Raw genomic sequence first — 268,606 nt, 5'->3', positions numbered from 1 at the left:
AGAAGAGCTTCTAGCCTCATATTTATAAAGTACAAAATATTTAAAACTAGGGGTGCTTTCAGAATTTTATTTTTAATTCAACTACAGTGTTCAAGGATGCTAGTCCTCACAGGATGAATATTACTTCTGACGTAATACAAGCCACTCACATGAAATTAAATATACCACATTTCTTGTTGCACATGTGGAATAATGACATAATGTGATAGGCAAACCTCCTTGATTTGGAGTGAAACTTTGAATCTCTAAGGCTTGTGGACAAACGAAACACCTCTTACATGGATGATGCCCTATAAGGCAGGGGTGGCCAACGGTAGCTCTCCAGATGTTTTTACCTACAACTCCCATCAGCCCCAGCCATTGGCCATGCTGGCTGGGGCTGATGGGAGTTGTAGGCAAAAAACATCTGGAGAGCTACCATTGGCCACCCCTGCTATAAGGGCATTTTGTACTTTACCAGTTGAACTCATACCTGAATAAACCAGACAATCTTTAATGTTTCTTGTTCTTCTTAACCCCACATATGGTGGGTTTTCACAGTCCAGTATGGCACTAATTAAATGCCAATGCTACATAACGAATGTTATTAAATATTGGAGTGAAATCAAAACCAAATGTAATTCGGTTAGATTTTATTTTATTCTGCTGATTGAACAAAGTTTGTCTTTCCACTCTGTCAGCTCTAGTTTTGGCCAGTTTTATTATCTCTTCCAGGTAGCCCCTTTTCTTAAATTCTAAAGCCATACACCTGCTATTCTCTTGACAATGTGTATACCTTGTGCAATTGACCGTACAGAAGATTTTTACAAAGATGCACAGGATGGAATGAACGAAAATGCAGATATGAGTTTTTGTCCATCTGTTTGCTGTGGGTGCGGATTGCCAAACTGTTTGACATTTGTCTGTAAACCCTAGAGTCTAAAAAAGTTTCAGAATTCTTGTCATAATGACTAGAAATATTCATATGCAAACCATTCATCCGTTCCATAAATGCAGGTACAATATTTTTCCTTCTCAAAATCAGGAACAAATATTATATGAAACGATTGTAGAACGCAATCTGATCAAAGTGTGGATTGAAATTCACATTACAAATTTTGTCTTCTTCTAATTGTGCCATAAAAAGATTAGCAACACTTGGGACAAAACTCGACCCCATGGCAACTCCCCTAATCTATATGAAAAAAATTCTCCTTATACTGAAAGTAATTATTTTCCAATATTATCTCAACTAACTTCAATAAACCGGAAGTTGGGAGATCTGTATTCAACCTCTCTTCCAAGACTTTCTGAACCACCATTCAAGCCTTCTAGTGAGGAATGGTTGTTGATAGCAACACAATGTCTGTGATAACTAAAACGACTTCCTCGGGTATTTTAAATCCTTCTGTTAGACTCACAAAATGTTTGGTATCCTCAGTGTACAAATCCATTTTTTAAATGAAGGGTTGCAAAAAAGAAATCCACATGTTTTGACAGTGACTCAAGAATAGAATTTGAACCTGATATTATGGGGCGGGAAACCAGGCTTATGAATCTTGGCTAGTAAGAGTCATAAGTTAGCATCACTCCAGTATTGTTTGGATTTAATATTATCTATATAAAGTCTACAAAATTGATATTGGATTATTAGTAATTTTGTCACAATACCCATTCAGTTGTTTCACTCATCTTCCAGATAAAGTAAAAAAAAAAAGTAAAGCTAGGGAGGGACGGTGGCTCAGTGGTAGAGCATCTGCTTGGGAAGCAGAAGGTCTTAGGTTCAATCCCTCGCATCTCCCAAAAAGGGTCCAGGCAAATAGGTGTGAGAAACCTCAGCTTGAGACCCTGGAGAGCCGCTGCCAGTCTGAGAAGACTGAAGAAGACTTTGATGGACCAAGGGTCTGATTCAGTATAAGGCAGCTTCATATGTTCATATATGTAGTTCCCTGTGCAATCACCAGTCGTTTCCGACTCTGGGGTGACGTTGCTTTCACAACATTTTCACGGCAGACTTTTTACGGGGTGGTTTGCCATTGCCTTCCCCAGTCATCTACTGGGTACTCATCTCACCAACCTTGGAAGGATGGAAGGCTGAGTCAAGCTGAGCCAGCTACCTGAAACCAGCTTCTGCTGGGATCGAACTCAGGTCATGAGCAGAGTTCAGACTGCAGTACTGAAGCTTTACCACTCTGCACCACGAGGCTCTTGGTCTGGAAATCTCCGGGTATTACAACAGTTCTTCAGATGACAGAGATTAATCCCCCTGGAGCAAACAGCAGGTTTGGCAAGTGGACTGTATGGTATTGTACCTCCTCAAACTGCACACTCATCAGGCTCCATTCCCCGACATCTCCAGGTATTTCCCAATTCAGTGTTGGCAGCCCTATCCACACCCCAGCCAAACATAATAACATAAGAGAAGCCATGTTGGATCAGGCCAATGGCCCATCCAGTCCAACACTCTGTGTCACATAAGAGAAGCCATGTTGGATCAGGCCAATGGCCCATCCAGTCCAACACTCTGTGTCACATAAGAGAAGCCATGTTGGATCAGGCCAGTGGCCCATCCAGTCCAACACTCTGTGTCACATAAGAACAGAAGAGAAGCCATGTTGGATCAGGCCAGTGGCCCATCCAGTCCAACACTCTGTGTCACATAAGAACAGAAGAGAAGCCATGTTGGGTCAGGCTAATGGCCCATCCAGTCCAACACACTGTGTCACACAGTGGCCCCAAACCCCCAAGTGCCATCAGGAGGTCCACCAATGGGGCCAAGACACTTAAAGCCCTCCCACTGTGCCCCCCCCCCCAAGCACCAAGAAGTAGGTTTGCCAAGTCTGGATTGGGAAATTCCTGGAGATTTAGGGATGGAGCCTGAGGCAGGATCTCAGCAGGGTAGAATGTCCTAGATTTTGTCCTCCAGAACGTCCAGATCTTGCAACGGTTAATGTGTGGCAGCAGAATAAAAAACCTGTTTTGCACACTTTCCCCCTCCTTTACTTGGCTCTCTTCCTTTCACGATCTACTATTCTTCTCTCCTTACTTCTCTCCCTTTTCTTCAGTCTTGATTTCAGCTCCCCTCTCATCCATTATGGTTGGCAACTTAGGATTTATTTGAGAGTCTTTTAGCACAAGGTTCCCAACTCCGAGCTGGGAAATACCAGAGATTTTGGGGGTGGAGCCTGAGGAAGGCGGGGTTTGGGGAGGGGAGGAGCTTCAATGAAGTGTAACGCCGTGGAGCCCGCCTTCCAAAGTGGCCATTTTCTCCGGGTGAATCGATCTCTGTCACCTGGAAATCAGTTGTAAGCCCAGGAGATCTCCAGCCACCATCTGGAGGTCATACAGCCAATAAGAAACACGGTATAAAGTTGAAGAAAATTTAGCCTGCCGACTCTGTAAATAAAGCCTCAACCATGAATATTTTTTTTTACTTTATATAAGATTTCTGTAAGTCCATTTAAAGTTATTGAGAATCCACAGTTCAATATACAAACGGATATAAGCAGGGGTGGAATTCTAGCAGGAGCTCCTTTGCATATTAGGCCACACCTCCCTGATGTAGCCAATCCTCCAAGAGCTTAAAAAAAGAACTGTGTAAGCTCTTGGGGGATTGGCTACATCAGGGATGTGTGACCTAATATGCAAAGGAGCTCCTGCTAGAATTCCACCCCTGGGTATAAGTATGTCGATCCCACAGCAGTGTCTCCATACACAATTAACAGATCAGTGTTTCTCACTCGTGACCCAATACCCAACTCCTGCGCGATTGGGAAATCCTCTGCTTCAGGCCAAATATCAGATCAATTCTTTGTAAATGGTTTCTTTTAAAGTCCAAACTGCGAGTCTCGTTTCACATAATTGCTTTGTCCAAGCTAATTAAAAGATTACGAAGTAATATCATTTTAAAATGCATCTCAACATTACAATTTTACACTAGAATTTGGCAGAAAATACACCCCTTAACAACTTCTCTGAATAATTTTCCATGGGAACGTTCACAATTCTGTCACCTTCCAAATTGGGTTTACAAATTTTCATGAATACAAAGCTGGGAAGAAATTGTTCACAGAGAATTGACTTGATATTTGGCATGATTTCCCAACTGGAGAGCCTCGGACACAGGAAAGAGAAATCATCTTGCAGCTTGTCCATGTATTGAAAGATTTTTGATTCCCATTTGCTTCAATTCAAAGGTTAGCAGAAAGGAACAGAAGTACATTGGCAGTCACTTGGGTACGAAACAGCCAGTAACCAGAAGGCTTGTCCTGCTCTGATACATCCAATTACGGCTCTAATTATAACAAAGTGCATTTGCTGTTACACTTTATTGCGATGTTATATTCAATTAGGCCATGAAGAAGACCACAGATTTATATCCCGCCCTTCTCTCTGAATCAGAGTCTCAGAGCAGCTTACAATCGCCTTTATCTTTTCCCCACAACAGACACCCTGGGAGTTAGGTGGGGCTGAGAGAGCTCTTACAATAGCTGACCTTTCAAGGACAACTCCTGCGAGAGCTATGCCTGACCCAAGGCCATTCCAGCAGCAGCTGCAAGTGGAGGAGTGGGGAATCAAACCCAGTTCTCCCAGATAAGATTCCGCGCACTTAACCACAACACCAAACTGGCTCAGACTGAAGAATTTATGCACAAGTTTTCTGGTCGTTCATTTGGAATCTGCATTTAACTTGGGATACATATATCTACTGGATTACAGATAAGATATGGAGTATTTTAAAACTGAGAGCCAGTTTGGTGTAGTGGTTAAGTGCGTGGACTCTTATCTGGGAGAACAGGGTTTGATTCCCCACTCCTCCACTTGCAGCTGCTGGAATGGCCTTGGGTCAGCCATAGCTCTGGCAGAGGTTGTCCTTGAAAGGGCAGACTCTTATCCGGGAGAACCGGGTTTGATTCCCCACTCCTCCCCTTGCAGCTGCTGGAATGGCCTTGGGTCAGCCATAGCTCTGGCAGAGGTTGTCCTTGAAAGGGCAGACTCTTATCTGGGAGAACCAGGTTTGATTCCCCACTCCTCCACTTGCACCTGCTGGAATGGCCTTGGGTCAGCCATAGCTCTGGCAGAGGTTGTCCTTGAAAGGGCAGACTCTTATCTGGGAGAACTGGGTTTGATTCCCCACTCCTCCACTTGCAGCTGCTGGAATGGCCTTGGGTCAGCCATAGCTCTGGCAGAGGTTGTCCTTGAAAGGGCAGACTCTTATCTGGGAGAACCAGGTTTGATTCCCCACTCCTCCACTTGCAGCTGCTGGAATGGCCTTGGGTCAGCCATAGCTCTGGCAGAGGTTGTCCTTGAAAGGGCAGACTCTTATCTGGGAGAACCAGGTTTGATCCCCCACTCCTCCACTTGCAGCTGTTGGAATGGCCTTGGGTCAGCCATAGCTCTGGCAGAAGTTGTCCTTGAAAGGGCAGACTCTTATCTGGGAGAACCGGGTTTGATTCCCCACTCCTCCACTTGCAGCTGCTGGAATGGCCTTGGGTCAGCCATAGCTCTGGCAGAGGTTGTCCTTGAAAGGGCAGACTCTTATCCGGGAGAACCGGGTTTGATTCCCCACTCCTCCACTTGCAGCTGCTGGAATGGCCTTGGGTCAGCCATAGCTCTGGCAGAGGTTGTCCTTGAAAGGGCAGACTCTTATCCGGGAGAACCGGGTTTGATTCCCCACTCCTCCACTTGCAGCTGCTGGAATGGCCTTGGGTCAGCCATAGCTCTGGCAGAGGTTGTCCTTGAAAGGGCAGACTCTTATCCGGGAGAACCGGGTTTGATTCCCCACTCCTCCCCTTGCAGCTGCTGGAATGGCCTTGGGTCAGCCATAGCTCTGGCAGAGGTTGTCCTTGAAAGGGCAGCTGCTGTTAGATCTCTCTCAGCCCCACCTACCTCACAAGGTGTCTGTTGGGGGTGGGGGAGGTAAAGAAGATTGTGACCACTCTGAGACTGAGGTTCAGATATAGGATTGGATATAAATCCAATATCTTCTTTTGTAGTGCTCAATTGATATGTGAAACCAGTTTTTGAATTTTCTATGTACTAGGTTTCATATCAGGTCTTCGACCGCAGATCTGTTACTTTGCTTCCCTCATATATGTGAAGGAGGTATATACTTGTGAGGAAATTCATGGATCTGAGCATGGCAGTTCAGCTGAGAGTCTCTCTCAAGAAATAACAGTGATATTATTGTGGGGGTCTGCTGTAGACCACTAAGCCAGGCAGAGGGCCTAGATGAGATACTCCTACAACAGATTGCAAAGTTCTCAAAGAGAAGGGATACAGTGATCATGGGAGATTTCAATTACGTGGACATCTGTTGGAAGTCCATCTCTGCTAAAAATGAAAGGCCTTGCTAACAACTTCATTTTCCGGAAAGTGAAGAAAGAAATAAGGGGATCTGCTATCTTGGACTTGATTCTCACCAACAGGGAACTGGTTGATGAGGTGGAAGTAGTGGGCGCCCTGGGTATTAGTGACCATGTGATTTTGGAATGTACAGTCTTGGGGGGGGGAAAGTTGTATGTAGTCAGACACACAAGTTGGACTTCAGGAAAGCAAATTTTGACAAACTTAAGAGTTATGCTGGGTTAGGCTTCCCAAATCTCCCGCCTGGGCGGGGGACCCCCGATTTGGGGCCTTCTCCCCCCGCTTGCCAAAAATCCGGAAAGCGGGGGGGGAATGGCGGCCCTTCCCACCCAGCCCCGATCCCAGCAGCTTCTCATTGCCCCTTCCCTTCCCACCTTTGAGGGCAGCCCAGCCAGCAGCTCCAGAGGTGGTGGCGCCGCCGGGCGCGCCTCACTTCCGGCTGGCTGCCCGCTGCTGCTGCTTCCAAAAGCATGGCCGGAGCTAGAGGTGAGCCGCAGCACTTCCCTGGGGCCCTGCCTCCTGACTTGCCCTTGCCTTCGGTGGCTGGAGGAGCGCCGGTGAGGCATTGCAGGCACTGTCGGGGAAGGCGCGCGGGGACAAAGCGGCAGCCTCCCTGCAGCCTTCGCCGCTCAGCCAGGCCGGGGGGCAGGGACCGGAGAGAGCCATGGCCCCAGGAGCGGAGCGGAGTCCAGCTGGGAAGGCGGCGCGCAGCCGGGCTGGCCCTGCAGCCGGAAGGCTCTTGTGGCGCCGCAGAGGGATCGGTTTGGCGGCTCCTGCGCCCAGGAGAGCAGAGAAGGAAGCCGCTGAGGGGGGCCCCCACCCCCCCACCACGTTCGCACCACCCCCTTGGCCAGGCGTCTGGAGGGAGGCCCTGAAAAGGCTGCGGAAGGGGCGCCTTTTTTCCGAGAGCGTGCAGAGCACGCCCCACAGAAGAGCTCTGGCAGCTGCAGTCGAAGAAGAGCCGAGCGCTCCCCTCCCGCCCCGTCCATGGCTTCCCCGCTGCTCCTTTTTGGGGCCTTGAGTCTGCTGCCTTCCACCGCTGGGCCCAGCAGCCCCCCAGCCTCCAACATCAGCTCCGCCCCGACGGTAGTGGTGACCTTGGCTGCGGTGCTGCTCAAGCGCAACATGCGCTGCGTGTGGGCCTGGCCATGTGTAAAACCTGCCCTGCGCTTGGCCCTGGGGGCACTGAAACCCCAGCTGTGCCGCGAAGGCCTCGCCCTCCGCATTGTCTTCACCTCTGCCGACCACCACGGGGACTGCTCCTACGAAGAAGCCGACCAGAAGGCCCTGAAGCTGCGGGCCTCCTGTGACCCCAACGCGCTGCTGGGCCTTGGCTGCAACACCCCCACCTTCGTCGCCAGGTGCAAGGCCTCGAAGTGGTGCCTGCCGCTTCTAACCGCAGGCGACTACTACCGGGAGCCTGGGTTCAAGACCCTGGTGTACGCCGGGCCGTCGGGGCGGGAGCTCAATGTCTTCCTGACCCTCCTGCACTGCCGCTTCAACTGGACTGCCCGCGCCGCCTTGGCCTCCATCGGCGAGGCTCTGGATTTCCATTGCTATCACACCCTGTTGCACATTCAAGGGCAGTGGCTGGGCGCCCCCAACTTCTTCATCAGCCAAGGAGTGCACGATCGCCCCCAGGACACTGTTGAGTTCATCCGAGCCCATGGACGAGGTGAGTCTGGCCAAACCAGGGCTGGATTATCAATTAGCCCAAGTAGGCACCGGCCTATGGGATTCTGGGCCTTTAGGGGCCCTGGGCCAGCTTTTCCTCCATTTCCCAAGTGCAGGCAGTAACTGAATCGCTCTTTGCCCGACTGGAGATGTGGGGGGTGGTGGGAGGCTGTTTTTTGAGGTAGAGGCACCAAATTTTCAGTATAGCATCTAGTGCCTCTCCCCAAAATACCCCCCAAGTTTCATAAAGATTGGACCAGGGGGTCTAATTCTATGAGCCTCAAAAGAAGGTGCCCCTATCCTTCATTATTTCCTATGGAAGGAAGGAATTGAATAGGTGTGCTGTCCCTTTAAATGTGATGGCCAGAACTCCCTTTGGAGTTCAATTATGCTTGTCACAGCCTTGATCTTGGCTCCACCCCTAAAGTCTCCTGGCTCCACCCCCAAAGTCTCCTGGCTCCACCCCCAAAGTCTCCTGCCCCCACCCCCAAAGTCCCCAGATATTTCTTGAATTGGACTTGGCAACCCTATGCTGGGTAGAATCCCATAGTCAGAAATACTTAAGGAGAGGGGAGTTCAAGAGGGGTAAACAAGCAAAAATATTGAAAACACAATCACAAATGATTCCTATGAGTAAGAAAAATGGGAGGAGCACAAAGAAGCCAGGGTGGCTCCATAAACAGCTTTCCAAAAACTTGAGAAATAAAGTCTCATTTATGATATTGGATTTATATCCCGTTCTATACTCTGAATCTCAGAGTGGCTCACAATCTCCTTTATCTTCCTCTCCCACAACAGACACCCTGTGAGGTGGGTGGGGCTGAGAGAGATCTGACAGAAGCTGCCCTTTCAAGGACAACTCCTGCGATAGCTATGGCTAACCCAAGGCCATTCCAGCTGCTGGAAGTGGAAGAGTGGGGAATCAAATCCCGTTCTCCCAGATAAGAATCTGCACACTTAACCACTATACCAAACTGGCTCTCACTGGCTTCTCATTTAGGAAATGGAAGGAGGGTCTTAGAACCAAGGATGAATATAAACAAATAACCAGTGCTTGTAGAGAAAGAGATTAGCAAGAGATGCTAAAAACAACAAAAAAGGGTTCTTTTCTTACGTACAAAGTAAGAAAAAGAGCAAGGACGTGCAAGGCTTTTTCTGTGGGAAAAGCCCAGCAAGAACTCACTTGCAGCTGCTGGAATGGCCTTGGGTCAGCCATAGCTCTCGCAGAGGTTGTCCTTGAAAGGGCAGACTCTTATCTGGGAGAACCGGGTTTGATTCCCCACTCCTCCACTTTGCAGCTGTTGGAATGGCCTTGGGTCAGCCATAGTTCTGGCAGAGGTTGTCCTTGAAAGGGCAGACTCTTATCTGGGAGAATTGGGTTTGATTCCCCACTCCTCCACTTGCAGCTGCTGGGATGGCCTTGGGTCAGCCATAGCTCTGGCAGAGGTGGTCCTTGAAAGGGCAGACTCTTATCTGGGAGAATTGGGTTTGATTCCCCACTCCTCCACTTGCAGCTGCTGGAATGGCCTTGGGTCAGCCATAGCTCTCGCAGAGGTTGTCCTTGAAAGGGCAGACTCTTATCTGGGAGAATTGGGTTTGATTCCCCACTCCTCCACTTGCAGCTGCTGGAATGGCCTTGGGTCAGCCATAGCTCTCGCAGAGGTTGTCCTTGAAAGGGCAGACTCTTATCTGGGAGAATTGGGTTTGATTCCCCACTCCTCCACTTGCAGCTGCTGGAATGGCCTTGGGTCAGCCATAGCTCTCGCAGAGGTTGTCCTTGAAACGGCAGCTGCTGGGAGAGCCCGCTCAGCCCCACCCACCTCACAGGGTGTCTGTTGTGGGGGAAGGAGATAAAGGAGACTGTAAGCCGCTCTGAGTCGGGATTCTACACTGGGCAAAAGACCCAGTAATACTACCCTTTCAGATGCTGCAATCTACACTGAAAACTGGCCTCACTACTGTCTTGCGTCGGCGTTTTTGCTACCATCTACACTTGAAATCCTGGAACAGGAGTGAAGCTGCATCAGGCTCAGTGTTGCTGCTCATTTTCCAAGACCAGGAATCCAGCGGATTTTCAGCGGAGTTGATACTTTCTGTTGCTTTCTTCATTACCACCAGCAGGTGGCGTTTTCCGCAGCAATCCTCATTGCTCGGTCCGTGAAGATGCATTTTTTTCTGCTGGCACCATCCGAGGGACAAAGGTTTAGGCAGTCTGTGCACTTGAAATGAAATTGAGAAGGCAATCCGTTTCTCAGTTCTGCTACCCAAGAATCATGAAGGAAGAATGGTCTCTGAGCCTATGCAGAGTTCCACACTCATGGCACAAGGCATTCCTTTTAGCAAGTACTAGCTCAAGCACTCCCACGTGAGAAAGCCCCAGTCCTTTTCCCCAGAAATGTTCTGTCCTTAGCTCATCCCATTTGGGGAACTTGAAAGCCATAATTCTGGGGAACTTCAGAGAATGGCATTCCCGCAAGGGCAGGCTTTGTCTGTGAGCCTCTCCTCCCCCCAAGGGAAATCTAACTTTAAAATCTGAATGTCTCCTAGAATAGAGAAACCTTGTTTTGTAAGGTTAACAGGTAACAGAGGCATCTTTTCCCTCAAGTAAATACAGAAAAAGAGAAGTAACATTAGACAAGGGCAGTTCTCCAGCCAAGAGCTGGAGATCCCCTGGAATCCCAGCAAGGTTTCCAGCCTTTAGTTTTCTCTGCAGGGTGAAGGGAGTTTGATGTAATATCTTTATTTTAACCCTTTAAAATGGCAGAATCAAGAACCTGAGAAAAAGAGGTTGAAAAAGGTTTTGTTAATTCAAAACATTCAGGCAAATGGTTAGGAAATGACCATTTCACCTTTCAAATTGGCTGAATGTAAATCTTTGAAACTCCCAAGCCCATCTTTCTCTGCCACTTATAAAATCAGAAAATATTCATTGCCTCAGCTCTATGAATTTTACAGTGGTATAGCCTCTGAGCTTGTACGGAGTGCCTAAAGACTAGCCCAAATAGAGCTGGCTAAAGTATTGCAAATGCTCAGCACTCGTGCTCCTCCTCCATCAGGAAGAAATGCTAATCATCCCCCCTCTTGCTCACAAAAGCCCAGTCGATCTCGGTAGGCTATATATATGTTTTATTTAAGGGCCAAGTGTTAACCTGGGTGCACCTCCTAATTTAAGGTTTGAACGGCTAAGCTAATAGTACTGGGCCAAAGGCTACTTCCTTCAGCACGACGATGTGAAGGTGACTGACATATTTGTTCATCATGCAGTGTCCCTGAAGGGTCTGGGTAAAAGTCGGATCTACATGGATCTTCATGAATTCATATGATTTTTACTTTGAAATGAAATGAAACCACTTTAATTCTATACATCCTGTCTTAGACTATAGGCAGGACCACAGAAATCATGCCTCCACGAATTCGTGGCGCCGCAGCAGTGCAAAAACTGAGTTGCAAAGCACGGATCCTCATGAATTCATATGATTTTTATGGTGAAATGAAATCAAACCACCATCATGTTGTAGATCCTCTCTTAGACTATAGGCAGCACCAGAAAAATCATGCCTCCACGAATTTGTGGCACCACAGCACTGAAAAAACATGTTTCCAAACCACGGATCCTCATGGATCCTCATGTTTTTTGCTTTGGGCCACTCCAAGATAACCAGCCAATCACATATCCTGTCCATGGGAAGAGTTTGCACCACAGAAATCATGGATCCACGGCTTCATGGCAGTGCCAGGGACCAAAAACTTGATTTTGGACCACGGATCCTCATGGATCCACATGATTTCTGCTTTGGATCCCCCCAAGCCCTCCATCCAGTCACTTATTATGTCCATGGGCAGAGTTTGCACCACAGAAATCGTGGATCCACGGCTTCGTGGCAGCGCCAGGGATCAAAAACTTGCTTTTGGACCACAGATCCTCATGGATCCACATGATTTCTGCTTCGGATCCCCCCAAGACTCCATCCAGTCACTTATCATATCCATGGGCAGAGTTTCCACCACAGAAATCGTGGATCAACAGCTTCTTGGAAGTGCCAGGGACCAAAAACTACGTTTTGGACCACAGTTCCTCATGGATCCACGTGATTTTTGCTTTGGATCCCCCCAAGACCTCCATCCAGACACATATCATATCCATGGGCAGGGTTTAAAGCACAGAAATCATGGATCCACGGCTTCATGGCAGCCCCTGGATCAAAAACTTGGTTTTGGACCACGGATCCTCATGGATCCACATGATTTTTGCTTTGAATCCCCCCAAGCTCACCATCCAGTAACATATCCTGTCCATGGGCAGAGTTTCCACCACAGAAATCGTTGATCCACGGCTTCGTGGCAGCGCCAAAGACCAAAAACTTGGTTTTGGACCACGGATCCTCATGGATCCACATGATTTTTGCCTTGGATCCCCCCAAGCTCACCATCGAGTCACATATCATGTCCATGGGCAGAGTTTGCACCCCAGAAATCGTGGATCCACAGCTTCATTATTTATTTATTTATTTGTTTGTTTTATTATTTATTTATTTATTTTATTTGATTTATATCCCGCCCTACCCCACCGAAGCGGGCTCAGAGCGGCTTACAACACAGAGATTCTAACAATAAAATTCAATTTTAAATACAATAACAATTTACATAATTAAGAGATTAAAAACATTAAAATACATTAAAATTCATGGCAGCACCATGGAACAAAAACTTGATTTTGGACCACGGATCCACATGACTCCTCATGTTTTTTACTTTGGGCCACCCCAAGCTCACTATTCATCACATATCATGTCCATGGGTAGAGCTTGCACCACAGAAATCATAGATACACAGCTTCATGGCAGCGCCAGAGACCAAAAACTTGATATTGGACCACGGATCCTCATGAATTTTGCCTCGGATCCCTCCAACCTCACCATCCAATCGCATATCATGTCCATGGGCAGAGCTTCCACCACAAAAATCATGGATCCACGGCTTTGTGGCAGCACCAAGGAAGAAGAACTTGGTTTTGTACCATGGATCCTCATGAGTTTACACCCCGGAAATCATGGATCCTGGGCATCGTGGCAACATCATGGAGCCAAAACATGGCTTTAGTGACTGGCTATCACTAAAATATTCTTACTGTTGTGTTGTACTGCCCGTAAGCAGTATATTTTTGATTTGGCTTCTCCACACTCCAGTCCATTGTTTTGACCACCCACCTGGGGATTGACAACCCCATGGAACACTGACTACTGGATCTTTGGTTTGGGAAGGGAAAGTAGTTTTTTTTGGGGGGAAGTACCATACCCTGTGTGCAAACTGTATTTACCCTTTTATAATAAATAGTTACTTTGCCTAAGTGGGAGGGGAGCTTTAAGAAAGGAGGCTTTGAGCCCTGAACCTGCCCTTATTTCCAGTGCCCAGGTTACACACAGACTTCCACAAACATTTCAGTTTACTGAACCGGTTTGTTAGGAGTGTGGCCCTTGGACATGGTACAGCCCTTCACCGTGCGCAGGGACTCCAAACTTGCAGCGAGTTTCCAGCTGATTCTGCTCTACTCACCCTCCACGGGTTGAGAAGATTGTGTTTAGGGGCGCAAGTCACAGCCCCCCCCAAAAAACAGGTGCCCCAGGAAAGTGCAGGCTCAGGAGTTGGTCAACCTGACCCCCTGCAAGCTAGAGGTATCAAACTCACAGTGGACCTCCCTGAGTTGCCCCTCTACCTGCCCTCCAAGTTGTGTGCAGATTGGTTTTAGAATACAGTTTATCTCAGATTGCTGCCAAGAAAACACAGCTGCCTGTGAGCTGAGGGGATCCATTCTGCTGGCCTAGTTCGTCACAAAACGAACTGGCCCGATTCATCACAAAATTCAGTTTGGATTTCGGTTCATGCCCCTCCGCTATTGATGAGTGTCAGATACCACCAGAGGATCAAAAGCTGCCACAAGATGCTACTAGTTCGGCGGTGTTCCACATATTTATTTAATTTATTTGGACTATTTCATCTCAATTTCTCCCCACATTAGGAGCTGAAAGACGCTTATGAAATGGAAGGAACATGAAAATGCAGTTTGCAAAACTCTGATTGAGGGGGGGGCAGCCTTGTGGTGGACTGGAAGTAATAGGGCACCTTTAAGACCAACAAAGTTTTATTCAAGATTTGAGCTTTCGTGGCACACAGAGGCTCACACCTTGAATACAACTTTGTTGGTCTTAAAGGTGCCACTGGACTCTAACTTTGATCTTTTACAAAATTCTGCACATCGATTTGGGGAGAGGGGAAGGAAAAATAAAATGCTGCGTACCACAAAAGTCCCCCCCCCACATAACTTCAAGCGGCTAATGAATCACAAGAACCTTTCAAACAGATGATTCTTCTGTCAGCATGGCACACAAGGGGATAGGTTGTGGGACCCTTGGCTCTGTTGCCCTTCCATGGGTGCCAAGGATTTAGGCCTCTAACAACACACAGGATTTAAATTATTTGAAGAAACTGAGGGACAGATACTTGACCTGGGGAATATTCGGCTGGCTTAGACATTGCCAATTTCAAATTCTGGATGTTTGGTATAGGGTCGCCCAGGGCTCTTTTGGAAGAAACAGCCCAACAGGAACTTATTTGCATATTAGACCACACCCCTTGATGCCACCATTAGCATATTAAGCCACACCTCCTGACACCAAGCCAGCCGGAACTGCGTTCCTGCTCGAAAAAAGCCCAGGGGTCGCCAAGTCTAATTCAACAAATATCTGGAAACTTAGGGGGTGGAGCCAGGAGACACTGGGTGTGGGGCCAGGAACAAGGTTGTGACAAGCATAATTGAACTCCAAAGGGAGTTCTGGCCATCACATTTAAAAGGACTGCACACCTTTTAAATATCTTCCCTCCATTGTAAATAATGAAGGACAGGGGTGCCTTTTTGGGGGGCTCATAGATTTGGACCCCCTGCTTCAATCCTTTTGAAACTTGGGTTGTACTTTGGGGAGAGGCACTGGATGCTATTCTAAAAATTTGGTGCCTCTACAAGCCCCCAGAGCCCCAGATACTCGCGGATCAATTCTCCATTATACCCCATGGAAATAGGACTCCATAGGGAATAATGGAGCGAAATCAGACATCGCCACCCCACTCTCTGATGATCCTGAAGCATATTGGGTTTAACAGTCTCACATTCCCCTGGCTGGGAGGATTTGTGGCCTTTGCGGGGGCAGGGGGGTGTGTCAGACACAAGGCAGTGTTGTCAGCAATTCAATTCCCTTTCTCACTGTAATTTTAAAAAGGGACGCCATAGTAGTCCCCACAGGCTTAAAATGTAGCAGAATCCAAGCAACAGAAGATATAAGGAGAGTCGGTGTGCCCTTAGGGAATATATATATATAAATAATCTCTTCTCCCAAAAGCAACCTGGAGATTAACAAGAATTCTTGGCCTGGCTGCATCCTGGTCAAAGAGATGAAGCTTGAAAGGAAGGCTTGGGGAGTTCCGTGCATGCTGTTTTCATTTAGGATTCGTTTTCAGACCCTGGCCGAGCTGCTCTCTGTGCTTTGGCCTTTCTGCTTCCCCTTCAAGAACTTTGTGCACAAGAAGGAGAGGCTCAACCAGAAGCGGTGGGGGAAGTGTCCATTCCGGATACACCATATCTAGTACGTTGCTCTGAAAAACAACAACAACAACCACCAGGGGTCGTTTTGGAGAAGAATAGGTGGTGGAGCTCATTAGCATAACATAAGCATACACCACCCCCCGCCAAATGCAACCTGACACAAGAAAGGAGAGCCCCGGGCAAACAAGGCCTGCTTGGGTTGCCTAGACATAAAGCCAGCCCAAGCAGGCCTCGCTCTCCTGAGGCTCCCCTGGGCTGCCGCCCCTCCAGTCAAAAGGCTAGCAAGCTACCCGCTGCCCAAAATCACATAAGAAGTGGAGAAAGGGTGGTGTGGGCTTCTCCAGGGTTAATGAGGGCTGTTGGGGTGTGGCAAAGCTCTTGGTGGTTGGCTGGCTGCCCACGCTCCTAATCCAGGGATTGTTATGCAGCTGCACCTACTATTCAAGGGACAAGGTAGGTGAGGAGGAGGAGGGGGAACCCTCAGAAAGGTTCAGGAGCTGTGCTCCTGTGAGCTCCTGCTGAATTCAAGCAACCAAGCATTACTTCCCACATCCATTTCAAGTGCCTTGAATCTAAGGTTGCCAAATTCCCGGAGATTTGGGGGTGGGTCCTGAGGAAAAGAGGCTTTGGGTAAAGGAGGGACTTCAGCGCCGTATAAGGTCATAGAGTTTGCCCTCCAAGGCAGTCGTATGTTCTAGGAAAACTGATCTCTGTTGTCTGGAGCTGTATTGTAATTCCAGGAGAACTCCAGGGTACACCTGGAGGTTGGCACTTTTCTTTAAAGCAGCCAACTCCCCATAGGATTTGGCTTCTGTGTTGAGTTCTGTGTATCTGTGATGACTTTTGGTAGAATTTTTAAGAGTTCGCTCTTGAGGTGTACCTGAGTATAAGCATTGGCAAGTTGCACCTTTAAGACCAACTAAGTTTTATTCAGAACGTAAGCTTTCGTATGCTCTAAGCAGGCTTCATCGGACAAAAATACATTCTAGTTTGCCATTGGAGTTTACCAACTCCCGGAAGAAGTAAAGGCCTTGTGGGACCTTGCTCAGTTCCTCACGGCCTGTAAAACAGCACTCTTTTGGCTCGCCTTCAACAGAATAATAGTATAAGAGGATGCCCGACATTGCTGAACACGTTGGAAGTGCTATACTAGCACCAGAACTGTTTTTAAATCGTTTTAAACTATTTTAATTGCTGTTATTGAATCTGTCCTAATTATTAAATCCTAGTGTTTATCTGTTGTTTTATTGTTTTGGTCTACTTGCCCTGAGCCTGCTTCGGCGGGGAGGGCGGGATATAAATCCAATAAATAAATAGAAAAAAGGGTACATTAAAATATAGTGGGAGATGGGTTAGTATATGTAATGAGATAAACAGCCCATATCCCTTATTTGAGTATGTCAATACAAAACCCCCCAAAATTATTCTGATACACTGTTCTAAAAGAGAAATACATTGAAATACTGTGGATGTATAGCTATACTCAGTGAGAGTTGGCTAGAGATCCAGCCAGCCCAAGCAGGCCTCGCTCACCTGGGGCTCTCCCCCCCCCCACACACTGTCAAAAGGCCAGCAAGCCACCTGCTGCCCCAAATTACATAAGAAGTGGAGAAAGGGTGGTGCGGGCTTCTCTAAGGGTTAATGAGGGCTGCTGAGAGTGTAGCAAAGCTCCTTGTGGCTGGCTGGCTGCCCGCTCTCCTCATCCAGGGATTGTTATGCAGCTGCACCTACTGTTCAATGGACAAAGTAGGTGGGTGGGGAGGAGGGGCATCAGAAAGGTCCAGGAGCTGTGCTCCTGTGAGCTCCTGCTAAATTCAAGGCCTGACAGTGCCCATTGAGTTTGGCAGTCTTGAGGGATTATACTTGAGACTGTACTGTGGTTTCTTTTCTGGAAGAAGATATTGTTCATTCATTCACTTTTGAAGTCAGTGAGACAGTACAGATTACCGTCTAAAAGGGGGCAGGAAAGAAGACCATGAAATGTAGAATTGTTCAACTGCATCCCCCTACAGAGCCCCTCCTTATCTATGAGTGCCCTGGTTCAGCTCATTCAGTCACCCACAGAGGTGTCAGATGGTCTAGTATGAGATATAATGTGATCAATAGATCAATATGCTAGGATGTGACCCTTCCTTCTTTCCTCCCTCCATTCCCTCCTTCCTCCCTCCGTCCCTCCCTGCCTCCCTTCCTTCCTCCATTCCCTCCCTCCCTTCGTCTCTCTCTCTCTCTCCCTTCCTTCCTCCCTCCCTGCCTCCCTTCCTTCCAGCATTCCATCCCTCCCTTCTTTCCTCCCTCCCTCCCTCCTTTCCTTCCTCCCTCCATGCCCTCCCTCCCTCTCTCCCTTCCTTCCAGCATTCCCTCCCTCCCTCCCTTCCTTCCCTCCCTCCATTCCCTTTCTCCCTGCCTCCATTCCCTCCCTTCCTCCCTCTCTCCCTTCCTTCCTCCCTGCCTCCCTTCCTTCTTCCATTCCCTCCTTCCATGCCCTCCCTTCCTCCCCCTCTCTCTTCCTCTCTCCCTCCCTCCCTTCCTCCCTGCCTCCCTTCCTTCTTCCATTCCCTCCCTCCATGCCCTCCCTTCCTCCCCCTCTCCCTTCCTCTCTCCCTTCCTCCCTCACTTCCTCCCTCCCTGCTGCCCTTCTTTCCTTCTTCCTTCTTTCCTCCCTCCCTCCATTCCATCCCTCCCTTCCTATCTCCCTCCCTCCCTCCCTCCCTCCCTTCCTCCCTCCATTCCCTCCCTTCCTCCCTCTCTCTCCCTTCCTTCCTCCCTCCCTTCCTCCATTCCCTCCCCCCTTCCTTCCTCCCTCCCTCCATTTCCTCTCTCCCTCCCTCCCTTCGTTCCTTCCTCCCTCCCTCCATTCCCTCCCTCCCTTCATTCCTTCCTCCCTCCCTCCATTCCCTCCCTCCCTTCCTCCCTCCCTCTCTCCCTTCCTTCCTCCCTTCCATTCTTCCTTCCCATTGGACTTACCTGGATAGCATGGCTGAAAGTGCCAGCGGTTCTGTTGGTGAGACCCACAGTGTTCAAGGCCTGCCACACAAAGGACTCCGGTGATGTCTTGAAGAATGTAGGCACCTTAGTGTTTACACGGGTTTCAACATACGCAGGCAGGATGCTCTGCAGAGGGAGAGTTTTAGGACACGGCTGGGGCAGGAGTAGGGTTGCCAAGTCCAACTCAAGAAACATCTAGGGACTTTGGGGGTGGAGCCAGGAGACTTTAGGGGTGGAGCCAGGTGACATTGGGGTGGAGCCAGGAGCAAGGTTTTGAAAAGCACAACTGAACTCTGAAGAGAATTCTGTCAATTACATTTAAAGGGAACACACACCTTTTAAATGCCTACCCTCCATTGGAAATAATGAAGGATAGGGGCACCTTCTTTGGGGCTCATAGAATTGGACACCCTGGTCCAATCTTTTTGAAATGTGGGGGAGGGATAGAGACACCAGATGTTACGCTGAAAATTTGGTGCCTCTATCTCAACAAACAGCTGCCCCAGAGCCCCAGATACCAACGAATCAAGTTTTCATTATACCCTATGGCAGGGGTGGCCCACAGTAGCTCTCCAGATGTTTTTTGCCTACAGCTCCCATCAGCCCCAGCCATTAGCCATGCTGGCTGGGGCTGATGGGAGCTGTAGGCAAAAAAACATCTGGAGAGCTACCCTTGGCCACCCCTGCCCTATGGGAATTGGTCTCCACAGGGAATAATGGAGTGCCCAGCAGAGATTTCCCTCCCCCCCCTACCGACACACACACACGCTGACACACGCTCAAAACAACGGATATTGAGAGAGGCAAGACAACATGGTTTTTTACTTCTACAAAATGAGAAAATACAAGTCTTCTCTGACATCTCTGCTGAATCCCCGGAGATGCACTGTGAGCTAAAATCCATAGCTACCAAGCCAATGTTCGTTTCCGGTGGTCCTCGGCCAGCAATATCAACGTACTCCATCAAGGTTCAATCCACACAGCATTCAATGAAGACAGCGGTCATCTTCTGCTCCAACTGCTGAAATTGGAAGTTCCTCCCGAGGAACCTAAAACTCTCAACAAGCAGAAGAGAGACTCTGCCGCATCACTTCAGAAAGCTTCGAAAATCTCTGCCTGGTCAGCCAACCAAATCTGATTTTGGTCTCTCAGATTTTTGATCATTGTTCCTGGTTCTGTAAGACTCCTTTCTCCTTTTCTTTTCTTTTTTTTTTAAATGCCATCGACGTTCAGCTAACGGATAATGTTTAGTTGACATATTTTTCTGAGGGCGGGACTTTTTGCTTTGTGTTTATTATATAGGCTATCTGTAGTGCTCCTTACCACCATTACCTGATTAATCCCGTAGATGGCGACCTTATATAGTATTCTGTCTTTGGAAGCATATTCGTGCCTCCGTTGAATTTAGCATTTCAGTAGTTCCCAGTAAAGTTGTTATTCCCTTTTTATATATTGTTCTATTGATGTTGTCTGTCTGTAGGGGGAAGGGGTGTGCGGTCTTTATTTTCTCCAAGTTTGGATGATTTCTGTGTTCTGGGTTTGTTCCCAGATATAGGGAAAGGGGTGGGTGGGGATGGGGATTGTATTTTTATTCTGTTGGCTCAGCCTTTTGAAACTCTTCTTAGTGCAAGTCACTGATGTTCTATTGCTTATGTTCGCATGTCAGTTACTCATGCTATTTTCTCTGATCATGGTTCTGACCAACTGGCCTCAATTCTTATTCAAAGCCAGTACAGCTAACGTTTCGGTGTTATTTACTCTTTAAGAAGTGCCTCATGATTGCCAAGCGCTATTCTGCGCTATTCAAGTTTGTAATGCTTCTTATTGTATCTTCTATCCAGAGCCATGTTCTCAGAAGCCTCTGCTCTACTCTTGATTTCTCAAGTTTTTTGCATTTTCTTTCTTTTTTCCTCTTTCTTAGTTGCTTTGTTTATTTTTCAATCTCCTTTTATGGCTTTTTCCCTTTTTCTTTCATACCTCTCCCCCCCTCTCCTCGAGACCTAGGGGTTGTGTTGTATAAACCTATTCTCCTTTCTTCTCTTACTGTCCTTCTGATGTTGTGTCTTCCTCCCCCGTGCAACCTTACATAATGTCTCAACATCTCAAAATCATTTCAGTCAATTGTCATGGTTTAAATCATAAGTTCAAACTGAAATGTATGCAAACTTCGCTACTGAAACTTAAACCTAGTGTTTTGTTTCTTCAGGAGACACACTTTCAACCTGCAATAAATCATATCTTTAGCCTCAGACGTTTCGCTTTTCAATATTTAGCCCCCAGCTCTTCCAAGTCACGGGACGTAGCAGTTTTGATCTATTCTCAGATTCGCTTTTCACTCCAGTCATCCTTAATAGACCCGCAAGGTCATTTCCTCTTTATCAATGGTACCATTGACAATCACCCAGTTACACCAGCTTCCCTCTATGCGCCCAATAAAGACCAACTCAATTTTCTTACGGAAACCATCACCTCCCTCACACAATTTGCAACTGGTGATGTTATCCTGGGCGGCGACTTTAATCACATTCTTAACCCTACATTGGACAGATCCAAATCTATTAACAGTTCTTCTTCCCTTTATAAAGCAGCTTTACATCTCTCTAGCTTTCATTCGCAAGCCGGTTTGACTGACATTTGGCACGCTCAGCATCCAGCCGAGCGTGATTACTCTTATTATTCATCTCGCTTTGATGTCCACACATGGATTGATTTCATTTTGATTTCTCATTCTTTGATGCCCTGTGCTGCTTCTTCACAGATAGGTCCGAAACTCTGGACGGATCATTGTTGGACAGAATGCTCTCTGAAGATGGGCAATTTGCGTATTCCTCCAATTCAATGGCCTCTCAATTCTTCTCTTTTGTTCAATGAAAGATTTGTTGCTGACTTCTCTAAGGACATCCAAAATTACTTTGAACTCAATGAAAATGGCTTGGTTTCTGTTTCCGCATGTTGGGATGCCATGAAAACATTTGTACGCGGCAGAATTATTTCTTGGACTTCTTATTATAAAAAAGAAAAAAAAGAGCCAGATCAGCCCATATTTCCAAGATACATTCCTTAGAACTCCAACACAAGGCTTCGGGTAATAGTTCCATATACAGACAATTGTTAACCGTGAGGCAAGCTCTTAAGGCTCTGGAAACTACAAAGATTCAGAAAAATCTTGGTATCATAGTACACGTTCTCTCAAAACCCTATTCTGGAAGGTTTGCACTTTCTGGAATAGCCTTGGGTTATCCATAGCTCTGGCAGAGGTTGTCTTTGAAAGGGCATCTGCTGTGAGAGCCCTCTCAGCCCCACCCACCTCACAGGGTGTCTGTTGTGGGGGGAGAAGATGTAGGAGATTGTAAGCCACTCTGAGTCTCTGATTTAGAGACAAGGGCAGGGTATAAATCTGCAATTCTTCTTCTTCTTCTTCTTCTTCTTCTTCTTCTTCTTCTTATACTCTTTGCCAAGGGCTCATCTCAAAATCAATGGCTTGATCTCTCTCTGATTTTCCCTTGTCTCAAGATACACGACAGGCTGCCTCTTATCCCTCATTCTCTTTGCCCTAGCCATCGAACCCCTGGCTAATGCTATCTGTTCCGCCAATCTTGTCTCCAGGATTTGTATTGGTCTACTGAGCACAAGAGCAGTCTTTTCGCCGACAATGTGATCTTGTTCTTCACTAATTCCTTTGCTTCTCTCAACGCACCCAAGTCGATACTAGATACTTTTGGTTCTTTATCAGGTCTCAAAGTCAACCTTTCAAAATCTGTTATCTATCCTATTCATTTGTCCCCTCCTTCTTCTTCCCAGTTGCATTCTGTATTCCGTTTTCAATGGGTTACAAATACATGGACCTATCTTGGAGTTAATATTCCTCTGAACCTGAACCACCTCTATAAGGTCAACTTCTCCACTCTGCACCAATCTATATCATCATTGACCAAACAATGGGAAACCAAATTTTTAACCTGGCCTGAAAGTACTGACCTTATTCGTTCCTTCATCCTTCCTAAATTCATTTATCTCTTTAGAACCATACCCATTTCACGCATCCGAATCATTTTGTTGCCTGGCAATGCTCTCTGTTATCTTTTATTTGGTGTTGCAAAAGACACAGAATCACCTTTTCCACTTTTTACAGATCTTGTTCAATGGGCGGTCTTGGTGTACCAGACCTCTAACTCTAATACAACTCAATACGACGAGCCGAGATCTGCAGGCTTCTTCTCCACCCTTCTCACTTCGAATGGGCAGAGATAGAAGCCTTGTCTTTCTCTCCGTTTTCCCCTTTGGAAATAATAATCATCAAAACATCTATCCCCTATCAATAATACTCTCCTCTCTCACGGTATGGGACAAACGTCGCTAAATTTTAGCTCCCTTCCTTTCTCCTCTATCTATCTTTTAAGACAGGACTGGTTTCTTCCAGCCATATCAACCGGCTCTTTTTAACTTAGGGAAGTCTGCTAACCTAACCAAAATTGCTGATGTCATCAAGGGTTCTCAAATACATGACGAGCTACAGCTGGACTCCAAAGCCAAGCTCACCCTTCCATGGTATCAATACCTTCAGCTCCGGCACTTCTTAGAGCAGCCCAATATTATAGTCGCTCTACGCAGACCTCTCACACCATTTGAATATTTATTTAAATCGGGCATTGCCTCATTTAAGAACATTATTTCTAAATTATATCAAATCCTTCTGGCTGCTTCCAAACCATCCCTACCTTCATACACGTCCGCATGGCAGTCTGACGGCGTGCTTTCATTTACTTCCTCTCAATGGCAGTACATATGGTCCTCCCCAGTTCACAGATCCAAAACTCTTAATATTATGTTTCAATCGTTTAAATTGCTTGCTCGCGGGTATTTCACCCCAGCTCAGTTTCATCGCATCAATCCAACTATAAGTGATGCTTGAGTGCTCTGTCATCGCTATGTCTCTCTTCAAACTTAAACCACGGCTCATTTATCTCTATTTGGTTCCCTCTTATCGAACACATCTCTCACAACTCCTCTCTATTCCACTTTTCTTCTCCTATAGATATTCTAGTCCTACAGGATCTTACCTTCATTCCTGGTGGTCATGTCCCAAACTGCAATCCTTCTGGCATATGGTTCATAACACAAGTTCAACTGATAGTCAAGCACTGTCTTCCCTTTACATAAGAAATCTTACTTTTTAATCTTTGGCATGACTCTGCAATTCTTGATACTCGCAGAACTTTGGTAGCCTTTCTTTCTGCAGCAGCCAATGCAGTCATTGCCTCCAATCGAAGGACCCTATCCCTCCAACTCTTTCTTCTTGGCGCAAGAAGATATGGAATTTTTACTGATGGAAAAAATTACATCATCGCTATGTCTCTCTTCTTCAAACTTAAACCACGGCTCATTTATCTCTATTTGGTTCCCTCTTATCGAACACATCTCTCACAACTCCTCTCTATTCCACTTTTCTTCTCCTATAGATATTCTAGTCCTATAATCTTGTCTTTTCTCTTCCTTCCTCTAATCTCTTCTTCCTGTTCTCGTTTGTTAATTTTGTTTTCCTTATGGTTATTTCAACGTTGGGTAGCTAGCAATATAACAGTCATCATCGCCATTATTATTATTATTTATTTTGGTTGCTATTCAGCTGATTAATCATAGTTTTGTTACTATCCTGTAGGGATTTTATTAACTCAATCTGCGTCCTCCTGAGGCACTGCTTTAGTTCCCTTTTTATATTCTGTCAGTCATTATACAAGTGACTGTAAATTTCAGTTTACTATTCCTAGTGACTCCTGTAACTTGACTCTTTTTCTTGACATTGTATTATGTACTGTTTTGCATTTTCACAATAAACCTTTAAAATTTTCTTTTTAAAAAATGAAAGCTGTGGCCACATTATCTCCAAAACCAAGATGTCATTTCCTTGCCCCTGGGGCCCACAAGTCCCTACTTCCAGAGTAACTTCCAGAAGGAATGTGATTCTCGGTTTGGAGGAAGAGGTTCGGTTGTAGGTCATCAAACAGAGGTTTCTCTATTCTGGTTACAACAAAAAAATAATTTTCGAAATGCAAGGGAACAGGGTAGGAAAGATGAAAAGGCAAACTCCTCATTGAAGTCTAGTCCCTCGAGACTTGGATTAAAAGAGAAAAATGTCATGTACTCCAGAGTGAAACTGATGCCCATGGGGCCCATTTTACCAGGGTACCTTTGTATTCCTTGGGACAGAGTAATGACATGATACCTGCACAATGATGCCTTTGGATTTGTATTCGATGTCTAAAGCTTGTGAGAAGAAATCATCAAATACCTGTCATGGAAGCGAGAAAAAGGAGTTAAGCAGGGGGTTACAGGTCAGCGATAAACTCACATCACTAGACTCAACCGGCTTGTTAAAACAAAAACCAAAAAAGATGGAAAACTTAAGTAATAGTGGAGCTTATACACTGATGAAAGGGGAAGAACCACTGATGTTCTGCTAAAATGACTACCCAAGAGTAAATACAGCTTTAGGAATCTCCTATTTGAAAAACCACAGCCAGCGCAAAACTGACCAATAAGGAGAGACCAAACATGCCACATACGTAAGAAAAGGAAATTTTGGCACTGCCACCCTATCCAGGTTTTCTCATTGGTATGCAGAATATACACTCTGCAGTTCCCAACAGAAAAATCAGAAAAAGGTACAGAGTGCATTTGAAGTAAAGCCCCACTGACACAACTTCAGTTAAAATCGGAAATATACTATGCCTGCATAATAGGTCTTTATCTCCTAGAGGCTGATGTTCCCCAGAAATCGGATTGGGGGGAGGGGGGAAGAGGCACAGTCAGTTAGGTTTGCCAACTCCAGGTTGGGAAATTTCTGGCGATTTAGGGGGTGGAACTTCAGAGGACTGGGGAAGGGAGGGACCTCAGAGAAATACAGTGCTAAAGAGTCCACCTTCCATAGTAGTGATTTCTCCAAGCCAACTGATCTTTCCTCATGCACAGGAGGTTGTGGAAATGCTAAAGAAGCGTTGGCACATCATTAAGCCACTGCAAGGATATTTTATTTTTTCACAAATAGGATTGATACAGGGTACTTGCATAAAAGACAGATTAATCTGTTCTGACCTAATATATAGAGCTGCACCTGACATACACCTGCCTGTAGGCCATTTTAAATGCGGAAAGAACTGTTTGGTGTGTTCTCACACCATATAATTGAAGGAAATAACAATAATTTTAATTGGAAGTTGAAGTAGTATTCTAATTGTGAGACCGGAGTAATTTATTTATTGAAATGCGAATGTCCAGGTATAAACATCAAGCTGACGGGTTGGTAGTTATCCGGATCATCTTTTTTCCCCTTCTTGAAGATGGGGACAACATTCACCCGCCTCCAATTTTCCAGCACCTCTCCTGTTCTCTAAGAATTCTCAAAAATAATAGCCAGAGGCTCAGAAATTACATCTGCAAGCTCTTTTAGAACCCTTGGATGCAATTCATCTGGCCCTGGGGACTTTATGTACTACCCCTATGCTGATCCTAGGTTGGAACTTCATACCCTTCTTATATGTTCTGTTTTTGCCATATTGAGCATATATTATTGTTGAGTGTGTATTGTGAGAATTATACAAGAACACACCAATATAAGTGAGTTTACATGGTGTTTATTTCTGTGATTGTGCAATCAATCACATGTAAAGGAACACAGTACCTTTGGAGCCTTTATTTTGGGACACTGGATCAACCACAGTTTATGGAACTGATTGCATTTGAATTTGCCAGGGGAAGCCTTTTTTGAATGGACTCTTTGCATTCTCCTTGGAACCTTTCCAAAAATCATTGTGGAATCCATCCCCTTATAGAAACTTCCAGTATATTTGTGGTATCTTTATAAATAATTTGGACGCTGAATTTATTATTTATATGTTTATAAAATTTCTTTATACACAGTTTTGCCCCAGATTTCTTCTCTTACTAGGTATACCTTTACCTTTAAAGCCCTATATGGCCAAGGACCGACTTACCTGAGGGACCGTCTCTCCCCATATGAGCCCCAGAGAGCACTGAGGTCAGTAGGAAAAAACAGATTGACTATCCCTGGGCCAAAAGAAGTTAAACTTCAAAACACCCGCACTCGGGCCTTTTCCACCGCGGCCCCACACCTCTGGAATCAGCTCCCAGAGGAAGTGCGGGCCCTGCAGGGCCTGCAAGACCACCCTCTTTAAACAGGCGTTTGTCAATGACTGAATTATAGGTGCACAACAAAGGAAACGCCAAAATGGTCTGGTCTAGGGATCCACCACCACTACACCATCTGACAGACATAGCGTCAAACAATAATGTTTACTGCCAGACTTAATAGTGTTAGATTTAGAAATGTCTTAATTAATTATTGATTGGTTTTAATGTGATTTTAATGTCTTATTATTGTATTGTTCACTTTTAAATGTTGTTAGCCGCCCTGAGCCTGCTTCGGCGGAGGAGGGCGGGATACAAATAAAATTTTACTTTACTTACTTTACTTACTTACTATAACACACTGCCTGCCTTGGTAAAAATAAAGGGTTTTTGCAGTTTCAGAAATACCTTCTTGCTTTACTTAGATGTAATAGGGATTCCTTACCTTACTTGAGGAGTACATCAGTACAAGTGGAATTGGACGCAAGCCAGCTATGGACGACAGGTTTATGATAATTCCTTTCTTCCTGTAGAGAGAGCCATTCAGAATGAGTGACATTTTCCCCTACAGGTAGCTGAGGTAAAGAACACCCTGGGTCTGCGCACAAGCTTTCTTGAAAGTAAACCAGAGAAGGTTTATGTCCAGTATTTATTCAGGGAAATGGTAATTAATATGTAAAAATATGGTCTTTCTGAGTGTGTGCAAAAGTTCATTATAAATTTAGTAACGATCTACTAACAACGATCAATTCATCTCTCCCTCCATTCACATCATAAAAAGAAATTTTTGGCCTAAGGGAAGAAGAATGCCTTTATTCATTCTTTTATTTCCTTCCATTTTATGTATTTATTTACCTCATTTATGCCCCAACATTCTCACAGTGGGGATCCAAAGCATCTTACATCATCTTCATCTCCTCTGTTGTACGGTCACAAGAGAAACCGGAGAAGATGCTTAGAAAACTACCTGTGGATACTTTGTCTGAGAGAAAATTCCTGGATTTGGACTGGCTACAGAAGGGGCTAGATCTTTGACCTTCTCTCACTCATGACAAGCAGTCATTGTAGGTTATTTTTGTTAAGGGGGGGGGAGAAGGAGGCTGGAACAGCACACTCCTTATTTGGTCCTGGAACTCAGACCCTTAACTTTCCTCATTTCTGAGCACAAAGGGGCTTACATTACCATAAGGGTGGGGTTTGCCATTCACTAAAGAATGCCAAACTAAGTTTCTCCAAAATGTGAAGAAGACACAAGTCCAAGGGACAGCAAAAGCATTTGTGGAACACTGGAAACATGATGTAACACTAATGGATGGGACAAATGAAGAATACAGAGTAGGAAGGTGGGGCACCCCAGTTGAACCTGGCTGATCAGAATGTCCGCTAGATCTGGGTACTGTTCTTCCATACACTGGCTGAAGGGGGGGGGGGGGCTGTGCTCTCTGAAAGCCACCTAAGAAAGCCTAAATCAAACACATGCTCTTCCCCCCTCCCAGAATTTAGAAATATGTCTGTTCACAGGGGCTGCAGGATAATAATCCAGATGTTTTACCTAGTCACCATCCGAGGAAGGACAATCTGCGTCATCTGTGAAGACAAGAGACCATGAAACTGTCTAAGTGACAGGAAAATAGATGCCCAAACTCTTCCCTCTCCATAGTTCTGTAGCCACTAATCCTATGTGTCAATCCAGACTCATTTAATGCCAGTTCCAAAAGGCGTTGAATACAGGGGAAAACAGATTCTTTTGACACAGACTGTGCTCCTAACTATTTCTCGAGTGACCTGGAAGTGTATCCTGAGTTCACCAACCAACTGCATCTTGGTTCTCCTCCTTCCACAGAAGTCTGGAAAAAATGACTGTACTCTCACGCCCACATTCCACTGCTGTTCTAGACAAGAGATGGACAGTTCTGATATCCAGCAGCGATAGGGGACTCCATTTCACTCACCTTTACAGTCGAAAACATGTTGCAACGTACCACATCATCTGTAAACTACAGAGAAAAAGGAAACATGGTATAATGTGTTTGGTTGTGCTCTTAACTGCTACAAAGTCAGTATTAGCTAATTCATGACAATTGAATCTTGGCTATACAAGGTTTGGGATCATATAATTATGGACAAAATTTCAGCAGGTTTAAATCGAGTTGATCCGTATCAAGCTTAACTAAATTTTATATCTAATGGTTCCCTATTCTTGAGAAAACAGACAATAATCCCTTTTACTCAGATTCACTTGCAAAATGCTCCATATATCGCAAAATCTTATTATATTAATCAGTACGCTAATTGTCTTCTGTATATGTGTAACTGTTTTTGCCTTTGTGTGTTTTATCATTACCTACATTGTACACCTTTTTTGTTTGATAACGATTATTAAATTTATTTCAAAAAAAAGTAAACTACAGAGGAAAAGAAAACATGGTATAATGTGTTTGATTGCCTTGATGACCGTGATTGAGTGCTTGCTAAGACAAAAGGAGCTCGTAGTCATTTTCCTTAAAAGGGTCGGAAAACTCTCTGCTGCTTTTGGAGTGTCATATTCAACTGATTTAGCCACTTATATCCAGCCGATATCTTTTCTGGATAAGAAGATGCTTCAACTCAAGTCTTCATCATTAGCAGACATTTTGGGCAGGAGCTCACAGGAGTGGCGCTCCGGAACCTCTAAATTTTATTGTGATTTTTCTTTCTTACCCCCCACCCCTAATACTTGCTTCTGGGCTTCATTGTTCAAACCTCCCATGAGAATTTTGCTGAACTCTAAGGTTTGACAAATTTTCTAATATTTTTTCCCACACAAAAAAAAGGGAAAATAACCAAAACATAACAAGCAGACAGACAGAAATCTTCATCATGCCACTGTGGCCACATAGGAAAAAGTAATTTTAAAAAGTCTGATGGGGGTAAGGTTTTATTATGATAATTATCATTCAAGAAGCATTTTAAGGCAGATGCTGAGCTGACATTGTTTAGTACACCTTCAGAGGTGTGTGGCATATGCAAATGAGTAACGCAAATGAGTTGTGCTAATGAGCTCTGGCACCTCTTTTTCTACAACATGACCCCTGAATAAGGCAGCTTGTCAACGAAACCCAATCTCAATACAATAATCTCAGTTAGCCTTGTGGCTCTCAATGTTGAATTATAGGGTTCTTGTAGTCCTTTTCCTTCAAAGGGCTGGCAAACTCTCTGCTTCTCTTGGAGTGTCTCAAGCAACTTCAGCTACTGTGAGGGTCCATTAACACTATTACTTAATGTAGCATGAATGCTCTATGTTGTGTATACAGACCAAAGTCTGTATGTGTGTGTTCCTGCCTGGCTCATTGGAGCCATAAGGGCTGAGCTTGGGGACTTGGGAACAATGGACAGTAGGATCCAAATTTTTGCTGCCTGCTCCAATCACAAGCCTCTGGCTGGTTTGAAGGATGAAGATAGTGTGCGGTTGCAATAAAAAAGGCCAACGCCATGCTGGGAATGATTAGGAAGAGAATTTAAAACAAATCAGCCAGTATCATAATTCCCCTGTATAAATCGATGGGGGGGTCTCACTTGGAATACTGTGTACAATTCTGGTCACTGCACCTCAAAAAGGATATTATAGCATTGGAAAAAGTCCAGAAAAGGGCAACTAGAATGATTCAAGGGTTGGAACACTTTCCCTATGAAGAAAGGTTGAAACACTTGGGGCTCTTTAGCTTGGAGAAACGTCGACTGTGGGGTGACATGATAGAGATTTATAAGATAATGCATGGGATGGAGAAAGCAGAGAAAGAAGTCCTTTTCTCCCTTTCTCACAATACAAGAACTGGAGGGCATTCCACGAAATTGCTGAACAGTCAGGTTAAAATGGATAAAAGGAAGTCCTTCTTCACCCAAAGGGTGATTAACATGTGGAATTCACTGCCACAGGAGGTGGTGGCGGCTACAAGCATAGCCAGCTTCAAGAGGGGATTAGATAAAAATATGGAGCAGAGGTCCATCAGTGGCTATTAGCCACAGTATGTATGTGTATATATATATATATATATATATATATATATATATATATATATATATATGCGTGTGTGTGTGTATACACACACACATATATATTGGCCACTGTGTGACACAGAGTGTTGGACTGGATGGGCCATTGGCCTGATCCAACAGGGCTTTTCTTCTGTTTTTATGCGACTCAGAGTGTTGGACTGGATGGGCCATTGACCTGATCCAACATGGCTTCTCTTATGTTGTTATGTTCTTATGATCCAATGGCATGCTAGCACAGGGACCTTGAAGTGTATATAAGGGGCTCTGAGGGCCCAGTTCTTCAGTGTCTTAGTGCAGTCCTAAACTATGCTGAATCTAATAAAGAGGTGATTATCACTACCACCTTGCCTCTTCCATGCGTTGAACCTATGGAGAAACGCCATCTTAGTTGGGAGGGAACATGAAACTGCTAGGCAGGCTTTGGGGCCTAGCTTTCCCTTCACTCCCCCCTCCCTTCCGGAGTTAAACCATCAACTCTAGGGGGAGATCCTCCTAGAGGGACAGGAAGTTCTTTTGTTTTATTGGAGTGAGGCGGGAAAAGTGCAGTTCTCAGCTGGTCCTCAAAGAGAGAGGTTGTCAGTCTGTGGGCTCCTGACTGTGGGAGAGGCCTACTCAAGAGGAAGAGGACCCCAGGCAGTCAGACCGAGTAAGTAATTCCCAAGGTAGGGCAAGTCTACACCAGGGATGAGAGGATGCGTTTAAATCCACCTTTTATTTGTCCTTCTTGTTGATCAGGTGCTGTGCTAAATTTTTACATTTAACTGTTTTTGTTTTTGTTTTTTTCTTTCTCTTCTTATTAAACATTTTTACTGTTTTGAATGCTGGCAGTCAAACTCTGTACCACATGGATCCCCAACCGCTTAGACCACGTTGCTTTATGAAGGGGGCCCCGGGGAAAGCATGCAGTTGGATAAGGTGCCAATCCTCCAGGGGTTCCCCAAAGAAGTGCTGTGGTCTCTGTGATACCCAAGTTCAGGGTGGCAGAGGACCTTGAGGCCTGGCCTCATAGCTGGAGAGGGGGATTGGGAATCCTGTTCCTCTCAATCTGAACCCCTAGACTGAGCAGGTGGTGGCAGTGAGCCCAAGTGGCTGGAGGAGAAATAGCTCCCTCCAGGAGTTGGTGACTCAATAGGGAGTTGATGGGACCGGGTCTGAAGGCAGAATCAGGCCAGTTCCGTCACATTTGGTGGCAGCGGTGGGATGAGACCAAACATCCTGTAGCTTACCTGAGCAGGAAGCTCATTCCTCGAGAAAAGAACCTGTCCTCAGTACAAAAAGAGTGCCTAGCAATTGTATGGGCTCTAGACAAACTTCGCCCTTATTTGTGGGGCCACGAGTTCAGCCTCCTGACTGACCACTCCTCTCTGAAATGGTTACAGACTATGAAGAACACCAATTCTAAATTGCAGAGATGGTCCTGGAGGATTCAGGAGTACACTATGAAGATCCAGCACATTGCTGGACGCCACAATGTGATCGCAGACTTTCTGTCCAGAAAGGATGGTGACACTTAAGGTGTCAGCCTTCATGTATTGGAGAAATGCCCGAGTTTTTGTGTAATATTTTGGTTAATTGGTTTCTCTTTGTTTGTTTGTATTCTGCTATGGGGTCACCTCTGTAGGAGGCAACCCCTCCGGCTCAGAATTTAAGGAGGGGGACGTGTGGAGAAACGCCATCTTAGTTAAGAGGGAACATGAAACTGCTAGGCAGGCTTTGGGGCATAGCCTTCCCTTTTCTCCCCCCTTCCTTCCGGAGTTAAACCATCAACTGTAGGGGGAGAGCCTCCTAGAGGGGCAGGAAGTTCTTTTGTTTTATTGGAGTGAGGCGGGAAAAGTACAGTTCTCAGCTGGTCCTCAAAGAGAGAGGTTGTCAGTATGTGGGCTCCTGACTGTGGGAGAGGCCTACTCAAGAGGAAGAGGACCCCAGGCAGTCAGACCGAATAAGTAATTCCCAAGGTAGGGCAAGTCTACACCAGGGATGAGAGGATGCGTTTAAATCCACCTTTTATTTGTCCTTCTTGTTGTTGATCAGGTGCTGTGCTAAACTTTTACATGTAACTGTTTTTGTTTTTATTTTTTTCTTTCTCTTCTTATTAAACATTTTTACTGTTTTGAATGCTGGCAGTCAAACTCTGTACCACATAGATCCCCAACCGCTTAGACCACGCTGCTTTATGAAGGGGGGGCCGGGGAAGGCATGCAGTTGGATAAGGTGCCAATCCTCCAGGGGTTCCCCAAAGAAGTGCTGTGGTCTCTGTGATACCCAAGTTCAGGGTGGCAGAGGACCTTGAGGCCTGGCCTCATAGCTGGAGAGGGGGATTGGGAGTCCTGTTCCTCTCAATCTGAACCCTTAGACTGAGCAGGTGGTGGCAGCAAGCCAAAGTGGCCGGAGGAGAAATAGCTCCCTCCAGGAGTTGGCGACTCAATAGGGAGTTGACGGGACCGGGTCTGAAGGCAGAATCGGGCCGGTTCCGTCACAGAACCCACTATATTATACTCTGTGAGAGTCTTTTCTGAAGGAACATGAGAAAAGCCCCTTTCGGAGCCTGCTTCTGTCTTGTAAAAAAATGCATGGGGTTTTAAAGAAAAGAAAAAGTGGGATGCTACTTTTGAGGGTGGGGGAAAAGACACAAGGCCAGCTAATCTTGGGGCTCAGACTAAACTTACCTTGTCAGTGTTATCAAAATCCAGAAAACGCTTGAGCCCGGGCTTTCTAAAACCAACATTGTTCACTGCAAAAAAAACCCCAAACCCCCCCCGACAGGTGAGATCACCACACTGACACTGTGGGCTCAAAAGGAAAACAGCGAGAATATGTAAGACTTGGTCTCTTGGCAGCTACAGCACAGTAGAACATCTCACAAACTCACGTTGGATGGAAGAACCCCCGTTTTAGAATTTATTAGGCTTGCAATTGAATCAATCTTTTATTTATTTATTTATAAGCCACCTTTCTTCCTTATGGGGATCCAGGAGACTGACAATATAAATAAAACGCATAAAATAGATTACATAGACGCACATAAAATCAAATTTAAAATCACCATTTATGACTGCTCTAATCAAACAGCCGTCCTAATAAAACCTCTTCAGCTGCCTCGCATGGATGGAAAGTGAGGCACACCTCTCTTGTAGCCGCCGCCACCTCCTGTGGCAGTGAATTCCACATGTTAATCACCCTTTGGGTGAAGAAGGACTTCCTTTTATCCGTTTTAACCCGATTGCTCAGCAATTCCATCGAATGCCCACGAGTTCTTGTATTGTGAGAAAGGGAAAAAAGGACTTCTTTCTCTACTTTCTCCATCCTGTGCATAATCTTGTAAACCTCTATCATGTCACCCCGCAGTCGACGTTTCTCCAAGCTAAAGAGCCCCAAGCGTTTTAACCTTTCTTCATAGGGAAAGTGTTCCAACCCTTTAATCATTCTAGTTGCCCCTTTCTGGACTTTTTCCAATTCTATAATATCCTTTTTGAGGTGCGGTGACTAGAATTGTACACAGTACTCCAAATGAGACTGCACTCGCAAGCATTCTCCTCGAAGCTCGGCTTGCTTTGCGAGGGAAATCAGGCTCAGAGGAGAATGCACCCAGCATTTAGGCATCCCGTCCCCCTGCCCTACCACTCTCAGCTTCTCCTGGCCCCTCCTGACTGCTCTTGCCTTCAGGTGAGAGAAGCCGAGTGGGGCGCCTTCTCCTCCTCCAAGCTCGGTTTCCCTTGCAAGGGAAGCTGAGCTCAGAGGAGAACAATGTGCCCGGCCCTGCCTGCTCTCGCCTTCAAGGTGAGAACAGCCGGGCTGGGTGCATTCTCCTCTGAGCCTGACTTCCCTCGCAAAGCAAGCCGAGCTTCGAGGAGAACGCCTGAGAGCGCACTCTCGGAGATGCTCCAAAACTGCCGTAAGAAGGGCAGCTTGGATTGCTTCTGAGAGCGCGGGCGTGGCTCGCCTGTCTCACCTCCCTGCACTCCCCTGCCATGCCGCCATGCCTGCCCTCCCAGGTGTGTGTGTGGGGGGGGCATGGGGTCATGAGAACAATGTGGGGGCTTGGTGAGTTTGTAAACTGTGGTAATCCATTATTGGGACACAAAAGGACTGCCATCCTGGTTTTGTGTGAGAGGGATGGATTTTAACTGTTTTCATTATGGACCTTATGGTTCTGTTGTATTTTCAAAATGTTGTGAGCCACCCCAGGTTGCAGGAAAAGCAGTTGGTTATAAATCTCAAGATAGATAGATAGACAGACAGAGAGACAGACAGACAAGACTCCTCACTTATTCCAGGACTCACATCTCCTATTTTGCACTTGTGTGATGCTGCAACTGGTAAGTCCTTCCCCAAATGGTGACTCTATGACAGCATGTTGTTGTTGTTACTGAATCACCCCATTCTGGCCCAAGCCAGGATCTGGGCAATTTACATCAGATGTGGATTTGGCTAGATTTTACTTAACATGAACAAGCTATTTTTTTACTTTTTCTGCTTTTACACCAGTGGAATGTTAAAAAGGAGGTGAGAACAATTCATGCTGGAGCTTTAATTTGTGAGCAGATGTTCCTAATGTTTTTTGAAACTGTGAGCACCTTGGTATAAAGTGGCAGGTGTGGCCACAAAATGGCTTCCACAGGACATAGAGCCAGGCATAAAGAGAGCCAGTTTGGTGTAGTGGTTAAGTGCGCAGACTCTGATCTGGGAGAACCGGGTTTGATTCCCCACTCCTCCACTTGCAGCTGCTGGAATGGCCTTGGGTCAGCCATAGCTCTGGCAGAGTTTGTCCTTGAAAGGGCAGCTGCTGTGAGAGCTCTCTCCAGCCCCACCCACCTCACAGGGTGTCTGTTGTGGGGGAGGAAGGTAAAGGAGATTGTGAGCCACTCTGAGATTCTTGAGTGGAGGGCAGAATATAAATCCAATGTCGTCTTCTTCTTCTGCCACAGCTTACCTCTATTCACACAGTGGAAATCATTATGCTCTGGAGATTTTTTTTTTTTTAAGTGGGTGGGCGCCAGAGGACAACACTGTCAGAGTTATATGTAAAAGCTTTGACAGTTTCTAGCACATGCTGGGAAAGTGAAACTGATCTGCCAGGTAGATCATCTAAGTGACAGAGGGTGGCTGGTTGCCAAATTGCATCAGCTAGAGCAAAGTCAGCATGAGTCAGCAGGAAGCTGATTGGTTACCTGACTGGACCTTTATGTATAAATGTACAAAGAAATTTTACTGTGTGTGGGATATGTATGGTGGAGAGCAGCGGAGCACTTTGTCGGATTGGAGAGTGAGAGGTGTAAATAAATTGTATATAGTGGTTTTAACACTACTGTGTGCAAGCCTTCATTCTTTGCGTCACTAAAGACCACCCTCCTAAGCATGGGCGCATCAACAAACACTTGGTCACATGATGGTTACTACTACCACTGAGACATAGAGAGACCCAATGTTCGAACTTACCTAGAATGCCAACCTCCAGACCCTGCAAAGCAGCTCGAATTGACTCATAGATTTCTGAGCCATGGGTGAAATCTGCTTGGATCACCTTGGTGCTTCGGCCGTGCTGCTCCTCTAAGAAATAAAGAGAGAATTTCACGCAGTGGGAGAGCTGGAACCTCATCTGTGCCTCAGTCAAACCACAAATTACAGCACCAACACAGAGATTGTGGTTCACCCCCCAAAAATTCCTCTGCATCCTCCTTGACAACATCCAGTGATCTTTCCGGGTGCATTTCAACACCTCCATTTCAGACAGCCTCCTGCAAGGCGACAGTGTGCAGAGATGCTTTTTGACTGCCTCAGATAGTTTGACTTCAGGTAAAGAATTGACAACACTACCCTAAGGAGAGTTCCACCCACTAAGAAATGAGATCAATAAATATAATCTCAGGTGGAGGGGCAAGAGATTCTTCTGCTCATGCTCAAAAGAGAGCACCATCCATAGCTAGAAAAGTGTAAGGAGGTCTCGCAGTCCTACTCGCAGAACAATTTCCCAGCTGAGCTCCTCATTTCATCTTCTGTGACATGCTTATTTGAGTGATTCTCATATGTTTCATTCAAGTCTAGGGGCATAATTTCACCTTTAACGGCAACGCGTTTAACTTCTGATGGATTCTAGGGCTTGGGTTATAACAAACTAAGCTTCCTACTGCTCCTCCAGTGAAGAACTTTTCTTACTAATACTTCATTTCCGAGCTTGCAGCTCCAGCTTCCTGGTTCCACCCAGGCCAGCAGGGCCTCACTCACCGATTTCTGAGGCCACCTGCTTCAGTTTCTCCAGGGAACGGCTGATGAGGACCACGTTGAGGCCTCTTCTAGCAAGCTGGCAGAGGAAGAAGAAAATGAAGGTCAGGCATGAATCCAAAGGGAGTAGCTGTTAACCAAATGGACCCCTTATCCTGGTGTGCCAGTGCCCAATGATGAACACAACCAACACTCCCTCTGTGCTGTGGAATCTAGTGAGCAAAAATTCTACTTTCTGAGCTACTGGCATTAAAGTCATGAGCTACTGTATAAATTCGTTTCCTCTGGGGCCATTTTTCCAGAGCTAAGAGAAAAATGTGTGAGTTGGAAGCTAAAAAACTATGAGCTAGCTCACCCTAACTCAGCTTAGAGGGAACACTGGACACAACCCGTTGGATTCCAGAAGTGGACACAACTTTATTGCAATAAAGGGGACCTTGGCAGCAAAACTGAAGGACTCTGTTAGTAAGGCGCCAGTGTTAACTTTTTATACAGTGTGACAAGCAACTTTTTTACGTGCACAGATGTCTTTTGGTTACAGAGGTTGGGAAATAAGTTGTTGTGAAGTGCCCTTCCCCCATTCCTGTAACCTAGTAGGGGATCCAGAATAAAGAGAAGTATGAGAGTGAAAATCTTCTTCCCCTTGACTTGAGGCCAGGGGACATCCCAAATGGTCCTAGACAGGAACGCCACGGGCACTTATTGACTTACCTCATGGGCGTAGGCTTTTCCAATACCCCTTGTGGGTCCAGTTACCACTGCAAAGAAGATAAAGGTACAGTTCCTCAAAAGGGGGGTAGGTGGTTTTAGGATGCATTTTAATCAACACCAAGCCTCAGCTCCAGAACCTTTCCCACTCTTCCTCTCCATCTACTTTGTCCATTGAATAGTAGGTGCAGCTGCATAACAATCCCTGAATGAGGAGAGTGGTCAGCCAGTCAGCCATAGGGTTGCCAAGTCCAATTCAAGAAATATCTGGGGACTTTGGGGGTGGAGCCAGGAGACTTTGGGGGTGGAGCCAGGAGACATTAGGGGTGGAGCCAAGATCAAGGCTGTGACAAGCATCATTGAACTCCAAAGGGAGTTCTGGCCATTACATTTAAAGGGGCGGCACACCTTTTCAATGCCTTCCTTCCATAGGAAATAATGAAGGATAGGGGCACCTTCTTTTGGGGCTCATAGAATTGGACCCCCTGATCCAATCTTTTTGAAACTTGGGGGGTATTTTGGGGAGAGGCACTAGATGCTATACTGAAAATTACCCCCCAAAACAGCCCCCCCAGAGCCCCAGATACCCGCGGATCAATTCTCCATGATTTTCTATGGGAATAAATCTCCATAGGGAATAATAGAGTTCCCAGCAGACATTTCCCTCCCCTCCCCCCGCTTTCTGACGACCCTGAAGCGGGGGGAGGGCCTCCAAACCGGGGGATCCCCTGCCCCCACCTGGGGATTGGCAACCCTAGTCAGCCACCAGGGGCTTTGCCACGCTCCCAGCAGCCCTCGTTAACCCTTGGAGAAGCTCCCACCACCCTTTTCCCACTTCTTATGTGATTTTGGGCAGGGAGGGGGGGCAGCCCAGGAGAGCTCCAAGCAAACGAGGCCTGCTTGGGCTGGCTGGATCTTTAGCCAACCCAAGCAGGCCTTGCTCGCCCGGGGCTCTCCTTTCTTGCGTCGAGTTGCTTCTAGTTGTGGGGCGGGGTAGCATATGCTCGTGAGTTATGTTAATGAGCTCCGCCACCTATTTTTCTACAAAACAACCCCTGAGCAACACCATGGCTGGTTTCAGATGACCAGTGTTAAGAAAAAGCCTCTTAGCCGCGACTTTTCTTGATTCCCACAGAATTCTAGATTCTATGGTTTTCCCGGACACTCCAGTCATTTGGGAGGGAAAACTCTATGGGAAAGTCCCCCGCCGGAGGTTTCAAGGTACTTGACAACCCTAATTGGCTCCCGAACACACACACACCACCAGTTTTATATATTGATTTAATTAGGTTTCTAGACCGGCCTCCCCAGTGCTGCAAAGCTCAGGGCAGGTAACAACAAGTGAAAAACAGCATCATTTGCTATTAAAAAACAAATTAATGTAATAACAGTTGAGGATAAAGAAGAAGAAGAAGATGATATTGGATTTATATCCCGCCCTCCACTCCAAAGAGTCTCAGAGCAGCTCACAATCTCCTTTACCTTTCTCCCCCACAACAGACACCCTGTGAGGTGGGTGGGGCTGAGAGGGCTCTCCCAGCAGCTGCCCTTTCAAGGACAGAGTCTCAGAGCGGCCCACAATCTCCTTTATCTTCCTCCCCCACAACAGACACCCTGTGAGGTGGGTGGGGCTGAGAGGGCTCTCCCAGCAGCTGCCCTTTCAAGGACAGAGTCTCAGAGCGGCCTACAATCTCCTTTATCTTCCTCCCCCACAACAGACACCCTGTGAGGTGGGTGGGGCTGAGAGGGCTCTCACAGCAGCTGCCCTTTCAAGGACAGAGTCTCAGAGTGGCCTACAATCTCCTTTATCTTCCTCCCCCACAACAGACACCCTGTGAGGTGGGTGGGGCTGAGAGGGCTCTCCCAGCAGCTGCCCTTTCAAGGACAGAGTCTCAGAGCGGCCTACAATCTCCTTTATCTTCCTCCCCCACAACAGACACCCTGTGAGGTGGGTCGGACTGAGAGGGTTCTCACAGCAGCTGCCCTTTCAAGGACAGAGTCTCAGAGCAGCCTACGATCTCCTTTACCTTCCTTCCCCACAACAGACACCCTGTGAAGTGGGTGGGGCTGAGAGGGCTCTCACAGCAGCTGTCCTCTCAAGGACAGAGTCTCACAGCGGCCTACAATCTCCTTTACCTTCCTCCCCCACAACAGACACCCTGTGAGGTAGGTGGGGCTGGAGAGGGCTCTCCCAGCAGCTGCCCTTTCAAGGACAGAGCGGCCTACGATCTCCTTTACCTTCCTCCCCCACAACAGACACCCTGTAAAGTGGGTGGGGCTGAGAGGGCTCTCCCAGCAGCTGCCCTTTCAAGGACAACCTCTGCCAGAGCTACGGCTGACCCAAGGCCATGCCAGCAGGTGCAAGTGGAGGAGTGGGGAATCAAACCCGGTTCGCCCAGATAAGAGTCTGCACACTTAACCACTACACCAAACTGGCTCTCAGTCTAAAATCAGATAGCGGCAGGCACTAATAACATCTTATGTCCCAGAGCAGTTTTGGCACTTATGTGTTTATGAAAGCTAGTACAAGAATGCAGTGAGGGGGGGGAGGGCTCTGAAAGGCTGAGGAAGGCCAGATGGCAAGGGAGATTCGCTGCCTCAAAATGCCTGGCAAAACCTTTTTGTTTTACAGGCCCCAGGGCCATAGCCAGGATTTTTGGGGGGAAGGGGTGCCGGGTAGTATTAATTAATTAATTGAGCCTCAAGAGCCGGCAGATTGCTGGTTGGGCAGGGCGCTGCAAAATCAAAGGGGCAGAGCCCCATTGGGCCCCCCTCTCTCTATGGGCCTGCCTCTGGAACTGGATCAAGTTCTTCAGGGCTCGGATCTCATTTGGAAGAGCATTCCGCCAGGCTGGCGCCAGAGCTGAAAAGGCTCTGGCCTGGGTTGAAACAAGATGAATACTTTTGGGGCCGGGGACCGCCAGAAGGTTGCTGTTCATAGAGCACAGTGCTTTCTGTGGGGGCGTAGCAGGAGAGAGGGGCTTTGAAGATTAGAACCGAAGTCTTGAATATGATCTGGTATTCAACTTGGAGCTAGTGCAGCTGGCAGAGCCCCAGTTGTCTATGGGCTCTAGATGGAGTGCTTGTAAGCACACGTGGACTAGTTGGAGTTTCTGAGTCAGTCTCAAGGGTAGCTCTGCAAAGAGCGAGTTACAGTAGTCTAGTCTGGAGGTGATTATTGCATAGGGGCAAGACAGGAAGGGGAGGGACCAGTTGCTGAATCTGGCACAGATGCAAAACTGCCAGTTTGGCAACATTTGTGATTTGAGCTTCTGTTGAAAGGGAGGATTCCAGAACTACTCCTAAGCTCTTTGCAATTGGCCTTGGTGTTAGTGGATCGTTGTCAAGGGCTGCAAGTTGGCATCCCAACCTGAGATCCCTGGCTCAGCCACAGAACCTCCATCTTTGTAGGATTTAGTTTCAGCCGGCTCCGCTTCAACCAACCAGACACAGCCCCTAGACTTCTGGCCAGACTGTCTGGGACGGCATTCGGCCAGCTGTCTATCTATAGTTATTGCTGAGTGTCACGGCCTAAAGCTCCATATCAGCTGGGCGAGAGGGCACATAGAGATGTTAAATAACTTTGGGGAGAGGACTGCCCCCTGGGGAACACTGCACACCAAAGTTGGGTGAGCTATTGCATAAATTAGTGTGCTCTGGGGTCATCCTTCCTGAGCTAAAAGAAAACTGTGTGAGCTCGAGGCTACAAATCTGTGAGCTAGCTCACGCTAGCTCAGCTTAGAGGGAACACTGCCTCTCACTCAGACCCCCTTCCCCCCCCCCCCAGAGTCACTTTCCCCACTGTAATTCCCACTGCTTTTTCCCGTCATAGGGGGAAATGGGGCTCTGAGGGGAAGAGGCTTCTGCATCTCCCCTGCAAATTTGGAGCCTCTACCTCAAACCTCCTCACCCCCCAGCTGCAATTCATTAGACCCTATTTTGCCTTTGACTTCAATGGCCCATAAGGTATAATTGGGCTGTATATTTGGGAATAGCCAAATATCTCCCGATTCAGATTCTGCTACCGAATCTGCTATTAGGAAATATTCCCCCTCCTTAAATTTTTAAGCCCCGAATACTCCCGAATCTGAATTTCCCCTATTTATTTTCTTTGCCCACCCCTGTAGACATTTCCCTAGTGGACTATAGACATTTCCCAGAAATACCCAGCAAATTGTATCCCATAGCATTACTGTTACTTCTCACGGATCTCTGAAGACACTGAATCAGGAGCATAATATATGTAGGTCCTGGAAATGTTTGAAGAAGGGTGATGGGATGATACTCTGAGTTTCAACATTATCTGGCTGTCATTCAAGTTCTTTGACTTCAGATTTAAACATTGAGAGAAGTGAAACTCTACTAACCACACACAAAGACTCTGAATATATTTACACTGAATTTAAAGCTTCATTTTTTTTTTTAGAAAATTCAATCCACATTTAAAATGCAACTTTTGCTCTGAGAAATTCTGCATAAGAAAAAACCGGATTATTTGGCTGAAACAATCTGCTCGTGCCACCAATTTCATTTTCTGGTTGCAAACTGAACTATAACTCTAAACCCTGAGTTGCAAAAGGGTAGCTTAGCTTATCATAGCAAAATAAAATGGAACTCCAGTAGCATCTTAAAGATTTAATTATTTATTTATCATTACATTAGATTTCTATCCCGCCCATTTTGCAAAGACTCAAAGTGGCTAACAACATAAAATAAACAAAGGCAACATTAATAAACAGTATTAAAACCATAACAATACAATTGACCTTCTTTTCTTTCAATATGAGCTTTCACCAGTCACAGCCCTCTTCATCAGATAGATATATGAAGAAAAAAACTCAATGGTGGGACTGCCCCAGAATTAAAAACAGAAACCTCATCAGTTAAATATTTACTTGGTTAAAAGGGTAAAGGTAGTCCCCTGTGCAAGCACCAGTCATTTCTGACTCCGAATGACATCGCATCACAATGTTTTCATGGCAGACTTTTTGCGGGGTGGTTTGCACTTGCCTTCCTCTACACTCCCCCCGCCCCCAGCAAACTGAGCGCTCATTTTACCGACCTCAGAAGGATGGAAGGCTGAGTCGACCTTGAGCTGGCTACCTGGACCCAGCTTCCACCACGATCGAACTCAGGTCGTGAGCAGAGACTTGGTTTACTTGGTTACACTGCATGTAATGGCATCTAACAGGATAGTTTTGAAGAAGAAAGCCAATTTTCTGTGCTTCGACATGGTTTGCGGCAAGCGCTGTCTTTAGAAGAACACTGACTTCTGTGAGAGAATTTTTTTCCACCTGTAAACAATACTGCTTGTGAAAGTTTACAGTAAAACATAATTTAATTTTTTAAAAAATATTTCAGAGGGTAGCCATGGGGGGTCTGTTGTAGTAGAACAAATTCGAATCCAAGAGCACCGTAGAGACCAACAAGAATTTCAGGGAAGAGGTTTTTGAGAGCCAAAGGTCTCTTCATCAGAGAGCAGCTTAGCATGGTGCCTCCATTAATCTATTCACATAAGCTGAATCTATTCACATAAACTATCAAGGGACTAATTGCTGACGGTCTATATATCCCCCTGTCCCCACAATATGAGGTCATCGCAGAAAGAGTGGAAAGAGAAACAGCAATTACATGGAACTTACCTGCCCAAGGTCCATAAGAAGTCAAATCTACCCCTTTCCACACATGAGACAACACGTGGATCCTCAGCCCCTGTGCTAAACTCCAGGCAGCCTTCAGAAAGAGCCAGAGAACGCTCAGAACTCCAATACCAGTCAGCAACTGCTCCAGGTAGAAAAAGCTGAGGGAAGCCATCTCTTCACCTGTTTTAGCTGCAACAAGGATCAAGCAACTCACTTAGCTCCTAACCACCTGGTATCTTGCCATTGGTTTACAGCACAGAGGAATATATGCAGACTCTGTTGAAGACACGCCTCTTGCAACTGCCTCCCAATCTGAAACTGTCCTTCTTGAACTCTGTAGTTTGATGGAGCAGGCCCTGAGTCATCCATTATTGTGACAAAATTACTAATGATTCAATATCGGTTCTGCAGGCTTTATACAAATAACATTCAATCCAAACAATACTGAAGCAAAGATGCCAAAGACTACAACAAGTCCCAATAGTTCAAAACTCGGGCACCTTTGGTTTCAGTCGAGGAAACCCTCTTCATTCACGTTTCATAGTAGTGGGAATCCCATGATGAGGGAACGAAGACACGGACTCAGATTCCTTCAGCCAGTGCTCTGCATCAGAATGGAATCCCACGTGACAGGCAGTCAACTGGTTGCGCCTGTTTCATAAATATTTCTTCAGGCAAGGGGTAATTTAATTCTTGTACTGGAATATTAAAATATCACAACAATACAATACAGAATTTTATTTTTAATTCAACTACAGTGTTCAAGGATGCTAGACCTTACCAGATGAGTATTACTTCTGACGTAATACAAGCCACACTCACATGAAATTAAATATACCACATTTCTTGTTGCACATGTGGAATAATGACATAATGTGATAGGCAAACCTCCTTGATTTGGAGTGAAACTTTGAATCTCTAAGGCTTGTGGACAAACTAAACACCCCTTACATGGATGGTGTCCTATAAGGCAGGGGTGGCCAACGGTAGCTCTCCAGATGTTTTTTGCCTACAACTCCCATCAGCCCCAGCCATTGGCCATGCTGGCTGGGGGTGATGGGAGTTGTAGGCAAAAAACATCTGGAGAGCTACCGTTGGCCACCCCTGCTATAAGGGCATTTTGTACTTGACCAGTTGAACTCATACCTGAATGAACCAGACAATCTTTAATATTTCTTGTTCTTCTTAACCCCACATATGGTGCGTTTTTAACAGTCCAGTATGGCACTAATTAAATGCCAATGCTACAGAACGAATGTTATTAAATATTGGAGTGAAATCAAAACCAAATGTAATTCGGTTAGATTTTATTTTATTCTGCTGATTGAACAAAGTTTGTCTTTCCACTCTGTCAGCTCTAGTTTTGGCCAGTTTTATTATCTCTTCCAGGTAGCCCCTTTTCTTAAATTCTAAAGCCTTACACCTACTGTTCTCTTGACAATGTGTATACCTTGTGCAATTGACCGTACAGAAGATTTTTACAAAGATGCACAGGATGGAATGACTGAAAATGCAGATACGAGTTTTTGTCCATCTGTTTGCTGTGGGTGCGGACTGCCAAACTGTTTGATATTTGTCTGTAAACCCTAGTGTCTAAAAAAGTTTCAGAATTCTTGTCATAATGACTAGAAATATTCATATGCAAACCATTCATCCGTTCCATAAATGCAGGTACAATATTTTCCTTCTCAAAATCAGAAACAAATAATCTATGAAACGATTGTAGAACGCAATCTGATCAAAGTGTGGATTGAAATTCACATTACAAATTTTGTCTTCTTCGAATTGTGCCATAAAAAGATTAGCAACACTTGGGACAAAACTCGACCCCATGGCAACTCCCCTAATCTATATGAAAAAAAATCCTCCTTATACTGAAAGTAATTATTTCCCAATATTATCTCAACTTCAATAAACCGGAAGTTGGGAGATCCATATTCAACCTCTCTTCCAAGACTTTCTGAACCACCATTCAAGCCTTCTCATGAGGAATGGTTGTTGATAGCAACACAATGTCTGTGATAACTAAAATGACTTCCTTGGGTATTTTAAATCCTTCTGTTAGACTCACAAAATGTTTGGTATCCCTGGTGTACAAATCCATTTTTAAAATGAAGGGTTGCAAAAAAGAAATTCACATGTTTTGACAGTGACTCAAGAATAGAATTTGAACCTGATATTATGGGTTGTCCTGGGGCGGGAAACCAGGCTTATGAATCTTGGCTATGATCGTTATCTGAAATCACTTTCACTATCTGAAATCACTCCACTCTCCAAGATGTAAGGACCACTGTTCCCTCTAAGCTGCAGAGCCTTGTGAGCCAAAATTCTACTTTGTGAGAGCTCCTGGCATTAAAGTTGTGAGCTACTGATAAATTAGTGCGTTCTGGGGCCATCCTTCCTGAGCTAAGACACAAATGTGTGAGCTGGAGCACGCTAAATCAGCTTAAAGGGAACACTGGTAAGGACCAATCCAAGTGCTCCTGGATTCTAATTCCTAATCAGGGTCTTTTTTGAAAGAAAATAAATCCAGATAGGAACAGAGAAATTCATTTTTTAAAAAAAAAATCCAGCTTTTCAGAATAAGCCAGAAGTGTACATTATGCTTGTCAGAATAATCCAACCACCCACCTGAAGAAGAAGAAGAAGAGGAGGAGGAGCGCTTGCACACGAAAGCTTATACCTGGAATGAAAAGTTGTTGATCTTTGTTTTAAACAATTTTTTATTTAGTAACATATGGTAATAATATTCATTTTTTATAATCATTAATAACTTCTTTTCATCTATCTCATATATTACTTTTCAACTACCCCTCCCCCCGTTAATTGACCCCCACCGGTGTTATTTACTTAAAATACTAATATTTAAAGGTAACCTTAACTAATAGAAACAAAGGTTAAATATTTTTCCTTCTATTACTTAATTATTATCAAAGATCGCCCAGTGTCCTTTTATTTTCCACACTTTTTCTACATATCTTCTAAACTTTTTCCAATCCATCTTGAAGTCTTCTAAATCATAATCTTTTAAGATTCTTGTTAATTTGTCCATTTCACTCCACGTCATAATTTTTACAATCCAATCCCATTTTTTCTGGTATTTTTTCTTTCTTCCACAACTGCGTATACAATGTCCTAGCAGCTGAAAGCAAGTACCAAATTATAGTTCTATCTTCTTTTGAAAAATTTTCCATCTGTAATCCCAATAGGAAAGTCTCTGCAACTTTCTTAAATTCATATCCCAGGATCCTAGATATTTCTTGTTGAATCATTTGCCTATACTTTTTTGCTCTTTCACAAGTCCACCACATATGGTATAAAGAACCTTCATGTTTTTTACATTTCCAACATCTGTCTGGCATCTTTGCCAACTTTTTCGGAGTCATATACCATCTATACATCATTTTAAAACAGTTTTCTTTAATACTATGACATGTTGAGAGTTTCATAGAGTTCTTCCACAAATATTCCCATATGTCCATCTGTATTTCTTTATATACATTGATTGCCCACTTTATCATTTGAGATTTTACTACTTTATCTTCAGTAGACCATTTTAACAGTAATTTATATAATTTTGAGATTAATTTATCATTATTTCCAAGCAGAACTTTTTCCTTTTCTGTTTGCTCTTTTCTTATTCCTTCAGTTTTGATATCATTTTCCACCAAGCTCTTTATTTGTTGCATTTGAAACCAATCATACTTATTATTCAGTTCTTCAGCAGATTTCAACTCTACTTTGCCACTTTGTATTTTTAATAGTTGATTATATGACAACCATTTTTCTTCACCTGTCTCAACTGATATTTTTATTACTTCTGTTGGCACTATCCACAATGGCTTTCTATCGTCTCCATATTTCTTATATTTCATCCACGTGTTTAACGAATTATTTCTTATATAATGGTGAGAGAAAAAGCCATCCATCTTTTTTTTCCCATAATACATATAAGCGTGCCAACCAAATTTATTTCCATGACCTTCCAACGCTAAAAGTATTTTATTTATTAATGGCACCCCTTCTTTTATCCATACTAAACATACTGCTTCATGGTATAACGTTAAGTCTGGTAATTGGAATCCTCCTCTTTCTTTTGCATCTGTTAAGATTTTCATTTTAATCCTTGGTTTCTTCCCAGCCCATACAAACTCTGAGATTTTCCTTCGCCATCTATTGAATTGTTTACTATCTTTCACAATCGGAATAGTTTGAAATAGTACATTATTCTTGGTAAAATGTTCATTTTTATTGCAGCTATTCTGCCAAGCAATGACAAGTTGAGTTTGTTCCATTTTATCATGTCTTCAAACATTTTATGCCATAGCTTTTCATAATTATTTTTGAATAAATCAATATTTTTCATTGTTATCTCTACACTCAAATATTTTACCTTAGAAGTAATTTTTTTTGTAGATATGTAATGAGACCTGTACCCCAAAAACCTGGGCAGATCAGGTCCTGACCTAATGACCAGCTATCAAGAGATTTGCCAAGCTTGCAAATCTCTGGGGAAAAACAACAACCTTTTAACATCATAGCATGCCTTCTGCTTACTCCAGCTCACAAAGACCCGCCCACCGCCGGCCTGCTATTCGCTCCAGTCCGGCCTCCCTTTGCGAGGTGCATGCTGGGACTTGTAGTCCTTGCATCCTCTCACGTCTGCTGAGCATTATTCTCTATGTGGAGATTGATTCTCATAGGGTATAATGGGGAATTGATCTGGAGGTTTCGGGGGTTCTGGGGGAGCTGTTTTTTGAGGTAGAGGCACCAAATTTTCAGTATAGTATCTAGTGTCTCTCCCCAAAGTATCTCCCAAGTTTCAAAACGATTGAACCAGGGGGTCCCATTCTATGAGCCCCAAAAGAAGGTGCCCCTATCCTTCATTATTTCCTATGGAAGGAAGACATTTAAAAAGGTGTGCGGTTCCTTTAAATGTGATGGCCAGAACTCCCTTGGAGTTCAATTATGCTTGTCACACCCTTATTCCTGGCTCCACCCCCAAAGTCTCCTGGCTCCACCCCCAAAGTCCCCAGATATTTCTTGAATTGGACTTGGCAACCCTAATTCTATATGGCTGTTATGTTAAATAAGTTTGGCCACCCCTGACTTATAATATGTATGCTTTTTACCCTCATTCTAATGAATTTTCGCTCTGCTTAAAAGGGATCTCCTTGCTGTGAGGCACACCAGGTGAACGGCCCATTTGGTCGATAGCTTCGGCAGTTTGTCTGCGGGGATTCACACCTAGTTGCCCCGAGGATGGGAGGCCTGGATAGACAGTGAGTCTCCAGCCCTCCAATTAAGCCTGTCACATTTTTCATTGAGATTATACCCCTTAGGGAAATTGGAGTTTAATTGCGTTGCGTGATTCAAGCAAACTCTGATCTATATTGCTTTGTTTTCTGTAAGCAAAAAACAGCAAGAGGGAGGGTCCATTAAGTTCCTGCAGTGTTTAATTAAGAACTGAAACCTCATAATAAGTTTACAACACTCTGTGTCTGATTCATTGTTATATACCGGATTAATGCTTTTGTAGTTTTGATGGTCAGTCTTGGCCAGTAGAGAAATTTATGATTTCTATGTTTGTCATGAGTCTAAGCCTCGTGAGGCCTACAGGCTCCAGGGAAGCCTGTGTTAGAGTAGCTAAAGGGCCTGACCAGTCCAGCCATCCTAAACAAGACCAAACGATCAGTTATGGGCCCAGCTTTACTAAGCTAATTATTAGACTATACTGATTGAGTTCTGATTTTGTTAGGGTTCCCAAGTCCCCCGTGGCCTGCAGCGGGGGACTTTTTTCCCAGGCACAGTGTGCACATGGTGTGATAATGTCACGCGAAAGTGATATCGTCGTGCCAGTGACATCAAGTGCCAGCCACTCTGTCCGTTTCCGGGAAAACTCTATGCTTTTCCTGGACACTCTAGCAATTTGGGAGGAAAACTCTAGAGGGAGGGAGGGTGGAAGGGGGAGGGAGGAAGGAAGGAAGTTGATTTTATATATGTGTATTTTTTGATGTTGTACATCACCCAGAGCCTGGCGATTAATCAAATGCAATAAATAAGAAGGAGAAGGACTATAAGTCGTCTCTGGACCACATGTTTCTGCCAGTTATCTCACAACTTGAAATCAAGGGGGAAATTGAGTTTTTGTGAGGCTATTGTACAAACTGAAAGACAACTTTAAACTCAGATTTACAAGAATTGCCCGACCAGTTCATTAATAAAAAACTGCAGGTTGCCATCTCCGGCCCTGGAGAAAGACAATTTTTCAGACTACCAAGTCAGCAGGCAGTCCATAGGAGCTATATGGGCTAAAAGAAAGAAAGAATCTTTTAAGAAGACAGAAGTTTCCTACAGCAGGCCAGCATAAGTTGAGACAAGACTCGTTAGCGACAGGCACCAAAGGGAAAGCAATTCACATGTTACACTTGTGGAGGCAGAGGGCATAACCAAGCAGTCTGCTCTTCGCCCAGAGCAACAGGGGCTGCCCCTCCCGTTTCTAATGTAAAAGCAAGCAGTTTTAAAAGAAAAGGAGACCAACACAAGACGTTTAATATGAGCTCAGTCTGCACTACACTTATAAAGGCAAATACCATAGTATTAGGCCACCTTGAAAGTAGGTTTCCCAAGTCCAACCCCAGAAATATCTGGGAACTTTGGGGGTGGAGCCAGTAGACACTGGGGTGGAGCTAGGGGGGAGGGGGGGAAACGGCGCCGGGGAGCATGGCCAGCCGCCCCGTCTTGGAGCAGGTGATGCCGCTGCGCAGCTGCCGCCTCTTCTCTTCTCACTGTGGCTGCTCCTCCGAGATGGGCTCAGTCTGAGCCCATCTCGGAGGAGCAGCCACGGCGAGCAGAGAAGAGGCGGCAGCGGCGCGGCGTACTCACCCGCTCCGCCTCTGGGGTGGAATCGGAGGGGGGGTGGAGGTGGGCCGGGGGCGTGGCGAGCCGCGAGTCCGGGTCCTAGAAGGGCCCGGATTCGCGGCTCGCCATGCTTCTGGCCTGCCTCCGCCCTCCCCTGGTTTTGCCTGCCCTGCTGCCGCCTCTTGGCTGCTCCTCCGAGATGGGCTCAGCCTGGGCCCATCTCGGAGAAGCAGCTGCAGTGGGCGGGGAGGGGCGGCTCGCCATGCTCCCCGGTGCCGTTTCCCTCCCTCTCCCCGCTTCTGTTTTTTTGGGGAGCGGGGGAAGAGGGTGGAGATCCTGGGGTCCCCCTCCAGGGCGGGAGGGTTGGGAAGCCTACTTGAAAAAGAAGTTTTCCTTTCCCTCTCCCATAGGAAAAGAGTCAAGTAAAAGATGTTCAAACTGCCTTTGTAACAAGAAAGAACAAAGGAAGTGTGTGTGTGTGTTTCTATGTGGTCCTGCAGATTATGTGGCTTTTGTATGACAAATCCTGATTGGTGAAAGGATTGTGGAAATTGTATTATGGAAATGTAAATAATAATAATCATCAGGGCTTTTTTTTTTAGCAGGAATGCACTGGAACGCAGTTCCGGCTGGCTTGGTGTCAGGGGTGTGGCCTAATATGCAAATAAGTTCTTGTTGGGCTTTTTCTTCCAAAGCAGCCTGTGTGAAACCATGGTGATGCAGGGGGTGTGGCCTAATATGCAAATGAGTTCCTACAAAAAGCCATGATTATGATTATTATGATAACGATAACAACAACAGCAACAATAATAGGGTGCATTATCACTACAGTAATGCATTTTGCAACTGGATGTTTGCTATTCTTACACAGTAAAAATCCAGTTGCAAAATGCATTATTTGTGTGGTTTGATTGTGGGTAAATTATGTTTAATTGCCACTCCCCTCTGCTGAGCCAAAGGTAAATACGGTAATAGTAAACAATGGAAAACTGTGTAGCACAATAATACTATGTCAGTAAGGAACAACTGTGACAACAATTTTTGTATCCCACCTCTGGTATATTATAATAAAGAAAATTGATGCAGCTGACAAATAAGCACTGCCCATAAGATTAAACAATAAATGTTCATAAACAATATCAGTGCACAGTCCAAGTACTATGCCGAAATAATCCTGGAGTGGATTACAAATTTGAAGAATAACAAAGGAAAGGACGCTGCAGCCAAAACAAGAAGCTCAGGACCGGTTTCAGTGAAGACGCCTTCTTCATCCTTTAGGCTCCACCTGCAGCTGCATAAAAATCCTTGCATGAGGTAAAGTTAAAAAATAAAATATAGAACCACAGTGCCTGAAAACACACACTCACCCATTACAGTCATGAATATCTGTTGGCTATTCACAAATTGGAAGAATAATAAAGGAAAGGATGCTGCAGCCAAAACAAGAAGTTCAGTCCTCTTCCTCACTCTCCGCAGGGTGGCTTAAACTGCCCGACTGTAACTAGCCCTAAAGATCCTTCCCAAGGGAGGTGTTAACTGAAGAACCAGTTTGGTATAGTGGTTAAGTGCATGGACTCTTACCTGGGAGTGTCGATGCGCTTAGAGACCAAGAGGGTGATTCTTAGCGACGCAAGAATGAAGGCTGTACACAGTAGCTGTAAAACCACTATATACATTTATTTACAATACCACTCACTCTCCTGACTGACAATATGCTCCGCTGCACTCCAACTCCATAAACCCACAATCACCACAGTTGCTCTGTACATTTATACATGGGATAGCCAATCAGCAACTTGCTGTGTCATGCTGACTCTGCTGGCTGATGCAATCCTTCTGGCAGCCAGCCACCTGCTGTCATGTAGATCATCTAAGCCTCTAGATCTACTTTCAGTTCTGCAGCATGTGCTATAAGCTGTCTCTTTACGCATAATAGTGACACCCCTCCTCAGGTTATAGCTAGTGCTGTCATCCATACATTACAACATGGCGTATACATATTGATCATTTTACCATCAATACATTGGTTACATACATTCCCATATATACATTGGTTATAGTTCAGTATTTCCATTCCTCCTGAACACACATTTTTCTCTGCTTGCCAATTAACTTGCGAGCGTATCCTTATCAGTTGGCATTCTGCCCAGACTGACCATATCTCCTCAGTTGGCTCTCTGCCCAGACTGAGCACTTGCTGGCTTGTTTCCCAGACTTGTTGAAAACACACAGTACCGTATCTTGTCTGGTATAAGCGTGTATATTCTTTTCCATACACATTTTACAGATTTCAGCCTTTTTCACACATTTACAGTTTTGTAGAATTGTTCACACTTCAGCTCAGTTTTACAATAGTTTTGTTACAGCTTATCATACATTTTCAAACAGTAAGTTTGTTTTATTTTACAGCATTGTCTTTACATTCCAGCACTTTATTCATTTATACATTGCACCCTTTTTAATTCAGTTATTTCTTACAGCCTCTCCTTCCAGGCTTTGCTCATGTGTCTCCTTGCTCTCCAAGAGACATCTCATTCAGCAGCTCCAGCATGCTGGGATATGTTTTAGGGTGGTCATCATATACATAAGTATATCCTCCTTCTTCCCTAGTGAAAGAAGTATCCACGTGTACATCTGCTGCATTTACACAGCCTCTGGGCTGTCCATTTGGCAAACTATCTCCATTGTCCAGATAGTTAATATCAGCCTCAAAACCATATCTTTTGGGCGGCACATCCTTATTTTCCCTTGCAGAGACTCTGACCGGCTCCCTTTTTACAGCCTCAGAAGTCTCTTGCTGTTTACTGCTGCCTGCTGAACTGCTCATACTGTCTTCCTCCTGCTTCAGTGAGCTTTCTGGCTTTTGCCCCTCCTCACTTTCTAGAGACAGTTGCCGTTTATTTTCTCCAGGCATTTCATTGGCATGAATCTTTGACCAGTTTTCATCCTCGCAAAACGAGGCAGACCTACTCAGCCTAATCAAGTCATTATTGTCCACAAACCTCCAGGACTTCATGCCATTTTGGTACCCTATAAACACAAGCTTTCTGGCTTTGGGACCTCCCTTCCTCCTCTTATCCAGAGGGATGTTCACCCAAGCCTTTGAACCAAATATTCTTAGGTGATCCAGGGATGGCTTTCTCCCATACAAGACCCTGTAGGGTATATCGTTTATAGCCTCTGTCCACAACCGGTTGGAAATATAACAGGATGCCTTTAAGGCTTCACCCCAGTATGCCTGCCTTAGACCACTATCTTCTAACAAAGCATGGCAAATACCTTGGAGTACTCCTGCTCTCCGTTCCACAATCCCGTTTTCCCACAGAGAGGAAACATTGGCAACTCTATGCTCTATGCCCTCTTGCCTCAAATAGTTGGCAAACTCTTTGTTCAGGAATTCACCCCCCTGGTCAGTCTGGATTGAGGCAATCTTGGCATTTAACTGTTTTTGCACTCTCCTAGCCCAGTACTTGAAGGTGGCACAAACATCACTTTTGTGCTTAATAGCATACACCCATGCAAACCTGCTGTGGTCATCGACCAAAATTAACCCAAACCTGTTTTTAGAAACACTGGGTGCATACGGCCCCACCAGGTCAGCATGTATTAATTGGAGCAGTCTCTCTGACACTCGTTCACTCCGTTTGGTCGATGGAACTGCCCTTGATTTGGCTTCTTTACAAACATTGCAATCTAAAAAGGCATTGCATTTGTCAACCTTCACTCCCTCTAATATTTCCAGAGTTTTATTTATTGTGTTGTAGCTGGCGTAACCCAGCCTTCTATGCAGCCTGTGAATGCACCTGCTGTGTGGCTGTCTATTCCACACAGTCTGTGCCTTCCCCACATTTTGCATAAGCTCACACTCATTAGCTCTCAGAGTGCCTTTAGCCAGCTGTTTACCCTGCTTCAAAATTGCACAGCCCTGCTTATCAAATATTACGGTAAACCCAGCTCTTGCCAGGACCGAGACACTTAACAAGTTAGTTTCTAACTCTGGCACACATAATACATTCTCAAACCTGTGATTAAGTCCAGGAAAATAGACCGTGCCTTGGCAAAGCACGCTAGCTTGTCTCCCATCAGCTAAGCTGACAGTCTTCTGCTCAGCTGGCTTGCAGTCTTGCAACTCTTCTTCACAGCAGCAAAATGGTTTTATATGTTTTATGGAATTGATTGTTTTTATGATGTTGTAAGCCGCCCTGAGTCCGCTTGCGGAGAGGGCGGGATACAAATGTAAAGTAATAAATAAATAAATAAAATATCTGAGTAGCCCCAGAATCTACAACCCAGGGCAGACTCTGCAGTCCCGGACCAGTTCTTACCAGAGTCACCTGGGGTGTCCTTGAAGACTGCTGCCGGCTCTTTCTCTGCTGCTGTGGACAAAATCTCTTCAAATGTCCGAGTTGATTACACAGATAACAACGCCTCCTCCGCTCCTGCAAGGCTTTTTCTTCCTCCTTGGCTTGCCAGCTGGAACCAGCCCCAACAGACCTCGGCTTCTCTTCTTCCTTGGCTCGAGTCTGCTCTCTCTTGCTCTTCAGATGTCTCTGCTCTTCAGCCAGGAGTTTGCCGGTCACATAAGGCAAAGTTAGCTTGTCAGCATCCTGCCCTTCAAATGCTAACACCAGCATGTCATATCTCTCGTCCAGAGAGCTCAATATGGTGTACACCTTATCTTCGTCAGCCACGGCCTTCCCTCTTGCTTCTAGGTCTTGGAAACAATTAGACATACTGTCGAGGTGGTCCCTCATCGACTCCCCGGCCAGCATACGTTTCCTGTAGAGCCTCCTCCATAGGGATATCAGCGAACCGGCTGACTTCTGTACATACACAGCCTTGAGAGCTTCCCAAGCCTCCTTTGCTGTCTGGTGCCCACGGACATGCACCAGCTGGTCGTCTGCAACACTTAGAATGATGGTGGCTAGAGCTTTTTGATCCTGAACGGCTTTTGCTGGCGTGGGATTAGCTGGAGGAGCTGACACACAGTCCCAAAGCCCCTCTTTCTTCAGGAAATGCTCTAACCTCAGCGACCAGGTGTTGTAGTTGGTAGTGGTGAGCTTCTCCACTAGCACTGTAGCTGCTGCTGTAGCCATGCTGCTCAGACTCCTTTCAGCCACTGCTGGTCTCACTTCCTAGGCAGCCTCTGGAGCAAGTCAGCGTCCTTTCTTTACCACCTCTCTCCGGTCTTCCAGCTTCTAGGCGCGGCGGAAGCGTGCTGGGCCCATAACCCTGTCGATGCGCTTAGAGACCAAGAGGGTGATTCTTAGCGATGCAAGAATGAAGGCTGTACACAGTAGCTGTAAAACCACTATATACATTTATTTACAATACCACTCACTCTCCTGACTGACAATATGCTCCGCTGCACTCCAACTCCATAAACCCACAATCACCACAGTTGCTCTGTACATTTATACATGGGACAGCCAATCAGCAACTTGCTGTGTCATGCTGACTCTGCTGGCTGATGCAATCCTTCTGGCAGCCAGCCACCTGCTGTCATGTAGATCATCTAAGCCTCTAGATCTACTTTCAGTTCTGCAGCACGTGCTATAAGCTGTCTCTTTATGCATACCTCACTCCTCCACTTGCAGCTGCTGGAATGGCTTTGGGTCAGCCATAGCTCTCACAGAGTTGTCCTTGAAAGGGCAGCTGCTGTGAGAGCCCTCTCAGCCCCACCCACCTCACAGGGTGTCTGTTGTGAGGGTGGAAAGTAAAGGAGATTGTGAGCTACTCTGAGACTCCTTGGAGTGGAGGGTGAGATAGAAATCCAGTATCATCTTCTTAATGGATGTAGCCCAACCAATTTGGGGAACAGCATAATCTTTGGGGTTATATATATTTTATTAAAATTTTGAAAGGGGGAAGGGTAAAAGAATACAGGCATGGAAGGGGAAAAGGGGTAAAGTTAAAATAAAGACACCAACATCCCCCCCCCCCCCCGCATCATTAGATTACATAAAAGTACTCTTATTCTTAACAAATTCATAGCCTGTAGGTTATATTGAATACTTTGCTTCTATAAATTCAACCATATCAAAATGGGGAATACATTAGATCAGGCATGGCCAAAGTTGTTTAACGTGAGAGCCACTTAGAATAAACATCAGATGTTTGAGAGCCACAAGACAGGAAGGGAGGGAGAGAGGAAGTAAATGGAGGGAGGAGGAGGTGGAAAGAAAGCAACTTTAACTTTGCATGCATTCTCCAAGCTGCCAGCTGGCTTGGCTTGGAGAAGTGATTTAAAGTGAGAAATGTCTTCTCCATGCTGGCTGCTGGGGAAGTGAGGGCTTAGAGAGCCACACAATATGTGTGAAAGAGTCACATGTAGCTCCCAAGCCACAGTTTGGCCACCCCTGCATTAGACAGTGCAACAGATAATTTACATGATCAAGGTCGGTCATGCATTAAGCCATCCATAAAAAGATTTCCAGAGACTTTCTCCATGGGAACAGCATAATCTTGGCACCCGGTTTTCCACTGCCCATGCCCGGTGAGCCTTTTTCCAACCTGTGAGCCTTCTTTCAACTATGGCTCCAGTTCCTCTGTTAAATTTGACAAAATGCCTGCAAATGTCTATGAAGAAAGACTGGATAGCCCGAGGAAGGATTGCTTTGTTGGAAGAACAGGATGCGATGTCCCTGTGCCTCATTCCCCCTGAGGCAAGTGGAACAGAGAGTTACAGAGAGGCAGACACTAAACATCCTCTGGTTTACTCTTCTGTCACGGGACCCTCTGGTGTACAGATGGCTACTTCAGGAAAAACAACTTCTTTCCATCTCCTCCCTCTCTCTCTTCCCGGATGCATATAAAGAAGAAAGATGTGTTTCTCCAAGGCTTTTTCTCTGGAAAAAGAGAAGAAGAAGAAGACTGCAGATTTACACCCTGCCCTTCTCTCTGAGTCAGAGACTCAGAGCAGCTTACAATCTCCTTTACCGCCTTCCCCCACAACAGACACCCTGTGGGGTGGGTGGGGCTGAGAGAGGTCTTACAGAAGCTGCTGTTTCAAGGACAACTCCTGCAAGAGCTATGGCTGACCCAAGGCCATTCCAGCAGCTGCAAGTGGAGGAGTGGGGAATCAAAGCCGGTTCTCCTAGATAAGAGCCCGCACACTTCACCACTACACCAAACTGGCTCTCCCTTCATGAGACTGGTATCCCTCATGAACTTAAAAAAAAAAAAAAAATAGAATTTGGTTTCCACATAGAAGTTTTGGAACTTCGTTCCCTTGGAGAACCTCCTGATGGCACCTTTTTGGTATTTTTTTTTTTTTTGCCACTGTATGATGGAGCGTTGGAGTGGATGGGCCATTGGCCTGATCCAACATGCTTTCTCTTATGTTCTTATGTGACACAGAGTTGGACTGGATGGGCCATTGGCCTGATCCAACATGGCTTCTCTTATGTTCTTATGTGACACAGAGAGTTGGACTGGATGGGCCATTGGTATGATCCAACATAGCTTCTGTTATGTTCTTATGTGACACAGAGGGCGATTTCCCACACAGCTTACTGAGGAGTGAAGGCCCTCCTCACCGCGCAGTGTCTGCTCGGATTTCCCACCAACTGCTCCACAGATTCAGGAAGTGCTGCACCTTTTGCATTGCTAATGTAAACTAGGGTTTTAGCGATTTCCATTTGAGACGCAAAAGGTGAGGCACTTCCTGAATCCGCAGAGCAGTTGGTGGGAAATCAGAGCAGACGTTGCGCGGTGAGGAGGGACTTCGCTCCTCGGTAAGCTGTGTGGGAAATCGCCCAGAGTGTTGGACTGGATGGGCCATTGGCCTGATCCAACATGGCTTCTCTTATGTTCTTAGGTGACCCAGAATGTTGGGCTGTATGGGACATTGGCCTGATCTAACATGGCTTCTCTTATGTGACCCAGAATGTTGGACTGGATGGGCCATTGGCCTGATCCAACATGGCTTCTCTTATGTTCTTATGTGACACAGAATGTTGGACTGGATGGGCCATTGGCCTGATCCAACGTGGCTTCTCTTATGTTCTTATGTGACACAGAATGTTGGGCTGGATGGGCCATTGGCCTGATCTAACATGGCTTCTCTTATGTTCTTATGTGACACAGAGTGTTGGACTGGATGGGCCATTGGCCTGATCCAACAGGGCTTCTCTTATGTTCTTATGACGTGGGGGGGGGGGACAATAGACTGATCGAGGAAATGGAGCGCGAGGGCAAAGGGAGGCCAGAAGGACTTACAAAAGGGGCAGGAGGGTTTTGGTATTATGATGAAAAGCTGTATATCCCCAAAACCCTGCGCCGGGAGGTTTTACAGCATTGCCACTGTAACAAACTATCGGGCCACTTTGGATACGTAAAAACCCTGCACTTGGTCAATGGGCAGTTCTGGTGGCCACAAATGAAAAAGGACATTTCGGAATTTGTGGCTACCTGCCTGGTGTGCATAATGGCTAAGAAAAGAGGAGGGAAGCCCCCAGGTCTCCTCCAACCAACCCCCACGGCCGAACGCCCTTGGTCGATAGTCTCTATGGATTTCATAGTAGAATTACCGGTGTCCCAGGGACGGACTGTAATCCTAGTAGTGGTGGACACCTTTTCAAAGCAAGCCCACTTTATCCCTTGCAAAAAGCTGCCTACCGCCAAAAAGCTTGCGTATTTGTTTTTCCAGCACATTGTTAAAGTACACTCATTCCCGGACAAAGTCATTAGCGACCGAGGGCCGCAATTCATTGCCAACTTCTGGCGGGAGTTTTGCAAACTAACAGGCATGGAACAAGGGTTAAGCTCTGCCTATCACCCCCAGACAGACGGGCAGACGGAACGAGTAAACGCCCTTCTCGAACAGTATTTGCGGTGCTATGTTAACTACCAGCAGTCCAACTGGGTGGAGTTATTGCCATTTGCCGAGTATGGGTACAACAATAGCCTCCACAGCTCCACCAAGACAACCCCATTTAAGATTGTGAATGGCTATGAGGGGAAGCCCTTCCCACTGTTACCCAGCAACAGTGGAGCTCAACCACCCACTTCTTGCCAACAGTGGTGGGAGACGTTGGGGAAAGGGTGGGCTGTGATCCAAGACAACCTGGAAATGGCAAAAAGGGATTACAAAGCACACTTTGACAAAAAGCACTCCCCAGAGTGGGAGTTCAGAGTGGGAGAGACAGTGTTTTTATCCACTAAGAACTTGCTGTTGCCACAGACCTCCAAAAAGCTGGCCTATAAATACCTGGGACAGTTCAAAATAAAATGGGTGATTAATAGAGTGACAGTGGAGCTAGATTTGCCTAAACTGTTTAGTAAAATCCACCCTGTTTTCCATTGCAGCATTCTTCAAAAAGATCCGGGGGCTACGAGCTGGCACCCCCGCCTTCCAGAGCCCAAACCTATTCAAGTGAAGGGTCAGAGTCACCATGAGGTACAGGAGGTTTTGGATGCCAAGAAGAAAAGGGGGTGCTATACTATTTAGTCCGCTGGAAATACTTTCCCCCTAGCTGTGATGAATGGGTAAAATCCACCGAACTTTGGGCCCCCCTCCTTCTCAAAAGATTTTACCTACTGCACCCAGACAAACCCCGAGCAAGAGCTTAGGGGGGCAGTATGTCAAGCAATGTTTCATATTTCATAACTGTCTATGTTTATCTGAATATAACTGCCATGCTTTAAAATGTTACTAACCCTGAACTAACCCGAGGCACATCAAAGTAGAAACCAGGCAGTGGGGAGGCAGTGGGGCCCTTGGATGACCATGGGGTAAAAGGATTACTGAAGGAGGATAGGGAAATGGTTGAGAAGCTAAATGAATTTTTTGCCTCCGTCTTCACTGTGGAAGATGAGAACTTTTTGCCCGGCCCAGAACCACTAATTTTGGAAGGGGTGTTGAAAGACCTGAGTCAGATTGAGGTGACAAAAGAGGAGGTCCTACAACTGATAGACAACTTAAAAACTAATAAGTCACTGGGTCCGGATGGCATACATCCGAGAGTTCTGAAAGAGCTCAAAGTTGAACTTGTGGATCTTCTAACAAAAATCTGTAATCTTTCATTGAAATCTGCCTCCGTTCCTGAGGACTGGAAGGTAGCAAATGTCACCCCCATCTTTAAAAGGGTTCCAGAGGAGATCCAGGAAATTACAGGCCAGTCAGTCTGACTTCAATACCGGGAAAGTTGGTAGAAACCGTTATCAAGGACAGAATGAGTAGGCACATTGATGAACACGGATTATTGAGGAAGACTCAGCATGGGTTCTGTAAGGGAAGATCTTGCCTCACTAACCTGTTACATTTCTTTGAGGGGGTGAACAAACATGTGGACAAAGGAGACCCGATAGATGTTGTTTACCTTGACTTCCAGAAAGCTTTTGATAAAGTTCCTCATCAAAGGCTCCTTAGAAAGCTTGAGAGTCATGGAGTAAAAGGACAGGTCCTCTTGTGGATCAAAAACTGGCTGAGTAATAGGAAGCAGAGAGTGAGTATAAATGGGCAGTCTTCGCAGTGGAGGACGGTAAGCAGTGGGGTGCCGCAGGGCTCGGTACTGCGTCCCATGCTCTTTAACTTGTTCATAAATGATTTAGAGTTGGGAGTGAGCAGTGAAGTAGCCAGGTTTGCAGATGACACTAAATTGTTCAGGGTGGTGAGAACCAGAGAGGATTGTGAGGAACTCCAAAGGGATCTGTTGAGGCTGGGTGCGTGGGCGTCAACGTGGCAGATGCGGTTCAATGTGGCCAAGTGCAAAGTAATGCACATTGGGGCCAAGAATCCCAGCTACAAATACAAGTTGATGGGGTGTGAACTGGCTGAGACTGACCAAGAGAGAGATCTTGGAGTCGTGGTAGATAACTCACTGAAAATGTCAAGACAGTGTGCGTTTGCAATAAAAAAGGCCAACGCCATGCTGGGAATTATTAGGAAGGGCATTGAAAACAAATCCGCCAGTATCATAATGCCCCTGTATAAATCGATGGTGCGGTCTCATTTGGAGTACTGTGTGCAGTTCTGGTCGCCGCACCTCAAAAAGGATATTATAGCATTGGAGAAAGTCCAGAAAAGGGCAACTGGAATGATTAAAGGGCTGGAACACTTTCCCTATGAAGAAAGGTTGAAACGCTTGGGACTCTTTAGCTTGGAGAAACGTCGACTGCGGGGTGACATGATAGAGGTTTACAAGATAATGCATGGTATGGAGAAAGAAGTACTTTTCTCCCTTTCTCACAATACAAGAACTCGTGGGCATTCGATGAAATTGCTGAGCAGACAGGTTAAAACGGATAAAAGGAAGTACTTCTTCACCCAAAGGGTGATTAACATGTGGAATTCACTGCCACAGGAGGTGGTGGCGGCCACAAGCATAGCGACCTTCAAGAGGGGTTTAGATAAAAATATGGAGCAGAGGTCCATCAGTGGCTATTAGCCACAGTGTGGGTGTATATATAACATTTTTTGCCACTGTGTGACAGAGTGTTGGACTGGATGGGCCTTTGGCCTGATCCAACATGGCTTCTCTTATGTTCTTATGTTAACTAGCCGGCGCCTCTTTCGCTTTTACTAACAAATGCAGGAATTTGTTCTTTGAAGATAAAGCCTCCAGGGACATGTTCCCAGGCCAGGCCTGGACCCAGAAAGAATAACTGCAGGGAGATAAAGCAAGTACTGTGTGAATTTTCACATGTGAATACAGGATTGTTTAGCAATTGTAGCAATGTTTAGAAAACCTTTGATGTGCCACCTTTAAGTATGCATTCTACTGCTACTCTGTATCAGTTCCAATACTTTGCTCAATAGAAGCACATGGATTATCAATAAACCATACTTTGTTTCAACTCAAGGACTGGTTACTTTGAAATCTTCTTGCTTGACAAGAGTGTTGGATTGGATGGGCCATTGACCTGATCTAACATGGCTTCTCTTACGTTCTTATGTGACCCAGAATGTTGGACTGGATGGGCCATTGGCTTGATCCAACATGACTTCTCTTCTGTTCTTATGTGACACAGAGATTTGGACTTGATGGGCCACTGGGCTGATCCAACATGGCTTCTCTTACGTCTTATGCACCCCCCCCCCCCGAAAAAAGCCGAGTGTTTCTCCACCTTTGGCACCATGGATGTCATCAATTAATTCCGGGCATATTTCAGCTTTCCATTTAGATGCAAATACCACTCTTGCCGTGGTCACCATAGATTTAAATAGTTTGTTACGAATTTTGAAACATTAGTCGGTATTATATTTAGTTGCAATTTTTTTTATTCATCGGGAAGTTAATATCTTTTGTGGATCTTTAGCCAATATTTTTTGGCTTTGTTGCAGGACCGCCACATATGATAGGATGTTGAATCTGTACTCTTGCATTTCCAACATCTGGCGTTGTAGTGCTTGTTCACTTTTGTAATTTCTTCGTGATGTCATCATCTCAAGAACATTTCCTTCTCTCTTAAGATGTGGGATTCGGTAAACCTGATTTCTTTTGTCCATACATTTTCCCACTGGTTTATAGAAATATTCTCTCCAAAGTTCATCATCCAGTGTGGTGTAGTGGTGAAGTGTGCGGACTCTTATCTGGGAGAACCGGGTTTGATTCCCCACTCCTCCACTTGCACCTGCTAGCATGGCCTTGGGTCAGTTATAGCTCTGGCAGAGGCTGTCCTTGAAAGGGCAACTGCTGTGAGAGCCCTCTCCAGCCCCAACCACCTCACAGGGTGTCTGTTGTGGGGGAGGAAGGTAAAGGAGATTGTGAGCTGCTCTGAGACTCTTCGGAGTGGAGGGCGGGATAGAAATCCAATATCATCATCATCTTCTTCTTCTTCATCATCATACAGTCCTTCACTTGTTAACTTTGAACAAACTATTGCAGTGACTGAATTATTGGACCACAAATGCCATCTAGTGGAAAGAATAAGGATGAATAAATCTTTAGAATCGAAGAAATTTCAGTTTACCGGATTAAAGATTACACACACCCTCATACACAGAGGGGTTGTTTTGTCGAAAAATAGGTTGCGGAGCTCATTAGCATAACTCATTAGCATATGTCGCCGCCCTCCAGCCAACAGCAACTTGATGCAAGAAAGGAGAGCCCCGGGCGAGCGAGGCCTGATTGGGCTGGCTAGAGATCCAGCCAGCCCAAGCAGGCCTTGCTCACCTGGGGCTCTCCTGGGCCGCTGCCCCCACAATCAAAAGGCCAGAAAGCCACCCACTGCCCAGAACCACATAAGAAGTGGAGAAAGGATTGTGTGAGCTTCTCCAGGGGTTAATGAGGGCAGCTGGGGGCGTGGCAAAGCCCCTAGTGGCTGGCTGGCTGCCAGCTCTCCTAATCCAGGGATTGTTATGCAGCTGCACCCACTATTAAAGTGGACAAGGTAGGTGGGAAGGAGGAGGGGGAACCTTCAAAAAGGTTCAGGAGCTTTGCTCCTGCGAGCTCCTGCTGAATTCAAGGCCTGTACACACACAACCCTTTGAACTGTATTCATGGCAAAATTGCTTTAGGATTATTGATAACAATTAATACTGGGGCAATCTTTGTGTACATTCTGCCCTGATAATGTTAGCCCTTGATGTAGCAGAAAGAAGCCTCATACTGGACCAGTTTGGGTGGGGCTGAATATTTGAAAACTGTATATGCCTAAACTCAGGAACTTTGATTTCTTTTGATGAAAGAGATTTTATTCCCACTAGGGGAGAGAAAATCGCAAATGGCCGTCAAGTCCTCAGGTTACTGGAAGTTCTTATAAAGCTCAAGTTGTCGTAACCCACATCAGGGTACCTCAAAAAGGGCATACCTAGGAAATAAAAGAAAATGGAAAAGCTGCTTGAGCAGCGTCTACCACATAACACAAAGCACCTGACTCACGGACACCTCATAAAAAAAAACATCTACCCCCATAAATATCTGACTGTATAATCAAACCTTGTTCATAAACATACCACAGTCCTCCCTGAAGGGAAAGTTAGGGGCAATGCTCCCTATAAGCTGTGGAGTCTTGTGATGGAAAATTCTACTTTGTGAGCTACTGGCATTAAAGTGGTGAGCTCCTGCATCAATTAGTTTGCTCTGGGGCCATTTTTCCTGAGCTCACATGACCTCAGTTAAGAAGAAGATGACGATGATGTTGGATTTATATCCCACCCTATACCTTGAATCTCATAGTCTCAGAGCGGTCACAATCTCCTTTACCTTCCACACACACACACAACAGACACCCTGTGAGGTACATGGGGCTGAGAGAGCTTTTTACAGTAGCTGCTCTTTCAAGGACAACTCCCATGAAAGCTATGGCTGACCCAAGGCCAAGAGAGAACACTAGTCACATATACTGAGATTCTTTCAAGGAGCTTGAGGAGTTATAGCTTGGCCTCTCGATTAGGGTTCGCTGGATTTAGCCTCAGCCCGCTCCGCCTGAGCCACCTGGCCACGGCCTGTAATGCCCGGTCCAAATTTTCTGGGGCGCAGACCGGCCGGTCGTCCATAAGCAGATAGAGCTGGGTGTCATCAGCATACTGTTGACAACCCAGCCCATACCTTCGGGCAATCTGGACGAGAGGACGCATATAGATGTTAAATAACATTGGAGAAAGAACCGTACCTTGAGGCACCCCACAATCAAGCGTGTGCCTCCGGGACAGTTCATCCCCAATAGCGACCCTCTGTCCCCGACCTTCGAGGAAAGAGGAAAGCCATTGCAAGGCCGACCCCTGAATCCCCACGTCGGCGAGGCAGCGGGCCAGTAGCCGATGGTCGACCGTATCGAACGCTGCCGATAGGTCCAACAACATCAGCTCCGCCGAGCCACCCCGATCCAGATGCTGTTGCAGGTCATCTACCAGGGCAACCAGCACCGTCTCCGTCCCATGGCCCGGGCGAAAGCCGGACTGAAGGGGGTCGAGGACGGAAGCATCATCCAGGATAGTCTGTAGCTGCACCGTCACTGCCCTCTCGATAAGTTTGCCCAAAAAGGGCAAATTCGAGACCGGCCGATAATGTGCCAATTGGGCCGGGTCTAATGATGTTTTTTTCAAGAGGGGACGGACCACCGCCTCTTTAAGCGGTGTTGGAAAATGCCCTTCCATCAGGGATCTATTTATGATATCCCGTACAGGATATCTAAGCTCCCTCTGGCAGGATCTAATAAGCCAGGAGGGGCATGGGTCCAATTTACAAGTTGTTGGGCGAGCAGATAAGAGAATCCTGTCAACTTCCTCCAAGCTGAGAGGGCTGAAGCCATCCAGAACACAATCCGAAGACAGGCACGGAGCCTCGGTTTCGCTAACTGTCTCTAATATGGCAGGGGGGTCGGGGCGGAGCGACGCGACCTTGTCCGCAAAAAAAATTCGCAAAAGCCTCATAGCCAATCTCCAATTCTTTAGAATTTAGTCTGCCTTGAGGCAGGGTTGTTAAACTCCGAATTGTATTAAATAGTTGTGCCGGGCGCGATATTGCGGACGCAATCTCAGCCACAACACCATTTGTTTGGATTTAATTATTGGAGGGGACACAGCAAAGCAAAGAAATAGGAGACAGATGTGTAAATGTATTCTTCTTAATGATGGAATGTTAAGAATAATCAACTGAGACCCTGTTGTTACACTCCATTTGTCTCCTCTCAAAAATGGAGGTAAATAACAGCATCCGTTTCTTTGAGGTGGGGTGAATGGTTGTGCAGTGTTACGTCTCTGTCACCTGATCAGAGAAATACATTCCAATATTCATTGCATTAACATAAGAGAAGCCATGTTGGATCAGGCCAATGGCCAATCCAGTCCAGCACTCTGTGTCACATAAGAACAGAAGAGAAGCCATGCTGGATCAGGCCAGTGGCCCATCCAATCCAACACTCTGTGTCACATAAGAACATAAGAGAAGCCATGTTGGATCAGGCCAATGGCCCCTCCAGTCCAACACTCTGTGTCACATAAGAACATAAGAGAAGCCATGCTGGATCAGGCCAATGGCCCCTCCCGTCCAACACTCTGTGTCACATAAGAACAGAAGAGAAGCCATGTTCGATCAGGCCAATGGACCATCCAGTCCAACACTCTGTGTCACAGTGGCCAAAAAAACAGGCACCATCAGGAGGTCCACCAGTGGGGCCAGGACACTAGAAGCCCTCCCACTGCACCCCGTCCCCCAAGCCCCAAGAATACAGAGCATCACCTGCCTCAGACAGAGAGTTCCATCAGTATGCTGTGGCTAATAGTCACTGATGGACCTCTGCTCCAGATGTTTATCCAATCCCCTCTTGAAGCTGGCTATGCTGGCAGCCACCACCACCTCCTGTATTCCATGTGTTAATCGCCCTTTGGGTGAAGAAGGACTTCCTTTTATCTGTTGTAACCCAAATAAGAACAAAAAAGAAGCCATGTTGGAGCAGGCCAATGGCCCATCCAGATGGCCCATTACATTGCAATCCCTATTTCAATCTACTATTCCAAATAAGAAAGACACTAAAATAAAGAGGATGTATAGCCCTTCTTGCTGAGAATACAGATAAATGGACTGAATATGTTTAGCATATGTAATGAGATAAGAAACCAATATCCCTGTTAAGTCCTGAGGGGGGGGGGTTTCGAGGGTTGCCATTGGCTGCCTCTGCATAGCAACCCTGTTATTCCTTGGTGGTCTCCCATCCAAATACTGACCAGGACTGACCCTTCTTAACTTTCAAAATCTGACAGACATGAGCCCAAGAGCACCTTAAAGACTAACAAAATCTGTGGCAGGGAAGAGCTTTCAGGAGTCACTGCCCACTTCTTCACTTCTGACTCACGAAACCTTATCTCAGGAGTGGCCAAACTGCATCTTGGAAGCCACGTGTGGCTCTTTCACACATATTGTGTGGCTCTTGAAGCTCCCGCCACCCCGTCAGCCAGCTTGGAGAAGGCATTTGTCTCTTTAAATCACTTAGCCAAGCCTTCCTTCCTTCCCTCCCTCCCACCCTCCCTCCCTCCCTCCCTCCCTCCCTCCCTCCTTCCTTCCTTCCTCCCTTCCTTCCCTCCTTTCCTCCCTCCCTCCCTCCTTCCTTCCTTCCCTCCTTCCTTCCCTCCTTCTTTCCTTCCTTCCCTTCTTTCTTCCTTCCCTCCCCCCCTTCGTTCCTCTCTCCTTCTTTTCTTCCTTCCTTCCTTCCCTCCCTCCCTCCTTCCTTACTTCCTTCCTTCCCTCCCTCCTTCTTTCCTTCCTTCCTTCCCTCCCTCCCTTCCTCCCTCCTTCTTTCCTTTCTTCCTTCCTTTCCTCCTTCCCTCCCTCCCTCCCTCCTTCCTTCCCTCCCTGCCTCTCTCTCTCTCTCCTTCCTTCCTTCCTTCCTTCCTTCCTTCCTTCCTTCCTTCCTTCCTTCCTTCCTTCCTTCCTTCCTTCCTTCCTTCCTTCCTCCCTCCCTCCCTCCCTCCCTCCCTTCCTTCCTTCCTTCCTTCCTTCCTTCCTTCCTTCCTTCCTTCCTTCCTTCCTTCCTTCCTTCCTTCCTTCCTTCTCTCACATTCATGTCTTGCAGCTCTCAAACATCTGACATTTATTCTAGGTGGCTCTTATGTGAAGCAAGTTTGGCCACCCCTGGCTTCTATCCTGCCACAAATTTTGTTAGTGTCTGAGGTGCTACTGGCCTGTTGCTCTTTCCTAGTGCTACAGACAGACCAACACAGCTTCCCAACAAGATCTGAGGAGATCGGGCTAGCCTGAGCTATCCAGGTCAAGCGAAACAAATTCTAACTGGACCCCAAAGGAAAATCCAGCTCTTTCTGGACTGTAAAGCTGCATTCCCAAACACAAGGGAGGAAGAAAAGGAAAAGTGTTAGTCAGCATCACTCTGGTATTCACCACACTTCTAGTCAGCCTAAAGTTGACAAACATCTCCATGACTCAGCGAGCAAGCAGCATCGGGAAAGCTTGGTGTTCCGCTATATAAATATGTTGTGTGTATGTGTGTGTGTGTGTTTATTTCTGTGTTTAAATAGCAGGCGGGGTGTTATAGGCAAGTTGCTGTGGCTTCCAATGCAGGCCTCTAAAATAAGAAAGAAGGAAGGGCTGCGTGGGTGAGGGACAAGTGTTACGTTTGGGTGGGAGCTGTATCCTTGGGGGTGGGGAGTTGACTGGTTGGTTCAGAACTTTGGTGTGTGAGGAGGAGGAGGAGGAGAAGAGGAAGAGGAGATTGGATTTATACCCTACCCTTCACTCAGAGTAGCTTACAATCTCCTTTCCCTTCCCTCTCCCCATAAGAGACACCCTGTGAGGGCTGCTCTTGAGAGGAAGAGCTCTGAGAGAATTATGACTGACCCAAGGTCACTCCAGCAGCTGCATGTGGAGAAGTGGGGAATCAAATCTGGTTCTCCCAGATTAGAGTCTGTGTACTCAACGACTACACCTGAGCCCTTTGGGTGAGGGTGGTTTATAAATTTCATAGAGTCGGAAGGGACCTCCAGGGTCATCTAGTCCAACCCCCTGCACAATGCAGGAAACTCACAAACACTTCCCCCGAAATTCACAGGATCTTCATTGCTGTCAGATGGCCATCTAGCCTTTGTATAAAAACCTCCAAGGAAGGAGAGCCCTCCACCTCCTGAGGAAGCCTGTTCCACTGAGGAACTGCTCTAACGGTCAGGAAGTTCTTCCTTAATGTTGAGCAGGAAACTCTTCTGGTTTAATTTCAGCCCGCTGGTTCTAGTCTGACCTTCTGGGGCCATAAAAAACAATTCCACACCATCCTCTAAATGACAGCCCTTCAAGTACTTGAAAATAACAACAACAAAACAACAACAACAATTCTCAGCAGTGGCAAAGCAAGATGATGTTGTAGGGTCGCCAAGTCCAATTAAAGAAAAATCTGGGGGCTTTGGGGGGCGGAGCCAGGAGACTTTGGGGGTGGAGCCAGGAGACATTGGGGGTGGAGCCAGGAACAAGGATGTGACAAGCATAATTGAACTCCAAGGGAGTTCTGGCCATCACATTTAAAGGGACAGCACACCTTTTTAAATGCCTTTATTCTATAGGAAATAATTAAGGATAGGGGCACCATCTTTGGGGGCTCATAGAATTGGACCCTCTGGTCTAATTGTTTTGAAACTTGGGGGGTATTTTGGGGAGAGGCACTAGATGTTATACTAAAAATTTGGTGCCTCTACCTCAAAAAATAGCTCCCCCCAGAGCCCCCAATACCCACAGATCAATTCCCTATTATTCCCTATGGGAATCGTTCTCCATAGGGAATAATAGAGTGCCCAGTAGACATTTTCCTCCCCCCCACGCTTTCTAAAGGGGGGGAGAGCCTCCAAACCAGGGAATCCCCTGCCCCCTTCCTCTCTCACACACACAAATGCTTACTAGATCTTCTTCCGGAGAACTCTACTTGCTGTGAAAACGAAAGAAAAAAAAGGGAGGGGCTGTTCTCCGAAGCCCTTCCTGTTTCCTGCTTCCTGCCCAGCCTTAAAGGGGCACACATTCTACAAACGACTCAGGAGCTCTACAACAATATGAAGCCTACACGTATGTTCTCCCCCCTCCCCCCGCTTCCCAATTTTTAAAGAGCGGGGGATGAGGCTGCGAACCCAGGAGTCCCCCGCCAGGGCAGGGGGGTTGGGAAGCCTATGATGTTGTTTCCTCATTGCCAAGGAGGGGTGGAATTCTAGCAGGAGTTCCTTTGCATATTAGGCCACACCCCTCCAATCCTCCGAGAGCTTACAAGGCTCTTTTTTGTAAACTCTTGCAGGATTGGCTACATCAGGGAAATGTGGCCTAATATGCAAAGGGACTCCTGCTAAAGTTCCGCCCCTGTTGCCAAGTGTGTCGAGAAGCAGGTGATCGTGCAACATCACTCCTTTGCCTGGCTGCACATGAGTCATCTCCATGTGACACTCACCCCCACGTTCCGGCTCATCCTCCATTTCTGACTTGGCACGCTCCTGCCGCCCACTCACAGCACATTCTGAAAGGTTGCAGAGGGAGCCTGTTTTCAGCAGCAGAGCACCGGCTTTGCAGCCACATAGAGGAGGTAAAGGTCAAGGTAGTTCCCTGTGCAAGCACCAGTCGTTTTCAACTCTGGGGTGACGTTGCTTTCACAACGTTTTCACGGCAGACTTTTTATGGGGTGGTTTGACCTTGCCTTCCCCGGTCATCTACGCTTTCCCCCCAGCAAGCTGGGGACTCATTTTACCAACCTCAGAAGGCTGAGTCAACCTAGAGCCGGCTGCCTGAACCAGCTTCCGCCGGGATCGAACTCAGGTCGTGAGCAGAAGGCTCCGACTGCAGTACTGCAGCTTTACCACTCTGCGCCACGGGGCTCTCACATAGAGGAGAAGGTCCCTCAAACCTTGTCATTTCCCCTGAAGGAATCTCAGATTGCACTGGGATATTGAAGGCTTTTTAATGTTAAAAAGAGCTGCCGAGCAAGATGGAGGTGGGTATCTGCTGGGGTTGCCAATCTGCAGGTGGGCCAAACCGGAAACCACAGTGTACTGATTAGTAACAACTGAAGTAAACCGCTGTGTTACTTATATATTGCAAGTAATTGCTCCACAGATACTTGTTACACCCTATTCATGTATCCGTAATTGCACATAATGGCGGAACATTAGGAGGAAAATGGAGAAATATGGGAGATTAATTTCTTAATGGCTGCGGTGCGGTTGCCCAAACCTTCCAAGAACGCCTCTAGGAAAGTCTAGTCATCGCCCTCTCTGCCCGGCCACCTTCCAGAAAAGCAACAACGAACGGCACAGTGCCATATAAAAAACCCTGTGCTGCTTTTTTAATAGCTTTGTTTTCTTACAAGATGCAGCTGCTGCTGCCGGCTCCCACTCAAAGGACTTGTGTGGGGCTTCCCCTCACCTGGGTTTTGGAAACCTGCTTTTCAGCACCGTGAGAGAAAAGAAACAAGCGTTCATCTCTTCTTTTGCCTCCTCTCCCAAGATCGCAAGGAGAGCTCCCTGCTCCCCCTCCAACTGTCCTGCCAATCAAAAACACTCGTCTTGCGGGCGCACAAGACAGGGTCTGTTTGGTGGCGGCCCTGTGATTATAGAACAGCCTCCCCAGGGAAATGCACCTGGCTCCCTCACTTTTGATGAGGCAGATGAAGATGGTTTTATTTAGAACTTCATAATTAGTGTTCCTGGTTGGGATTTTAAATTGTGGTCTGTTGTTTTATTTACCTTGGAGGCCCCCTGATTTCCACCAAGGAGAAAGACTAGGGTTGCCAGCCTCCAGGTGAGGCCTGGAGATCTCCCGCTTTTACAACTGATCTCCAGCTGGCAGAAATCAGCTCCCCTGGAGAAAATATATCCTTCAAAACCTCACCGGTTGAATTATCACTCACACACAAAAAGTGTGTAAACAAACGTTTAGTGCATGATTTATAAGAAGTCCATACAGCAAAATAATAGAACGGACACCCACACGACGCTCCCCCAGACTGTTTTCTAAAGTCACGTCTCCGAGGCACCGCCTTCAGCCACTTCTTGCAGTTCAGAATCTGGGCGGAGACAGGGGCGTCGTTCTGCACAACGTCTCACAAAGAGATCGAAAGACCGCCTTTCCTGGATTTCCTACGGTTTCGTCGGTTTTACCCTTCGTCACTCTTCTCTCAATGCTGTTTTAACTGGAGCCACAGTACAAAGAATTCAATGGCGGATCAACGCTCAAGTCTCTCCCCCGCCTTCTCCCAGATCCACCCCCCAAAGTCTCCATGTATTTCCCAGACCTGACAACCTTAAGAAAGACGACTAATATGTGCTTTAAATAAAAAACAGTCTTTCTAGGACTGGCATAAGTAGTCGTGCACACGGCAGGAGCGTAATTTCTTACACTCAAAGGAAAGAGGACACCCCTGGGCTTGCGCGTCTAATCAGTAAGGCTGTGAGCTCTAGCGGTTAAAGTGTTGAACTTAGACCTGGGAGTCCCAGGTTCGATTCTCCACTTTGCCATGGAGGCTTGCTGGGTGACCAGGTCCAGTCTCACACTCTTGGTCTCACTTTAATTCACAGGTAGGATTGCCAATCCCCAGGTGGGGGCAGGGGATTCCCTGGTTTGGAGGCCCTCCTCCCGCTTCAGGGTCATCCGAAAGCAGGGGGAGGGGAGGAAAATGTTTGCTGGGCACTCCACTATTCCCTGTGGAGACCAATTCCCATAAGGTATGATGTAGAATTGATCTGTGGGTATCTGTGGCTCTGGGGGGAGGCGCTGTTTTTTGAGGTGGAGGCACCGCATTTGCAGTATAGTGTACAACACCTCTCCTCAAAATACTTTCCAATTTTCAAAAAGATTGGACTCTAGGGTCCAATTCTATGAGCCCCCAAAGAAGGTGCCCCTATCCTTCATCATTTCCAATGGAGGGAAGGCATTTAAAAAGTGTGCGGTCCCTTTTAATGTGATGGCCAGAACTACCTTGGGGAGGGATGATGGCTCAGTGGTAGAGCATCTGCTTGGGGAGCAAAAGGTCCCAGGTTCAATCCCCGGCATCTCCAAAAAAGGGTCCAGGCAAAAAGGTGCGAAAAACCTCAGCTTGAGACCCTGGAGAGCCGCTGCCAGTCTGAGAAGACAAGACTGACTTTGATGGACCAGGGGTCTGATTCAGTATAAGGCAGCTTCATATGTTCATATGTACCTTTGGAGTTCAGTGATGCTTGTCACAACTTTGCTCCTGGCTCCACCCCCAAAGTCTCCTGGCTCCACCCCCAAAGTCCCCAGATATTACTTGAATTGGACTCGGCAACCCTACTCACAAGGAAGTGATTGTGGGATAAAATGAAGGAGAGGAGAGCCATGCACGTCACTGTGGTTCTCCAGCGGGGAGAAAAGGTTCACTATGGAAGGAGGAGAGAAACCTTTACTATGGAAAAGAGCTTTGGGAAGTGAGGGGGGCCAACACTCTTCCGAATATACGCTCCCCCAACAAAAAGTGTTGCACTTCTTGATTCAGCAAAGCCCATTTGAGAATATTATATGACATATTGAATGTGCAAGGAGTAGGGCTCCCAATCCCCAGGTGGGGGCAGGGGATCCCCCGGTTTGGAGGCCCTCCCTCCGCTTCAGGGTCATCAGAAAGTGTGTGTGTGGGGAAATGTCTGCTGGGCACTCCATTATTCCCTATGGAGACTGATTCCCACAGGGTATAATGGAGAATTGACCTGTGAGTAACTGCGGCTTTGGGGGACTGTTTTTTGAGACGGAGGCACCAAATTTTCAGCATAGCATCTAACGCCTCTTCTCAAAACACCCTCCAAGTTTCAAATGAGCCCCCAAAGAAGGTGCCCCTATCATTCGCTATTTCCAATGGAGGGAAGGCATTTAAAAGGAGCACAGACCCTTTAAATGGGATGTCCAGAACTCACTTTGGAGTTCATAGCCATGCTCCCGGCTCCACCCCCAAAGTCTCCTGACTCCACCCCCGAAGTCTCCAGATCCAGCTGTTCCCAACGTTCCCAACGTTCTTGCTTCTGCCTTTGACTCCTGGTCCAGCTGTTTATCTCTTAGTTCCCCCATCTGTAAAATGGGGGGTATAAGGTCTGGTCTACACAGACTAAAGCCACCAACTCCTGGAGATTTGAGGGCGAGGCCTGGGGAGGGTGGGGTTCAGGGAAGGAAGGAATCTCAGAGAGGTCTAAGGCCATAGGGCAGGGTAGGGTTGCCAACTCCAATTTAAGAAATATCTGGGGGTTTTGGGGGTGGAGCCGGGAGACTTTGGGGGTGGAGCCGGGAGACATTAGGGGTGGAGCCAAGATCAAGGCTGTGACAAGCATAATTGAACTCCGAAGGGAGTTCTGGCTCTCACATTTAAAGGGACGGCACACCTTTTCAATGCCTTCCTTCCATAGGAAAAAATGAAGGATAGGGGCACCTTCTTTTGGGGCTCATAGAATTGGACCCCCCGGTCCAATCGTTTTGAAACTTGGGGGATATTTTGGGGAGAGGCACTAGATGCTGTACGGAAAATTTTGTGCATCTACCTAAAAAAACAGCCCCCCCCAGAGCCCCAGATCAATTTTCCATTATTTTCTATGGGGATAAATCTCTATAGGGAATAATAGAGTTCCCAGCAGGCATTTCCCTCCCCTCCCCCTGCTTTCTGACGACCCTGAAGCGGGGGGAGGGCTTCCAAACTGGGGGATCCCCTGCCCCCACCTGGGGATTGGCAACCCTAGGGCAGAGGTGTCAAAATATAGCCTGTCCTCATAGGGCTGCCAAGTCCTTGGGCGGGGTTTCTCCCACCCTGGAGGTCTCCAAACTGCCAGCCTGCAGTGGGCTGTGGGGGGTCTCCACCCAATGTTGCCGGTGCAATGATGTCACTCATAAGGGACAAAATGCTGACAGATAGGAAAAAAAAAATTAGAGAAAGCCTGGAATACAATGAATTATAAATGAACTGTGGCACCATCACGCTACTGTGCACCTATGCATGAGAAAGATGGTCCCTGAAGAAGGATTATCAAGATCTGAAACGAGATTGGGCCAGTTCTTTTTTCATCATTGGACGTTTTCATCATTGGACATTGGAGAGTCAGTTTGGTGTAGTGGCGAAGTGCATGGACTCTTATCTGGGAGAACCGGCTTTGATTCCCCACTCCTCCACTTGCAGCTGCTGGAATGGCCTTGGGTCAGCCATAGCTCTTGCAGAAGTTGTCCTTGAAAGAGTAGCTGCTGTAAGACCTCTCTCAGCCCCACCCACCCCACAGGGTGTCTGTTGTGGGGGAAGGAGGTAAAGGAGATTGTAAGCTGCTCTGAGTCTCTGACTCAGAGAGAAGGGCAGGGTGTAAATCTGCAGTCTTCTTCTTCTTCTTCTCTTTTTCCAGAGAAAAAGCCTTGGAGAAACACATCTTTCTTCTTTATATGCATCTGGGAAGAGAGAGAGAGGAGATGGAAAGAAGTTGTTTTTCCTGAAGTAGCCATCTGTACACCAGAGGGTCCCGTGACAGAAGAGTAAACAGGAGGATGTTTAGTGTCTGCCTCTCTGTAACTCTCTGTTCCACTTGCCTCAGGGGGAATGAGGCACAGGGACATCGCATCCTGTTCTTCCAACAAAGCAATCCTTCCTCGGGCTATCCAGTCTTTCTTCATAGACATTTGCAGGCATTTTGTCAAATTTAACAGAGGAACTGGAGCCATAGTTGGAAGAAGGCTCACCGGTTGGAAGAAGGCTCACCGGGCATGGGCAGTGGAAAACCGGGTGCCAAGATGATGCTGTTCCCATGGAGAAAGTCTCTGGAAACCTTTTTATGGATGGCTTAATGCATGACCTTGGTCATGTAAATTATCTGTTGCACTGTCTAATGCAGGGGTGGCCAAACTGTGGCTTGGGAGCTACATGTGACTCTTTCACACATATCGTGTGGCTCTCTAAGCCCTCGCTTCCCCATCAGCCAGCATGGAGAAGACATTTCTCACTTTAAATCACTTCTCCAAGCCAAGCCAGCTGGCAGCTTGGAGAATGCATGCAAAGTTAAAGTTGCTTTCTTTCCACCTCCTCCTCCCTCCATTTACTTCCTCTCTCCCTCCCTTCCTGTCTTGTGGCTCTCAAACATCTGATGTTTATTCTAAGTGGCTCTCACGTTAAACAACTTTGGCCATGCCTGATCTAATGTATTCCCCCATTTTGATATGGTTGAATTTATAGAAGCAAACTATTCAATATAACCTACAGGCTATGAATTTGTTAAGACTAAGAGTACTTTTATGTAATCTAATGATGCGGTGGGGGGGGGGGATGTTGGTGTCTTTATTTTAACTTTACCCCTTTTCCCCTTCCATGCCTGTATTCTTTTACCCTTCCCCCTTTCAAAATTTTAATAAAATATATATAAGATTATGCTGTTCCCCAAATTGGTTAGGCTACATCAATTAAGAAGAAGAAGATACTGGATTTCTATCCCACCCTCCACTCCAAAAAGTCTCAGAGCGGCTCACAATCTCCTTTACTTTCCACCCCCACAACAGACACCCTGTGAGGTGGGTGGGGCTGAGAGGGCTCTCACAGCAACTGCCCTTTCAAGGACAACTCTGTGAGAACTATGGCTGACCCAAGGCCATTCCAGCAGCTGCAAGTGGAGGAGTGGGGAATCAAACCCGGTTCTCCCAGATAAGAGTCCATGCACTTAACCACTACACCAAACTGGCTCTCCAGTTAACACCTCCCTTGGGAAGGATCTTTAGGGCTGGTTACAGTTGGGCAGTTTAAGCCGCTCTGCGGAGAGTGAGCAAGAGGACTGAGGTTCTTGTTTTGGCTGCAGCATCCTTTCCTTTATTATTCTTCCAATTTGTGAATAGCCAACAGATATTCATGCCTGTAATGGGTGAGTGTGTGTTTTCAGGCACTGTGGTTCTATATTTGATTTTTCAACTTTACCTCATGCAAGGATTTTTATGCAGCTGCAGGTGGAGCCTAAAGGTTGAAGAAGGCATTTTCACCGAAACCAGTCCTGAGCTTCTTGTTTTGGCTGCAGCGTCCTTTCCTTTGTTATTCTTCAAATTTGTAATCCACTCCAGGATTATTTCGGCATAGTACTTGGACTGTGCACTGATATTGTTTATGAACATTTATTGTTTAATTTTATGGGCAGTGCCTATTTGTCAGCTGCATCAATTTTCTTTATTATAATATACCAGAGGTTGGATACAGAAATTGTTGTCACAGTTGTTCCTTACTGACATAGTATTATTGTGCCACACAGTTTTCCATTGTTTACTATTATTTACCTTTGGCTCAGCAGAGGGGAGTGGCAATTAAACATAATTTACCCACAATTAAACCACACTAAATAATGCATTTTGCAACTGGATTTTTACTGTGTAAGAATAGCAAACATCCAGTTGCAAAATGCATTACTGTAGTGAGAATACACCCTATTATTATTATTATCATAATCATCACGATCAGGGCTTTTTGTAGAAAAGGCCCAGCAGGAACTCATTTGCATATTAGGCCACACCCCCTGACATCACCATGGTTTCACTGTCAGCAAAGGATTAATTGAACTTTCAAAATGATCAGACTTGTCTTTGTTCAAAACTAAGTTTCATTTATTGATTACAACAATGTTACTCTCTACATGGATTCATTGAAACTGATAAAGGATAGCTGGAATCATTGGCATTTATGAATACACTTCAAAGGCTTGGGCTTTAAATCACTTCTCATAATAAAACTACATTTGGCCCAGCAAGCAACTCCTTCACACGCCTGCTTATCTGCCATCGGTGATGGCTACACTCTCCCCCCTGGTGATGTCCTTGCTTCTCTCGGGAGGCGCCAGAGAGGCGAGCTTGACGCTTTGCACTTCAAAGGCTTTGCTGGCCTTTGGGAGCTCTGGCAACTTCCATTCCCACCCCTCCTCCTTCTCTTGCAGGGCATAGGTGTTAGTGGTACAATATTCTATTCAGCAATTGGGTTAGTAAGCATAAAATAAGCATGATCAGAACACATCAATAACTTCAATGAAACATTGCCTGACATTCACACCGGCTGCTTTGGTAGAAAAAGCCCAACAAGAACTTATTTGCATACTAGGCCACACCCCTGAAACCAAGCCAGCCAGAACTGCGTTGCAGGGCATTCCTGCTAAAAAAAAAAGCCCTGATGATGATTATTATTTACATTTCCATAATACAATTTCCACAATCCTTTCACCAATCAGGATTTGTCATACAAAATCCACATAATCTGCAGGACCACATAGAAACATGCACACGCTTCCTTTGTTCTTTCTTGTTACAAAGGCAGTTTGAACATCTTTTACTTGACTCTTTTCCTATGGGAGAGGGAAAGGAAAACTTCTTTTTCAAGGTGGCCTAATACTATGGTATTTGCCTTTGAACGGACAGAGTGGCTGGCACTTGATGTCACTGGCGTGACGATGTCACTTTCGCGTGACATTATCACACCGTGTGCACACTGTGCCTGGGGAAAAAGTCCCCCATTGTGGGCCACGGGGGACTTGGGAACACTAACAAAATCAGAACTCAATCAGTATAGCCTAATAATTAGCTTAGAAAGGCTGGGCCCATAACCGATCGTTTGGTCTTGTTTAGGATGGCTGGACTGGTCAGGCCCTTTAGCTACTCTAACACAGGCTTCCCTGGAGCCTGTAGGCCTCACGAGGCTTAGACTCATGACAAACATAGAAATCATAAATTTCTCTACTGGCCAAGACTGACCATCAAAACCACAAAAGCATTAATCCTGTATATAACAATGAATCAGACACAGAGTGTTGTAAAATTATTATGAGGTTTCAGTTCTTAATTAAACACTGCAGGAACTTAATGGACCCTCCCTCTTGCTGTTTTTTGCTTACAGAAAACAAAGCAATATAGATCAGAGTTTGCTTGAATCACGCAACGCAATTAAACTCCAATTTCCCTAAGGGGTATAATCTCATTGAAAAAAGTGACAGGGTTAATTGGAGGGCTGGAGACTCACTGTCTATCCAGGCCTCCCATCCTCGGGGCAACTAGGTGTGAATCCCCGCAGACAAATTGCCAAAGCTATCGACCAAATGGGCCGTTCACCTGGTGTGCCTCACAGCAAGGAGATCCCTTTTAAGCAGAGCGAAAATTCATTAGAATGAGGGTAAAAAGCATACATATTATAAGTCAGGGGTGGCCAAACTTATTTAACATAACAGCCATATAGAATAAATGTCAGAGGATTGAAAGCCGCAAAACATGGATATCAGATGTTTGAGAGGAAGGAAGGAAGGAAGGAAGGAAGGAAGGAAGGAAGGAAGGAAGGAAGGAAGGAAGGAAGGAAGGAAGGAAGGAAGGAAGGAAGGAAGGAAGGAAGGAAGGAAGGAAGGAAGGAAGGAAGGAAATAGATGGAGGAAGGGAGAAAGAGGTGAAAAGAAAGCAACTTTAACTTTAAATACATTCTCCAAGCTGCTGGCTGGCTTGGCTTGGAGAACTGATTTAAAGGGAGAAATGCCTTCTCAAAGTCACCAATGGGACAGTGGGGACTTCAAGAGCCATACAATATGTGAGTCCAGAACCAGTTTGGCCACCCCTGTGATAAGTATTAAGTAGCCAACATACAATTTCTCATCTTTATTTTATTTTATTTTTTGCATGCTCAATAGCCTAAATTCATGTTAACATATGGACAGATAGGCTTTTCATTCATTTACACAGACCATTTTCCAAGTTCAGCCTAATATTTGTCAAGCGAGCAGATTTCAAAGTAACAAAGTATGAAACAAAGTATGGTTTATTGATAATCTATATGTTTCTATTGAGCCAGGTATTGGAACTGATACAGAGTAGCATAAGAACATAAGAGAAGCCATGTTAGATCAGGCCAATGGCCCATCCAGTCCAACACACACACACACACACACACACACACACTGTGGCTAACAGCCACTGATGGACCTCTGCTCCATATTTTTATCTAACCCCCTCTTGAAGCTGGCTATGCTTGTGACCGCCACCACCTCCTGTGGCAGTGAATTCCACATGTTAATCACCCTTTGGGTGAAGAAGTACTTCCTTTTATCCATTTTAACCTGTCTGCTCAGCAATTTCATCGAATGCCCACGAGTTCTTGTATTGTGAGAAAGGGAGAAAAGTATTTCTTTCTCTACTTTCTCCATACCATGCATTATCTTGTAAACCTCTATCATGTCACCCCGATGTCGACGTTTCTCCAAGCTAAAGAGCCCCAAGCGTTTCAACCTTTCTTCATAGGGAAAGTGTTCCAGCCCTTGAATCATTCTAGTTGCCCTTTTCTGGACTTTCTCCAATGCTATAATATCCTTTTTGAGGTGTGGCAACCAGAACTGCACACAGTACTCCAAATGAGACCGCACCATCGATTTATACAGGGGCATTATGATACTGGCGGATTTGTTTTCAGTTCCCTTCCTAATAATTCCCAGCATGGCGTTGGCTTTTTTTATTGCAAACGCACATTGTCTTGACATTTTCAGTGAGTTATCTACCACGACCACAAGATCTCTCTCTTGGTCAGTCTCTGCCAGTTCACACCCCATCAACTTGTATTTGTAGCTGGGATTCTTGGTCCCAATGTGCATTACTTTGCACTTGGCCACATTGAACTGCATCTGCCACATTGACGCCCACTCACCCAGCCTCAACAGATCCCTTTGGAGTTCCTCACAGTCCTCTCTGGTTCTCACCACCCTGAACAATTTAGTGTCATCTGCAAACTTGGCTACTTCACTGCTCACTCCCAACTCTAAATCATTTATGAACAAGTTAAAGAGCATGGGACCCAGTACCGAGCCCTGCGGCACCCCACTGCTTACTTCCCTCAACTGCGAAGACTGCCCATTTATACTCACTCTCTGCTTCTTATTACTCAGCCAGTTTTTGATCCACAAGAGGACCTTTCCTTTTACTCCATGACTCTCAAGCTTTCTAAGGAGCCTTTGATGAGGAACTTTATCAAAAGCTTTCTGGAAGTCAAGGTAAACAACATCTATCGGGCCTCCTTTGTCCACATGTTTGTTCACCCCCTCAAAGAAATGTAACAGGTTAGTGAGGCGAGATCTTCCCTTACAGAACCCATGCTGAGTCTTCCTCAATAACCCGTGTTCATCAATGTGCCTACTCATTCTGTCCTTGATAATGGTTTCTACCAACTTTCCCGGTATTGAAGTCAGACTGACTGGCCTGTAATTTCCCGGATCTCCTCTGGAACCCTTTTTAAAGATGGGGGTGACATTTGCTACCTTCCAGTCCTCAGGAACGGAGGCAGATTTCAATGAAAGATTACAGATTTTTCTTAGAAGATCCACAAGTTTGAGTTCTTTCAGAACTCTCAGATGTATGCCATCCGGACCCGGTGACTTATTAGTTTTTTAGCAGTGGACTTATAATAATAATATAATAATTATAATAATTATAATTATAATAAGCAGATTTATTAGCAGTGGAATGTGCTAAAGGTGGCACATCAAAGGTTTTCTAAACATTGCTAAACAATCCTGTATTCACGTGTGAAAATTCACACAGTACTTTCTTTATCTCCCTGCGGTTATTCTTCCTGGACCCAGGCCTGGCCTGGGAACATGTCCCTGGAGGCTTTATCTTCAAAGAACAAATTCCTGCATTTGTTAGTAAAAGCGGAAAAGGCGTGAAAGAGGCGCCGGCTAGTTCTCTACTTTGATGTGCCTCAGCTTAGCTCAGGGTTAGTAACATTTTAAAGTATGACAGTTATATTCAGATAAACATAGACAGTTATGAAAAGATGAAATATTGCTTGACAATATTAGCATAATACATATAATACTTATAAATCTTATCTTTCTTCTTTCTTTTGTTTTCCCTCCAGCTCTTTCTTGGCAGCCCACGTAGCTTTTGACAAGGACGATGGTGTTGTCGATTCTGGAGAGACGGTGGGAAGCAAAATGGTGAGTCCCTCTCTTACCGTTTCCTCTTCTCACTAGCCAGTTTCCTGCTGATGGAGATGGCTGCTTGTTTCGAGCTCTCCATGAGATTTTATCTTTTTATCTCTCTCCCCAATATATATATTTCCTTCTTGCATGAGTTCGTGGGAAGTTCTGATGTCCAAACGTCTGCATTGGCAGCCATAAACGCGAGTTCTTGGAATCTGAAAACTACCTCATGGCCTCTGGCAAGCAGCTAAGAGACTTTGAAGAGCGAGCCTATTGCCAGTGTGTAAGCAGACTAAAACAGATTTTTTTTTTTTGCTCCAAAGACAAAGCTTGACAGACAAAATTGGGAAGACACTATTGAAACGGCAAATTGCTTCCTTTCCCCTCCTGGAAATTGTCTAAATTGTCAGAGGTTAACTACACCATCTCAGGCTCACTTGTTCATCTTCCAACATTATATATGCCATTAAATGCCAACAATGCCCTTCAGTTATCTACATAGAGCAAACAGAACAAACCCTACACCAAAGGATAAATGGACACAACTCTGACATCGTGGGGCTGTTCAGACGCACAGTATAATCAGTTGTCACTGCTGTTTCATACCAGATTAAAAGTGGCTGATCAGACAGCAACATCTGCCTCCCGGTATTAACTCATAGTAGCTCCCCCCAATCCTTCTCGGAACCGGAGTATTTTGTTACCTGCTCCTTTGCAGTGTTTTTTGAGTTCTCTGGTTTCACCTCATAGTTTCCCCGTCTGGATAGTTCTCAACCAACTTCCGGATGTCTGAAGACTGTCCCAGAGCAAAAGGAGCCTCAGACATCCAGTTTACGGTCGCCATTTTTTTTTTACTACTTAGCGATATGCACATAATCACATAATGTTTTAACCTATGTGCATTTGCACATAATCTGCGCATGCACATGTTCACATAAAAGTGTGTGTGTGGGGGGGAAAGAACTGCATGGTGCCGTCATGTGGATGGCAGAAGATGGTTTCACCACAGAGTGATTCAAATTGCAGTATGGCAGTCTGATCGATAATATCCGGAATAAAGATATTCGGAACAGAACCAAGTCAGTTTAACACGGACTCAACACGCTGTATGAACAGGGCCCAGGAATTACAGAACTGAGAAACCTGTGGGGAAACACTTTAACCTTCCAAAGCAGTCAATTAAAAAAAATGAAGAAGAAGAAGATGAAGAAGATATTGGATTTATATCCCGCCCTCCACTCCGAAGAGTCTCAGAGCGGCTCACAATCTCCTTTATCTTCCTCCCCCACAACAGACACCCTGTGAGGTGGGTGGGGCTGGAGAGGGCTCTCAAAGCAGCTGCCCTTTCAAGGACAACCTCTGCCAGAGCTATGGCTGACCCAAGGCCATTTCAGCAGGTGCAAGTGGAGGAGTGGGGAATCAAACCCGGTTCTCCCAGATAAGAGTCCGCACACTTAACCACTACACCAAACTGGCTCTCCAACACCAAACTAAAGGTAGTCCCCTGTGCAAACACCAGTCGTTTCCAACTCAGGGTGACGTTGCTTTCACAACGTTTTCACGGCAGACTTTTTATGGGGTGGTTTGCCCTTGCCTTCCCCAGTCATCTACACTTCCCCCCCAGCAAGCTGGGTACTCATTTTACTGAATGGGTGACCTCAAAGTAGCTGTTTTACTGCAAAGGAGCTTCAAGAACAGAATGGAGAGAGAAACTGCTGAATTACAAATTATTATGAAACTTGGAACAAACACCTCCCCCCAGGACTGAACAGGGATATTGGTTTTTTATCTCATTGCATATGCTAAACCCACTCTCAGTGAGTATAGCTATACATCCACAGTATTTCCAATGAATTTCTCTTTAATAATAGTGTATTGGATAATGTTTTATATTGACATAAGGGATATTGGCTGCTTATCACATTACATATACTTAACCCATTTCCATTTTATGTATTCTTTTATTTTTAATGGCAAACTAGAATGATGTTTATAATGTATAGATTGATATTGAGAAGTAAATTAGGCGGACAAGAGCAGAGAAAATACATGTCCTTTTGTGATTTACCTAGACTTGCAGAAACACCAATTGGCAGGCAACTTTTATTACCTTTTATGGCTATCCAGATCAAATGGACTTCTAATTTGTCACACTGTTCCACCATGTGATCCCAGACAGTTTGCCCTCTTAACCCACCAATTTAGAGTTGCCAAGTCCAATTCAAGAACTATCTGGGGACTTTGCGGGTAGAGCCAGGAGACTTTGGGAGTGGAGCCAGGAGCAAGTGTGTGACAAGCATCATTGAACTCCAAAGGAAGTTCTGGCCATCACGTTTAAAGGGACCGCACACATTTTAAAATGCCTTCCTTCCTTAGGAAATGAAGGATAGGGGCATTTTCTTTGGGGGCTCATAGAATTGAACCCCCCAGTCCAATCTTTTTGAAGCCTGGGGGCTACTTTGGGGAGAGGCACTGGATGTTATACTGAAAATTTGGTGCATCTACCTCAAAAGACAGCCCCCCCCAGAGCCTCAGATACCTATGGATCAATTCTCCATTATTTCCTATGGGAATGTGTCCATAGGGAATAATAGAGTTTCCAGCAGACATTTCCCTCCCCTCCCCCCGCTTTCTGATGACCCTGAGGTGGGGGGAGTGCCTACAAACCGGGGGATCCCCTGCCCCCACCTGGAGGGAGAAAGTTATATGGACTGGGGTCAGCTCCATTTTTTGAAAAAATGAGGCACTAGGTTGCAATTATATATTTCATCCCTGACAAAATACTGTAAGAATAGTAGGATACCCCGGGGATTATGTATTAATAAACCTCCAGCAATGTTTGGAGATGATGAAGGCTTAAAATCTAGATGGGCTGCTATTCTCAACAAATGCGCATTGGATCTTATGCTTCTTATTATTGAACGCTCTAAAGAGGAGTGCACTAAGATTAAGGAGGAAGTTGAGGGGATTGTAAAATCCTTAAAGGAGACTTGCTCAGAGACTGTTTTTGACAAAAGTATTAGAGAATTAGAGTCTGAATTGAAGAAATTTGAGAAAAGTGTAAAGGAGGTTAAAGTGAGGAAATATTTATTATTTATTTATTTATTACTTTACATTTATATCCCGCCCTCTCTGCAAGCGGACTCAGGGCGGCTTACAGTATCATAAAAACAGTCAATTCCATAAAACATATAAAACCATAAAACATTTACCAATTAAAAACTAGTACGCTATCTCAGTCTAGTCTGGCGGTATTGGGGTCTGACTATGACCGCCAGCTTCTGTAGGATGTCCGGTGGCAGCCCATTTTCAGTCAACCAGAAAAGCCTGCCTAAACAGTTCGGTCTTACAGGCCCTGCGGAACGCCGACAAATCCCGCTGGGCCCTTATAGCTTCTGGGAGGGTGTTCCAGAGTTCTGGTGCTGCCACCGAGAAGGCCCTAGATCTTGTTGCGGATAGCCTGGCTTCTTTTGGGCCAGGGGCAGACAGCAGAAATATAATAGAGACCTTAGGGATTATTCTCAAGGCAGAGTATATGCTTTGTGGTCTTCTGCAAATTTAAATCATAAAAAAGAGTCACTTGGCAGGACCAATCCACATTTTCGGATTTGGACTCAGAAGGGGAATAATTAGCAGCTTCAGGAAAGGAATATGATAGTAACAACAGAGATTACCAGAGAGTCACTAGGAACAGAGGAAGGGGAAGAAGAGGTATTACTAATACTAGAGGAGGTGCCAACAATGATTCTTTTTTAGGCAGAGGTACAGGCAAGAGGAATTTTCGCAAGACTTAATAATTAACCTTTTGTCTTGACCCCTTTCCAATACGGAACGTGAGGTTTTAAGTTTGGGATTGGGATTTGTTCCCATCTCACAATACAATGCGTTTAGGACTAGAGTTGATCTTTTTAAAATGATAAGACAAATTAAATTTTAAAATTTTTTTTGAAGGAAAAGGAAATACACAGTGTGAACCCTTTCCCCCAAAGTCGACTTTTGTACCCAATATCTCTGATCCCTGCATAATAACCTTTGAAAAAATGGTGTTGAGAGATTTAAAAGTAACTGAAACCTCCTTTAAATCTGGTTGGCGTAATTTAAATATGCAACAGAGATTAGCGTTAGAGAATCTGCAAAGTGACTCTGACGTTGTCATAAAATCTGCCGACAAAGGTGGTGCGGTGGTTGTTCAAGATAAGCATGAGTATATGAATGAAATCAAGAGACAACGAGGTGATGAAATGACATATACCCCGTTGCATTCTGATCCTTCCAAGCATGTGCAAAATATTATCAGAGTGGTGTTAACAGAAGCTGAATTACTTGGGGTTATTAACAACAAAACTGCCAAATTTTTATTTAATGACTCTCCTAGAACACCTGTAATTTATACTCTTCCAAAAATGCATAAGGGGACTTTGCCACCTCCAGGAAGACCTATTATTTCAGGTTCCAACTCAGTTTTGGAGCCTTTAGCTAAGTTTGTTGATTTCTATCTTAAGCCTTTTGTTGTCCAGATTCCGTCATATATTAAGGACACCAAAGATTTTATATCCAAGATCGAAGGTCTAAATGTCCCACATGATGCATGCATAGTTACTATGGATGTCACATCCTTATGTACATCAATACCTTTGGATGAAGCACGAGCAGTAGTAGAACATTTATTGGATAGATATGATCAAACTCCTGCCACATATTTCTTAATGGAATTGGTGGACATAATTTTTGAAAATAATTTTTTCAGGTTTGATGAGGATTTTTATCTACAAATCTGTGGGGTAGCCATGGGGAGCAGCCTAGCTCCTTCTGTTGCCAACTTATTTATGGCTGGTCTTGAGAAACACCACATTTGTAATTCTAGGAATCCTTTTTTTGATGAAGTTCTAATATATTTTAGGTTTATTGATGATTTATTCCTAATTGTAAAAAATCAACAAGTTGTTGCTCCACTGTTGGAATGGGATACACAAAAAAATCATCAAAACAATAGTGAACCTGCAGTTGGAAATTTTCCATGCGGCAGGTGCAAAGTCTGTCCTCTAGCAATACAGACTAAAGAATTTGTGCACCCCACAAGTGGAATGAAAATTAAGTTGAGACATCTCAGTTCTTGTTTGTCACGGAACGTGGTGCACGCGATTCTGTGTGGCTGTCCAAGAATTTACATAGGCAACACTACTAGACAAATAAGGGTCCGGATCCTGGAGCACCAGTCTCGGGTTCATCTCAAAAATATGGAGGCTCCTCACACGGAACATTATCTGTATCTGTAAACCATGCTGATAGGGACATGAGGTTTTGTGTCCTATATAAATATCAAGGGACTAATAAAACTCATAGAGAAATTCAAAGAATATTACTCAGAGAAGAAGCTGCCCTGATTTTTAAAATGAATGCGTTGGAACCTACAGGTTTAAATTCAGCCCTGGACTGATCTTGCTTCTTATAATATAAAGCTATTTTGGTATTTATTTTTCAGTATTGACTACAGTAAGTGGCTGGCAGGTAGTTGTCAACATTTTCTTCTTAGCAAACTCCTGTTCCTTTAACAGTTGTCTGAGCAGGGTTCCGATTCCAGCACGCCCAGCTTAAGGACGGCGGTGACTTTGTCTGTGATTAAAAAGCTACTGTAAGTTATCAAAGTTTTTAAACCTTCAATTGATGTTTTAAACTCATCTGTTGCAGTTTACAACTTTGTTCTTCCCTCTTGGCAAGGGCGGACAAGTTTTATCTTATCTTACTCCACTAACGAGGAGTCAATTATCTGCTGTCCATTTACTGCCGGGAGTGGAGTTTAAGAAACTTCGGCCAGAGGATTTTATGTCTTTCTTTAAGTCTAGTTTTGGAAGTTTACCCTTGGCAGAGGAACCTTTTCAAGTAGTGGATTTTGTGAGATTATTTAACTCCTCCTTTAAGAAAAGACTGTTGGAAGTTTTAGAGTCACTATTATTTTCACCTGTGTTATTCCAAGCGTCTCCCTTCTACCTCTGGATTGTATTTTAAGTTTTCTGCTCCAGCATAGCCTTTTGTGGTTTGTGCTTTGGCTGCTTGTCAACAATGGGTTTGAAAAGGACATATCCTTCTGAAGAAGAGGTTTCTCAACCGTCATTTAAACAATCTAAATTGGATCATTTTTTTCTTGCAAAACCATTGTGAAATAGGTTCGAGTGCTTGGAGGCTGTTGCTGAGGAGGGCGAATTCCTCACCTATCAAATCACCCCAGAGACTGAGCAAGAGATGCCTGGTTTCATGTCTCCTAATGACAGACAAGCCACCAGACCTTGGGAGGGGCTGGAGCTGCTAGCCCAACAAACAGTTCTAGTTGCTGAATCCCTGAACAAAATATTTCAAGCCCAAGAGAAGATGTTGGCCCTGCTTCAAGAACTGAATAACACCATGTCTATCAACAAGGATAGCAGCTCACCAATCACTAAAGGGAGTCCAAGTGTGCAATTCCAGTCAGACATTTCTGATGGTGACCAGAAGGCTAATGTAAAAGCCTCCTTTACACTAGTCCTTAATCCTTATGCTGTAGTTGTTAATGTGTTCCCATGGAGAGGGAGACACATTGATTGGAGCCAGAGGAGCAGAGCAATAGGCCATCTGGCTGATATTTTTAATCTTCACCATAAAGGTATTGATCTTATTCGGATTGAGAGACTAAGCAGCCCAATCAGGTTTGAATGTTTCCTTTTGCATTTTCGCTCTAAGACAATACCATCATGACTGTTTGCCCAATCCACCAAATTAACTGCTCTGGGCATTCAGGTACAGAGACATTTCAAAAACACCTTAATTCAGGAGCTAGCCCTTGAATTTGCTACAATAAAATCTGAAAGATCCATTCAAGATTTAAATGCAAGGGCAACAGGGACCCAAAAGGCGCCTATCAACCCTCGGGATCTGCTGATGATCCTAGACCTGCCTATTCCCTCCAACTTACAACAGCCATTGAAGGTGTCAGGACAGCAGCCCCCTACTGATATCTCTGTCCCTAAGATCCCAGAAACGTTAAATTCAAGGAGTCAGATCCACATGGAGACTGTGGATTCCCCAGGTGCAGAGGATGAGATAGAGGCAAGGCTTCTCATCTCCTTTAGGACATTACCAGCTCAAGAACAAGACTGTATACTTGGTCGTATGGAGCTCTTGGTATCCACCCTGAAGGGTTTAAGACAGCCCCTGGCAGAAAAAATTAACCTAATGGACCCCCTCTCTGCCATAGATGGTTCTCTAGTGTCAACGCCATTGAGATGCGTTCCACTGGAAACAATCATAACAATCAAGAAAAGGGGCAACAACACCAATCTGATTATCCCTCCAGACAACCCAGTCTCGCATACGATCTTAGATGAACCTACTGGAGTCGAAGGAATCACTGACCCTGTTTCCCTGGCAGAAGCTTCAAACATCTGACAGCCAATCCAGTGTAAAATAGAGAAGCCAAACCATTTTAAAATAATCTTCTGGAACGTAGCTGGCTGGGCCCGCCTGAGAAGCCTAGATCATTCCTCACTTTTTAAGACATATGACATTTTATTTCTTCAAGAGACCTGGACAGCTGGGGAGCTTTTATTGGAAAAAAAGAATTACTTTTAAGGTAAAATATTTGAGTGTGGAGATAACAATGAAAAATATTGACTTATTCAAAAATAAAATTATGAAAAGCTATGGCATAAAATGTTTGAAGACATGATAAAATGGAACAAACTCAACTTGCCATTGCTTGGCAGAATAGCTGCAATAAAAATGAATATTTTACCAAGAATAATGTACTTTTTTCAAACTATTCCGATTGTGAAAGATAGTAAACAATTCAATAGATGGCAAAGCCGTTGTGGATAGTGCCAACAGAAGTAATAAAAATATCAGTTGAGACGGGTGAATAAAAATGGTTGTCATATAATCAACTATTAAAAATACGAAGCGGCAAAGTAGAGTTGAAATCTGCTGAAGAACTGAATAATAAGTATGATTGGTTTCAAATGCAACAAATAAAGAGCTTGGTGGAAAATGATATCAAAACTGAAGGAATAAGAAAAGAGCAAATAGAAATGGAAAAAGTTCTGCTTGGAAATAATGATAAATTAATCTCAAAATTATATAAATTACTGTTAAAATGGTCTACTGAAGATGAAGTAGTAAAATCTCAAATTATAAAGCGGGCTATCAATGTACATATATAAAGAAATACAGATGGACACATGGGAATATTTGTGGAAGAGCTCTATGAAACTCTCGACATGTCATAGTATTAAAGAAAACTGTTTAAAAATGATGTATAGATGGTATATGACTCCGAAAAAGTTGGCAAAGATGAATAATAAGATGCCAGACAGATGCTGGAAATGTAAATGAACCCCACATAAGTCCTTTGAACCCCGCAACATGTAAATGAATTTCTCTGTTCCTATCTGGATTTTTTTTTCCAAAAAAGACCCTGATTAGGAATTAGAATCCAGGAGCACTTGGATTGGTCCTTACCAGTGTTCCCTTTAAGCTGAGTTAGCGTGAGCTAGCTCACAGATTTTTTTAGCCTCCAGCTCACACATTGTGTCTTAGCTCAGGAAGGATGACCCCAGAGCGCACTAAGTTATCAGTACCTCACAACTTTAATGCCAGGAGCTCTCACAAAGTAGAATTTTTGCTCACAAGGCTCTGCAGCTTAGAGGGAACAGTGGTCCTTACATCTTGGAGAGTGGAGTGATTTCAGATAGTGAAAGTGATTTCAGATAACGATCATAGCGCACAGCGGGAATGAGACAGGAAAACTAGTTCTCGATCCAGTCCAGGAGGATAAATTGTCTTGAACTTCGTTATCAACTGCAATTCAGCAGTCTCTCTTTCTGATCTCCCTTTGAAATTCCTTTGTGAGAGCACTGCTATTCTTAGGTCAGCAACTGAACGTTGGGGTTTCAAATGTCAGACTTATGTCCAGTTATCTTTTGCATCCTTCTGGACTGAATCTTCCTGGATGGAATTGATACCTAGGTTTCCTGTCTCATTACCAGCACTGGTCTCTCCACGCCTGCTACTCCTCTGCATAGCACACCTAATCCAATCTAATCTGCTATTGGCATTCATCTGCTGTGGTAATTAGACATCTGAAACCACCTTTATAAAGTTTATATCTCGGATATCTCGTGTAACATTTTATGACACTCGTGGCCCAGCCAAACACAGTGGCATTTATGTCCAGCCCTCATAACAAATGAATTCAACCAGGGGTGGAATTCTAGCAGGAGCTTCTTTGAAAATTAGGCCACACACCCCTGATGTAGCCAATCCTCCAAGGGTTTACAAGGCTCTTTTTTGCAATGGAGCTCCTGCTAGAATTCCACCTGTGTATTCAACACCTCTGGATTAGACAGAAAGGGTTGCCCGCTCTGGGCTGGGACCGAGCCTCGCGTCCCCCCTTCCCCCCTTGCTGCTGCTGTCGTTGCAGGGCTATGCACTTCATGTTCATCTCGACCTCCCCTGCCAGTTGCATCCACCCCACTAGTGTTGTGGGGCGGGCTTGGTGGAAGGCCCGATCCAGAAAGCTGGCATTGAGGCCGTGTTGGTACGCCTCGATTTTCATCATCTCGCTCCAGCCCCGGACCTTAGCACATTGCTCACTGAATTCCGCGGTATACTCTCTCACCAATTTCGACCCTTGTTGCATGTCTCGTAGTGCGGTGAGGGCTCGAGTCTCCTGGAGGGGGTCTTCATACTGGAGCAGCATGGCTTGTAGGAAGCCCGCAACGCTGTCTAGCTCGGGGCCTCGGGCTTCGTACAGGCTCACGTACCACCTTCTGGCCGCCCCCTTCAGCTTTGAGCCCAGGTAGTCCACCCGGCTGGCTTCATCAGGGAAGGTGTTCCTCCAGTAGTGCATATAGCTGTCGGCTTGTATGGTGAAGCATTCCACCTCTTCTGGATCGCCATCAAAGGTGATGTTCAGTTCTCAGCCCCGTCCGAACTCTCGTGGTCCTGGGCTGGGGAGCCCGGGTGGCCCCGGTGCTGCAGGGACCACCGGGGGGTTAGGTATCACGGGTGGTGCTGGCGGGTCCCGGGGCACCGCTGGGGTGTCCGGGACGACCGGCCCTGTTGGGGCTGGGGCAGGCGGTGCTGGTATCATTGGTTGACCTCGTCCGAAGTCCTGGAGTAGCAGCCGATCGATCTGTTTCTGCACCTCTCGAGCCATGAGGGCGGTGTTGGCATGGATCTCGTCCCTGAGGTCTTTAGCCATAGCCCTCATCTCTCTTCTCATCTTCTCCAGGATGGCTGTTTCCTTCGGGGGGCTCCCATCTTCCCCCTCCGAATCGGCCCCTCTGCTGTGCTCCTCATCCAACCCTACTCGGTCCCGCTCATCATCGTCCCGACCTGGTTCGCCCTCGTCTCTGGGTTTTCCACTCTTCCCACCTTGGGTTGGCCTTGTAAAGAGGGTCCATCAGGGTGGCGGAGATTCGCGGTTGCCACTTTTGAGGGGTGATGAACAGCGTCTGGATGTGCAGCGGGGATCCATGCCCTCCAACTCTTCGAGCCCCGGTGATGTGCCAGGGGGGAGTCTTCACTCTTCCCAAAGGTTCAGAAGGTTCTCTGTTATCCGGAACTTTTTCAGCCATCCGGCTTAAAAGTGTCCGGTTCAGATAAGCCTTTACGGGATCAGTCCCAAAATGTCAGGCAATTAGATCTCAAAGTATCCAGACCTTGAATTATTACAAAGTTAGGCTTTATTTGATAATCCATATGCAGTGATCAACAGGGAAATTGGGACTGATACCAAACAAAGTTGCAAAACATACTTAAAGACATTACATCAAAGGTTTCCCCAAACAAAGCTGTTATTCTAAACAACAGGGAGTCCAAGTGTGAAGATTCACACGGTAACTTTCTCTTATCATCTTTCTGTGGTCATTCTCTCTGGGACTCGCTGGCCTCTAGTCCCTGGAAGCATGTTATCCTCAAAGGAATGCATTCCTACATTTGTTAGTAATTGCTAAGCAAGTTCAAACGGTACACAGGTTACATTATACTTTGATGTGCACAGCATTCTATAAAGTTAGTAACATTGAGTCAATATCGCTATTAGGGTTTAATAAGCATCTTAAATTCAGATAGATAAACATTGCCTGACACTCTCGGCATTTCAGCACATGCTTTATACAAAAACTCTATCAAGGACGGCATAGTTTCCGTTCTTTGTTGAGCCTTCTGCCTCCCCCCTTTATCTTTTGGGAGGCAAGTTTTTCAAATCTCAAAGTTAGTTTCAGTGGAAAGGCTGTTCTTCAGTAGACACTCCGATTCATTGCTGGTGGGAGCACATATACCGTATATCCAAAATTTCTGGAAAATAGTTTTAAAAAACATAGGGAAAATTCTTCATATCACAATACCCCTGAAATTTGAATATTTTGTTCTCAACATGTGGACATTGAATGTGACTGGATTTACCAATTATGAATCACTATAAGAACTTACCGCTTCAGCTCGTTTAGAAATAGCAGCAAACTGGAAACCTTCTAAGTCTTCATCAGTTTTGAATTGGATTAATAAAATCTGTGAAATTTGTTTACTGGATAAGCTTACAGATTCTCTCACCTAACAAGACTCAGATTTATATAATTCAAGATTTGTGGCGGTATGGTTTCCATTTTTAGAATAACTTGCCAAGAAAGACCAATATAGCATGTTACTAGAATAGAAAGACCAATATAGCATGTTACTAGAAAGACCAATATAGCATGTTACTAGAAGTAGAAGTGGAGAGCCAGTTTGGTGTAGTGGTTAAGTGTGTGGACTCTTATCTGGGAGAACCGGGTTTGATTCCCCACTCCTCCACTTGCACATGCTAGCATGGCCTTGGGTCAGCCATAGCTCTGGCAGAGGTTGTCCTTGAAAGGGCAGCTGCTGTGAGAGCCCTCTCCAGCCCCACCCACCTCACAGGGTGTCTGTTGTGGGGGAGGAAGGTAAAGGAGATTGTGAGCCACACACTTCGGAGTGGAGGGCGGGATATAAATCCAATATCTTCTTCTTCTAATCAATTCTATTTATTAATTTCCTTTCTCCTCCACTTTTTTCTTTTTTTCAGTTTTTTGCTAGTTAATTTGTAATATTCAGCTCATCAGTTAAAAGTTCTCATTTGGTTCCTTATTTAACTCTGTATTTATCATTAAGTCAATAAAGCTTATTTAAGTTTTTTTTTTTTAAAAAAGTTAGTTTCAGAAAGGCAAAAAACAATAACATGAGAGCAGCCAGAAGGTGAGAGGTAAATAATGGCTACTGGGTGACGTCTGGTCGTAACCACGCCCTCAGAAGTCTAAAGTGTTGAAAACGTTTCTCATGTTTATACTTCCATGAACAAGTTTTCTTTTGGGGGGGGGGGGGGCTTTTGTAAGCCTCCAGAGGCCTAACATTAAAATGGCACTTCGCTGTTTTACATTTTATATATATATATATATATATATATATATATATATATATATATATATATATATATATATATATATATATATATATATATATATATATATATATATATATATATATATATATATATATATATATATATATAATAACCAACGGAATAAGTCTGGTGATATGAGACTTTCACTAGTCTTGGATCATGGGGTTGGGTGGGGGAAATTAGATAAAACGTTCTTCTCTGCCAGGTCTCTGAAAGCCACTTTGCAAGCTCTTTAGGGGGAGGAGGGATGGGGGAAGATGGGCATCTTTCACATTTTTCACAGTGGCCGATATAGGGTTGCCAAGTCCAATTCAAGAACTATCTGGGGACTTTGGGGATGGGGCCAGGAGACTTTGGGGGTGGAGCCAGGAGACATTGGGGCAGAGCCAGGAGCAAGGCTGTGACAAGCATCATTGAACTCCAAGGGAGATCTGGCCATCACATTTAAAGGCACAGCACACCTTTTTAAATGCCTTCCTTCCATAGGAAATAATGAAGGATAGTGGCACCTTCTTTGAGGCTCATAGAATTGAACCCCCTGGTCCAATCGTTTCTAAACGATTTTTAAACGTTTTTAAACGATTGGACCAGGGGGGTATTTTGGGGAAAATGGGGGGTATTTTGGGGAGAGGCACTAGATGCTATAATAAAAATCTGGTGCCTCTACCTCAAAAAACAGCCCTCCCAGAGCCCCCGATGCCCGCAGATGAATTCCCCATTATCAATTAGGCCACACACCCCTGACGTAGCCAATCCTCCAAGAGCTTACAAGGCTCTTTTTTGCAATGGAGCTCCTGCTAGAATTCCACCTGTGTATTTAACACCTCTGGATTAGATAGAATGGGTTGCCCGCTCTGGGCTGGGACCTACCTGGATTGGGGGGGAGGGGTGGAGACAGGGGAGGGCAGGGTTTAGAGAGGGGAGGATTCCCTACCCATATCAGGGAAATATCATCCATTTACAGAGTTCAAGCAGGACCCTCCCAGATTGGGAGGCAATTGCAGGAGGTGTGTCTTCAGCAGAATCTGCATATTTTAAAACTGCTGCAAACCCATTGCAAGATGCCAGGTGGTTAGGAGCTAAGTGAGTTGTTTGGTCCTAGTTGTGGCTAAAGCAGGCAAAGAGATGGCTTCCCTTAGCTTTTTCTCCCCGGAGCAGTTGCTGACTGGTCTTGGAGTTCTGAGCGTTCTTTGGCTCTGTCTGAAGGCTGCCTGGAGCTTAGCACAGGGCCTGAGGATCTATGTGTTGTCTCACGTGTGGAAAGGGGTAGATGTGGCTTCTTATGGACCCTGGGCAGGTGAGTTCCACGTGACTGCTGTTTTTCCTCTTTTCACTCTTTATGTGATGACCTCATATTGTGGGGACGGGGATATATAGACCGTCAGCATCTAATCCCCTGATAGTTTGTGTTAATAGAGACCAAGGCAGACGTCCGGGTACAAGGTTTTCAGATCCAAAGTTCCCTTCATCAAGTAGCAGTTTAGCACGCTGCCTTTAGTCAGTTACAAAGGTAAAGGTAGTCCCCTGTGCAAAGTAGGCTTCCCCCCCCCTCCGCCCTGGCGGGGGACTCCCGAATTTGCAGCCTCCGCCCCCGCTCTCAAAAAAAACGGAAGCGGGAGAGGGGGGAAAACGGCGCCAATTTTGGTGCCACTCGCTCTGGGCCAGTGAGAGAAAAGAACATGCGTGTCTGTATGAAAGATAGAGGGAGAAAGTGCCTCCGTTTATGTCCGTATGAATGAGAGAGAGAGCCTGCCTGAGCCCCTGCACCCGCCAAAGGCCCGGCACTGGAGTCCAGCCATCACCTAGGCATGCTAGGAAGAAGCGGGGTGATGGTGGTTAGCCTAGGTTTTCAATTGGTGAGTGCCTGTGTGAGGAAGCAAGAGCCGAAGAAGAAGGGAAGGGAGGGGGGTGTCCTGTCCCGTTAGTAAGGAAGATTTGTAGAGCCTGAACGATTTGTAGATCTCATTGCTCAAATGGTGGTTGGTGCGTAAATAAGCATTCCTTCCAGACACAGAGAGAGGGGAGTTCATACTGGAGATCTAGGAAACATTTTCTCGTCACACAAACCTGCCCTGTGCCTTCACTGCAGAACAGAAAGGCATGAGATGTTCTTGATGAGATTTTGAATGATGCATGAACTGATAAACTGCCTTGCGCTCAACCTGTCAGCAGCAACTTCTGCAGAACTTTGCAGTAGAATACTTATTGAGAACTTTTGGGGTTGCTTTGCCTTTAAGAAGAAAAGCCTCTCTTCCAGAACAGGAAGTGTCAGTGGGCATGTGTGCAGGCAAGGAGTAGTCTCCTGGCGCTGTTTTGCTCTGCGACTAAGGTGCTTTCTACAGTGCTTGATTTTAAATGATTTAAGGTATCGGTTTAGAGTGCTTAAGTTTTCGTTTTATGTGCTTCTCAGCCGGGCTGGGCTAAGCGAAGTCCCAGCCTTGTGTTCTTGTGGAGACTGTTTAATTTTTCATTCAGTCTTATCTGATTTATTGCCTCCTCTGCTTTTATTGCTTTTGGCTACCCCATATTCAGCTTAACTTTGGTATATGCTGGCCCGGGAGTCTGGAACATTCTGAAGAAATTTGTCTTAATTTTTAAAACCTTGCTAAAACTTTGAACCCAGCGGCACCTTTAAGACCAACAAAGTTTAATTCAAGGTATATTTTTCACGTGCAAGCATACTTCTTCAACTCATTCCCAGATTACAGAAGACATTTTCACTTGAGAAATGTCTGTTGGGTGTTAAAACTAACCTAGTTTTATTTGCTAGCATTGTTTAGCTGAGTTAATTATCCTGCTCTCCTTCCTCCCCCCCTTAAGACATAGCAGTTTTTTTTATCACAACAAACACACCAAGCAAACCAATCCTATAACAACTGGGGGGAGGGATTTTCCAGTTAAAGATCAGAGAGTTTGACAAGAATTGTATTTTTTGTGAAAAGGAAGCAATATAGTTTATTGCATTGTGAATACGTTGGTTCTAGATGACATTTAAACATATTTCTGAGCAATGTTTCCTCTAAGCTGAGTTAGCGTGAGCTAGTTCAGTTTTTAGTCTCCAGCTCACACATTTTTGTCTTAGCTCAGGAAAAATGGCCCCACATGAAACTAATTTATGCAGAAGCTCATGACTCCAATGCCAATAGCTCACAAAGTAGAATTTTTGCTCACATGACCCCACAGCTTAGAGGGAACATTGCTTCTGAGTCTCAGGTGTTCTAAATGCAGTACTGCAGATATTGCTTTGATATTGTGTTCTTTTCTAATCCCACTAAATGGAAAGATGAATAACTGATACTTGAAAGTATTTCCTGGAATTATGGCATATCTCCAGATTACAAAGTCAATTTCTACTGGAGAAAATGGATGCTTTGGAGGGTGGACTTTGGGAGCATTGTAATCCACTGAGTTCCGTGTCCTCCCCAGGCTCCACCTCCAAGTCTTCAGGAATACCCCAACCTGGAGCTGACAAATCTACTCCTGCCTCTGGTCAGTGACAGGTCCTGGCAACCCTACAGCTATTCTATTACATGATGGTAACCAGAGCTGCTTATTAGGATTTTTGGTAGGGGTGATATATGCAAACCTCTGCATTAGCAATGTTGGATGCTTGCACAGGGGACGACCTTTAGTTTTTAATATATATCAAAGATAGGCTTGGCTAGTTTACAAGAGATAAAAACAGTAAATGCTTTAAAACCTTTCCAGGGGCTAAGAGCTCATTTCAGGGCATCCTTTGGTAGGCTGGCTGGAAACTAAAGAAGATGATGATATTGGATTTATATTCCGCCCTCCACTCCGAAGAGTCTCAGAGCGGCTCACAAACTCCTTTGCCTTCCTCCCCCACAACAGACACCCTGTGAGGTGGGTGGGGCTGGAGAGGGCTCTCACAGCAGCTGCGCTTTCAAGGACAACCTCTGCCAGAGCTATGGCTGACCTAAGGCCACGCCAGCAGGTGCAAGTGGAGGAGTGGGGAATCAAACCCGGTTCTCCCAGATAAGAGTCTGCCCTTTCAAGGACAACCTCTGCCAGAGCTATGGCTGACCCAAGGCCATGCTAGCAGGTGCAAGTGGAGGAGTGGGGAATCAAACCTGGTTCTCCCAGATAAGAGTCTGCCCTTTCAAGGACAACCTCTGCCAGAGCTATGGCTGACCCAAGGCCATGCTAGCAGGTGCAAGTGGAGGAGTGGGGAATCAAACCCGGTTCTCCCAGATAAGAGTCCGCACACTTAACCACTACACCAAACTGGCTCTCCCACACCAAACTGGATGATACTTTATCTACTGTTTCTTGTCCTCATTCCTGCAAGTTGGAAAAGTCTGCTCTCCGGAAGTGATTCTGCTGGAAAGATTTCTATCCCCTACCCCTACCCACATGTGGCTCTTTCACACATTGTGTGGCTCTCGAAACCCCTACCGCCACATCACTGACTTGGAAAAGGCATTTCTCTCCTTCAGTCACTTCTCCAAGTCAAGCTAGCTGGTGGCTTGGAGAATGCATTTATAGTTAAAATTGCTTTCTTTCCACCTCCTCCTCCCCCCTCTCTCATATATTTTCCTTCCTTCCTTCCTTCCTTCCTTCCTTCCTTCCTTCCTTCCTTCCTTCCTTCCTTCCTTCCTTCCTTCCTTCCTTCCTTCCTTCCTTCCTTCCTGGCCTGCCTACCTGCTCTCAAACATCTGATGTTTATCTTTCCCTGTGTTGGCTTCTCCACCATATTCCGCCTTGTCCTCCCTTCCCTTGCCTGTTTGACTGCACACGGCTCTGAGACAGGGCTGCACAGCTGCTATCCTCCCCCCTTCATTGGTGTACGAAAAACTAAATTTCAGTACTTGATAAAAACAAAAGGGGGGGTCGTCAGCACAGAATGAAATTGACATGAATGTGTTTGGGGGGGGGACGACTGGGATGGGAAGTCTAAAGCTTTTTTTTTTTAATCATTTTTATTGAAGAACTGAATCTCCAATATAGAATTTTGCAATTAGAACAGCTCAGATTTACATTTTTCTATAAAATAATATCCCAATGAAATTAAATATAGTAGTCTATTGTAGTACTGATTTAATGGGAGGTTGATTTTGCACTCACCTTGCTTCTGTTTCTGTCCGGAGCAAGCTGGCGATTTTGCACCAGCTACTCTGCGCCGCTATTTGCCGCGGGTTTCCCCAGGGCAAAATGGCGACGTGGAGCAGTTGGCGCGAAATCACCAGCTTGCTCCGGACAGAAACGGAAGCCTGCCCCGAAGCACGGTGAGTCCAGAAACTTCCGTATCTTATCTTCCTTTCTCTTCAGTTCTTCTTTCTTCCTCCTAAGTACTTTGATCAAAATTGACAACAAAATATAACAGGATTTCACAAATTACTCGAGATCCTTATTTAGATTTAAAAAAAAAATCTCCACATAGTATTTACGGAACTTGAGTTTAGACCAAGGGGGCTTAAAGCCAGAAGAACTACAACTTTCTCCTGAGGACTAAAACATAGGGGGGCACATATCCACCCTCAAACCACTACTTGGCTACACTCAATAAATATTCTAAGGCTGATCGGAGAAGAAAAGTATAGCCTTGTAGCTGCTATCAAAAAGAGTCCATATTAGCTTCTTTGAGGCCTTCATGTAGTAGCCTTGGCAGAGGTAAGTGGCAACCTATCTTTCCTTTTGTTCTTCATCTTCTCTGACTGCTCGGGTGGTAATAGATTTAAGGCAGAGAGCAAAAGTTCTCCTGATGAACTGTCAAATGCAGTGCAAAGTTTCTGCCTGTGCTCCACACAGAGTTTTCCAGAGTTAAGCTAACGATATTTAATTCCCAGTTCGAGAAGTTTAGCTGTAATTTGTTTCAAGTCCCTTTTTATCTTTGAGAATTCCAGAGGAAGATCTGGGAAAACTTGTATCTTGGAGCCCTGATACTCCAAGCTATTCCTTTCCCTGGTCTCTGTTAATATTCGTCGTTTAGTTCTATAGTCTTTGAAGACTGCCACAATATTTTGGGAATATGTTGCAGACTCTTCTCTTGGTCTGTCCATGCGATGTGCCCTATGGGAATTGTTCTCCATAGGGAATAATTGCCCAGTAGACATTTCCTTTCCCTCTCTGCCCTCCCTGCTTTCTGATGACCCTAAAGCGGGGTGGGTGGGTGGGGGGTGGGTGGGGTCCAAACCTGGGATTGGCAACCCTGTCTCTCTCTCACACACACGCACTTACTGGGTCTGGTTCCTCCACAACGACATCTGAAAAGAACAGGGGCTATGCTCTCTCTCTCTCTCTCACACACACACTCTTAGTTCCTCTGAAACGAAAGCAAAACAAACTGAGGGACTGTGCTGCTGACCCTTCCCATGAAGTACTTCCTGCTCAACTGTAAAGGCACACAGACACACACACACATTTTGAAACAAACCTGTTTGCAGGTTTCTAAAGATCTAGAGCTGCATGCTGGCTGTGGGGGTGGGGCTTCCCCACCGGTCAGCTGGCTGGGGGCAGGGGGAAGCCTGTAAAACCGGGGGATCCCCCGCTGGGACCTGGGGATTGGGACGCCTAGGCCAATAACACAACACTAAAGCTTTCGCAATAAGAATAGGGAGTATGTTTCGTTGATTGAACCGAACAAGGAGGGTTTAACTGGAAGGAGATCACTGGATGCTTCTGTGCAGTTGCAATAACCAATTAACCAAAAACAAGCAGGGTTTGGTTGTAGCTGCAGAAGACATACGCAGTAAATAAACCAGATAAAAAAGAACGATGCAGAGGGCAGAGACACAAATCCAAAGTCAACTTAAAAGGCTTGGATGCTCTCTGGAGTAAGCTGTCCGTGCATAATGGGCCATTCACTGATTTTTCACCTGAAGTAGAATGTGTTTACTCTGTAAACTGAGGATCCAACGTTTTGCAAGCCCTGTCTCAAGGTCACTCCAGCAGTAGCATGCAGAGTAGGGTTGCCAAGTCCAATTCAAGAAATATCTGGGGACTTTGGGGGTGGAGCCAGGAGACATTAGGGGTGGAGCCAAGATCAAGGCTGTGACAAGCATAATTGAACTCCAAAGGGAGTTCTGGCCATCACATTTAAAGGGACGGCACACCTTTTCAATGCCTTCCTTCCATAGGAAATAATGGATAGGGGCACCTTCTTTTGGGACTCATAGAATTAGACCCCCTGGTCCAATCGTTTTGAAACTTGGGGGACATTTTGGGGAGAGGCACTAGATGCTGTACTGAAAATTTGGTGCCTCTATCTCAAAAAAACAGCCCCCCCCAGAGCCCTAGATATAGGCTTCCCAATCCCCCGCCCTGGCGAGGGACCCCCGAATTTGCAGCCCCCCTCCCTCGCTCTCCAAAAATACGGAAGCGGGAGGGTGGGGGGGGAACTGCTTCCCGCGCCGTCGCTGAGTCAGCTGACCAGAGGGGGAAGCCCCGCTCCCAGAGGATCATGGGCAGCTGAGGAAGGCACGATGGGCAGCTGGTCCCCTGCTCCATTGCTGCTGGCCGCACTCACCGCCTTGGCGCCCGCAGCCACTCCGCAGGCAACGACGACTCCAGCCGCATCACCACCCCCCGCGCCCTCGCTTCCTACCAGGGGCCTCAGCAGAGTCACTTCGGGAAACCCCCGGCGGAGCGAGCACTTTTGGAGCTTCAGCTCCCCTTCAGGTAAGGGAGGAGCCTCCCACCCCGGGGGAGGGGGGGACATGACCCCCGGACCCCCTCGGCTCCCTCGTTCAGAGCTGGGCTCTGATATTAGTTTGACTGGATGCCGCGTTCCCATCGGCCGGCCGCTTGGGACAGAAGATTGCCCGCGGGTGGCGGGACTCGGCGGGACAGGCTCTTCTGACTGCCTTGACTTGAGGGAGGGCAGGTGAACTCGCGGCGGCGAACTGGTGTGGGTGGGCAGGCAGGCAGCCCGGTGGGCGGCTTCTGTTGCTGGGGAGGGGAATGCCCTTAATCAATGGGCGGGCGGGAGCGGCAGTATCGGAAAAGAAGGTGCCGGGATTGCCTTGGTCGCTTGAAGCTGGGGGACAGACAGTCGCCTGGCCAAAGTGGGGGAAGGGCGAGCGAGCGCCAGAAGGGCAGCCGCCTTGGCCAGGACAGGGATCCCGAGCCATTTGAAAGACTAGCCCGAGGCAACATTCCAGCCGAAGCTTTCACAAAGCCTGTTTACCTGGCTTCTTCTGGGACATGCTGCGTTGGGCTTCTTCACCCGGTTCTGAGGAAGAGCTCCTCAGAATGCCCCTCAGGGCGCTGCCTGCCGCCTTCCCTCCCTACGGTCACTTCTCTTCTTCCAAGGTAGCAGCAGGGCACAAATCCATCCCTAAGGGCAGCAGCAGCAGGGCTTTATGGGGTGTTGCATCCCGCCCCCCGCTGCGCCTCCCCCCCCCCCCGCAGCCTTTGGGTAAAGAGTTGCTAATAGGAAAGGGTTGGTCATCAAAGCTTTTGGGATTTCAGCCAGATGCAGGACCATGGCGGAGTGCAGATTTGCATTGAGGGGTGGATCCACATGTCACTTGAGGACTTATCACCAGCTTTAAGAGAGGATTGGATAAAAATATGGAGCAGAGGTCCATCAGTGACATAATTGTCCATCTTGGAGTTCAATTATGCTTGTCATACCCTTGTTCCTGGCTCCGCCCCCAATGTCTCCTGGCTCCACCCCCAAAGTCCCCAGATATTTCTTGAATTGGACTTGGCAACCCTACCCAGATACCCGTGGATCAATTCTTCATTATTTTCTATGGGAATATATCTCCATAGAGAATAAAAGTTCCCAGCAGACATTTCCCTCCCCTCCCCCCGCTTTCTGATGACCCTGAAGCGGGGGGAGGGCCTCCAAACTGGGGGATCCCCTGCCCCCACCTGGGGATTGGCAACCCTAATGCAGAGTAGTGAGGAATCAAACCTGTTTCTTCCAGATAAGAAACTGCAGCTTAACCACTACACCAAACTTAACCACTAACCAAACTTAACCACCAAACTACCAACTTAACCACTACGCCAAAATGGCTCTCTCCTGACCAGGGCAAGTAAGTATTCAGAGACCTAAAATGAGATAATTTCCTAGACTCTTTTGCGTTTCAGACAGAATTTATGACTTGCTCTTGATTAAAATACACCCCTCCCTCTTTTCATGGATTGTATCCTTGTCTTCTTTGCAGTGGTGACCGGAGCCACAGCTGGTATTGGAAAAGCCTACGCTCATGAAGTAAGTAAAGCGTTTGTGAAGTTCAGTTCAGTTTATCGTTAGTCATTTACCAGAACATTTTAGTCATCTAGAATAACCTTTAAAGTACCTTATAAAAAGTCCTACAAAGAATCTGCATGTTAAGATTTGATGACTTGAGGGTTATAACAGAAAAAAAAAAAGAATTGAAAATATTATTTAACCATTTAAACCATTTTAAAAAGTCACTTTAAAATTTGTTAAAAGATTTACAGTTTGGCCTATTTGTCTCACTTTTTGCGTCCTTTATAAACCTGGGAACAGAACGTAGTCACCTGTCTTGTTGTTTGGTGCTTGTGAAGTTTCTGTCTAGGTCTGTTTGGACTGTCCACCTGCCTCAAGTCATGAGGAAGGAGACCCTCACTCTGATCTTCCTTTTGATTCTAGACCCCCCTCCCCAAGGTTTATTCCCTGCTTGCACAATCAATATTTTGTATGAGTTGATGGTTTGTTATTCATTGTAAAGTCTCTTTTTGAATGATTTCTACAACATAGTAGTGTTTTTTTGACATGGAGGTTTTTTGACATGGAGGTTTATTCTCTTCTTAGTGAACTCTGAGTTGCTCACTTGTCTGTAATTTCAACCCCTCCTGGAATTACTGCAAATCTCCAGCAGCTACTCTATAGTACACCTTAGATTCTAGGTGAAAGCTTTCCCAGACTCTCCCCTCCCCAAATCTCCAGGAAGTTCTATGGTTGCCAAGTCTAACTTAGACTACACCAGACTGGCTCTGAACACCCACTTCTAGTCGCCCCTGTGCAGCCAACCGACTTTTAACCAAGTTGCCTGTGGTTGAAATGTCATTTCTCCACAGCATGCCTTCACCTGATTAATACTCTGAGGAGTCAAAACGTGTCGTAGCAGTCCACGTTTCCCGCCCATGGCTTGGCTACCTGGCAAGGCTAACACTGTTCTGTTTTATTGTGTAGGCTAAGCTAATTTGCACTAAGTTGCTTTCAGCAACTGCAGATTGTCCAAAACAGGATGTGACAGGCAGCGTAAGAAGGAGGATGTTCCAGAACATGGTCAGTTAAGCAAAAGTTGGAGGGGGTGGGGTTTAGAAATAAAGAAGTCGTTTTGCAAAGCTCAGGAGACATAGGACTATTCCAAATAAGGGCAAAAGACATATATGTTTAGCAAAGTGTATGTATATAGAGCCAGTTTGGTGTAGTGGTTAAGTGTGCGGATTCTTATCTGGGAAAACGGAGTCTGATTCCCCACTCCTCCACTTGCAGCTGCTGGAATGGCCTTGGGTCAGCCAGAGCTCTGGCAGAGGTTGTCCTTGAAAGGGCAGCTCCTGTGAAAGCCCTCTCAGCGCCACCCAGCTCACGGGGTGTCTGTTGTGGGGGGAGAAGATATAGGAGATTGTAAGCTGCTCTGAGTCGCTGATTCAGAGAGAAGGGCAGGGTATAAATCTGCAGTCATCATATATGGAAACAAGGGAAGGATAAACTCAGCGATGGAAAGACATTTGTGCATGTCTAAAAGGCCTTTGTTTTGCTGTATAAAAAGTCAATGCTGATGACTTACTAACAGAGTTCTCTGGTTTTTCTGCCAACGTCCCCTTTATTGCAATAAAGTTGTGTCCACTTCTGGAATCTTCTTGGTCTCGCAAAGACTTGGTTGTGGTCACTTCTGGGTTGTGTTCATTGTTGAGTTTTGGCACACTGGGTTAAGGTCCCATTTGGCTAGCAGCTATTCCCTTTGGATCCCTGCCTGATCTTGATTTTCTTCTTCCTCTGCCAGCTTGCTAGAAGAGGCCTCAACGTGGTCCTCATCAGCCGTTCCCTGGAGAAACTGGAGCAGGTGGCCACGGAAATCGGTGAGTGAGGCCTGTGCTGGCCTGAGTGGAACCAGGAAGCCAGCTGTGTACCTCTACCAACTTCTAGCTCCAAATTTGCGCAGAGCCTTTTCCTTGGCCAGATCCAATGCCCTTCTGTCAGCCATTTTATTTGGCAGATTCCAAGGGACTCCCTATTAAAGTAGGCGCTGTCCCTGTAAAATGAATTGTGCTGAGACTGTCGCCCACGTTCTTCTCCAGTGTCCTCTCTATTTGGTATCCCGTCGGGATCTTTTATACCCCATGTTGGCCCAAATTTTAGAGACCTCTGATGATTTGAAGGTGCTTTTTTTGCTTGATCATTCTGATCTGGAAATAACTGAATTAGTAGCAAGGGTTTTTTTAATAGAGGTATGGTTACTCATCCTGATAAGTAGTACTGTGTACCAGGTTTTACTATGTTGCTACTTTGTTTTTATCTTGTAATCCTAATTTTATTCTGTTATAGATTGTGTGTTCTTTTAATATGTAACCTGGCTGACCTTTAGGGTTGCAAAGTCCAATTAAAGAAAAATCTGGGGACTTCGGGGGCGGAGCCAGTAGACTTTGGGGGTGGAGCCAGGAACAAGGATGTGACAAGCATAATTGAACTCCAAGGGAGTTCTGGCCATCACATTTAAAGGGACAGCACACCTTTTTAAATGCCTTTATTCCATAGGAAATAATTAAGGATAGGGGCACCATATTTTGGGGCTCATAGAATTGGACCCTCTGGTCCAATCGTTTTGAAACTTGGGGGGTATTTTGGGGAGAGGCACTAGATGCTATACTAAAAATTTGGTGCCTCTACCACAAAAAATAGCCCCCTCAGAGCCCCCAATACCCACGGATCAATTCCCTATTATTCCCTATGGGAATCGTTCTCCGTAGGGAATAATGGAGTGCCCAGTAGACATTTCCCTCCCCCCCATGCTTTCTAAAGGGGGGGAGGGCCTCCAAACCAGGGAATCCCCTGCCCCCTCCCTCTCTCACACACACAAAATACTTACTAGATCTTCTTCCGGAGAACTCTACTTGCTGTGAAAACGAAAGAAAAAAAAGGGAGGGGCTGTTCTCCGAAGCCCTTCCTGTTTCCTGCCCAGCCTTAAAGGGGAACACATTTTACAAACGACTCAGGAGCTCTACAACAATATGAAGCCTACACGTATGTTCTCCCCCCCCTCCACCCCCCACCCCCGCTTCCCGATTTTTAAACAGCGGGGGATGAGGCTGCGAACCCAGGAGTCCCCCGCCAGGGCGGGGGGGTTGGGAAGCCTACTGATCCTCTATCCTATATTCTTATATATGTAAAATGGAGCTGTTTCGCCAGGCTTCTAGTTGAGGCTGGGGGCGTCTATTCGTGATCTGGTTTGCCTCCCCTTTCGGCACTGTCACTTGTGCTACAAAATGGACTAATATTCGCCATCTCTATGAGATATCATGATATGAGACGGCCAGGCTGGGCCATATGTGATGATGGTAAAGTTTTCTGAGTGCTGTTGAGTGGTCTGTTTATAAGATGCTTTTGTTGTATTTTATTGTTTTATCATATGTAGTACTCTGCCCTGAACCCTACGGGGAATGGGCAGAATAGAAATATACTAAAATAAAAATAAAATAAATGCCAACAAAGGCTGTCGTTTGTATGTGTAGCCGGAACCACAGGATTACAAAGAAAAGATCCGCGTTGCAGGAAGCTTCGTTTATTGTCACCCAAGCACCAGAATTCATCAGAAGCTGAATGCATGGTCATTCATGGTGGGATTAGGACCCTAGACTTGAACGAATCAAATGCGAATCACTCAAACAGGAGTGTCACAGAAGATGAAATGAGGAGCCCTGCTGCGAAAGCATTCTGCAAGCAGGACTGCGAGACCTCCTTACACTTTTCGAGCTGTTGCTGCTCTCTTTCTGTGAGCCCCAAAAGGAGGTTCCCCATCCTACATTATTTCTAATGGAGGGAAGGCATTCAAAAGGTGTATGGTCCCTTGAAATGTGATAGCCAGAACTCCCTTTGGAGTTCAATTATCGTTGTCAGAACCTTGCTCCTGGCTCCACCCACAGTGTCTCCTTGCTCCACCCCAAAGTCTCCTGGCTCCACCCTCAAAGTCTCCTCGCTCCACCCCCAGATATTTCTTGAATTTGACTTGGCAACCCCACCTCCCCCTGAACAGGGCCAGGCCTAGACCCTTTGGCACCCAAGGCAAGACTAACTACTTGTGCCCCCCCCCCCCCGCTTCTCTGGAGTTGCTGCGGCCAGATCTCACCATTCTATCCTATGAGGAGGAGGGATAGCTTGCTTTGCCAGACTTTTTCAATTGCACAGCACAACTACTGAGCCAAGCCTCTCTTCTTTCTATTGGCTGAGGCTCCTCTCCCTCCTCATCCCCTGGAGAAGGAAGGAGCCACAGATTCCTTGGCTCAGTTCCCTGGATCCCATGGAAGAGCTACAAAGAAAGGACTTTTAAAACCAATAAGTGCTAACGTTTTAAGCAAGTTTTAATTGTGGTTGTCTGTGTCCTTTATGGCTGTGTCTCTGATACTTATTATTAAATAGGCATACACATGGCCTGGTCCGGCATGGCCCGGCCCAGCCCAATACGGCCCGGCCTGACAAGGTCTCAATTATGTCAGATTTGGCCCTCATAGCAAATGACTTTGACACCCCTGACCTATGAAAACTGTCAACCTAGGGCATCTCCCAAAGGCTCGAGTATATATCACTTCAAAATTGCACTAATTGCACTAATATTTATGTTCTAGAGACACTCTTCCATAATGTCACAATATTTATTTATGAGGTGCTCCCGCTCTTACTAACAAATGATCTTTCTCTCTTTCTCTCTCTTTCTCTCTCTCTCTCTCTTTCTCTCTTTCTTTCTCTTTCTCTCTTTCTCTCTCTCTCTCCCTCCCTCCCGCCTCATCTTCCTTTCTTTCCTTCCATTTCTCCCTCCCCATCTTCCTTCCTTCCTCTTCTCCCTCCCTCCCTTCCTTCTTCCAATGGACTCAATTCTTTGCTTATATTAGTTGGAAAAGCAGATACTTTTCCCACTACTATAAGCGAAGGATTGAGTCCCTAGGAAGAAGTAGAGGGGAGGCACCTTATAAATAAATATTACTGCGACACTACGGAAGAGTGTCTCTAGAACAGAAACACACGCGTGCAAATAGGAGGACGAAAGGTCTTTAGAGGTCCCTCCTTGTAGTGTGGACCCCAGCAGCAGTCCATAGCCTGGGGAAGATTTTCTGAAAAAGTGGAAGAAATCTGGAGCCTTCGTCTCATCCTGTTTTTGGACTGTGGCATTTTGTATTAGTCAAACTGGATATTTGAAGTGATATATAATTAAGTCTTTGGGAGAAGCCATAGCTCGACAGTTTTTGTGTGTCTAGAGTTTTTGGTGATATATAGAATGTATGTTGAAAGTCCTTGATGCTCTATGGAATATGGAGCATCCCTGGACCAAAGGAAGCCAGGCTCTGTTCCATACAGGGACTGGGAGGGGGAGGAGCCCCTACCAATGAAGAAAATTGAGGTTTTGCTCTGTAGCTCCTGTGAAATTGAGCAAGCCTTGCAAAGCAAATTCAGATGCAGAAGGAAGCAAAAGAGAGGGAGAAGGAAGCAGATGACAGCCAGTTGTTCGGGGGCCTGATAAGAGCTGTCTGAGGGCCCGATTCAGCCCCTGGGCCACATGTTTGACACCCCTGCCTTAGAGTGAACCAAAATCTGTGTTTAGGGCCATAATTTGTGAAGCTGGTTTGACTGGGACACAGATTAGGTTCTGGCTTTGCCCTTGTGCTCAGTGCTTGGTTCCATAAAGTAATTCTAAAACCCTCTTTGCTTCTGTTTCCTAGAGGAGCAGCACGGCCGAAGCACCAAGGTAATCCAAGCAGATTTCACCCATGGCTTAGAAATCTACGAGTCAATTCAAGCCTCTTTGCAGGGTCTGGAGATTGGAATTCTAGGTAAGGTTGGACACTGCACATGATGTCAGGCCAAAAAAAAAAACCAACCAGAAGGAGAATGCCACTGCTGCTGTGGCGATGGTGGTGGTACTGCTTCATGAGAGCAATGGGGGACTGATTGGTGGGGCCAGAAATGGGCCATGGCAGGTTGATTGGAGGGGCTGGGCCCCCGGGGCCCCCCACTGTAGCTACAGGCCCAAATGGTGCCGCTTCTGAGGCTTTTCTGATCCAGAATTTCTCCAGAATAACAGAGCTGGAAAGGACCGCACTGCTTCTGAGGATGCTCACAGGTCCAAAGGAGCCAAGCAGAGATGTTTCTGAAGGCAGCCAGAAACATTCCTGTCAGTCTTCCTGTCAGGAACTTTAAAACTTTAAAAAAATTACCTCAGGAGTTTATGCTAGCTCCATGCAGCACCTCATGGGGCTGCCTGGTAGGTGCTTGGCCTTCTGGCTCTGTGGCTGCATACCTCAAAAGCAGCCAGAGATTTAATGGATTTTGTTTTATGCAAGTATCACAAAAGGCTCTGCCCATTCAGGCAACTGACAGTCCACCTGTCTATGCAGCCTCTGACGCTTGTGCTGGGCCGCAAAGAATGGTAGGTTCTAGTTTGTGAAGTAAGTAACCCAGCTAAGACGGATTCTGTGGGTTAGCAGAAAGGCAAGGACTTTCAAGTTCTCCCTCTCTTGGGTGGAATCTATGTAATCTATTTTATGGATTTTATTTATATCGTCAATCTCCTGGAGCCCCATAAGTAGGGTTGCCAGGTCCCTCGCAGTCTCTAGAGGTGGACTTCCTTTGTGTGTGCAGGGCGCGCAGCGCAACAACGTCACCAGGAAGTGACATCATCATGCTGGTGACCACTCTAGGCATTTCCAGGAAAAACTCTTGCTTTCCCGGATGCTCTAGCCATTTGGGTGGGGAAAACTCTATGGTACCTCTTGTACCATAGAGTTTTCCCCTCCCAAATGGGTAGAATGTCCAGAAAACCATAGAGTTTTCCCGGAAATGCCTAGAGTGGTTGCCGTGCACTGGCGATGTCGGAGGAGGTTCCCCCTGCTGTTCCAATGTGGACCGGCGGGTTGGGAACCTCCCTGGCGGGGAAACCCCCGCCCGAACCGGGGGCTTGGCAGCCCTACAAATAAAGAAGAAAGGCGGCTCATAAGTAAACAAGTGTAAGGAAGAAAGGCTCATAAGTAAACAAGGACTGATTCACTTACAAGCCTGATAACTTACAAAGTAAGGATTCCGGACCTATGTTCTTCTGTCCAACATTACTTTTTTTGCGAGATGATCATATGAGGACTGTGCTGTAGCTGCCAAGAGACCTGGTCTTAAGTATTCCTGCTTTTTTCTCTTTTTTAAAGCCTCCAGTGTCAATGCAATGATCTGACGTTTGGTTTGTCTTTTTACAGTGAACAATGTTGGTCATGTAATATCCAAGCCACTGTGTTTTCTGGATGTTGATAATGCTGACAAGGTGGGTTTCGTCTCAGCCCTGTGTTTGCTGGTGTAGTGCTTAAGTGCATGGACTCTTATCTGGGAGAACCTGGTTTGCTTCCCCACTCCTCCACATCCACCTGCTGATGTGATCTTGGGTCAGCCACAAGTTCTCTCTGTTGGAAATTTTGTGAGGGAAATTATTTAAACTTTCCCAGATAGTTCAATGGACCACTGGATCACAAAAGAGTTGAGAGATCTTTAATATTAAAAAAATATATTTTATTTCTAAAGGGATAGGGACATTGTAGGGTTGCCAATCCCCAAGTGGGGGCAGGGGATACCCCGGTTTGGAGGCCCTCCCCACACTTCAAGGTCATCAGAAAGCAGGGGGAGGGGAGGGAACTCTGTTATTCCCTATGGAGACTTATTCCCATAGAAAATAATGGAGAATTGATCTGTGGGTATCTGAGGTTCTGGGGGGCCTGTTTTTTGAGATAGAAACATCATATTTTCAGTATTGCATCCAGTGCCTCTCCCCAAAGTACCCCCCAAGGTTCAAAAATATTGGACCAAGGGGTCCAGTTCTATGAGCTCCAAAGGAAAGTGCCCCATCCATTATTTCCTATGGAAGGAAGGCATTTAAAAGGTGTGTGGTCCCTTTAAATGTGATTGCTAGAACTCCCTTTGGAATTCAATTATGCCTGTTACACCCTTGCTCCTGGCTCCACCCCCAACGTCCCCAGATATTTCTTGAATTGGACTTGGCAACCCTAGGACATTGGGATGAAAATAATAGCACTATAGACTCCATTCTCTAATCTATCACTAACAGGCTGTTCCTCAGTCAGCTCACTCCAGATCTTGACACAGAACTGCCAACTGCTCTTCGTTAACCGTCGTTTTTCAAGCCTCTGCTTAACATTCCATTACCTGTAGTCTGATTGACAGGTAAACATATCTAACATTATAATGACCGAACTTTAGACATTGCCTAGACATATAAATATTCAAAATTCCAACACTCTCAAGGCTGTTCTGCTAAAGGGCAGTTCTGTCAGAGCTCTCTCAGCCCCACCTACCTCACAGGGTGTCTGTTGTGGGGAGGGGAAGGGAAAGGAGATTGTAAGCTGCTCTGAGACTCCTTTGGCTAGAGAAGGGCGGGGTATAAATCCAATCTCTTCTTCTTCTTCTTCTCCTCCTCCTCCTCCACACCCAAACATATCATCCCACTTTTCTTTTCTCTAAAACCCATACATATTTTACAAGATGGAAGCAGGCTCTGAAAGGGGCTTTTCTCACATGCCTTCAGAAAAGGCTCTCACAGATGGAAGTTCCCTGAGCTATTCCAAAAGCAGCAGAGATTTCCAGCCCTTTTGAGGAAAATGACAACAAGCTCCTTCCGTCTTAGCAAGCACTCACTCACGGTCACCAAGGCAACCAAACTCAAACCATGATTTCTTTTCCTCTCTATAGTATATTGATGACATAGTGCATTGCAACATGCTTTCGACTGTAAAGGTGAGTGAAATGGAGCCCCTCCATCTCTGCTGGGTACCAGAACTGTCCCCCTCTTGTCCAGATCTCAGACCAGTGGGATGTGGGTGAGAACGTACAACCAGCCATTTCCCCCAGACGTTTGTGAAAGGAGAACCAAGATACAGTTGCTTGGTGATCTCAGGATGCACTTCCAGGTCACTCCAGAAATAGGAGCAGGGCTTTTTTTGTAGCAGGAACTCATTTGCATATTAGGCCACACGCCCCTGATGTAGGTAATCCTCCTGGAGCTTACAGTAGGTCCTGTACGAAGAGCCCTGTAAGCTGTTGGAGGATTGGCTACATCAGGGTGTGGCCTAACGTGCAAAGGAGTTCCTGCTACAAACAAAGCCCTGGTTAGGCGCAGTGTTCCTTCTAAGCTGAGTTAGTGTGAGCTAGCTCACAGGGGGGTGGTTTGCCTCCGGCTCACACATTTTTGATTGGACTCAGAAAAAACGGCCCCAGAACAAACTAATTTATGCAGTAGCTCACAACTTTAATGCCAGTAGCTCACAAAGTAGAATTTTCGCTCACAAGACTCCACAGCTTAGAGCAGGGGTGTCAAACATGAAGTTCAGGGTCCGAATCAGGCCCCTGGAGGGCTCCTATCAGGCCCCCAAGCAACTGGCTATCATCTCCTTCCTTCCCCCTCTTACTTCCTTCTGCATCACAGCTTGCTTTGCCAGACTTGCTCAATCACACAGCAGAGCTACAGAGCAAAGCTCCTCCCTTGGAGACGAAGTGGAGGAAGGAGAGCTAGCTTTGCCAGGCTCTCTCAATTGCACAGCAGGGCTATTGAGCCAAGCTTCTCTTCCTCCTGTTGGCTGAGGCTCAGCAAGCCAGTTAGGTGGATTAGGCTGAGTGTGTGTGTTTGTCTGTGTCCTTTATAAAGTTATATCTCCCTGACCTGGCATTATATTTTATGACACACATGGCCCAGCCTAACAAGGTCAAGATCTGGCCCTCATAGCAAATGAGTTCGACACCCCTGGCTTGGAGGGAACATTGCTTAGGAGCACAGTCTGTGTCACGAGAATCTACTTCTCCCTGTGTTCAGCGTCTTTTGGAACGGGCATTAAATGGATTTGGATTGACATGTAGCATTAGCGGCTACAGAACTATGGAGAGGGAAGGGTTTGGGTATCTGTTTTCCTGTCACTTAGTTCCATGGTCTCTCGTCTTCACAGATGACGCAGATCGTCCTTCCTCAGATGGTGGCCAGGTAAAACATCTGGATTATTATCCTGCAGCTCCTGTGTTGTGAACAGACATATTTCTAAATTCTGGGAGGAGGAAAGAACGTGTTTCATTGAGTTTTTTCCCCCAAAGTGGCCTGGTTGTTGTGAACAAAACAGAGGAAATCAGAACATAAGATGCATTGGATCGTAAAATGATTTGGAACATAAGATTAGAGTGTAAGATGTTTTGGATCCCCAGGAACTTCTTTGCATATTAGGCCACACATATTGGTCAGTCCTCCTGGAGCTTACAGTAGGCCCTGTACTAAAAGCCTCCTAAGCTCTTGGAGGATTGGCTACATCAGGAGGGTGTGGCCTAATATGCAAAGAAGTTCCTGCTACCAAAAAAAAGCCCTGGGTAAATGAATAAAGTGGAAGGAAAGAGAACAGATGATACAGGCAATCGTCTTCCTTTAGGTCTAAAATTTCTCCTTCTGAGGTAAATGGAGACAGATAAAATCATCTTAGTTACTACATTTAGTGCTGAAGTCTTGCATACATTCAGAAAGATATATCAATCATCATTCTCCTGAGTGAATGTGGGAAATAAACCAGAGAAGGGAGTTCTAAAGCCCCCCCCCCTCCTGTTGTGATGGTTATGTGAAGGACGCGTGTGAGTTAACATTAAGAACATAAGTAAACATTAAGAACATAAGAGAAGCCATGTTGGATCAGGTCAATGGCCCATCCAGTCCAACACTCTATGATCTTTTTCACACAGCCTAAGTATTCCGGTATGGCAGCTGGTCAGTTACTGAACAGTAACGGGTTTCTGTTGGCATTTCAGACAGACCCGATTCAGTAACTGGCTGCTACCGGAATACTCTCACCTTTTCACACAGTCCCGCGGCTGTCCCGGTAGTGAGGCATGCCTGAGTCGTTACTAACAAAGAGCAGCTTCTTCCACTTTTCAACCCCTCCTTCCGGGTTGAAATCGCTATGGGGCGCTGTGTGAAATGTCCAGTATCTAACCCGGGAGCAGTTTTCGCGCCCTTTTTCGCTTGCCGGCGTGCGATTTCCGGCTTTTTTTTTTTTTTGGAACGTCGGCTAAAATCGCTATAATGCTATAGTGACATATCACAACAGCATCACCATAGATCACCGCTGCTGAAACTTGGTAACTTATCTCAATGGAGCCTAGCCATCTCTATGGTGGTGCTGTTGTGATACGATGCTATAGCGCTATAGCGATCTTTGCCCGACGTTCCAAAAAAAAAAAAAAAGCCGGAGATCGCGCGCCGGCAGGCGAAAACGGCTGGCGCTGGTGGAAGCGAGATAAAAGCGGAACAGTGTGAAATGGCTTGCTTCAATCACGGAACCCTACCGGGAAAAAAAAACATGTGTCTGAAAACTCCCATCCCTGTCTCGGATTACTGCAAAGCGGCACAATACCGACTCCCTTCCGGCTTCCACTGGTAAGTGTGAAAAGGGCCAGAGTCACATAAGAGAAGCTGTGTTGGATCAGGCCAAAGGCCCATCCAGTCCAACACTCTGTGTCACATAAGAACATAAGAGAAGCTATGTTGGATCAGGCCAATGGCCCATTCAGTCCAACACTCTTTGTCACATAAGAACATAAGAGAAGCCATGTTGGATCAGGCCAGTGGCCCATCCAGTCTAACACTCTGTGTCACATAAGGACATAAGAGAAGCCATGTTGGATCAGGCCAATGGCCCATCCAGTCTAACACTCTGTGTCACACAGTGGCCAAAAATACCGTGCCATCAGGAGGTCCACCAGTGGGGCTAGAAGCCCTCCCACCGTGCCCCCCCAAGCACCAAGAATACAGAGCATCACTTCCCCAGACAGAGAGTTCCAACAATAAGCTGTGGCTAATAGCCACTGATGGACCTCTGCTCCAGATGCTTATCCATTCTCCTCTTGAAGCTGCCTATGCTTGTAGTCACCGCCGCCTTCTGTGGCAGTGAATTCCACATGTTAATCACCCATTGGGTGAAGAAGTACTTCCTTTTATCAGTTTTATCCTGACTGCTCAGCAATTTCATTGAATGTCATTGAACATTTATCTTCTAATAAATATAGATTTTGCAGCTGCTACCTGTGGGGGGAGGTGTCATTTCACCACTCCGGAGAGTTCTGGCTCTCTCCAGGGGTCATTTTGTAGAAAAAGAGATGTCGGCGCTCATTAGCACGACTCATTTGAATCTGCCACACACCCCTGACAATACTGGAAAAAAGAAGGAAAGGTCCCCTGTGCAAGCACCAGTCATTTCCGACTCTGGGGTGATGTTGCTGTCACAGCGTTTTCATGGCAGACTTTTTATGAGGTGGTTTGTCATTGCCTTCCCCAGTCATCTTCACTCTCCCCCCAGCAAGCTGGGGACTCATTTGACCGACCTCGGAAGGATGGAAGGCTGAGTCAACCTCGAGCCGGCTACCTGAAAACCCAGCTACCAACTGGGATCGAACTCAGGTCATGAGCAGAGCTTAGGACTGCAGTACTGCAGCTTTAACACTCTGTGCCACGGGGCTCTTCGACAACACTTTGGCTACCTAGGAAAAAGAATTTTAAAAGTATGATGGGAGTAAGGTTTTATGATGATGATTATAATTCAATAAGTATTTTAAGGTAGATGCTGAGCTGATATAATTTAGTACAACACTGGAAGGCGTACTAAATTATATCAGCTCAGCAACTACCTTAAAATACTTATTGAATTATAATCGTCATCATAAAACCTTACTCCCATCATACTTTTTAAATTCTTTCTCCTAGGTGGCCACAGTGGCATGATGATTTCCATCTGTCCGTTTTATATGTTTTGGTTCTTTTCCCATTTTTTTGTTGGGGGAAAATATTAGAAAGTTTGACTAATCTTAAGAGTTCAGCAAAATTCTCACGGGGGGGGGGGGGGGGGTTGAACAGTGGAGCCCAGAAGCAAGTATTTTTTTTGGGGGGGGGGGCGATTACAAAAGAAAGTGTACAATAAAATGTAGAGTTTCTGGAGATCGGCTCGTGTGAGCTCCTACCCAAAATGAGGCCTGGCTCTCTCTACAGGAAGAAGGGAATTCTCATAAATCTGTCATCTTCGGCTGGCCTGCGACCAATTCCACTTCTATTGATGTACTCCGCAACAAAGGTAAGGAAAACCTACGATATCTAAGGAAACACACACTACACTTGATCTTAGCCAAAAGGCCAAGAAGGAAGATATTTTTGATTTTCTAATAGTAGGGGAAAGTAGTAATGTAAGCAACACGTACTTTATTTTTACCAAGGCAGGCTGTGTGTTATAAAGGTAAAGGTAGTCCCCTGTGCAAGCACCAGTCGTTTCCAACTCCGGGGTGACGTCCAGTGTTCCCTCTAAGCTGAGTTAGTGTGAGTCAGCTCACAGATTTTTAGCCTCCAGCTCACAAATTTTTGTCTTAGCTCAGGAAGGATGACCCCAAAGCACAATAATTTATGCAGCAGCTCACCACTTTAATGCCAGGAGCTCACAAAGTAGAATTTTTGCTCACAAGACTCTACAGCTTAGAGGGAACATTGTTGATGTCACATCAGGACGTTTTCTTAGCAGACTTTTTACAGGGCGGTTTGCCCTTGCCTTCCCCAGTCATCCACACTTTCCATTTTACCAACCTCAGAAGGATGGAAGGCCGAGTCAACTCTCAGCCGGCTACCTGAACCCAGCTTCCGCCGGGATCGAACTCAGGTTGTGAGCAGAGAGCTTCGACTGCAGTACTGCAGCTTTACCACTTTGTGCCATGGGGCTCTGTTGTGTGCTGTACCTAGAAGGAAAAGAAGTCTGGTTCTGCCTGTTCCGAAAGGACTTGCCCGACTGTCAAAAAGAAAGGGCTTAAAATCATTCTAATGAGGCAGAAAAAGGCACTGGGCAAGCTTCCTTCCTTCTGCTATTTAGTTCTTGCTGACAATCTACCTTGTTCCTCCCACCACTCCATCCCATTGCTGGGGATAGAGTTGTCAGATCCTATAATATAGTGGGCTCTATGCAATGATGAGGCCAGGTGGTAGTAACATAGGTCCTTTATTGAATACAGCACGGCATCGCACTGCCTTAGAAGACTAAAGACTGGGGCCGCAGGGCCAACTATACACACACGCTAGCCTGTGATTGGATCATTCAAACCAGCCGGGGGCTCTTGATTGGAGCAGGGCAGCAGGAATTTGAATTCTACTGCCTATTGTTCCTGAGTCCCCCAAGCTCAGTCCTTCAGATCCCAATGAGCCAGGCAAGAACTTCAGCTTAGAGATACAATTCTAAGCACAGCTACAACAGATCCAGATTGGGGAACTCCTGGAGATTTGGGGATGGAGCTGGGGAGGACAGGGACCTCAGTGGGGTATAATGCCACAGATTTCACCCTCCAAAGCATCCCCTTTTCTCCAGGACAATGGATTTCAATAGCCTGGAGATGAGCTGCAATTCTAGGTGCCCCACCTGGCAGCTGGCTGCCCTAGCCAGGAAAGATAATCTTCTTGGAGAGAGAAGAAGAAAAAGAAAAATTAGCTTGCGGTTCCTTCTTGTCTCACCAATTCAGGACCTTTCAGCTTCCTTTGGGTCTAAAATTTGATGTAGCCAATTTGGTGTAGAGGCTGAAGTGTGCAGACTCTTATCTGGGAGAAACGGGTTTGATTCCCCGCTCCTCCACATGCACCTGCTGGAGTGACCTTGGTTCAGCCATAACTCTCTCAGAGCTGTTCTGCTCAAGAGCAGTTTCTGTCAGAGCTCTCTCAGCCCCACCTACCTCAAAGGGTATCTGTTGTGGGGAGGGGAAGGGAAAGGAGATTATAAGCTGCTCTGAAACTCCTTTGGGTAGTGAAAGGCGGGGTATAAATCTGATCATTTCCTCCTCCTCCTTCCTTTGAGGTTCACCACAATTTCCCAAAGACCTTGCTGTAGCCATAGAAAACAGTGTCCCCGTCCTGACCATTCTCAGACACCTCACTTAATTCTTTTCTTGCTTCCATGGTAGGTATTTGATGATTTCTTCTCACGAGCCTTAGACATGGAATATAGATCCAAAGGCATCATTGTGCAGGTATTGTGCCTTATTACTTTTTCCCAAGGAATACTAAGGCAGTACCGTTGATTGATAACCTGGTAAAACGGGCCCCGTGGGGATCGGTTTCTACTCTGGGGGACATGGAATTTTGCTGCCTTTATCAACCATTCTCCACACGTCTCTAAAATTACTCTTTGCTGCAGCAGGACTAGAGGTATTTCTGTTTAACGAACTACAACCAGACCTTGTCCTCCAACCTGAGAATCACATTCCTCCAGAAAGATACTCTAGAAGTAGGCAGTCTTCCTTGTTAGAGACCTTCAGCGTGGAGCAGGCATCCGCTTGCCTGTTTTGGGAGGTATCTAGGGACCCGGGAGCGGAGCATAGCTTGATATGTGGGTTCCGATCGACTGCTGAACACCAATTTCAGAAAAAAGAAAAAAAATGACGCTACACTGTATAAACAGTCATTGGTTACAAAAAAAAGGGAAAGCAGAATAGGTCTGGCAGTGCTGCTGTAGTCCAGGGGTGGCCAAACTTGCTTAATGTAAGAGCCACATAGACTAAGCATCAGATGTTTGAGAGCCGCAAGACATGAACATCAGATGCTTGAGAGCTGCAAAATGGAAGGAAGGAAGGAAGGAAGGAAGGAAGGAAGGAAGGAAGGAAGGAAATAGATAGGGGAGGGAGGTGGAAAGAAGGCAACTTTAACTTTAAATGGGAAAGCAGAATAGGTCTGGCAGTGCTCCTGTAGTCCAGGGGTGGCCAAACTTGCTTAATGTAAGAGCCGCATAGACTAAGCATCAGATGTTTGAGAGCCGCAAGACATGAACATCAGATGCTTGAGAGCTGCAAAATGGAAGGAAGGAAGGAAGGAAGGAAGGAAGGAAGGAAGGAAGGAAGGAAGGAAGGAAGGAAGGAAGGAAGGAAGGAAGGAAGGAAGGAAATAGATAGGGGAGGGAGGTGGAAAGAAGGCAACTTTAACTTTAAATGCATTCTCCAAGCTGCCTGCTGGCTTGGCTTGAAGAAGTGATTTAAAGAGACAAATGCCTTCTCCAGGCTTGCCCGTGGGGGCTTCAAGAGCCGCACAATATGTGTGAAAGAGCCATATAAGGCTCCCGATCCACATTTTTGCCACCCCTGCTGTAGTCTATAAGCGTTCCACACCCCTAGCACAGCACCTCTTCCAGGACGCTACTGGTTTTGAGGCTATTAGGGTTGCCAAGTCCAATTCAAGAAATATCTGGGGGCTTTGGGGGTGGAGCCAGGAGACTTTGGGGGGTGTAGCTAGGAACAAGGTTGCGACAAGCATAACTGAATTCCAAAGGGAGTTCTGACCATTGCATTTAAAAGGACCGCACACCTTTTAAATGCCTTCCCTCCACTGGAAATAATGAAGGATGGGGCACCTTCTTTGGGAGCTCATAGAATTGGACCCCCCTGGTCCAGTCTTTTTGAGACTTGGAGAGTATTTTGAGGAGAGGTATTAGATTCTATGCTGCAAATGTGGCACCTCCACCTTAAAAAACAGCCCCTATGGAGCCCCAGATACCCACGGATCAATTCTCCATTATATCCCTGGGAATCGGTCTCCATAGGGAATCATGGAGTGCCCTGCAGACACTTCCCTCCTGCCCCCCCACTTTCTGTTGACCCTGAAGCGAGGGGAGGGCCTCAAACCGGGGGATCCCTTGCCCCCACCTGGGGATTATCTGATATAGAAAACCACTAAGAAACGATTTTTTATAGTTAATAGAGTTAATACATTCAGTTTCAACATAACATTCGACCACAAGCCAGTGTATATAACCCCAGGATCAACCTTTTTCTGTTACAACCCTCCAAAAAATTAAGGTCCATAACACAGTCAATTCGCTAATATGGCTACGTATTAGCTACGTATTGCATATTAGGCCCCAGGAGTGTGTGGCCTAATATGCAAAGCAGTTCCAGCTACAAAACAAAAAAGCCCTGGCTGAGTCTATCCTCACCTGGTCAACAGAGCAGTGCCATTTGCTGCTGTACTCCTGTAATCAAGGGGCCTTGAAGGCCTAGGTTTGGATGTGGCCAGGCCTCAGATTCAGCAGGAGCTCATAGGAGCACAGCTCCTGAACCTTTCTGAGGGTTCCCCTTCTCCTCCCCATCTATCGTCCATTGAATAGTGAAGAGGGACCCCTGAATAATTAACGAATACCTCTATAATAATAAATGAAAATATGCTTTTTCTTTCAAAAAGAGGGTGTCTGATGCAATGTTGTTAGAAGCAGACAGCCTTCAGTGGGTGTGGATTCACAGATGTGTATTGGATAACACAAAGAGGCCTCACTGAGAAGCTTCTTGCTAGAGCTGATAATGCATGGAGACAAGAGGAATGGAAAAATACTAGAAGGAAAGCAAGGGGTGGGGGGGTGGGGAATGTTGAATCAGATAACTTGTAGGGCCTGCCTGCTAAGCTTGCTTTGTGTTTTAAAAGATGGTCTGAGGATCGGTGTGGGGGGGAGGTTCAGTATTTTTGGAGCTATGATGCTCAACTGGACCCTGCTTATGGTACCAGAAGTAAAATACCTCGTTTCATACGAGTAAGTATGCGGCTCCGTTATTTTCCTGCTACAATAGTAGGTGCAGCTGCATAACAATCCCTGGATTAGGAGAGCCACCAGGGGCTTCCTGGCCTTTTGACTGGGGAGGGCTAGGAGAGCCTTAGGCGAGTGAGGCCTGCTTGGGCTGGCTGGATCTCTAGCCAGCCCAAGCAGGCCTCACTCGCCTGGTGCTCTCCTGGTGGTGGCATATGCTAATGAGTTATGCTAATAAGCTCCACCACCTATTTTTTTTTCTACAAAATGACCCCTGGGTGTGGCTACCTGTCTCCCACCTGGGTCCTCACCCACTCTCTCCCCCTGCAGAGCGTCCTGCCCATGTATGTTGAATCCAACATGACCAGCGAGATCAAAAGTTTCCTCAAGACACCAGCCAAGACCTATGTGCAGCAGGCCTTGAACACTGTGGGGCTCACGAACGGAACCACTGGCTCTCTCAGCCATTCTATCCAGGTAAGTCCGATCGGTAGGCAGGAAGGGCGGGTTGTCAGGTCAGGAAATGGGGGGGTGGGATTGCCAGATCCAGGGTTGCCAAGTCCAATTCAAGAAATAACTGGGGACTTTGGGGGGTGGAGCCAGGAGACACTGGGGGTGGAGCCAGGAACAAGGTTGTGACAAGCATGATTGAATTCCAATGGGAGTTCTGGCCATCACATTTAAAGGGACAACACACCTTTTGAATGCCTTCCTTCCACAGGAAATAATGAAGGATAAGGGCACCTTCTTTTGGGGCTCATAGATTTGGACCCCCTGGTCCAATCTTTGTGAAACCTGGGGGGTATTTTGGGGAAAGGCACTGGGTGCTATGCTGAAAATTTGGTACCTCTACCTCAAAATACAGCCCCCCCCCAAGAGCCCCAGATACCCGTGGATCAATTCTCCATTATTTCCTATGGGAATAAGTCTCCATAGGCAATAATAGAGTTCCCAGCAGACATTTCCCTCCTCCCACTTTCTGATGACCCTGAAGGGGGGGGAGGGCCTCCAACTGACACCACCTGGGGATTGGCAACCCTACCCCCTCCCCAGGGTCCACCCACAACATCTCCAGGAATTTCCCATCCCAGAGCTGGGAAGGCATTGTGAATGGCAGCTGGCACGTCACTTAAACAAAATTATGTATGTATGCAGGGCTTTTTTTGTAGCAGGAACTTATTTGCGTATTAGGCCTCACCCCCCTGATGTAACCAATCCTCCAAGAGCTTACAGGCCTCTTCTTACAGGGCCTACTGTAAGCTCCAGGAGGATTGGCTACATCAGGGGGGTGCAGCCTAATATGCAAATGAGTTCCAGCTAACCCTGTATATATGTATTAGAAGGTGCAGTTATGTGTTTTCTTGCTTGCTTTTTTCCCAGTTCAACTTATTTAATGTGGGGTTTCCGGAGTGGTTACACAATTCATCCTTCGGAATCGATTGCAGCCGACTTATTTGGAAGAAAATTGCAAAAGCCTGCAAGTAGCCTGTATTCTCAGAGAGGCCGCTTGTCTTGAGCTTAACGGGAAGCAGAAAGGCCAAAGCGCAGAGACCGGCTGGGCCAGAGCCCTGAAAACAGATCCTAAATGGGTCGAGAATAATGTGCACGAAACTCACCAACCCTTGCTTTCAAGCCTCATCTCTTCAACCTGGATGCAGTCATGCCAGGCTGAGAATTCTTGTTTGCCTCTGGGCTGCTTTTCGAAGAAGAGATTATGATATCCCCCACCACCACCACCACCGAGGACACACTGACTTTTCTCATAACTGAGACCACCCTTATGTCTGCATTGGATTCTGCTTAGGGTTGCTAAGAGGTCCATGAGTGGCTCTTGGCCACAGCATATTGTTGGAACTGTCTGGGGCAGTGATGCTCTGTATTCTTGGTGCTTGGGGGGAGGGGCAAAGTGGAAGGGCTTCTAGACCCACTTGTGAACCTCCGGATGGCACTTGGGGTTTTTTTGTTTTGTTTTTGTGGCCACTGTGTGACACAGAGTGTTGGACTGGATGGGCCATTGGCCTGATCCAACATGGCTTCTCTTATGTTCTTACGTGACACAGAGTGTTGGACTGGATGGGCCATTGGCCTGATCCAACAGGGCTTCTCTGATGTTCTTACGTGACACAGAGTGTTGGACTGGATGGGCCATTGGCCTGATCCAACATAGCTTCTCTTATGTTCTTATGACACAGAGTGTTGGACTGGATGGGCCATTGGCCTGATCCAACATGGCTTCTCTTATGTTCTTATGTGACACAGAGTGTTGGACTGGATGGGCCATTGGCCTGATCCAACATGGCTTCTCTGATGTTCTTAATTCAAGAAATATCTGGGGACTTTGGAGGTGGAGCCAGGAGACATGGAGGGGAGGGGGGGAGCCAGGAGAAAGGATGTGACAATTTCTTCCCAGCTTTGTGTTCATGAAAATTTGTAAACCAATTTGGAAGGTGACAGAATTGTGAACGTTCCCATTGAAAATTATTCAGAGAAGTTGTTAAGGGGTGTATTTTCTGCCAAATTCTAGTGTAAAATTGTAAAATTTTAAAATGATATTACTTCATAATCTTTTAATTAGCTTGGACAAAGCAATTATGTGAAACGAGACTCGCAGTTTGGACTTTAAAAGAAACCATTTACAAAGAATTGATCTGATATTTGGCCTGAAGCAGAGGATTTCCCAATCGCGCAGGAGTTGGGTATTGGGTCACGAGTGAGAAACACTGATCTGTGAATTGTGTATGGAGACACTGCTGTGGGATCGACATACTTATACCCAGGGGTGGAATTCTAGCAGGAGCTCCTTTGCATATTAGGCTACACACCCCTGATGTAGCCAATCCCCCAAGAGCTTACAAGGTTCTTTTTTGTAAGCTCTTGGAGGATTGGCTACATCAGGGAGGTGTGGCCTAATATGCAAAGGAGCTCCTGCTAGAATTCCACCCCTGCTTATATCCGTTTGTATATTGAACTGTGGATTCTCAATAACTTTAAATGGACTTACAGAAATCTTATATAAAGTAAGAAAATTATTTATGGTTGAGGCTTTCTTTACAGAGTCGGCAGGCTAAAATTTCTTCAACTTTATACCGTGTTTCTTATTGGCTGTATGACCTCCAGATGGTGGCTGGAGATCTCCTGGGCTTACAACTGATTTCCAGGTGAGAGAGATCAATTCACCCGGAGAAAATGGCCACTTTGGAAGGCGGGCTCCACGGCGTTACACTTCATTGAAGCTCCTCCCCTCCCCAAACCCCGCCTTCCTCAGGCTCCACCCCCAAAATCTCTGGTATTTCCCAACTCGGAGTTGGGAACCTTGTGCTAAAAGACTCTCAAATAAATCCTAAGTTGGCAACCATAATGGATGAGATGGGAGCTGAAATCAAGACTGAAGAAAAGGGAGAGAAGTAAGGAGAGAAGAATAGTAGATCGTGAAAGGAAGAGAGCCAAGTAGAGGAGGGGGAAAGTGTGCAAAACAGGTTTTTCATTCTGCTGCCACACATTAACCGTTGCAAGATCTGGACGTTCTGGAGGACAAAATCTAGGACATTCTACCCTGCTGAGATCCTGCCTCAGGCTCCATCCCTAAATCTCCAGGAATTTCCCAATCCAGACTTGGCAACCCTACTTCTTGGTGCTTGGGGGGGGGGGCACAGTGGGAGGGCTTTTAGTGTCTTGGCCGCACTGGTGGACCTCCTGATGGCACTTGGGGTTTTTTGGCCACTGTGTGACACAGAGTGTTGGACTGGATGGGCCACTGGCCTGATCCAACATGGCTTCTCTTATGTGACACAGAGTGTTGGACTGGATGGGCCATTGGCCTGATCCAACATGGCTTCTCTTCTGTTCTTATGTGACACAGAGTGTTGGACTGGATGGGCCACTGGCCTGATCCAACATGGCTTCTCTTATGTGACACAGAGTGTTGGACTGGATGGGCCATTGGCCTGATCCAACATGGCTTCTCTTATGTTATTATGTTTGGCTGGGGTGTGGATAGGGCTGCCAACACTGAATTGGGAAATACCTGGAGATGTCGGGGAATGGAGCCTGATGAGTGTGCAGTTTGAGGAGGTACAATACCATACAGTCCACTTGCCAAACCTGCTGTTTGCTCCAGGGGGATTAATCTCTGTCATCTGAAGAACTGTTGTAATACCCGGAGATTTCCAGGCCAAGAGCCTCGTGGCGCAGAGTGGTAAAGCTTCAGCACTGCAGTCTGAACTCTCTGCTCATGACCTGAGTTCGATCCCAGCAGAAGCTGGTTTCAGGTAGCTGGCTCAGCTTGACTCAGCCTTCCGTCCTTCCAAGGTCGGTGAGATGAGTACCCAGTAGATGACTGGGGAAGGCAATGGAAAACCACCGCGTAAAAAGTCTGCCGTGAAAATGTTGTGAAAGCAACGTCACCCCAGAGTCGGAAACAACTGGTGATTGCACAGGGGACTATCTTTACTTTTTTTTTTTTTTACTTTACCTGGAAGATGAGTGAAACAACTGAATGGGTATTGTGACAAAATTACTAATAATCCAATATCAATTTTGTAGACTTTATATAGATAATATTCAATCCAAACAATACTGGAGTGATGCTAACTTATGAATCTTACTAGCCAAGATTCATAAGCCTGGTTTCCCGCCCCAGGACAACCCATAATATCAGGTTCAAATTCTATTCTTGAGTCACTGTCAAAACATGTGGATTTTTTTTTTGCAACCCTTCATTTTAAAAATGGATTTGTACACTAAGGATACCAAACATTTTGTGAGTCTAACAGAAGGATTTAAAATACCCGAGGAAGTTGTTTTAGTTATCACAGGCATTGTGTTGCTATCAACAACCATTCCTCACGAGAAGGCTTGAATGGTGGTTCAGAAAGTCTTGGAAGAGAGGTTGAATACAGATCTCCCAACTTCCGGTTTATTGAAGTTAGTTGAGATAATATTGGGAAATAATTACTTTCAGTATAAGGAGAATTTTTTTCATATAGATTAGGGGAGTTGCCATGGGGTCGAGTTTTGTCCCAAGTGTTGCTAATCTTTTTATGGCACAATTGGAAGAAGACAAAATTTGTAATGTGAATTTCAATCCACACTTTGATCAGATTGCGTTCTACAATCGTTTCATAGATTATTTGTTTCTGATTTTGAGAAGGGAAAATATTGTACCTGCATTTATGGAATGGATGAATGGTTTGCATATGAATATTTCTAGTCAGTATGACAAGAATTCTGAAACTTTTTTAGACACTAGGGTTTACAGACAAATGTCAAACAGTTTGGCAGTCCGCACCCACAGCAAACAGATGGACAAAAACTCGTATCTGCATTTTCAGTCATTCCATCCTGTGCATCTTTGTAAAAATCTTCTGTACGGTCAAATAATCACAACCACCCCCCTTCAGGGGAGAAGTTTCACCACTCCCTGAGCTGAGAGACCAAAGGAGAAGTACTCAGTGTACTCCCTTAAAGTGAAACTGTTTCGCTCTTATTGGGGAGGAACAATCAAATTCAAATAGGTGCACACAGTCTGCATTGTGGCTCCTACGCCCCCCCCCCCCTCTTTAGTTATACGTAGGAGTACCTTTCCAGGCTTCTTGAGTATTATGGTGAGGTCTGGGACAACAAGCCTTGTGGTACAGCTTCCCATATGGTCTTCCCGTAGAAGATATGGAGTAGGGGTTACTAGGAGCATTCAAAGGTGCAGAGTAGCCCGGTTTTATGTTTAACATATTAGATGGTGTGTTTCTATAATACCAATATAGCTACGTATCATTCATCCACACTCACTCACATTTCTTGTGCCCATCTCTGTATTAGGCTTATTTAGCATGCTTCTTTTCACTCCGTTACTGGTCAAGAGGTAGATTGTTGGTACAGTCAATTCTCTAATCTTCTCGCTGGCGCTTGGCAATCATGAGGCACTTCTTAAAGAGTAAATAACACCGAAACGTTAGCTGTACTGGCTTTGAATAAGAATTGAGGCCAGTTGGTCAGAACCATGATCAGAGAAAATAGCATGAGTAACTGAAATGCGAACATAAGCAATAGAACATCAGTGACTTGCACTAAGAAGAGTTCCAAAAGGCTGAGCCAACAGAATAAAAATACAATCCCCGTCCCCACCCACCCCTTTCCCCATATCTGGGAACAAACCCAGAACACAGAAATCATCCAAACTTGGAGCAAATAGAGACCGCCCACCCCTTCCCCCTCCAGACAGACAACATCAATAGAACTATATAAAAAAGGGGAATAACAACGTTACTGGGAACTATTGAAATGCTAAATTCAACAGAGGCACGAATAGGCTTCCAAAGACAGAATACTATATAAGGTCGCCATCTGCTGGATTAATCGGGTAATGGTGGTAAGGAGTACTACAGAGAGCCTATATAATAAACACAAAGCAGAAAGTCCTGCCCTTACAAAAATATGTCAACTAAACATTATCCGTTAGCTAAACGTCGATGGCATTTTAAAAGAAAAGAAAAGGAGAAAGAAGTCTTACAAAACCAGGAACAATGATCAAAAATCCCAGAGACCTAAATCAGGTTTGGTCGGCTGACCAGGCAGAGATTTTCGAAGCTTTCTGAGGTGATGCGGCAGAGTCTATCTTCCGCTTGTTGAGAGTTTTAGGTTCCTCGGGAAGAGCTTCCAATTTCAGCAGTTGGAGCAGAAGATGACCGCTATCTTCATTGAATGCTGTGTGGATTGAACCTTGATGGAGTACGTTGATATTGCTGGCCGAGGACCACCTGAAATGAACATTGGCTTGGTAGCTATGGATTTTAGCTCACGGTGCATCTCTGGGGATTCGGCAGAGATGTCAGAGAAGACTTGTATTTTCTCATTTTGTAGAAGTAAAAAACCATGTTGTCTTGCCTCTCTCAATATCCGTTGTTTTGAGCGTGCGTCAGCAAATTCAACCACAACGTCTTTGTGCTTGGTTGAGCGTTGCGAAGTGTTAAGACGCAGCGAGCCCAGGTGGAAGGCACGTTTAATGAGCAGAGTAGCATCTTCTTTATGATTTGAAGTTAGCCAGGCAGAAATAAATGCAATCAAATCTGTTGAGCTTTCAGCCTGTTCGGGCACCCCTCTACATTTCAGGTTATTAATGCGGAGTTGGTTTTCCAAAGTTAGGATCTTGTCGCATGCCCAAGATTCGTGTTCCTGCGAGTGGCGTATGTTGTCAGTAGATGCTATAGAAGCGCCGCGTGCCGTGTCCACAGTTTCGGCCACTTGTTGAATAGTAATTTGCAAGTTTTCAATTCTGTCCGCCAACGGCTGAAGTATGGAGGTAATCTTGTTTGAGAGCTTAGCTGACATTTCACGCTCAAAGAGCTGGAAAGAGAAGAGAAGATCTTGCTTGGATATTGGCGTGGAATTAGTATCGGGAGGGGGAGGGTCGGCGGCCATTTTATCTTCCTCGTCAGATGAGAGTTGTTCCAAGGCTGGAGGTTCTTTTGACGACAAAAAGTCTTTTAAGGTGCGAGAGGAAAGGTCCACAGCCCCAGCTTTGGTAGCGTCTGATTTCCTCATAATATGGTAACCAAATAAAACAAAGAGTAATCCGGTTGAAGTGTCTGGAGGTAGCAAAGTGGGGAAGAGAAGCAGAGCTCTCGCCTCAGGCATCCATACCCGTCACGGTTGATCCCACGCTCCCCCCGGTCACATCTTTCATTGATTACACCATAGGAGCACTGATGCAGCATGGGGACAGATCCTGAATCAGGCAATCTGCCTTGACACCTGATGAACCCCGCACCCCCAGGTGTGGCAACCCCTAGGAGCCCTGTGGATGTTGGCTGCTGCATGGTTTCCTTGCCACAGGTCCGTAGCTACAGATGGGCTGAGCCCATCTCGGAGGAGCAGCTAAGGAAGCCGAGAAGAGGCGGCAGCAGCGCAGCGCCATCGCCCGCTCTGCCTCTGAGGTAAAATCAGAGAAGGGGAGGGTGGAGGCAGGCCAGGAGCGTGGCGAGCCGCGAGTCCGGGTCCCAGAAGGACCCAGGAGCGTGGCGAGTCTCGAGTCTGGGTCCTAGAAGGAGGAGCAGCTACGGTGAGCGGAGAAGAGGCGGCAGCCGCGCAGTGGCGTCGCCCGCTCCGAGATGGGGCGGCTCGCCGCGGTCCTTGGCACCGTTTCCCCCCTCCCCCCACTTCTGTTTTTTTGGGGAGCGGGGGAAGAGGCTGGAAATCCTGGGGTCCTCCGCCAGGGCGGGAGGGTTGGGAAGCCTAATATATTCCCTAAGAGCACACTGACTCTCCTTATATCTTCTGTTGCTTGGATTCTGCTACATTTTAAGCCTATGGGGACTATTATGGTGTCCCATTTTAAAATTATAGTGAGAAAGGGAATTGAATTGCTGACAATACTGTCTTGTGTCTGCCCCGCCCCCCCCCCCCCGCAAAGGGGAATGTGAGACTGTTAAACCCAATATACTTCAGGATCATCAGATAGTGGGGAGGCGATGTCTGATGGCGCTCCATTATTCCCTATGGAGACCTATTTCCATGGGGTATAATGGAGAATTGATCCGTGAGTATCTGGGGCTCTGGGGGCTTGTAGAGGCACCAAATTTTTAGAATAGCATCTAGTACCTCTCCCCAAAGTACCCCCCAAGTTTCAAAAGGATTGAAGCAGGGGGTCCAAATCTATGTGCCCCCCCAAAAGACACCCCTATCCTTCATTTTTTCCAGTGGAGGGAAGGGATTTAAAAAGTGTGCAGTCCTCTTAAATGTGATGGCCAGAACTCCCTTTGGAGTTCAATTATGCTTGTCACAACCTTGTTCCTGGCCCCAACCCAATGTCTCCTGGCTCCACCCCAGTGTCTCCTGGCTCCACCCCCTAAGTTCCCAGATATTTGTTGAATTAGACTTGGTGACCCTAGGGCTTTTTTTGAGCAGGGGAGTGATTGTTTTGGCTTCAATGCTTCTTGTTGTACTGAAGAAAAACTTAAGAGGAGAACTGGCAGATTCAACAAAAATCCACAGTTCTATAGCAGTCTCTAAGACAATTAAAACTTGGAAAACTTTCAAAAAGAAAAGACTATGAGCTCTGGCGTCGTCATTTGGATAACACTGGCATATCTTCATGGAACAGGTGTATTATTTTGAGGTGGAAATTTGGATCTTTAGGGCTTTATCATTTGTTTTTTTTAAAATTTTCAATTGGATGGTATAAATAAAAGTCTAAACCAGGGGATTTGAAGGTTTGTATGGATACTAAGTTAAAAACAGGGAATTGGATGGAAAAATAGCCTGGAATCTAGGAAATGGTGATATTAAAGATACAGAGAAGATTTCATAAGCGTTTTTTATAAAGAGGGTGTTTCTTAGAAAAACTTAAAGCACACTGGGAAGAAAATATTAAAAGGATAAAACAATAACTAATAACAAACTATAGAGACTTAAATATTTTGAATAGCTAAAGGGATATTTTATATTTTATTTTAGAAGCTAAATCCTCAATGAACCTAGAAGTATTAAAAGTTATTTATAAATTTACAAATTAGAAGATCACAATTTGGAAGCATCTTTGTTTTGATATTTTTGAATGTATTTTTCTCTCTTCTCATGCTTTTACATATGTTTGAATATTGGGTAGGCATTGTCTGTAATAATTTAAATTAATTTGAATAATATTTAAGAGATATGTCTTATTTCTATTGACTTATAGTAAGTTACATGAAATTTTAGCCATGTAAAGAATTATTTTAGTGTTTTTTTCTGTTCAGATTTGGTTAAAGCAATTTAGTGGAGGTTATGTCATAGTTAAGCACTCTCTCTTTCTTGCGTAGTTAACAAGCTTGTATGGTAGATTAAGACTTCTTGTTTTCTCTCCTCTCTTTATAAGTATTATGGCTTTTGGCATATGTTGTCTCCAAGAACGTTTAATTAATTTTGAATAACTTTCTTTAGTGTATGTTTCACTGTTATCAATTTATGGTATCTTAGAGAATAAATATGCTGTATAACATTGGAGATCTGCTTTTCACATTTTGCCTGGAATTCTTATTAATATAGATAGTCAAAGGGTTATATTGAGAAGTTATCTTATTTTTTGGTAGTAATGAGCTTGTATGACAGATTAAAAATCTTACCTGACTTTCTCCTTCACATTTTCCTTTTTTCTTATTTTTAATTATTCTGCTTGTTATTTTTCCTTTCTCTTTTCGTTTCCTTCTTTCTTCTTATAGGTATTAAGGACAAATGGATATGATCTATAATTTGTTTAACAGAACTGTAAGAAATCATAAAAAGTCACAAAACGTTTGTAGAATTTAATGGTAATATTTGGTTAAGATATGGTAGCTTGCAGGTATAATGAATCTTATAGCTTTTTCTGTAGTAGAAATAACTGTAGCGTGTATATGTTATTTTTCTTTGGTATTGTTCCCTCTTTCCCCCCCTCCCCTTCTGCTTAAACTTAATAAAAAACTTGAAATTGAAACAAATAATTTAGAGATAGCAGTCCTCCATCCAACAGGTGCGCTACAGGTAGAGAGCCAGTTTGGTGTAGTGGTTAAGTGTGCGGACTCTTATCTGGGAAAACTGGGTTTGATTCCCCACTCCTCCACTTGCACCTGCTGGCATGGCCTTGGGTCAGCCATAGCTCTGGCAGAGGTTGTCCTTGAAAGGGCAGACTCTTATCTGGGAGAACCGGGTTTGATTCCCCACTCCTCCACTTGCAGCTGCTGGAATGGCCTTGGGTCAGCCATAGCTCTTGCAGAGGTTGTCCTTGAAAGGGCAGCTGCTGCGAGAGCCCTCTCCAGCCCCACCCACCTCACAGGGTGTCAGTTGTGGGGGAGGAAGGTAAAGGAGATTGTGAGCCGCTCTGAGACTCTTTGGAGTGGAGGGCAGGATATAAATCCAATATCTTCTTCTTCCACACAATGAGAACCGTTCGTGCAAGCAAGAATGTAAGTTATACAAGTGAGCAAACAAGAATGTAAGCTATTCAAGTGAGCTGTTGCCTTAGCACGGGTTCCTGATAAAAAAAAATACAGGCGGCCAGTGGAAGTGGCAGATAAAACACGAACAGAACCTTGGACTCGTGTCGCCGCACCTGTTGGTAACATTGAGATAATTTCTTCGGAACTAGAGAAATAATAGCTGAACTTAGAGCTCTGTTGAGCCAATTTGATTTTTGTTTTGCCTTTGTTTAGTGCCAATGAATTGGCTATATAAAGCGTTTATGTGCATTTGCTTCAAAGCTTGCTAATTTCACAGTGTTATTTTCCTAGTTTACCCAAACTGTACACTGTGGTCTCCTGTTTTCTCTCCAACTGGGAATTGGCAACCCTGCTTTCTGCCTCAGCTGCCATATTGTGGTCAAATTTTGGAAGTACTGTAGGGTTGCCAATCCCCAGGTGGGGGCAGGGGATCCCCCGGTTTGGAGGCCCTCCCCCCGCTTCAGGGTCATCAGAAAGCGAGGGGAGGGGAATGTCTGCAGGGTGCTCCATTATTCCCTATGGGAGACTTCTTCCCATAGGAAATAATGGAGAATTGTTCTGCGGGTATCTGGGGCTCTGAAGGGGGGGCTGTTTTTTGAGGTAGAAGCACCAAATTTGCAGAATAGCATCCAGTGACTCTCCCCCAAATACCCCCCAAGTTTAAAAAAGATTGGAGCAAGAGGTCCAATTCTATGAGCCCCAAAAGAAGGTGCCCCTATCCTTCATGAGTTCCTATGGAAGGAAGGCATTTAAAAAGTTGTGAGGTCCCTTTAATTGTGATGGACAGAACTCCCTTTGGAGTTCAATTGTGCTTGTCACACCCTTGCTCCTGGCTCCACCCCCAGTGTCTCCTGGCTCCACCCCCAAAGTCCCCAGATATTTCTTGAATTGGACTTGGCAACCCTAAAGTACTGTACCATTGGATAATAGAGTGAGGAGTTTCAGGCCTCTCAGCCTGAGACGAGCTGTCTGGTGAAGAGAGACTGGGGCGTTCCAGAACCTTCTTTGGCTTGGCTCCTGCAAACTGAAGACTTGGCCACATTTTTCCCCTCAAAAGCCAACGGAATATTACAACTGAAGAGGTGCTGCTTCAGTGGACCCTCACAGGCCCAAAGAGGTAGGGTTGCCAATCCCCAGGTGGGGGCAGGGGATCCCCCGGGTTGGAGGCCCTCCCCCCGCTCCAGGGTCATCAGCAAGTGGCGGGGGGTATAATGGAGAATTGATCTGCAGTTATCTGGGGCTCTAGGGGGGCTCTTTTCTGAGGTAGAAGCACCAGATTTTCAGCATAGCATCCAGTGCCTCTCCTCAGCCCCACCCCCAAGTTGCAAAAAGATTGGACAGGGGGGTCCAATTCTATGAGCCCCCAAAGAAGGTACCCTTGTCCTTAATTATTCTAAATGGAGGGAAGGCATTTAAAAGGAGTGTGGTCCTTTAAATGTGATGGCCAGAACTCCCTTCATTGTTCAATCGTGCTTGTCACACCCTTGGTCCTGGCTCCACCCCCAAAGTCTCCTGGCTCCACCCCAAAGTCTCCTGGCTCCACACACCCCAAAGTCTCCTGGCTCCACCCCCAAAGTCTCCTGGCTCCACACACCCCAAAGTCTCCTGGCTCCACCCCCAAAGTCTCCTGGCTCCACACACCCCAAAGTCTCCTGGCTCCACCCCCAAAGTCTCCTGGCTCCACCCCCAAAGTCTCCTGGCTCCACACACCCCAAAGTCTCCTGGCTCCACACCAAAGTCTCCTGGCTCCACCCCCAAAGTCTCCTGGCTCCACACACCCCAAAGTCTCCTGGCTCCACCCCCAAAGTCTCCTGGCTCCACCCCCAAAGTCTCCTGGCTCCACACCAAAGTCTCCTGGCTCCACACACCCCAAAGTCTCCTGGCTCCACCCCCAAAGTCTCCTGGCTCCACCCCCAAAGTCTCCTGGCTCCACACACCCCAAAGTCTCCTGGCTCCACACCAAAGTCTCCTGGCTCCACCCCCAAAGTCTCCTGGCTCCACACACCCCAAAGTCTCCTGGCTCCACCCCCAAAGTCTCCTGGCTCCACCCCCAAAGTCTCCTGGCTCCACACCAAAGTCTCCTGGCTCCACACACCCCAAAGTCTCCTGGCTCCACCCCAAAGTCTCCTGGCTCCACCCCCAAAGTCTCCTGGCTCCACCCCAAAGTCTCCTGGCCCCACCCCCAAAGTCCCCAAATATTTCTTGAGTCAGACGTGGCAATCCTACAAAGGGGCCAAGCAGAGGGGGGGGGGGTTGCCAGTAACCAGAAACAATTCTGTCAGCCACCCCTCAGGCAAAGCCTCAAAAGCTGCCATTGTTTAAAACAAAAATTACCTCAGGAGCAAGGGCACCAAGAGCCACCATTGACCCTCTGACAAAGAATTTTTCCTACCAAGCATTTTTCAACCTCCTTTAGTATTTTCTGTCTAATGCACACACACACACACATATATGCATGGGCATACACACACACACACACACACACACATATATTAGGGTTGCCAAGTCCTCTGAAAGTCCCATAGAGTTTTATCTCCCAAATGGCTACAGCATCCGGGAAAACAACAGAGTTTCTCCGGAAACGCCTAGAGCGGCCTGCGTGCGAGCCACCATTTTGATGACGTCACTTCCAGGTGATGTCATCGCTCCAGCAACGCAGGGGGAAGTTCCCCCCGCCGGTCAATGTGGGCTGGCAGGTTCGGAACCACCCGGGCTGGGAATTCCACGCCTGGACTGGGGGGCTTAGCAGCCCTAATATATATACATGGACACCAGGTTTAACTTTAGAATATCAATACTTGTTCTTGGCCTGCATGTGTTAGGGTTGCCAAGTCCCATTTTTAAAATATCTGGGGACTTTGGGGGTGGAGCCAGGAGACTTTGGGGGTGGAGCCAGGAGACACTGGGGTGGAGCTAGGGGAGGGGGGGAAACGGCGCCGGGGAGCGTCGCTACGCTGCTGTGGCTGCTCCTCCGAGATGGGCTCAGGCTGGGCCCATCTCGGAGGAGCAGCTGCGGGGGGGGGGGGGAGAAGGGCGTTGCGGCGGCGTCGCACGCTCCGCCTCTGCGTTGGAATGGGGGGGGTGGAGGCGGGCCAGGAGCGTGGCGAGCCGCGAGTCCGGGTCCTAGAGGGGCCCGGATTCGCGGCTCGCCATGCTCCTGGCCCGCCTCCACCCTCCCCTTCTCTGCTTTGGCTGCTCCTCCGAGATGGGCTCAGCCTGGGCCCATCTCGGAGGAGCAGCTGCGGGGAGGGAGGGGGCGGCAGCAGCGCAGCAGCGTCGCCCGCTCTGGGATGGGGTGCCCGCCGTTTCCCCCCTCCCCCCGCTTCTGTTTTTTGGGGGAGCGGGGGAAGAGGGTGGAAAACCTGGCATCCCCCGCCAGAGCGGGAGGGTTGGGAAGGCTAGCATGTGTATATATGTATTTAGACCACTGAAGAAGGCCACTGTGGTCCCATTTAATCAGTTCTGAGATATTCATATGTGTTATACTTTATACGCTGAGGACTATTGAGTCCGGCGGCTTTCTGTCTACAGGCTGAATGCAAGGCCTCTGGTTTTAAATGTGTATTTTAAACGAACTGTAGAATCAATTTATTTTGTTTAATTCATTTTTTTATGGTTTCTGCCAGGGCTTTTTTTTTTTTTTTGAAAGAAAGGCGCTGGAACTAAAGGACAACACATGAACTGTTAAACATTTTTGGAGAATTTTGTTTCCACAAAGGGGTTCCAGAACTCTCTGTGGGAAACACCTGGAGATTTTGAGGGGTGAAGCTTGATGAGGGTGCAATTTGGGGAGGAAAGAGACCTTGGCAGGGGATAACGCCATCGAGTCCACTGCCCGAAGCTGCCATTTTCTCCAGGGGAATTAATCTTTGGGTGAGGTGGTAGGCATTAGGGTTGCCAGGTCTGTGTTGGAAAATAGCTGGAGACTTTGGGGGTGGAGCCAGGAGAGGGTGGGACTTGGGAAGAGGCCTCAGCATGGCACAATGACATAGAGTCCACCCTTCCAAGCACCCATTTTCTCAAAGGGAGACGATCTCTGCCAGCTGGAGATCAGTTGTAAAAGCAGGAGATCTCCAGGCCCCACCTGGAGGCTGGCAACAGCATCCGCCTCAGATTGGCCACCCTGCTCCATTTCCTAGCTTACTGAAGTGCCACTGACTCCATTTGTGTGGTCTTAATAGGTCTTTTTTAATTGCTGCTACCTTGAATTTTATTGTTTTAATTTTTTAAAAAAATCTATTGTAATTTATTGTAATGAGCCTTTGGCTCTGCTTGTCGGGATCTGCCCTCAGCCCGTCTGGGGAGGGTGGAATAAAAATCACTCTCACTCAAAAGCCTTTATTGGCATAGATCAGATTATAAAATAGATAAGGAAAGGAAAGGTCCCCTGTGCAAGTACCAGTCGTTTCCGACTCTGGGGTGACGTTGCTTTCACAATGTTTTCATGGCAGACTTTTTACAGGGTGGTTTGCCATTGCCTTCCCCAGTCATCTACACTTTCCCCGCAGCAAGCTGGGGACTCATTTGACCGACCTCGGAAGGATGGAAGGCTGAGTCAACCTCGAGCTGGCTACCTGAACCCAGCATATGCCGGGGATTAGGGTTGCCAATCCCCAGGTGAGGGCAGGGGATCCCCCGGTTTGGAGACCCTCCCCCCGCTTCAGAGTCGTCAGAAAGTGGGGGGAGGGGAGGGAAATGTCTGCTGGGAACTCCGTTATTCCCTATGGAGATTTATTCCCATAGAAAATCATGGAGAATTGATCCGCGGGTATCTGGGGCTCTGGTTGGGCTGTTTTTTGGGTTAGAGGCACCAAATTTTCAGTATAGCATCTAGTGCCTCTCCCCAAAATACCCCCCACGTTTCAAAAAGATTGGACCAGGGGGTCCAATTCTATGAGCCCCCAAAGAAGGTGCCCCTATCCTTCATTATTTCCAATGGAAGGAAGGAATTGAAAAGGTGTGCCATTCCTTTAAATGTGATGGCCAGAACTGCCTTTGGAGTTCAATTATGCTTGTCACAGCCTTGATCTTGGTTCCACCCCTCATGTCTCTTGGCTCCACCCTCAAAATCTCCTGGCTCCACCCCCAAAGTCCCCAGATATTTCTTGAATTGGACTTGGCAACCCTACCGGGGATTGAACTCAGGTCATGAGCAGAGTTTAGGACTGCAGTACTGCAGCTTTAACACTGCGCCACAGGGTTCTTTACCAAAATAGATAAACGGATACAGAAATAACAAAACAGTCATATGCAGCTATACATCGGACAATCGATCCTTGATTACCAGACTCAAGAATAAAGCAACCTTTTCAGTTATTTCAGATGGCAAATCATTCAGAAGATGCCAAACCTTTGCAACGTCTGTGCTGCCTGTCATATTGAACAGAATTGGATCTAGAAACCTAAGGCGTATAGTATCATATAGGGGGCAATAAAGAAAAATATGGGACAACGAGTCAATGTGTTTTAAATTACATATACATAGTCTTAATGAAAGTGGGATTTTTTTTATATCTACCATAGATATATTGTATTGCATCTAGCAAAGGTAAATGCTCTATGCAATTTTGGAACATGGAGAGTTGATAAATAAGAAGGCAAATGACAAATAGCTGGCGAAATTCCAAAATTCAGAGCGGAGCAATATTTATTCACAGCACGCATTAGTTTTTGTAATTCATTATCTAAAATTCTGTGTTTAATTACATAGTATGCATTTGTAAGAGGAAGCATGTAAAGAGAATCCATAGACAAACCTAAGGTGATTATTTCCCTCTCTATGCACAACATCCATTAATAACTACATCCCTGTCTTCTGAAGATGTTGTGTAATACTAGGCCTCACCTGGAGGATAATAGGAGGGAACACGGCCAAGGCTAATTAATGTAGAGCAAGCTGTGTGCAGATACGATATGCAACAATATAATGCTTGAACACAGTTACTATCACTAACTCTTATGAATAACAACAGTACAGCTGTATAATCAAAACAAACAATTACATGATGAAGATTACAATTCCATAAATATCTTGTACGTTTACAATTCCGCTGTTGTGAATTACACCACTACACTTTCAAAATGAGTGATTACAGTTCACAAAGAAACAAATGACAAGCCCATAGCCATGATGAATACAGGAATGCATTCTTTCCTAGACGTACAAATTTCAAAGAGTTTCTGGGGAAGGTGTAGATGAGCACTGCACAGACTTAGCAATTATGCTGTGGTACTGTCCCCTGGCAACATGCTTCCTAGGTTTGCAAAGCGCGTGGCCACAATTTCTTCATCATGGCTATGGACTTGTAATTTATTTCTTGGTGAACTTTAATTACTCATTTTGGAAGCGCAGTGCTGTAATTCACACCAGTGGAACTGCAAACTTACAGGATATGTATGGAATTGTAATCTTCACCATGTAAACGTTTGTTCTGATTATACAGTTGTACTCAGGGCTATTTTTGTAGGGAAAAGCCCAGCAAGGACTCGTTTACATATCAGGCCACACCCCTAATGCCAAGCCAGCCGGAACTGCGTTCCTGTGCATTCCTGCTCAAAAAAGAAGTCCTGGCTGTACTGTTGTTATTTATGAGTTGATAGTGACTGTGTTCAAGCATTATATTGTTGCCTATCATATCAGTACACGGCTTGCTCTACGTCAATCAACCCACATGGAGGATGGCAACCCTAGGTGTGGAACACAGCCCCCAAAGAAGTCCAGGCTTCATCCCAAAAGCCCTGGAAAAGATGATTAAACAATCCTCTCTCCTGGGCAGGGAATGGCTGACTCATGGCCTGCTCCATCAAAGTACAGAGTTCAAAGAGGACAGTCCCAGATTGGGAGGCAACTGCAATAGGTGTGACTTCAACGGTATATTTTCTCTGTGCTGTAAATCAGTTGCACAATACCAGATGGTTAGGAGCTAAGCGAGTTGCTTGATCCTTTTTGCAGGTAAAGCAGGCAAAGAGATGGCTTCCCTCAGCTTTTCCCCCCCGGAGCAGTTGTTGAGTGTTCTTGGAGTTCTGAGCATTCTCTGGCTCTGTCTGAAGGCTACCTGGAATCTAGCACGGGTCTTGAGAATCCACGTGTTGTCTGAGGTGTGGAAAGGGATAGATCTGGCTTCTTACGGACCTTGGGCAGGTGAGTTTTGTGTGACTGCTGTTGTTTCTGCTTCCACTCTTCCTGTGATGACCTCATATTGCGGGGACAGGGGGACATATAGCAATTAGTCCCTTGATAGTTTATGTGAATAGATTAAGCATCTGTTAATGGACTGACAAGGCACCATGCTAAGCTGCTCTCTGATGAAGAGACCTTTGGCTCTCAAAAGCTTGTTCCCTAAAATCCTTGTTGGTCTGGTGCTCCTAGATTCGAATCTTGTTCTGCTACAGCATACCCACAGGGCTACTCTCGGAAACATTTAAAATAATTTAAATTATTTTGATTTAAGCCTTTACAAGCCCTATTGGTTACTGGCAGAAAATATTCCGTCACAGAAGTTAATGTTTCTCTCATGACAGCGCGTGCTGCAATCCATGTCAAAGCTCAGAAAACTGGATTTCTTCTTTGAATATTCTGTTAGGTGCCATTGCGTGCAGTGTAAGCAAGTCAATATTTAACTTATGAGGTTTCTCTTTTTAATTGTGGGGCACTGAGATCTTTGTCTCATATATCTATTAGATGAAGTGGATTGTGACTGGTGTCTGTTGTGGGGAGGGGAAGAGGAAGGAGATTGTAAGCAGCTCTGAGACTCCGTCACATAGTAAAGGGCAGCGTATAAACCCAATCTCTTCTTCTTCTGTACGGCAGTCCAGTAAATTAATGTTGAAACTCAGAGTATCATACCATCACCCTTCTTCAAACATTTCCAGGACCTGTTTTGCTCCTGATTCGGTCTCTTCAGATCTGCTTGAGAAGTAACAGCGATGCTATGAGATACAATTTGCTGGGAACTTCAGGGACATGTTTATAGCCCAGCTCTGTATGCCGTTTGTACTTTCCGGATTTGCCAAGTGAGCTGAGAATTTTCTGACGAGAGACTGCTAGAGTCCTCAGTTTGTGGCATATATCAAGAACTGAAAGCCTTAAATCTTCCTGTAATTCCATGGCTATTTCCCTCCATTATTAATGTGTTCCCTGTTTCCCTCTGATCTGTATTCTAATGCTACATTCATGCTTTTTACATTTCCAACATCTATGTGGCATCTTGTTATTCATCTTTGCCAATTTTTTAGGAGTCATGTACCATCTGTACATCATTTTAAAACAGTTCTCTTTAATACTATGACACATCGAAAGCTTCATAGAATTTTTCCACAAGTGTTCCCAAGTTTCCATCTGTATTTCTTTATTTACATTAATTGCCCACTTAATCATTTGAGATTTCACTACTTCATCTTCCGTAGACCATTCTAACAGTAATTTATATATTTTTGAAATTAATTTTTCATTATCTCCAAGCCGAACTATTTCTTTTCTTATCCCTTCAGTTTTGATATCATCCACCAAACTCTTTATTTGTTGCATTTGGAGCCAATCATATTTATTGTTCATCTCTACATTTGCTTCTCCATGTGGATTTGCCATTTGAACCTGCACTCATTCACTGATCTTTTTTAAAACTGAAGCAAAATCTGTTTGTAAATTGAGAATGCAACCTTTCATAAGCTCTGTCTCAAGGTTAGTACCACCCCAGTCCACCTTTCTGACAAATATACTTTCTAAAATTTAACAGGGCTGGAGGGTCTCGAGTGATGTGAATTACAGAACCCATCTGGTCCATCTGCTTATGGCAAAATAAACTCCCACATACGGTTCAATTGTTCCCTATTGAGTGTGTCTTCCTGCCCAGAAGTTACCTTTCTTCAGAAGGAATTAAGGATTGGGGGTAGAAAGTGTCATCTATTCACAGCTGATTTACAGTGACCTCGTAGGGTTTTCAAAACCAAGAGAGGAACAGAGGTGGTTTGCCACTGCCTCTCTGTGGCAACCCTGGATTTCTTTGAGGTGTCCCACCCAGCTTAATTGCTGAGTTCTGATGCGGTGGGGCTAGCCAGGGCTATCCAAGCATAAGAACATAAGAGAAGCCATGTTGGATCAGGCCAATGGCCCATCCAGTCCAACACTCTGTGTCACATAAGAACAGAAGAGAAGCCATGTTGGATCAGGCCAATGGCCCATCCAGTCCAACACTCTGTGTCATACAGTGGCCAAAAAAAGTTTATATAAACTTTTTTTGGCCACTGTATGACACACTGTATGGCCACTGTATGGCCACTGTATATACACACACACACATACATACACACTGTGGCTAATAGCCACTGATGGATCTCTGCTCTGTATTTTTATCTAACTCCCTCTTGAAGCTGGCTATGCTTGTAGCCGCCGCCACCTCCTGTGACAGTGAATTCCACGTGTTAATCACCCTTTGAGTGAAGAAGTACTTCCTTTTATCCGTTTTAACCCGACTGCTCAGCAATTTCATCGAATGCCCACGAGTTCTAGTATTGTGAGAAAGGGAGAAAAGGACTTCTTTCTCTACTTTCTCCATCCCATGCATAATCTTGTAAACCTCTATCATGTCACCCCGCAGTCGACGTTTCTCCAAGCTAAAGAGTCCCAAGCGTTTTAACCTTTCTTCATAGGGAAAATGTTCCAAACCTTTAATCATTCTAGTTGCCCTTTTCTGCACTTTTTCCAATGCTATAATATCCTTTTTGAGGTGCGGTAAGCTGGGGAAATAAAGATTCAAAGAGCTAAAATGAGGTAATTTCTGGGACTCTTTTGGGTTTCAGACAGAATTTAAGACACGGTGTTGATGAAAATGCATCCTAAAACTGCCTCCCCCCGTTTTGAGAGACTATACCTTTATCTTCTTTGCAGTGGTGACCGGAGCCACAGCTGGTATTGGAAAAGCCTATGCCCATGAGGTGAGCCAATAAGTGTGTGTGAAGTTCTTGTCTACGACTGTTCAAGTCATGGAGAAGAAGACATTCCCTCTCATACTTCTTCTTATTCTGGATGATCCACAAGGTTGCATGAATGGGGGGAGGGCACTTCATGACAACTCATTTCAGATAAATGTTTCGAAAGCAATGCAAATTCAAAACTTCCTAGTGACTGAGAGGCAGTTTCTATATCCAGTGAAAGGATGAACGTGTGAGAGGTTCTACACTTCATGTTTCTGACTTCCACTGTGAATGTAACTCCTATTTAATTCAGGCGTAAAGAAGACCACTTTGTCGCCAGGTGACTGGCAGGTGGGCCCAAAAGTCCAGACAGTGACATCCTCCAGTTGCCACCAGTGGGCAGTGAGGGAGACTCTGTTCCAGAGGTCCCCAGTGAAGTGAATGGTTTGGACTTGTGCTCTCGAGAACTTGCCGTGGACCGTTGCCACTGTGGAGTGGTGCATGATGGGCAAGTGTGCTGGAATTTTAGTGAGGCAACTTCAAGATTCATGTATGCATCCATTTTGTTCCAATGTGATGGCCAGCTTCTCTCACCAACTTAACTCTAAAGGAGTGCACTGGAAAGGATTTGCCTTTCAGACCAGGCTGGGCATGTGGGGTTCAGACGCTCAAGGCAGAACCCCAATGTGCGCCCTCCCTCAGTTCATTTTTCTCTCACGTGTGGCCTGATGACATCACCCAGAGGTGACGTCATTACGCCAGCACTCAGTGCATCCCCTCAGCAGCGTAGGGTTACCAAGTCCAATTCAAGAAATATCTGGGGACTTTGGGGGTGGAGCCAGGAGACATTGGGGTGGAACCAAGATCAAGGCTGTGACAAGCATAATTGAACTCCAAAGGGAGTTCTGGCCATCACATTTAAAGGGACGGCACACCTTTTCAATTCCTTCCTTCCATAGGAAATAATGAAGGATAGGGGCGCCTTCTTTTGGGGCACATAGAATTGGACCCCCTGGTCCAATCTTTTTGAAACTTGGGGGGTATTTTGGGGAGAGGCACTAGATGCTATACTGAAAATTTGGCACCTCTATCTCAAAAAACAGCCCCCCCAGAGCCCCAGATACCCTACAGCAGCGCTTGCCACGTTTGGCAGGCACTGCGGACCAGAAGCGCTGTTTTTTCTTGGCTTTCCCTTGCCCCTTAAAGCCAAAGAAATACAATCAGCACTTCCCCTCAGCAGAGCTTAGAGTTGCCAATCCCCAGGTGGGGGCAGGGGATCCCCCAGTTTAAAGACCCTCCCCCCGCTTCAGGGTCGTCAGAAAGCAGGGGGAGGGGAGGGAAATGTCTGCTAGGAACTCTATGATTCCCTATGGAGATTTATTCCCATAGAGAATCATGGAGAATTGATCCGTGGGTATCTGTGGCTCTGGGGGGGGGGCTGTTTTTTGGGGTAGAGGAACCAAATTTTCAGTATAGCATCTAGTGCCTCTAGGCGGCTAGGCTGTTGCTGGGGCTCCCAAGGTGGAGCCCCAGCAACATTATATTATTATATTATTTCCTATGGAAGGAAGGAATTGAAAAGGTGTGCTGTCCCTTTAAATGTGATGGCCAGAACTCCCTTGGAGTTCAATTATTCTTGTCACACCCTTGCTCCTGGCTCCACCCCTAATGTCTCCTGGCTCCACCCCCAAAGTCCCCAGATATTTCTTGAATTGGACTTGGCACCCCTTCCTCAGCCAGTGATTTTTACCCAGCTTGCTTGTGGTTGACATGTCATTTCTCCACAGCGTTTCCTCACCTAATTATAACTTTGAAGAACCAAATCATGTGCTAACAACTTTGGGAGGATTAATCCGTCACACTATCTTCTATAAACATTTCACACCGGCAGCTCGGCTACTCCCTTTGGATCCCTGGCTGATCTCGATTTTCTTCTTCCTCTGCCAGCTTGCTAGAAGAGGCCTCAACGTGGTCCTCATCAGCCGTTCCCTGGAGAAACTGAAGCAGGTGGCCTCGGAAATCGGTGAGTGAGGCCCTGCTGGCCAGGGTACAACCAGGAAGCTGGAGCTGCAGCCTATTGAAATGAAGGATTGTGAAGAAAAGATGCTCGTAGGAGGAACAGCTTAGCTTATTGTAACGCAAGCCCAGGGCCGAATTAACAGTTAGGCCAAGTAGGCACTGGCCTATGGGCCCCCACACCTTTAGGGGCCCCGGGCTGGCTCCCCCTCTCGGTTTCCCCCCTGCTTGCAGCCCTCCCAGCCAGCAACTGAGCTACTCTTTGCCCAGCTCGCCTGGCGTGGTTGCTGCTGGTGTCTTCGCCAAGTTTGCCTCTCTCTGCCTCTCCCCTGCAGCTTAGTAAAAGGGGCTTTTAAGAAGGCGCCTGCAGTGGGGACCATGGGCAGTGGGGCTGGTGCTTCAACTCTGAGATAATTTTCAAGGGGCCCCCCAAGATTTTGACTGCCTAGGGGCCTCCACGGGGTTTAATCCTACACTGCCAAGGCCTAGGATTCATCAGAAGCCAAAGGCATTGCCATTAATGGTGGAGTTATGAGCTTGGGCTTGAACGAATCAAAAGCAAATCACTCAAAACGGGAGTGTCACAGAAGATGGAAAGAGGGCCGCAGCTAGGGAAGTGTTCTGCGATCAGGATTGCGAGACCTCCTTACACTTTCCTATCTGTCATTGGTGCTCTCTTTTGAGCATGAGCAGAAGAATCCCTTGCCCCGCCCCCTGGAATTATATTTGTCACTCTCTCGATCTCATTTCTCGGTGGGTGTAACTCCTTACGGTAGTGTTGTAAATCCTTTTATCTGAAATCAAGCCATCTGAGGCAGTCAATGAACCTCCTGACATGCGGTTGCCTTGCAGAAGAGAGTCTGAAACGGAGGTGTTGAAATGCACTCAGAAAGATCACTAGATGTTGCGCAAGGAGGATGCAGTTAAATGTGTTCAGTGAGCCAAAATCTGTGCTTTAGGACTGTAATTTGTGGCACTGGTTTGACTGGGGCACAGATGAGGTCCCGGTTCTGCCCCCTGCTTGAAATCCTCTCTGTCTTTATTTCTTAGAGGAGCAACACGGCCGAAGCACCAAGGTGATCCGAGCAGATTTCACCCAAGGCTCAGAAATCTATGAGCCAATTCGAGCCGCTTTGCAGGGTCTGGAGATTGGCATTCTGGGTAAGTTTGGATGCTGAGTCTCTCTCTCTCTCTCTGTCTTAGTAGTAACCATCACATGACCAAGTGTTAGTGTTGCCAAGTCCAATTCAAGAAATACCTGGGGACTGGGTGGAGCCAGGAACAAGGGTGTGACAAGCACAATTGAACTCCAAGAGAGTTCTGGCCATCACATTTAAAGGGACAGCACACCTTTTTAAATGTCTTCCTTCCATAGGAAATAATGAAGGATAGGGGCACCTTCTTTTGGGGCTCATAGAATTGGACCCCCTGGTCCAATCGTTTTGAAACTTGGGGGGTACTTTGGGAAGAGGCACTAGATAATATATTGAAAATTTGGTGCCTCTTCCTCAAAAAACAGCTCCCCCAGAGCCCCCGAAACCTCCAGAACAATTCCCCATTATACCCTATGAGAATCGATCACATAGGAAATAATGAAGACGTTTCCCTCTCTCCCCGCCCCTCTTTCTGGCCAGTCTGAAGCAGCGGATCAGCCTCTCTACTCACCATTTGCTGCCAGCTTCTTCACAGAAACACACACAGACACACCATCCTAAATGGAAGCCTTTCAAGCCAAGCCTCCTTAGGTGCAAAGGCACATGGTCCTTTGCGGGCGGGGCTCCCTCTCTCCCCCTCCAGCCAGCTGATTGGGACCGGAAGCAGCCTGGGAAAACTGAAGAAAGGCTGCTGTGATAGGGGCTGGGTGGGAAGGGCAGAGCAAGGAAAAGCTGCTGAGATCAGGGCTGGGTGGGAAGGGCCGCCATTCCCCCCCGCTTTCCAGATTTTTGGCTAGCGGGGGAAGAAGGCTCCAAATCGGGGGTCACCAGGCAAGGCGGAGGATTTGGGAAGCCTAAATTGGACCCGCTTTTTGAAACTTTGGGGGTTTTTTGAGGAGAGGCCCCAGCTGCTATGCTTTTGCTCTACCTCAAAAAAACAGCCCCTCCTGAGCCTCAGAAACCCACGGATCAATTTTTCATTATACCCTATGGCAGGGGTGGCCAGGGGTAGGTCTCCAGATGTTCTTTGCCTACAACTCCCATCAGCCCCAGCCAGCATGGCCAATGACTGGGGCTGATGGGAGTTGAAGGCAAAAAAAACATGTGGAGAGCTACCGTTGGCCACACCTGCCCTAAGGGAATTGGTCTCCATAGGGAATAATGGAGTGTCCAACAGACATTTCCCTCCCCCTCTCTGCTTTCTGGTGACCCTGAAGAGGGGGGAGGGCCTCCAAACCGGGGGAACCCCTGCCCCCACCTGGGGATTAAATAACCCCATATGAATAGAGAATCACAGATAAATGACTAGCAGGGGGGCCCCTAAGGGTTCTGTGATTAAACCAGCCTCCAATATAATCAACAAATTTTCATTGAAATTTATAAAGGAAACAAACAACCACTTTAAGCAGTGAATTGTACATAAGGTGAAATCATACAGTATGCTCAGTCCTTTATAAGGACAAAATAAGGTGAAGTATTATAATATGCACAGTCTTTCTTGGGACCAATAGGCCTCCAAATGGTTTCAGCCAAAAACTGGCAAAGTAGAGTCTTCTTCCCAAGTCAAACTGCTGTAGAAAAAAGCCAACAGTAGCAGACAGCTACGAAGGCGGCACCTCTCTGCCTCTGTTTCTCTGAAGCTTCCTCAGGCTGAGTGAAAAAGAATACAAGCTAAGTATACAGATAATCCATACAAAAATAGTTTCAAATATCCAATTTGAACCATTTTACCTTAATGCAAAAGATTACAAAGTTGATAATGGAAATCAATCCTTCAAATACAATGAAAGTTATGTTTATAATGAGGTGCTCCAGCGACCATTAAAACCCACTATACATTCATGCAATATAAACCCATTTACAGGTGTTAACATATTCATTTAAAGGAGCCACATCAAGTCTACAGATGCTGCAAACACTCATATAAAGCAGGACAAATCACATTCATTGTTTAAACCATTTGGTTGAAGAGAATTACATTTAAAAATCCAGAATGCCTCACGTTGTAATAACCATTTAGTAACATCATTTCTGTTATATACATTGGAGTTGAATTTTTCAATGACAAAAAATCTTAAAGACTCAGGAGCATGTTTTTTTGCTGTGAAATGTTCCACCAAAGGAGCTGAATCAGTTTGATGTTTTAATCTGCTCTTGTGTTCCAATAAGCATGTACGTACTACCCGTGTTGTACTTCCCACATACACCAATTAACAAGGGCATAAAATTAAATATATACAATCCACCCTACAAAACAAAAGTCCTTCAAACAGAGTGCTCAAAGAATTATTTAACAAGACGTAAAACTCTGGAAGACAACGAAAGTCTTAGAAAGACGCTGAAGTCGCTTGTTCACTGTGATATAAGATATGGAATTGTATGAGGAGTGCATTTTCCTGTGTTTTTTATACAGCTGCTTACTGTTGTAACACAGGAGCCCATTTTTGCTATGGTGAAGAGATTAGGCAGTTCCAGGACCTTCTGTTGCTTGGGTCTTCCAAGCTGAGGGCTTTCCTGCTCATTTCTCCACTCTGCTTCTGAGAACCCTCACAGGCCCAAAGGGGCCAAGGAGAGACGTTTTTGAGGGGAACCAGAAACATTCCTGTCAGTCTTCCTCTCAGGCAAAGCTTCAGAGGCTAACACTTTTTAAAAAATTACCTCAGAAGTTTATTCTAGCTCTGTGGGGCACCTCAATGGGCTGTAGGGTTGTCAATCCCCTGGTTTGGAGGCCCTGCCCTCACTTCAGGGTTATCAGAAAGCAGGGGTGGGGGAGAGGGTGGAATGTCTGTTGGGCACTCCATTATAACCTATGAAGACTGGTCCCCATAGGGTAGAATGGATAATCCACTCTATCTGTGGATATCTGGAGCTCTGGAGGGGCTGCTTTTTGAGGTAGAGGCACCAAGTTTTCAGCATAGTATTTGGTGCCTCTCCTAAAAACAAACAAACAATCCCCCCAAAAGTTTAAAAAAGAATGGACCAGGAGGCCAAATTCTATGAACCCAAAAAAGAAGGTGCCCCGTCCTCCATTATTTCCAATGAACGGAAGGCATTTGAAAGGATTGCAGTCGCTTTAAATGTGATGGCCAGAACTCCTTTCGGAGTTCAGTCGTGCTTGTCACAACCTTGATCCTGGCTTCACCCCCAAAGTCCCCAAATATTTCCTGAGTAGGACCTGGCAATCCTATTGGGCTAGCTAACTGCACGGCTTGCTGGCACACTGTGGCTGCATGCCTTAAAAGAAGCTGTGGCGTGGGTGATTCCATCTTTGTCACAGGCTGGTGCTGCTTATTTGCCTTGGGTCTTGCGAGAGATCTGATTGTTCACTCCCGAGAGAACACTCTGGCTTTCTCTCAGGCTTGTTAGCAGTGCTTATCTTCAAAGCCTGGATTATTTCTTTCCCGAACTGGAAGCCAAATGCAAGATGCCCTGGTTCATTCAGGTGTTTGGGATTGCTTAACTAGCCATTCTTTGACTGGTAGCCAACATTTAGGATATAAGTAGTTTTAGTCAGGCAAGAGCCCCGTGGCTCAGAGTGGTAAAGCTGCAGTACTGCAGTCCTAGGCTACAATCACACAGTAAATAATGCACTTTTCACCCCACTTTTAATGCACTTTCCGACTGGAATCTACCGTGTGAACTGGCAAAATCCAGTTGGAAAGTGCATTGTAAGTGGATTGAAAGTGCATTATTTACTGTGTGTGATAGCAGCCCTAAGCTCTGCTCACGACCTGAGTTCGATCCCGGCGGAAGCTGGGTTCAGGTAGCCGGCTCGAGGTTGACTCAGCCTTCCATCCTTCTGAGGTCGATCAAATGAGTACCTAGTTTGCTGGGGGGGAAAGCGTAGATGACTGGGGAAGGCAATGGCAAACCACCCCGTAAAAAGTCTGCCATGAAAACGTTGCGAAACCAACATCACCCCAGAGTCGGAAACAACTGGTGCTTGCACAGGGGACTGCCTTCACCTTTTTAGTTTTAGTCAGACCTGTGGAGGTTTGGCTGTTTCTCTGTGTGTGTGTACATTCAAAGCCAGCCAATAGAAGTTTAGCCTGCATCTTCTGTAACTTTGATGTGTTATTAAAGATCTCCTCGTAAGTCAGCCCAGATCTCGCGTATCATTTTTTTGAGAATTTCAGAGAATTTATGGAGCCCCTGGCCAGACTACATGACAGGATGGAGATTTGATGGATTTTGTTTTATGTAAATATCATAAGGCTGTGCTCATTCAGGCAACCAATAGGTTTGCATTAATCTCCTACTTTGACATATTCAGGCCTCTGATTCAGCAGGAACTCACAGGAGCACAGCTTCTGAACCTTTTTGATGCCCCCCCTCTTCCTCCTCACCTACCTGGTCCATTGAATAGGTGGTGCAGCTGCATAACAATCCCTGGATTAGGAGAGCAGCCAGCCAGCCAGCCACCAGGGGCTTTGCCACACCCCCAGCAGCCCTCAGTAACCTCTGGAGAAGCCTGCACCACCCTTTCTCCACTTCTTATGTGATTTTGGGCAGGTGGCTTGCTGGCTTTCTGACTGGGGGGGTGGACCGGGAGAGCCCCAGGTGAGCGAGGCTTGCTAGGGCTGGCTGGATTTCTAGCAGGCCTCGCTCGGCAGGGGCTCTCCTTTCTTGCATTGGGTTGCTTTTGGCTGGGGTGGGGCGGCATATGCTAATGAGTTATGCGAATGAGCTCCAGCACCTCTTTTTCTACAAAAAATACTGGACTCAAAATAACATACTGTTTCACTTATAAGCCTGATAAGTTACAACAAAATAGGGATTCTGGACCAATGATCTTTTGTCCAACACTAGTTTCTGAGATGATCAAAAGAGGACTATGCTGTAGCTGCTAAGAGACCTGGTCTTAAGTGTTCTGGCTGTTTTCCTTTTGAGCCCTCAAAGGTGATCTGACCTTTGGTTTGTCTTTCTGCAGTGAACAATGTTGGTCAAGCCATAGGCCAGCCATCACGTTTTCTGGACGTTGATAACGTTGACAAGGTGAGTTTAGTCTCAGTCCCAGTATTTGCTGGCCTTGTGTCTTCCACTCCACTCCCAAACATATCATCCTACCTATATTTTCTCTAAAACCCCATATATATCTTACAAGACAGAAGCAGGCTCCAAAAGGAGTTTTTCTCATGTTTCTTCAGAAAAGAGTCTCGGACTGATTTCGCACTCATCTTAGCCTGCTCTCCCGTTCGTCTTCTCTGCGCCGCGTCCGTCGGATTTCCCACTATCTGCGCCGGAGTTACAGGAAGCGTCGCAGCTTTCGTGCAGCAAACGGAAACTGGTTTTTAGCGGTTTCCGTTTGCTGCGCGAAAGCTGCGAGGCTTCCTGTAGCTCCGGCGCAGATAATGGGAAATCCGAAGGACACTGCGCAGAGAAGACGAACGGGAGAGCGGGGTAAGCTGAGTGCGAAACCGGTCTTGCTTGAGACCAGGCCTCTGATTCAGCGGGAGCTCACAGGAGCACAGCTCCTGAACCTTTCTGTGAGTTCCACCTCCTCCTTCCCACCTTGTCCATTGAATAGCAGGTGCAGCTGCATAACAATCCCTCGATGAGCTCCACCACCTATTTTCCTACAAAACGACCCCTGCTTGAGACGCTCCAAAAGCAGCAGAGAGGTTTCCAGCTCTTTTGAGGAAAATGACGACACGCTCCTTCTGTCTTAGCACGCGCTCACTCACAATCATCAAGGCAACTAAGCTCACTATACCATGTTTTCTTTTCCTCTCTATAGTGTATAGATGACCTGGTGCATTGCAACATGCTTTCAACGGCAAAGGTGAGTGAAACAGAGCCCTCCATGCCTGCCGGGTACCAGAACTGTCCACCTCTCTGCCCAGAACATCAGACCAGTGGGATGTGGGCCAGAGTGTGCAACCAGCCATCCTTTCCAGGTCTTTGTGGAAGGAGGAGAACCAAGATGCAGTTGCTTGGTGACCTCAGAATGCACTTCCAGGTCACTCGAGAAATAGTTAGGAACACAGTCTGCGTCACCGGAATGTGCTTCTCCCAAGGGTCGGTGCGTGGGAGTAGGCGAGGTAGGTGGTCGCCTGGGGTGCCACCTTGCCACGGGAGTTGAGTGGGGGCAGGGCCAGGCGCCCCCTCCCCGTCCCCGCTCACCCCGACCGTTTTACTCCATGTTGTCCTTTCTTCGCCCTGAGCAACTGGAGCAAAGAAAGGACAATGCTGTGCCTGCCCGGCTCCCTCTCAAGCAGGAGAGGGCTGGGCACTCGTGCATGCGCGCCGTCGTGGTGACATCCCTTCTGGTCTCCCTGTGTTCAGCGTCTTTTGGATCTGGAATAAAATAGATTCGGATTAATTTGTAGCATTAGCGGCAACAGAACTATGGAGAGGGAAGGGTCTGGGTGTCTGTTGTTAAAGCTGCAGTAACTGCAGTCCTAAGCTCTGATCACGACCTGAGTTCGATCCCTGGCGGAAGCTGGGTTTTCAGGTAGCCGGCTTGAGGTTGACTCAGCCTTCCATCCTTCTGAGGTTAGTGAAACGAGTCCCCAGCTTGCTGGGAGGAAAATGTAGATGACTGGGGAAGGCAACGGCAAGCCACCCTATAAAAAGTCTGCCGTGAAAACGTTGCGAAAGCAACGTCACCCTAGAGTCAGAAACGACTGGGGACGTTTCCTTTCCTGTCACTTAGACAGTTCCATCTGCTCTTGTCTTCACAGATGACGCAGATCGTCCTTCCTCAAATGGTGGCCAGGTAGAAGAACATCAGGAACTGTGTTGTGAACAGACATATTTCTAAATTCAGGGTGGAAGAGCGTCTGTTTGATTTAGTTTTTCCACGGAGGCTTTCAGAGATCAGAGCCTCCCTTTAGCCAGCCTATGGAAGAACAGCACCCAGCTCTATGAGACATTCTGATCAGCCGGGTTCTACCAGGGTGACCCCCTATTCCACATCCTTTATCTGTCCCAACCATTTGGGTTACGTCACGTTTCTGATGTTCCACAAATGCTTTGGGTAGCCGTGATGTCTTCCTACCAGCCTGTCCCCTGGGCTTGCGTCTTCTTCATGTTTTGGAGAGACTTAGTTTGGCATTCCTTAGTGAATGGCCAATCCCATCCTTATGGTAACATAAGCCCCTCGCTGCTTAGAAATGAGGAAGTGAATGGTCCAAGTCCCAGGACCCTAATAAGGAGTTTGCTGATCCAGCCTCCTTCCCCCTCCATTAACAAAAATAACCTCCTAAGACTGCTTGTCATCACCCGGAAAAGGTTAAAGGTCTGACCCCTTTTCTAGCCAATCCAAACCCAAGAATTTTCTCTAGAAGCCAGTTTGGTGTAGTGGTTAAATGTGCGGACTCTTATCTGGGAGAACCGGGTTTGATTCCCCACTCCTCCACTTGCACCTGCTGGCATGGCCTTGGGTCAGCCGTAGCTCTGGCAGAGGTTGTGCTTGAAAGGGCAGCTGCTGTGAGAGCCCTCTCAGCCCAACCCACCTCACAGGGTTTGATTCCCCACTCCTCCACTTGCAGCTGCCGGAATGGCCTTGGGTCAGCCGTAGCTCTGGCAGAGGTTGTCCTTGAAAGGGCAGAGTCTTATCTGGGAGAACCGGGTTTGATTCCCCACTCCTCCACTTGTGGCTGCTGGAATGGCCTTGGGTCAGCCATAGCTCTGGCAGAGGTTGTCCTTGAAAGGGCAGAGTCTTATCTAGGAGAACCGGGTTTGATTCCCCACTCCTCCACTTGTGGCTGCTGGAATGGCCTTGGGTCAGCCATAGCTCTGGCAGGAGTTGTCCTTGAAAGGGCAGACTCTTATCCGGGAGAACCGGGTTTGATTCCCCACTCCTCCACTTGCACCTGCTGGAATGGCCTTGGGTCAGCCATAGCTCTGGCAGAGGTTGTCCTTGAAAGGGCAGAGTCTTATCTGGGAGAACCGGGTTTGATTCCCCACTCCTCCACTTGCACCTGCTGGAATGGCCTTGGGTCAGCCATAGCTCTGGCAGAGGTTGTCCTTGAAAGGGCAGAATCTTATCTGGGAGAACCGGGTTTGATTCCCCACTCCTCCACTTGTGGCTGCTGGAATGGCCTTGGGTCAGCCATAGCTCTGGCAGAGGTTGTCCTTGAAAGGGCAGAGTCTTATCTGGGAGAACCGGGTTTGATTCCCCCCTCCTCCACTTGCACCTGCTGGCATGGCCTTGGGTCAGCCGTAGCTCTGGCAGAGGTTTTCCTTGAAAGGGCAGCTGCTGTGAGAGCCCTCTCAGCCCCACCCACCTCACAGGGTGTCTGTTGTGGGGGAGAAAGATAAAGGAGATTGTAAGCCACTTTGAGACTCTGAAATTCGGAGTGGAGGGTGGGATATAAATCCAATATCATCATCTTCTTCTCATCCAGGGCTTTTATTGAGCAGGGATGCACAGGAACACAGTTCCAGCTGGCTTGGTGTCAGGGGGTGTGGTCTAATATGCAAATGATTTCCTGCTGGGCTTTTCTACAAAAAAAGCCCCGTGCGAAACAATGGTGATGGGGGTGGGGTGGCTTAATATGCAAAGGAGTTTCTGTTGGGATTTTTCTACAAAAAAAAGCCCTGCTCTCATCCAAAGTATTCACAGGTAGTTCTCTAACCATCTTTCCCAGTTTATTTTGTGACAATACAATACAGGATATGAGAACAATGTAAGGTGCTTTGGATCCTTCCCTGAGGAGAATGGTGGGCCATAAATGAAACAAATAAAATGGAATAAAAAAGCTAATAAACACAAACTTCTTCCCTTAGGCCTAAATTTTCTCCTTTTCAGGGCTTTTTTCCCTTGAAAAAGAGGTGCTGGAAGTCCCAAGAGGGAAATGAAGGAGAAACTGTGCCCCTCATGCACTTTTAAATGTTTTTTGAGAATTTTGTTTCCACAAAGAGTGCCGGAACTCCATTCCACCACGTTCCCCCAGGGAGAAAAAAGCCCTGCTCCTTCTGATGTTAATAGAGGGAGACAAGAAATAATCTTTGTTACTAAATTTAGTGCTGAACTTTTGCATACACTCAGGACAATGTTATTGAACCAGTTTGGTGTAGCGGTTAAATGTGCTGACTCTTATCTGGGAGAACCGGGTTTGATTCCCGACTCCTCCACTTGCTTCTGCTGGAATGGCCTTGCCACAGCTCTGGCAGAGGTTGTCCTTGAAAGGGCAGCTGCTGTGAGAGCCCTCTCAGCCCCACCCACCTCACAGGGTGTTTGTTGTGGGGGGAGAAGATCTAGGAGATTGTAAACTGCTCTGAGTCTCTGATTCAGAGAGAAGGGCGGGGTATAAATCTGCAATTCTTCTTATTATTTCATATCAATTGCCGTTTTCCTGAATAAGTGCTCAAAATAAACCAGAGAAGGGAGTTCTCCTGTCCAGTTGAAATGGGTTGTATGAAAGCATGGGAACATCCCCAAAGTACTCTTTAAACATTTATTTTCCAAAAAATATAGATTTCACACCATCTACCTGCAGGACCAAATCTACATGTTTTTTTGAAGGGCAAAATTTAAAAAATGACGCCCCTTTATGGGCCATTTTATCTTATGGTCCCATAGAATACAATGGACTCCATACTCAATTTGGTGCCCCCCCCCTCCGCCAGTGCCTGGGGCAAGCACCCCCCCTCTGCCCCACCCCAGATCCGGCCCTGCGTCCCTGTGTGTGGGGGGTGTGCCTCTTGAGTCTTAACTCGTTCTGGTGGCTCTCTCTACAGGAAGAAAGGAATTATCATAAACATGTCATCCATGGCCGGCTGGCGTCCGCTTCCACTTCAAGTTATGTACTCTGCCACAAAAGTAAGGAAAACCTATTGTATCTATGTAAAACAAGAGGAGATTTTTGAATTTCCAAAAGCAGGAGAGCATAGTAATGTAAACGCCACTCCTTTTTTTTATCAAGGCAGGTGGCATGTTATGCCTAGTAGTAGAAGACCTGTCCTGAAAGGACTTGCCCAACTGGCAAAGAAAGCTTGGAAGGGCTTGAAATCATCCTAGCGTTTGGTGTAGTGGTTAAGAGTGAGGACTCTGATCTGGGAGAACCAGGTTTGATTCCCCACGCCTCCGCATGCAGCTGCTGGTGTGACCTCGGGCCAGCCACAGTTCTCTCAGAGTGGTTCTCTCGAGAGCAGTTCTCCCAGCGCTCTCTCAGCTCCACCTACCTCACAGGGTGTCTGTTGTGGGGAGAACAAAGGAGGAGTCAAGTGGCACCTTTAAGACCAACCAAGTTTTATTCAGAACGTAAGCTTTCGTGTGCTCTCTAAGCACACTTCGTCAGATGAGGGGATCAGGTATTGTGGGCTGAAATACAAGCAGTTTGTTGATTTAAGTATGCAGACTGATCACATGGTAAACCAGTGTGGTCTGGCCGTTTGGTCTGGATAGCCATGAAGGGAAAGGAGATTGTAAGCTGCTGAGACTCCGAGGGAAGGGTGGAGTATAAATCCAATCTTCTCCTCCTCCCCCTCCAGCTGAAAAAGCCACCAGGCGAGCTTTGTCCCTTCCACAGTTTGGTTCTTGCTGTCAATGGCTGATTTTACACTCATTGTTGATTCTGATTTTTTGAGCATTGAAATTCGCCTGCTAGAAATCCACATTAAATCATTGGATTTACATTTAAAATGTTGCTCCTCACTTTCTCTGGAGTTTTAACTTCACACTTGTAGTGGTTTGCAGATCTGTGATTATGTACTACATCCAGTAGGTGGCTTCAGATCTATATCGGCAGAAAACCCCAGTTCGAGAGTGGTCTTGTAAAGCAGTGGTCCCCAACCTTTTTGGCATCAGGGACCGGTTTTGTGGCAGGCAATTTTTCCATGGACCAGTGGAGGGGGGGTGCAATGGTTTTGGGATGATACAGTTGTGCACTTTATTTTGGTGTGGTGGTTAAGTGTGCAGACTCTTATCTGGAAGAACTGGGTTTGATTCCCCACTCCTCGACTTGCAGCTGCTGGAATGACCTTGGGTCAGCCATAGCTCTTGCAGAGCTGTCCTTGAAAGGGAAGCTTCTGGGACAGCTCTCTCAGCCCCACTCAGCTTACAGAGTGTCTGTTGTGGGGGAGAAAGATAAAGAAGAATTGCAGATTTATACCCCGCCCTTCTCCCTGAATCAGAGACTCAGAGTGGCTTACAATCTCCTATGTCTTCTCCCCCCCCACAACAGACACCCTATGAGGTGGGTGGGGGTTGAGAGGGCTCTCACAGCAGCTGCCCTTCCTGCGATAGCTATGGCTAAGATCAAGATCAGCCTTTAGGAGACAAAAAGGGAGGAAAAATTGGCTCAAGCCAATTCAGGATCCTTCAGCTTGAACACAATGTCCCGCAGCCCCAGTTGTAGCAGTTCGTGCCAACAGTCCCGTCCCGATTGCTGTCGGACCTGAAGCCCCCTCCTTAACTCCATTTTCTCCCTTCCATCACAGGCATTTGATGATTACTTCTCACAGGCTTTAGACACGGAATACAGATCCAAAGGCATCATTGTGCAGGTATCATGTCTTATTACCCTGTCCCAAGGAATACAAAGGCGGTACAGCTTACGTTAGGTACCCTGGTAAAAAGGGCCCCAAGGGCATCAGTTTCCACTCTGGGATACAGGGAATTTGGCTCAGTTAATGCAAGTCTCAAGGGACTAGACCTCAATGAGGAGTTTGCCTTTTCATCTTTGTTACTGTTCCCTTGCACTTCTAAAATTACTTCTTGCTGCAACTTGAGTAGAGAGATCTCTGATGACCTACAACAAGTGTTCCCTCTAAGCCAGGGGTGGCCAAAGTGTGGCTTGGGAGCCACATGTGGCTCTTTCACGCATATTATGTGGCTCTCAAAGCCCATACCACCCTGTTGGCCAGCTTGGAGAATGAATTTAAAGTTAAAGTTGCCTTCTTCCCACCACTCTCTCTCTCAACTTCCTTCTCTCAAACATCCGAAGTTCGTGTCTTGCTGCTCTCAAACATCTGATGTTTATTCTGTGTGGCTTACATTAATCAAATTTGGCCACCCCTGCTCTAAGCTGAGTTAGCTTAATGGGGGGTTACCCAGGAATGGCAACCTCCAACGATCCACGTGAGCGCCAGCCGCTGCATTGTTCCCTTGCCACCTGGTGGTGAGAGTCCCGCTGATGGCCACTGAAACTGGCTCTACCCCAAAACCCCTTAAAAAGAGTCCCAGAACTGGGAGATGCAGGCATCAGTTCCCTAAACAAAAGGATCCATCCCATGCCCAAATCACCTAAAGCTGTGATAGTCATGAATGCAAACATAGCCCATAACAACTGAATAACAGGGATAGGGTTGCCAATCCCCAGGTGGGGGCAGGGAATCCCCCGGGTTGAAGGCCCTCCCCCCCTGCTTCAGGGTCATCAGAAATCGGGGTGGGGGGAACTGTCTGCTGGGCACTCCATTATTCCCCACAGAGACCGATTCCCATAGGGTATAATAGAAAATTGATCTGCAGGTATCTGCCTGTTTTTTGAGGCAGAGGCACCAAATTTTCAGCATAGCATTTGATGCCTCTCCAAACCACCCTCCAAGTTTCAAAAGGATTGGACCGGGGGGTCCAGTTCTATGAGCCCCCAAAGAAGGTGCCCCTCTCCTTCATTATTTCCAATGGAGGGAAGGCATTTAAAAGGTGTGCCGTTCCTTTAAAACGGGATGGCCAGAACTCTCTTCGAAGTTCAACTATGCTTATCACACCCCTGCTTCTGGCTCCACCCCCCGATGTCTCCTGGCTCCACCCCCAAAGTCCCCAAAGTAACTTAGCATAGTTCCAGCGGGCAGAGAGATGGCGTTGCTGTAGTCTATAAGGATTCTACCCCCCAACCCCCCACCCAGCCCAGTGCCCCATTCAGGATTCTTCCAGTTGTGAGGCTCCCTATCAGGATAGAGACACAGAAATGGGTTTCTCTTAGTGTAGTTCTCTCTAAACTGTACTAGGGGGCTCTGGCGCATAACATTTTAACAGGCAGCTCAGGGATTTCTGCTTAAGTTGTCAAGTCCAATTCAAGAAATATCTGGGGACTTTGGGGGTGGAGCCAGGAGACTTGGAGCGGAGCCAAGAGACTTTGGGGGTGGAGCCAGGAGACTTTGGCGGTAGAGCCAGGAGCAAGGGTGTGACCAGCATAACTGAACTCTAAAGGGTTGCATTTTAAGAGACTGCACTCTTTTTATATGCCTTCCCTCCACTGGAAATAATGAGGAGCACCTTCTTTTGGGGTTCATAGAATGGGACCCCCGAGTCCAATCTTTTTGAAACTTGGAGGGTGTTTAGAGGAGAGGCACTGGATGGTATGCTGAAAATTTGGTGCCTCTACCTCTAAAAACAGCACCCCCCCCCAGAGCCTCAGATACCCACAGATCAATTCACCATTATACTATGGGAACTGGTCTCCATAGGGAATAATGGAGTGCCCAGCAGACATTTCCTTCTCCCCCTCCCCGCTTTCTGATGACCCTGAAGCGGGGGGAGGGCCTCCAAACTGGAGGATCTCCTGCCTCCACCTGGGGATTGGCAACCCTATTCTGGCCACAAGGCATTTCCTCCTTCTTTGGAAACAATGGAGGATGGGGGTACCTCCTTCTGGGGCCCATAGAAGTGGGTGAGATTTGACTTGATTCTTTTTTCTCTTATTATGTTTAAATTATTCTTAAAACAGAGTTTAAATATAATTTATTCTCCGGACTATGGACCTCTTCCTTCAAGGGGAGTGCAACCCTTTCCAGAATAATTGACACCTTAAATCTTGTCAGGATTAAGTTTCAGTTTAGTAGCTATTAGTTAATTGCAGGATAGCAATTAACTACCACCCCGAAGACCAGCTCTTGTCAGTTCCATTACAGAGTCCGTTTAGGCAGCGTGGTGGACAATTTCCATCTAAGCTCCACAGTGTTACGAGCAGAAATTCCACACCTAGTAGCGTAAAAGCTGTACGCAAGTCCACATTTGACTATCATACAAATTATTCCATTTACAAGATTACTTCTAGAACCTTGTAAAAATTTCAGAGTAAAAAGTCTGCCGTGAAAATGTCATGATGCGACGTCACCCCCGAGTCAGAAATGACTGGTGCTTCCACAGGGGACGACCTTTGCCTTTTTTAGCGTTAACTGCACGCCCTGCTACCTTGGCCGAATCTGTCCCTGCCTCGTCAACAGAGCAGTTATCATTTGCCTGCTGTGTCTTGTAATCTTGTAAAGAGCCTGCAGGGCAAAGTTTTGGTATTCGTTTCATAAATTCATGTGGCAAAATAAGAAGCCCAGAGCAAGGCTCAAGGTACTACAGGATTCCAAAGAAAGAGAAGCTTTGGCCCTCCCGAACTGGCAAACGTATTATAGGGCATCAGCCCTGGTTTGGCTACAAGACTGGATCCTGTTACGAGATAAAAGGCTATTACTATTAGAAGGCGCAGATCCGAACCGGGAGTGGCACATGTTTCGTTGGTATGCGAAACCAGAAAGTTACAAAAGCTTTAAAACCATGAAATAAGAAGTTCTTTACTTCAGGTCTGGTTAAAACCCCAAATATACAAAGAGATCCCAAAGTGGGTCTCTCCCAAGGAAGCATTTACGCAACCGAATCTGCTGGCCTTCCAAAAAATATGGAGGTATTTATTCATTTACTGGATTGTTTTTTTAATCACCCTTCCTGCGACTGGGCTCAGGACAGTTCACAGTAACTATAATTCCAAGTACGACGAAGGTAAAAATTAAAACAGACAGTAAAAACATTACCGTTCCCTAAAAAAAAAAACAAGATGGTGTCCATTGTGGTGGCGCTGTGTCACAGGGAGGGGAGCGAAAGCGGGGATGCCAAGGTGGAACCGCCATTGCCCTCAGCCAAATACCTGAGGGCTGTGGAACATCTCTGCCTTTCAGGCCCTGCGGAACGGTGGCCAATATGGCTACCTCTTGTCCCATCCTGGCCCTAACCCAGTTTCCCTTCTGCAGAGCGTCATGCCCATGTTTGTTGCATCCAACATGACCAGCGTGGTCAAAAAATCCTACAAGATACCAGCCAAGACCTTTGTGCGGCAGGCCTTGAACACGGTAGGGCTCACCAACAGGACCACCGGCTGCCTCAACCATACTATCCAGGTAAGTCCAATGGGAGGGAGGGAGGGAGGGAGGAAGGAAGGGTGGGTCACACATGTGGCTCATTCTAGCACAGGGGTCCCCAACCCCTGGGCCATGGACCGGTAGCGGGCCGTGGCCTGTTAGCAGCCGGGCCTTGAATTATGTCATTATTTCATTATATATTACAATGTAGTAATGGTAGTAAGAAGACAATGACATTAGATTTATATCCTGCCCTGCACTTTGAATCTCAGAGTCTCAGAGCAGCTCACAATCTCCTTTCCCTTCCTCCCCCACAACAGGACACCCTTGGAGGTGGGTGGGGCTGAGAGGGCTCTCCCAGAAGCTGCCCTTTCAAGGACAACTGCTGTGGGAGCTCTGGCTGACCCAAGGCCATTCCAGCAGCTGCAAGTGGAGGAGTGGGGAATCAAACCCGGTTCTCCCGGATAAGAGTCTGCCCTTTCAAGGACAACCTCTGCCAGAGCTATGGATGACCCAAGGCCATTCCAGCAGCTGCAAGGGGAGGAGTAAGGAATCAAACCCGGTTCCCCCGGATAAGAGTCTGCCCTTTCAAGGCCAACCTCTGCCAGAGCTATGGCTGACCCAAGGCCATTCCAGCAGCTGCAAGTGGAGGAGTGGGGAATCAAGCCCGGTTCTCCCGGATAAGAGTCTGCCCTTTCAAGGACAACCTCTGCCAGAGCTATGGCTGACCCAAGGCCATTCCAGCAGCGGCAAGTGGAGGAGTGGGGAATCAAACCCGGTTCTCCCAGATAAGAGTCTGCCCTTTCAAGGACAACCTCTGCCAGAGCTATGGCTGACCCAAGGCCATTCCAGCAGCTGCAAGTGGAGGAGTGGGGAATCAAACCCGGTTCTCCCAGATAAGAGTCTGCCCTTTCAAGGACAACCTCTGCCAGAGCTATGGCTGACCCAAGGCCATTCCAGCAGCTGCAAGTGGAGGAGTGGGGAATCAAACCCGGTTCTCCCAGATAAGAGTCTGCCCTTTCAAGGACAACCTCTGCCAGAGCTATGGCTGACCCAAGGCCATTCCAGCAGCTGCAAATAGAGTAGTGGGGAATCAAACCCAGTTCTCCCAGATAAGGGTCTTCACATTTAACCATTGCACCAAAGTAACAGAAATAAAGTGCACAATTGCACAAACCATCATCTCTCCCCCTCCCCCCGCCCAGTCCGTGGGAAAATTGTCTTTTTGCTCCCTGGTGCCAAAAAGGTTGGGGACTTCTGTTCTAGCATATTGATCGCATCACTATGTCTCATACTAAACCATCTGGCACCTGTGTATTGTTGGAATTCTCTGACTGGGGCAAGTGATGCTCTGTATTCTTGGTGCTTGGGAGGGGCAATGGCAGGGCTGGATTAACAGTTAGGCCAGGTAAGCACTGGCCTATGGGCCCCCATGCCTTTAGGGGCCCTGGGCTAGCTTTCCCCCTGCTTGCAGCCCTCAGAGCCTGCACAATGCAGCCAGCAACTGAGCCAATCTTTGCCCGACTTGCCTGGTGAGGCTGCTGCTGGCGTCGTCACCAAGTTTGCCTCTCTCTGCCTCTCCCCCGCAGCTTTGTCAAAGCGGCTTTTGAGAAGGGGCCTGCAGGCTGCAGCGGGGGCCACCGGGCAGTGGGGTGGACACTCAGACTCTGAGATAATGTGCAAAGGGGCCTCCAAGATTTTGACTGCCTAGGGGCTTCCACAAGGTTTAGTCCGGCACTGGGTAATGGTGTGAGGACTTCTAGTATCCTGGCCCCACCGATGGACCTCCTGATGGCACCTGGGGTTTTTGGCCACTGTGTGACACAGAGTGTTGGATGGGATGGGCCACTGGCCTTATCCAACATGGCTTCTCTTATGCTCTTATGTGACACAGAGTGTTGGACTGGATGGGCCATTGGCCTGATCCAACATGGCTTATGTTCTTATGTGGGTGTCTGAACTAGCAAAATCAGGGCACTCATCGATAAGGAGGGGCTCTTTAGGGGGGGTGCAGTAAAGCAATTCTACATTTTACGTCTTATGCCCTAAACCCTTTTTTTCCGATGGTAATGTGTACTGCTTCGCTTCCTTCTAAAGGGCAGAATGAACAATATCTTCTAGGGAAGAAAACAGTCTCAAGTATAATCTCTCAAGAATGCCCAACTAAGAGGGCACGGTATGGCCATTTCTTGGAAGACTAGATCTACACAGGAGTGCAAAATGCTTCCTTTTCACAGCAGGGGTTGCCAGTGGAACAGGAGCGAACGGAAACAGTGTCTAAATACCAGTGTCCCTACAGCGCTTGCCACTGCCCGCCCACCCCCCCACCCCTGGGAGATAATAGGAAAGTCTTTGCGGAGTAGCTGTTCTGCTTGTATCTCTAGGTGTGGCCTGGAGTTCTGGAATTACAACAGATCTTCAGACAACAGAGACCGGTTTTCCTAAATAATACGGCTACCTTGGAGAGCAAGCTCTATGCTATTATATGCAGCTGAAAGCCCTCTCTCCCCTCCTTTCCCCAGGATCTACTTCCAAATCTCCAGGAATCTGCCAACCCTAGATCCAAGGCACTTGAGATGGGTGTGAGCAGGGGCCATTTTGTAGAAAAACGGGTGGCGGAGCTCATTAGCATATGCCTCCCCCAGCCAAAAGCAGTCTGATGAAGGAAAGGAGAGCCCCAGGCAAGCGAGGCCTAATTGAACTGGCTAGAGATCCAGTCAACCCAAGCAGGCCTCGCTCACCTGGGGCTCTCCTGGGCCGCCCCTCCTCCAGTCAAAAGGCCACAAGCCACCTGCCACCCAAAATCACATAAGAAGCGGAGAAAGTGTGGTGCGGGAGAAAGTGTGGTGCGGGCTTCTCCAGGGGTTATGAGGACTGCTGAGGGCGTGGCAAAGCTCCTGGTGGCTGGCTGGCTGCCCACTCTCTTAATCCAGGGATTGTTATGCAGCTGCACCTATTCAATGGAGAAGGTAGGTGAGAAGAAGGGGAACCCTCAGAAAGGTGCAGGAGCTGTGTTCCTGTGAGCTCCTGCTGAATCTGATACCTGGGTGTGAAAAGTTACTTTTGGTTGCTTCTTTTTTTTTTTTCAGAGCGCCATACTCATGGTGATACTACCGGACTGGTTAATTTCCTCGGCAGCCGGAATTAATTTCTTTTTGTGGAGGAAAATTGCAAAAGCCAGCAAGTAGCCCGGTGTTCTTGGAGAGGCAGCTCGTCCTGAGCTTAACGGGAAGCCAGAAAGGCCAAAGCACAGAGACCAGGGCCTGGAAACTGATCCTAAATGGGTTGAGAATAACATGCACTGGACTTCCCAAGCCTTCCTTTCAAGCTTCATCTCTGGGACCGGGATGCGGCCAGGCTGAGAATTCTTGTTCACTTTCAGGTTACTATTTGGAGAAGAGATTGTGTTTGGTTTTTTCCCTGAGGGCATGCTGACTTTTCCCATGACTGAAAGAAGCAGGCCACCCTTCTCTTCCTTGGATTCTGTTTCTTTTTAAGCCTGAGGGGAGTACTATGGTGCTCCTGTTTAAAATGATGGCGAGAAAGGAAACGGAATTGCTGGCGATGCTGTCTCATGTTTCCCCCCTCAAGGCCCACAAATCTCCCCAGCCTGAAATTCTGCAGATTCCAGGGGAATGTGAGTTAAAACCCAATATTACCATATATTCAAAGTTTGGGATTGTGAACGTTTTAAGCCAGCCAAATATTCGCCATCCCTCCGTTTCTTCAAGTAATTTAAGCGTTGGCAGAAGCATAAGAACAACATGGAAGGGCAATAGCCAATGGCTTTGCGGCCTGTGTGCCACGCTGACAGAGCAATAATCAGTTTGGAAAGGTCTTGCGATGCATTAGATGTTTGAAGTTAATATGGAGGAGGGGCTTTTTGTGGTGTGCAGAGTTTTATAAAGTGTATTTTCACGTTCGTTCCATTTCAGAAGCTGCTTTGAGTGTGGGGAGAAACTGAGATAAAATATTCCAAATAAACTTAATAAATACAAGGAACACTGCAAAACTACTAACATCTCTGGACTGGTTTTCAACCTCTGAGGAGGAGAAGGAGAAGAAGAATTGCAGATTTATGCCCCTCCTGTCTCTCTGAATCGGAGACTCAGAGCAGCTTACCATCTCCTAGATCTTCTCCCCGCCCCCCCCAACAACAGACACCCTGTGAGGTGGGTGGGGCTGAGAGGGCTCTCACAGCAGCTGCCCTTTCAAGGACAACTCCTACGAGAGCTATGGCTGACCCAAGGCCATTCCAGCAGGTGCAAGTGGAGGAGTGGGGGATCAAACTCGGTTCTCCCAGATAAGAGTTCATGCACTTAACCACTACACCAAACTGGTTCTCTAGCAGTTAGTCTCTAACATTCATTAATACACCAAGTTCCAGAGTGGGACAAGGGACATTTCTAAATTGTGAGGAAGAAGCTGGGGTTCCACAAGAGAAACATTACCTAACTAAAGTTTCCCGGGAGGCCATCCAGAGGAGGTGGCTGTCTGCTGTGTCCACACAAGTAACTAAGCATGAACTGGTTTCCAACTTTCCATTCAGCCATCATGCGCAGAACTTTGAGTTACACAGAAGCAGGACGCAGATACTGCTGAACGGAATAATTCTTACTCATTCACGCTATTAAAGGTAAACCTTCTGGTTTTATTGTTGGTTTTCATTTCAGTTCATACAAAAGAGCACCTTTTGTCGCCTTAATCTCCAGGACTGTCTCTGCCACCTTTCAGACTGGAGAACAGGAGATTGAGGGAGGATATGATTGCTGTCTTTAAGTATTTGAAGGGCTGTCATTTAGCAGAAAGAGCCCCGTGGAGCAGAGTGGTAAAGCTGCAGTACTGCAGTCAGAGCCCTCTGCTCATCATGACCTGAGTTCGATCCCCGGCGGAAGCTGGGTTTTCAGGTAGCTGAGGTTGACTCAGCCTTCCATCCTTCCGAGGTCGGTAAAATGAGTCCCCAGCTTGCTGGAGGGAAAGTGTAGATGACTGGGGAAGGCAATGGCAAACCGCCCCGCAAAAAGTCTGCCGTGAAAACGTTGTGAAAGCAACGTCACCCCAGAGTCGGAAACGACTGGTGCTTGCACAGGGGACCTTTCCTTTCCATTTAGCAGAGGGCAGAGAGCTGTTCCTGTTGGCAGAGGAGGAGAGAACTCGAAATAATGGGTTTAGATTAAGGGCGGAAAGGTACTGGCTGGATAGTAAAAACATTTTTATACAGTAAGAGTAGTTCGGCAGTGGAATCAGCTGCCTAAAGAGGTGGTGAGCTCCCCCTCACTGCCTGCTGCTGGATAAACACTTGTCAGGGATGCTGTAGGCCAGGGGTGGCCAAAGTTGCTTAACGTAAGAGCCACGTAGAATAAATGTCAGATGTTTGAGAGCTGCAAGACGTGAGCGTCAGATGTAGGAAGGAAGGAAGGAAGGAAGGAAGGAAGGAAGGAAGGAAGGAAAATAGACCAGGGAGGGAGGAGAGATGGAAAGAAAGCAACTTTAAATGCATTCTCCAAGCCACCAGTAGCTTGGCTTGGAGAAGTGACTTAAAAAGAGAAATATCTTCTCCAAGTCAGCTGACAGGGTGGTGGGGGCTTCAAGAGCCACGCGATATTTGTGAAAGAGCCACATGTGGCTCCCGAGCCGCAGTTCGGCCACCCCTGCTCTAGGCTGATCCTGCATGGAGCAGGGGATTGGACTAGATGGCCTCTCCCAACTCTGTGATTCTGCCACACTCTACCTGCATGTCCTTCTCTGGTGGCACTGGACAGCACATGCAGCCAGGAGCCCAGGTGACAGAGCACTTTCAGGTAAGCATGGGGGGGGGGGAGAGGGAGGGCATTCAAGGTCCCACCGCAAGCCCCGGGAACTCCCCTACCTCAAGCTATGCTGACGACTGGATCTGCACCCACCAAAGCATAAGCCTTTAGGGACAACAATGCGAGTGCCGTGTGATAAGTGTTTGGGCAAGAAACATAGCAAGAGCAGCTTTGCAGTGTTCAAATCGATCTTATTGGAAGAACACAGGCCCAGTCGTTACAAGATGCGCAGTCGCCGAAGCGCTGAACAAAAACAGATCTCAGCTAGCACAACACGGCTCGCCTCTGAGACAACACCTACGGGGTCCCACTGCTTGCGCTCTTGACTTTTAAGAAGAGAACAGGCCCGTTTTCCACAGTGCTCGGCTTCGTCTAGGCATGCGAGGGAGGCAGCGCTATTTGGATATCGGGCAGCAGGTTACAGCTGGTGATGATGTCTATCTTGTCGGCTACGGCTTGCAAATCCTCCAGGACAAGCCGGATGCTGTGCGAGGCATTGATGATGCCGTTCTGGGAGTCGCTGAGCTGCTCGGTGATGGCCCCGATCTCTCGGATGGCCGTCTGGTACACCTGCTTGACGGTGCTGCCGACGTCGTGGTACAGGCGGGCGTTGCTCTCGATCAGCTTCTGTTGCAGCAGGGTGCTGTAGCGGCCCCGGTGCCGGATGTGGAGGGCCGGCTTCTCTTCCACCGCCGTGGGGGAACCCACCTCTTCGTTTCTGTAGACGATCAGCGGAGGCAGGTCCGGGCTGGTTAACCGAGGCTCTGGTTTCGGTCCACCGGGGTTTGCGTCTTCCTCCTCGTCTGTTTCAGAGGCCTCCCCTAAGACTTTCACGCCGGAAAGGCTGGGGATTGAGGCCGAAGGCACAGAGGACAGATAAGCCTCTTCTTCTGAATCGGTCTCTGATGCTTCCCCCTCCACCACAGCAATGCTCCTTGGGGCAGCCATCTTTACGTCACCTGCAGAGGGGAGAAAAAGACCGAACCTGAAAATACAGTCGCACGGTGGGGGGAGATGTCAGGATCCTGTCGAATAAGAAAACTTTATATTTTAGAATTGTTGCCAATTAGAAGACCAAGGGCTTCTTTTGTAGCAGGGACTCCTTTTCATATTAGGCCACACATCCCTGATGTAGCCAAAAAAAAAAAGTAATGCACATTGGGGACAAAAATCCTAGCTATAAATACAAGTTGATGGGGTGTGAACTGGCAGACACTGACCAAGGGAGAGATCTTGAGGTCATGGTAGATAACTCACTGAAAATGTTGAGACAGAGTGCGATTGCAATAAAAAAGGCCACTGCTATGCTGGGAATTATTAGGAAGGGAATTGAAAACATATCAGCCAGTACCATAATGCCCCTGTATAAATCGATGGTGCGGCCTCATTTGGAGTACTGTGTGCAATTCTGGTCACCGCACCTCAAAAAAGATACTGTAGCATTGGAAAAAGTCCCGAAAAGGGCAACGAGAATGATTAAATGTTTGGAACACTTTCTCTATGAAGAAAGGTTAAAACGCTTGGCGTCTTTAGCTTGGCGAAACGTCGACTGCGGGGTGACGTGAGAGAGGTTGACAGGATTATGTAGGGGACGGAGAAGGTAGAGAAATAAGTACTTTTCTCCCTTTCTCACAATACGAGAACTCGTGGGCATTCCATGAAATTGCCGAACAGTTGGGTTAGAACTGATAAAAGGAAGTACTTCTTCCTCCAAAGGGTGATTAACATGTGGAATTCACTGCCACAGGAGGTGGCGGCGGCTACAAACATAGCCAGCTTTAAGAGGGGATTGGATAAGCAGAGGAGCAGAGGTCCGTCAGTGGCTATTAGCCACAGCTTATTGTTGTAACTCTGTCTGGAGCAGAGATGTTCTGTATTCTTGTGCTTGGAGCCACTGCTGTAGAAGACATACTGCGCATGTTGTGGGCTTGGGGAGGAAATGCATCCCATCGATGAGGCCAAATCATTTAATTTAGCGTGTGCCCCCAATGGGTCCAGATCCACAGGAAAAATCACAAAGCCTGAGGTTCTCCCTCGCTAGATGTTAAATCACCGCCGCCTGTCAGAACACACTGCCTCTAAAAAACCCCATATGTTCTGGTTGTGTCATCTGTCTTTCTTATTTACTAAAACATTTCTACCCCACGTGTGTCTTCTGGCACAAGGTTGCTTGCAATAATAGTTAAAAACAGTTTCAGTTTAAAACCAAACAGAAGAACGCCCAAATCTCTTCTCTCTTTAGAAGCTGCCTGCCAATTCAAATGCCCTCAAAAGCAATGGTCAATTGAAAGACTTTGCAGCACTTTCTGAAGCTCTCCAAGGGAGGGGGGACTGCTCACCTCTTAAGGGAGCTTATTCCATGGAGCTGGAGCCACAACAGAAAAGTCCCTGGCTCTGGTTGATGTGAGACATGCCGCTCCAAGTGGCAGGACAGCCAACAAATGACTGCCTGATGACTGCAGCTAGCACACAGGGACACATGGAGGGAGACTGTCCTTTTACCCCTAACCTTATTGCAATATAACAAAGCAGGAGTCAAGTTGCACTTTTAAGACCAACAAAGTTTTATTCAGAATGTAACCTTTCGTATGCATGCATACTTCGGACGAGGAGATGGGGTACACTGGGCTGAAATACATATAGTTGGTGGGTTAAGAGTGTAAACTGATACAAAGTTAGGATGAAATGGTGAAAAAATGTAATAAATTGGAGGACCACTCGGTCTGGATAGCAACAAAGGTTGCCTGTGAATTGCTGTTGCTGCAAGTCTAGGTAAAACAAAAAGTCTTTTTGTGGTGGCTTTGAGAGCCACACAATATGTGTGAAAGCCACAGTTTGGCCATCCCTGCTCTATCTGTTTGGAAACAAAAGAATCATGGCCAAATGTAGCAAAATAAAGAGGAGCAGAGGTCCGTCAGTGGCTATTAGCTCTATCTGTTTGGAAACAAAAGAATCATGGCCAAATGTAGCAAAATAAATCTACCTCAAGCTTGCAGGCTCTACTCTACAGCAAACCAGCCCAGACAGAAAAAGGTCAGAGGAAACAATGGCCATGATCAACAGTTTGCTTTAGATACAACAGCCACTCACAACCCCAAAGCAGCTCCTCAAAACCTCCACCCTCCGAGACAGTGGAGGTCTGAACTCCAAATAACAAGAGCATGCGGTTGAACAAAGCAAGAGTCAAGGTGCACCTTTAAGACCAACAAAGTTTTATTCAGAATGTAAGCTTTCGTTTGCCAGAAGCACACTTCATCGTACAATAGGTATATGTGTGGGAAGGATAATTCTCTCCATTACCCCACCATCTCCCCCAAAGCATTATCCTTTTCCCCCTGTGCCAGCGAAACAGCATGTCTTTCTGCTACTTTCTTTTGACAACGCTCTGCAGGAGGACACAGGTTTCAAACGTGGGACAGGGGCAAGATCCCTACCATGTCAAAGGCATTTGCATGTTTGCTTGCTTTCCACACTTCCGTTACACTCACACGGTTTGCATCCCGTCTGTTCTTGCCCCCGCACGCAAACCATTCTCCTGCCACACTGCCACCCCTTCTTAGAGCAACCCCCAGCATATACACGTCTACTTGGAAGTCAGTCAATGTTCCCTCTAAGCTGTGGAGTCTGGCGAGCAGAAATTCTACTTTGGGAACTACTGGCATTAAAGTTGTGAGCTACTGCATAAATTAGTTTGCTCTGGGGCCATTTTTCGAGAGTTAAGACAAAAATGTGTGAGCCAAAGACTGAAAAACTGCGAGCTAGCTCAGCTCACACTAACTCAGCTTAGACGAAACACTGAAGCCAGCCGTGATGATTTCAACGGGCCTCGCTCCACTCCCAGCCTAACGGGCCCAGGACTGCAAAACCGGAGTCCTCTTCTCCTCCCGTCGCTGCTGCAACCACCGGACTCCCATTACAGTCTCCCTCCTCCGGCCTACCTGACCGTCCTCCGCCCTTCTCACGCTGCAGCGGCCAAAGGAAGCAAGGGCGCCACCATCTTGGCCGGTCACATGACGCCTGCCTGTCACATGACAAGAGAGGGCACGCGCGCTCCCCCTCTTTCTCTCTCCCCCACCAAGTTCTTTGTAGTTAGCTGTGAACTACGGGTGGGGGCGCATGCGCGCTACCTCAGGAGCGGGAAAACGTTGTTTACTTCACGGAGTGGACTTGGGGATTAGGGTCTTCACAGTCGCCAGCCTCCAGCTGGCTAGGAAAATAAGGCAAAACCTAAACACTTAGGACAAATTCGCACACCCTTCAAATTCTTAAGCAAAAATATTCTTAATACCAGGGGTGGAATTCTAGCAGGAGCTCCTTTGCATATTAGGCCACACCCTCCTGATGGAGCCAATCCTCCAAGAGCTTACAAAAAAAGAGCCTTGTAAGCTCTTGGAGGATTGGCTACATCAGGGGTGTGCGGCCTAATATGCAAAGGAGCTACACCAAACTGGCTCTCCTTCATCAAGGCATAATGTCATAGAGTCCACCCTCCAAAGGAGCCATTGCTTCTAGGGGAACTGATTTCTGTAGCCTGGAGATTAGCTGGAATTTCAGGAAATCTCCAGGCACCACCTGGAGGTTTAGCAATACAAATGAGAGCCACAGCCATGGCAATTAGGGAAACAAGGCAAAGCCTCCATGAAAAAAAAAATAATCCAGTCAAAACTTAAGACAAATTCATACGCACTTCAAATACCGGAGACCTTAATGGAAAATCCATTCCATGTTTTCCTTTCAACTTTGACTGCGCTGTAATGTGTTTCAATGGAGTGGAGATCAGTGTCACTTTCAGGATTCATGTAGCCAGCTGAAGCACATGCTTCCTGGAGGTGCGTCCTTGCAAATAAAGGGTTGATGCTTTGAGCCAGCTCGTCTCTGCTCAATGGACCTGACCTAGTGAGTACTCTAGCTTAGGGACCCCCTCAGCCCAAGGGGGTATTACACTGGAGAGCCATTGCCCATCTGAGTAGATCGTCGGTGGCGGGAGAAGCTTGCAATGTCATTTAATTGTTTTCCCAGACTCAGAGCATTTTATATTTTTAGTTTCTGTTGTGATCCTTGTGCTTTTCTGTATGTTTTATTTAAAAAATTGGATTCCCAAATCCCACCATTCCCCCATCTTTCATAAGAACATAAGAGAAGCCATGTTGGATCAGGCCAACGGCCCATCCAGTCCAACACTCTGTGTCACACAGTGGCAAAAATTGTTATATATACACACACACTGTGGCTAATAGCCACTGATGGACCTGTGCTCCATATTTTTATCTAAACCCCTCTTGAAGGTGGCCATGCTTGTGGACTTCCTTTTATCTGTTTTTGTTTTCCCTTGTAAACAAAACACTGCAAGAGTTTTAAGCATGTTTGTATTTTATGTTAAAAATAATATGCTTAATTGTGTTTGTCTGTGTCCTTTATATAGTTTATATCTCTGCTACCTGGCATTACATTTTATGATGCACACAGTCTGGCCCCACAAAGTCCCATTTATGTCTGATCTGGCTGGGCTGCCAGGGAACTAACTGGGCAAAGGAAGCTCTAGCTCTTTCCTTCCTTCCTTCCTTCCCCAGGGGACTGGAGGGAGGAGCCTCAGCCAATAGAAGCACGCCATCTTACAGGCCCTGCGGAACTGTATGAGCTCTTGCAAGGCCCTAACTTCTTCCAGCAACTTGTTCCACCAATGTGGGGCCATTACAGAGAAGGCCCTGGCTCCAGTTGTCATGAGTCTGGCCTCCTTAGAGCCGGGGATTGAAAGCAGATTTTGTGATCCATACCGAAGTGCTCTCCGGGGAACATGTGGGGAAAGGTGGTCCCTAAGGTATGCAGGTCCCTAGTCATATAGGGCCTTAGAGGCCTGGGGATTCGAACCCAGGTCTCCTGTCCAACCACTCCACCCCACTGGCTCTCTGGCATTTTGCAGCAGGGCTTTCTTTTGTAGCAGGAACTCCTTTGTATATTAGGCTGCACCCCCCTGATGTAGCCAATCCTCCTGGAGCTTACAGTAGGCCCTGTAAGCTCTTGGAGGATTGGCTACATAAGAGAGATGTGGCCTAATATGCAAACTTCTTGCTACCAAAAAAAGCCTTGTGAGCATCGTGGAACTAGATCTGTTAAGCAGGAAACATTATCATGTGTGCAGGTTTGGCGTTATATTGAAAAGCTGGGCCGTTGTTAATGGAGTATGGATTAATTTTTTTTTAAAAAAAAACCCTTTTATTACATTAATTTATTACATTACATAATTTTATTACATTACATAAAAAATTAATGTGATAAAAGGTAATAAAATATAGAGCCTCGTGGCGCAGAGTGGTAAAGCTGCAGTTCTGCAGTCCTAAGCTCTGCTCACGACCTGAGTTCAATCCCGGCGGAAGCTGGGTTTTCAGATCGCCGGCTAGAGGTTGAAAATTAATGTGATAAAAGGTAATAAAATATAGAGCCTCGTGGCGCAGAGTGGTAAAGCTGCAGTTCTGCAGTCCTAAGCTCTGCTCACGAGTCACGACCTGAGTTCAATCCCGGCGGAAGCTGGGTTTTCAGGTCACCGGCTAGAGGTTGACTCAGCCTTCCATCCTTCCGAGGTCAGTCAAATGAGTCCGCAGCTTGCTGGGGAGGAAGCGTAGATGACTGGGGAAGGCATGGGCTAACCACCCCTTAAAAAGTCTGCTGTGAAAACGTGAAAGCAGCATCACCCCAGAGTCGGAAACAACTGGTGCTTGCACAGGACATTTACCTTTAATAAATGGCGACAGCTGCCTAATTACAAATTGCCTCCATCATAGCCACATAATGAACCCAGGTGTGGCCTCATAAATAATGAAGATTTGCATCCGAGAGTGACATTTGATAAGGAAAGTACCATATATTGTTGGCTGTTGCCTGAACTTGCTTCAGTCTGTAATTCAGCCCGAGAAGGAATGGCTACCGACAGTCTTTTCTCCCTGGATGAGCTTTTAACTTTCATAGGAGTTGGGAGTGTTCTCTTGCTGCTTCTGAAGGTGGCTTTGGATTTCTGGTGGAAGGTGAAGACTTACCTGCTCTCTGAGGTGTGGAGAGGGGTAGACCTGGCCTCCTACGGACCTTGGGCTGGTGAGTTCCAGGCAGTTGCTGTCTTCCCATGTCCACTGCGTTGTTTGTTTGTTTGTTTAAAACATTTACATCCTGCTTTTCTGACAAACGGTTTCTCAGAACGGTTCCTTCTGCAGAAATTTAATCAGGTGTATAGAAAAAGAACCCTAGTCGGTGTGTGTATGTGTGTGATGTCCTTTAGCCACAAATTGGCTAATAATACAATTATGCCAGGGAGTTAATTATGTTCAGTGATATTATTAAGACTCTTGTATAGAGAGGTCAATAAAATGAGTACCCAGCTTGTGGACGACTGGGAACAATGACAAACCCAGGGCTGGATTTACTTACTTACTTATTTGGCTTATATCCCACCCTCCTTTCTGAAGCAGTCTCAGGGCGACTTATATTTCACATTACCTTAACAATTAGCCCAACTAGGCACTGACCTGTGGGCCCCCACACCCTAAGCGGCCCCAGGCCGGCTCCCCCCTCATTTCCCCCCTGCTTGCAGCCCTCCCAGCCTGCACGCGGCCAGCAACTGAGCCGCTCTTTGCCCGACTTGCCTGCTGCGGCTGCTGCTGGCGTCGTCGCCAAGTTTGCCTCTCTCCGCCTCTCCCCCGCAGCTTTGTCAAAGGGGCTTTGGAGAAGGGGCCTGCAGGCTGCAGCGGGGGCCTAGGGCAGTGGGGCGGGCGCTCCAACTCTGAGATAATTTGCAAGGGCCCCCTGAGATTCTGACTGCCTAGGGGGCCCCTGCAGGGTATCATTCAGCACTGGGCAAACCACCCCGTAAAGAGTCTGCCATGAAAAAGTCGTGATGTGACATCACGCTGTGTGTCGGTAACGACTCGGTGCTTGCACAGGGGACCACCTTTACCTTTTTAGGGTTGCCAGCTCTGAGTCAGGAAATATCTGGGCACTCCATTATTCCCTATGGAGACCAATTCCCATAGGATATAATGGAGAATTGATCTGCAGGTTTCTGGGGCTCTGGAGGGGCTGTTTTTTGAGGTAGATGTACTGAATTTTCAGCATAGCATCCAGTGCCTCTCCCCAAAATGCCATCCAATTTTCAAAAAGTTTGGACCAGGGGGTCCAATTCTGTGAGCCCCAAAAGAAAGTGCCCCTATCCTTCATTATTTCCCGTACAGAGAAGGCATTTAAAAGGTGTGGGGTCTCTTTAAATGTGATGGCCAGAACTCCTTTTGGAGTTCAATTATGCTCGTCACACCCTTGCTCCTGGCTCCACCCCCAAAGTCTCCTGGCTCCACCCCCAAAGTCCCCAGTTATTTCTTGAACTGGACTTGGCAACCCTGCCTGAAGCAGGGGGAGGGCCTCCAAACCAGAGGATCCCTTCCCCCAACTGGCGATTGGCAACCCTAGATCGTGCCTTTAAATTGTTGCTATTTGTCAGCTCTGGGTTGGAAAACTCATGGAGGTTTGGAGGGTGGAGCCAGGAGAGGGTGTGGCTTGTGGAGGGGAGGGGACCAGTCGCGATATAATACCATTAGGGTTGTCAAGTCCCCTGTGTCCTCCACAGTGATGGAAGTGATACCATTGCGCTGGCGACGTCGTGTGCAACTGCTATAGGCGATACCATAGAGTTTTGCCCAAATTGCTAGAGTGTCTGGGAAAAACCATAGAGTTTTCCTAGAAATGCCTAGAGCAGCTGCAAGCAACATCACCGGGGCGATGACATCACCTAGAAGTGCCATCATCATGCCAGCGACGCTGTGAGAGGTTCCCCCTCCAGGAACCTCCAGGGCGGTGTCAGACGTGTAACTTAGTTGTAGTATTGTGATATATGTGATGTACTACTTGACGTAACTAACGCCATATTGTACTCTGCTGTGACTCTGCTTTTTACTAACCGTGAGAGCGGCAACCTGTAGTCTTCCCCAAGCAACCCCAAACCGCAAGGGGAGGAATTTCACAACCGGCCTAGAAGCCATCTGGGCCTTTGAAGTTAACATGCCCAAGGCAACCAGTGGGGAGCTTCCTGGGACAAAGATAAGGGAGGTATGGGAATCACTGGCTGTCTCTGAGAGTGTGAAAATACTATATTGTTTCCTTCCTTTGAAATGTACAAAAAGGCCAGGCACGGCCTTGGAAGTTATCAAACTCAACTTGCCTCTTTACTAGACTGATTGTTCTCAAATAAACGGATTAATTTTGCAACACTATGATCCGTCTCTGTTTGAATTTCCTCGTCTGACAGGCGGGAGGACCCCCGCCCAGCCCGGGGGCTTGGCAGCCGTAAATGCCACCAAGTCCACCTTCTGCAGTCTGGAAATGAGGAGATCTGCAACCTCCAAAAGAATGTTGACAAGTTTCTGCCTTGATGAAATCCCCGTGGCTGATATAACGACACTGTCAGATTTATCAGTAAGGACTGCCATGAGGCTTATTGCAGAAAGCCATTCCTTCCGTTTATCAGCACTTGGGTGTGACTTACGCCCAGTCTGAGTTGCAAGTTTACTCTTTCAACAGGATCTATCTGTATTTCTGTCTGCCTTATGTAACGTAAGGCACGGTGCCCAAGATCAGGCCTCCCTCTGATTATTCTTTGGACTAAAACTTATACAGCCACCCCTCCTGCCATTTGCAGGTCAGGGTATCAGTCTCCCTGAACGGCAAATTTAGTGCAATTAGGGCTTTTTTTAAAATATATATATATATATATATATATATATAGCAGGAACGCACAGGAACGCAGCTTTGGCTGACTTGGCATCAGGGGGTGTGATCTAATATGCAAATAAGTTTCCGCTGGTTTTTTTTTAAAAAACAAAAAAGCCCAACGCTAAACAGTGGTGATGTCAGGGGGTGTGGCCTAATATGAAAATGCGTTCCTGATGGGCTTTTTTCCGCAAAAAAGGCCCTGCGTGCAACTAATGAATGTTGCCAAACTCCAGGGGGATGAGAAAAAGGAAGAACACTGTGGAATTGACAAACTTTAAATAAATGCACGCAATACTTTGAAATACTTCATTGGAATTTCCCCAAATATTTTTTTAAACGAGGATTCAAGCGACTCAACCGAGCTCAGTGTCCAGGAATTATTATCATTGGCTCCAAAAGTCCATAATCAGCGCTGTAATAAATTGGAAATATCCTGCTGTCTGTATATCCCGTTTCCTGATAGACGCAGGTGTACCGTAATATTTGAATAATGTAGAGGTAGCAGTCCTCCATCCAACAGGTGCGGCTACACGAGTCCAAGGTTCAATTCGTGTTTCATTTGCCACTTCCACTGGCTGCCTGTATTTTTACCAGGAACCCGTGCTAAGACAACATCAGGGGTGTGTGGTCTAATATGCAAAGGGGTTCCTGCTACAAAAAAAGCCCTGGTTCATGGTAGATATACGTATATCTATATTATAGTATTGCAACCTCCAGGTGAAGCCTGGAGATCGGCTGGAATGTCGATTGATCTTCAGATGAGAGAGATCAGGGGCCTGCAGAAAGCGGCTGCTTCGGAGGCTGGTCTCTATGGCATTATATTCCACTGAGTTCCCTCCCCTCCCCAACCCCTTCCCTTCCCAGGCTTCGCCTTCCCAAATCTCCAGGAATTTCCCAACCTGGAGTTAGCAACCTGAGCTATGAAGTAGGCTGTGACCTGCTGAAGAAGAAGAAGGCTGCAGATTTATACTCCGTCCTTCTCTCTGAATCAGAGACTCAGAGCAGCTTACAATCTTCTATGTCTTATCCCCCCACAACAGACACCCTGTGAGGTGGGTGGGGCTGAGAGGGCTCTCACAGCAGCTGCCCTTTCAAGGAGAACCCTTGCGAGAGCTATGGCTGACCCAAGGCCATTCTAGCAGCTGCAAGTGGAGGAGCAGGGAATCAAATCCGGTTCTCCCAGATAAGAATGCCCTTTCAAGGACAACTGCGAGAGCTGTGGCTGACCCAAGGCCATCCCAGCAGTTGCAAGTGGAGGAGTGGGGAATCAAACCCGGTTCTCCCGGATAAGAGTCAGTACTCTTAACCACTACACCAAACTGAAAGTGCATGCCACAGTAAATTTGATAGTGCTTCTTTGCTGCAACCCTATTTTGGCCACAGCTGTTGACTCTTATCAGCATCTGCATAACATGTTTTACTCAAGAGCCAGAACTAGGACTGCCGGCTCTGGGTTGGGAAATTTCTGAAGATTTTTTTTGTGGGGGGAGAGAGCCTGATGTAGGGTTACCATCCTCCAGGTGGGGCCTGGAGACCCCCTGCTTTTACAACTGATCTCTGGCTGGCAGAGATCAGCTCCCCTGGAGAAAATGGCTGCTTTGAAGGGTGGACTCTATGGCATTGTACCATGCTGAGGAAGAGCCTCGTGGTGTAGAGTGGTAAAGCTGCAGGACTGCACTCCTAAGCTCAGCTCATGACCTGAATTTGATCCCGGTGGAAGCTGGGTTCAGGTAGCCTACTCAAGGTTGACTCAGCCTCCCATCCTTCCGAGGTCGGTAAAATGAGGCCCCAGCTTGGTGGGAAGTGAGGTGGGGAGTGTAGATGACTGGGGAAGGCAATGGCAAACCTTCCCATAAAAAGTCTGCCATGAAAACGTCTTGATGCGACGTCACCCCAGAGTCGGAAATGACTGGTGCTTGCACAGGGGACTACTGTCAAGCATGCTATTTCCATGTACCTAGTAAGCAGGCCAGATACAAAACAGAACATCACCCTGGCCTATTACCCCCCCCCCCCTCTCTAACAAAAGGGTGCATAATAAATCCATCTGGACCCAGGATGTTTAGGTTAACCTTGCAGTAACGATGTAGAGTGCCTCTCCCCCAGATTCACACAGACAGGTCTTATCAGCTCTCAGAGAATGTGTGAAAAAGGGAGATGTTTTTATTACTTACATTCCTTAGCCATAAAAGAGATACTAGCTAGTAGCCTTTGAACCCGTGACTCAAATTGCATCTGTATGTTACCCTTTTGAAGTTATCTGTAAACTATCCTTTTGAAGTCTTCCCATAAGTAACTATTCAATGCTGTATACGTCATTACTTCCAAGGATTCTGTCCTTGACCAAGCTATGGAGTTTTTACAATAAAGCAACTTTTGATTAAAGAACAAAAGATTGATTATTGAGAAATATCGATGCTTGACAACTACCTTTACCTTTTTACCATGCTGAGGCCCCTCCCCAAACCCTGCCTTCTCCCAGATCCACCCCCAAAAGTCTCCAGGTATTTTCTAACACAGACCTGGCAACCCTACTGAAGAGGGTGGAATGTGGGGACGGGAGGGACTTCAGCGGGATATAATTCCATAGCATCCACCTTCCAAAGCAGCTGTTTTGTCCAGAGAACTAATCGCTGTCTCCTGGACATAAGTTCTAATTCCAGGAGTTCTCCAAGCCCCTTCTGGAAGCTGGTGGCACCCTTAACTGAGATCTAGGATTGATTTGAGCTGGGAAATGCCTGGAGATTGGGGGTGGAGTCTGGAGAAGGCAGAGTGTATGAAGGGAAGGAACCTCAGCAGGGTATAATGCAGGGGTGTCAGACTCATCTGTTATGAGGGCTGGACCTGTCATAAAATGTAATGCCAGGAAGTGGAGATATAAACTTTATAAAGCAGGGGTGGCTGACGGTAGCTCTCCAGATGTTTTTTTGCCTACAACTCCCATCAGCCCCAGCCAGCATGGCCAATGGCTGGGGCTGATGGGAGTTGTAGGCAAAAAAAACCATCTGGAGAGCTACCGTTGGCCACCCCTGCTATAAAGGACACAGACAAACACAATTAAAGATTTAAATAGGTTTAAAAAGTTAGTGCTCTTGCAATATTTTGTTCATTTAACAGCTTCTGATAACTGACCCCTCCTGTTCTGAATTACTGCATTAAAATCTGGAGACAGCGTCTGTGTTGTAGCAATCTTGAGTATGCTGTTCAGTTAGCGTTGCCAATTCCCAGGTGGGGGCAGGGGGTCCCCGGGTTTGGAGGCCCTCCCCCCGCTTCAGGGTCATCAAAAAGCGGCCGGCGGGGGAGGGAAATGTCTGCTGGGCACTCATTATGGAAATGGATTCTCATAGGGCATAATGGAGGATTGATCTGCAGATATCTGGGGCTCAAGGGGCTTTTTTTTGAGGTTGAGGAACCAAAATTTCAGCATAGCATCCGCTCCCTCTTCTCAAAACATCCTCCAAGTTTAAAAAAGATTGGACCAGAGGGTCCAATTCTGTGAACCCCAAAAGAAGGTGCCCCTATCCTTCATTATTTCCTATGGAAGGAAGGCATTTAAAACGGTGTGTGGTCCCTTTAAATGTGATGACCAGAGCTCCCTTTGGAGTTCAGTTATGTTTGTCACACCCTTGCTCCTGGCTCCACCCACAAAGTCCCCTGATATTTCTTGAATTGGACTTGACAACCCTATCTATCTATGAATGATGCCCTTTTCTTTTTCAATGCCCATGGCTTGCTTTTTTTTCCTTTGCAGTGGTAACTGGAGCCACAGCTGGCATTGGAAAGGCCTACGCTCATGAGGTAAGTAAACCGAACAGGAGAAGGAATCAGGAACTGGAATTGCTTGGGCTCAGGTTGGAGGAAAAAGAACGCTGTGCTGATTCTGAGAGTCAACTGTGGTGTCATGGTTAAGAGCAAAAGACTCTAATCTGGAGAAATGGGTTTGATTCCATGCTCCTCCTCCACATGTAGCCAGCTGGGTGACCTTGGGTCAGTTACAGTTCTCTCAGAGCTCTCTCAGCCCCACTGACCTCACACCGCATCTGTTGTGGGGAGAAGGGAAGGCAATCGTAAGCCACTCTGAGGCTGAATACAGATGGCCCATTTGGGCTGACACAGGAGTTCCCCACTGCTGGATTTAAATTGTGCGCTCAGACACACACATCTAGGTCCTGCTTTGTTTTCGCCCTTATGTTGTCCTCTGGCAACTCTCTGAAGTGCTTTCTCTGTTGCTTTCCCTGGCTGTCTGAGTGGCCTGGGAGCACCAGGGAAGCACCTCCATGCGCTTGAGCGGTCTGACGACTCCTCTGGAGCACGTGCAATGCATCCCTCTTCAGCACACTGTCTGACCACCCCAGGGCACCTTGGACTGTACCTGTTTTTTTTCTGAGCCAGGAGGCTGCCATCCCAATCTGCCTGTCTGTACCAAGCCCATGTCTCCCTAAGGTAGTGAAGGGCAATGTATAAAGCTGTCTTCTCCCTCTCCTTCTCCTCCTTCTTTTTCTCCTTTTCCTCCTCCTTTTTCTCCTCCTCCTTCTTTTTCTCCTCCTCCTCCTTTTTCTCCTTCTCCTCCTCCTTTTTCTCCTTTTCCTCCTCCTTCTTTTTCTCCTCCACCTCCTTCTTTTTCTCCTCCTTCTCCTCCTCCAGAAGGAATTTTTCAACTCTGGAGAGATAGTCTAACTCCTCCCCCTGTCTAGTGCAAAATAGTCGTATTCGTGAAGTGAGCTATGGCAGGTTTTACCAGGGGCCCACTCCCCAGCCTTTTTTGAGCATGTGGGCACCATTGGAATTCTGTCACAATATGGTGGGCACAGCCCCAAAATGGCTGCCACAGCTTACCTCAGTCACACAGTGAAGATCCTTGTGCTGTGGTAGCAGCTCCTCCCTGGGTTTTCTATGCCTGCCTTTTTTTATGGCCCAATGTTTTTTTTAAAAAGGCGATCAAATCTCCTTTGGCCAATGTGGAACCTTGTTGGGGAAAGCCCCCTCTCACCACACCCACTTCCCAAAAGCACTTGGTGGGCTTCAGAAAAGGTGCCAGCATAATGCCATAGGGCCCACAGGCACTGCGTTGGGGACTCCTGTGTTTTATCTTTATGGAGAAATGGAAAATGGTTTGGAAAGTGACACTGGAAGAAGCTAGATGGCCATTTGACAGCAATGCTGATTCTGTGAATTAGGCGGATCATGAGAAGGAGGGCCGGAAGGGTTGCATCAGGGTTTAATTCTTGTGACTTTTCTTATGTGCCCAGGGAAATGCTGATTGCCATTTTGGGGTCAGGCTGCAATTTTCCCCAAGGCCAGTTTGGCAAGGGATCCTGGAGGTTTTTGCCGTCTTTTGGGTGTGGAGCAGGGCTCACTGGGGATGTGTGTGTGTGTGTGTGGGGGGGAGATACTTGTGAATATCCTGCATCATGCAGTGGGTTGGACTAGATGACCTTGGAAGTCCCTTCGAAGTCTATGATTCTATGAGCATTCTATGATTCTTTTGCCATTTCCCCATTGCATGTTACTGTGTGTATAACCGTGTGTGTATTTATACTTGGGGATAGAAATAGGTTTCAGATTATGCATGAAAAATACAAAGCACACTGATTTGATTTAAATATATTAATTTATGTTTTACACCAGGGGTGTCAAACACACAGTTCGGGGGTCGAATCAGGCCCCCGGAGGGCTCCTATCAGGCCCCCGAGCAACTGGTTGTCATCTGCTTCCTTCTCCCTATATCTTGCTTCCTTCTGCATAACAGCTTGCTTTGCAAGGCTTGCTCAATTACACAGGAGCTACAGAGCAAAATCTCTGTTTTCTCCATTGGCTGAGGTTCCTCCCTTGGGGAGCTTGCTTTGCCAGGCTCTCTCAATTGCACAGTGGAGCCACTAAGCCAAGCCTCCCTTCTATTGGCTGAGGCTCCCCCTCCAGTTCCCTGGGGACGAGAGGAAAGAGCCAGAGCTTCCTTTGCCCAGTTCCCTGGATCCCATGGGAGAAATACAAAGAAAGTATCTTTAAGACCAATGACTGCTAACATCTTAAGCATGTTTTAAGTTTTTAAAAAATATATATTTGCATTTGTCTGTGTTCTTTATAAAATTTATATCTCTGCTACCTAATCTTAAATAGGCACACATATGGCCCAGCCCGACAATGTCTCATTTATGTCAGATCCAGCCCTCATAGTACGACATCCTGTCTTACACAGAGATTTTGGACATATTTTGTCTGAGTCTTGAGTCAGTATTTTGCATTCAGCTCCTGGTGGCTTTTAAAGTTTCGCATTCCCAATCTCCTTCCGCTTCCAGCTCGCCAAAAGAGGCCTCAACGTAGTTCTCATCAGCCGGTCCCTGGAGAAACTGAAGGAAGTGGCAGCCGAAATTGGTAAGTGCTGAAGAGTTTCTAGGTCGATCTGGGGTACGGCTGCACTCATCTTTCCAAAGAACATGCTGTCCGGAGCTGTGAAATCTTTATACACCCTGTTTAGAAGGAGGATGAACACGAGTTATTGAGGAAGACTCAGCATGAGTTCTGTAAGGGAAGATCTTGCCTCACTAACCTGTTACATTTCTTTGAGGGTGTGAACAAACATGTGGACAAAGGAGACCCGATAGATATTGTTTACCTTGACTTCCAGAAAGCTCTTGATAAAGTTCCTCATCAAAGGCTCCTTAGTAAGCTCGAGAGTCATGGAGTAAAAGGACAGGTCCTCTTGTGGATCAAAAACTGGCTAATTAATAGGAAGCAGAGAGTGAGTATAAATGGGCAGTCTTCGCAGTGGAGGACGGTAAGCAGCGGAGTGCCGCAGGGCTCAGTACTGGGTCCCATGCTCTTTAACTTGTTCATAAATGATTTGGGGTTGAGAGTAAGCAGTGAAGTGGCCAAGTTTGCGGATGACACTAAATTGTTCAGGGTGGTGAGAACCAGAGAGGATTGTGAGGAACTCCAAAGGGATCTGTTGAGGCTGGGTGAGTGGGCATCAACGTGGCAGATGAGGTTCAATGTGGCCAAGTGCAAAGTAATGCACATTGGGGCCAAGAATCCCAGCTGCAAATACAAGTTGATGGGGTGTGAACTGGCAGAGACTGACCAAGAGAGAGATCTTGGGGTCGTGGTAGATAACTCACTGAAAATGTCAAGACAGTGTATGATTGCAATAAAAAAGGCCAACACTATGCTGGTTATTATTAGGAAGGGAATTGAAAACAAATCAGCCAGTATCATAATGCCCCTGTATAAATCGATGGTGTGGTCTCATTTGGAATACTGTGTGCAATTCTGGTCACCGCACCTCAGAAAGGATATTATAGCATTGGAAAAAGTGCAGAAAAGGGCAACTAGAATGATTACAGGTTTGGAACACTTTCTCTATGAAGAAAGGTTAAAATGCTTGGGGCTCTTTAGCTTGGAGAAACGTCGACTGCGGGGTGACATGATAGAGCTTTACAAGATTATGCATGGGATGGAGAAGGTAGAGAAAGAAGTACTTTTCTCCCTTTCTCACAATACAAGAACTCGTGGGCATTCAATGAAATTGCTGAGCAGTCAGGTTAGAACGGATAAAAGGAGGTACTTCTTCACCCAAAGGGTGATTAACATGTGGAATTCACTGCCACAGATGGTGGTGGCGGCTACAAGCATAGCCAGCTTTAAGAGGGGGCTAGATAAAAATATGGAGCAGAGGTCCATCAGTGGCTATTAGCCACAGTGTATGTGTGTGTGTGTATATATATATAAATTTTTGGCCACTGTGTGATACAGAGTGTTGGACTGGATGGGCCATTGGCCTGATCCAGCATGGCTTCTCTTATGTTCTTATGTGACTCAGACTGTTGGACTGGATGGGCCATTGGCCTGATCCAACATGGCTTCTCTTATGTTCTTATGTGACACAGAGTGTTGGACTGGATGGGCCATTGGCCTGATCCAACATGGCTTCTCTTATGTTCTTATGTTGGGAAAATACTAAGGAGCTTATTTAGTTGGCAGAGTGATTAACACAGCAGCAGGTGCACAACCTGATTTAAAGTGCAGATAAAGGTTTGTTTGAGAACTAACATACTTGATCGTAAAGAGGAAAGAGAGAGATAAGGTCCTAACTGTCATCACTAGCTGGGAGAGAAAAGACATAGAGCTTTTTCCCACACAGCTTACCGCGGAGTGAAGTCCCTCCTCACCGCGCAGCGTCTGCTCGGATTTCCCACCAACTGCTCCGCAGAAGCAGGAAGATCCGCGGCTTTTGCGTCGCTAACATAAACTGGGTTTTAGTGATTTACATTTGCGACGCAAAAGGCCCGGCACTTCCTGCTTCCGTGGAGCAGTTGGTGGGAAATCCGAGCAGACGCTGCGTGGTGAGGAGGAACTTCGCTCCGCGGTAAGCTGTGTGGGGAAAAGCTCTAAGTGTGAAACTTCCGATAAGAAGCAAGATGTTGCCTCAAGAGTGGAGACAGACAAGGAGTGACAGGTGAGAGAAGGTGCTGCTGTCCCCACTCTCCTTTGCATATCCTTCTTTGTAAGAGCTCCTTTGCAGGAGAGCCAGTTTGGTGTAGTGGTTAAGTATGTGAACTCTTATCTCGAAGAACCGGGTTTGATTCCCTACTCCTCCACTTGCACCTGCTGGAATGGGCTTGGGTCAGCCATAGCTCTGGCAGAGGTTGTCTTTGAAAGGGCAGCTGCTGTGAGAGCCCTCTCAGCCCCACCCTCCTCACAGGGTGTCTGTTGTGGGGGGAGACGATATAGGAGATTTTAAGTCCCGCTGAGTCTCTGATTTAGAGAGAAGGGTGGGGTATAAATCTGCAGTTCTTCTTCTTCTTCTTCCTCTTCTTTTTCTTCTTCTTTTTCCTTTGCATGTTAGGCCTCCCTGATGTAGCCAATCCTCCAAGAGCTTACAGTAGGCCTTGTACTAAGAGCTCTGTATGCTCTTGGAGGATTGGCTAGATCAGAGGGGTGTGGCCTAATATGCAAAGGAGCTCTTGCTAGAATTCCATCCCTGGTCACCAGGGAAACCATCTGAGAAAGCAATAAAGTTCCCACAGCAGGCTGGAAGGAGCGCAGAGGTGGTGAAATCAGAGATCGCTTACAACAGGTGGATAATTGGCATGTTCAAAACAATTCTGATGATAATTGAGGGCATGGGAATCGTGCCCAGCCCTCTGGCAACCACGTTAGGAGGGACCTAGACTGTGCAATGTTTGTCACTCAAGAACGTGGGAGGTGAAAGCGGATGAAAGATAGCAGGCTGTAGGGCTTTTTCTGGAGCAGGAACTCCTTTGCATATTAGGACATAGACCCCTGATGTAGCCAATCCTCCATAGGGTTGCCAGGTCCGATTCAAGAAATATCTGGGGACTTTGGGGGTGGAGCCAGGAGACATTGGGGGTGGAGCCAAGAGAAAGGTTGCGCCAAGCATAATTGAACTCGAAAGGGAGTTCTGGCCATTGCATTTAAAGGGACCACACACTTTTTAAATATCTTTCCTCCACTGGAAATAATGAAGGATAGGGGCACCTTATTTTGGAGCTCGTAGAATTGGACCCTCTGGTCCAGTCCTTTAGAAACTTGGTGGGTGTTTTCAGGAGAGGTGCTGGATGCTATGCTGCAGATTTGGTGCCTCTACTTCAAAACACAGCCCCCCCCCCCATAGCTCCATACAGCTGCAGGTCAATTCTCCATTATACCCTATGGGACTCGGTCTCCATAGGGTATAATGGAATGCCCAGCAGACATATCCCTCCCCTCCCCCCACTTTCTGATGACCCTGAAATGGGGGGAGGGCCTCCAGACCTTGGGGATTGGGGCAGAGGACCCAGAGGGCTCCCACCTGGGGACTGGCAACTCTAATCCTCCAAGAGTTTACAGGGCTCTTCTTACAGGGCCTACTGTAAGCTCTTAGAAGATTGGCTATGTCAAGGGGGGGTGGCCTAATATGCAAAGGATTTCCTACTACAAATCCTGCCTGAGGGAGCTCAGATGTCCTTTACGGGACATCATAAATAGATCCCTCTTAGAGGGGCACTTTCCAACGCCTTTGAAAGAGGCTATGGTCCGTCCCCTCCTGAAAAAAAGTACAGCAGACCTGGCCGAATTGGCAAACTACCGACCGGCCTCCAATTTACCATTCTTAGGTAAAATTATAGAGAGGGCAGCGGTGCTGCAGTTGCAGGGTTTTCTGGATGACGCTTCTGTCCTAGACCCTTGCCAGTCCGGCTTTCTCCCGGGCCATGGGACGGAGACAGTACTGGTCGCCTTGGCAGATGACCTCCAGCGGCATCTGGATCGGGATGGTGTGGTGGTGCTGATGCTGTTAGACCTGTTGGCCGTGTTCGACATGGTCGACCATCGGCTACTGACCCGCCGCCTCGCCGATGTTGGGGTTAGGGGGTTGGCTCTACAATGGCTCTCCTCCTTCCTCGAGAATCGGGGACAAAGGGTGGCAATTGGGGGTGAGCTGTCCCAGAGGCGCACATTACACTGTGGGGTGCCTCAGGGAGCAGTTCTCTCACCGACGCTATTTAATATCTATATGCGCCCCCTTGCCCAGATTGCCCGGAGGTATGGGCTTGGGTGTCACCAGTATGCGGACAACACCCAGCTCTATCTGCTAATGGACGGCCGGCCTGGCTGCGTCCCAGAGAATCTGGACCTGGCACTGCAGGCCATGACAGAAGACAGAAGTCCTTTGCCTGGGTCGGGGCACCCTGGGAGGGGAAATACCTCTCCCGGTTTTTGATGGGGCACTGCTGAAAGCGGCGTGCCGGGTCAAGAGCCTGGGAGTTCTACTGGAGCCTTCATTATCAATGGAGTCCCAGCCACTGCCAAGTCAGCCTTTTTTCATCTGAGGCGGGCAAGGCAGCTGGCTCCCTTCCTAGAGTGTCAGGATCTGGCAACAGTGATTCATGCAACAGTCACCTCGAGACTAGATTACTGTAATGCCCTCTACATGGGGCTGCCTTTGTGCCAAACCCGGAAGCTGCAGCTGATGCAGAATGCGGCTGCCAGACTGTTGCTGGGGCTCCCAAAGGGGGAGCACATACAGCCGGGGCTGCGTGAACTGCACTGGCTGCCAGTTATATACCGGATTCCTTACAAAGTGCTGGTTATTACCTTTAAAGCCCTATATGGCCGAGGACCTACCTTAGGGACCGTCTCTCCCCATATGAACCTCAGAGAGCACTGAGGTCAGCAGGGAAGAACCTACTGACTATCCCCGGGCCGAAAGAGGTAAAACTACAGAGTACTCGTACTCGGGCCTTCTCTGTTGTGGCTCCACAGCTATGGAACCAGCTTCCAGAAGATACGCGGGCCCTGCGGGATTTTGAACAGTTCCGCAAGGCCTGCAAGACCACCCACTTTCGGATGGCCTTCACTGACTAAACAGAGAAACTGCTAAGTAAATTTACCATCCATTGTGATAGCACCAGCATGCTAATGTTATTAATTTATTAATGTTTGAATTTTAGAATTTTAATCAATTGTTAAATACTTTTGTTTTTAAATATCACTGTATAACTTAATGTATTGATTCATGTTGTTAGCCGCCCTGAGCCTGCTTCGGCGGGGAGGGCGGGATATAAATAAAATGATGGATGGATGGATTTGTGGAGGCTCCCTGTGCCCCATCTGCCCCTCCTCTGCTCACTTACAGACGGACAGGATTCACACAAAGTTGCCTTATATGGAATCAAACCAGTGGCTTTCCAGGGAATGGTCTTTCTCATTGCCTCCTATCTGATCTTTTTCACTGGAGAAGCTGGGAAAAGGAGGAGGAGGAGAAGCAGGAGGAGGAGGAAATTGGATTTATATCTTGCCTTTCACTACCCAAAGGAGTCTGGGAGTGGCTTGCAATCTCCTTTCCTTTCCCTTCCTCACAACAAACACCCTGTGAGGTAGGTGGAGCTGAGAGAGCTCTAACCAGGGCTGGCCCTAGGGCGCGTGGTGCCCCAGGCAGACTCACAACCCGCCACCCCCCTCCATGGCACAGGGGGATAGGGAGACAGGCAGGCAACCAATAGAGGAAGGGAAGGGGGGCGGGCAGATGAAGAGGCAGGAAGCAGGCAAGCGATGGGGAGGAGGCAGGTGGGCAACTGACGGAGGAGGGGAAGGAGTGGGGCAAGTGGAGGAGGCAGCCGGATAAGCGACGGGGAAGAGGCAGGAGGGCAATCGATGGAGGAAGAGGCAAGCAATGGGGAAGAGGTGGGCAGGCAAGCGATAGAGGAGGGAAAGGGGGGGCAGAGGAAGAGGCAGGCGGCCAAGTGATGGCAAAGAGGTGGGCAGGCAAGTGATGGAGGGGGGAAAGGGGCAGGCAGAGGAAGAAGCAGGTGACCAAGTGGCGGGGAAGAGGTGGGCAGGCAAGTGATGGAGGAGGGAAAGAGGCAGGCAGAGGAAGAGGCAGGAGGCCAAGTGTCGGGGAAGAGGTGGGCGGGCAAGTGATGGAGGTGAGAAAGGGGCAGACAGAGGAAGAGGCGGGTAGCCAAGTGTCGGGGAAGAGGTGGGCGGGCAAGTGATGGAGGTGAAAAAGGGGCAGACAGAGGAAGAGGCGGGTAGCCAAGTGACGGGGAAGAGGTGGGCGGGCAAGCAATGGAGGAGAGAAAGAGGCAGACAGAGGAAGAGGCAAGCAGGCAAGTGATGGCGAAGAGATGGGTGGGCAAGCAATGGAGGAGGAAAAGGGGTGGGCGGAGGAAGAGGCAGGCGGCCAAGTGATGGCGAAGAGGTGGGCGGGCAAGCGATGGAGGAGGGAAAGGGGTAGGCAAAGGAAGAGGCAGGCAGCCAAGTGATGGTGAAGAGCTGGGTAGGCAAGCAATGGAGGAGGGAAAGGGGGGCAGAGGAAGAGGCAGGCAGCCAAGTGATGGGGAAGAGGTGGGCAGGTAAGCGATGGAGGAGGGAAAGGGGCAGGCAGAGGAAGAAGCAGGTGACCAAGTGGCGGAGAAGAGGTGGGCGGGCAAGCAATGGAGGAGGGAAAGGGGCAGGCAGAGGAAGAGACAAGTGGGCAAGTGATGGGGAAGAGGTGGGCAGGCAAGCGATGGAGGAGGGAAAGAGGCAGGCAGAGGAAGAGGCAGGAGGCCAAGTGACGGGGAAGAGGTGGGCGGGCAAGTGATGGAGGTGAGAAAGGGGCAGACAGAGGAAGAGGCAGGTAGCCAAGTGATGGGGAAGAGGTGCGCAAGCGATGGAGGAGGGAAAGGGGCGAGCAGAGGAAGAGGCAGGCGGCCAAGTGACAGGGAAGAGGTGGGCGGGCAAGCAATGGAGGAGAGAAAGGGGTGGGCAGAGGAAGAGGAAAGCAGGCAAGTGATGGCAAAGAGGTGGGTGGGCAAGCAATGGAGGAGGGAAAGGGGTGGGCAGAGGAAGAGGTGGTGAACCCCTTGATGGCACTTGGGTTTTTTGGCCACTGTGTGACACAGAGTGTTGGACTCTATGGGCCATTGGCCTGATCCAACATGGCTTCTCTTATGTTCTTCTATAGAGCAGAGGTCCATGAGTGGCTATTAGCCACAAGGTACAGATGGAACTCTCTGTCTGGGGCAGTGATGCTCTGTATTCTGGGTGCTGGGGGGCGGGTTAGGAGGGCTTCTAGTGTCCTGGTCCACTGATGGACCTCCTGATGGCACCTGGGTTTTTTTTGGCCACTGTGTTATACAGAGTGTTGGACTGGATGGGCCATTGGCCTGATCCAACATGGCTTCTCTTATGTTCTTCTATAGAACAGATGGAACTCTCTGTCTGGGGCAGTGATGCTCTGTATTCTGGGTGCTGGGGGGCGGGTTAGGAGGGCTTCTAGTGTCCTGGTCCACTGATGGACCTCCTGATGGCACCTGGGTTTTTTTTGGCCACTGTGTTATACAGAGTGTTGGACTGGATGGGCCATTGGCCTGATCCAACCTGGCTTCTCTTATGTTCTTCTATAGAACAGAGGTCTATGAGTGGCTATTAGCCACAAGGTACAGATGGAACTCTCCGTCTGGGGCAGCGATGCTCTATATTCTTAGCGCTTGGGGGGACACAGTGGGAGGACTTCTAGTGTCCTGGCCCCACTGGTGGACCTCCTGATGGCACTTGGGATTTTTTGGCTACTGTGTGACACAGAGTGTTGAACTGGATGAGCCACTGGCCACTTGGCCCAGACAGAGAGTTCCAACAATACATTGTGGCTCATAGCCACTGATGGACCTCTGCTCCATTTGTTGATCCAATCCCCTCTTGAAGCTGGCTATGCCTGTGGCAGTGAATTAGACAATTAGATAGGACAGTGCGGAAAGAACCTTCTCTCCCCTTTTAGGTATCATTCCTTGGGTGCGGTTGCACATGCTAAATAATGCCGTTTCAATCCACTTTAGACACGGCTCGAAAGTGGATTTTGCCATTCCACACAGCAAAATTCAGTTGGAAAGTGCCTTTAAAGTACATTATTTAGTATGTGTGACTGCACCTTCTGTCTGTCTCAGAATTTCGACACTTCAGTCTCCCCTCTCCCTCAGCCACAGAGGTTGTTAGGAATCACCAGGGCTTTTTTTGTAGCAGGGACTCTTCCATATTAGGCTATACCTCCTTGATGTAGCCAATCCTCCTGCAGCTCACAGGGCTCTTCTTACAGGGCCTCCTATAAGCTCTTGGAGGATTGGCTACATCAGGGATGTGTGACCTAATATGCAAAGGAGTTTCTGCTACAAAAAAAAAGCTTTGGGAATCTCTTTCTCTCTCTTTCCTATCAAATATGTTAGTTTCTAAATAAACCTTTATCTGCTCTTTAATCAGGCTGTGCACCATTGCTGCATTAATTACTCTGCCCACACCATCTAGCCCAGCATTCTGTCCACAAAGCACCCAGGCACCGTGGGGTGATCCCTCGCCTGCTTAGTCTTTCCTTTATTTTAGTAAAAACCATTTCCTGTAGCCGCTGTGTGGTCTCAGGAACCCACAATTGCTTTTCTGCACTGCTCGCTGTCAAGCAGAAGTTCACTACTTCCTGACTGGTTCAGGTAGTTCGATTCCATAGAAATACTTGTTGGGTTCCTCGAAACCACACAGCAGCTACAAATGGTTTTTACTAAATAAATGACCCAACTCTTTCAAAAACCTCAACATGTACTTTGGCCTGTTGCCGCCACACAGCAAAGAGGGATGCGAAAATGTTCTCCTTGGGGGTCGTTTTGTAGAAAAACAGGTGGCAAAGCTTATTAGCATAACTCATTAGCATATGCTGCCCCCCCCCAGCCAAAAGCAACCTGATGCAAGAAAGGAAAGCCCTGGGCGAGCGAAGCTTGCTTGGGCTGGCTAGAGATCCAGCCATCCCAAGCAGGCCTCTCTCGCCTGGGGCTCTCCTCGGCCACTCTCCCCCCCACATCAAAAGGCCAACAAGCCACCCAAAATCACAGAAGAAGTGGAGAAAAGGTGTCATGGGCTTCTCCAGGGGTTAATGAGGGCTGCTGGGGGCGTGGCAAAAGCCCCCGGTGGCTGATTGGCTGTCCGCTCTCCTCAGGGTTGCCAAGTCCAATTCAAGAAATATCTGGGGACTTTGGAGGTGGAGCCAGGAGACATTAGGGGTGGAGCCAAGATCAAGGCTTTGACAAGCATAACTGAACTCCAGAGGGAATTCTGGCCATCACATTTAAAGGGACCACACACCTTTTCAAACGCCTTCCTTCTATAGGAAATAATGAAGGATAGGGGCACTTTCTTTGGGGGCTTACAGAACCGGACCCCCTGGCCCAATCTTTTTGAAACTTGGGAAACTTGTTTTGAGGAAAGGCACTGAATGATATGCTGAAAATCTGTTGGCTCAAAAAACAGCCCCTCCTGAGCCTCAGCTACCCACAGATCAATTCTCCATTGTACCCTATGGGAATCAACCTCCATAGAGTATAATGGAGTGCCCAGCAGACATTTCCCTCCCTTCCCCCACTGCTTTCTAATGACCCTGAACCCATGTGGGGCCTCCAAACTGAGGGATCCCCTGCCCCCACCTGGGGATTGGCAACCCTAAGGTCTCCTAATCCAGGGATTGTTATGCAGCTGTATCTACTACTCAATGGCCAAGGTAGGTGGGGAGGAAGAGGGGAAACCCTCAGAACGGTTCAGGAGCTGTGCTCCTGTGAGCTCCTGCAGAATCTGAGGCCTGGTCAGAAGAATCACAAACCTGACCATTTCCCTCTCGCCTGCGTTGGCTTTGCTAGACATCTGCCCTGATTCCTCTCTCCTGAAAGAGAAGCAAGATGCCATCTCCTTGCTGCTAGCTGCTGCTAGGATAGGCATTGCCTCCAAATGGAAGGAGCCCCCAAGAGATTTCACTGGGCAGATGGAATGAAAAAAATACGGATACCATTTATCGGGGGGATAGTGGGTGGGTTTAAATAAACTGTAATGATGGGTTTAAATTAAGAGTGGGAAGGTATCGACTGGACATTAGGAAAAACCCTTTTTTATAATAAAAGTTGTTCTGCAGTGGAATCAGCTCCAGAGGAAGGTGATGAGCTCCCTCTCCCTGGGGATTTTTAAGCAGCGGTTGGACAAACATTTGTCAGTGATGCTCTAGATGTGGAAGGACTGAAGTGGTGTGACTGATATACATTGGTGTGACATTGGTTCTTAAATCTGTACCATGTTGCATTCTGGGCCCACTGCCTACCAGCTATGCATGGCTCTGCTCAGCTATGTATGGCTCTGTTCACTGTGCTGGAGAGCCAGTTTGGTGTAGTGGTTAAGTGTGCGGACTCTTATCTGGGAGAACCAGGTTTGATTCCCCACTCCTCCACTTGCACCTGCTGGAATGGCCTTGGGTCAGCCATAGCTCTGGCAGAGGTTGTCCTTGAAAGGGCAGCTGCTGTGAGAGCCCTCTCCAGCCCCACCCACCTCACAGGGTGTCTGTTGTGAGGGGAGAAGACATAGGAGATTGTAAGCCGCTCTGAGTCTCTGATTCAGGGAGAAGGGCAGGATATAAATCTGCAATTCTTCTTCTTCTTCTGGATTCCTCGTCTGATGAAGTGTGCTTAGAGAGCACACGAAAGCTTACGTTCGAAATAAAAACTGGTTGGTCTTAAAGGTGCCACTTGACTCCTGCTTTGTTCAGCTGCTTCAGACCAACACGGCTGCCCGCTTGGATCTATCTGATATACATCTAACATATACTGAACGCCATCTGAAGCGAGAAAATATCAAATACGATTAGCACCAAACTGTTTTAATTGTTCTTAACTGTTTAAATTTGCTTTAATTGTTCAGTTGTTCTGATCTTACTGGTTGTGAGCCGCTCAGCAATTTCATCGAATGCCCACGAGTTCTTGTATTGTGAGAAAGGGAGAAAAGTACTTCTTTCTCTACTTTCTCCATCCCATGCATAATCTTGTAAACCTCTATCATGTCACCCCTCAGTCGATGTTTCTCCAAGCTAAAGAGCCCCGAGCATTTTAACCTTTCTTCCTAGGAAAAGTGTTCCAAGCCTTTAATCATTCTAGTTGCCCTTTTCTGCACTTTCCCCAATGCTATAATATCCTTTTTGAGGTGCGGTGACCAGAATTCCAAATGAATACTCCAGGTATCTCCAGGTGAACTGATCTCTTGTCACCTGGAGATCAGTTGTAACCCCACCAGGAGATCTCCAGTCTCCAGGCAAGACTTTTGGAAAATTGTAACTTAACTGTGTGCAAAGAATTAAAATCTTGCTGTGCTCTGATACAGTTGTTGAAAGCTGGTCAAAGCTTCTTGTGAAATGAGGGAATGTAAAGCGCTACCTCGTCGCTGTGTGATGCTGTGTACTTAATACATTTGGAATTGAAACCATTCAGATACACTACGGGGACCGATTTCCCACTCACCCTACGCCGCTCTGACGTTCCTCTTTTCAGTGCGGCGTCCTTCCGATTTCCCACTACCTGCCCCGGGGCTTCAGCTACATCAGACCCAACCGAATTGGTACACTACTGGCCGGTCTCAAATTTGCCCTTTTTGGGCAAAGTTATTGAGAGGGCCGTTGTGCTGCAGCTGCAGAGCTTTCTGGAGGACGCTTCCACCTTAGATCCATTCCAGTCCGGCTTCCGCCTGGGACATGGGACGGAGACAGTCTTGGTCGCTCTCATGGATGATCTCCAGAGACATCTGGATAGAGGCGGCATGGCGGTTTTGCTGCTGTTAGACCTATCGGCTGCGTTGGATATCGTCGATCACCGGCTGCTGGCCCGCCACCTCGCTGACGCAAGGATTCAGGGGTCAGCTTTACAGTGGCTTTCCTCTTTCCTTGAGGGTCGGGGACAAAGGGTGGCAATTGGGGGAGAGCTATCCCAGAGACACTCACTTAAATGTGGGGTGCCGCATGGAGCAGTTCTCTCTCCGATGTTATTTAACATCTTTATGCGCCCCCTTGCCCAGATTCCCCGGAGATATGGGCTGGGTCACCCAGCTCTATCTATTGATGGGTGACCGGACTGACAATGCCCCGGAAAATCTGAACCGGGCGTTGCAAGCCGTGGCAGACTGGATTAAGCTGAGCGGGCTGAAACTGAACCCAGCAAAGACAGGTCCTTTGCCTGGGTCGCGGCAGTTTAGGGAATGGGGTCTCTCTCCCAGTTTTTGACGGGGCGCAACTGGTAGCAGTGCGCAGAGTTAAGAGCTTGGGAGTTCTACTGGAGCCTTCCTTGACAATGGAGGCCCAGATAGCAGCCACTGCCAAGTCCGCCTTTTTTCATCTTAGACGGGCGAGGCAGTTGGCCTTCTTCCTGGAGCGTGGCAACCTGGCAACAGTGATCCACGCAATGGTCACCTCGAGGTTAGACTACTGTAATGCCCTCTACATGGGGCTGCCCCTGTACCGAACCTGGAAACTGCAGCTAGTGCAAAATGCAGCAGCCAGGCTGCTATTGGGACTGCCTTGGTGGGAACATGTGCAGTCTGGGCTGCGGGAGTTGCACTGGCTGCCAATTGTTTACCAGGTTCGTTACAAGGTGCTGGTCATCACCTTTAAAGCCCTATATGGTCGAGGACCTGCCTACCTTAGGGACCGCCTCTCTCCATATGTTCCCCAGAGAGCACTGCGATCAAGCTCAAAAAATCTTCTCGAAATCCCTGGGCCAAAAGAAACCAAATTAAAAACTACTAGAGAACAGGCGTTCTCCACAAAGGCCCCCCAATGGTGGAATCAACTGCCGGAAGAGGTGCGGGCCCTACGGGATCTTAACCAGTTCCGTAGGGCCTGCAAAACTGCCCTCTTCCAGCTAGCTTTTTAAGACGGAACTCTTGATAATATCAATAACACCGAGCCATCTTACACATAATTGATTGTACTATAATTGTCATACTGTTTTATTGGTTTTACTGTTTAAATTATTAATTATATTATATATTGTTTTATTTGTATCATGGTTTTACCATGTCTTGTTAGCCGCCCTGAGCCTGCCTAGGCGGGGAGGGCGAGTTATAAATAAAAAGTTTATTTATTTATCACTACCTGGAGATTAGGCAACAGAAAAAAAGTCACACGGATAGGAGACGGAAAATGAACAACAGCTCCGTGTAGAATACACATCAGTCTCTTATTTTCAAAAAAGCCACTCAAAATATTGGTATGATATTTCAAATTTCACTTTTCAAAATAAGTCCGAATTTGTACAAGGTAGGCACAAAATACTCCAACGCACTTTCCGTATCAGCTTACAGGCATAACCGGTCTAAATTCTCCTGTTTTGCAACTGCTTTATCCAAGCCACATTTTCCAATACTTCGCTTATGAGTGTTTTTACACTGACAGTTTGTGACTCTCTGTCACCGCATTGGAAACTCACCTTTTACATTACCTACCATTCTCACAACTGTTTTGCATCGTTGCTGCCCGAAGCATCTACATTTGTTTCAGTCACATGAGTTTTGGAGCTGCTTCTGCAACGTTTTTCTCCGCACTAGTTTTGATCTGGTCTTTTCTCTACAGGCGTTTCAAACTTGTATTGTAGAAGCTTTAAAAGACTCCTCCAAAAGCCACCACGAGGTGCAGTCATTTGCGTGAGAACTGACAGCACTTGAAGTTTTTACATATCGTTGCTTGCCTCATCTAGTAATTTAAATTTGTATTGTTTTTGCAGTGTGATTCTCAAGCAACCGTATACATTTAACTAAGCGCTGCTATTTCAGCTGCTCTCTGATCAGAGACACCCTCCCTCTAAACTGAAATGCTTAAATGTAAAAGGAAAATAATTAAAGCGGAACGGTGGCAGGCGATTTGAAGACTCTAAAACTCCGGTTCAAACTGAATGTAAAAACACCCACACGCTTATATTTCTCACACTTCTATGTCATTTTCAGTGAAGGCTGGAGAAAACTTAATGAGAATGAAGTGTGAGAAATATAAGCAACGTATTGGAAAACGTGGCATGGATCAAGTAGTTTGCGAAACAGGAGAATTTAGACAGGTTAAGCCTGTAAGCTGATACTGAAAGCGTGTTGGAGTATTTTGTGCCTACGTTGTGCAAATCTGTACTCACTTTGAAAAGTAAAATTTGAAATGCCATACCAATATTTTGAGTGGCTTTTTTGAAGATAAGAGACTGATAAGAGGTGTATTCTACACGGAGCTGTTGCTTATTTTGTGAGTACCTGGAGGTTGGCAACCTTACGCAGGGTCTAGCTTTTCCCCCCTTCCCTCCCCACCCGCCTTTTCCTGGCTAACTGTGGCTCCACAAAGTAATGCTGAAACCTCTGCTTTTGCTTCCCAGAAGAGCGGCACGGCCGAAGCACCAAGGTGATCCAAGCCGATTTCACGCGGAACGCAGAACTCTACGAGCCTCTTGGAGCTGCTTTGCAGGGTCTAGAGATTGGCATTCTGGGTAAATCCTAATCTTTGAACTTGCCTGTCTCACACACAAAGGTCCCACCTTTTGAACCCCAGTCTACGCAAACGACTCGTATTCTGCCAATGGAAGCTAGGGTTGTCAAGTCCAATTCAAGAAAGACCTGGGGACTTTGGGGGTGGAGCTGGGAGACTTTGGGGGTGGAGCCAGGCAACATTGGGGTGGAGCCAAGAGCAAGGCTGTGCCAAGCTTAACTGAACTCCAAAGGGAGATCTGGCCATCACATTTAAAGGGACTACACACCTTTTAAATGTCCTCCTTCCATTTGGCAATAATGAAGAATAAGGGAACCTTCTTTTGGGGCTCATAGAATTGGACCCCCTAGTCCAATCTTTTTGACATTTGGAGGCTGTTTACCTCCAAGGTTAACCAGCTGGGCAGTGGGCAAGCACCGTTGGCAGTCTCTGCTCAGACTAGAGCAGGGCGGGGTGAAGCAGGGGTGGCCAACATAACGGGACTTCCGTCGCCTCATCCAAAACCCCATCTAAACTTCTCCATTTTACATGGTTTGCAGAAGTGCTGTGTTTATTTTTATTCATTTATTTCTGAACATTTCTATCCCACTCCTCTGAAAGCAGCTCGGAGCGGCTTCCAACAATATTGAAATCAGTACAATAAATACAATAAAATAGCTACATATCGATAAAATCACATACTATAAAACAGGCGTCGTATACAGCAGACTGCAGTCAATAATAACGTTAATGGCCATGTGGCCTGTTGATCTTACGTTCAGCAAAAGTATTCTTATTGCAAAGAACCCACAGAGGGACACATCGCTCTTGCCAGAGGCATCAAGATATCAGCTGAAGGCCACCCGGAAAAGCTCGGTCTTACAGGCCCTGTGGAATTGAAGCAAGTCCCACAGAGCCCTGGTCTCCTCTGACAGCTGGTTCCATAGCATAGGAGCCAAAGCTAAAAATGCCCTGGCTCTAGTCAAAGGCAGCCTGACTTCTTTCGGGCTGGGGATAGATAAACAGGGTTGTGAACTCGACCATAGTGCTCTCCGGGGAATGTATGGAGAAAGGCAGTTCCGGGGGTATGCTGGCCTCTGTTTCCACGGGCTCCAAAAGACTGGGGACTCCTTTCTCTAACTAATAACGGTGCCCTTTGGTCTTTCTGCAGTGAACAATGTTGGCATTGGCTTTGGGCATCTCACGGAATTCCTTTCTACAGACCACCTGGACAAGGTGAGCACGCTCCTTGGCCATAGCGCTGTCTGGAGTTCTTCGTCTTTTCTCAGGCACTGATCTAAGCTCCCCCAGCTTCTTCCCTGGCTCTGAAATGTCTTACTTACTCAGACAGGGCTTTTTTGGAGAAAAGGCCCAGCAGGAACTCACTTGCATATTAGGCCACACCCTGTGACATCACCATTGTTTCACATAGGGCTTTTTTTGTAGAAAAAGCTCAGAAGTAACTCATTTGTATATTAGGCCACACCCCCTGATGCCAAGCCAGCCGGAACTGTGTTTCTGTGCGTTCCTGCTCAAAAAAAAGCCATGGTAACGCACACCCCTCCAATGGAGGGGCCATACAGTTGGAAGAATTGCCAACTCCTGGTTGGGAAATACCTGGAGATTTTGGGAGTGGAGCCTGAGGAGGATGGGGTTTGGGAAGGGTAGGGGCCTCAGCAAGGTACAATGCCACAGAGTGCACCCTTCCAAGCAGCCATTTTCTCCAGAGGTAATACAATATAAGTAACTGGTACCGATGAGAGAGAGTCGGCAGCAGAGGTTTAGAGCATGTGTTGATCCGTGTCTGAAACAGTTACCGTGGCTCCGGAAAACGGTGAGAAAAGAGGCTGACGAAGTATGAGACAAGCGAAACCGTGAGGACTCCTTTCTATACGGTTCCTCCTTATTCTCTCCATTGCAACGTCACAAGTGGAACTTTTAAGGACTCCATCCTATAGCACTCACCTGAACTTTGCTAAGGCTGTTTCCTCTGTAGAAATTTCAAAGTGTATGAACCGGGGCAGTACCAGTACCTTATTGTTCCTTGGTCCTTTTTTATATTTACACTAAATCAAATGCCTGTGCACACATTGGGAGTGTAAATATCTTTATCGTTGACCGGTGGTTTTTGTAAATATTCAGTTTTCTCCAGAGGAGCTGACCTCTGTCTGCTGGAGGTCAGTTGTAATCCCAGGAGATCTCTAGCCGCCCCCCCTGGTCTGGCACTCCCTACCAAGCAGCCAAATTGCTAATACCGTGTTCTCTACTGCTCTTTATAGTACATAGATGACATTGTCCACTGCAACATCCTTTCGACTGTAAAGGTGAGTGAAATGGAGACCCAGTCCCTGCTGGGCTCCCCCTATTCCCCCCACCCCCGATTGCAACCCTCTGAGCCTGCACGCGCTGCCAGCAACTGAGCCGCTCTTTGCCTGACTTGCCTGGTGCGGCTGCTGCTGGCGTCGTCGCCAAGTTTGCCTCTCGCTGCCTCTCCCCCGCAGCTTTGTCAAAGGGGCTTTGCAGAAGGGGCCTGCAGGCTGCAGCGGGGGCCATGGGAGGTGGAACGGGCGCTCAGACTCTGAGATCATTTGCAAGAGGGCCCCCGAGATTTTGACTGCCTAGGGCAGGGGTGGGGAACAGTGGTTCTCCAGATGTTTTTTGCCTACAACTCCCATCAGCCCCAGCCATTGGCCATGCTGGCTGGGGCTGATGGGAGTTGTAGGCAAAAAACATCTGGAGAGCCACTGTTCCCCACATCTGGCCTAGGGGCTTCCACGGGGTTTAATCCGGCCCTGCTGCTGGGTACCAGAATTGTCCATCACTCATTCCGGACATCATGCCTGTGGGAGGTGCAGGGTGCGGGGGAGAGAAGGAAGACCCAGACTCATTTGCCCCACAACCTCAGGTTGTGCTTCTAGGCCAGGGTTGGCCAAACTTGCTTAACATAAGAGCCAAATAGAATAAACGTCAGATGTTTGAGAGCTGTAAAGACATGAACATCGGATGTTTGAGAGCCACAAGACTGGAAGGAAGGAAGGCAAATAGATTGGGGGAAGGAGGGAGAGGTGGAAAGAAAGCAACTTTAACGTTAAAAGCATTCTCCCAGCCACCAGCTGGCTTGGCTTGGAGAAGGGATTTAAAGAGAGAAATGCCTTCTCCAAGTCGGCTGATGGGGCAGCAGGGGCTTCAAGAGCCACACAATACAAGTGAAAGAGCCACATGTGGCTCCCGAGCCGCCGTTTGGCCACCCTCGTTCTAGGTCTTTTTAAAAACAGCTGGTTTCGCAGCGTCAGAATGTTGCTTATTTGTTATCCCCCGAGTTCTGCAATCTGGGGAATGGCTGGCTGAGGTTGAGAGATGGGTGCTGGCAAAGAGGGAAGAGACTGGATAAGCAAGAGGGGATTCAGAGGGGATTGGATAAGCATATGGAGCAGAGGTCTATCAGTGACTATTAGCCACGGCTTATCGTTGGAACTCTCTGTCTGGGGCAAGTGATGCTCTATTCTGGGTGCTTGGTGGGGGGCAGCAGTGGGAGGGCTTCTAGTGTCCTGGCACCACTGGTGGACCTCCTGATGGCACTTGGGGTTTTTTTGGCCACTGGGTGACACAGAGTGTTGGACTGGATGAGACATTGACCTGATCCAACATGGCTTCTCTTACGTTCTATGAGATCGGGGCCTGGTTTCTTGCCATTTATCATGACAGACTCGTTCTTCTCTTCACAGATGACACAGATCGTCCTTCCTCAGATGGTTGCCAGGTAGGAGACCAGGAGAGGCCATTAGAGCTGGTTTGGTGTAGTGGTTAAGTGCACGGACTCTTATCTGGGAGAACCAGGTTCAATTCCCCACTCCTCCACATGCACCTGCTGAGTGACCTTGGGTCAGTCATAACTCTTTCAGAGCTGTTCCTCTCAAGAGCAGTTTCTGTCAGAGCTCTCTCAGCTCCACCTACCTCACGGGGTGTCTGTTGTGGGAAGGGGAAGGGAAGAGTGAACTTGTGGATCACCTGACAAAAATATGTAATCTTTCATTGAAATCTGCCTCCGTTCCTGAGGACTCCCCAGAGGAGATCCAAGAAATCACAGGCCAGTCAGTCTGACTTCAATACCTAGCTGCCCTCAGACTCCTTCAGGTAGTGAAGGGTGGGGTATAAATCCAATCTCTTCCCCTTCTGAGGGCTGTCCTGCCTAACTCACAGTCCCATCCTTGATTTGTCTCTGCCCTGACATGAATGGCCCCAGGCCAGTCTAACTTCATCAGATCTCAGAAAGCAGGACCAACTCTAGCTAGCATTTGGATCATTGTGCTTCTTGTGCACAGACAGACAGATGTGAATTGGGTGGATGGAGAGAGAGAGAGAGACTGAAGAGGATGTGTGGAAAGATAGATGATAGCTAGCTGGATGGATGGATGGATGAGGAGAGAGAGAGACTGAAAAGGATATGTGAAAAGATGGATGGATAGAGAGATGGATAGATAGAGGGACAGACATACAGACGGATAGATGGATAGACAAATAGATGAATAGATAGATGGATACAGGGGTGGAATTCTAGCAGGAGCTTCTTTGCATATTAGGCCACACACCCCTGATGTAGCCAGTCCTCCAAGAGCTTACAAGGCTCTTTTTTGTAAGCTCTTGAAGGATTGGCTACATTAGAGGGGTGTGGCCTAATATGCAAAGGATCTCCTGCTAGAATTCTACCCCTGGATGAGAGACCGCCAGGGGTGTCCAGGGTTGCTACGCAGAGGCAGGCAATGGCCAACCACCTCTGAACATCTCTTGTCTCGGAATCCCTACGGGCTTGCCATATGTCATCTGTGACTTGAGGACACTTTTCACCACCACCCCTCATGTGTCCCCGTCGTTTGTCCCCGCCACGTATTTTGGAGCACTCCAGTTCGATTTTGGACCTGCGAGCGAATGACAAGACCCCTGCCATAATATAAGTGTACAGAATAACATCAGGAAGATCACCGCCGTTTAAACTATGGAATGACCCAGACATTTGGAACTGGTTTTAGATTGTTGTTTTAAATTAATGTATAATTTAAATGTTGTTTTAAATCACCTTATATTGTATATTGTATAATTTTATTGAACTGTTGTTAGCCGCCCTGAGCCTGCCTAGGCGGGGAGGGCGGGATATAAATAAAATTTATTATTATTATTATTATAAGACGTTGTCCTAACTCACTGCAATGCCTCTCCCTGTAGGAAGAAAGGGATCATCATAAACATGTCCTCCGTACTAGGCCGGCGGCCCTTTCCGATGTCGATTATGTACAGCGGAACCAAGGTAAAGGGGACACTCTCATCTCCGTCACCTTCGTCCGAGATAACGTTTTGGGTTACAAAGCACAGGAGGACGTTAGTGGTGGGATGACACTGAGAAATAGCAGAAGCTTTCTGGCTAGTCATGCGCAAAAGGACTAGCATAACAGCAGGGCTTTTTTTGTAGGAGGAACTCCTTTGCATATTAGGCCACACCCTCCTGGTGTAGCCAATCCTCCTGGAGCTTACAGTAGACCCCGTAAGAAGAGCCCTGTAAGCTCTTGGAGGATTGGCTACATCAGGAGGGTGTGTGGCCTAATATGCAAAGGAGTTCCTGCTACAAAAAGAGCCCTGAGAGCATCATGGAACTAAATCTGTTAAGCAGGAAACATCATCGTGTGTGCAGGCTTGGCGTTATATATAAAATAAAGGCGAGACTAAGCAGGTGAGGGAACGACCCCGCGATGGTTGGATGCTTTGTGGACAGAATCCTGGACTAGATGGTGTCGGCGGAGTAATTAACGCAGCAGTGGTGCACAACCTGATTAAAGAGCAGATAAAGGTTTATTTAGGAACTAATATATTTGACAGGAGAGGGAGAGAGAGATTCCCAAAGCTTATTTTTTTGTAGCAGGAAATCATTTGCATATTAGGCCACACCCTCCTGTTGTAGCCAATCCTCCTGGAGCTTACAGTAGGCCCTGTAAGAAGAGCCCTGTAAGCTCTTGGAGGATTGGCTACATCAGGGGGTGCGGGCTAATATGCAAAGGAGTTCCTGCTGCAAAAAAAGCCCTGCCTACCAGGTTGGATTTAGACTAAATGTTCCTTCAGTAAACTGGAACTTTACTGCCTTCCCCCACTGTTGACCACAGATCTGCCTGAAAAGCTGCTTGTGGATATTGAATGGCCATGAACAAGGACTTGGAAGGGGTCTAAAGCAGGAAGGGGAGGAAATGGATTGAAATTGCTGATTTAATCTCAGAATGGATTTTAGATTTACTGGTACAGCAAGCCGGGAATTTGTATCCAGGCCTTTTTTTTTTTTTTTAGCAGAAATGCACAGGAACGCAGTTTCGGCTTGCTTGGTGTCAAGGGGTGTGGCCTAATATGCAAATGAGTTCCTGCTGGGCTTTTTCTACAAAAGAAGCCTGGTGCGAAACAATACAATATAGAGAAAAACCGCCGAAATAAACAATACTTTAAACGATCAACGAGTTATCTTAATTTGATTTATATGAACACCTTCCCACATCATAAGCAATACACCAAGTCCAGCTTTTAAAAGTCCGTGACAAGTAGCTTCCGTAGTCCTGTGGTATACTGAACCGAAAAGTTTTTCGACGATGCCACGCATGTAATAAAGGGCAAAGAAGTTTCCAGTGTTCTGAAGATTCCAAACCAGTAGAAACAGACAGTAATTCCACAGGAAAAGATCACAGGAGAGGATGAGAGAATTTGCCAAATCTAGACCTTCGCGGCAGTTTTGCAACCTTTGTCTGCTCTCTCTCTCGTGTACGCAGTTCATTCCGCGGAGCCACAGTGTGCAATATTATTACATAGGTTCAACGCCCACTTATTCTGTTCTCTATCTATGTATCTATTTAGTAGCATGAACCAAGTGAAACCCAACAGTCTGAATTCACAATCGTCTTCTTTGTACAAACTTGTGTGTATATATGAGTGTTAGTTCGGAATAATTTTTGACAAGAATATAGCATTTTGATTATTTGTACGAATTTTCACGTTGACTTTATTTAGTGTTTGAGGTTCTGGCTTCCCTTTTTTGACTTCCCACCTGGAAGTTAGAAACTCTACTCTCTCTTTTTTTAAGGTGGGGGGGGGCATCAGTCAGTTAACAGAGCCCCGTGGCGCAGAGTGGTAAAGCTGCAGTACTGCAGTCCAAACTCTCTGCTCAACCTGAGTTCGATCCTGGCAGAAGCTGGGTTCAGGTAGGTGACTCAAAGTTGACTCAGCCTTCCATCCTTCCGAGGTCGGTAAAAGGAGTCCCCAGCTTGCTGGGGGGGAAGTGTAGATGACTGGGGAACGGAAGGGTAAACCACCTCATAACAAAGTCTGCCGTGAAAACGTCATGATGCAACGTCACCCCAGAGTGGGAAACGACTGGTGCTTGCACAGGGGACTACCTTGACCTTCAGTCAGTTAGGAGCTTTTGAAGTTTGAGCTGGCAGTGCTGACTTGCTTTTTGTAGCATGATTCTTAGACCCAAACAAGCTTTGCCTGCAATCACGGGGTGGCCTGTTTAGATGAAGCCGATGCCGCTTGCCATGGGTGGAATGACGGATCTTTTCTTCCTCTTTTGTCTCCTCCAGACCTTCGACGACTTCTTCTCCCGAGCGTTGGACATCGAATACCGTCCCAAAGGCATCATTGTCCAGGTATCGTGGCCTTGACCTACCTGGGCGGGAACACCAAAGTGGCACTTTTGAGGGGGGTTGGCCACTGTGTGACACGGAGCGTTGGACTGGATGGGCCATTGGCCTGATCCAACATGGCTTCTCTGATGCTCTTATGTCTGGGGCAGGGATGCTCTGTATTCTTAGTGCTTGGGGGGGGGCAACAGTAGGAGGGCTTCTGGGAGTTCTAGCCCCACTGATGGAACTCCTGATGGCTCCTGAGTTTTGGCTATCATGTGGTAGAGTTTTGGATTGGACAGGCCACTGGCCTGATCGAACATGGCTTCTCTTATGTTCTTATGTCTGGGGCAGGGATGCTCTGTATTCTTGGTGCCTGGGGGGAACAGTGGGAGGGCTTCTGGAGTTCTGGCCCCACTGGTGGACCTTCTGAGAGCCCCTGGGTTTTGGCCACTGTGTGACACAGTGTTGGACTGGATGGGCCATTGGCCTGATCCAACATGGCTTCTCTTATGTTTTTATGTTGCAGTTTGTGGTTGATGTTTCACAGAATTTGGCAGTGTTCCTGCTTGGGTTGCCAGGTCTAACTCAGGAAATATCTGGAGACTTTGGGGGTGGAGCCAGGAGCCTTTGGGGGTGGAGCCTGGAGCAAGGTGGTGACAAGCGTGATTGAAGGGAGTTCTGGCCATCACGTACCTTTTAAATCCCTTCCTTCCATTGGAAATGACAGAGGATGGGAACACCTTTTTTTTTGGGGGGGGGGGGGGCTCATAGAATTGGACCCCCTGCTCCAATACAGTCTGGAGATGAGCTGTAATTCCAGGGGATCTCCAGGCCTCACCTGCAGGCTTAGGACTGCCAGACTCCCTCGTGGAAGTGGGGGCCTCCCATCTCCAGGCCCTGCCCCAGCCGCTAATCTGCTGGCTGGTGGAAGGTCTTATCCATAGAAAGAGGAAGGCCAAGGCCATATTGCCGGTATTCAGGGGTCACTTCATAGAAAAGTAGGTAGTGGAGCTCATCCAGGGATTGTTACACAGCTGCACCTACTATTCAACGGACAAGGAGGTGGAACTCTCAGCAGGAGGAGGTGGAAGAAGAAGACAAAAAAGAAGACCGCAGAGCTATACCCCACCCTTCTTTCTGAATCAGAGACTCAGACCGGCTTATCATCTCCTATATCTTCTCCCCTCACAACAGACACCCTGTAAGGTGGGTGGGGCTGAGAGGGCGCTCACAGCAGCTGCCCTTTCAAGGACAACCTCTGCCAGAGCTATGGCTGACCCAAGGCCATTCCAGCAGCTGCAAGTGGAGGAGTGGGGAATCAAGCCCGGTTCTCCCAGATAAGAGTCTGCCCTTTCAAGGACAACCTCTGCCAGAGCTATGGCTGACCCAAGGCCATTCCAGCAGCTGCAAGTGGAGGAGTGGGGAATCAAGCCCGGTTCTCCCAGATAAGAGTCCGCGCACTTAACCGCTACACCAAACTGGCTCTCAGAACCCTCAGAAAGGTTCAGGAGGTGCGCTGCTGTGAGCTCCCGCTGAATCCGAGGCCTGCCGGCGTCACACAGGAAGTGATATCACAACAGCAACATCTGGATGATGCTCTTGTATATGGGCAAAAACTGTATGGTAGAAGCAGGTCTTACCGTAGAGTTTTTCCTCAAACACTAGAGCGTCACCTGGAAGTTGCTATCGTGATGATAATCATTTCCTGTGCAATGCTGGCCATGCAGCCTAGGCCTTCCTCGTTCTCCTGGTAAGTCTCCCCGTTGCCCACTGGTTGTCAGGAGGGACCAGGCAACCCTATGGAGGCTGACAACCCTTACTGCAACCCTAACTGCAGGCAGGGCCGGCATGTGGGTGTCGGCAAACTAGGCGATTGCCTAGGGCGCCAGGTCCCAGCATTTTTTCTCAGCTCCCCTGATCCCTCAATGCCGAGAAAGAGTTTCCCTTCCCCAGCATCCTCCAAGGGTGCTGGGGAAGCAAAGGGCCAAATGATCTGGCCTCGCTCAGCTTTCCTGTGCTACGGGAAGGTTGAACCTTGGGGAGGGGCATTTGCATGGAGGGCTCCTCTTGAAGAGGAGCAAATGGGACCCCGCTTGGCTTTCCCACGGCGCAGAAAGGTCGGTCGCGGGGAGGCATTTGCCCTGCGGGCTCCTCAAGAGGAGCCCTCCATTCAAATGGGGCCTGATTCGGGGTGGTGCTGGGGGGCCTCCGCCACTGGAGGGTGTGGGGCGGGGCCTTACCTGAGGCGGCAAAAACCCCAGCGCCGGCCCTGACTGCAAGCTCCTGGCCTCAGGGTCTGCAGGCCCTCATCTCTCTCCTAATCATGACACTCTCTCTCTCTTTCCACAGAGTGTCTTGCCCCTGTTTGTCAACACCAATATGACCAGCCACTATAGAAAATTCCTCATGTCAACATCAGAGACCTTTGCCCACAAGGCCCTAAACACAGTTGGGATCGCCAGCAGAACTTCGGGCTGTCTTAGCCACAGCTTTCAGGTAAATCCAGCAGAAGGGGCCACATCATTGTTCTTCTTTTGCACAGACAGACAAACAGACAGATGTGAATTGGGTGGATGGAGAGAGAGACACAGAAAGAGACTGAAGAGGATGTGTGGAAAGATAGATGACAGCTGGATGGATGGATGGATGGATGGGGAGAGAGAGAGAGGGACTGAAAAGGATATGTGAAAAGATGGATGGATAGATAGACAGATAGATGGATGGATGAATGGATAGAGGGACAGAAGACGGATGGATGGATAGAGGGACAGAAGACAGATGGATAGATGGATAGACGGACAGATGGATGGATAGAGAGACAGAGGGACAGAAGACGATGGATAGATGGATAGACAGATGGATGGATGGATGGATAGATAGAGGGACAGACATACAGATGGATAGATGGATAGATAGATGGATACAAGGGTGGAATTCTAGCAGGAACTCCTTTGCATATTAGGCCACACACCCCTGATGTAGCCAATCCTCCAAGAGTTTACAAAAAAGAGCCTTGTAAGCTCTTGGAGGATTGGCTACATCAGGGGATGTGGCCTAATATGCAAAGGAGCTCCTGCTTGAATTCCACCCCTGAAAGTGACTGTGAAACCAGATAAGCTTTGTAAGGGAGGTACGATTTCACAGCTCACCTCTCTCTCTTCCCCTTTTCTGTTTCAGTACTTACTCATGAACAAGCTGTTCCCAGATTGGTTGCATTTAACATCTCTCGGAACATGGCTCGTCCATCGGATTTCGAACCTGTTGATGCACAAGTAGCTTTTCTTTTAGAAAATCTCGGCGACCAAGCGTGAGGCCTCCAGGTGGCTGGATGAGCAGAGCTTGCTGGGACCCCGGTCTAACCCCCTGACCCTGAAGCATGTGACAAAGTCAGTGGGCCTCCCTTTCAAAGCAGTATGCTTGGGGCGTCCGAGAGGCCTTGTTCTCCTCCAGACCGCTTTCCAGATTGGGATATTTTTTATCAGAAGTTCAGGAAATTTTCATTCCAAAGATTTGTTTCTTCCTCCAGACTGACTCTTGCCGATGAAGAAAGGCAGCGCTTGACATGCCCTGTGTTCTGTTATCCCTTCTCCTCTCTGCTTCCTCGTTCAGCATGTTCCTCTAGACCAGGGGTGGCCAAACTGCGGCTCGGAAGCCACATGTGGCTCTTTCACGCATATTGTGTGGCTCTCAAAGCCCCCACCGCCCTGTTGGCCAGCTTGGAGAATGCATTTAAAGTTAAAGTTGCCTTCTTCCTGTTGGAAATATGTTCTGTTCTGTATGTCCTTTGCAATGTTCTAAAGTTCCAGTCATTATAGGGTTAACACTGTGCCTGATTCCCTGTTGTCTGCATGACCTAGGAAGAAGATACTGATTGCTGTCAATCAAAGTCTAGAAGCTGGAAAACCTGTTTTGTTTGTTTGGTCAGTTAGTCAGGTGACTTCCTTTGTTCAGGCAGAGAGTTCAAGAAGGAGAAGGAAGTGGTCTTCCATTAAGCACGTGATCTTCTAGTGTGAGGATGTAGTTCTATAGTTCGTTATTTTCACCTCCCAGTACCCTTTCCCTGTAGAAATAAATACGTTTTTGCTTTTTCATGTTAACTGCCTCTCAATGATTATTTGATCCAGTGATCCATCGCACTGTTTGAGATAAAGAAATAGAATTTCAAACAGAATTCCCTAACACTTCCCACCTCTCCTTCTCTCCTCACCCATCTTCCTTCCAGTTTGGTGTAGTGGTTAAGTGCGTGGACTCTTATCTGGGAGAACCGGGTTTGATTCCCCACTCCTCCTCTTACTGCTGCTGGAATGGCCTTGGGTCAGCCATAGCTATCGCAGGAGTTATTCTTGAAAGGGCAGCTGCCGTGAGATACCTCTCAGCCCCACCCAGCTCACAGGGTGTCTGTTGTGGGGGGAGAAGATATTGGAGATTGTGAGCCTCTCTGAGTCTCTGATTCAGAGAAACGGGTGGGGTATAAATCTGCAGTCTTCTTCTTCTTCTCCTTCCTTCTCTCAAACATCCAAAGTTCATGTGATGTTTATTCTATTTGGCTCTTATGTTAATCAAGTTTGGCTACCCTTGCTCTAGACTGACAGTCTGTAGGCAGGGCCTTGCATTTTTAGTTTCCATGAGCAGCATCAGGGCTTGAATTCAGCACGAGCTCACAGGAGCACAGCTCCTGAACCTCCAGCCAGGGTCTGCATGCAGTGGGGAGTTCGCTCCCGGCTGCACACAGATCCTGGGGCATATGCAAATGAGATAGGCTACTGAGCCCCTGCACCTTTTTTTCTGCAAAATGACCCCTGCGTGGTATAAATAAAAAATGACAGAATCTGGGAGGCAAATGGGGAGTTTTTCTCTTAAGCGCACAAATCCCAACCCCCTGAAGCCCCAGTTATAATTCAGCAAGTTTGGAGAGAATATGAGGGAGTCAAAGAACCAAAGCTAACGTCAGTCATTCAGAATTTTCGCTTTATTTATTTATTCACATTATTAAAGTCTGCCTTTCTCCTTTGAGTTCTAGGCAGATTATACAAAATGAGTCAAGTTTGGTTAAGTGCGTGGACTCTTATCTGGGAGAACTGGATTTGATTCCCCACTCCTCCACTTGCAGCTGCTGGGATGGCCTTGGGTCAGCCATAGCTCTGGCAGAGGTTGGCCTTGAAAGGGCAGACTCTTATCTGGGAGAACCGGGTTTGATTCCCCACTTCTCCACTTGCACCTGCTAGCATGGCCCTGGGTCAGCCATAGCTCTTGCAGGAGTTGTCCTTAAAAGGGCAGGCTCTTATCCATGAGATTCCCCACTCCTCCACTTGCACCTGCTGGCATGGCCTTGGGTCAGCCATAGCTCTGGCAGAGGTTGTCCTTGAAAGGGTAGACTCTCATCTGGGAGAACCAGGTTTGATTCCCCACTCCTCCACTTGCAGCTGCTGGAATGGCCTTGGGTCAGCCATAGCTCTGGCAGAGGTTGTCCTTGAAAGGGTAGACTCTCATCTGGGAGAACCAGGTTTGATTCCCCACTCCTCCACTTGCAGCTGCTGGAATGGCCTTGGGTCAGCCATAGCTCTGGCAGAGGTTGTCCTTGAAAGGGCAGACTTCTATCTGGGAGAACCAGGTTTGATTCCCCACTCCTCCACTTGCAGCTGCTGGATTGGCCTTGGGTCAGCCATAGCTCTGGCAGAGGTTGTCCTTGAAAGGGTAGACTCTCATCTGGGAGAACCAGGTTTGATTCCGCACTCCTCCACTTGCAGCTGCTGGAATGGCCTTGGGTCAGCCATAGCTCTGGCAGAGGTTGTCCTTGAAAGGGTAGACTCTTATCTGGGAGAACCAGGTTTGATTCCCCACTCCTCCACTTACAGCTGCTGGAATGGCCTTGGGTCAGCCATAGCTCTGGCAGAGGTTGTCCTTGAAAGGGCAGACTCTTATCCATGAGATTCCCCACTCCTCCACTTGCACCTGCTGGCATGGCCTTGGGTCAGCCATAGCTCTGGCAGAGGTTGTCCTTGAAAGGGCAGCTGCTGTCAGAGCTCTCTCAGCCCCACCCACCTCACAGGGTGTCTGTTGGGGGGGGGGAGATAAAGGAGACTGTGACCGCTATGAGACTGTGAGATTCAGACTATAGGGAAGGATATAAATCCAATATCATCATCTTAAATCATATAAATCAATATCATCATAGGGGGGCCCACATAAATCTTGGGCCCCAGGCCCCCAAAGCCCTAGCTACGCCCCTGACTATACATTACTACTGGGAATACGATCGCTTTGACGATATGCTATATTTGACTATAATTATTAAAGTACCGGCACTTCATTTCTAAATGGTGAAATATCAGATTCATATACTCATAAATGGTACAATGGTTACAATTCATATAACTCAGACTCGGGGGGGGGGAATACTGTTTTGTAGACAGTCACAACTTCAAAGTCCCAAGAACTTATCAGCTCAAATGAGCACCGCTCAATCTTCTTAGCTCAGCATCGAGATGTAACCCAGTCTCATAACAGTAGACCGGTATCCAAATTGGTTCCCTGCGAGCTTTTTCAGGCGCATATAGAGTATTGATATGGTGATGCAATCACAGGTTCATTTCGAGTCATGCATGCTGCTGGCGTTACCCCGAACACTCAGAAGGGTTACAACTTTCTGGTACACCTTACACACACAATTTACATATCAACTCCTTAATATGAACCTACACTTTCAACATGCGTTCCATATCCACGCAAATGAAGCAATGACCTATGCTGGCTGTGAAACTGAATATGCCTAAAGCTATTAGTTTGGTGTAGTGGTTAATGTGTGCGGACTCTTATCTGGGATAACCGGGTTTGATTCCCCACTCCTCCACTTGCACCTGCTGGAATGGCCTTGGGTCAGCCATAGCTCTGGCAGAGGTTGTCCTTGAAAGGGCAGACTCTTATCTGGGAGAACCAGGTTTGATTCCCCACTCCTCCACTTGCAGCTGCTGGAATGGCTTTGGGTCAGCCATAGCTCTGGCAGAGGTTGTCCTTGAAAGGGTAGACTCTCATCTGGGAGAACCAGGTTTGATTCCCCACTCCTCCACTTGCAGCTGCTGGAATGGCCTTGGGTCAGCCATAGCTCTGGCAGAGGTTGTCCTTGAAAGGGTAGACTCTTATCTGGGAGAACCAGGTTTGATTCCCCACTCCTCCACTTGCAGCTGCTGGAATGGCCTTGGGTCAGCCATAGCTCTGGCAGAGGTTGTCCTTGAAAGGGCAGACTCTTATCCATGAGAACTGAGTTTGATTCCCCACTCCTCCACTTGCACCTGCTGGATTGGCCTTGGGTCAGCCATAGCTCTGGCAGAGGTTGTCCTTGAAAGGGCAGCTGCTGTCAGAGCTCTCTCAGCCCCACCCACCTCACAGGGTGTCTGTTGTGGGGGGGGGGGAGATAAAGGAGACTGTGACCGCTATGAGACTGTGAGATTCAGACTATAGGGCAGGATATAAATCCAATATCATCATCTTAAAAGTGGCACTCATTTCTTGTGCTCAGTGGCAGAGAGGGTGCCGTTAAGCACAGAGAACATAAGAGAAGCCATGTTGGATCAGGCCAATGACCCATCTAGTCCAACACTCTGTGTCACGCTGTGGCCATAAAAAGCCAAGTGCCATCAGGAGGTGCACAAATGGGGCTAGAAGTCCTCCCACTGTGCCCCCCCCCCAAGCACCAAGAATACAGAGCATCACTGCCCCAGACAGAGAGTTCCAACAATACGCTGTGGCTAATAGCCACTGATGGACCTCTGTTCCAGATGTTTATCCCCTCCTGAAGCTGGCTATGCTTGTAGCTGTCATCACCTCCTGTAGCAGTGAATCCCACATGTTAATCACCCTTTGGGTGAAGAAGGACTTCCTTTTAGCCGTTCTATCCTGACTGCTCAGCAATTTCATTGAATGTCTGCGAGTTCTTGTATTGTGAAAGGATTTAGACACAGTGGAAACAGCCATTTCTCAGTGATTGCTGACCCTCTCCTCCCCCAGTTGTTCACACTCAGTTTTATCTGGGACAGTGTTTTTGACGATGGAACACATAAGGAAGAACGCTTAACGTGCAGCGCTTTCTTACTTACCCAGTTTCGTTCTTCTTCTTTGTTCATAATTTTTTTGAAAGAAAAATCTGGTTCCGATGCATTTTCACCTGTTTGCTAAGTGAGCAAAGTGTGAAGCCACAAGGAGAAGGGGGAGAAGCAAAAATACCCCGCCTCGGTGGCGAGAAAAGGTGTGAAAACGAAACCTCCATATGGCACCTCTTTCATCTTCCTGTTGAGCTCTGGAGCCCTGCCAAGATGAAGTCAGCAAAGCAGGGGCCTGGACAGGTGTGAAGATGCTGAGAAATGATAAAGAAGATGAGGGCAATGGAGGATCTGGATCTCCTGGGGCTAAAAAAATATGCTTGTCTTGCGTTCTATTTCTTCAGCAATGTACAGTTTAGGGAGAAAGCGATGTACCGTTTAGGAGAAAGCGATGTACAGTTTAGGGAGAAAGCGATGTACAGTTTAGGAGAAAGCGATGTACAGTTTAGGGAGAAAGTGATGTACAGTTTAGGGAGATGTTCCATGGCAGAACATACACTTTGTGGGAGAGCCAGATTGCTGTTGTGTTTAAGTGCAGCTGGACTCTCATCTAGAGAACGAGGTTTGATTCCCCACTCCTCCTCCTCCACATGCAGCCAGCTAGGTGACCTTGTGCCAGTCACTGTTCTCTCGGAGCTCTCTCAGCCCCACCTGTTTCACACCTGTTCCCGCTAAGCTGTGGAGTCTTGTGAGCAGAGTTCTTGCAGAGCTGCTCAAGAGAAGTTTCTGTCAGAGCTCTCTCAGCCCCACCTACCTCACAGGGTGTCTGTTGTGGGGAGAGGAAGGGAAAGGGGATTGTAAGCCATTCTGAGACTCCTTCCGGTTGTGAAGGGTGGGGTATAAAAACCCAATTCCTCCTTCTTCTTAACCCCCTTAGCTAGGTGCCATGGGGGGGCTGTGGGGGAGGGGGCCTGGCGACTGCTCCTGCCGCCCCTCCCCCATGATTTCGACCCTACCAATCGGCTGATTTGTGGACCCTTTAAATGGCATGGGAGGGGCAGTGGCTGCTCCTGGGTGCCCCTCTCATATGATTTAAAATTGTGCAGGAGGGAGAGGAGCAGTCTGGGGGTGAAGCCCCTCCCCAACTGTCAGGGGGCCAAGCTCCATGGGCCCCTGTTAGCTACGGGCCTGCTCTTCCTCCCCTTCTCCTTTTCCTCCTCCTCCTCTTCTCCTTCTCTTCCTCCTCCTCCTCTTCTCCTTTTCTCCTCCTTCTCTTCCTCCTCCTCTTCTCCTTTTTCTCCTCCTCCACTTCTCCTTTTTCTCTTCCTCCTTCTTTTTCTCCTCCTCTTCTCCTTCTTTTTCTCCTCCTCTTCTCCTCCTTCTCTTCCTCCTCTTCTCCTTTTTCTCTTCCTCCTCTTCTTCTCTTCCTCCTTCTCCTCCTCCTCTTCTCCTTCTTTTCCTCCTCCTCCTCCTCTTCTTTTTCTTTTTCTACTTCTCCTCCTCCTTTGCTGCCTCCTCCTCCTCCTTTTCCTCCTCCTTCCTCCTCCTCCTCCTCTTCCTCCTCCTTCCTCCTCTTCCTTCCTCCTCCTTGGTTCAACCCAATGTGGAAGCAGGTGACAGGAAAGACCTCTGCCTGAGACCCTGGAGATGGGCTGTGATCCACGCAGACAAAACTGATCTTGAGAGACCAGGCATTGAGAGACCAGCGCAGGCATCTGGCACTGGCTGAAAAGGTCTGGGGAGACAGCTCACCCATGCAAGGAGTAAAACTGCTGGCAGCAGCTGCCTCTGTTCTGCAGCAGTGAAACTGAAGACGTCAGAAGTGCCAACACGATTCAGTGGTTAAAGCGGTGGGCTGTGGGGACCAGAGTTTGAACCTCTACTGAAAGTCAACCCTGACCTGACGCAAGAAAGACCATAGGTCTCCAGCGATTGGTAAATGGGGCACACGGCCGTGATTTGGATTGTGGTCACGGGGAAATGCAAGAAGGGGATTTAGCCATTTGAGCCCTGTTTGGTTTTGCTAGTCAAAGCCTGCCTCCCTGCACTCTTTTTTGGCCATCAAGTCACAGCTGACTTACGGTGACCCCATGAGGTTTGCAAGTCAAGAAATGTTCAGAGGTGGTTTGCCATTGCTTGCCTCCGTGTAGCAACCCTGGAACTTCCTTGGCAGTCTGCCATCCAAGTTCCAAACAGGGCCAACCCCCTTCTTAGCTTCTGAGAGCTGATGAAATTGGGGTTTCCTTGGCCATTGCCTGCCTCTGCATAGAAACCTTGGACTTCCTCGGTGGTGTCCCATCCAAGGACTAAACTGGGCTTAGCTTCCAAGTTCTGATGAGATTGGGCTAGCCTGGGTCCTCTAGGTCAAGGCAAGAGTTGTCTCAGAGGTGGTTTTCCATTGCCTGCCTCGGTGTAGCAACCCTGGAACTTCCTTGGTGGTCTTCTATCCAAGTTCTAAACAGGGCCAACCATCTCTTAGCTTCTGAGAGCTGATGAGATTGGGTTTTCCTGGGCCATTCAGGTCAGGGTGGAGACCAACGGAAGTGGTTGGCCGTTGCCTGCCTCTGCATAGCAACCCTGGTCTTCCTCGATGGTCCCCCATCCAAGGACTAAGCTGGGCTTAGCTTCCAAGTTCTGATGAGATTGGGCTAGCCTGGGTCCTCTAGGTCAAGGCAAGGGTTGTCTCAGAGGAGGTTTTCCATTGCATAACAACCCTGAACTTTCTTGGTGCTCTCCCATCCAGATATTAACCAGGGCCGACCTTGCTTAGCTTTGAGATCACGCTAGCCTGGGCCATCCAGGTCAAGCCAAGAGATGTCCAGAGGTGGTTTTCCATTGCCTGCCTCTGCAAAGCAACCCTGGACTTCTTTGGGGGTCTCCCATCCAAGTACTAATCACAGCCAGCCCTGCTTGTTCATAAATGATTTAGAGTTGGGAGTGAGCAGTGAAGTGGCCAAATTTGCGGATGACACTAAATTGTTCAGGGTGGTGAGAACCAGAGAGGATTGTGAGGAACTCCAAAGGGATCTGTTGAGGCTGGGTGAGTGGGCGTCAACGTGGCAGATGCGGTTCAATGTGGCCAAGTGCAAAGTAATGCACATTGGGGCCAAGAATCCCAGCTACAAATACAAGTTGATGGGATGTGAACTGGCAGAGACTGACCAAGAGAGAGATCTTGGGGTCATGGTAGATAATTCACTGAAAATGTCAAGAGAGTGTGCGTTTGCAATAAAAAAGGCCAACGCCATGCTGGGAATTATTAGGAAGGGAATTGAAAACAAATCAGCCAGTATCATAATGCCTCTGTATAAATCGATGGTGCGGTCTCATTTGGAGTACTGTGTGCAGTTCTGGTCGCCGCACCTCAAAAAGGATATTATAGCATTGGAGAAAGTTCAGAAAAGGGCAACTAAAATGATTAAAGGGCTGGAACACCTTCCCTATGAAGAAAGGTTGAAACGCTTAGGGCTCTTTAGCTTGGAGAAACGTCGACTGAGGGGTGACATGATAGAAGTTTACAAGATAATGCATGGGATGGAGAAAGTAGAGAAAGAAGTACTTTTCTCCCTTTCTCACAATACAAGAACTCGTGGGCATTCGATGAAATTGCTGAGCAGACAGGTTAAAACGGATAAAAGGAAGTACTTCTTCACCCAAAGGGTGATTAACATGTGGAATTCACTGCCACAGGAGGTGGTGGCGTCCACAAGCATAGCCACCTTCAAGAGGGGGTTAGATAAAAATATGGAGCAGAGGTCCATCAGTGGCTATTAGCCACAGTGTGTGTGTGTGTGTGTGTGTATATATATATATATATATATATATATATATATATATATATATATATATATATATATATATATATTTGGCCGCTGTGTGACACAGAATGTTGGACTGGATGGGCCATTGGCCTGATCTAACATGGCTTCTCTTATGTTCTTATGCTTAGCGTCTGAGATCCGATGAGATCAGACCCAAACAGGATCTAATTAGTCATTTTCAAGGGAAAGTTTTCAAGGGACCCGAAGCCTCAGCCTTTCTTCTATTCAATATTGTTGTCATGGTGGCCATTTGGATCTCAAACCTGAGCCATTCATGTACTTGAAGGGCTGTCATCTAGAGCAGGGGTGTCAAACTCATTTGTTATGAGGGCCGAATTTGAAATAAATGAGACCTTGTCGGGCCCGGCCATGGCGGGCCAGGTCATGTGTGTAATTTAAGATTACATAGCAGAAATAGAAACTTTATAAAGGACACAGGCAAACACAAAGATTATTTAAAAAAACAAAAACTTAAAACATCCTTAAAACATTAGCACTCAGTCTTAAAGGTGTCTTCTTGCTGTTTCTCCCATGGGATTCAGGGAACTGGGCAAAGGAAGCTCTGGCTCTTTCCTTCCTTCCCCAGGGGACCAGGAGGGGGAGGCGTCTCAGCCAATAGAAGAAAGAGAGGCTTGGCTCGGTAGCTCTTTTGTGCGATTGAGAGAGCCTGGCAAAGCAAACTATTCTTCCCCCTCCTTCCTCCCTAAGGGAGGAGGCTCGGCCAATGGAGAAAATAGAGGTTTTGTTCCATAGCTCCTGTGCAACTGAGCAAACCTGGCAAAGCAAGGTGTGATGCAGAAGGAAGCAAGAGAGAGGGAGAAGGAAGCAGATGACAGCCAGTTGCTGGAGGGGGGGGGGTCTGATAGGAGCCCTCCAGGGGCCTGATTCAGTTCCCAGGCTGTGTGTTTGACACCCCTGATATAGAGGATAGTGCAGAATTGTTTTCTGTTGCCGCAGAAGGTTGGACCAGAACCAATGGGTTGAAATGAAATCAAAAGAGTTTTTAGCTAAACATTAGGAAGAATTTCTTGATCGTTAGAGCGGTTCCTCAGCGGAACAAGCGTTGTCAGAAGGTGGTAGGCTCTCCTTCTTTGGAGATTTTAAAGCAGGGGCCAGATGGCCATCTGGCAGCAATGCTGATTCTGTGAATTAGGCAGGTCATGAGAGAGAGGGCAGGAAGGGCTCCATCAGTGCTTAGTTCTCATAGTCCTTTCTGACACACCCAGGGAAATGCCAATTGACACTTTGGGGTCATTCAGCAATTTTTCTCCAGGCCACTTTGTCCAGGGATCTTGGAGGTTTTTGCCGTCTTCTGGTCATGGAGCAGAGGTCACTGGGGATGCAAGTGTGTGTGTGTTTGTGGGGAAGTATTTGTGAATTTCCTGCATTGTGCAGGGGGTTGGGCTAGATGACCCTGGAGGTACCATCCTGCTCTATGATTCGACATGTGAATTGGCATTTCAGAAAGCAGATGAGGCAGGGGGTGGGGGAAACTGGACAGATTGACAGCGCAGATTGGAGTTGGTGGGTGCCTGTACGCACGGGGGAACATTTGAGATGGCTGGCTGATGTCTGGGATTCAAAACCTTTCACGCCTCTGCACAATTAAAGATCCTTTTGACTTTTGTTCAAGTTCTGCAAAAGCCCGAGGGACTAAACTCACACTGAACTCCCTGATTATTCATGTGCCAAGTGAGTCATTCATTGCCATTCTCAATTGTTCATGCCCCGGGAGAAGAAACTTGCACTTCTTGAAAACCAGTTTCATTTCTCTGCAGTCTGACATGCTTTGTTTCGAGTATACACCGGCTTTGCCTCCACCTCTGTCTGTCTCTCTGTCCAGATGTTCTTAACAAGGGCTTTTTTTTTTCCTTCCGGAAAAAGAGGCGGCAGAACTCTTAAGAGGGAAACGAAGGAGAAACGCGGGGGTGCCCTTCATGAACTTTTAAACATTTTTGGAGAATTTTGTTTCCACAAAGAGGTTCCCAAACTCTGTTCCGCCACAGTTCTCCCAGAAAAAAAGCACTCCCCTTAAGTGCTTTCTAATACACCAGCAGGTAAACTAGAGGGGATTAGATAAACATCTGGAGCAGAGGTCCATCAGTGGCTATTAGCCACAGCGTATTGTTGGAACTCTCTGTCTGGGGCAGTGATTCTCTGTATTCTTGTGCTTGGGGGGGCCACAGTGGGAGGGCTTCTAGTGTCCTGGCCCCACTGGTGAACCTCCTGATGGCACCTGGTTTTTTTGGCCACTATGTGACCCAGAGTGTTGGACTGGACGGGCCATTGGCCTGATCCAACACAGCTTTTCTTATGTAGATCAGCAGTCCATCAGTGGCTATTAGCCACAGTGTATTGTTGGAACTCCCCATCTGGGGTAGTGATGCTCTGTATTCTTGGTGCTTGGGGGGAGAGACAACAGTGGGAGGGCTTCTGGTGCCCTGACCCCACTGGTGGACCTCCTGATGGCACCTGGGATTCTTTGGCCACTGTGTGACACAGTGTGTTGGACTGGATGGGCCGCTGGCCTGATTCAACATGGCTTCTTATCTGTAGTGGTTAAGTGCGCGGACTCTTAATTGGGAGAACCGGGTTTGATTCCCCACTCTTCCACTTACCGCTGCTGGAATGGCGTGGGTTACCCATAGCTATTGCAGGAGTTGTCCTTGAAAGAGCAGCTGCTGTGAGAGCCCTCTCAGCCCCACCCACCTCACAGATTGTCTGCTGTGGGAGGAGAAGAAATAAGAGATTGTAAGTTGCTCTGAGTCTCTGATTCAGAGAGAATGGCGGGGTAGAAATCTGCAGTCTTCTTCTTCTCTCACTTTCTTAGCCTCTGGCACATGTTTTTGTCTCAGCTCAGGAAAAATGGCTCCAGAGCAAACTTATTTATGCAGTAGCTCACAACTTTAATGTCAGGAGCTCACAAAGTAGAATTTTTGCTCACAAGACTCCACAGCTTAGAGGGAGCATTGATCTCAGGCCAAGGTCTTTCCCATCACCTTCTGCCTGGTCCCTCTTCACTGGTGAACTCAGGAACTGAACCTCTATGGCAAACCAACTCCGATAGTCTCTGCTCTGACCTGGATGGTCCAGGCTAGCCTGATCTTAACAGATCTCAGAGGTTTAGCAGGTTCAACCCTGGTTAGTACTGGGATGGGAGACCACCAAGGAAGTCCAGGGTCGCTACAGAGGGGCAGGCAGTGACAAACCACCTCCAAATGTCTCTTGCTTTCAAAATCCAATGGGGTCACCATAAGTTAGGAGCCCCGTGGCGCAAAGTGGTGAAGCTGCAGTACTGCAGTCCGAGCTCTCTGCTCACAACCTGAGTTTGATCCTGGCGGAAGCTGGGTTCAGGTCACCGGTTCAAGGTTGACTCAGCCTTCCATCCTTCTGAGGTCGGTAAAATGAGGACCCAGCTTGCTGGGGGCAAAGCGTAGATGGCTGGGGAAGGCGATGGCAAACCACCGCATAAAAAAGTCTGCCATGAAAACATCACGATGCAACATCACCCCAGAGTAGGAAATGACTGATGCACAGGGGACTACCTTTACCTCTTACACCATAAGTTGGCGGCAACTTGATGGACCTTCACAAACACGTATGCCCAAGACCTCTTCCGATTTTGACCCCTCCACTGGGCACTCCAAGTTCAAACCGAGCTCAGGGACATGTGTTGTGGATGCTTCTTGAATCCAGGACCAAAAACGCATCGACACGTTTCCATTTGACACCCACCCCAGAACCAATGGAGAACCTCCCAGCTGTGGAAGCCAAAGCCAATGACCTATTTGCAGAGGCAGCTTCGGCAAAGTGTAGCTATCTGCACGTGGGTGAGGCTGTGGGGAGCGAGATCATTTGCCTGCTGCTGTCATTTGGCATCTGAAATCAGCCCACTTTCCAATATATAGGACAGGTGGACTCATGTTCTAGCTGTATCTGAAGAAGTGAGCAGTGGCTCACAAAATCATAGAGTGGAAGGGGCCATACAGGCCATCTAGTCCAACCCTCTGCTCAGTGCAAGATCAGCCTAGAGCAGGGCTGTCAAACGTATGACCCAGGGGCTGAATCAGGCTCCCGGAGGGTTCCTACTAGGCCCCCGAACAACTGGCTGTTATCTGCTTCCTTTCTCCATCTCTCTCGCTTCCTTCTGCGTCACGGCTTGCGTTGTCAGGCTTACTCAATCGCACAGGAGCTACAGAGCAAAAGCTCTGTTTTCTCCATTGCTTGAGGCTCCCCCTTTGGGGAGGAAGGAGGGGAGGGAGAGCTTGCTTTGCTAGGCCCTTTCAATTGCACAGCAGAGCTGCTGAGCCAAACCTTTCTTCCTTTTATTGGCTGAGGCTCCTCCCCCTCTTGGTCCCCTGGCGAAGGAAGGAAAGAGCCAGAGCTTTCTTTGCCCAATTCCCTGAATCTCATGGGAGAGATACAAAGAAAGTACCTTTAAGACCAATGCGTGCTAATGTTTAAGGATGTTTTTAAGGTTTTATAAAGTCTTTTATAAAGTTTATATCTCTGCTACCTAATCATAAATAGGAACTAGGGTTGCCAAGTCCAATTCAAGAAATATCTGGGGACTTTGGGGGTGGGGCCAGGAGACATTGAGGGTGGAGCCATAAGCAAAGTTGTGACAAGCACAATTGAACTCGGAAGGGAGTTCTGGCCATCACATTTAAAGGAACCGCACACCTTTTAAATGCCTTCCCTACATTAGAAATAATGAAGGATAGGGGCACCTTCTTTTGGGGCTCATAGAATTGGACTCCCTGGTCCAATCTTTTTGAAACTTGGAGAACATTTTGAGGAGAGTCATCAGATGCTATGCTGAAAATTTGGTACCTCTACCTCAAAACACAGCCCCTCCTGAGCCCCAGATACCCCCCAGATCAATTCTCCATTATACCCTATGGAATCGATCTCCATAGGGAATAATGAAGTGTGCAGCAGACATTTCCCTCCCCCCGCCCCTCCGTTTCTGATGACTCTGAATCGGGGGACGGCCTGCTCCCACCTGGGGATTGGCATCTCTACTCGCAAGTTGCTGAACTTCCAACTTCTTCAAAGTAACACAGAGCAACCAAAGGTTCAAGTTTACCTTTCCTATGCAAACAACCTCTGAAAACGGAGCGTTTGGGAGGGTCTGGGCTGTTTTCACAGCCACTGGGAGTAGCCATGTTGTTCTCCCCCTGCCCCTATTTAGCCTTAAAGACACAGACACCATTCCAAGAGGAAGCCTTTTCAAGCCTCTGGAGGTGGAAAGGCACACGGTGGCTGTGGGGGCGGGAAGGAGGCTGGGCAAGCGGAAGAACCCCCGCTGGGACCTGGGGATTGGCAAGCCTAGGAACACACACGACCCAGCCCAACTCGACATGGCTTGGCCCCACAAGGTCTCATTTATGGCAGATTCGGCCCTCATGAGTTTGACACCCCTGGCCCAGAGCATCGCTGACCAGTGTTTATCCAGCTGCTGCTTAAAGATTGCCAGGGAGGGGGCACTCACCACCTCCCTTGGGAGCTGATTCCATGGTTGAATAACTCTTGCTGTCAAAAAGCTTCTCCTAATATCCAGCTGGTACCTTCCTGCCCTTCATTTCGAAACCCACGATCGCAAGTCCCATAAGCTCCTCCCCTGCCACAAATTGTGTTACACCGATTCCCCACTAGCCTGAGGCCGCTCTCACTCTCCTCTTCTCCGTGGGGCTTCTGTGGGATTTCACACCATCAGCCCCGGAACTGCAACTCGCTCTGCCTCTTTCACACAGCAAACGAGATCCTCTAAAAACCAGTTTCTGTTTGCCGCGGGAAAAAAAGGTGAAGCTAGTTGCAGCCCCGGGGCAGATAGTGTGAAAGCCCCACTGAGAAGAGGAGCGTGAGAACGGCATAAGGCTAGTGGGAAATCGGTCTTAGTCTTTAAGATACTACTGGACACTCGCTTTTTTCTACTGCTACAGACAGACTAATACAGACACCTACGTTGATCATAGGCTGTGATCCTTGATGTCTCCCAACTACAGGGCTTTTTTGTAGCAGGATCTCCTTTGCATATTAGGCCACATACTCCTGATGTAGCCAATCCTCCTGGAGCTTACGGTACTAAAAGCCCTCTTAGCCAGGGTTTCCAAAACATTTCCCCCCTGTGTCCATTATTTTTACACTTCTCTTTCATGACTCACTAAAATTTGGGGGTGGAGCCAGGAGACAAGAAAGCCTGTCTCTTTCTTTTATAGGAAAATGGAGCTCAGGCTTTGCAACATGTGTCAGTCTTCAAGCCTAGCTTTTATCTGCACAACACAGACATTGGGAGATGGAAGGAAGGAAAATGGAGCTCAGCGTTGCAGCCTGTGTCAGTCTTCAAGCCTAGCTTTTATCTGCACAACACAGACATTGGGAGATGGAAGGAAGGAAAATGGAGCTCAGCGTTGCAGCCTGTGTCAGTCTTCAAGCCTAGCTTTTACCTGCATAACACAGAGAGGGGGGAAGGAAGGAAAACAGGGCTCAGGCTTTGCAGCCTGTGTCAATCTTCAGGTCTAGCTTTTTTCTGCACAACAGAGAGACGGGAAAGGAAAGAAGCAGAGCAGAGCTCATGCTTTGCTGGGGGAGGGGCTAGCTTTGGCTTTTCTTGTGACCCGGTATTGAAGCTTCTGTGGCCTGGTACTGGGTCATGACCCTGCAAATGGGAAACACTACTCTAAGCTACATCAGGGGTGTGCGGCCTAATATGCAAAGGAGTTTCTGTGACAAAAAAAAGCCCTGCTCCCAAATATACAAAAGCGTCCAGCCTCCATCTGTCTCTTAAATACTGGCAGCTATGTGCATTCTGGGCAGAGGAGCAGGTTTCAGCAAAGACAACTGGCGATCCATGTTCCCTCTAAGCTGAGATAGCGTGAGCCGGCTCACAGTTTTTTAGCCTCCGGCTCACACATATTTGTCTTAGGAAGGATGCCCTGGAGCAGACTAATTTATGCAGAAGTCGAATCGCTCGCTTACAACAGTAGCTCCCAAAGTAGAATTTTGGCTCACAAGACTCCACAGCTTAGAGGGAACTTTGTGTGGCAGCCGTCTGACGAAGGCCCGTCATTCTGATAGAACCGTCTGCCGGCTCCGGACCTCAAGATATGCAAAGCAAACACCGTCCCTTTCTCCATTTGAATTGTCAGTTTCAGTTGTGAAAAATGCGTTTCCTCTGAACCCCCCAAAGAAAAAAAGAAGTCAGTTAGGTCGATCCATTCCAAAGTTTTTACTGATATCAGCAGGAGCTGTACTCCTAAGGCAAGCTCAGCTCATTAACAAAATTCCATGCAATTTATCCTGATCCTGACCGATAGGCCCCTCCCCTGCTGTCTCATTGGATGACAAATCAAAACCAAAATACACAGTCCAATGCTGCAAAACGATTCCTTTGTTTATAATTATTTGTTGTTGTTTTTCAGCCGCACAGTCGAGTCCGACTCTTTGAGACCCCCTGGACCAAGTCACGCCAGGCCCTCCTGTCTTCCACCATCCTCCGAAGTCCGCTCAAATTTGTGTTTGTTACATCAATAACGCTGTCCAGCCATCTCCTCTTTTGCCGTCCCCTTCTTCTTTTGCCTTCTGTCTTTCCCAGCATCAGGGTCTTCTCCAGGGAGCGCTCCCTTCTCATTGGGTGGCCAAAGGATTTGGACTTCAGCTTCAGCATCTGACCTTCCAGGAAACAGTCAGGGTTGATTTCCCTTAGGACCAACTGATCTGATCTTCTTGCAGACCAAAGGACTCGGAAGAGTCTTCTCCAGCACCAGAGCTCAAAACCATCTATTCTTCTGTGCTCGGCCTTCCTTATGGTCCAGCTCTCACAGCCATACATTACTACTGGGAATACCATCGCTTTGACGATATGCTATGTTTGACTATAATTATTAAAGTACTTCATTTCTAAATGGTGAAATATCAGATTCATATACTCATAAATGGTACAATGGTTACAATTCATATAACTCAGACTCGGGGGAAAAAATACTGTTTTGTAGACAGTCACAACTTCAAAGTCCCAAGAACTTATCAGCTCAAAGGAGCACCGCTCCATCTTCTTAGCTCAGCATCGAGATGTAACCCAGTCTCATAACAGTAGACCAGTATCCAAACTGGTTCCCTGCGAGTTTTTTCAGGTGCATATAGAGTATTGATATGGTGATGCAATCACAGGTTCATTTCGAGTCATGCATGCTGCTGGCGTTACCCCGAACGGTCAGAAGGGTTACAACTTTCTGGTACACCTTACACACACAATTTACATATCAACTCCTTAATATGAACCTACACCTTCAACATGCGTTCCATGTCCACGCAAATGAAGCAATGACCTATGCTGGCTGTGAAACTGAATATGCCTAAAGCTATTAGTTTGGTGTAGTGGTTAATGTGTGCGGACTCTTATCTGGGAGAACCGGGTTTGATTCCCCACTCCTCCACTTGCTGCTGTTGGAATGGCCTTGGGTCAGTCATAGCTCTGGCAGAGGTTGGCCTTGAAAGGGCAGACTCTTATCTGGGAGAGCCGGGTTTGATTCCCCACTCCTCCACTTGCAGCAGCTGGAATGGCCTCGGGTCAGCTATAGCTCTGGCAGAGGTAGTCCTTGAAAGGGCAGACTCTTATGTGGCAGAACCAGGTTTGATTCCCCACTCCTCCACTTGCAGCTGCTGGAATGGCCTCGGGTCAGCCATAGTTCTGGCAGAGGTGGTCCTTGAAAGGATAGCTGCTGTGAGAGCCCTCTCCAACCCCACCCACCTCACAGGGTGTCTGTTGTGGGGGAGGAAAATAAAGGAGATTGTGAGCCGCTCTGAGACTCTTCGGAGTGAAGGGTGGGATATAAATCCAGTATCTTCTTCTTCTATTAAGCATGCTTAGTGGTCCCACTTTTATTTCTCCCTGCCAAGAAATACCTCTTTATCTAATCCAGGGTTGTCAAACTCATTTGTTATGAGGGCCGGATCTGACGTAAACGAGACCTTGTTGGGCCGGACCATGCTGGGCTGGGCCATTGTTGGACCAGGCCATGTATGTACCTTTTTAAGCTTAGATAGCAGAGATATAAACTTTACAAAAGACACAAACACAATTAAATATTTTTTTTAACTTAAAACACGCTTAAAACATTAAGACTCGTTGGTCTTAAAGGTGCTTTCTTTGTATTTCTCCCATGGGATCCAGGGAACTGGGCAAAGGAAGCTCTGGCTCTTTCCTTCCTTCCCCAGAAGATAAGATTAAGATTTGAATAATTTTTAGTGATGATTTAATGACTACGAAATTTATGTTTAATGTTTAACAAGTAATTTGGCGGGGGAGGGTGGGATATAAAAATAAATTTATTATTATTATTAATAATAATAATTGAATTTTTAAAGTGCAAAGAAGAGTAGATTATGGCTATCTGATTAAATGTGTAATATTGATGATTAAGTAGAAATTATTAAGTAAAGGAATAAGAATAGTTATCAAAGATTTCAGGTTTTCACGGCTGGTAACATCATTAGGGTTTGTAGAATCTTTCGGGCTCAAGTGCCTTGTTCTACTGGAGAAAGTTTTTCTTCCAGACGTTTCGTTCTCAGCTGCGGAGAACAGCTGAGAACAAAATGGATACTCCCAACAAGAAATTAGAAGAGCCCTCCATCCCAGGAGACCATCCACACCAAATCCCGAGCCACACACAAATGTGGGTACAGCCTTCCTGCCCTACATAAAATCTGTCACCGACCGCATTGGCAAAATTCTCAAACGCCGCAATGTTGACACAGTCTTCAAGCCCACACAACAGATCCGCCACATGCTGCGCTCGGCCAAAGATATGAGAGATCCACTTTCAACCCCTGGAGTCTACAAAATACCCTGCTCCTGTGGTGCAGTCTACATTGGCACTACCCAACGCAGTATCAACACCCGCCTCACCGAACACAAGAGACACTGTCGCTTGTTTCAGCCAGAAAAATCAGCTGTAGCTGAACATGCACTTCAAGAAGGAGACCACGTCATCCACTTTGAAAGAACTGAAGTTCCTTTTACGGTCTCACATTATCATACCCGCCTGAACAGAGAAGCTATTGAGATTTACAAACACCAGCACAATTTTAACAGAAAGGAAGAAGGCATTTCCATCCACCAATCTTGGCACCCAGCTCTGCAAAATACCCTACAGACTTTAAATTGCAGAAAGTCTCAGAACAACCAGCACATTCCACAGAACAATCAGCACAGTCAACAACCATCTTCCTTATCTTCACACCCCTTCCAACCCTCCCAGCAATTAACACAGAACAATGATCACATTCAATAGCCAGTTTCCTTATCACTACCCTTCCAGGAAGCCCCACCAAACAATGGGCACATCCACAAACCAATTACCCTTTCACCACACCCCCTCCAGCCTAGAAATAGCAGCTCTCCAGCAGCCCTGGCCCCACTCAATGCACAGCAGCCAAGAAGGTCAGAGTGCCTGCTCCGGCTGCAACGCCACTGAGGATGTTCTCCGCAGCTGAGAACGAAATGTCTGGAAGAAAAACTTTCTCCAGTAGAACACGGCACTTGAGCCCGAAAGATTCTACAAACCTTAATAAGAATAGTAGTTATATTGGAGTTAAGATAAAGCTAAGTGAATGTTAACTTGTAGTTAAGATTCTATATATGTGAATTTTTACTTTTAAAAGGTTTTTAATTTGTTTTGTATACTGGAGAAGGTCACAGTTTGGAGGGTGGGATGGGTGGAAAATTGTGTAATGTATTGATGAACTATATTTAGATTCTGATAGTAGAATACTTTTCAATATATTGCAAAATAAAAACTTTGTTACATAAAAAAAAGATGGGGGGAGGGAGCCTCAGCCAATAGAAGGAAGAGAGGCTTGGCTCAGTAGCTCTGCTGTGCAATTGAGAGAGCCTGGCAAAGCATGCTATTCCTCCCCCCTTTCTCCCCAAGGGAGGAGCCTCAGCCAATGGAGAAAATAGAGGTTTTGCTTTGTAGCTCCTGTGCAATTGAGCGATCCTTGCAAAGCAAGCTGTGATGCAGAAGGAAGCAAGAGAGAGGGAGAAGGAAGCAGATGACAGCCAGTTGCTCGGGGGCCTGGTGAGAGACCTCTGGGGGCCTGATTCGCCCCTTGGGACGCATGTTTGCCACCCCTGATCTAATCTATATGGCCTTGTAATGTACCGAACTCTGTCTAACACAGAAACGTATGCAGCATCCCAACATTTCATTTCTGCTTTTCTGTTGGCTAACATTAACCCTTTCACATTGGGTTTCATTTCAGCTCAAACATTTCCCTCGCAGTCATGGAACATAGCTTTCATTTTCCAAACAGGGCAGAGATAGCTCTCGGGCCTCCCTCTAAAGCCCACAGCTCAGAGATGCACAGGTCGGGAGCTGAGGCGAGGGGAAGGGGATGCACTCCATGTATGCTCAGAGTCTTATTTCTCCAGCTGTTCCAGTGCTGCCCCCCCCCCCATGCATTTCGGCTCCAGGGATGCTCCAGCATCCTGTCTGAGGGATGTCATGTGCTTCAGGACTTTCATCTTGTGTACCTCTCTCTCTGCGTGTGTAAAAAACACCACTACGCTTCCTGTGCAGCGCTAAATGAAGATCACACCGTTGGACTACCCCAGATCAAAGGCCTCCTGTCTCTCTCCAAAACCTCTTCGCAGCCGACCTTCTGAACAGCGCAAGGAGCCATGGGGAACAGCGTAGTAAGTTTCAGCTCTACGGTCATCTTGAGTACTGTGGGGAAAATCGGGCTAGGCTCAGGGTGGCGTTGTCAAGTCCAGTTCAAGAAATATCTGGGGACTTTGGGGGTGGAGCCAGGAGACTTTGGGGGTGGAGCCAGGAGCAAGGATGCGACAAGCATCATTGAACTCCAAAGGGAGTTCTGGTCACCAAATTTAAAGGGATCCGCACACCTTTTAAATGCCTTCCGTCCAATGGAAATAATGAAGAATAAGGGCACCTTCTTTGGGGACTAATAGAATTGGACCCTATGGTCCAATCTTATTGAAACTTGGAGGGTATTTTGAGGAGAGACTCTGAATGCTTTGCTGAAAATGTGGTGCCTCTACTTCAAAAAAACAGCTCCCCCAGAGCCCCAGATACCCACGGATCAATTTTCCATTATACCCAATGGGAATTGGACTCCGTAGGGAATAATGGAGTGCCCAGCAGACATTTCCCTCCCCCCCGGTTTCTGATGACCCTGAAGTGGGGGGAGGGCCTCCAAACCAGGAGATCTCCTGCCTCCATCTGGGGATTGACAACCCTACCAGGTCCCCGTGGCCACTGGTGGGGAACGGGGAGGGAGAGTTGCTAGATTCAGTTTGGGAAACTCCTGGAGGCTGGGGTAGGGTTGCCAGTCCCCAAGTGGGAGGTGAACAAAACACAGAACTGAACCCAGGGCCTGTGTAGCCGCCACACCTGTCAGACTTCAGTCTGCTACCCATAGGAGGAATCATATACAAGACAGTGGACTGTAACCTTAACAAGGAAAGGTCCCCTGTGCAAGCACCAGTCTTTTCCGACTCTGGGGTGATGTTGCTTTCACAATGTTTTCATGGCAGACTTTTTACGAGGTGGTTTGCCATTGCCTCCCCCAGTTACACTTACACTTCCCCCCCAGCAAAGCTGGGTACTCATTTTACCGACCTCGGAAGGATGGAAGGCTGAGTCAACCTTGGGCCGGTTACCTGAAATCTAGCTTCTGCCAGAATCGAACTCAGGTCGTGAGCAGAGAGTTCAGACCACAGTACTGCAGTACTGCTGCTTTACTACCTTACAAGAGCGGTGTGAAATAACTTTATGATTTTTCTATGGGCATTTAATGTATTTTGGTTTGTGATGATAATAATATAATTGCATCATTATGAAAGAAATTGCTTCAGCATTTATTTGCAACATAAAAACGCAGTGGTTTATTTCGAGTGTTTGCTAATCAGTACACTGCAGTTTCCGGTTTGCCCAATCCCAGGTGGGGGCAGGAAAAGCAGGTTGTACAAACCTCCGTGTGAACCAGCCTCAAAAAGTATACCAACTTGGATTTCCTCAGTAACATGCAAACATTATTTCAAACACTAAACAATATTCTTTCATTGAAACGTGCATAAGGATCATCCACCCCTCACCCAAAGTCACTGAAAGGGCAAGTCAATGTCCAAAATTCCTTAGTAGACGGGTGCAGGTAATAATTCCACAGGTAGAGTTTTCCACAGAGACCAACGCTCCTGATGATTTCTTCTGTACAGCAAGGCACAAAGAATGATACGCGACGTGGTTGTACTTAGTCCATGTTTTGCAATTGCTTCTACGCGCTTTCCAAAAAATATACAGTTCAAATGCTGATGCTTATACTCACTTCCATTCAGTATGGTCTCGGTGGAAAACTCTACCTGCGGAATTACTACCTGCACCCGTCTACTAAGGAATTTGGGGCACTTACTTGCCTTTTCGGTGACTTTGGGTGAGGGGTGGATGTTCCTTATGCACTTTTCAGTGAAATGATATTGTTTAGTATTTGACATAAGTTTTGTATGTTACTGAGTAAATCCGAGTTTGTATACTTTTTGAGGCTGGTTTGCGCGGAGGGGTGTTAACCTGTTTTTCTTGCTCCATTAACCGCGTTGCTCTTTGTTGCTTGCACAATCCCCAAGTGGGGGTGGGGGATCCCCCGGTTTGAAGGCCCTCCCCCCGCTTCAGGGTCATCAGAAACTGTGGGGGGGGGGAGGGAAATGTCTGCTGGGCACTCCATTATTCCCTATGGAGATTGAGTCCCATAGGGGATAATGGAGAATCGATCCACAGGATCTGGGGCTCTGGGGGGCTGTTTTTTGAGGTAGAGGCACCACATTTTCAGTATATCATCCAGTGCATCTCCCCAAAATACCTTCCAAGTTTCAAAAAGATTGGAGTAGGGGGTCCAATTCTATGAGCCCCAAAAGAAGATGCCCCTATCCTTCATTATTTCCAATGGAGGGAAGGCATTTAAAAGGTGTGCAGTCCCTTTAACTGTGATGGCCAGAACTCCCTTTGGAGTTCAATTCATGTCACACCCTTGCTCCTGGCTCCACCCCAAACTCTCCTGGCTCCACCCTCAAAGTCCCAGATATTTCTTGAATTGGACTTGGCAGCCCTACGCAGGCCCCTTCTCAAAAGCCTCTCTAACAAAGCTGCAGGGGAGAGGCAGAGAGAGGCAAACTTGGCGACAACGCCAGCAGCAGCTGCACCAGGCAAGTCAGGCAAAGAGCGGCTCAGTTGCTGGTCGCACATGCAGGCTGGGAGGGCTGCAAGCAGGGGGAAAACGGAGGGGGAAAGCTGGCCTGGGGCCCCTAAAGGTGTGGGGCCCCATAGGCCAGTGCCTAATTGTTAATCCGGCCCTGGGAGCAATGCCTAGAGTCCAAATTCCAAAACATCTGTTTCCTCCAGGGGAACTAATCTCCATAGCCTGGAGATGAGCTGTAATTCCAGGGGATCCCCAGGTCCTATCTGGAGGTTGGCAACCCCCAGCTTGGGCTGGCAGGGTGGGCATAAAGATTTCCAGTGGGGCTAGGCCCAGGTTGCCAGGTCCAACTCAAGAAATATCTGGGGAACTTGGGGGTGGAGCCAGGAGACTTTGGGGGTGGAGCTGGGAGCAAGGGTATGACAAGCCCGATTGAATTCTGAAGAGAGTTCTGGCCATCACATTGAAAGGGACCACATGCCTTTTAAATTCCTTCCCTCCATTTGGAATAATGAAGGATAGGAGCACCTTCTTTGGGGGATGGACCTCTTGATGGGACATGGTTCTTTGGCCACTGTGTGACACAGAGTGTTGGACTGGGTGGGCCATTGGCCTGATCCAACATGGCTTCTCTTACGTTCTTATGACACAGAGTGTTGGACTGGATGGGCCATTGGCCTGATCCAACATGGCTTCTCTGATGTTCTTCTGTGACACAGAGTGTTGGACTGGAGGGGCCATTGGCCTGATCCAACAGGGCTTCTCTTATGTTCTTATGTGACACAGAGTGCTGGACTGGAGGGGCCATTGGCCTGATCCAACAGGGGTTCTCTTATGTTCTTATGTGACACAGAGTGTTGGACTGGATGGGCCATTGGCCTGATCCAACATGGCTTCTCTGATGTTCTTATGTGACACAGAGTGTTGGACTGGAGGGGCCATTGGCCTGATCCAACAGGGCTTCTCTTATGTTCTTATGTGACACAGAGTGCTGGACTGGAGGGGCCATTGGCCTGATCCAACATGGCTTCTCTTACGTTCTTATGCAGCAACCTTTTGCTTCCCTGGTGGTTTGCCATCCAAGTCCCAACAAAGGTTAACCTTATTTAGCTTTTGAATTCTGTTAAGAACAGGCTAGCCTGGGCTGGAGACAAACCAAGGTGGCTGGCCGTTGCCTGCCTCTTCGTAGCCACCCTGGACTTCCTTGGTGGTCCCCACCCAAGTACTAACCAGGGCTGACCCCGCTTCGTTTCTGAGATCTGATAAGATTAGGCTAGCTTGGGCTAGTCAGCTCATTACCAATCATTTATTTATGTATTTATTTTATTTTGGTAAATTTGTATTCCCCCCTTTCCCAAGCGGGATCAGGGCGGATTGTTGTTGTTCAGTCGCACAGTCGAGTCCGACTCTTTGAGACCCCCTGGACCAAGTCACGCCAGGTCCTCCTGTCTTCCACCATCCTCCGAAGCCTGCTCAAATTCGAGTTTGTTACATCAGTAACGCTGTCCAGCCATCTCTTTTGCTGTCCCCTTCTTCTTTGGCCTGCAGTCTTTCCCAGCATCCGGATCTTCTCCAGGGAGCGCTCCCTTCTCATTGGGTGGCCAAAGGATTTGGACTTCAGCTTCAGCATCTGACCTTCCAGGGAACAGTCAGGGTTGATTTCCCTTAGGACTGACTGATTGGATATTCTTGGAGTGCAAGGGACTCTCAAGATTCTTCTCCAGCACCACAGCTCGAAAGCATCTATTCTTTTGTGCTCGGCCTTCCTTCGGCCGAATTACAGCCAGATAAATCCAGTCAAATACAGTAAAATCAATCAAATGCAATTAAAACACAAGGCAGTACTATATGACAAAAGCGGGTGGGCTCATAGTGCAGGTTAGAGTTTAATCAGTGGCCCAAATATGATAAATGAACCCCATGGCACAGAGTGGTAAAGCTACAGTACTGTAGTCCTAAGCTCTGCTCACGACCTGAGTTCGATTCCCGGTGGACGCTGGGTTTTCAGGTAGCTGGCTTGAGGTTGACTCAGCCTTCCGTCCTTCTGAGGTCGGTAAAATGAATACCCAGCTTGCTGGGGGGGAAGTGTAAATGACTGGGGAAGGCAATGGCAAACCACCCCATAAAAAGTCTGCCATGAAAACATGAAAGCAACGTCACCCCAGAGTCAGAAACGACTGGTGCTTGCACAGGGGACCTTTCCAGATATGATCATTCAGATGGCGGAACACTGTGGGGGGAGGATAGTCGATGGAATAGGCAATAAGGAGGACACCCGCTTGCCTCACCCAAGCGCCTGGTGGAACAGCTCTGTCTTTAGGGTTGCCAAGTCCAATTAAAGAAAAATCTGGGGACTTTGGGGGCGGAGCCAGGAGACTTTGGGGGTGGAGCCAGGAGACACTGGGGGTGGAGCCAGGAACAAGGGTGTGACAAGCATAATTGAACTCCAAGGGAGTTCTGGCCATCACATTTAAAGGGGCAGCACACCTTTTCAAATGCCTTTCTTCCATAGGAAATGATTAAGGATAGGGGCACCATCTTTTGGGGCTCATAGAATTGGACCCTCTGGTCCAATCGTTTTGAAACTTGGGGGGTATTTTGGGGAGAGGCACTAGATGCTATACTAAAAATCTGGTGCCTCTACCTCAAAAAATAGCCCCCCCAGGGCCCCCAATACCCACGGATCAATTCCCTATTATTCCCTATGGGAATCATTCTCCATAGGGAATAATAGAGTGCCCAGTAGACATTTCCCTCCCCCCCACACACTTTCTAAAGGGAGGGAGGGCCTCCATACCAGGGAATCCCCCTCCCTCTCTCTCACACACACAAATACTTACTTGGTCTTCTTCCGGAGAACTGTGCCTGCTGAGAAAACGAAAGCAAAGAAGGGAGGGGCCGTTCTCCGAAGCCCTTCCTGTTTCCTCCTTCCTGCCCAGCCTTAAAGGGACAGGGATTTTACAAACTGCTCAGGAGCTCTACAACAGGAGCTCTATAGGTATGTTCTCCCCCCTCCCCCCCCCCCCCCCCCGCTTCTCAATTTTTGAAGACCGGGAGATTAAGCTGGGAACCCAGAAGTCTCCCGCTAAAGCGGGGGGATTGGGAACCCTATCTGTCTTACAGGCCCTACAGAAAGGTAACAAAACTGGTAGGGCCCATATCTCCATAGGGAGCTGATTCCACCTGGTCGAGGCAAGACGGACGTCCTTTAAATGCTTTCAAGTCACAACCGACTTACAGTGAAGCTTTCAAGGCAAGAGAGGCTCAGAGGTGGTTTGCCATTTCCTGCCTCTGCTTAGCAACCCTGAGCCTCCTTGGGGTGTGTGTGTGTGTGTGTGTCTCCCACGCAAGGCCTAACCAAGGCCAGCCCCTCTGAGCTTTCAAAATCTGATGCGATCGGGCTAGCCTGAGCCATCCAGATTAGGGGAAAGACTTACAGAGCTGGGTTAGCATTTGCCTGCCTCTGCAGAGGAACCCTGGACTTCTCAGTTCGTCTCCCATGCAAATACTAATCAGGGCTGACCCTGGTTAGCTTCTGAGATCTGGTGAGACTGCGTACACGTTTACTAGGGGGAAAGTTTGGCCACTGGGTGAGACAGGATGCTGAACTAAGCGGACTATTGGTCTGATCCAGCAGGGCTCTTCTGATGTCCTTATGAAGGCCTCAGCCTCTTGCCTTGATGTTGGTCCTCCAAGGAACTGGTTGCCCAATATGTGAGACAGGATGCTAGGCTGGATGGACCACTGATTTGATCCAGGAGGACTCTTCTGATGTCCTTATGAAGGCTTCGGCCTCTCTGCCCTGTTGTTGACCCTCCAGAGCAGGGGTGTCAAACTTGTGGCTCGTGGGATGGATCATGGCCCCTGGAGGGCTCCTATCAGGCCCACAAGCAACTCCCTGTCATCTGCTTCCTTCTCTTTGTCTCGCTTCTGTCTGCGTCACAGCTTGCTTTGCCAGGCTTGTTGATTCAGAGGCTGATTCCGCACTCATCTTTCTCCAGGGCAGACTTCCATTTCTGGGTGGAGCAAGCTGGCAATTTTGCCCCAGTTGCTCTGTGCCGTCATTTCTCCCGGGGCAAACCCGCGATCTGCCCTGCCACAGTGTTAACCTGAAGAAACAGGTTTACACTGTGGCCGGGCAAATCACGGGTTTGTCCCACACGAAATGGCGGCACAGAGCAACTGGTGCAAAATAGCCAGCTTGCTCCGCCCAGAAATGGAAGGCTGCCCCAGAGAAAGGTGAGTGCGGAATCAGCCACACAGAAGCTACGGAGCAAAGCCTCTATTTTCTACATTGGCTGACCAGCACATGGCAACTTATGTACAAACGCTCACAGTGCCCAGCAGCCATTTCATGTTTTCCTCTGGGTCTTAGTTTCAAAGCGCTGACCAAGAGATTTCTGTAATGAATGCTAATAAATCAAAAGTAGGTTTACAACTTACAGATGCACACTTGAACAGCACCTGAACAGCATACTCAAGATTGCTACAGCACAGACATTGTCTCCAGATTTTGGTGCAATACTTCAGACTAAGAATCCTAGAATCATAGAGTTGGAAGGGACCTCTAGGATCATCTAGTCCAACCCCCTGCACAATGCAGGAAACTCACAAACACCTCCCCCTAAACTCACAGGATAGAATCCTAGAATCACAGAGTTGGAAGGGATCCCCAGGGTCATCTAGTCCAACCCCCTGCACAATGCAGGAAACTCACAAACACCTCCCCCTAAACTCACAGGATAGAATCCTAGAATCACAGAGTTGGAAGGGATCCCCAGGGTCATCTAGTCCAACCCCCTGCACAATGCACGAAACTCACCTCCCCCTAAATTCACAGTAAACAGAGGTGTCAGTTATCAGAGACTGTTAAATAAACAAAATATTGCAAGAGCGCTAGTCTTTTAAGCATATTTTATTTTAAGTTTTTAAAAGTTTTTTTTTAAATCTTTAATTGTGTTTGTCTGTGTCCTTTATAAAGTTTATATCTTTGCTACTGTAGCAGGAAATAACGGAGCAGCACACTTCTGGTATGAAACGAAGTATTTACTATTGGTACCATTAGCAGGGTCCAGTTGAGCAGCAATACTCCAAAAATACTGAACCCCCCTCTCCGGTCCTCAGACCGTCTTTTTAAGCACAAAGCAAGCTTGCAGGCCGGCGCTTACGAATTATCTGATGCAACATTCCCCACCCCCTTGCTTTCCTGCCAGTATTTTACATTCCTCTGTCCCCCCCCCCCCCCCCCGCTTAGCAGCTCAGCAAGAAGCTTCTTCAGAGACGCCTGCCTGTTATCCAATACACATCTGTGTATCCGCACCCGTTGAAGGCTGCCTGCTTCTATCTCATTGCACCAGACAACCTTTTTGCTTTTTAAAGGCAAAAGCATATTTTCATTTATTATAGGGGTATTCATTAATTATTCAGGGGTCCCTCTTCACTACCCGGCATTACATTTTATTACACGTGTGGCCCGGCCCAACAAAGCCTCATTTATGTCAGATCCTGCCCTCATAACAAATAAGTCCAACACCCCTGCTTTACAGGAATACTGTACCTTTGCGTACTTGAAGCAAGGGGTAAAAAAAACCCTGAAGAAAGTGTAAAGGGGCGGGGTGGTGGGGATTCTGCTGTCTTTAGTCTCTGTTTATGAGCTTTTGTAAGGCCTTGCTCACTGTTGGAAACTGAAAAACCACTTTGACCAAAGAGAGGAGTGGCGAGAGAAGAACTAAGTGCAAACACCACAGGAACCAACACTTCTCTCGGTAGACGCTCTTGGGCGAAAGGAAGCGAAACAGCCTGTCAGCTTTTGATTTGTGGGATGGGGAGAAGATGCTGAAAAGGGGAGGGGGCGTTGGGCTCTGGGGAAGGTGCTGGTGGGTGCCACTCTGCCCACAACTGCCAAGTTGGAGACCCATGGAATAATAGATCGACCCAAATTGGGTAGATCCTGGTTATATGATTAAAGGGCTGGAATACTTTCCCTATGAAGAAAGGTTGAAACGCTTGGGACTCTTTAGCTTGGAGAAACGTCGACTGCAGGGTGACATGATAGAGGTTTACAAGATAATGCATGGGATGGAGAAAGTAGAGAAAGAGGTACTTTTCTCCCTTTCTCACAATACAAGAACTCGTGGGCATTCGATGAAATTGCTGAGTAGACAGGTTAAAACGGATAAAAGGAAGTATTTCTTCACCCAAAGGGTGATTAACATGTGGAATTCACTGCCGCAGGAGGTGGTGGCGGCCACAAGCATGGCCACCATGTGACACAGAGTGTTGGACTGGATGGGTCATTGGCCTGATCCAACATGGCTTCTCTTATGTTCTTATATGTAGGGGGTATCTTTGGGATATATACAGTAGACAATTTTTATCGAGTCTGTCCAGAAGTTTTGTTGAAGACATATGGCCAACTTAGTGACACGGTAGGGTTACCAAGTCCAGTTCAAGAACTATCTGGGTACTTTGGGGGTGGAGCCAGGAGCCATTGGGGGTGGAGCCAGGAGCAAGGGTGTAACAAGCATAATTGAACTCCGCACACTTAACCACTACACCAAACTGGCTCTCTAGCCAAGCTTGCGCTGAATTAAACTTGCCTGGAGAAGGCAATGGCAAGTAAAGGTAGTCCCCTGTGCAAGCACCTGTCGTTTCCAACTTTGGAGTGACATCACATCATGATGTTTTCACAGCAGACGTTTTATGGGGTGGTTTGCCCTTGCCTTCCCCAGTCATCTACACTTCCCCCCCAGCAAGCTGGGGACTCATTTTACCAACCTCAGAAGGATGGAAGGCTGAGTCAACCTGAAGCCAGCTACCTGAGCCCAGCTTCTGCCGAGATCGAACTCAGGTTATGAGCAGAGAGCTCAGACTGCAGTACTACAGCTTTACCACTGTGCGCCATGGGGCAATGGCAAACCACCCTATAAAAAGTCTTCCAGGAAAACCTCCTGATGTGACGTCACTCCATGGGTTGGCAACGACCCAGTGCTTGCACAGGGGACTACCTTTACCTTTATAAACCACTCTAATCAAATCAATGTTCTTCCCCAGGAATATGGTGGCTACAAACAGAGCTTAGACTCAGAAGAGATCTCCTTCTACTTCGGCAACAACTCCTACAATTACCTCAATGACAGCGAGTACTACTACAACGAGAGCGAAGGGTGCTGCCCGGATCAGCCTTGTTACTTCAGTACCATCCAAGCCTTCGAGAAGAACTTCCTACCATGTTTCTACGCCCTGATTTTCCTCCTGGGGTTGTGCGGGAATGGCATGGTGATCACCGTCTTGCTGCGGGCCAAGGAAGCCCTGCCAGGAACAGATGTTTTCATCTTCAACCTGGCCATCGCGGATATCCTGCTGGTGGCCACGCTCCCTTTCTGGGCGGCCCAAGCTGTGCACAGCTGGGTGTTCGAGGACTACCTGTGCAAAGTGGTCGGCGGCATCTTCAAGATCAACTTCTACTCCAGCATCTTCTTCCTCGTCTGCATCAGCTTCGATCGGTACCTCTCCATCGTTTACGTCATCCGCATGTACAACAGGTCCAAGTCTTCCGGGATCCTCCTCAGCTCCTTGGCTATCTGGGTCGTCTGCGTTCTCCTCACGGTGCCGGATTTCATCTTCCTGAAAGCCGAATTTGATTCCCGCCAAAACACCACCTCGTGCTCCCTCACTTTTGGCTCCAAATGGACGGTGATCGTTCACATCGTGAACCAAGTGGTAGCTTTCTTCCTCCCGCTGTTGGCCATGGCTTACTGCTACACTCACATCATCTTCACGCTGACGAAATCGAAAGGCTTCCAGAAGCAGAAAGCCATCTGGGTTGTCCTGACGGTGGTGGCCGTCTTCTTCCTCTGCTGGACCCCCTACCACTTGGTGATGCTTATCAACACCCTCATCCATTTCAAAGTCTTGGAGCCAAGTTGCGAGTGGGAGTCCAGGTTGGATGTCGCAGAGACCGTCACGGTGAGCCTGGGGTTTCTCCACTGTTGCCTCAACCCTCTCCTCTACGCCTTCGTTGGGGTCAAGTTCCGGAACAAATTCCTTGAGCTGTTGGAGCAGGTTGGCTGTGTGAGCCATGGTTTCCTGAAGAGACACGCCCGCCGGAAAGACTCGACGTGGTCCGAGAGCACAGAGGCCTCTTACGCGGGACTCTGAGGAGCCTGTCTGCGTTGTGAGAGACTCCACAGTTCCCCATTTAGGACATTTATACTACACGTATTTTCGTTTGCTGTGAACCCTGGGCTGTATTAAACAAAGCCACTTGAGGTGTTGAAGGAACGAGCTAAGGTTTATTTGAAATACCCCTCCGGGATGCTGAAAATCACCCGCTTTTGCTTTGTAGAAGCCACCATAGCTCTGAGTTCTGAAATTTCACTCACTGTCACCATTCTAATTTAGGGAAAGAATGATTATTAAATGATCAGGGCTGCTAGGCGTTAACCTAGGGCAGGGGTCCCCAAACCCCGGGCTGTGAGTTGTATAATCATTTTATTATATACTACAATGTAGTAGTAGTAGTAATAATAATAATAATAATAATAAGACATTGGATTTATATCCTGCCCTCCACTCCAAATCTCAGAGCAGCTCATAATTTCCCCACAACAGACACCCTATGAGGTGGGTGGGGCTGAGAGAGCTCTCCCAAAAGCTGCCAGATAAGAGTCCGCCCTTTCAAGGACAACCTCTGCCAGAGCTATGGCTGACCCAAGGCCATCCCAGCAGCTGCAAGTGGAGGAGGGGGGAATCCAACCCGGTTCTCCCAGATAAGAGTCTGCCCTTTCAAGGACAACCTCTGCCAGAGCTATGGCTGACCCAAGGCCATCCCAGCAGCTGCAAGTGGAGGAGGGGGGAATCCAACCCGGTTCTCCCAGATAAGAGTCCGCACACTTAATCACCACACCAAAAGAAAGTGCGCAATTGTATCATCCCGAAACCATCGCCCCTCCCCCCCCCCCGTCTGTGGAAAAATTGCCTTCCCCAAAACTGGTCCCTGATGCCAAAAGGTTGGGGACCACTGGCCTAAGTGCGCCGACCTTCGGGGGGTGCCACATTGGGCACTCCCATGTGACTCAGTGATGTTATCCGTGCGGGGGGGGGGGGGCACCAGAAGCTGGCTTTGCCTAGGGTGCCAGACGGTCTAGGGCTGGCCCTGTCAATGATGTCATTTCAGACCCTCTCACTGAAATCCATGGTGTGCATTTGGGTGCCAGTTTCCTCATCCCAAACTCTGAGACAGAAATCGAGGGTCTTGACATTTGTACCCAGACATCTGTAGTACAAATATTTTTGCATTTATGTGAAGAATTCATTTCCATTCCAGGACTTTTTAAAAGCAGGAATGCAATTCCAGCTGGCTTGGCATTAGGGGGTGTGGCCTAATATGCAAATGATCTCCTACTGGACTTTTTCTACAAAAAAAGACCAGTGTGAAACAATGGCGATGTCAGGGTGTGTGGCCTAATATGCAAATGAGTTCCTGCTGGGCCTTTTCTACAATCCCCCTGCGCAAAACAATGTTGATGCCAGGAGGTGTGGCCTAATATGCAAATGAGTTCCTGCTGGGCCTTTTCTTTTAAAAAAGCCCTGCATGAAACAATGGTGATGCCAGGGGTGTGTGGTCTAATATGCAAATGAGTTTCTGCTGGGATTTTCTGCCAAAAAGCCTCGTGCGAAACAATGGTGATGTCAGGGGTGTGGCCTAATATGCAAATGAGTTGCTGCTGGGCTTTTTCTTAAAAAAAAAAGCCCTGTTCCATCCTTTAAACAAAGGCGAGCCATGATATATTTGGATAAATTGCCCAGCTTGTGGGCTTCTCATAGCATTGACTGATTGTATGCTGGCAAAGCGTCCTTCCAATAGAAGAAATATAGCTTAACTCACATCAATCGGTGAGAGGGGAGTTAAAAAAGAGAAGTCCAGGCCAAGCGAGCTACATACACAGAGACAACCTAGAAACTTGTGCTTTGATTTTATAATTATAAGGTATTGTTATTGTTTGTATTATGACTGTGAGCCGCCCAGAGTCTGAATGGAGTGGGCAGGCAGCATATAAGTTTAAAGTAAATAAAAAAAAATAAAATAATTTTTTTTAAAGAGTTGGACTGAATTAAACTGGCAGGGCATTTTTTTGTAGCAGGAACTCCTTTGCATATTAGGCCACACACCCCTGATGCAGCCAACCCTCCTGGAGCTGGCAGTAGGCCCTGTACGAAGAGCCCTGTAAGCTCTTGGAGGATTGGCTACATCAGAGGGGTGTGGCCTAATATGCAAAGGAGTTCCTGCCACAAAAAAAGCCCTGGATGGGGCAGATGTTCTCCATTTTTTGCTGCTGCGTATGAAATCAGGCCCCAACTCTTATTTTAAAAAGAGAGTGTCTCGTATGGCAGTCAGTTCTCTCTAAACCCGAGGTTCGTAGTTTGGGTTACTGAAGACGGCATGTTCTTGGAGCTCCGTCTCACTGTCTTAAGGGAGCATGTGCCTTTTCACACGCTCCCTCGCTGTCCTGATACCACAACGTGTACATGATTTCTTTGCAGTGTGTTTCCAAAGCCGAAAGCCTGAGCCTTCGGATTGTGCATCAGTACTGGAAACTTGGCTGCCTAACCAAACCCAAGTAAGGGGGATGGATGGAAAAGAACATGCCAGGGACTGAGAAAAGCCTAGAAAGGGGGCGATCAGAAGCAGGGGTGGAATTCCAGCAAGAGCTCCTTTGCATATTAGGCCACACCCCCTGATGTAGCCAATCCTCCAAGAGCTTACAAGGTTCTTTTTTGTGGACTTCTAGCAGGAGCTCCTTTGCATATTAGCCCACACCCCCTGATGTAGCCAATCCTCCAAGAGCTTACAAGGCTCTTTTTTGTAAGTTCTTGGAGGATTGGCTACATCAAGGGGTGTGGCCTAATATGCAAAGGAGCTCCTGCAAGAATTCCACCCCTGGTCGGAAGGCAATTAATGCCCCAAGGCTGTTTTGAAATCTCCAGACCCTTCTGCAGACGAGGCAGAGAAAAGCTTCCCAAAGGATGCAGCTAGGGTTGCCAAGACCTATTCAAGAAATATCTGGCGACTTTGGGGGTGGAGCCAGGAGCAAGGGGTGTGACAAGCATAACTGAACTCCAAAGGGACACACACCTTTTCACTGCCTTCCCTCCACTGGAAATAATGAAGGATTGGGATACCTTCTTTGGGGACTCATAGGAGTGGACCCCCAGTCCAATCTTTTTGAAACCTGGGCGGCGTTTTGAGAAGAGGCACCGGATGCTATGCTGAAAATCTGGTCCCTCTGCTTCAAAAAGCAGCCTCCCAGAGCCACAGATGCCAATGGATCAATTCTCCGTTATATCCTATGGGAAGCGGTCTCCATAGGGAATAACGGAGAGCCCAGCAAACATCCTCCCCCTGCTTTCTGATGACCCTGAAGTGGGGGGGGGGACTCCAAACTGGGGGATCCCCTGCCCACACCTGGGGATTGGCAACTCTCGATGCAGCTGAACTGTGTCTCCACGACCCACCTGGAACGCTTTGCCTCAGACGGAGAACAGCATCTTATTCCGTGTACCTGTGAACTTCGCTGGGAACTGTCTGTACTTTCATTTTGTGTGCTTCTGTAACTAATAAAACTGGATCGCACCTTTGCTTCTAACAGTCTGGATTTCCCATCGTAAAACTCTGAAGCCGTAAGGTCTGTTGACTTGGCAGGCAGGGAAGGTGGCAGCCATTTATCTTGGCAGGACAGGCAGGTGGATCTTGGATAAGGGAGGATTGGCCCTTGGGCTTCTGGGGAAAGTGGAGGGCTGCGGAGGCCAGGAGCCATGCAAAGCAAGCCTCACCCTCCACCTCTCTGCAGCGCAGAAGAAGGAGAAGACGACTGCAGATTTATACCCCGCCCTTCCCTCTGAATCAGAGCCTCAGAGCGTCTTACAATCTCTTTTATCTTTCCCCCCCACAACAGACACCCTGTGATGTGGGTGAAGCTGAGAGAGCTCTCCCAGAAGCTGCCCTTTCAAGGACAACCTGTATGTGAGCTACGGCTGACCCAAGGCCATTCCAGCAGGTGCAACCTGTATGTGAGCTATGGCTGACCCAAGGCCATTCCAGCAGGTGCAAGTGGAGGAGTGGGGAATCAAACCCGGTTCTCCCAGATAAGAGTCTGCCCTTTCAAGGACAACCTCTGCCAGAGCTATGGCTGACCCAAGGCCATTCCAGCAGGTGCAAGTGGAGGAGTGGGGAATCAAACCCGGTTCTCCCAGATAAGAGTCTGCCCTTTCAAGGACAACCTCTGCCAGAGCTATGGCTGACCCAAGGCCATTCCAGCAGCTGCAAGTGGAGGAGTGGGGAATCAAACCCGGTTCTCCCAGATAAGAGTCTGCCCTTTCAAGGACAACCTCTGCCAGAGCTATGGCTGACCCAAGGCCATTCCAGCAGGTGCTAGTGGAGGAGTGGGGAATCAAACCCGGTTCTCCCAGATAAGAGTCTGCCCTTTCAAGGACAACCTCTGCCAGAGCTATGGCTGACCCAAGGCCATTCCAGCAGCTGCAAGTGGAGGAGTGGGGAATCCAACCCGGTTCTCCCAGATAAGTCTGCCCTTTCAAGGAAAACCTCTGCCAGAGCTATGGCTGACCCAAGGCCATTCCAGCAGCTGCAAGTGGAGGAGTGGGGAATCCAACCTGGTTCTCCCAGATAAGAGTCTGCCCTTTCAAGGACAACCTCTGCCAGAGCATTGGCTGACCCAAGGCCATTCCAGCAGCTGCAAGTGGAGGAGTGGGGAATCAAACCTGGTTCTCCCAGATAAGAGTCTGCCCTTTCAAGGACAACCTCTGCCAGAGCTATGGCTGACCCAAGGCCATTCCAGCAGCTGCAAGTGGAGGAGTGGGGAATCCAACCTGGTTCTCCCAGATAAGAGTCTGCCCTTTCAAGGACAACCTCTGCCAGAGCTATGGCTGACCCAAGGCCATTCCAGCAGGTGCAAGTGGAGGAGTGGGGAATCAAACCCGGTTCTCCCAGATAAGAGTCTGCCCTTTCAAGGACAACCTCTGCCAGAGCTATGGCTGACCCAAGGCCATTCCAGCAGCTGCAAGTGGAGGAGTGGGGAATCCAACCCGGTTCTCCCAGATAAGAGTCTGCCCTTTCAAGGACAACTTCTATGAGAGCTATGGCTGACCCAAGGCTATTCCAGCAGCTGCAAGTGGAGGAGTGGGGAATCAAACCCGGTTCTCCCAGATAAGAGTCTGCCCTTTCAAGGACAACCTCTGCCAGAGCTATGGCTGACCCAAGGCCATTCCAGCAGCTGCAAGTGGAGGAGTGGGGAATCAAACCCGGTTCTCCCAGATAAGAGTCTGCCCTTTCAAGGACAACTTCTATGAGAGCTATGGCTGACCCAAGGCCATTCCAGCAGGTGCAAGTGGAGGAGTGGGGAATCAAACCCGGTTCTCCCAGATAAGAGTCTGCCCTTTCAAGGACAACTTCTATGAGAGCTATGGCTGACTCAAGGCCATTCCAGCAGCTGCAAGTGGAGGAGTGGGGAATCAAACCCGGTTCTCCCAGATAAGAGTCTGCGCACTTAACCACTACACCAAATGGGCTCTCTACACCAAACTGGCTCCAGAGACAGACTGGAGGGCTGCCAGTTTCACAGACTGCCAATCTCCGTCACTCAGAAATCAGTTGGAATTCTGTCAGATCGCCAAGCCCCACCTGGCAGTTGGCAACCCTGTTGTAATGGGGAAAATGCAGAAGACCTCTGTATCTCAAGGAGATGGGGGTGGTGATCTGCTCATTCCAAACCTGTGTTTGGAGCACTAAGCTGCAAAAGGGTTGATTGCCCTGTGCACAGGGGTGGGGAACCTCTGTCCCGAGGGCCGTATACGGTTGTGTTTTGTATTGCGTTCTCTGTCGTGAGTTCCCACCTGGGAACAGGCAACCCTATCTGTTGGCCTTAAAGGTGCCCCTGGACTCCAGCTTCGTCTTCTCGCTTCAGAACAACACGGCGGCCCACCTGGATCTATCTTAAGCACTCGTTGTGTAAAGAAGTATTCCCTGCGGCACGGCTGAAACATCAGGAGCCGCCCGGCTCCTCTTCCAACTGGGAATTCTTTTGTCTCCCCACCCTCCTTAGGAGTTGTCCTTGAAAGGGCAACTTCTGTCAGAGCTCTCGCAGCCCTGCCTACCTCACAGGATGTCTGTTGTGGGAAGGGGGGGAGGTAAAGGAGATTGTGAGCTGCTCTGAGACTCTGAGATTCAGAGTCTAGGGCAGGATATACATCCAATATCTTCTTCCTAATTTTGGGGGACCCATTACAACAGTTTCATCCCCACCCCAACCCTGACCATTGCAAATTAGGGGAGGGACGGTGGCTCAGTGGTAGAGCATCTGCTTGGGAAGCAGAAGGTCCCAGGTTCAATTCCCGGCATCTCCAAAAAAAAGGGTCCAGGCGAGTAGGCGTGAAAAACCTCAGCTGAAGACCCTGGAGAGCCGCTGCCAGTCTGAGAAGACAATACTGACTGATGGACCGAGGGTCTGATTCAGTATAAGGCAGCTTCATATGTTCATATGTTCAAATTGCACCGCCAGAGCTGAGGGGTTTGGTCCTTGCTGTGCGCTGAGGTGGCCAAATCCTTCCATCACTGTGTGCAAGGGTTCCCAAGTTCTTCCGTCATCATCATGCTGGGGACTTTGTGCCAGGGATGCTACAGGACTCGTGATAAAACGACTGTAGAATTTTACCACAATTTCTAGAGTATCACACCGGAAACCATCTAGGATTTGCAGTAGAACTCTATGGTACCATAGAGTTTTTAGCACGAGTCCTAGAGTGTCCCAGGTGCGTCATCTCTGGTGCGATGACATCACTTCCACCTGCCGGCGGGTTGGGGTCCTCTAGGTTGACAGTCAAGCCGAAACCTGAGAGGAGGGGGCTTATAAGAAACCTTTCTAGGCATCCCAAATCCTTTCTCTATGGCTCATGGCAGGGTGTGGCAGGAAGCGGGGAAAAGGAGAGGTGGGAGGAGCCTTGGGGGCTTCCTGCAATGCAGGCCATCAACAGCAATGGACGGGACCAGTGGAACCAAGCCGACATCTGCTAAAGGACTGTGGCAGAAGCTGAACCATCAGCTAAGAATTAGAATTTGTCCATCGGACGCCTTGTCCGACGGGGCAGCTCTTTGGAGTTCTTTAAAAAGAGGAGTACGGAGTGTATCTTTACCCCCCCACCCCCTCTTATGGCTTATAACTTTTAATCCTTTTCCGTTCCATTCTCACCAGAACCCTGACAGACTGTTGGGGCTGAGAGAATGTGATTTTGCAGACAGAGCAGCTCTCCCAGATATTGACCCAGCGATAGGGTTGCCAGGTCCAATTCAAGAAGTATCTGGGGACTTTGGGGGTGGATCCTGGAGTTGTGGGGGTGGAGCCAGGAGCAAGGTTGTAACAAGCAGAATTGAATTCCAAAGGGAGTTCTGGCCACCCCATTGGAAATAATGAAGGATAGGGGTACCTTCTTTCGGGGCTCATAGATTTGCCCCCCCCCCCGGACCAACCTTTTTGGAACTTGGAGGGTGTTTTGAGGTGAGGCACTGGACGCTATGCTGCAAATTTGGTGCCTCTGCCTCAAAAAATAGCTCCAGATACCCACAGATCAATTCTCCATTATACCCTATGGGAATCAGTCTCCATAGGGAATAATGGAGTGCCCAGCAGACATTTCCCTCCCTCCCCCCACTTTCTGATGACCCTGAAGCGGGGAAGGGCCTGCAAACCGGGGGATCCCCTGCCCCCACCTGGAGACTGGCAACTCTGCCCAGCACTCCGAGGTGTGTGAACCGCTAGGCAGAGAATGTCCAGAGAAAGGGCCTTAATTAGCACCATTAGAACTGATTTGAACCTGAATTAAACACTTTATGTCCCCTCGGAGGGGAGAAGCCCCTGTTTGTAGGGGTGTATGATTTATGGTGGTCCAAACCCTATTTTGGAATTTCAGGGCTTTTAAACGCTCCTTAGGGTTTTTTTTGTGGAGGGAGGGGCTGAATTCATGACTATGTTATGAATAAGGAACAAATAAGGAACTTGGAACTACCTAAGCCTCCTGCCTTTCAGTTGGTATTGGAACGGTGGAAAGAGAAGGCAACTGGCGCCATCTTGTGGACAGGACTAGGGATCCCCCAGGAAAGGAAAGGTCCCCTGTGCAAGCACCAGTCGTTTCCAACTCTGGGGTGACGTTTCTTTCACGACGTTTTCACGGCAGACTTTTTACGGGGTGGTTTGCCTTGCCTTGCCTTCCTCAGTCATCCACACTTTCCCCCCAGCAAGCTGGGGACTCATTTGACCGACCTCGGAAGGGCAGCTGCTGCAAGAGCTCTCTCAGCCCCACCCACCTCACAGGGTGTCTGCTGTGGTGGGGGAGAAGATATAGGAGATTGTAAGTCGCTCTGAGTCTCTGTTTCAGAGAGAAGGGCGGGGTATAAATCTGCAGTCTTCTTCCCTCCATTGGAAAGAATGAAGGATAGGGGCAGCTTCTTTGGGGCTCATAAAATTAGGCCCGCTGGTGCAATCCTTTTGAAACTTGGAGGGTGTTTTGAAGAGAGGCACCAGATCCTATGCTCAACATTTGGTGTGTCTGCTTCAGAAAACAGCCCCACTAGAGCCCCAGATACCCGCAAATCAATTCTCCATTATATCCTATGGGGATCGGTTTCCATAGGGAATAATGGAGTGTCCAGCAGACATCCCGCCCCCCCCCCCCCCGCTTTCTGATGATCCTGAAGCAGGGGGAGGGCTTCCAAACCAGGGGATACCCTGCTGCCACCTGCGGATTGTGCAACCCGAACAGAGAATCACGGCTGAGAGTAGAAATGATGTAAGCCACCCGGAGCCCGCCTCGATGGGGAGGGCGGGGCATGAATCGAATTAAACATAAACAAAAAGAAAATCCTACAGCAGGGGTGGCCAATGGTAGCTCTCCAGATGTTTTTTGCCTACAATCAGCCCCAGCCATTGGCCATGCTGGCTGAGGCTGATGGGAGTTGTAGGCAAAAAAAAAATCTGGAGAGCTATCATTGGCCATTCCTGCCCTACAGGGGTGTCGAACTCATTTGCTATGAGGGCCAGATCTGACATAAATGAGACCTTGTCGGGCCAGGCCATGTCGGGCTGGGCCATATGTGTGCCTATTTAAGATTAGGTAGCAGAGATACAAATTTTATAAAGAACACAGACAAATGCAAATATATATTTTTTAAAAACTTAAAATGTTTAGCACTCATTGGTCTTAAAGATATTTTCTTTGTTTTTTCTCCCATGGGATCCAGGGAACTGGGCAAAGGAAGCTCTGGCTCTTTCCTCCCGTCCCCAGGGAACTGGAGGGGGAGCCTCAGCCAGTAGAAGGGAGGCTTAGCTTAGTAGCTCCACTGTGCAACTGAGAGAGCCTGGCAAAGCAAGCTCCCCAAGGGGGGAGCCTCAGCCAATGGAGAAAACAGAGACTTTGCTCTGTAGCTCCTGTACCATTGAGCAAGCCTTGCAAAGCAAGCTGTGATGCAGAAGGAAGCAAGATATAGGGAGAAGAAAGCAGATGACAGCCAGTTGCTCGGGGGCCTGATAGGAGCCCTCCGGAGGCCTGATTCAGCCCCCAAACTGCATGTTTGACACCCCTGCCCTACAGGTTTCACTTCTGTTCAAGGGTATATTGACAATTTCTAATTATTTGGATCAGTTTTCTTTCTTCGTGAGGCTGGTTGTCACGGAACCCTGTAGGGTTTTCTTTTTCTACCCACCTGGTGATTGACAACCCTATTTTGGACCCTATAAACAGTGGCTGCCGCACACGTGAGCACTTCCAGGGGCATGCCAATCCAGAGTTGGCGCTCAGGTTCTGAACGCCAAGTGCCCCTTAGAGGTACAAGACAGGAGCACAACCCAATTTTGAAAAGAAGGACATAGAAAACAGTGGCCACCTGCCTCCCGCCCTCTCTCTGCTTCCCCTTCTTGGAAGGTTTCTTAACACTGCGGATTTCCTCTTTCTTACATCACTGCAGTTTTTTGTTTTCATTCCCTGCGGGGGGGGAGGGGAAGGAGAAGGGGGACAGGTTCGGGATGACTGTTTCTTGTCCTGCCTGGTCCAAACACTGAAAACGACTTGGTCGCGGCGGCAGCAGAAGCGAACATGTTCAATTATTCCGAGGACCTTTATCAGGAGGTAAGTTATCCCTGGCGCAGGGGGGTAAAGCTGCAGTATTGCAGTCCGAAGCTCTGCTCACGACCTGAGTCCGAACCCGGTGGAAGCTGGGTTCAGGTCGCTGGCTCGAGGTTGATTCAGCCTTCCATCCTTCTGAGGTGGGACAAATGAGGACACAGCTTGCTGGGGGGAAAGTGTAGATGGCTGGGGAAGGCAAGGGCAAACCACCCCGTAAAAAGTCTGCCGTGAAAACGTTGTGAACGCAACGTCACCCCAGAGTTGGAAACGACTGGCGCTTGCACAGCAGACTTTGTTATTGTTCAGTCGCGCACCCGAGTCCGACTCTTTGCGACCCCATGGACAAAGTCACACCAGGCCCTCCTGTCTTCCACCATCCTCCGAAGTCTGCTCAAATTTGTGTTTGTTACATCAGTAGCGCTGTCCAGCCATCTCCTCTTTTGCCGTCCCCTTCTTCTTTTGCCTTCTGTCTTTCCCAGCATCAGGGTCTTCTCCAGGGAGTGCTCCCTTCTCATTGGGTGGCCAAAGTATTTGAGCTTCAGCTTCAGCATCTGACCTTCTGGGGAACAGTCTGGGTTCCCCTGGGTTTCCCTCAGGACCGACCAATTGGATCTTCTTGCAGTCCAAGGGACTCTTGAGATTCTCCTCCAGCACCACAGCTCAAAAGCATCTATTCTTCTGTGCTCGGCCTTCCTTATGGTCCAGCTCTCACAGCCATACATCACTACTGCACAGGGGACTACCTTTACCTTTTTAAGCTATCCCCGTGCTTATGAGTCCACCAGGATCTCTCTTCCTCCTAGTTCACAAGGTGGTCACTTCTCTTTGAGTTCCTCTGCCTTTTCAGAACAGGCTGCTGTGCAGGGGTCATTTTGTAGAAAAATAGGTGGCGGGGCTCATTAATATAACTCATTAGCATATGCCACCCTCCCCCCCCCCCCAGCCAAAAGGAACCCGATGCAAGAAAGGAGAGCCCCGGGTGAGCGAAGCCTGCTTGGGTTGACTAGAGATCCAGCCAACCAAAGCAGGCCTCGCTCACCTGGGGCTCTCCTGGGCCACCCTGCCTCCAGTCAAAAGGCCAGCAAGCCACCCATCACCTAAAATCACATAAGAAGTGGAGGAAGGGTGGCGTGGGCTTCTCCAGAGGTTAATGAGGGCTGCTGGGGCCGTGGCAAAGCCCCTGATGGCTGGCTGGCTGCCCGCTCTCCTAATCCAGGGATTGTTATGCAGCTGCACCTCCTATTTAATGGACAAGGTAGGTGGGGAGGAGGAGGGGGAACCCTCAGAAAGGTTCAGGAGCTGCGCTCTTCTGAGCTTCTGCTGAATCTGAGGCCTGCTGCTGTGTAAAAGCTAGGGGCGCTAGCTGCCAGGTGAGGCCTAGAGATCTCCCAGAATTACAAGTGATCTCTAGGTGACAGTGATCTGTGCCCCCCCTGGAGAAAATGGCAGATTTGGAGGATGACCTTCTTCCACCCCACCAAAGTCCCTCTGCTCCAGAGCAGGAATTGTGTTTGGATGGTCTTCTTGGGCTTGCCAAGTCCAATTCAAGAAATATCTGGGGACTTTGGGGGTGGAGCCAGGGGACTTTGAAGGGCGGAGCTGGGAGACTCTGGGGGGTGGAGCCAGGAGACTTTGGGGGTGGAGCCGGGAGCAAGGGTGTGACGAGCATAATTGAACTCCAAAGGGAGTTCTGGCTATCCCATTTAAAGGGACCGCACAGCTTTTAAATGCCTTCCCTCCATTGAAAATAATGAAGGATAAGGGCACCTTTTGGGGGGCTCATAGAATTGTACCCCCTGGTCCAATCCTCTTGAAACTTGGACAGTGTTCTGAGGAAAGGTACTAGATGCTATGCTGAAAATTTGTTGTTTCTACCTCTGAAAACAGCCCCCCCCCCCCGCAGAGCCCTGGATATCCGTGGATCAATTCTCAATTAAACCCCATGAGAATCGCTCTCCATAGGGAATAATGGAGTGCCCAGCAGACATTTCCCCCCCCGGCTTTCTGATGACCCTGAAGCGGGGGAAGGGCCTCCAAACCGGGGGATCCCCTGCCCCCACCTGGGGATTGGCAACCCTAGGAGGGAGGGAGGGAGGAGAGGTCAGAAGGAAGCTCCCAGGTTCAGACAAAGAGAGGCATTCCATTCAAGGAAATGACAGCTATATACAATCAGAGTGATGCAGCGCCCCCTCAGTGTCCGCACTCGCTGAGTTGCTCACTCCAACAGTATTTCGTGAACTCTTCAGAGGCCAGCGTGGTGTATTAAGTGTTGGCCGAGGCTCTGAGAAATCCAGGTTCGAATTCCCTCTTGTGCTGTGGAAGCTCACTGGGTGACCTTGGGCTAGTCAGATTCTCTCAGCCTGACTTACCTTCTCAGGTTGTTGCGAGGATAAAATGGAGAAGCGGTAGGGTTGCCAATCCCCAGTTGGGGGCAGGGGATCCCCTGGTTTGGAGACCCTCCCCCCCGCTTCAGGGTCGTCAGAAAGCAGGGGGAGGGGAGGGAAATGTCTGCTGGGAACTCCATTATTCCCTATGGAGATTTATTCCCATAGAAAATCGTGGAGAATTGATCCACGGGTATCTGGGGCTCTGGGGGGGGCTGTTTTGGGGGGGGTAGATGCACCAAATTTTCAGTATAGCATCTAGTGCCTCTCCCAGAAATACCCCCCAAGTTTCAAAAAGATTGGACCAGGGGTTCCAATTCTATGAGCCTCAAAAGAAGGTGCCCCTATCCTTCATTATTTCCTATGGAAGGAAGGCATTGAAAAGGTGTGCCGTCCCTTTAAATGTGATGGCCAGAACTCCCTTTGGAGTTCAGTTATGCTTGTCACAGCCTTGATTCTGGCTCCATCCCTAATGTCTCCTGGCTCCACTCTCAAAGTCTCCTGGCTCCACCCAAAAGTCCCCAGATATTTCTTGAATTGGACTCGGCAACCGTAAGAAGCGGAGAAGGACGTAAGCTGCTTTGGGTCCCCGTTGGGGTGAAAGGTGGGATATAAATAAAATAAATAGATAAAGTAAACCGCTGAACCCCACAGCCAGGAGGCAACATCAGGGGAAGGTTTGGCCTCTCTGCCTCGTTGCTCACCTTCCAGAGGAACTGGGTGGCCACTGTGTGAGGCAGGAGGCTGGACTAGATGGACCGCTGGTCTGATCCAGCAAAGGTTCTTCTGATGTTCTTATGAAGGCCTCAGCCTCTATACCCTGTTGTTGGCCCTCCACAGGAACTGGTTGGCCATTGTGTGAGTCAGGAGGCTGGACTAGATGGACCCTCATTGGTCTGATCCAGCAGGGCTCTTCTGATGTTCTTCTGAAAGTCTCAGCCACTATGCCCTGTTGCTGGCCGTCCAGGGGAACTGGTAGGCCTCTGTGTGAGACAGGATGCTGGACTAGATGGACCGCTGGTCTGATCCAGCAAAGGTTCTTCTGATGTTCTTATGAAGGCCTCAGCCTCTCTGCCCTGTTGTTGGTCCTCCCTGTTGTTGGCTGGCCATTGTGTGAGGCAGGAGGCTGGACTAGATGGACCACTGGTCTGATCCAGCAGGGCTCTTCTGATGTTCTTCTGAAGGTCTCAGCCTCTATGCCCTGTTGTTGGCTGTCAAGAGGAACTGTTTGGCCTCTGAATGCAACACGATGGTGGACTAAATGGACTCTTGGTGTGATCCAGCCAGGGCTCTTCTGCTGTTCTCAAGGCAGCATGCCTCATTGTTCCAGTTTCACACTCACAACAGCCCTGTGAGGCTGGTTAGGCTTAGAGACAACCATTTGCTCATAGTCATCCGAAAAGCTTTATGTGCATTTGAACCCTGGGCTCATACAAAATCTCATAAAACTAGCCCTAACTAAACTGCAACAAACTGGCTATCGTTTTTGGGAGGGGGACCTGGTTTCTTGCAGAGATTCCCATTAACTCCTCCCTCTCTCCTTCCCAGTATTCCGCCGATTACGATGACATCGACCCCAAAACGGCCCCGTGCGTTCAAAGCGAGGTCAGCAACTTCACTCGCATCTTCAGCCCCGTGGTCTTGTCCGTGGTCTTCGTGGCGGGCTTGCTCGGGAACGGGCTGGTGGTGGCCGTCTTGGGCCGACGCCCGTGTCCCTGGCTCTTGGCCGACTGCTTCCTCTTCCAGTTGGCTGTGGCCGATCTCCTTCTGGTGACGACTCTCCCCTTCTGGGCTGCCCAATTCACCCAGGGTTGGCTGTTCCGAGAGGGCCTTTGCAAACTCTTGGGGGCCCTGATGTCCATGAACAGCTACAGCACTGCCTTCCTCCTGGCCTGCCTCAGTGTGGAACGCTACCTGGCAATTGTCCGCGGCATACAGCTGTACCACCGCTGGAAGCTTCTCCACGCTTACTGGGCCTCCGCCGTGCTCTGGGGAATCTGCCTGGGCCTCTCGGCCGTGGAATTGCACTTCCGCATGGTGTCCTTCATCCCCCAGGCGGGGCAGTTCATCTGCCACCTGGGCTTCGAGGCCCAGGAGGCCGAGTCGTGGCGCCTGGGATTGCGTCTCACTTCTTTCATCCTCGGCTTCCTGCTGCCGGTCCTGGTGATGCTCTTCTGCTATGGCCGGATCTTAGTCCGACTCTCGCACGCTCGCCTGTTTGGCAAGGTGCCGGCCTTGTGCTTTCTGCTGGTGATCCTGGTCCTCTTCGTTCTCTCCTGGGCCCCTTTCCACGTCTTTCTCCTCCTGGATAGCCTATACCGCCAAGGTCATTTCAAGCAAAATTGCGCCTGGGGAAAGGCCCTGGATTACGGACTGTTGTTCACGCAGACCCTGGGCCTGATCCATTGCTGTCTCAACCCTTTGGTGTATGCCTTCATGGGGGTCAAGTTCCGAAGGGAGGTTTCCAGGCTGTGGCATAGACAGGACAGGAGCGGGGGTTGCAGGCCGAGCATCTCCAACTGGGAGTATAGCCAGCCCACAGACCAAACTGCAGCCCGAGATATAGAGTACGATTATTCTGTCATGATGTGAGACTTGCTATGCTGGTCTTAAGAAGATCTGATTGGCTACGATTGTTCCCAGAGAAATGGAATCCCAAGGGAAAACATTGACATTCTCCAGTTGCAATTTTGGGATTTTTTTAAATAGCAATCTCAGCAGAAAAGAGATCCCCCCCCCCCAATAGTCAACTTGTTTTTGATCCCTTCCTGTTGCTGATTCTTTGCTATATTTTTTCTCTCAGCTGTCACTTTTTTCTTCACTGTAGAATAAGCACATGGACAATCCCAGCCAATCAGGGACCATATAATGGACGAGGCAGTGGCACAATGTTTTGTAGCCAATCTGATTTGACTGTATGATGACATTACTGGAGACAAGTGAGGGCTGTTACTTTCTTCTTCGACTTGGAATAAGCACATAGATGATCCCAGCCAATCAGGGACCACATAGTAAACATGACAGCGGCACAATGCATTGTAGCCAATCAGATTTGGCTATATGATGACGTAATTACTGGAGGCAAGTGAGGGCTGTCGCTTTCTTCTTTGCCTTGGAATAAGCACACAGATGATCCCAGCCAATCAGGGACTACATAAAAAACAGGACAGCGGCACAATGCATTGTAGCCACTCAGATTTGGCTATATGATGACATAATTACTGGAGGCAAGTGAGGGCTGTCGCTTTCTTCTTTGCCTTGGAATAAGCACATAGATGATCCCAGCCAATCAGGGACTACATAATGAACAGGACAGCGGCACAATGCATTGTAGCCAATCAGATTTGGCTACATGATGACATAATTACTGGAGGCAAGTGAGGGCTGTCACTTTCTTTTTTGCCATGGAATAAGCACACAGATGATCCCAGCCAATCAGGGACTACATAAAAAACAGGACAGCGGCACAATGCATTGTAGCCACTCAGAGTTGGCTATATGATGACATAATTACTGGAGGCAAGTGAGGGCTGTCACTTTCTTCTTTGCCTTGGAATAAGCACACAGATGATCCCAGCCAATCAGGGACTACATAATAAACAGGACAGCAGCACAATGCATTGTAGCCAATCAGATTTGGCTACATGATGATGTAATTACTGGAGGCAAGTGAGGGCTGTCACTTTCTTCTTGGCCTTGGAATAAGCACACAGATGATCCCAGCCAATCAGGGACTACATAATAAACAGGACAGCGGCACAATGCATTGTAGCCAATCAGATTTGGCTACATGATGACGTAACTACTGGAGGCAAGTGAGGGCTGTCACTTTCCTCTTCGCCTTGGAATAAGCACACAGATGATCCCAGCCAATCAGGGACTACATAAAAAACGGGACAGAGGCACAATGCATTGTAGCCACTTAGATTTGACTATTTGATGCCATTACCGGAGGCAAGTGAAGGCCATTGGAAGCGAAGGCCATGTAAATGAACAGGTAAATGTTATTTTGCAAAGAGATGCAGGAAAATAATTGGAAATCATCACAATAAAAATGGTGTGCCATTTCTAGGGTTGCCAGGCCCAGCTTCACATGAGTCTCTCCCCCAGCACTCCCCCTGGAGGCTGGCGGGGGACTTCCTGGTAGCAAAAGGAGGCCTGCGTCATCAGATGTCACTTCCAGCATGCGCTGGAAGTGACATCATTATGTCGCTGGCAATGCCAGGACTCTCTGGTATTTGGGCAAAACCTCTATGGTATAAAATGACTTCTACCGTAGAGTTTATGTGGGCAAAGAGCGCATTCCACCATAGAGTTTATTTGGGCAAAACAGAGCGCCCCTGTAGCAGTGGCAGAGAGCAAGAGAATCCGAGAGCACCTTAAGACTAACACAATTTGTGGCAGGGAGGAAGTTTCGGGAGTCATTCAGTGCTCACTTCGTCAGATACTCTGACCGATTTCCCACTCGCCTTGTTCCGGTCTCGTTGGTCCTTTTCCCTGCGGGGCTGCGGCTGGATTTCGCACAAGCTGCCCGAGCCGGCGAATTGCCCTGCCCCTTTTCAAATCCCCTTCGCGGCAGACAGAAACCTGTTTTCGGAGGATCCTGCCTGCTGTGGAGGGAACTTGAAGAGAGGCGGAGCAACTTGCTGTTCCAGGGCAGTTTGTGCGAAATCTGGCAGCAGCCCCGCGGAGAAAAGGAGAGAGAGAGCAGTGTAGGGTTAGTGGGAAATCGGTCTCTGTGTTGTCCCCATGTTGCTGTCGATGCGGGATGTTACTTCCGGTGAATGCTGGGAGCAGGGGGTCATTTTGTAGAAAAAGAAGTGCCGGAGCTCATTAGCACAACTCATTTGCATATGCCACACACCCCTGACATCACTGGATGGTGTATTCAATTCGAGCAGCTCGGCATCTACCTTCAAATTCTTTTTGAATTAGAATTGTCATGGTAAAACTTTCCTCCCATCATGCATTTTAAATTGCTTTCTCCTACGTGGTCACAGGGGCAGGATGAAGATTTCCAGCTCTTGCTTTATCTGTTTGGGTTATTTTCTCATTTTTTTTCTAATCGTAGAGTCTGTCAAATCGTAGAGTTCAGCAAAATTCTCACAGGGGGTTTGAAGAATGGAGCCCAGAAGCAAGCATTGGGGGGTGAGGGAGAGAAAGAAAGAGCACAATACAATGTAGAGGTTCTGTGAGCTTCTGCCCAAAATGAGGCCTGACAGAGTAGACAATGCTGACCTTGAAGGACCAAAGGTATAAGGCAGCTTTATGTGTGAGAGAAGGGCTATGGCTCAGTGGCAGAGTCTCTGCTTGGCATGCAGAAGGTCCCCGGTTCAATCCCCAGCATCTCCAGTTGAAAGAACCAGGCAGGAGGTGATGGGAAAGATCTCAGCCTGAGACCCTGGAGAGCCTTGAAGTGGGGCTGTAGCTCAGTGGGAGAGCCTCTGCTTGGCATGCAGAAGGTCCCAGGTTCAATCCCTGGCATCTCCACTTAAAAGGACCAGGCAAGAAGTGATAGGACAGACCTCAACCTGAGACCCTGGAGGGCTATGAAGTGAGGCTGTAGCTCAGTGGTAGAGCGTCTGCCTGGCATGCAGAAGGTCTCAGATTCAATCCCCGGCATCTCCAGTTAAAAGGACCAGGCAGGAGGTGATGGGACAGACCTCAGCCTGAGACCCTGGAGGGCCATGAAGTGGGGCTGTAGCTCAGTGGTAGAGCGTCTGCTTGGCATGCAGAAGGTCCCAGGTTCAATCCTCGGCATCTCCAGTTAAAAGGACCAGGCAGGAGGTGATGGGACAGACCTCAGCCTGAGACCCTGGAGGGCCATGAAGTTGGCCGTAGCTCAGTGGCAGAGCATCTGCCTGGTATGCAGAAGGTCCCAGGTTCAATCCTCGGCATCTCCAGTTAAAAGGACCAGGCAGGAAATGATGTGAAGTACTTCAGCCACGGCCAGTCTGAATGGACAATTCTGGCCATGATCGACCAGCAGTCTGATCCAAGGCATCTTTGTGTGTTCATTTCATCAGGACTGGGCATGCATGGAAACCTTACCAAGTTAAAACCACTCAGCTCTGGGCTGGCGGCGGGGGGCAGGGGGGCAAGACCGAAGCCTGACTGAGATATTTTACTCCTCTCTTCCTGAGAACAACACTCTGACTTGCAACAGCTTTGACGTTGGTTACAAAAGTGAGAAAACCCAAAGCACGCATCATCTTTCCAGGAACTACCTGACAGACGTTTCCTGTCATGGTGAGAGGAAGTCAGTTTCACACCCGAGAAGACGCTTTCTCCATCACCCGTATAAAAGTGTCGGGAATTTCCTGATGTTATCACCTACCTGCCCCCCCCCCCCCCCATCCAGCTTCTGTGCCTTAAACAGCCCTCGAACAGCCCCATTCTGCGAAACCCTGGGGGGCTTTGTGTGTTTCTAAAAGACGCAAGACAGCCCAAAAGGCAGAAGGGCACTGTCTTGCCTATCAGCACATCTCCAAGACAAACCACACTGGTTGAATTTCTTCCCGCCAGCCAATAGAAGACACAACACCTCTCTAGAGCAGGGGTGTCAAACATGCGGCCTGGGGGACGAATCGGGCCCTCGGAGGGCTCCTAACAGGCCGCTGAGCAACTGGCTCTTGTCTGCTTCCTTCTCCCTCCCTCTCGCTTCCTTCTGAATCTCAGCTTGCTTTACACAAGGCTTGCTCAGTTGCACAGGAGCTACAGAACAAAACCTCAATTTTCTCCATTGGTTGAGGCCCCCCCCCCGTTCCCCTGGGAGGGAGGGAAAGAGCCAGAGCTTCCTTTGCCCAGTCTCTGGATCCCAGGGGAGAGATACAAATAAAAGCACCTTTAAGACCAACGAGTGATAATGTTTTAAGTATGTTTTATCTTAAGGTGTGTGTTTTTTTAGTCGTGTTTCTCTGTGTCCTTTTAAAAGTTTGTGTTTCTGCTTCCTGGTCTTAAATAGGAACACACATGGTCTGGCCCGACATGGCCTGGAGTGACAAGGTCTCATTTCTATCAGATCTGGCCCTCATAACAAATGAGTTTGACACCCCTGCTCTAGTAAAAAGAGATGTGGGGGATCCCCCTTTAAGCTGCCATGTTTTTTTTTCTCTTTTTTTAAACCTGTATCTCTTCTTCTGCCCTTAAGGACAGCCTGATACATAGAAATTAAGGCCAATGAAAAGAAGGGAGGGAGGAGGAAGAAGACTGCAGATTTATACCCTGCCCTTCTCTCTGAATCAGAGACTCAGAGCGGCTTACAATCTCCTATATCTTCTCCCCCCACAACAGACACCCTGTGAGGTAGGTGCGGCTGAGAGAGCTCTCCCAGAAGCTGCCCTTTCAAGGACACAGCCCTGCAGTTGGCCCACAATCTCCTTTGTCTTCCTCCCCCACAACAGACACCCTGTGAAGCGCGTGGGGCTGAGAGGGCTCTCACAGCAGCTGCCTTTCAAGGACAACCTCTGCCAGAGCTATGGCTGACCCAAGACCATCCCAGCAGCTGCAAGTGGAGGAGTGGGGAATCAAACCCTGTTCTCCCAGATAGGAAGGAAGGAAGGAGGGGAGGGAAGGGAAGGGAAGGAACGAGGGAGAAGGAAGGAAAATGAAATACTGTACATAATCATTAGATTGTTCTTTTCAGAATATCACAGAGAGAGTTGGAGACAATTAAAACGGTGATCTCTCCTGGCATGGACTGTTCATGAATCTTCAGTGCAGTCGGACAAACACACATCACTGAAAACCTCCTCCGACCCCACCCCCCTCCAAATAATACACAAACAACAAGGAAGGACAGTGTTGTGTTTTATTTCTAAACACAAGGATGTGGCATCAGTTCCCCTTCTTTGTTGGGGAATACCGACTCATTTCAACGTGGCACCAGTTTCACCATGCCCACCCCCCTCCCCAAAGGATCCTGGGATTGTAATTTTGGGAGAGTGATGTAAATCTGTACCCTCCCTCCCAGAATTATAGCTCCCAGGCCCCAAGAAGAGAGGGAAGGACCTGGAACCAGTTTTTGCTGTAGACATGGCTGAGCATTCGGGTGTTCTCCTCTCTCCCTTCTTTGAAGCAGATGGTTAAACCGTTTCAAGGAACGCCACCCCTTTTCAGTGGTGCGAATGCAAGAGGGTTTCTCAGTTGTTTGCAATCACCTCTTCTACCCAGGCCCTGTAGTTACACACCGGCGCATAAACGCCAGGGTAGTTTTTCTGGGCACAGCCCCTTCCCCAGGACACCACACCTGACAATTTCCCGTTGCACACCAGTGGGCCTCCGGAGTCTCCCTGCAAGCAAAGACAAAAGATTAATCTCCTGGCCCAGTTAAAATCAAGAGTCTCCCCACTCCCCGCTTTGTGGAACACGGTTTTCTCTTCCATCAGCCACTCAGTACCTACCTGCCTAGGTTTGCCAATCCCCAGGTGGGGAACAGGAGAGAACTGTGTTCTACTAAAGAATAAATCAGTTATGTGAAGTTGTTTCTGAACAATGCCGAAACCCTTCGCAGAATATACTTCTGGAAACGAGATGCAATCAATGCAGGATGTCTCGTTATCTTCTGTGCTTAGCGCTACATCGTTTATAACGCACAACAAGCATCCTTGCAGTTTACAATATACATTTACATAAAGGCAGTGGCCAGTTTACAATTTAATGAAAGAGCCCACTCAGAACAAAGACTCCAAAAGGTGCAAAGTCCTGGTAGATGCGAAGAAGCCTCTCCAAAGAGGCTTGGCTTTATTTACTTAGCTTCCCCTAAGTACATAGAAAACCTCACCCCCTGTTTGTATGTGACCCGAATGTGCAGGGTTTTAAAAATATTATTATTATTATTATTATTATTATTATTATTATTATTATTATTATTATTATTATTATTATTATTATTATTATTATTATTATTATTATTATTATTATCTATACCCTACAGCCATTTTTCAGAATTATATAACACGATGGCGTAATTCCGGACCGTGCCATCCTGAAACTGGGATGTATAGGCCATATTTCCCATCGTCTCCTGCTTTGGCATCTCGGAGGAGAGAACTACATCAAATCTTTCATTCCGTTAAGCTAGCTTTTGGGATGCAGAGGTTTTGAAATCACATCGTAAGCATTCAGAAACAGAATCATAGAATGACTCCGGATGTATTAGTGTGTGTGTGTGTGTCACTCTCTCAGTCCAAATATTCCTTCTAGACCAAACTGTGGTTTCCCCACTGGCCAACTTGGAGAAGGCATTTCTCTCTTTAAATCACTTCTCTGAGCCAAGCCAGGTGGCAGTTTGGAGAATGCATTTAAAGTTGCTTTCTTTCCACCTCTCCCCATCTATTCCTCCCTCCCTTCCTCCCTCCTTCCTTCCTCCCCCTCCTTCCTCCCTTCATCCCCCTCCTTCCTTCCTCCCTCCCTCCCCCCTCCTTCCTTCCTTCCACCCTCCCTCACTTCCCTCCTCCCTTCCTTCCTTCCTTCCTTCCTTTCTCTCTCCCTCCTTCCTTCCTTCCTTCCTTCCTTCCTTCCTTCCTTCCTTCCTTCCTTCCTTCCTTCCTTCATTCCTTCCTCCCTCCCTCCCTCCCTCCTCCCTCCTTCCCTGCTCCCAAACATCTAATGTTTATTCTATTTGGCTCTTACATTAAGCAAGTTTGGCCAACCCTGGTCTAAACCCACCTGTATCAACACACCTGATCCTTTTCTTACCTGGCAGGAATCTTTGCCTCCCTCAGTGTATCCAGCACAGAACATATTAGAGGTGATTTGGCCTGGATAGGAAGCCTGGCAGGTAGATGTGGACAGAATGGGCACATTCAAGCATTGCAGGTTGTCTGGGTAGATAACTGGAACAGAGAAAGGCCCATTGGTGCAAAGGCTAATCCGATTCCAACCTATTGCAGAGTCCTGCTGAACTACCAAGCAGCGGCTGAGCAATTGGGACTGCAAGTGCAACCAACCCGTTGGTTCAAGCGTATCTGCAACTCTGCAGAAACAGAGACCAATTTTGCACTAGGGCTTGTGCCAGGTAAGCGGCCCCATGGCGCAGAGTGGTAAAGCAGCAGTCCCCCCATGGGAGTCGTGACCAGACCTCCTCTCGTTTCAATGAAATTCTTGCCTTTGATGCTTTGCCCTGGAGAGACCAGGAGATCATGACTGCCTTTTGGCACTGCCCTGGGGGATACCCATGACGCCGAGTGTTGAAGCTGCAGTACTGCAGACCTAAGCTCTGCTCACAACCTGAGTTCTATCCCAGCAAAAGCTGGTTCAGGTAGCCGGCCCAAATTGACTCAGCCTTCCATCCTTCTGAGGTCGGTAAAATGAGTCTCCAGCTTGCTGAAGGGAAAGTGTAGATGACTGGGGAAGGCAGTGGCAAACCACCCCGTAAAAAGTCTGCCGTGAAAACGTGAAAGCAACGTCACCCCAGAGTCGGAAACGACTGGTGCTCGCACAGGGGACCTTTCCTTTCCTTGTTCCAGCTGGAGAGCCCTTTTGCTCCCGGTGCTTCTCTCGGTTTTCGCACAAGCTGCCCGGGAGCTGTGAGTTGGCGCGCCACTTCTCCGCAGCAAGCAGAAACCACTTGTAAGAGGATTTTGCTTGCTGCGGGAAAGCCGCATGCCGACTTGCAGCTCCGGGGCAGCTTGTGCAAAAACTGAGACCGATTTCCCACTAACCTTACCTCGCTCTCACTCTCCTCTGCAGGGCTTCTGTCGCATTTCGCGACTCGCTCTGCCTCTTTCGCGCAGCAAACAAGATCCTCTAAAAGTCAGTTTCTGTTTGCCACGCGAAAAAGGCGAAGCGAGTTGCAGCCCCGGGGCAGATAGTGTGAAATCTGGCAGAAGCCCCACGGAGAAGAGGAGTGTGAGAGCGAGGTAAGGTTAGTGGGAAATCGATCCCAGAGAAGTGCCGGGAACAAAAGGGCTCTCCACCCAGAACAAGCCTAGTGCGAAATCGGTCAGAGATGAGGATCCACTGTTGATTAAGCGATGGAAATTATTTAACGAGTTAGTAGTGTGGGACACTGGGAGGGCGCTACGTCACTCTAAGAGCGAATAGGAGTTATCTCCTTGACTAGGATGCCTCTCTTTGTCAGCTTCTGGGAGAGCTCTCTCAGCCCCACCCTCCTCACAGGATGTCTGTTGTGGGGGAAGAAGATAAAGGAGGTTGTGAGCCGCTCTGATTCAGAGAGAAGGGCGGGATATAAATCTGCAGTTTTCTTCCACTTCTTCTCAGCCCCACACACCTCATATAGTGTCTGTTGCGGGGGGAGAAGATATAGGAGACTCTTACAGGAGTTGTCCTTGAAAAGGAAGCTGCTGTGAGAGCCCTTTCAGCCCCATCCACCTCACAGGGTGTCTGTTGTGGGGGGAGAAGATATAGGAGATTGTAAGCCGCTCTGAGTCTCTGATTCAGAGAGAAGGGCGGGATATAAATCTGCAGTTTTCTTCCACTTCTTCTCAGCCCCACACACCTCACATAGTGTCTGTTGCGGGGGGAGAAGATATAGGAGACTCTTACAGGAGTTGTCCTTGAAAGGGAAGCTGCTGTGAGAGCCCTTTCAGCCCCATCCACCTCACAGGGTGTCTGTTGTGGGGGGAGAAGATATAGGAGATTGTAAGCCGCTCTGAGTCTCTGATTCAGAGAGAAGGGCGGGGTATAAATCTGTAGTCTTCTTCCACTTCTTCTCAGCCCCACCCACCTCACAGGGTGTCTGTTGTGGGGGGAGAAGATCTAGGAGATTGTGAGCCCTTCTGAGTCTCTGATTCAGAGAGAAGGGCGGGGTATAAATCTGTAGTCTTCTTCCACTTCTTCTCAGCCCCACCCACCTCACAGGGTGTCTGTTGTGGGGGAAGAAGATATAGGAGATTGTGAGCCCCTCACAGCCTCTGATTCAGAGAGAAGGGCGGGGTATAAATCTGCAGTCTTCTTCCACTTCTTCTCAGTCCCACCCACCTCACAGTGTGTCTGTTGTGGGGGAAGAAGATATAGGAGATTGTGAGCCCCTCTGAGCCTCTGATTCAGAGAGAAGGGCGGGGTATAAATCTGCAGTCTAGTTCCACTTCTTCTCAGCCCCACCCACCTCACAGTGTGTCTGTTGTGAGGGGAGAAGAGATAGGAGATTGTGAGCCGCTCTGAGACTCTGATTCAAAGAGAAGGGCGGGGTATAAATCTATGTCGGTCTTCTTCACCTGGGAGCTGTCCTCTGACCCCTCCTCTCCCCTTGTTCTCTCCCTCTTTTCACATGGTCTTCCCACAGATTCCACAGAGACGCATGTAGAGGCAAAGCCCTCATCCTCCCACATACATGATGCCAGACAAGCTGGCCATTTGTGACTGGAAAAGCACTATTTAGATTAGACTCTTCTCTCATCTTTGGACTGCAACCTGCGCGTGAACCAGATCTACTCAAATAAATGCACGTTTTACCGTTTCTGCAATATACTTCTTGGGAGATTTATTTATTCCACTCGGTATCATGCTTCTGTGACACAGCAAAACTCTGCTACATGAACCAAATATCCCAGCAATCAGGGCTGGAATCCTAGCAGGAGCTCCTTTGCATATTAGGCCACACACCCCTGATGCAGCCAATCCTCCAAGAGCTTACAAAAAAGAGCCTTGTAAGCTCTTGGGGGATTGGCTACATCGGGGGGTGTGGCCTAATATGCAAAGGCGCTCCTGCTAGAATTCTACCCCTGCCAATAATAAGCAGTAAGATCGCCAACTGGTTTTTGTTTTGCTAAGGCCCTGGAGCCCAAAAAACAAATTGCAATCTTACTGGTAGCTCGGTAAAAAATCTTCCATTGCTTAATCATCTGCCTTTGAGCAACTGATGTGAACTCTCGTTTCTTGAAGAAGAAGAAGATATTGGATTTATATCCCGCCCTCCACTCCGAAGAGTCTCAGAGCAGCTCACAATCTCCTTTCCTTTCCTCCCCCACAACAGACACCCTGTGAGGTAGATGAAGATATTGGATTTACATCCCGCCCTCCACTCTGAAGAGTCTCAGAGCGGCTCACAATCTCCTTTACCTTCCTCCCCCACAACAGACACCCTGTGAGGTAGATGAAGATATTGGATTTATATCCTGCCCTCCACTCCAAAGAGTCTCAGAGCGGCTCACAATCTCCTTTACCTTCCTCCCCCACAACAGACACCCTGTGAGGTGGGTGGGGCTGGAGAGGGCTCTCACAGCAGCTGCCCTTTCAAGGACAACCTCTGCCAGAGCTGTGGCTGACCCACGGCCATTCCAGCAGGTGCAAGTAGAGGAGTGGGGAATCAAACCCGGTTCTCCCAGATAAGAGTCCGCACACTTAACCACTACACCAAACTGGCTCTCTTCTGTCTTGCTGTCTCTGTGGCTGAATGCATTCGGTTTATCACATGACATCAGGGGTCCCTTTCCTCTCTCTCGGGCTTTTTTTTTGGCAGCAGGAGCTCCTTTGCATAATAGGCCACACACCCCTGATGTAGTCAATCCACCAAGAGCTTACAATAGGCTCTTTGCTAAGAGCCCTGTTAATTCCAGGAGGATTGGCTACATCTGCTCCAAAAAAAAAGCCCTGGTTATATATCCATTTATCTGTAAAGGCTGCCCCCAACAGATCTCAGGGATTATCACTTGGTGATGCTGATGCGGAAACCTGAAATTGTCCACCACAACCCCAGATCTTTCCCCCTCTAAGTCTCAGCCAGATTAGATCCCATCATCTTGCACAGGAAATTAAGGGAAGGGGGTTTGGCCTGACATGCATTATTTTGCACTTACATACAAGGCTTTTTTTTGTAGCAGGAACTCCTTTGCATATTAGGCCACACACCTCTGAGGTAGCCAATCCTCCAAGAGCTTACAGTAGGCCCTGTAAGCTCTTGGAGGATTGGCTACCTCAGGGGTGTGTGGCCTAATATGCAAAGGAGTTCCTGCTACAAAAAAAGCCCTGCCTCTCTTGTACATTCCCCTCCTCTGTCTGAGCCTAAAAGGAGGCATCATTTCCATCAAAGCTTACGGCAACATGGCTATAAAATACAAGAAAAGCCCAGGGGCTCCCCACCCCCTCCTGGGGCCCCAGGAAAGCACCTAGTTGGCCTGCCTCCTCCACCCACCAGCCACTACCCCTGCCCACCACCACCGCTGCCACCGCCCGCCCCTCCGTCCCTTTCCCTTTGCCTCCCCCTGTGGCTCCATGCCTCAGCGCCTCCCCCCTCCCCACCGTGCCTCCTCCTCCACTGTCGCTGACTCCTCCCCTCCTCACTTCCTGGACGGGAGAGGAGTCAGCGGCAGTGGGGCCACCCTTTCAGGATGCTTGTCCTGACAGACTGTGAGCTCGGCCCAGCCCCGCGGCACAGTTTTGCCTGCCAATTGAGTGATCGGGCAGAGGGACGAGGGCTTTAGATAGCTGGAATGTGGTGCTAGAGCTGGTTCTGGCATTGAAATCGACGTGGGGTGGGGAAGGGTCAGGAGGTAGGCGGAGGTGATGGCAGGGAGGGGGAGGAGGCACGGTGGGGAGAGGAGGAGGTGCGGGGGAAGGAGAAGGAGGTGTGGGGGGGAGCATGGAGCCGGGGGGGGGGGGAAGGCGCGGGGAGCATTTTTTTTGGGGGGGGGTGCCAGGCAGTGAGTCTGCCTAGGGTGCCATGGGGCATTGGGAAAAGCCCCAGGGTAACAAAAAACTAGAATACTTAACAACACTTTAGAGTTTTAAAGCAATGTCCCCGCTTTCCTTTGGATTGAGCCTAGGAGTAGAGGGATCATATTTCAATCCAAAGGAAGGTGATAGATGTCGCAACAGCTAGAATATATATATATATATATTTCCCCTTTTGGAATGTACTTCAGGAAAGGGGACATTGCTTTGAGATTTATGCGAGCTGAAGACTAAAAGGCTACCCGAAACCAGATATTATCGATCACCAGTCCAGCTTTGTTTCTTTAAGGTGATCAAGTCTGAAGTAGCCAGAGAAGAATATTGTTGGCCGAGCCACATTTTTGAACTGGCTTGATATTTATTTCATAGAATCATAGAGTTGGAAGCGGCCTCCAGGGTCATCTAGTCCAACCCCCTGCACAATGCAGGAAACTCACAAATACCACCCCCTAAATTCACAGGATTTAAGAGCAACCCGCTTTTGTACTGTTTACTGCACTGTGTTACACTGCTTGTTGTGTTACTTGTTAGTAGAATTTTCCTTGTCAGAGTGAGCTTTGTTATTTTACATGTTCTCAATCACTGATGTCTAAAAACTTTAAAGAGTGGTTAAGTATTCTATTGTTACCCTGGGGCTTTTCTTGTATTTTATAGCCACGTAATCACCCCAGGTCTCCTTTGCTTGTTGATTACAGCAACATGGGGCGGAGTGACACATCTTCCGTGACTCACCTCCCATTGTCCGAGTGTTTCCCCAGCCTGAGACGAGACAGGTGTCCCCAGCCACTGGGCAGCTTTGAGAAACGTCGATGGGTTGCACAAAGGCGCTGAAACTGGCCGGCTGGGCCAGTTTGATGAGCATGAAATCGTGGTCGATGGTGCGCGCGTTGTACTGAGGGTAGCGGATGGCTTTCTCCACCTGAATGCGCTGCTCCGTACCTTCCTCGAGGGAAGTGTCGTGCTCGCCAAGGTGCGCGACGAGTGTGCGGGGGCTGTAAAAAAAAAAAGCCGATCGATGAACAGACAAAAGGTTCTGCTGGATCAGACCAGTGGCCCGGTTGACCTTGCAGTCTGGCCAACCAGGACCGATTTCCCACTCACCTGACGCCGCTCTCGCGTTCCTCTTCTCAGCTCGCCTTCCTTCCGATTTCTGCCCTGGGGATGCAGCTATCGTTGGCTTTTTTGTGCGGCAAATGGGAACTGGTTTTTAGAGGTTTCTGTTTGCCACGCAAGTCGATGCTAGCTGCAGTCCTGGGACAGATAGTGTGAAATTGGAAGGAAGCCCCGCTGAGAAGAGGAACGTGAGAATGGCGTAAGGTGAGTGGGAAATCGGTCCGAGTGTCTCTGGAAAAACCTGGGGCACAAAAGTCCCTGTGGGTTATGCATTGGCAACCCGCAGGGCTTTTTTGGGAGCAGGAATTTCTTTGCATATTAGGCCACACACCCCTGATGTAGCCAATCCTCCTGGAGCTCACAGTAGGCCCTGTACGAAGAGCCTTGTAAGCTCTTTGAGGATTGGCTAATCAAGGGGGTGTGGCCTAATAGGCAAAGGAGTTCTTGCTTCAAAAAAAGCCCTGGCAATTGGTGTTTAGAGATATACTGCCTCTGGACATGGAGGTTCCATTCAGCCAACATCTGGTTTAGTACTAATAAACCACTAATAAATTAGGTGAGATTTGAGTCCAGTAGCATTTTAGAGACAAGACGTGATTTAGCGTATAAACTTTTGAGAGTCAAAGTTCCTGTAATCAGACATGAGCAATGGAGATCTCGGAGTCCTTCTTCCTAATTAGTGGGTGGGAGGGGGGTAGTAAAGAATGCTTGTTGGCAGAGGTGGAATTCTAGCAGGAGCTCCTTTGCATATTAGGCCACACCCCCGATGTAGCCAATCCTCCAGGAGCTTACAGTAGACCTTGTAACTAAGAGTCCTGTAAGCAGGGGCGGAATTCTAGCAGGAGCTCCTTTGCATATTAGGCCACACCCCCTGATGTAGCCAATCCTCCTGGAGCTTACAAGGCTCTTTTTTGTAAGCTCTTGGCGGATTGCCTACTATGCAAAGGAGCTCCTGCTAGAATTCTACCTCTGCTTGTTAGTCTCCATCTGGCTGAGAGCCAGTTTGGTGTCGTGGCTAAGAACAGACAATAGCAAACCACTTCCGTTTGTCTCTGTCCCGGCCTGGATAGCCCAGATAGCCCAATCTCAGCAGGGTTTGCCCTGGTTAGTGTTTGGATAGAAGACCTCCAAGGGATACCAGGGTCATGACCCAGAGGCAGGCGATGGCCAACCACCTCTGAACGTCTCTTGCCTTGAAAATCCTACGGGGTCACCGTAAGCCAGCTGCTGCTTGACGTCACTTTCTATCACAAATCTTTGTAAGAAGATATTGGATTTATATCCCGCCCTCCACTCCGAAGAGTCTCAGAGCGGCTCACAATCTCCTTTCCCTTCCTCCCCCACAACAGACACAGTGTGAGGTGGGTGGGGCTGAGAGGTCTCTCACAGCAGCTGCCCTTTCAAGGACAACCTCTGCCAGAGCTATGGCTGACCCAAGGCCATCCCAGCAGGTGCAAGTGGAGGAGTGGGGAATCAAACCCGGTTCTCCCAGATAAGAGTCCGCACACTTCACCACTACACCAAACTGGCCCTGAATCTTTGTCATCCATCGGTATTTGCCTAGGATATTGGGTTGCTTCCCCACTTTGACCAAAGTCTAGTCAAGCAAAAACGGCCAGCAGGGCAGGCAAAAAAAGTCTCCACTCTTTAAAATAAAAAGGCAGTCCCCTGTGCAAGCACCAGTCGTTTCCGACTCTGGGGTGACGTTGCATCACGACATTTTCACAGCAGACTTTTTAAGGGTTGGTTTGCCACTGCCTTCCCCAGTCCTCTACGCTTTCCCCCCAGCAAGCTGGGGACTCGTTTGACCAACCTCGGAAGGATGGAAGGCTGAGTCAACCTCGAGCCGGCTACCTGAACCCAGCTTCCACCGGGATCAAACTCAGGTCGTGAGCAGAGAGCTCGGACTGCAGGACTGCAGCTTTATCACTCTGCACCTTTAACAGAGTTTTAATATGGGAAATAGGCAGGGGAAGCATTTTGTGGCAAGAAGCAGGGCCAGCGCGTGGCAGGCAGTGAGGTAGGGGGCCACCAACTCGCCACGGGGGCAAGATTGGGGGCAGGCGCCCCCTTCCCCTCCTCGCTCACGCCGAGAGAGCTCACTTCAGAGGGTAGGGTTGCCAATTCAAGAAATATCTGGGGAATTTGAGGTGGAGCCAGGAGACTTTGGGGGGTGGAGCCAGGAGTCATTGGGGGCGGAGCCAGGAGCAAGGGTGTGACAAGCATAATAGAACTCCAAGGGAGTTCTGGCCATCACATTTAAAGGGACCGCACACCTTTGAAATGCCTTCCTTCCATAGGAAATAATGAAGGATAGGGGCACCTTCTTTCGGGGCTCATAGAATTGGACCCCTTGGTCCAATCGTTTTGAAATTTGGGGGGTATTTTGGGGAAAGGCTGCTTCCGAAGAGGCAGAGGACTGAGCAAGGGGCAGGCCAAGCAATGACATCACTTTTGACGTCATTGTGCCGCGTGTGCAAAGCGTCCTTGGGGGGCAG

The 268,606-nt window shown here is 47.5% G+C and overlaps 6 protein-coding genes across 6 annotated transcripts in view; 3 read left to right on the top strand and 3 right to left on the bottom strand.

Annotated features, from left to right (window-relative positions):
- Positions 1-15,507: 15,507 nt before the first annotated feature.
- LOC132585872 (very-long-chain 3-oxoacyl-CoA reductase-like) lies at positions 15,508-43,581 on the bottom strand. The gene is made up of 11 exons (XM_060257750.1): positions 43,348-43,581; positions 37,709-37,755; positions 37,001-37,076; positions 36,215-36,325; positions 33,445-33,509; positions 28,696-28,740; positions 28,296-28,330; positions 27,189-27,270; positions 24,822-24,887; positions 18,578-18,724; positions 15,508-15,663 (listed from the first exon to the last, which is right to left on the bottom strand). Exons 1-11 carry the CDS (start codon positions 43,517-43,519, stop codon positions 15,508-15,510), a joined length of 1,002 nt encoding a protein of 333 aa, XP_060113733.1. The 5' UTR covers positions 43,520-43,581.
- Positions 43,582-95,062: 51,481 nt separating this feature from the next.
- On the top strand, positions 95,063-207,002 carry LOC132585700 (very-long-chain 3-oxoacyl-CoA reductase-like). Its single transcript, XM_060257571.1, has 11 exons — positions 95,063-95,247; positions 103,088-103,134; positions 104,900-104,975; positions 108,825-108,935; positions 110,349-110,413; positions 150,473-150,517; positions 199,794-199,828; positions 201,289-201,370; positions 203,676-203,741; positions 206,070-206,216; positions 206,898-207,002. Exons 1-11 carry the CDS (start codon positions 95,076-95,078, stop codon positions 206,994-206,996), a joined length of 945 nt encoding a protein of 314 aa, XP_060113554.1. The 5' UTR covers positions 95,063-95,075; the 3' UTR covers positions 206,997-207,002.
- Positions 165,731-169,621, bottom strand: BLOC1S3 (biogenesis of lysosomal organelles complex 1 subunit 3). The gene is made up of 2 exons (XM_060257572.1): positions 169,499-169,621; positions 165,731-166,519 (listed from the first exon to the last, which is right to left on the bottom strand). The coding sequence occupies exon 2, from the start codon at positions 166,506-166,508 to the stop codon at positions 165,933-165,935; it is 576 nt and encodes a 191-aa protein (XP_060113555.1). The 5' UTR covers positions 166,509-166,519; positions 169,499-169,621; the 3' UTR covers positions 165,731-165,932.
- Positions 207,003-227,260: 20,258 nt separating the features above from the next.
- Positions 227,261-237,948, top strand: LOC132585871 (C-X-C chemokine receptor type 3-like). Its single transcript, XM_060257748.1, has 2 exons — positions 227,261-227,275; positions 236,842-237,948. Exons 1-2 carry the CDS (start codon positions 227,261-227,263, stop codon positions 237,946-237,948), a joined length of 1,122 nt encoding a protein of 373 aa, XP_060113731.1.
- Positions 237,949-247,947: 9,999 nt separating this feature from the next.
- Positions 247,948-252,953, top strand: LOC132585870 (C-X-C chemokine receptor type 3-2-like). The gene is made up of 2 exons (XM_060257747.1): positions 247,948-247,980; positions 251,910-252,953. Exons 1-2 carry the CDS (start codon positions 247,948-247,950, stop codon positions 252,951-252,953), a joined length of 1,077 nt encoding a protein of 358 aa, XP_060113730.1.
- Positions 252,954-258,498: 5,545 nt separating this feature from the next.
- LOC132585869 (serine protease 1-like) overlaps positions 258,499-268,606 on the bottom strand; it is a 13,528-nt gene continuing 3,420 nt past the window's right edge. Inside the window, exons 3-5 of the mRNA XM_060257746.1 lie at positions 265,728-265,987; positions 260,061-260,197; positions 258,499-258,652 (exon numbers count right to left, since the gene is read on the bottom strand). Coding sequence (XP_060113729.1) covers positions 258,503-258,652; positions 260,061-260,197; positions 265,728-265,987 — 547 coding nt within the window. The 3' untranslated portion in view covers positions 258,499-258,502. The remainder of the gene's footprint in view (positions 258,653-260,060; positions 260,198-265,727; positions 265,988-268,606) is intronic.

Source organism: Heteronotia binoei, chromosome 17, assembly GCF_032191835.1.
Source record: "Heteronotia binoei isolate CCM8104 ecotype False Entrance Well chromosome 17, APGP_CSIRO_Hbin_v1, whole genome shotgun sequence".
Lineage (NCBI taxonomy): Eukaryota > Metazoa > Chordata > Lepidosauria > Squamata > Gekkonidae > Heteronotia > Heteronotia binoei.
Note: the sequence above shows the minus strand (reverse complement) of the source record. Positions and strands in the feature narration are given on the sequence as shown.

Excerpts from the sequence above, each read along its gene's own strand:
- LOC132585872 (XM_060257750.1), bottom strand. The coding sequence starts at position 43,519 with ATGGCTTCCCTCAGCTTTTTCTACCTGGAGCAGTTGCTGACTGGTATT. Across the intron at positions 37,077-37,708 it reads GAAAAGCCTACGCCCATGAG|CTTGCTAGAAGAGGCCTCAA; the intron begins GTAAGTCAATAA and ends TTCCTCTGCCAG. Across the intron at positions 33,510-36,214 it reads TCTGGAGGTTGGCATTCTAG|TGAACAATGTTGGTTTTAGA; the intron begins GTAAGTTCGAAC and ends TTTTTTTTGCAG.
- LOC132585700 (XM_060257571.1), top strand. The coding sequence starts at position 95,076 with ATGGCTTCCCTTAGCTTTTTCTCCCCGGAGCAGTTGCTGACTGGTCTT. Across the intron at positions 103,135-104,899 it reads GAAAAGCCTACGCTCATGAA|CTTGCTAGAAGAGGCCTCAA; the intron begins GTAAGTAAAGCG and ends TTCCTCTGCCAG. Across the intron at positions 199,829-201,288 it reads CTTCCTCAGATGGTTGCCAG|GAAGAAAGGGATCATCATAA; the intron begins GTAGGAGACCAG and ends CTCTCCCTGTAG.
- BLOC1S3 (XM_060257572.1), bottom strand. The coding sequence starts at position 166,508 with ATGGCTGCCCCAAGGAGCATTGCTGTGGTGGAGGGGGAAGCATCAGAG.
- LOC132585870 (XM_060257747.1), top strand. The coding sequence starts at position 247,948 with ATGTTCAATTATTCCGAGGACCTTTATCAGGAG. Across the intron at positions 247,981-251,909 it reads CCGAGGACCTTTATCAGGAG|TATTCCGCCGATTACGATGA; the intron begins GTAAGTTATCCC and ends TCTCCTTCCCAG.